General features: G+C 40.4%; 1 protein-coding gene across 2 annotated transcripts; it reads right to left on the reverse strand.

Annotated features, from left to right (window-relative positions):
* Positions 1-54,255: 54,255 nt before the first annotated feature.
* On the reverse strand, positions 54,256-243,155 carry HIVEP2 (HIVEP zinc finger 2). 2 transcript variants are annotated; one of them, XM_040965417.1, is made up of 11 exons: positions 200,224-202,523; positions 181,152-181,188; positions 134,197-134,319; positions 83,334-83,427; positions 78,473-78,517; positions 71,921-77,503; positions 71,077-71,231; positions 67,524-67,699; positions 64,339-64,440; positions 62,695-63,590; positions 54,256-56,735 (listed from the first exon to the last, which is right to left on the reverse strand). In XM_040965417.1, the coding sequence occupies exons 6-11, from the start codon at positions 77,114-77,116 to the stop codon at positions 55,914-55,916; spliced, it is 7,347 nt and encodes a 2,448-aa protein (XP_040821351.1). In that variant the 5' UTR covers positions 77,117-77,503; positions 78,473-78,517; positions 83,334-83,427; positions 134,197-134,319; positions 181,152-181,188; positions 200,224-202,523; the 3' UTR covers positions 54,256-55,913. The 2 variants fall into 2 exon arrangements, with proteins under 2 accessions (XP_040821351.1, XP_040821353.1); XM_040965419.1 differs by lacking the exons at positions 181,152-181,188; positions 200,224-202,523 and adding an exon at positions 242,894-243,155.
* Positions 243,156-243,793: the final 638 nt, after the last annotated feature.

Below are 243,793 nucleotides of genomic sequence, written 5' to 3' on the forward strand. Positions count from 1 at the left end.
TTAGATGTCCTGGGATATTAACCCACTTGAGTTTTGTGTTTCAGAGAGAGCCTGGCAGAGCTAAGGTACTGAAGCTGCAATGCATACTATTGCTTGTGCATAGTGTCCCCAAAATTTTAGCAACTAGCAACTCACAAGCACACTTTGGCAGTCACTATAAAATGTTCGGACGGATCTTCTAGCTCCTGAAAAATTTCATCCTGTTAAAAGCCTTTAAAATACTATTGGAGGGCCTAGCGTGATAGCCTAGAGGCTAAAGTCTTCGCCTTGCACACTCCAGGATTCCATATGGGTGCTGGTTCTAATTGCAGTGGCCCTGCTTCCCATCCAACTCCCCGCTTGAGGCCTGGGAAAGCAAAGGAGGATGGCCCAAATCCTTGGGACTCTGCATCCATGTGGGAGACCTAGAAGAAATTCTGGGTGTCTAGCTTCAAATTGGCTCAGCTCTGGCCATTGCAGCAGCTTGGGGAGTGAATCTACAGGGAGAAGATCTTCCTCTCTGTATATCTGACTTTGCAATAAAAATAAATATTTTTTTTAAAAAAAGGTTATTAGAAGTGCATTAAGATTCTGCTTGGAAGTCCTGCTCCTGCATCTGATGATCTGGTTCCCCATCTTGGCTCCACTCTTCAGAAAACCTTCCTGATAACGCCATGCAGGGAAACACTAGGTGATGGCCACACATACTCAGCTTCCCACTGCCCATGTGGGAGACTTGGATGGGATTCTAGGCTCCTGGCTTGTGTGTGGTCTGCCCCTGGTTGATGCAATTATTTGTTAAGTGAACAAACAAATAGAAAATTTCTCTGTGTCGCCCAGTCTCTCCATCTCTCTGAGTTTCAAATAAATGAAAATAAATATTTTTAAGTGCAAAAGTCCCCTAGCTGCATTTATACCTAATAGAGTTCTATTTCAAACTTTTTAAATAGTGATTATTTGCATCAATGTATTATCCCATACTTCAAGTAGTTGGAGCTTGTTCCAAAATAAAATTAAAATAGTTTCAAAGAATGACAGGAAAACATTTTTTTTGGCAGAGAACAAGAGGAAGCCAGAAGGAATTGAGAAGAAACCCAGTGGAGAGTGTAAAGCAGTGAGAGACCTTTTCCATATGCGTGGCCATAAAAATTATTATGATTCCTTATGTTGCATATGCTGATAAAAATGTGATCTGTAATAAAACCTTCTTCTTCCCTATCTCTCTCTCCCCAACCCCTTTGTTTCTCTCTCTCTCTTTCTCTCTCCCCCTCTCTCTCCTCAGTTTTGTTTACATTACTTACAATATTTTTATAAAAGCAAAAGAAGGGGCAGGTACTTGGCCCAGCAGCTAGGATACTGGTTAAAGATGCCCAAATCTCATATTGAGATGCTTGGGTTTAATTCCCGCAGTTCCTGGGCCCAGAAGCTCCTAGGGGACAATTGCAATGTCTCAGGTGATTGGATTCCAGCCACTCGCCTGGAAGACTGAGCTCCCTGCTCTGGCCATTCATGAACTACCATTGTGCCTAAGCAACTGACCAGCTCTCACTGTCTTTTTCTCCATTCTATCCCTGCCCATGCAGCTCAAATTTACCAATGAAGACCTGGGTTCCTCAGGCTTTTGCTATAAACACCACACAAATATTCCATGTCATGGTCTGTGGGTCTTAAAACATTCAGTCCTGTGCAGTGTACAATGTGCACGCCCCTTCCTTTCCTCCTGGATCAAGCGCACTGCCATCTACAGCAGCTCTTGGGATATGTGTTTTTCTTGATAAAATAGAAGTGAAGGATTGATTTATTTTACCCACTTCTAATTTTGGCAGTCCATGTACAATTTTTGCATAATGCACATTTTCATAAACCTTTTGAAGAATCCTGGTTTTTTCCCTCAGTTGTTGGTTTTTTTTTCTCCTATCACATTGTACTTTCTTTGTATGACCCAATTCGTTGATGACAAACCTTGAAGGAAGTCCCATGAATTGTTGCATACTGCGTACATACCCCAAAACCCGTTCCTCCCTTCGCACTCAGGAGAACATTAGCATCACACAGGTGGTTTCCATAAGGCTGAACGCCCTTCAAGTCTTTCCCTAGTGAAGGAGAATCTCAAGTCCCTGTGGAAAACAAGAACATATTTGAGCTCACTCATAGTTCAGTAGCTTAGATCTCATTCTAATTGTGCAAATCTTTAATTAACGTGAATATAAATTTTAGATGCACACACTGCATTGAATTCACTAAAGCCAATTGGAGGTTCAATGCACACACTGCATGGAATCCACCAAAGCCCTTTTCCTTTTCCACCATGAGAATTTCTGTTTCTCAACATAAGGCAGTAAATAAAAACCATTGCAAATGCAGAAAAGTAAATGCATCCAGTGTCCTTTTGAATGCATTCCAATGGCAGGAGGAGAAGGAAGATCATTCCAAGCCTGAACAATCTAAGCAGGCCAGAGGAAGAGAGCCAGAGGGTAAGGATGTGGAGAAATGTGAAGGGTGATTGGCCTAGAACGAAGCAGTGCACTGCAGAGGTAGACATAGAGGACTTAAGTGAGCAGGCAGGGCAGTTTGGGAAGCATCTGAGAATTAAGAAAAAGGTTAGAGTCAGGATGACATAGACAGGTGTAAACAACACTGAAACTTTGAATAGGGACCTGGTATTTGAAAGAGTAGGGCTTATATTTGTAGGCTTGATAAAAGCCACGTATATCAAAGATGGAGCTTGTTAGGTCTTTTAAGATGTTTTTGGCTACAAGTAAAAAAGTAAATGAGGCTAATCAATAAATAGTAATCTACTATAAAGACACAGAATCATCTTCAAACTCAAAATAGCAAGGAGTGTATGCAGATGTCTTCAACTCTACTTCATTCTTCATATTTGCTGTGCACGGGGGAGCAGGGTGTTGTCCCCACTCTGAGTTTGATCCTCCCTGCACCCAGTCACACTGGCTCCAAAATTTATGTCTGAGTCCAACAAATGCTGACCTCTCTTCGTATCTCTAAATACAATTCCAAATTCCTAACTGAAAGCTAATGATTGTCCAGCTCTGGTCAAAGGGAGCTCTGATGCAATCTGTTTGAAGTGGAAGGGTCATGCCGGGTGCATGGTGAGTTGGGCTTCCCTTTTGTGGACAGGTGGGTTCCTTCATAAATGTGCTATTGTGGGTGGAGTTAAACTGTAGATGTTTACAGCAGCCTGCTGATGTCTTCGTGTCCTTCAATGAGCTTGCTATCAATAAGAAGGAAAAGAAATTGAGAAAGAGGACATGTCTGACTTAATCCTAGTAGCAGAGCCAGTTCAGGACATCTAAAAATGTCAGCCTTGGGCACAGCATCAGGATAGAAGAGTCGGAGCAGAAAGAATGGAAGGAGGTCTCCATACAGTACTCTCCAAGGTAGTGAGCACCGTATTAGGGTCAGAAAAATCCGGAGACTCCTTGGAGATTGCTGTAGAGAAGAATTCAGAACATCACACATGTGCAGGCTTACATCCTGTAACATGACTCTGAGTGTGGAGTTTTTAAAGAGCTAAACCAGATCTAACATACCCAACAGAGGAGAGGAAGTGTTTGTACTCAGACATTCCCAGTGTGATTAGTCAACTCACCAAATATTTACCAAAGACCTAGTCTGTCTCAGTGCTGTTGGATGTTGTCATGTTGGGTCAGAGCTATGGAGACAGCGAGGCCATCCCTCAGCTGGTGCTGAAAGTCCCTTGGGGTGTTCTGCAGGAAATCTGATGCCAGGAAATTCCCAGCCTCCTCTCAGTTTCCCTTCCAGAACTCCAAGAGGCTCATGCTCCCTCCATCCTCCTCCTCTGCCTGCCAGAGATTCCAAATTCGTTCTGTTTTGCAGTTGCGTCAAGCCATACTTGAATCCGTTCCTTCCAGAAAGCATAAATTAGCATTTTATTATATGTACGTTTTAGGGTCTCTTAAAGTAGAAATGTAAATTCAAGACTCCCATGGTAAATTAGGGCATACCCATATTCACTGAAAATAAACCAGGTAGTCCTGGCCAAGCCCTTGGAAAGCAATGCCTTGCTGAGCTATCCTGGGACAGACACTCATCTGGGCTCCTGTCCCCAGTTGTTTACCCTGGCTTATGGCCATTTCCTGCTTCGTTTGGCACCCTAAGTTCTCTGTCCAGCTGCCATTGGCTCATGTGACTCCTGGTCGGCTCTCATTTACAAGGAACCAATTTCGTAAGCAGCTGTAGGTGAGCCTTCTACAGGCCTCTGGCCTCCCTCCATCAGGCAGCTGGACAAATACATCTGCTTTGGCCTTCCTCAGGGACCAGCTATTTTGAGACCATACTTCAATTGGCTCTTCCTACTTCAGTGTCTTTAATTGGTCTGTATAACTCTTAAACCCTTATACAACAGGAACTTCAGGCTAGATGGAACTTGATTCAGTTTGGCTTGGCTTTGGTGGAGGAATTAGCAAAACCAAAAGTGAGAAGTACTTGATATGCTACTTACAGCTCCACCAGGCTGCACTGCGACTTTTTCTGTGGTCTCTCTCCTTCATGCCGATTTGGCCATTGCAATTCTGTGTGGTAACTGGAGAAAAGTAGGAAAAAAGAAAGTTTTTCCCCATCAACTTTAATTCTCCAGGTTCTCTTTTGCATCCCTCTTGTTCGACATCAGTCTAAACATCTGCTTCCTGGGGAGCATGAGTGGACAAAACACAAGACAAGGCGGTAAAGAAAGAGTCAGCAGAGCCTTCTGCTGTCAATTTACAAACATCAGCCACTAGTGGGAAAGTCTGATTTTAGCCCTGCAGTTGGCAAAGATAAGATCCAAGGGCCTTTGCCAACCTATGTGTATACATCAAACACTTGCGTGCTAGAGATAGTCTTTAAATGTAGGCCGTGTGTGTGTGTGTGTGTGTGTGTGTGTGTGTGTGTGTGTGTTTTGGTAGGGCATGGGGGGGATGAGGGTGAGGCTATTTCCTGGATTCCCACAACTCTACCTCCAGGTAAAAACTAGCTGGTATTCCTCCCCAGTCGCTCTAAAGAAGTCTACAGGTTTCCTCTAAGGGTTCAAGGTGCTCGTTAACCTGTGACTACCATTCTAGGGAGTGCAGTTCTTGCCTGCCATGTTGCTGATTAAATGCTGCTCCAGGCAGAGGGTTCTTCCAGCCTCACTTCTCCCACTGCATTCCTGTTTCCTTTCCCTGCCTGTCTCACTCAGTCCTTTTTAGCATCTCATTTCACCTTCCTGCTCTATGGAGAGCAATGTGTGGCTCTTACCTTCCCCCAGTGGCATTTAAAGTGCTTCTTGGTGCAAAACATCCTATTCATTGCCATAGAAACAGGAAGCTCAGTGTGGAAGGAAAAAAAAAAAAAGAAGTCTGACACTCTGAAGCTGTACAATTCTGTTATTTTGCCCAAATCCATAAATGGCAACATGCTGGGATATATGCAAACGCCTTCCCACTGCTAGAACAAGAGAAGGAAGAGCCTCCCATTCCTAGGAGATTTTTCACAGGCTTCAAATCAGGCCCTTAAATCAGTTGAGCACTGGCTTTCATGGACAGATAAGATCCCTGCTTTCCCTGCACAATGGGAGAAGCCAGTTGAGCATCGGAGGGTCAAGACCACGAGGCCACTGAGTGAGAAGTTTGACAGACCTGCACTCTGTCCTCAGTCCTGCTTCTTAAAAGCACTTTATAGTGAGACCCTTTCAGTGTCCACAGTTATACAGTGAGAATGAGAAAATCACATGGGAGGCCACATGAGAGCATGCTGAGCTGGATCTTCACTGCACCCCAGCACAGTCACTGTTTCCTTACCATAGCTTTGGACAGCCTGAGTTTGGGTCATCTGTTCTCAGCCATGAACCCTTTTCCGATATTAACTACCAGAAGACTCTCACATTGAAATTAAGCCAATAAGCCACATATTTCCATGAAATGCAATGAGAAATATTTCACCTTAACATCCTCATGCCATATCTAGAAAAGAACCCACTTTAATCATTGCTTCCAAAGGTTTATTTTCAAATTTCCCCCAGTGTTGTCCTTTTTCTCTAGGTCCCCAGGAACCCTGGATTCCATCATCTCTGGATTGAGAATAGACTGTGTAGCTGTATGTACTAGAGCTTTAAGCTACCAAAGTGAAGTTTGTGGGTTCCTCTCCACAGAGCCCGTGCACATCTCAGAAGCCCCCTATATTCCATTCTCAGAAATGCATGCTACCTTCTAACAGCTTCTTTTGTTCTAACTTTGTGCTTGGGTTCCATATTTCTCTGTTTTCACCTATCAAACACAGAGACAAACAAATGGCCAAAGTAATTCATTTTGTTAATCCACCCTCATAAGCTTATGAAAAAAAATGGCATTGTCAACCAACCCTCCAACCTATCTAGCTCCATACCTCATCCACCATTTCAACTAATCCTTACCCACCCACTGCAATATTTCCTCTGTTCTCCACCACCCAGGGCCAAGCAACAAACAACTCCAGATCACTCCTCCAGTCCAGAGCCCCCCAACGTTAACCCAACACTTCCTAAAGCATTGCCACTGCCTGATGCACCTTATCCACAAAAGGCTCTACAAAAATTCAGGGCCATGTTTTCCTCTCACTCCTAATTGTACCTCCCCCCTTATTAACTTCATGGCTTCCCCAAATGGACCTGCATGACAGGGTAAATCTCCTTCTCTGTGAGACGGTAAAAATCAAAACTATTTTTCAATGACATTTTCCTCTGTGTGTTATCACTCAGTCACCTTTACAAATGAGGATCTGGCACAAATCCACCTGCTCACAGGTGTCCCATTGGATCCAAGGGTATCCTGGCAAGGTGTAACTGGTTCATCACATACACAGCACACTATGGGAGGTAGGGCCATGCTCTCTTGGTGCTAGATCAGCAGCAACTTCATCTATAAATAGGGTGACCATATGTCCCATTGTGCCCTGTGTCATCCAAGTTTACCCCTGTCAACCTGTACAATTATTAATAGTGGCCTTGTTCACTCTTAAAGCGGTCGCAGTTTGGAATATAAATCATTTGGTTATCCTAATATAAAGGACAGAAAATTAATCACCCATTACACACTTGATTGTCTTGGTTACAGAGGACTAATTGCAACTTAATCATTTTGGCTTGCATTTCCACTTGAGAAAAGGATCTAAATGAATGTTACAGACTTTCTATAAATACAAGTGTTTGTCTTCATGTAATCTGCAAGAAATTAAAGAGGAAAAACCAGCTGCATGAAGTGTGTATACAAACCAGAGCAATGAATCATGATTACTTCAAGATATGGGTTTTTTTTTCCCCTTTCATAAGAATTGATGAGTGTACCAGTATTGTTCTCTACAATTAGAAAGCTGGCCAAAGATAGGAACCACTCTGGGTCAACTGATTACTTGATCATCTCTACCTGTTTTCATAATTGGTGTCTATGATCAATTATTTTGCAAATAGTTTTTTGTCTTTAGTATGTACTGAAACAACTAGAATCAGGCTCAGTTCCTGCCCTGAGGAGTTTATTCTATAAAGGAAGACGTTAACACATGAGAAGTGTTACAAATGGTATAAGTGCAGGTCACAAGAGGCCCATTTAGGAAAAGCATTTATCCTAGTGTTGGGAATTATAAACTTTGGGGTGTGTTACGGGGAAATAAGAGAGTGACATAAAACCCAGTTATGGCTGAAACAGTGGGCAAACAATTGCCCAAGGCCTTACGTGTCAAAGTAAAGAACATGATGGCTTTGGAACACAAGTTGGAGGCTAGAGGAGGGATAGCTCAAAATCAAACATCCAGATAAGAGAGATAGCAGGATGCCTTGGTCCCACAACTGATCTGACCCTGTGGCTTGACATCACAGGAATGAGAAGTGTTAGGGAGCTCCAGTGAAAATAACAACTGAGGCCAAAGCACAAGTGAATTGATCATGAATGCTCCAGATTTTCAACTCATTGTTTCAAGGTCCTAGGGTTCCAGCACTGGCACCAACACTAGGGCCTTTCAAAAAGTTATTCACAAATGGAATGAAAGATAGATTTGTTTTGGTACCATATTTTGCAAAGTCTACATACACAGTTATTTTGATGACACACTTTTTCCAGGCACTCTTGAAATCCCCTCAATCTGCATGGATTTCAAACATGTTTGTATCAAAATGAATTTCTTTTCTGCCCATCAGTCTGTTTTCCCATGAGCCTTCTGCACAGGCTTTCCTTGAGACTTTCATACTTGCCCTTCAACTTGCCAACCTCAGTTGTGTGGAGGAGTGAGATCAGCCATGTGACAGACAATGTGCTCACCATTCTCCCGGGGACGTCGGTCGGAGGGTTGCTTGTAATCAAGCCTAAAATATCTCTGACATGCAGCTGCACTGTCTGTGACAACACGTACGTCAACAAGAAAAATTCATGATTTAGAAACGCATCTGAGCTGAGTTCCGCTCCTCTACAGCCTCTTCAGATGCAGACTCGTTTTGTTCCTCTACAGAGTTCCAAATAAAACGCCAACTGCAAAGATTTGCAGAAGCAAACCCAAGGCTGAAGGAGCAATCCTTCTTAATTGACCTGACAGACACAATGTTTCTAACATATGGTCTTGCTCTCCCCAGACAAAGACAATTCCTATAAAAAGAAATACATTATAGTGGCCCTAACATTATTGTGGAATAAAGGAATGCTGGACACTGAAGATAGTGGGGCTCTTTTTCCCCTCAACTTCCATCTTTGAGATAAAGAATAACAGAGATTGTACAGCCAATTTATATAATTCCTCACTTTGGATTATTTTGACTTCAGAGGCAAGACATTCATTGCCTTGAAACAATAATTTGGTTATTTGCTAATTAAAGATTATGATTTCTGTTGTATGATTAAAAAACTTAGATTGGTTCAAAAAGTAAAAAATACTGTATTATGTATCCCCGAAAGTACTCAAGATCCCAGGGTCCATCATCAGGGGAACCTGGATTAGAAACCCATACTTTGAGTTGACTTTCGGGTTCCCTTAAGGATCAGCAGATTTTCATATTGGGCCCTTGCTACCAGAGCCCTGGTAGGCACCAACTGTGCAGATAAACTCATTCACCCCGAGATGTTCATACGTGACAGTGTGTAAAACATCCACCCACTAAATAATAGAAAACAGCACAGTGCTATTTTTTGAATGTAAGTTTTCATGACATTAATCATTTTAAACTCATCATCTCACTTAACCCTGATGGCAACTTAATCAGAAGCTCATAGTATCTTGTTTTCCCATGAGGAGAGCATGGTTTGGTATGCTGGCTCATGCTATCAGTAAGTGCTGACTCTGGGACTAGGGTCTAGGCCGTTTGAATGTAAAGCTTCTAGTCTTCACTTCAGTGCTGAGAATGTAGCAGCATCCCCAGGAATTGTGATAGCATGGGCAACAGTAACCGCTTCTCTGCTATCATGCATTTCCAAAAGGTCAAAAAAAAAATGGAGATTCACACTCAGCTTAATTTTTCTTCCTTCCCCCAGTTTATAAAAGTAAAAATGCAAAAGTTGTATGTAGTTAAGATATACAGTGTGACTGAATACATATGTGGATACCCATTATGAAGCAATCACCATGTTGGTTCAGTTGCAAAGGACTTCATGTCACAATTTATTAAGAGCTTCCTCTTATCTCTGGGTCTCTGTTCATTAGTTTGGTGGCAAAGGCAATGTCTTTTTGCCTAGCAGGTAAGACATCAGTTAAAATGCCCAGGTCCCTTCCCAGAGCACCTGAGTTCAATGCCTGGCTATGACTCCAAATTCCGAACTTCTGCTAACACAGGCCCTAGCATGGAGCAGTGATGGCTAAGTTGCTGATGTGGGAGACCTGGAGCAAGTTCCAAGAGTCTGACTTTGGCCTGAGCACAGCCCTGGCTATTGTGAGCATTTTGAGAAATAACCATCCACAGAGGAGGGCACTCAGAGAAGTCTCCATGTTGCTCTCTTTCTCTTCTTATTTTGAAATTAAGTCAAAAAATACCTTCTTTGATGGTGAAGCTATGTCTAGCTTTGCCAGATCAAGAGTTTCCATTTGTTTCCCTCCCCCGCATTCAATTTTCTATCACGCCATCATCATCACTATTTGTGATCCACTTCCTCCCCCACAACTCAGTCGCAGCACCTCTGACTCCTGGATCCTTTTTCTGTTAGGGTGAGTGACTACAGAGAGAAGGATTGTGTACTAAGCTCACCCACTTCAGAAAATCTGTCTCCCTGTAACTTCCCTTTGTTCCCACCCGTTGCCACACCCTGTTCAGCTCTGATTTGTAACTGTCTCACTTGCAGCATAAAAAGATGTGCTGGAGAGTGGAGCACAAGATAAATCTTGAGACTGCACCAAAAGTGTATTTCCCATTGAGAGCACCAACCAGGCCAGGAGCTGCTGGCTTCCTGGGCTCTCAGAAGGGTGGGCAACATCAACTGCCCTGGGATGGCTCCACCTCTCTGGCACAAGAGCTGACCCTGGCACGGATACCCGGGGGTGTTTTCCACCATCTCATCTTCTGCAGCTGCTTCCACATTCCATCTAATCCAATCAGAACTTAGTTGTCCTGTTTCTGTTAGAATTGTGTTCCATTTGCCAGACACAAAATGTTTATCAGTTCTGGCAAACCCCTCTCTCTGCAGAGGCCATTTCAGAGGCAGTCTAAAAACTGCCTTGCAGACTCACACTTTTCCTGACATAGTAACCAGTCAGTGAGTGCCTGCCCTGGTTCTTCTGGGTCTATCTCCTCGGATTTCACTTCTAGCAGAAGATAGATGGACATGGGAGATAGGCAGAGACAAAGCTCACCAATTTTTGCCGGAAGTTATCATTGTCCTTTGCTTTTGAAGTGGGAAGAATATTGACTCCTATTTGCAAAGATGACTTCATCCTAATTCCGAGAACCTGGTGAATATGCTACCATTCATGACAGGGATAAATGGCAGATGGGATGAAGTTACAGAGTATGAGCTGGGAAAAGAAGTCTGGATTATCCAGCTGGGAATGGTCTGGTCATCTGGATCCTTAAAATTGGAAAGAAGTTCCCAGCTGTCATTGGAGAGAGCTTAAAATCAAAAGGCAACCTTACTGGCTTCAGGAAGAAGTGAGAAGGAGGGGGAGCAGTGTTTAGCCTGGATGCTCCCATCCAATAGTGAATGCTTGGGTTTGAGTCTCAGTTCCAGGCATTTCCGTCTCTCTCTCTCTTTCTCTCAGGATTTACTCATCTCTATTGGAAAGTCAGATTTACAGAAAGAAAGAGAGACAGAGAAACACCTTCTACCCACTTATTTAGTCCCCAAATGATCACAACAGCTGGAGCCAAGAGCCAAAACCTTCTTTGGCATTTCCCATGTGGTTGCAAGGTCCCAAGGCTTTGGACCCATCTTGACTGTTTTTCCAGGCAACAAGCAGGGATCTGGATGGACAATGGAACAGTCAGGACACAAAACAGTGCCCATATGGGGTCCTGGTGCTTTCAAAGTGAGGATTTAGCCTCTAAGCTATTGTTCTGGACCCAGTTCCAGGCTTTTTAATGTGCATGCTGGGAGGCAATTGAAAGAGCTCAAGTGTTTGGGTTCCTGCTGCCCTCACAGAAGACCTATACCACGTTTCCAGTTCTTGGCTTGTGCCTGGCCCAGCCTTCATGCTTGCAGGTGACTAGGAAGTGAACCGAGGATAGGAACTCTCTTTCTCTCAACTAAATACATAAATTAATGAAAATGTGAATGAAGAATCAAACAGTGGAGTGAGCAATACAGAAGCCTCCAGAAGCTGCTGAAGGCAAAGTAGTGAGTTTCCCATACAGACCCCAAAATGAACAGCCCTGCAGACAATGTGGTTTGTCCTCTGGTAGGGCCATAATGGACAGGATTGCATTATTATGACCATGATATTTCCTGTAGTTTGCAGAGAAATCAGAAAGTCACATAGTTTTGGAAGGAGCAGGCAATGCAGGGCCTTGTCTTCTCAATGCCACAGTATGTTAAAAACTGCCAACCATTTACCTTTCAACTGGCAAGGCCACAACTTTGAAAAGGATAGTCATTGTGTTCCCAAATGAGTCTTGCTCTTTCCTGATGGGATTTCACATTAGAAGTTTTGACCATGAAGAAATGTAAGCGATCACTTTCATTAAGTGCTCTAGGAATGTTTGTTGTTACCAATTGGACAAGATGTGAACCATTAATCCCTTAGTGTACTTTCAATGTAAACTTTATCATGAATGCTCTTTCTGATTACCAAATATATGTATATATATATGAGTGCATTGCAGAGTTACACCTCCTTCAGGAATCTTGAGGTGTCAAAACCTTCCATACTTGGCATCTTGAGTAATTTCAGCTCAGTATGGCCGGAGACTTCAGTGTGTACCTCTGAGCACTCCACACTGTGGCTCTAGGCACTGTGCCACACCCATCACCTGGCCCTCTACATGAGAAAAGATGGACTCAGTTCCATCTCAATATCAAATTAAGCTTTGCCAAATTTAGTTACGAACTTTGAAAGGAAATGTCAAGATAATTGATGCCTTCTCTTATCACTATAATTTCACTGGCATCCTCCCCTAGATTAAAAAAAAATAGTAAATTTCCCTCTCCTTCACCCTTAATTATAGCCTTAAAAATGGTTCCATGTGTTCTTTTATTTTTTTTTAATTTTGAAAAATTAAGTCAATAAAAACTCCTACAATGTACTGAGTAAGCATCGTGTGCCAGATACCTGACAGTTATTGCCATGGAATCTCTTAATTAGAGACCACTGCTGCTGTTCATCTGATGAGGAAACTGGGACTCAAAGGGTTTTTAACAACTTGTGCAAACTCACAGAGATGGGAGAAGGCAGAGGCACCTTCTCTGTTCCTTGAGTAGGACCTCTGGGGCTCACCGATCTCTCCTGCTTCCTGAGTGTAAAACTCATTCAAAGACAACAGGAAGAGTAAAAGAAGATGGAGCCAGTACCTGTGCAGGCAGTGGGGCCCCTGCCTGGCTAACTCTAGTTTCCTCCCACCAAGCATGAAAGAGTTTGAAGTGGAGGCATAAAGCAGTGCAGGAAAGCAGAATTTATTTAGAGCAGAGCCAAATGAACTAAGAATGAAGGCCAAATGAAGAGATAAAGAGAGATTGAACAAAAACCTCCACACTCAGAAAAACCCAGAACTAGGGGGAAAAAAAACTGGCATACAGAAAACAAAGCAAGCAAACAAACAAAACTAACTCGGGGCTGTGTGGGACGGACGGAGGTGGTGTGCAAGATAAAGTAATAGTCCTCCTTAATGAAGGTCGATATTTTTCTTTATATCATCTAGAGACATCAGAAGCAACCTCTGCAGCTCAAGTGAATGTTCAAATGGCAGGGAGTTTGAACAGGGTCTCAACTACAGCTTATTTCTGTGGGCCCCGTCTATTGAAATATCAAATTTGCATCAGGTGCATGTTAGGAGTAAGAATGTCCTTCATTGCAATTTTATTATAATGACTTATGGTTCATCCAGGGACACATCGTGCAGCCCTGCTGGTTATTTCCAGCCAGTACTCACTCGGTGTTTACAGCATTATAGATGTGGTTGCTTCTACATGTAAAAGGTGGGGAGCTGTCTGGGCTACAGAAGGCTGACCTGCACACAGCACAACGAAGGAGGCTTGGGTGGTGAGGAGCAAAGGGAGAGGAATCTGCTCAGTGCATGGAGAAGGAGCTGGCTTGTGGCAAACCTGGACTGGCATGTGGTCCTGTCTGTGGCTGTCTAACAGCTGCCCACACATTCGCCAGGGTCACCTGGAAACACCCTACAGCAGTCCCACTGTGACTGTCAGACCTCCATCCCATCCCCTATCTACCTTCCTTCCTACACTCTATTAGGTAATGAGTTCATGACCCCCAGCCCTGGGTTGGGTTTCCCCCAGAACTGTGAGCCAGGACGAATTTCAGCTTCCCTCTCTGGGATGGACAAATGGGAACTGAAAACCTCTTCCTCATTTTAATAATTTTTTGAAGTAAATATTTATTTGAGAGGCACAAATGTAGAGGGGTGAGGGAGAGAAAGAAATACAGAGACAGAGAGAGAGAAAGACTAAGAGAAGATAGAGCTCATTTACTCCCAAATTTCCACAGTCATGATTGATTTGGGATCTGGAGTTAGAAATCAAACCCAGACAATGTATTGTGGGATCTGAGTATCTTGAAGCAACATTTTAGCTGTGAGGCTAATGTTAGACCTCGCTTCCTGGTTTTCACATGTGGCTTCCATCAGTAAATAGCTGCATAGTTTTGGTGATGGGGCCTCCTGAGGGTCTAGGAAAGGTAGCTTTAGCTGATGGCACATGTCCCAGTCAGAGGTCACTATCAGGTGACCATCCGACCATCTCTATCAGGTAATAGAGCAATGCTTATTGGTTCCTAAGCCAGCATCCTGTCACTTTAGTTACTGCCAAAGCCCCGATTCTTGCTACCAAAAGTATCTACTATCTGGGTTCCATGCAAATTGATCTACCTATCATCTCAAGGTAGACAGGATCCCAAAATTCCCTCTTCTCCAGTTTATACCTCACCTCCACTCTTCACAGCAAAAGAATCATTTCCTAAGGACTTTCTACTGAAATGGCTACTGAAGCACTATTCCCAAAGTCTTTCTCACTTATTTTCTTTAACACGCTCTCCTGCTCCTTCTTGCAATTTCAAAGACCAGTGATCATTTCCACATTTTCTTGGGTGGTTGCCATAATTTCCTTGTGAATCACACATAATGGTCTGAGCCCTTCTCAGGTGGATGCTGAACTTTAAGCAAAGAATTAGTAATAATCATTAAGAAGCAAGATTAACATGCTGTGAATTAGTTTCTTTCTGGTTCTATTTACTCAAGGTTTGCTCTGCAACAGGAACAAATGTTTCACAACCTCAGATCATTTGTGTAGTGATAAATACCTGAAATGTTTTACAGGTATCCGGCTATAAAATTAATATGATAAAATCAGTGTTCATGCTATGGCAATAGACTAAAAAGCAACAGCCATCATGAGATTTGTTTCATCGTGATTTGTTTGGGGATCATGTTTATAGGCCCCGGGGCAATGTAACTGTAGATGAGTCAAAATTTAGGAATAAAGACTGTGAGAAAGGAGATTGGTTCTGGAGGAGGCTGTGCAAGTGTAACTAGTGAAAAAAAAAAAGCCATCCATCTGAGATCTGCCCTTTTGGTTTACTGACCTGGAGATCAGGACTTAAAGCAAGAAACCCTGACTTCTCTCCGATGTTTGTTGCTCATTTCCCCTACTTTCCTTCTTCAGATACAAAAAATTACAAGTTAAAAGAAGTAGATTTACTTACCTATTGTTACGAAGTTGGGATGTTTTATAGTTCGGCTAACACAGAGTGAAGTTCAGGAAAAACATTACCAGTAAATCTAAATAAAACAAAACAAAAGCTTTGTGCCAATTCAACACTGGGAAATAGAGCTACCTATAATTTTCCTTCATAATGACTGAAGTGAAATGTAGGAGTCATAAACAAGAGAGAAAAATAAATTGCAGGATTTACAGGTGTCAGACTAGGTGCAATCAGGCTGCAAACACCTTGAGATAAAATATCCAATGTCTTAACACAAAATATTTTTCCAAGGGAACTTGAAAAAAATCTTGATATGTAAAAATAAGAGTTGAACAAACACTTCTTCTTTATTATGAGAAGACTGATAGCAGCCCCGTACATATACAAAATTTTACTTAATGTTATTCATTGTCTCGTGTCTCAGTACTTCTTACCTTTTTGAAAGGTAGAGACAAAGAGACTCAGAATCATCTCTCATCTGCTTTGCTCCCCAAATTCACTCTCCAGCATCCTGAGTTGGGTCAGGTTAAAGACAGGAGCCAGCAACTCCATGCAGGTCATCCCTGTTGGGGGCAGTAGCCCAAGCACTTGATTCATCACCTTTTATCCCCAGTACATTACCAGGAAGCTAAGCAGAGCCAAGACTTGAACCAGGTATTCTGATGTAGGATGCGAGTGGGTGTCTCAAGCTGTAGCTTAGTTACGGTGCCAAGCGCCTCTCAGTATTTTAATACACACTTTAAGATTTTGGTTCTTATCTCATTCTTGAAAGTTCAAAGTACATCACAAATTGAATAGATAACAGCCTAGCAAGATTGGGGCAGCACGTTTCAGACTTCTATAATATCTTCAAAAACTACATGTTGTTAAACTTCTACTTCTGTGCAAGAAGAGGCTTGCACCAGATTAATTATTTTTAAAAAATGAATAGAAAAGTCAGATTAAATATTTTTTTTTTTGAAATAGTAACAACCACCTCTGACTTGAAGGTGCTGAAAAATGAGCCAGGATTTGATGGGTCAAGGTTTAGGAGGAAAGATAAAAGGAACTACCAAGCGCTGAATTGACCCTCTTCAAAAGAGTGTTCCCCTCAGGGCAAGGATCAGTTGGGAGCTTGTAATCAGAACTGAGGATTCCACTTTATAGAACTGTAGGTGATGGACAGAGGAACAAATAGAACTTAGGGAACTCTCACAAGCTGCAGACAGAAAAATCAAATCAACAAACAAGCAAAAATAATAGGTGGAGGATGGAGAGTTGGGCTATCAAAGCATCTAAGAACTGAGGGAGGGAAGAACTGAGGAGAGGGCATTGGTCCAAAAAGAGCAAAGCAGAAATGCTCATCTCCTGCTACAGGCATTTGCCAGATGGGACAAGCTAAGCAGAAAGTCACAAAAAACACAGCAGTGTGTTTGGCTATCTCAGAGAGTTAAAGTAGCAAAACCTGGAATTTAGAGCCTGGCAAGCACAGGACATCCCTGTCAATACCTCAGTGAGGAACAAAGTAAAAGCAAATATAACTTTTGAAACTTCAGCACAGCCTCTGTTCAGTGTAGTGGCTGAGCCCACTCTGGTTACAGACCCATGCAGCCGTCTCTGGCAAGAGTGAGCCACGGGCCTGACACAGTAGCTTAGTGGTTAAAGTCCTTGCCTTGTATGGGATGGTATTCCACGTGGGCACCGGTTCTAATCTCTGCTGCTACACTTCCCTTCCAGCTCCCTGCCTGTGGCCCGGGAAAGCAGTCGAGGACGGCCCAAAGCTTTGGGACCCTGCACCCGCGTGGGAGACCCGGAAGAGGCTCCTGGCTTCAGATCGGCATAGTATCGGCCCGTTGCGCTCACTTGGGGAGTGAATCATCGGGCGGAAGATCTTCCTCTCTGTCTCTCCTCTCTGTATATCCGCCTTCCCAATAAAAAAAATAGTAAAAATAAATCTTTAAAAAAAAAAGTTGCTTTGCCTGAATTCTAAAGGTTCAAGTAATATGACAAGGTAAAGAAAATATAAATACATTGTTAACAAAACATAATTCAGTGAAGGCAATTTTGCCTCTCTGCTTCCCTAATGGCATTTAGAGTGAAATAAAATTATAGAATTTATGGGAAAAAAGCAATATATTTGAAGTTAAATATTCTGTTTATAATTGAGTTGGTTTGATACTGGTAAGGGCACAGCAGATACATAGATTTGTGAAGGCAAAGAAACCAGTTGAAAAAAATCACTAATTTCTCTCTCTCTGCTTTTCAAATAAATGTAAATATATAAAAATGTATAAATATATAAAATACATAAAATCCACCCAGAAACAGGCAGCCAATAGGGCAACAAAAACTGAAAGGAGCTCCCAATGGCAATTCAGTGTGCCATCCTGATTAGCCTATGGTGCCCAGATATTTTGTCAAATGTTCTGGGAGATTTTATAAGTAGCGTATGAGTGATTGGATGGTGACTGGGGGAGCTAAACTTAAATAGGTAGTCTTTGTAAATCAGAAACACCCTGCACAGTGTGGGTGGGTTTCACCCCAAGAGTTCAAGACATTAAATGAGCAAAACCTGATATGCTCGAGTGAAAAGAAATTTTGCTAGCTCACTTCAAACTTGAGCTCTTCCCTAGGTGTCTAACCTAATATCCTTGTGACTTTAATTTCAGTATTGATTCCTCCGGGGTTTCTAGGCTCCTGAACAGAATGCATGCATCACATTTACTTAAGTTGCATTATATTTGTTAATTTGAAAGGTACAGGATGGAAAGAGAGTAAGAAGAGGAAAGAATGCATTAACTGGTTCACATGAAAAATGGCTACCACAGCTGGGCCAGGCTGGAGACAGGAGACTTGAATTCCATCCAGATTTCCCACATGGGTGGCAAGCCCTAATTACTTTGTCTTTCTTCTACAGTCTTTCCAGGTGCATTGACAGAAAACTGGAGCAGAAACAGGCAGCTGGGACTCGAATTGGCACTCCAATATGGATTTCCAGTGTCACAACTGGTATTCTTAACCTGCTATCCCACAACTGGTCCCAATGATTTACACTTGACATCCAAAAGAATTTGTGTGAGTCGATTTCTCAAAACAAACTTTTATCAATATCTATCTATATCTGCCTATATCTCCTATAGATCCTTTTCGGGGGATCATCAATGACATAGAATTTAAGAGTTACAGTATCTACAGTAACAAAGAAAACACTGAATAAAGGAAAAGGCAACTTTTAAAAGTTCCTGGCATTCCAGAAAGTCACCAACTGCTCGCTGCATATAAAGCTAAGGAACACAGATACTGGAGATCTTACGTTTTAGAATTCAGAGACTATATCTAGTGAGAATAGCAGTATTTCAAAAGTTAGCATAGAATATCTCATAACAACAATTCCCTTCTTAGGTACACACCCTAAATAATTAAAAACATAGATTCAAATAGGTACTTGTGTATGAGTATTGCAGTGTTACCCCAAATATCCAAAAAGCTCAATAAACTGTATGTCCATCAATAGATGAATGGATGAACAAATATGACATATCCATACACTGGAATATTACTCAAATATGAAAGGAAATGAAATTCTGGTATATTCATCTGCACATACAGGCATTGAAAACATGTTCAGTATCAGAAAGCATTTTAAAAATATTGTATATTTGTATACCTTAGCATGAAAAATCTATCATAAGAAAAATCACAATGACGGAAAGTAGAAGAGAGGTTATCAGAGGCTGGTAGAAAGTGCTTAATGGGAACTTGACTGCCCAATGATGTAAATTTCCTGTTTATTGTAATGGAAAAGTTTTGGGAAAACATAACAGTGACAATCATGCACCACTGGGAAGGTCATTAATGCCACTGAGTTCTGCGAGTTAAGCTGGCATAAGCTGAAACTTTGGGAGTAGTTCTATTTTATTGCAATCAAATAAAAAAAAATAAGATAGCTTAAAGTTTGCTAACTAGAAGATCGAAAGGTCAGTGAGATTGACAGCTAACTTCCAAAAGAAACATAAAATCAGATGACAACATATGTGATCTTTTCAAAGCCAGAATAAAACAGTGCTGTGTCTAGAAAGCCAAACCAGTGGCAATATCCTTATGTACTAAAAGTAAAATAAAGACACATCTAGAAAGGACAATACAATCTTTGCAAAACAGATCTATATTTTTAGAGAATTGATCATATAGAAAAAGATATGGTAAATTTGAAATTAAGGTATGTAAAGATAAAAAAGACAAGGAAAAGACAGATATTTAATTAAATATAACTATATATTAACTACATATGCATTACTAATATGTTTCACAGGATATGAAATATACATATAGCCCAAATGTGAGCTATAATGATCAAAAGACAGGAGTAAACAGGGTTAAAATTTTACAAAATCTAGTGCTACTGGAGAAGTGATGGCATTTTGTTCTTTTGAGATATTGAAATATTCAGGATAAAAGTAACAATACTTAAATGAAGACAGAAAAGAAGTATAATCAATCTAAAATATAAAGAGAAAAATGGAAAGCTAGAAATGATTAATTCATCCAAAGGATTCAAAGAGGTGGGGAAAAAGCAGGGAGATAAAAGAGTAATAGAAAATCCTAATAGACAGTTGACACAAATGCCTCAATTATCAGATTGAATATCAAAGAATTAGAGTATTTCTATTAAAAGGCAAAGATGGCCCAACTGAGTTTTTTAAAAGTTTATACACCAGAGATGATTGTCAAAAGAGATAACTCTCTCTTCAACCACTTCTGTTTTCTATAGTGGTGTTTTGCCAGTCTTTAACTTAGACAAGAATCTTCTGAATATCTTTCTGAAATGAAGGCTCTTGGGTGAGTCATGATTTGGGAGAGTGATTGAATTTGGATGAATTCGCAGATTCCAGGTCATTGTAATGGTACTAACTGTTGCTCAACAGTTTGCTAGCGATAATCTTCACAGACACAATTGAGTTCACATGAAAGAGCAGTTGTTGTCCTGTGTTTTGAGTCTGAATAAGACTTCACTTTGCATTAGAATTCTGAGGAGAAATAGCAAATAGATCTCTATTCCATGAGCAACATAACACACTCCTAGTTAGTTACGGACATCTTAATTCCAATAGCGAGTCCTCAAGGTGCAAGGAAACATAGTCACACTTTGCCAAGAGCTCTGCAGATACCTCTATCAACCCAAAAGGAGTCACCACGCAGGAAATGCAGGTTGCAGAAGCGTATCATCAGTCATTTTATGTTTTTGATCTCCTCCCCTAAATTATATAATGCATAAGGTTAAGAAGTAAGTGCCATTCCTCTGTGTAGCCCCAAACATTTAGTGTAAGAATCTTCTTTAATGAATTAGGAAGACGAGGGCAAAGCAATTGCTAGAGATTAGTATGAGGTTAACCCAAGTCTGTCTTCTAACCTACGCAGCTGCATCTCTATGTGTCTTATTCATCATCCTCTCAGCATCACCACCCATCTCGCCCATAACCACCCATGCAGTGTTTCCACAGTGACTGTGGGAAGCTTGCTGCTACCAATACACAGGAGGAAGTCATTAGTCATCCTCCTATTTTGCAACGACCCATAGAAAACACACCAGTACAGTGAGTGGTGTACTCCCCACCACTCCAAATGACAGCAACATTCATCAGCGAGAATCCAGGTACTCGGATTCCTGGGTAAAGCAAACAGACAGAACTGTTTGGCTATTTGAAGATCAAAGCTCTTCAAATCAGATTCCTAACTGACCACAATTGACTTCCCAGCAACCCAGTTTTATCCTTACTTAACTCAGTCATTTTATCCCTAGCTAAAACAAGCTTCTAACACAGCTGTTGGTGTGAAGCCTGTTGGTTTGTATATAGCATTTATAGACATTAAGTATTATATCAGATACTGATGACAAAAATATCACTATTTGAATGACACCAGTTTGTCAAGTGATGGTCACAGATAACTTTGCAGACTGTAAAATATAATTAATATAAAGTTCTGAAATAATTCTGACTTACTTTTTTATTTAGTTATAGTAAGTCAAGCCCTTTCCTTTGCCTACAAGAGTGGAAAAATTGTCAGTCTTCTCATGTGAGGTTAAGTGGGAATACTAGACGAGTATCTCAGGTTCAGCAAGCCTTTCTTCTTACTGTTCAGAATACCTGTTTTAAAAAAAGCAAACATCTAACCCCAGGTGATGTCCTTATCTTCTGAAACTATCTTGGAATTAGGAGTGGCTATTCTTACATGGCAGAGGAAATCCCATGAAATCTTTGTTGAGACAAATATATCAGATGGCAGGTAAGTGGTCTCAGAAAAGCATCGGTGTTATGATAGTCTGCATCCAGGTTTTGGAAAAGCATTGAATTTTATTTTTCATTTTTGGATGTAGAAATATATCATAACTTGTTTATAAGTTGCCAGCCTGTCTGAGATTTGCAGAAGGTAGGCTCTTCAGCAATCAGTGAGCACATCCATTGACCATGAGTTGCCTGAGGGATACTAAGAGTCTCCAGACTGTTTCCTGGTAGAGCTTTCTCCCAAGACCCTTTCAAAGAATCCCCAAAGCTATCACCATGTGGATGTCATTTTGTACAAGCTGTTGAGCCTCCATACTGCTGAGGGCTTGACCGTCACCACGTGGCTATGAACAGTTCTCCCGACTGTCCTTAGAATACCTGTTTCTAATACCGTACTCCCAAGAATCTGTTACCAATCACTTCCTTTCACAGTGAATGGTCTGGTTTCCAAGTCTTGATCCTCCAAATACTGTAAATAGTTGCTACCCCTATGACCCAAGTATTAAAACGCACAGTAAATATGAACATTTTTGTTCATGCTTGCATGCTCTGGAACTTAGAGAATAATGTAGCAGAAAAGTGCCACAACTAATTGGCCTATGTAACTTACACATTACTTGTCCTAGAGAGTCTGTACAGCTCCGTCAAGCGTAGAATAACGTTAGGAAAGAAATCAGGGCCGCCTGAAGCCCTACAACATTCAAGTTGCTGACCATCAGATCGACACAGTAGATTAGAATTCCCTTTGAAGAAAGGATGTGATTATTTTAAGAGCAAAGGAAGACAAAATAGAAAGATTGAAAACCCAAGCTGTTAACATAATACCTTTATTTCATGAATAAGTAAGCCATGGACAAATTGTCCCATGGAAGATTTTCCCATTGTCATGTAGTTATTTGCTGGAACTGGAGCTAGAACTAAGGGTTGCCTGCTTCCCCACGTGACTAGTTTCTATCTGCCTCAAAGGAGAGAACAAGAAAAAAGAAATACTTGTGTGCATGGGTAATTAGGATGTGTTTTGCTGTTATTACAGGGCTTCAAATCAGAGGGGAAAAAATAGCAGTAGAATTATTCTGCCCTACATCATCTCTTAAGAAATAGCACAAGGGTCTAGCGTGGTGGTCTAGTGGCTAAAGTCCTCGACTTGAACGGGCCGGGATCCCATCCATATCGGTGCCAGTTCTAATCCCAGCGGCCCCATTTCCCATCCAGCACCCTGCTTGTGTCCTGGGAAAGAAGCCAAGGATGGCACAAAGCTTTGGGATCCTGCACCTGCATGGGAGACCCTGAAGAAGCTCCTGGCTTCAGATTGCCTCAGCTCCAGCCATTGAGGTCACTTGGGGAGTGAATCATCTGAGGAAAGATCTTCCTCTCTGTCTCTCCTCCTCTCTATATTTCTGACTTTTCAATAAAAATAAATAAATCTTTTTTAAAAAAGAAAGAAATAGCACAAAAGGCCCATTGCAATGACTCGATTGGCTTATTTTCTGCCTTGCAAGTAGGGGGAATCAGCCAATGGAAGATCTTTCTGTCTGAGGTCTTTCCAAATTCCTGTATCTTGGAGAGTGCTTCCTATGTTTTCCTGTAGTAGTTTAATGGCTCCTGGGGACAGATCTAGGTCCTGGATCCATTTAGAGCTGATTGTTGTACTAGAGGACAGGTGGGAATCTTGCTTCTTACTTCTACAGGCTGTTATCCAATTGTCCCAACAGCATTTGTTTGAGACCAGACTTTTCCCAAAGACATGGGAACAACCCAGCTGCCGTCGAAACAGGAGTGGATAAAGAAACTCTGGTACATCTACTCCGTGGAATACTACTCAGTGGTTACAAATAATGAAGTTCTACCAATTTCAGCCAAATGTTCCCAACTAGAGATGTTTATGCTCAGTGAAACAAGTCAATCCCAAAAGGAAAATACCATCTTCTCTCTGATATAAGGCAACCTTCATGCAAAATATGAGATAGACTTTCCAACACTATTTTTGTTTTGTCTCAAGGGGTTTTATGTTTTTGTTTATATTTATATACATTAAATTTTTTTTTATTTTTCATAGTAATTTCCTCACTGACTCAGATCATACAATAGCATCATTTAATTCAAGAAGGTCTTTCAGTTTCTTTTTCATTTCTTCGGTGACACATTGGTCATTCAGTAGTATGGTTTTAACTCCCTGGTGTTGTAGCTTTTCTACTTTTCTTCCTGTTGTTGATTTTGTTTTATGACTTTTCATTTAAGGGGATGTATAGTAACTGTAGTAGAGACAATCACTAATATATGTGAAGATACAACGCAGTGTGCATCTCTACTTACAAATCAAAGGTGGACTCCCAATGAAAAGATTAAATGTATCTTGACAATAGGATGGTGGACTCTCTGACATTGCCCATACCTACAATGCCAGGATACACTTAAATATCAGAATGATGGACTTCTGGGTGTCAGTGAAGAAATATACTATTGTAACGACATGGGGGAAAATTAGTTAGCAGTGGCGATTTGGGGAGGGAGGAAAGGAAATCCCAGAGCCTATGTAATTGTATCATGGAATAATGAAATAAATAAATACTTTTTTTAAAAAAAGAAATCTCACAGAAATCAATGGTGAAGAAAAATGTTGAAATCTTGGGCTAAAGGAAAATTCTGTATAAATTTTGCAATTTGCAAACATTTTCACATCACAAAGCTGCAGCTAAAAGCTTCCAATAGCAACACTGTGATGCAAGTACACCTTAGAAACTACAAAATATCAGCACTTCTCTGATCATGGCAACGCTTTGCCTCCATCATACGTGCTTGCTTTTCTCTATCACAAGGACATAGGGGAACTTTGCCCAATGTCATTGCTGTTTTGTGGGTCCCTAATGGAACCCTTCTAGCTTCTTCTCAGAGCCTCTGTCTACTTGTTAAGAGAAAGGATAATCCTCTGCTAATGCATTTTCTTTCTCATTTTTGTCTCTACTTTGCATTTCTCTCAAGTTGTGGCTATTTAGTTTCTATAGCTAAAACAAGTTCAATACCTGTGCTAACTGGTGAGTGCCCGGATGATATTTTCTGGCTCCACTTAGAGAAAGCTGCTCATAATCTAACGGTGTTCTGGTGGTTCATCCTTTAAGTAAAGCGCTATCCTGCTACGCTTCTACACAGAGCCTAGTGCTGCACAGCAACAACAACAAGAATAATAAATTTAAAAAAACAGGAACAGTGGTTTCTTAGACCCAAAAACATAACTTGCCTCCTGATGGGAGTGCTCAGACTCCTGCTCATAGATCTCGTATGTTCTGACTCCTAAATTGTGCCCGGGGAACCAGCAATTCTGCCTCTAAGACATGGAAGAGAAGTAGAAACAAAACCATCCCCTTATACATGCTATGTCATCTTCAGTGCTTGTGTTTCTGACCAGTTAGTAATTAGTTTAGTACTGAAGGGCCTGCTCTGAGAAGGTGAAGATTAAGTTTAGTGCTGAAGGGAATGCTGTGGAGAGGGGTCAACAAGACCTCTGAAGCAGGTGAAGCAGAAGTCAGGAATCATCATCTGGTATCAGCTTCATCTCTCGTGTGCATGGCACTTAGGTGACCATTTCTGATTCTGTATGCATGGAAACACAATGGGAAGGCTGTGGTCTTGCCGTTCCTGCAGCTGAACCATGCGTAGAAAAATGATTGGAGAAAGAGGAAACTATTTGAGAAGAGTCACAGGGCAACACATACAAATCAAAACAAAACCAAAAAGAAAAAAATCACTAACTTCAATTCCTTTAGTGAATAAAAGAATTATCCTGCAGAAATACAACCCTTAAGGTTTGGATCAGGCTGCACTGATCGAGCCTTCCCATTGCCTTATCAAGCAAAGCCCTTTTCTCCATATGTCACGTCTATGCTCTGTGCACTTGTTTCTCATCAGAATCACTCAGAATGCCCACAACTTGGAGAACAGGGATGATTCTGCATCTAACAACTTGGCTTCCAATTTGGATCTCCTAGGAAATGAAATTCCAGGGGGAGACTTCATCCAAATGAAGCCCCCACAGAAAAAGCTTTCAGACTGCCAGCTCCAGCTTCTCTGAGCGCCCACTGCCATGCTGAGAACGACAAGCAACCATGAAGAGGAGATGAGGAGCCAAATGTGTTTCACAGACACAGCTATGCTGTGAATGTGCCCGTGGATCTGCAGACGGTCCTGACAGCACAGGCTGCTCCATCCTGAACCCACAGGAGCCCAGGACTTGAGATCTAAAGCTGGCCAGAGAGAAAGCTGACACATCTCCTTTCTGCCCTGCACCAGTCAGACAGGGAACACCCCAACCCCGGGCCAGCGTGTTCTCAGGCACGGGTCTTTTCCTTTGCGGGTATCTGAGGATCTGCAGGCTGGGAGCTTCCTAGGCTGAACAGAAGGACTGGGTCTGTGCATGTTCACACATCTCATTTAGTTCATTCACACTTCAAAAGGCTGCAGCTTATGTTAAAATTTGAGCTCTTTCTCATTCTCCAATCCGTTTTGGAAACTGGCACTGGTATGCCTGAGTTCAGGTATAAAATATAGCTCCTCGATGCCTCGCTACCAAGCATGCCACTCACATTGTGCTCCTTTCAACACAGACCTGATACTTTTCATGCTTTCCTCTGCAAGTGATGGATGGAAGCTGAGCTAAATATGGAGACAGGGGTTACAGGCACATTTTGTTCCTGTTAAATGTTCTACTTCTCATATAATTGCTTTCCCTGCTTCACATTAACTCAGTTCCTTTCTGGTCTCCAAAAAATAGGTGCCTGTGACTGAAGTCCTGAGACCAAGAACATGATTTCATATTGCTGATCTCTCTTTAGGTCTAAAGAATGCCCCTGTTTACCCGTAAATTCCTATCAGAATGCACTACATCACCTGTCACTTTGGTGATCTGAGTTAAACGGGCTTCTTAAAATTTCAGATGCCTCTCATTTTGTAGCAGACTAACAAAATAAAGAGCGAATTGTAAAAATTGCTTTGCTGGAAGATTGCTGCTCAAAAATCTGCTGTAACTTTCAGAAAGTTAGCTTGAGATCATGAGAAAACCCATGTGGAGATGATTGTGCCCATTTGTGGTCTTAGACAAGCTGTGTACATTTGAAGAGTCTCCATATGCTGGTGTGCACTCTCCAGTGGCATATGAGAGCCATATCTCTTTCATTTCCTTCATTATAGAACAACTCTGGGCACTTTTTACAGTTGTGTTTAATGTTATCTTTCTTCACATTGATATTCTTAAATAATTCATGACAGCTATTTTGGAGAATGGCCCACATTTGAAATCTGGCCTATTATTTTCTCATGATTAGATTCAGATTTTTAAAGGGTGACAAGAATTCTATGATGTGCATGTAGAATTTTCATTGCATTCATAAAGGACCATATAATGCCAGCTTGTACATTTACCAAGGATACCAGGTTTCATGGCAGATTTCTCCACTCTTTGACACTTAACAAGTAATAATATTCTGTGGAGTAAAAGTTTGAAAGTTCATGAACATGCAGTTCCCCTGGAAACTTCTTAACAAGTGTATATATAAGCTATTGATTATCCTTACATTGATCATTTATTGATATCATTTAATTGAGGTTTGCAAAATGATGATTTAAAAAGTCAATCTTGGAGTAGCCATTTAGTTCGGCAGTTAAGACGTTACTTGGGACACCCACATTCCAAACTAGAGTGCCTAGGTTCAAGTCTTGCTCCACTTCTGATTTCAGTGTCCTGCTAAAGTGCACCTGAGAGGCAGTATGTATTTGCTTCAGTACTTGGGTCCCTGCCACCCACATGAGAGACTAAGATTGGATTCTAGGTTATTGGCTTCACCCTGGCCCATTGCTGACCATTGCAGGCTTTTGGAGAGAGAACCCGTAGATAAAAGGTATCCCCACATCTGTTGCTGTCTTTGTCTAACTTTCAGATAAATGAAAAGTAGACAAAAATGTTTAAATTTGGAAACAAAGTGAAAAGGGACCTGGTGTGATAGCCTGGTGGCTAGGGTCCTCCCCTTGCATTCACCAAGATCCCCTAAGAGTGTTAGTTCATGCCCTGGGTGCTCCAATTTCCATCCAGCTTCCTGCTTTTAGTCTGGGAAAACGGGTGGCTGGGGGGATGGCCAAAGACCTTGGGACCCTGCACGTGCATGGGAGACCTGGAAGAAGATCCTGGCTTCAGATTGGTTCAACTTTGGACATTGCAGCTACTTGGGGAGTGAAGTAATGCATGGAAGTCCTTTCTCTCTGCCTCTTATTTTCTCTGTAAATCTGCCTTTCCAGTGAAAATAAATACGTTTTTTAAATAAAAAAATAAAAATGAAATGAAATGAAAGAACAGAACATTAGTCCACCATGTTTCTTTTGTAAAAAAAAAAAATAGGATTAAATATAATACCTCAGAGCTGACATCATGCTGTGGTACATTAAATTGCTGCTTGAGATGATAGTGTCCCAAAGAGAAGTGCCAGTTTGAGTCCTTATTACTTTGCTTTTGATCCACTTCCTGCTAATGCACCTGGGAGGGCAGCAGATGACTCAGGTCAAAGTTGAATCTCTGCTATATGGAGTCTGGGATAGAATTGTTGAATACTTGTCTTTGGCCTGGCCCAGATTTGGATGTAGCTATTTGTAGCTATTTGGAAGGTTAACCCATGAATAGAAGATACTTCGCTTCCCCTACCAATCCCCACTGCTTTCTCCATCTTTTCAATAAATAAATAAGTACATCTTCATATACATATGCATGTATTATATATACATATATATGTATTATATGTATTATGCATATGTTATATATATGTATTATGCATATATATATAGAGAGAGAGTTCTTTATCTTTCTAAGAATTGCTATGGATTGATGGATTTTTTAAAAAATTATGTTCCATAGCAGCCTTGTTCATATTGATATTCAGATTGATTCATATTGATATTCAGATTACTTAAATGTGATCAGTAGAAAATCCTGAGGATCCTGGAATTTTCAATTGTTTGTCTCTCCGTGCCTTTTAGTAGTTTTGTGAACTGGGGGCCGACAGTGTACATTTGTGATTTATAATGACCTGCTTTCAAAAAATAGTATATTGCTTTCCCTCAGCTTTAAAAACTGCTTCAATCATACGCTTCTACATTGTTCCACTAGCCCTTTGTGCTACTCTTATCATAAAATTTACATGTTTATTGTAAAAACATAATCATTTTAGTTTTAATTGACTTATCTTAAAGTATTTAGAATGCAAAATGTTTTCACTTATTTACCCAAATCTTTTCATTTTGTTTGTCTTTATTTCTGAATGATGGTTTTGCTGGATATAGACTTTTTGATGATTTTTTTTCTTTCAGTACTCTAGAAATAGTTCCTTGTCTTTTGGCTTGCATAATTCCTCACATGAAGTCTGATGCTATTCTTGTGTTTGTTTCTCTGGTAATAACAGTGTTTTTAATTTTAGTTGCCTTAAATAAATTTTTATTTAGCACTAGTTTTAGCAATGAAATTGTGACATACCTTGATATAGTTTTATTTGGATTTATTCTGATTGGGTTTCTTTTTTCACTTTTTCATTTTTTAAAGATCTACTTATTTTTATTGGAAAGTCAGATTTTTACAGAGAGAAGAGATAGTTAAGTCTTCCATTCACTGTTTGACTCTCCAAATGGCCACGATAGTCAGAGTTGAGCTGATCTAAAGATGGAAGCCAAGAGCTTTTTCCCAGCCTCCCATGTGGGCACCAGGTCCCAAGGACTTGGGCCATCCTCTGTTACTTTCCCAGTCCATAAACAGAGCTGGATTAGAAGGCAAGCAACAGGACATGAAACAGTGCTCAACATAGTTTTTGACATTTTAGTTAAAATATTTTTTAGTTAAAATAGTTTTTTTTTCCAGAATCCCATGCCATGGATGGATATTCTAATGCTGCTGTCTCAAGAACTCCTCATCATCACTGTGTTTGTCTGTGTTGTTTTTCTCCTCCTCCACCCTTTCTTTTTCTTCCTGCTTGTCTTTCTTTTCCCTTTCCTCCTCCTACCTTTTCTCCTCTCTGCTGGTTTGTTAACATCATTATTCCCTTCCGTAAGTAATTCGTTGGTTATTTTCTATGTCTGTGTTTTCATATTATTTGTCTTTAACTGTATCTTATTTGATATTAAACCAATGGTACATTTTAATTTCATTTCTATAATTTCTTTTTGTATCTTTCTATATCTTCTATTTCTTTCTTCATTGTGTTGATGGGTTCATTTATCTTCTGGTACATATCAAGCATATTGAACATATTTATAAAAGAGGTATTAATGTTTATGCCAATTCCATGACTTTATTTTTCTGTGAATTTCTTTTGATTTTTACTTCTTCGCGTGGCTAGTCATTCATGAGTAGATGTTGCACATTGTTATTTTTATCCTTTCAGTGCTGTATTTTGTTGCATTCTTTTGAATATTGTCAGGACTTTCACTAATGCATAATTAACTTACTTAAGAATATTTGTATTTTCATGTTACTGAGAGAAAATTATATCAGGGTGGATCATGAGCATCCTAGAATAAAGTTAGAGAGATGAGATCCTTGTGAGAATCTACCCAGCATCACAGTGTTATAAAATCTTCATCCTTTAGCTGATGGAGACACAAAATATTTCCAGTCTAATTGATCTCATAGAATCATTCCACATCCTGTGTTCCAGTCCTTCTCTTCCCAGCCTTAGCATTTTCTTCTTAACAGAGCAGTACTCTGCTGATGTCTGGAAACAATCCTTTCCATTGCACATTTGGGAACTCTCCCTGTGCAGCTCTCTTCTCTGAAATAAGTATCCTGTGGACTCCAGTTTTCCTAGCTTAGCCTCCTAAAGTTTTAATTTTTCCCCTCAATTTAAGGCAACTCAGACTTCGTTTATCTCCCTATCCTGAGTCCTGGAAACATCTCTCAGGTATGAATTTGGGTCAATTTCACAACTAATGCTACCTTTCTCTTTCACATAAATCATAATATTTTTATATATACCATGCAATATCAAAATGCCACTGTATCATTTTCAGGCCCAATTTTCTGGTTGTTTAGGACAGGAGAGTAAGTTTGGTAATTTTTATGCTGTTGTGTTTCTATCTCTCTGGTTACGTTTCCACCCATATAGGATTACCTTCTTTGCTTTGTGACACAACTGAATATTCCATGTTCATCTTGTACACCTGCAATCATATACCTAGATTCAGCTAAGTCTTCCAGGAACTGCTGGACAATGATATTTAGAACACAAAATGTGTGTGCTAGATGTGGTTATTTGCACTGTGATGTCACTCTGTGCCTTCTCCTTGACTAGATTAATAAGAACATAATTTTAAAGTCAATACTTTATGCTATATCTTGAATTTAGAACCAAAGATTTTCTCACCTCCTTCATTTAGAATAATTAAATTAAAATCACAAGTACAACAAGCCTACTAAGCAAAATTTTATAATTTTCTTGCTACTGTTATTATCTTTAAAATATAGCTCACAAGGGCTATACAATCAGAGTCCTGAGTTCAGAGTTTCTTCAAATTAGTTTGTCATTTTTTCTACATGATTTTGCTTAAACCATTAATATACAATTATTTATTTTTTGTTTTTATTCAGATTTGGGTCCAACTTCTATTTTACTATTGTTCCAATTTTATGTTTTGATTGAGTATGATTTTTTTACATAGTACAAGTACCACCAGAATCAGAGAAATATCACTTCAATCTGAGTCTTTATAGATCTTGTAGAGTTACCTATTTAAGTTATGGCTTCCTTTGAATGTGTTTCTCTTTGAAAAAAAATTAGCTTACGTACATGTATAAAAGCATATATATATATATGTGCATGTATCCAGACAGTTCATGCACATAAATGTTACATGTGTACATTGCATATATAGTTCATATGTATTTAACATGATTTTTTTCATATAGAAAAAGTTAATCTATGTGTAGTCCTTTTATTTTGCTTGTTTGCTTTTTTTGTACTTACTAATGGTCATGCTTCCTGGTGGATTTCCCTTTAGCATCAGATTGTAGCTATCCAATAGGTCAACTGAACTCTGAACACACAGATCAAAGCAAACATTAGATAGAGCCTCACAATCTTTTCCTTTACTTTGTCAGTTATCAAGGGTAGCTTTATTTTGGTTTTATTAAGGTCAACTCTCCTTGATATTTTCTATACATAACTTGAAAGCATCAACACTTTATAAAGCATAGCTTTAAGCAGAGTCCCTTTATTCAGACAAATTAGAAATCCATTATCCTCTCATCATTGACCCCATTTTTCAAAACTCAATTCTCTCTGAAGATGACCTTTGAGAACTTTCCAAGTTAACCACAGCTTGTTTAATTTGTGTAAGCCTGAATGAAGCTGTCTCAATTCCAGTTCATCTTCTATAACTTACGAGATCTGCAACATTCCAAATTCTCATTTCTCCATTAGCAGAATTTTATAGGAACCAATTTGAATAGCAGGGGAAAGAGAATTTCTATTGCTTAATCAAATAAATAAAAAGAGACATAATCTATATTTACTAAAAGAACCGATATTGAAAAAGCACTATTGACAGTACAGAATTCAAATGTCTGATACTACTGCATTTGATAGACTAAGTTAGCTTAGCCGTCATGACTTTCCACGCTTTCAGCAATGCAATACTAATTGAAACGTCTAGACAAGGGGCTAAGCAATTGTATACCTGAATCACATGGTGTTCTTGCTTTCAAAGGAATTTCCTATAGAGTGTGTGGGCATTGTTAGGGTAATATTTACTGAATGCTTCATGGGAAGAGTTCTGTATAAAAGGCAATGAGAGTGGAAAGACGAGGATACTATTTCTAATGGAAGATTTTGCCAATTTTTAAAAACAATTTATTTATTTTCATTTGAAAGGCATATTTTACAGAGAGCAACGAGGAGACTGGTTCACTCCCCAAATGGCCGCAATGGTCAAAGCTGAACTGATCCAAATCCAACAGCCATGAGCCTCTTCTAGGTCCTCTGCATGGGTGCAGAGGCCCAAGGACTTGGGCCATCCACCGGTGCTTTCCCAGGCCATAAGAGCTAGATCGGAAGAGGAGCAACAAGGACGCGAACTCTCACATATCAGTTGGATGTTGGCAACCAGGGCAAAGGATTAGCCTACTGCACCATGCTGCATGAGGTGTCAGCCCCCGGTAACCTTCTAAACTGACTTGAAATTGAATCTGAACCTTTGAATACTGAGCAGGATTTAGCAGTACTGAATGATGATCAATCAGTTTTGACCCAAGGCAAAGAGACCCACTGGGGGCTGTAGTAAGTTACAATATAGTGAACAGCAGGAGTCTTAACTAAAGTGACTGTGAGGGAGAGGAAAGGACAAGAAAGTGATTCAAAGGTCAGGGTGGGGGGAGGAGAGGGTAAAAGAGGTAGTAGAAGAGGGTTCCAAGGAAGGGGAGATTATGGCAAAAGAGGAATAGAGGGAGGAAGAAGAGGCTGGGGTGGAAGAAAGGCTGCGGTGGAAGAAGTTATGGAGAGCCATATGGCTGAGGAGGAAGTGGCAGATATAGAAGATACCAAAAACTACAAAAATTAGATAACAGGGTTTAGCTTCTTATTAGATACGTTAGGCATAGTATTCTAAATAACTTGAATATCTTTTCAATGACATCCTGTTAGGCTCCCTCTTAAGAGTATCATTTTTGAATTTGATTAATATGTAAAATCATTGTTTTGTACTATCAGTTCATCCCTCCAAGTGATAACTTTTTCTATATTCTATGCACCCTTGAGCTCAGTGCAATAGCCTAGCAGCTAATGTTCTTACCTTGAACACACCAGGACACCATATGAGCACTGGTTCTAATCCTGGCAGCCCCACTTCCCATTCAGCTCCCTGCTTGTGGCCTGGAAAAGCAGTAGAGGATGACCCAAAGCCTTGGGACACTACACTCACATGGGAGACCCAGAAGAGGCTCCAGCTCCTGACTTCAGATTGGCTCAGCTATGGCCGTTGCAGCAGCTTGGGCAGTGAATCAACAGATGGAAGATATTTCTCTCTGTCTCTCCTCCTCTCTATATCTGACTTTCCAATTATAATAAATTAAAAAAAAACTAAAAGAAAAAAATAAAGAATAGGAAGGACTGATAACTGACTGTAATCTAGGGGGAAAGGTGGAGAATTCTAAGAGTAGATGTGAGATGAGGAAATCATGGCATCTTTCTGTGTCAGAGAGAGCAAACAAGCCAGGCCTGGTTTTGGAGTCAAGCCTGGCCATTGACCAACACCATCAATGTGGGGGTGCTCTTCATCTCTAACTGAGGATGAGCATAGCACATCAGGAAAGAGGTGTGGTGAGGTCTTAGAGCTGATTCTTTTCATTGGATCTCTGAGCAGTGATCACCACATGGGCTATAGTAGCAGTACCATTACAAGTAAAAACCCAGCTATCAAATGGTCGACTTAAAGGACAGATATTTGTAATTCTGCACTGCATTAATTGTCCCCATGTTCCAAGGAATTCTCTCTTCAGAGAAAAGTTTGAGTATGGAAAGAATTGAAGGAGGGCAGGTTTGGGAGGGGGTGGGGCATTCAAGACTTACCCCGGGTTTGATGCCTGTTTGTCATCTTTGCTCCTTCCCAGCCTTGAAGCTGCTTCCAATGAAGCCTCTTTCCTTCTCTCAGGCCTCCAGCATGTTTGCCACCCTGCCTGGGGTAGGTTTTCAGCATCTGGATTTCTTCTCAATCACCTCCTCAAAGCACGATGCCACAGAGCATCATGGCTGCTCATACCCTCCCGGACTGCTGCCTCCAGCAGACATGTTGCTTCTTCAGGGACAGGCTCTCATTTAAAGCCACGTTCAGCCTCTTGCAAAATGGAAATAAAGCTGGAATAAAATCAGAGGAGCAGAGACAGGTGAAGAAGTTTCACTTAAGACAGAAAAGATCTGAGCAGCTGGGGGTCTAGCTCCTTGCTTAACAGATGACCAAATGGAAAACCAGAGAAGGGCTGTATCAAAGATTGCTTAGGCAGGCTATAGCAGATTTCCAGTCCAGTGGTCAACAGGATCTGTCAGAGCCCTCCTAGCAAGAGGAAAACTGAGAGGTCAAGAGAGAGAGGGAGGGAAGAGAGAGAGAGAGAGAGAGAGAGAAAGGGAAGGAGGGGGAGAAAGGGGGGTATGTTCAAGGATGGTATCCCAAGAGATTTCTGACTGGGGCTAGTCTTGAATGAATGTCTCTAGGGCCAAGATAGTGTGTAAGAATCACTACCCTAGACCTCACTGCCTCCTGACACTCCTCATGGACAACTTCTAGAAAAACTATCAAGTTTCTCTATTTATGGGTCTTTTTAAAAATGATTTCAGAGACCACTGAAGTCATTCAATTATACTTCAGATATCAGAGAAAAAATGGTCAAATAGATCTGAAGACAAAGTGGGCAAAAAAATTAGGAAGCTTTTGCTATTTGTCTTATTAATTTTATTATCTTTCAAATAAGTGTTAAATAATTTGAACAGGATACGTAATGTTACAAAAATAATTCCTTCTGCACATATTGATCAAGTGCCTATTATGTGCTGAGTTTTGCCAACAGCTTGAATAAATATCTCCCTTGTAGGAGGTATCATTTTTCTTATATATCCAGATGGTTTTATTACTGATAAAATCGAAATCTACTTTAAGTTTATTTTTCTTTTACAAGAAAATAGTTAACTTTATGTGTTAAAATTTAGAAATCTCTGGTTAGACTGTGGCGCAGCTGTAGAACTGAGTAATCCATTCTGCTGTTCCATTAACATTAAAACAGGGGAGATTTTCCTGACTATTTCTGGGTTTTTGCAAGTTCTCACTTGTTTTGGTTGCATTGGCCACAATTTTTCTCTCATGTGTGGTCCATGAAATTCAACAAAGTCTCCTGAGGAGAAAACCTCAGCGATATGAGCTGGGCACATTAACGAAGTAATAACAAAAAGTAAAAATAGTTTAAAAATGGGTTTCAAACTTTATTATCTCTCCCCAATACATCATGGTCCTCTAATTACACAAGTGCACTTTAAAAAGTTTGGCTGATGTGATGTAGCAGCTTAAGACATCAGGACATGCCATGTGGGCTGAAGTATACAAGCTGCTCCACTTCTGATTACGCTGCTTGTTAATGACCTGGGAAAGCAGCAGAGATGGGCCTATTTCCTTGAGTCCCCGAACTCATGTGGAAAACCAGAATAAATCTCTGAGCTCCTAGATTCACCTGGCTTTACCTTGCCTATTGCTGATCGGAAATGGAAGATATCTCTCTCTCTCTCTCTGTAAATCTGACATTTGAATAGAAAAATCTTTAACAAATTAAAAGTTTATGAAAATGGGATGAAAAATAAGTTAGTTTAATGCAAAAGATTGTGAAATCTATTCATTGTTTTCATAATATGCATTTTTTCATGAATTTTTTTCATGGCCTCTTTTTTAGGGGCACAGATGCTATGCAAATATTAGCATTTGCTTAAGATAACACCTCACTGCCAAAACAACAGAAAATGTTGTCACTTGACACAGTGGTGTCATGGGCAAATGGGGCAGGAAACCTGGTACAGTTGGATAGAAGGGGAGCTGCTCCATGTTCATAGCTTACTGAACTCAATTCAATGAACATCTAAAAAGCTGGGCTGTCCAGAGGGAGGAATTGGCCCAGTGATAAAGTGCCTGGGTTCAAATCCTTGCTCTTCTCCAAATCCTTGCTCTTCTCCTTATTCCATCTTTCTTTGAATGCATAACCTGGAAGGCAGCAGCTCAAGTAGTCATGTCCTTGCTATCCATATGAGAGACCAGTATTGAAAGTGGACACCTGTGCCATTGCATTCTAAGCTCCTGACTTCAGCCTGGTCCAGCTCAACCACTCAAAACACTGGACAGTTTCACTGAATGAGAGTTCTCTCTCTCTTTGTTGTTTTTCCCAACCTCATTCCATCAGTGTCTCTGACTTTCAACAAAAGGAAAAGAAAAAGGACAAAGGAAAAGAAAAATACAGGAATGGAGAGGAGAGGAGTGCAGGAGAGGTTGGGGAGGAAGGAAGGAAGGAAGGAAGGAAGGAAGGAAGGAAGGGAGGGAGGGAGGGAGAAAGGGAAGGAGGGAAGAAGGGAGGGAGAGAGGAAAGAAAGAAGGAAGGAAGGAAGGGAGGGAGGGAGGGAGGGAGAGAGGAAGGGAGGGAGAGAGAGAGTGAAAGAAAGGAAGAAAAGAAAGAGAGAGAACGGTCTGGAAGGCTAGTGGCCTGTTGCAGCCAGGAAGGCAGTGCCCATCTGGAAAGACAGAGTAAACAACCAAGTCAGTGACTAGATGTAGTCACGCAGAAGGAAGAGCTAGAAGCCCTAGGTGACGGGCCCAGCATCCCTTCCTCTGAGGTCTTCACTCCTGACCATGGAAAGCACAATGTAAACAAACATGTCTTGTTGCTGTGAAGCTCCGGAGAGAGTCACAAACACAGGTTTTTTTTAGGAGAATCGATCTTTGCCATAGATTTCTGAATGAATACACTGAATACAGGGGACGTTCTCAAACCTGTCTCAGGCGAGAAAACAAAATGTTCTGCTGCTCTCGATCTTCTTGAAACTCTAGTTGCTTTCGGCAGTCTCCTTGTCAGGTGACAAACAGCGCTTCTGTCAAGTTACTTCACATGCTCCTCCATGAGGCTCCTTCTAGACTTTGTATAATGTCAGACAGAGTTATGTGTGCCCCGACATCCGTCAGCAAGAACTCTAACACCTAAGGTGTAATGTTTGGAGCTGAGACCTTTGGTACAGGTTATGATGGTTGAGCCTTCGTGATGGAACCAGTCAGTGTCCATATTAAAAAGGAAGTCGAGATTGGGGTGTTTGTTGTTTTTTGTGTGTGGGTGCTGTATGAGGACATAGCAAGAAAGCAGTTGACTTCTGTCAGCCAGATAGAGAGTCCTCAGGAGGCAAACTGCTGGCATTTTGATCTTAAACTTGCTAGCCTCCAAAACTGAGAAATAAATGTCTGCTTAAGTCACCAGGTCTATGATATTTTGCCAATTAGGCCCAAGTAGAAGAATACATAGAATTACAGGAGTTGCACATACCAGTCAGATAACTGATAGTATACTGATATACATTTCTATACACTTCTTGTTTTTATTTTCATAGATCCACTGAAAAATCATTTGGGAATAAATGGAGGTGTATGAAGAACCCTGGAAAGATTTCCACAGCTCTGGGAAATCAAGGCCATAAGCACAATGAGAATTTGAGTGTGTGAGCTCATGATAGCTTATTTTTAGAGTTCAGGAAAGTTTAAAAGGATCCTCAAGAACTAAACGGAAAAGAATTTTAGCAAACTGGATTAACTGGTCTCCTTGAGTGAGGGCAAGTTCAGAACCCCTGCCAACAGTTACATTCTGACCTACAATCAATTGTAACAAATTTCTTAAGACTGATTGAAGAAAAATTTTAGGTCATGCCTCCATTAGAACTACCACCAGAAAATAAATAACAAAACATCAAGAAAAACGTGGATCAAACCTGAAGGTTGTGGCAGGTTTGTCCCCAGTGTAAAACTCTGTCTTTTTTCCTACACGTATGGTATTTTCAATTTAGAGACACATACTTTTATCTGTTTAGTGCAGTCCCTTGAAATAAGTATTAAAATGCCTTATCTCAAGAAGTTTTAAATGCCATCCCCACTTTCCTTATTCCTCTTTGCCACCCACCCACCCCTGCCTACCCCCAGCACTTACTGTCACTTGGACGGGGCAGTCCATTAATAAAGAGAGTAAGCAGGGAACAAAGCTGTGATGGGAAAGATACAGGTATGAAATCACATTCCCACAGACTTCTCAGTTTTTAAGCAAATTCTACATTCTTTCTTTTGCCTCAACTTCCTCCTCATATCAGCAGAACCTGATTCTCAAGTGATCAAAGATTAACTAACATTAGCATCTATTGTGCACCTAAAAAAATCTTTCTGTGATTTTCTTGGTGAGTACATCCTGTTGTTGTTGTTGTTGTTGTTATTATTGGTCTCTAGAGGGGATCAACAGCCTTGAATCCACCTGGGGATTTAGGAATGCACAAGTTATACAGCATGAGATGTCTTGAATAAATCATCTTTGCTGTGTTTCCCTTAGGTGTGATGCAGGAAATGCTGTCTGCATGGGCTCCTGTTCGCTCCAAGGTGAGGAGTTTCTGCCATGCTCTGAGTGCTTAGATAGACCATTAGAATTTGGCCTGAAATGCCGAGTATACAGCCCCAGACAGAATGGACAGGAAGCCCTCCTTAAGGTGTCATCACTCACTGGAGCTGTCTATCAGAGCCTGGGAAACTTTGATAGCCAAGATTCCTCTGTGGACTTGACATAGGTCATCATGTGTCTATGTAGTTCAGCTTACATGTGTGTGCATATTTAGCTGTTGCTGTGGGATTCCATTTTGGAGAGCACTCTGTTTAGTAAACAAAGCAGATCAAACTGTGTTCCGTAAGTCTGCATAAAACATAAGTGGAGATTTGACAGTCCAGCATCTGGTTAGAGGATCAAATGAAGCAGGAGATAAATTATTAATTATTTCTCTTTGTGTGACTGGAAACGCATTCCCACCCTGAAGCAATGCAAGATAGACAAAGAATGACAATGAGTCGTGTGATGTCTGCATTCTGGAAGCTTTGTTCATTTGCAGGATTGAGTGGGGTGGGGAGGTGTGAGTGTGTGAATGGGGAAGCAGAAAGGAGGGACTGGGGAATAAGTATCTGCATATTAAAAGATTATGTGAGCAATCTCAAACAGGGGGACAATCAGGAACATTAAAGTTCTGTAACAACACTCAAGATACATAAAAGCAGAAAACAAAAGTTAAACACTTCATAAAAGCACCCAGTGTTACCTTTGGGGCAGTGCTAACGTTACAGGGGGTGTGTATTAAAGTGTTTAGAAACAAAGGTAAGAATGTAGCTGTATTCTTGGTGGATGGTCAGTCTCCCCTTCCCTTCAATGTTCATACTTCAGGTGTACAACTGCTATTCATAGCAGACAATGCAATCCCCAGCTGCAGTGTCTCCCTAACCCTCCCCCAACTTTGGAATGTGCATTGAACATTCCAAAATTTCAGGGAATTCTTTACCATGAACCACAGTCTGGGAAGTAGGCTGGTTTTCTTCCTTGGCCCCCAGAACTTGTTCCTACTGGGACCATCTGCATATTCTCCGAGCTGTACAACCTCCCCTCTTTGATTTCTGTATCCCAAACACATTCCTGAGGTGCCTAAAGGAAGCGTTTGAATGTCTGACTTTAAAAGTACTTTTCTAATGATAGACTCTGGGCTCGTGAGTTCCCTCCCACATCCTTCAAATTTCCACCAAAGAAGGTCTCTACCAAAAGCACAGTTCAAGTTTCCTGGAAATCCTGCTGTGTGAATCAAATCTATTAATCAGAATAAATCTCTAGTCATAACATGTGACTCCTTTTCTCAAACAACACATCCTGTCCTTGCACTATACTCTATTTTGCAAAAAGAGAGCATGACTGTTTATCATGACTGCCAACTCCCTAGTACAAGTTACCATCTCTTCTTCCCTGAACTGCTACACTGCTTTCTAACTGGTCTCTCTGCTTGCACACTGGCCTATCCCAGAATAGCCAGAAGGACCTTTTAACATGGTATGTTGTTCAAGATTTTAAAAAAAGAATTTTAAGGGATGAACTATGATAATTATGATCAGAAATACTAATGCAAATTCATGCTTCTAAAATATATGCATGTTTGCATCTGCATGCATATTTGGAGATGGACACACACATTTCCCAGCTCTATCTGTTGAAAAAAAAAAAAAAACACACAGAAGTGAAGACACACTCGGTGACAAAAAGAACCTATCGGTCACCCAAATCTTGATGTCTGACAGGCTATCTCACTAAAAGGAGTCATCATTGTCCAATGAAAAGATAATTTTTAGGTGAGGGAAGTACAATAAGATTTTGAAAAATCTCTTAATGTAAAAAATTAAGAAAATACCTGTCCCAAAATGATGAAGACTTGTCACAAGTTTACAGTGAACAGCTTTGGAAGGAGTTCTGACTGGGACAATTTGAGAAATATAACAACTAATAGTGGTAATTAATCATCCATCATTAAACAAAAGGATTCCACACCAAGAATAAATAATGAAATGTACTGTGACTGAAGAGGAGAATGCTGTAAATATGAAGTAATGACAGACATCATCATTTTGTAAACATTTGTGTAAAGATCAATTCAGGCGAGCATCATTAGCCATGAACTCTAGGGAGTCAGTTTTACTCACAACTAGAATATCTGCATAATTGTCTACTGATGGTAAGTAGAAAATAGTAATTAAACCATGAAAAAAAAACAGATAACACCTTGACTGTGTTTAGATACAAATGGGAGGAACATTCCTTACTAAATGCCTCCAACTGGGAAATTGTGAGGACAAGTATCAATTTTATGTTATTTTTTTCTGAGAATGCAAAATTTATAGCTTGAATAGACATTTAGTGTCTCATCCATCCCAAATGTTCATGCATTGGGAATTTGGTCCCCAAACTCTTATGTCACTGGTTAAAGGGTTAATGCTAATTAATAATTGTTAGATTGAGGATTGAGCCTAATCTGATTATGAGAGCCAAGAGGTAGGCATGGGTCATTGGGGGTTTGCCCTGACATTTTTCATGAAAGGGTTGATTCTTTAAGCCAAGTTCAGTCCAGCTTCTCTCTCTGCTCCTTGGCTCACATGTGGTCTTCCTTCAGCATGTGCCCCCTATCCATTGACCCCACTGAATGCCAGATCAACGGAGCTGCTCAATGTCAGTCTGTGAATCTCCACAACTGTTGGCCAAAATGCAACTTCTCCTGAATGAGTTAGCTTCTCCCAGGTGTGTTAGTTAAAACAATGAAGAGCTGACTAATACATTCTGAATCTATCAATAAGGAAATGCTTGACAAACCCTAAATAGGGATCCTCCTATTAAAAAGGGGTCAGGCACATGGTGAGGATAAGAGAGAGGGAGGTGCATGATTCCAGACCTTAGTAGTCATAAAAATAACAGATGGAGCAATTGTTCCAGATTAAGGGACACGAAAAGAATTTAGAAACTAAATATAGGATATCACTGTAGAATGAAAGCCTTACCAGAACTTTATCAGAAGAGGAAAAAATATAAAGTTATCATTGACTCAATTGGTATAATTGTAATATGGATAATTATTTGGATAAAAAATTTATAACAATGATCAGTTTTACTAAGTTTTATAATCATTCTCCAGTTATATGAATTATAGTACACAAGGTTATCCAGAGAAGAAAACCAATAGGAAGAGATTTATTATAATGAATTTACTCATATGATGGTGGAAGCAGGCAAGTGTCAGACATACAAGGCGAGAGTCAATCAAAGGTTCAAAGTCTTGAAACACAAGAAGAGGGTGTGTTAATTTGAGTCCAAGAAAAAGTAAAAAAAAAGTATCCCAGTTCAAAGACCTTTCTAAAGGAACACTTCTCTCTTACTTAGGGAAGAACACTTTTTTTTTAAAGATTTATTTTTATTTATTTTTTTTTATTGGAAAGGCAGATATACAGAGAGGAGAGACAGAGGAAGATCTTCCGTCCGAGGATTCAGAGCCTCTTCTGGGTCTCCCACACGGGTGCAGGGTTCCAAAGCTTTGGGCCATCCTCGACTGCTTTCCCGGGCCACAGGCAGGGAGCTGGAAGGGAAGCGGGGCTGCTGGGATAGAACCAGCGCCCATATGGGATCCTGGGGCGTGCAAGGTGAGGACCTTAACCACTTGCGCCACCGCGCCGGGCCCAAGAACACATTTTTTTAAAGATATATTTATTTGTTTGAAACGCAGTTACACAGAAAGGGACACACACACACACACGGGAGGAGAAAGAGACATAGGTAGAAATCTTTTTATCTGCCAAGTTAACCTTCAAATGGTCCCAACAGCCAGATCTGTTTCAGTCCAAATCAGGAGCCAGGAACTGTATCCTGTTGTCTCATGGGTGAATGTGCATCTAGTATTTGGGCCATCATCTCTTATTTCCAGACACAATAACAGGGAGCTGGATTCGAAGCAGAGCTGCTGATACTCCAATTGCTATGGGCTATCAGGAAGCGTCGGCTTAACCATTTGCACCAAAACTGTGTCCCTCAACCATCCTTCTGCCTCATTTCCCTCTGTGAACTCTTTGTTTGCTTCTTCAGCTATTCACTATACCCACCAAGACAGAATGTCGTTGGAGTCAGCTCCTCCTTCAGCATGAGATGCACTGTCATACATAAAACTTAAAGAAATATTTTCAATAAACAGATAAATATTTAAGTACTTCTAACTTTGAAATAAATTCTATTTTATTACTTATTTGTCTATTTTCTTATTTATTTGTCTATTACATATTTGCTATTTGTCATCATAGACTCATTTGGAAGGTCTTCAGAAAGTTCACGGAAAATATGCATTCTGAAAAAGCTATATATGGATTTTAAACTTTTCTGCGCTACAATAATCTTAGAAAGTTTTTATATGGGAGAAAAAGAATAAGCACTGCTATTCACTGTGTCGCTCCTTGAGGGCTCCACCACGTTAAAGCTGTGCACTGAAGCTGGGAACTCAATCCTGGCCTCTCACGTGGGTGGCAGAAATCTAAAGCCTGGAGCCATCACTGCTTTCTCCATTAGCAGGAAGAGGATACCAGAGCTGATAGTTGAACCCAGATGTTCTTCTGGGCAAGAATCCTCATGATTACCACTGTTGTGTTGCAAGTGAGTGTCAAATGCAGAGTATAACTGTATAGAAAGTAGAAGAAGTGTTGGTTGCTTAAAATTACATCTCTATTTCAAATAATTGTGGTGGTCAAAAGAATCGAACTAAGCTGACCTAGTCAACATGAAAAACTATGATAGACTTAGGAATAAGAAAATTACTTGGTAATAGGTTTTAGTATTTTCAAGAATCCAAGTACAATATCTGAAAAGCAGTAAAGATTTATAGGAGTTTGATAACTGTAAGAAGCAATCTATTAATAGTTCAAAAGCAGGTCACTCCAAAGGAAATAAAGAAAAGACAGAGGGCTCATTTTATACCTGCACATATTTATTCATTCTTCTCTAAAAGCTAGAGAATGAACTCATGGGAGTCAGAGGTAAGATTTCCCCTATGGGATAGTAACAACGTTAGACATAATGGAAACAGCATCTGTCACCTTCTGAACGTTTTGTTTTGTGTTTTTGTTTTGTTTTCGTTTCTTGCACCTCTGGTTGAATTGATGACTCATACTTCCGAATAACCCATATGGCCTTGCAGAAGGCATTCACTCTGCATTCATGAGGAATGACAGCCAAGCATATATAACAAATTACTTTTTACTCATCAAAAATAAGAACGAAGCCCAGCATGGTGACCTAGCAGCTAAAGCCCTCGTCTTGAACGCACCAGGATACCATATGGATGTCAGTTCTAAACTTGGCTGCTCCACTGCCCATCCAGCTCCCTGCTTGTGGCCTGGGAAAACAGTCGAGGATGACTCAAAGCCTTGGGACCCTGCACCCACGGTGTATCCAGAGTAGGCTCAGAGATCCTGGCTTCATATCAGCTCAGCACCGGCCATTGCAGTTACTTGGGGAGTGAGTCATCAGACGGAAGATCTTCCTCTCTGTCTCTGTGTCTCTCTGTACATCTGACTTTCCAATAAAAATAAATAAATCTTTTAAAAAATAAAAATGAAACCTCATTTGTGGCATGGTTTGATTAGCAAGTTCCAAATCCCTTTGGTGGTGAATGTTTGTCCTCTGCTGTAATGTGAGGGCTGGGCTTGCCCCATCACCCTCCATCCTAACATTGCAAAAGCTATAGCATCTTTACAATAAATCCAAATTTCCCAGTTCGTGCATTTATATAATACTGAAATCTATGAAAGGTCCTCTTGGATATTTTTTTTCAATTTTTTTTTTTTGTTGGTGGTGTTTTTTTTGTTTTTTTTTTGTTTTGTTTTGTTTTTTTTGGGAAAGGCAGATATACAGAGAGTAGGAAAAACAGGGAGGAAGATATTCCATCTGATGGTTCACTTCCCAAGAGGCCACAATGGCTGGAGCTAAGGCAATCCAAAGCCAGGATCCCATAGCTTCTTTCAGGTTTCCCATGCAAGTGCAGGATTCCAATGCTTTGGGCCATCCACAACTGCTTTCCTAGGCCACAAACGGGGAGCTGGATAGGAACTGGGGCTGCTGGGGATTAGAACCAGCACCCATATGGGATCCTGGCATATTCAAGGTGAGGACTTCAGCCACTAGGCTACTGCATCTGGTACTGGATGATATTTTTTTGGACATGTATTTATTTATTTATTTATTTATTTTTATTTGAAAGAGTTTCAGGGAAAGAGGCAGATAGGGAAAGAGCGTTCCATTCAGTGGCTCAATCCTCAATTGATTACAATGGCTAGAACTGACTGATCCAAAGCCAGGAGACAGATTCAAAGGCCAAGCACATGGGTAATCCTTTGCTGCTTTCCTAGGCCATTGGCAGGAAACTGGATCAGAAATGGAGCAGCCAGGACTTGAACTGACACCTATGTGGGATGCTATGCTGCAAGTAGAGGCTTAACTTGCTATGCCATGGCACTGGTCCCTCAATGTGATTTCCTTTATGTATTATTATTATCATCATCATCATCACCATCATCATTATCATTATTACATAATACAGTTCCATAGGCTCTGCGATTTCCTGTTCCTCTCCCTAAATCCCCTCTCAATCACTTGTGATTTCTTCTCTAGTATTACAAATGGGCAGTTCTTCATGAACAGTCATAAACCCATCATTCTCTTATTGAAGTGTTTCCTGACATTGTAGGCATGGACAATGTCCAGCATCCCATTGTCAAGCTATATTCACGAGTTTCACTGGGAGTCCATCTTTGGCCTGGATGCAGAGATGCATACTACATTATGTCTCCAAATCTGGACATGGCAGTCTCTTGCATGTTTTCCTTCCCACTGTTTTACTTACCGGCATGTAGCACTTTGCCTCAATGACAAAGACAACATTGGCTTAAGTCAAGTATGATAGGAATATTTTGTAGCCAGTTTTCAAAGTTATCATTGGGTCATGGCCTTGTGAATGGATAATTGTAAGAAAAAAATTCAGAATTATGTGTAGAGAGGAAAATCCACCTTTAAAATAGGCAACTGTTCGTTTTGACAAATGCATGCAGCTGTATAGCCACCATCTAAATCAAGCTACTGAATATTCTGCCTCATTCCTAAAGCTCTTTCATGTCCTTTGCATGTAAATCTCCTCCCATCCCGGACTCAGCAACATTTGGTCAGTGAGATCTTTATATATACATTTGTTCATTATACTTCACTGTTTTTCCTAATAAGGAAGACTTTGTTCAGAAGATTTCAGTAATTAAAAATGAAATTTCATCTATAGAAAGGGAGAAAAAGCACATTTATAGTAATATTCTTGTATTAGCCTCACTATAGTTTATTTTTTAAGAATTTTACTGGAAAGACAATTTAGATTTACAGAGGGAAAGAGAAACAGAGAGAAAAGATCTTGCATCTGCTAGTTACTCCTCAAATGACCACAATGCCAGGAGCTGCACGTAACAGAAACCATGAGCCAGGGACTTCCTTCGGGTCTCCCACATGAAAGCAGGGTCCCAAGGCTTTGAGCTATCTTCTACTGCTTTCCCAGGCCACTAGCAGGGAGCTGGATGGGAAATGGAGCAGCCAGGATATGAACTGGCACCCATATGGGGTCTCAGTGCTTGCAAGATGAGGATTTAGCCATTTAAACATCTTGCCAGGGACCCTATCATTTCTTATTTTTAATTATTTTCTCTTAATTTTGCCATCCATATATCAGATTTTTCATTAATATAAACAGATGAGAGCATATGTTGAGATGAATAAACAAAAACTCACTTTGATTTCCATGGTGAATAAATGTTATTTCTAGAACTGTCTTTGCATTATTAATGAGTTTACTTTAACCTTCAGAAGTGATTGATACTAATTCCCCTAATCAGAGATGAGAAAATGTTCTCACTTTGTATACTGAATAATTTCTAATATCATTGTAGGTTCTAGCTTATAAAAAATTCTAAGTCTTAAAATAATATAATTATATTCATAATATGTAGGTATATACAATTATATATTATCTATAAATAATTGCAATATAATTAAAATTAATTAATAATATAAAACATTTATACTTTAGGGTTTCCTAAACTTCAAATATCTGTTCTTATTTAATACAAATTATAAACACAGAAAAATGTTCCTAATACTTCTGTGAGAGAAAAGGGGAAAATGAGTTTTTGAGAGATTTATATCACTTCTTCAAGGTCAAACAGGTAAGAAGTGATGGTGCCAGGATGTGAACTCACATTTCTAGAATGCAGAGATCACTGACACAGCTTCCACTCAAGTTTCTCTGCAGACGTGAATCTGGGATGAATTCTAAAGCATATGCTAAATATGGAAGGCAACGAGTCAGCTTAGCAAGGAAGAACCTCTCAGGAAGAAAACAGAACAGGTGCACCAATCCAGCTGGAGGAAGAACTAGGCACAACTGGGGACCTCAGGTGGCTGTAAGCTGCAAGCACAGGAGTCTAAAGCAAGCTCAGCAGCAAGACATGGAGGAAGGCACACACCCCACTGTCCAAACAACCTCTTTCTTTGTCCTAAAGGGCATCAGGAATTTTCTGCAGAGCTTCAAACTGGATGTTGATATATCAAATAGTATGTTCTCAAAGGTCACTTGGCCCGTAAGGACGAAGTCTTATTTATAAGGGTAAGAAAGATGCGAGAAATATAGTTGGGAGGCCACTGCAAACAATCCAGCCGAGCATTATGACTGTATAGGCCAAGCCTTGCTATTTTCTACATTCGGACACTATATCCTGACATCCTAACCCTGCAAGAGTTAGCTAATCCCTAGAGGTGAAAAACGTTGGTCTGCAGGCATACCTTTCATTTGCAGACCAGCCAGTTCAGAGCCCCTGTGCACGTGGCACCATTCTCAAGCTCCAACACCCCAGGGTACTACCCACCTGCATTCATCACCACAGGACTGGGAACAGAAAATGGAGGCCACTCTTATTGTTACAAAATCAGCTGATATTACTTGGACCAGTCCCTCTGGACTGCTTCACCTGCTGCACCTGTTCCTTCCCATGAAAGCCAGTGGCCACCATTATCCCTCACACCCTCACCTAATTCTGGTGTTTCCTATGTAGTACCTATGAAGTGGAGAGCCCCTTCCTCTTTGCCCAAATGAGGAACAAACCATTTCTTCATAGCAGGCATCTCCTGATCTGTTGCCCATAACTACACAGCAGAAAAATACGTTTTAGGGAATATTGAAAGTATTTGAAGGTTGTTGGTGGCTCTACTGGTAGGAAATAGTGATGGACCAGTTAGCTAGATTAACTTGTGTGCAGAGAAAAACAGTGGTGGACACTCATAAAGCACTTGTCAAGCCCAGACCTATACATACGTAAGTCATTTTGCATGTAAAATCACTTGGCATGCTTAATCCACTGTATGTGCTTTGAAATCTAATGTGTGGTTCTCATTTGAAACTGAGAAACGAAAAAATTTAGTACTTTATAGCGGAAGAGATGAACTAAACTGTTTGTTCATCTCATCTGAAAGAACATGAAATGAATGCTAGGTGGCACTTTGCATCTGGTTCATAAAATCCTCTCACGAGCCCTTTCTATCCCAGAATACTGGATGAACACTGGAAACTTTCTGTTGAGGATAGTAAGATGTAAGGTAGATTGGTACTTGAATTTTTAAAAATGATTTTTAATGTCAAATATGAAATGCTGAATACTTGATCACTGAGGATCCAAAAGCAGAGTTAAGTACATTCTGTAGATTTGTTTAAAATCGATTAAAATGCAAAAGCATTATTAACTCACTGATTGTACCAAAAAATCCATGCACCTAAAAAAAAATCCATATGCCTTAATTCACCATGCCTTCTTCAAATTACCGATTACAGGAAAGTCATTTACTGATTTGGAAAACTTTCAGTCAGTGGGCCGCAGACTTCTCTGTAGGAAGCCCTTGAAAACTTGGGGTCACTTGTTCCCACAAGAACCCCTGTAACTGCCCTAAAGTTCCAGGAAGTAGCAACGTTGAGATTCAAATCTGAGTGCTCTGGATCCCAAGCCTCTACTTGCAAACACTACACAAGTACGCCTCTTAAGAAAGACAGCAGCTCTGATTGCTGATGTCTGTCAAGAGGGTGGGAAGGGGCTGAAGAGGCTGTCATGCTTCATGCTTCCTTGTTCTCATCTCAAGTCAAAGGAGTGCTATAAAGCAAGCAGTTGAGAGTCCTACTTTGAAAAGACATCCCTCAAAAATCCTCTAGACACCCTATTTTTGTAAAATGAAATCTCATGTGATGGTGTAAAAGGATAATGGTCTGTTAGTGTTCTTTCAAGGAGTATGAACAAGGGTGGCATTAGTGTTACACATCTTGCAAATACTCCCCACTAGCACTGATTGCAACTCCCAGCCTCCCTGCCAGCTTACCAGGCATGTCTCCAAGTACAGAGCCAGTGCCTCTGCAAGCAGGCAGTGTTTGATGGAAGCAGATATAATGAGACCTGTTATAAGCCTTGGCTCTGAAGTCGTCTCATACTTTCTGAATCCTCTATCCCTTAAAGATTTTTGATGTCTTATTAAAATGATTTAGGAAACAGCCAAATATTTCCTTCTGGAACCTTTTGGAAAGTGAAAGGATGTGGGGAGGTGTGTTGTATGGCTGGTCCGCTTTGTTTCCAAGTCTAAAATGTTAGGTGTCAGATAGTGCAACTGGAAAACAGGCAGGTCTTAAAAGTGCAAGCTGGGAGAGACAGAAGTTGGCACTCCAAGATGTCATTCCTGCACATTCTTGTCCTCCTTCTTCAGCCGGCAGGATTTGTTTACATTGGTGTTTATAGTTACTGGTTGACTCAAAATATTCTGAGATCTCACTCATGGTTAAGGAATGTGAAAAGAAGGTTTCTGTGGTGAGGTTGTCATTGTAAAACCAAGGTGCAGCTAATTAATCTCTTCTATCCATCTCACGTAGAAGAGGATGATTGATTAATGTGGAAACGGAGAATGATAGAGGGAAAAACACTAAATAAGAACTTATTTTGGCATTTTCCTTAGGCATTTTATTTTTCCCTTAGGAAGGTAGGACAGAGCGGTTATTTTTATTCAATGACATTTATTTATCCTGACCCAAAGTTCTAAAGTAAAACAACTCACTCTATATGTCTATAATTTGCCCTGTTTGTTCCATTATTCATCATGACTTGATTCTACTACCTGAATTCTAGAAACATAATGCTTGGTAGAAATAATATTACATAGTGCAGTCATAATTAATAGTTGGTTTATTTCTCTTAACAACAACAACAAAAAGTAAAGAGTGGGTTGGGATTTTGGCCTAGCTATCACAGTGTCAATTCAAATGCCTATGTTCCCCATCAAAGTGCCCGGCTCCCAATTCCAGCTTTTCATCAACACAGACCTTGGGAAGCAGAGATGACTGCTCAGGTAACTGGATTCTGGCCACTTATGTGATAAATATGAATTGGGTTCTCACCTTCTGGCTTCATTCTTGTCCCAGGCCCAGCCCAGATCCGGCCACTCTGGGTTAGTCAGAAACAGTCTTTCCTAGAACCCAATAACTCATTCCCTCCCCATAGGTTGGAAATATCACCTCTGTCTTGAGACTACATTTTCTTTTCCTAGCTTGAGGAGACTGTGTACATCCCCATACAAGCATAGCTTGACTGTCATTGTCTAAGTAAACCACGAGGTCTGAGACTCAATAGAAAGACAAGCAAGCAAGATTTCATCCATCACCAAAACTCTTAAATTGATATTTGGTGATAAATATTGAACACAGGTTCTATGACGCAGTTTTCGTTCTGTTTGTATGCAATGCTCCCCATACAAAGAACAGATTTGGAGCACATAGGCATTCAGTATTTGTCTATGAAAGAATGTATACAGAGGTGTGGGGGGCAGCAGGTCTCAAGGGTGAGTATGGGGGTGGATGTACAGTTCAGGGGCCACTCACTGTAAGTAGCTATGAAAAATTTTACTTAATGTAAAAATCAAAAAGGTAATTTCTCATTTGTGCTCACCATATTTTAAGTGCTAATTAGCCACATGTAGCTATGGACTAGATCAGAAAGTGCAATTATAGACCTTTTTCTTTCCATTATAGAAAGCGCTGTTGGACTGTGCATAAGCAAATTACTTTTCTCATTCTTTTCAAAAGATTGACTAAAAGAAAACACAGGCAGCACACACTTTTTGTCACAATTAACTAACAGGGTGTTTTAAATTAGGATTCTCTCCTGATGCAAGGGGCTGAGCACCTGGCTGCTTGGTCTGTTCAGATTTCTTCCTACATAGCACAAGTGGAGATGGACTCAAAGATAGCTATTCTGAGTCTACTAAATCCACCACCACCACAATCCCTTAAATCATGGCCAAGGTATTCCTAGAATTGAGTGTTTGTAACTTATAATCAGAGCAGGAACTCAAGCTTCTTGCCAGAAGCAGAATGGCTCAAGACTTACTGATTACCACGGCCCTTGCTGTAACTGGACAATCCTTATGAGGATGTAGATTCAAACCAGGTTTTGTTGGCAAACCAAGTGCTCAGAGTAAAGGGCTCCAGCACCCCGCTGTCATGCCTTCTGCTGACATACACAAATAGCCAGCACGGTTATCCAGGTAATCTCAAGCTTGCTTCCCATTGGAGGAATCCTGTTGGACCATTTTCATGTTTTCTCTCTGAATTATCCACAAAAATACTTGACCTTTTCATTTTACCTTGGGGAATATGATATGGTCGGTATTATCCTTCTGAGACTTTAAATATTTTCTTATACAAAAGTTTCTAATTTTAGAACATTTTGTTTATGTGATATCTATTAAGAAAAATATATCATCATTAATGATTTCATTTTGCACAAAATTCTGCTTATTAAACTGCTACATCAAAAAGTTAACAAAGCTTGAATCCACTTGATGAGGGGATGCCTTACATGATGGGGGATGCATTACTGAATCGGAATTACACTATGGGTGCATAGTGAGTGGAGAGGAAGTCTGGGTTTGCTTTATTTTGATCATCTGTGTACATTTATGAAGTTGGCAAGATTTGTTGCTAGGCAAGAGGTATTTTGTGACCCATAAACTGTTTTTAGAAGGCCTAAGGCTCAGAGAAGTCAGCTAAGGTTTTTAAGGAGAGCTATGTGGTTATGGTGGAAATAGGGCTAAAACCAACTCCTAGCTTCATGTCCAGGTTTGCTAACAGAAACTGATTCGTAGAAAGTTTTAGAAAACCGAGGGTCGGCTTTCTGTCCTTTCTCATTTTAAGGCACCACTTAGGGTCTTATGAAGTGATTCCCCTGATTTTCAGTAATGCTGTGTGACTCTAGTTTATAGCTACATGCAGAGTAATAGGAAGCGTAATGTGACTGTCTTTTCAGCAAACCTAGACCTGAAGATCTTGGAGCTAGTTCTTCACTAGACTACCAACTGCTCCTTAAAATCACCACCTATCTTTTCTAGGTCTTTAGGCTTTGAAACAACATGTGTAATCAATAGGCTGCTTTAATAATCTATAATTGTTTGGCAATATACTTGTCAATATGTAATTAAAGAAATGCTATAGCTAACCAATTCCAAAAATAGGTTTAGTTTTTCTTTGTTTCCTCAAGGAAGTTCTTAGTTTTGCTTTCCAGAAATTATTTCAGAGAAGAGATGAAAATCAGAGTTTCCAAAAATATCACAAAAAGGATCCACCCTCAGGCTTCATTGTACAACATACATTATCATCTGTCGGACTGCTGTGCCTGCTCCCACGCTTCACACTCACCTTTGCAAGAACTCAGACCTCCGTAGGCTAAGAAAAGCAACCATTTCCACATTCACAGCCTTGATGAGAAGAGCTGAACCAACCTTCAGATCTTCTTGCTTGAAGTTGAGTATCTCAAAACGAGCTTGTCTCTTTTCCAGCATCTTTTGAAGTCACTCTTGTCTCTATTAAAAGGTAACTCTCTCCCATTGCCCCAAATAGTTTATCACCTTCAGCTCCTCCATTTCCTTTGTTTCTCACATGATAGTGGTATGGAACATTATCAATTCTTCCTTGTTGGACAACACCGTCCCTGTTCTTTAGGTGTCCCTCTGCTGCCTGGATTACTACTGCCTTCATATCACCAGAAGCGATATCACTTCATATTCTTTCTTCCCCTGCTTTCATTCGGTCTCCTTCAAATCCATTATCCTTCCTCACTGTTAAAATGTTTTCTTTTTTTTTTAAATAATAATAACAATAATGACAAGGACTTTCTTGCTTCGATCCTACCTCAGCTTCCCATTGCTTCTAGGGCCAGATGCAAAGCGGTTGACATGGGAAATCACGCATCACACTGCCACATACTCACGCAGTCAGTCGGATCCTGCCTTGTACCCACTCACGGCTTCACACGTCCTGAGTCATCTGTCTGACTTGCACTTCCCCTCTTATTTTGGCAGTGTCTTCCCCACCAGAATGTAACACCATGAAGGCAGAACTTTGCTATCTTGGGCAATTGTGCAGAGCTAGCACAAAGTGTCCCAATGAAGTTGCATCAGTCTGTGCCTAAGTATGGATCCCAAGGCCACTTCTGTAGTGAAGCCTCTCTTCCTGTTCTCTGCATGCAGGATGATCAATTTTTGTGGATATAAAATACACTAAGTGAGTGGTAAGTTTGGCAGTAACTTAATTCTGTGCCTCTCCTATCTACTTAGGCTGCTTGACAATGGCAGTTTCCTTTTCAACTTAAATGCCTATCATTGTACCCAAAATACAATGTTAAATGAGTGAATATATCAGTGGTGCATTGGATATAGAAGGAAGTAGAGTGATTTGATTTGATTTGAAATCAATCTCTCTCTCCCTCTCTTTCACTCTCTCTCTCATCGATGAGAAATACGCTACATCAATCCATCCTATATAACCAAAAGTTTTCAAAGATTCTCTCCTGTAAAACACATATTCTGTTGAGTTTCTGCTTGACTTTTAGTTTGCCATGATAAAATGCAGTTTACAAAGACAGCCTGTCTCATAAGGTGAAGTAGGTAAGGCATAAACGCACCAGTGTGAGATTTTCACGGTGGAAATACTAATCGATTTGGACCTTTCACAAGCTTTTGTTTTTATTATTTAAAAGGCTTCAGTCTCTGTAATGGACAAAATTAGTGGTTTGTGGAGATTTTACAGTCTATTTTGATGTCTTACTTCATCTCCCGAGCAAAAGTCAAGCAGCTGTTCCCCCAGTAGAATTTTAAACATATGTGAGAGAGACAGGAGGGCTGGGGCAGAAGCCAAAGTGATGCTTTTCTTCATTCATGACTTTTCAGACACAGGACAGTTTATTCTGCGCTCAAATCTGAGCGATCCATTTCAAGGACTCACTCTGTGATTATCACATCCTGGTCCAGTCATGTGAGCTAAGGAGGCGATGCCTGTTTTCTCCCCTGATCCCCGCATTCATACCCAGCATAGCTCAAGACACATAGGACAACTGAAACCACAGAGGCAAGGCTGTACCATCAGCGTTTCTTTAGAAATCAAATTGGAAAAACTGGGAAATTAGACACATAAGAACTGAACACCTCAAGCATGTAATTGTATATTTATTTCTCTTTTTAAAGAACACTCCTTAATGTAATTCAATATACAAACTTGGTTTCACAGAATTATAATCCACTATATAGCACAAAGATAACCCAGATTGTGTGTGTGCGCATGTGTGTGCACATGTTGTTTTACCCCCTGTGCTCTCTTTGCACTTCTAGACCCGCAAAGGCTCTTCCCCTGCTCACCCTGACCACCAGCCATTTGGAGTGTTACATGCAAACAACACTGTCCTCCCAGGAGTTTTTCTCCCCGCAAAGCCTCTTTCCCTGTTCCCCCTGAGACAGCCAGGAGCAAGACACACTTCCCTCCAACACAAGGGGAGGGTGACTCACCCAGCACTGGTGTTCACCCTCTTACCACACAGGTGGGCTGATGGGAAGAGAGGGTAGCAGATCTCCAGCACCCTTCCCTGCTTCCATACCCACCCCTCCAAGTCGATGTGCGACCCCTCTGTGGAGCTTCCGGTCCAGTAACCGTCTTGTGCAAACAAAAAAAACCAAAGAACCTTCTAAGCCCAAGTCACCTCTATTGGCAGCGCCCTGCACTGCCTGCCAAGCCACCGGGCCGGCCGATAACCAAGCTCTACACAGTCCCATGTGCTCCGTCACTTTAATTTTTAAAGACACCCTAGCATAGGTCTGTGGCAACCTCCTGTCCAACTGAGTTACATAAAATTGTACCAGTGATGCACTTGTACATATTTACACGGGGCGGAATGTTTTCCCATAGTTTTAGATGAGTATATAGATCCACATGTTCACATAAGACCAAATACTTTTTTTTTTAATATTATTTATAACTGATTTATAAAGCTTTGAAAAAACTCACAATAGCACATCGTTTACTTTAATGCTTTACGGTACTATCAGTTTAAAAACACAACCAGCACTTAAGTTATGGTCAATCCAGCAAACAAGAGACAAAAAATTTACAAGAGTTAAGAACTGACTGATACACCCTTTGTCTTTTTTTTTTTAAACTAATGCGTAAGTGCAGAATAAGATACTCTAGTTTAAATATCTTGTTTACCATGTACATTTTTTGTTCTAGCTACGCAACAGTAAATCCCATGCTTCACATAGGAAAGCAATCCACAACATTAAGAAAAAATGTACAATTTATGAAACAAAGTAAATAAATATTAGTATTACAGAATCAGAGCTGTACATAAAAGCTGTTCAGTTTTAATCATATAAAAATATGTTTTAGTGCAACCTCACATATATATTGATGCTGTTTTGCTTTACATCATTTAGATCCAAGTGTCCAAAAAAGGAAAGAAATTACATTTATTACAAAGCAGATACACAAATTCTAAAATATGTACAAATTACTGCTAAAAAATGCTTATAAGAATATAAGCAAAGTAAAGAAAAGGCACAGACATCTGTACAATTTTAAAAGTACCAGACCCAATAGGTTAATTTCAAATTTTGTTTTGGTCAGGCTCATGATGACTTGTTAATTTACCTAATTCTTTTGATATAACAAAAGTATATATAATAGCAAACTACTGTAACTTAGGACAGGCATGCTATAAAGTTGATTACCTCTATTTCTAGAAAAACAAAAAAACAAAACAAAAACAAAAACAAAATGGGAAAAGGTGGAAGTGAAAGTTTCCATGCATGTTAGATCAATGGAGCGGAGTTTTCTCTGAACACGGTTCTTCGCCCTCTGTGCTTGAAGACAACCCCTTGCTGCTGAGGGAGTCTGACCGTTTCTCGCCCACACAAGTCTTGCTGTAAGACGTGGAGTGAGCTAACGCAGTCTGCGATGTCCCAAAAGAATCCTTTTCACCAGCATGCAAGTCGGGGTGGGGAGCTGAGGTACAGGGCTGACCTGACTCAGGTCCGCTAAAGTGTCTAATGCTAACGTGTGCGCTCTCCGAGGGTTTCTGGAGGGGCTCCTGCCCTCGTGCTGGCTGCTCGGCCCCAAGCAGAGCTGCCTCTTCTGTGGCAATCCGGAGAGAGGCGATGGCTTTTGTACAAGTCTGTATATTCTCCTCCTGCTCCCGCTCGGTGGCATTCAGGCTGTCTTCCGAAGTGCTCTGTTTCATCAGTAGCCGAGGAGAAGACGGAGTGCTAGGTAGACCAGACGGCTGCAGTGCCTGAGCGGCTCGTTTCTCATGCCGTTTGGAAAGCATGTAGGGATCCTTCGCGAAGGACTCGCCCGGAGCTCCTTTCTTTCCCTCAGAGCCCTCCATGGGCAGAGGCAATGTGGGTGGAGGATGTAAACCAGAAAGGGCCGGCGGCACGGAGTGAACCATTTGGATCCCACCAACTGGCACCATGGGGATAGGAGCTCGTACTTGTTGCTGAGAGTGAAGTGGAAGATGACTGAAGACATAGTCATTAGGAGCCTCGGGGAAAAGGCTAGAGCCTTGATGTTCGTAAGCACCTTCTTGGTCTCCATAGAGACTGAAGTAAGGAACCTGAGGTAATCCTCTTCGTAAATCCTGCATGGGAGACACAGAGACACCAAGCTCAGACTCCACAGGTTTCACTATTTCACTCACTCCCACTACCAAGGAAAGATTTGGTACTCAACTATGCTTCAAGTTTTCATTTTTCACAAGTATGTGGCCCAGGTGAGAGTGTCCACGGCCAATATCCACCTGTGGCTGCCATGACAGCTGCCTGGAATGCACACCCAAGAAGGCAGCTCTGATGGCTCCCGTGAAGGGTTCCTGACATCCCCAGAGGAAACCGGACAGAGCCGCTGGGTCCCAGGGCCAGGCAGTCCCGGGATCTGAGAGCATCTTAGGAGTGAAGCTGTGGATGGGAGCTCTCTGAGCCTGGATCTTTCTCTGTCTATTTTACTTTCCTCACTGTCTGTCTCTCAATAAACACGATTTTTAAAAAAATTATTTTGTGTTGCTTTTTCAAAACAAATGAAGCCAATGACTCATGCGGTTACTCTTACTTAAAAAAAAAAAAAAACACTGGGAAAAAATTACAGAATATGAGAGAGAAAGGGAGAAATAAGAGAGGGAGAAAGAGGTCTTCCACCTGCTGATTCAACCCCAAATGACTGGACCAAACTGAGACCAGGAGCCCAGCGCCCCATCTGCAGCTCTAGGGAAGGGGTGGAACCCAATGTCTTGGGCCATTATCATTGCCTCCCCACATGCATTATCATGCAGCTGGGTAGGAAGTGAAATATCAGGGATTCAAAAGACCCTCATCCTATACAATACAGGCCAGAAAGCAACTGTTCATCCAACGCACCACTACAGCAGTCCTGTCACTTTTGTTTTCAAACAGCATAGTGAAAGCATTCCGTGCATTTCTTAATAGATAGAGACTTAGTTCAGCAGTGTGTTTTTTTGTCATAAGAGCAAATGAAAACAACAGATAAGTATCAGGAAAAGTTTACTGAGCAAAAGTCAGATATACATACACTAATAATAAATTTTCAAATTCAATAGGAAGTAAAAAGATTGACATCTGTCTATGTACTGGGCAGATTTTACTTCTTTTTCCTAAAAATTGTCATTTTGGGAGAAATTAAAATAAGATAGCTAAACCTTGTCAAACATGGCAATAATAGAGGAGTGACACAAAAAGGTTCTAACTCAATTCAGATATTTGATTTTCGAAACTCAAGTTATGTTCTATATCATTTAGGATTTATCCAGTTCAGTTAAAGACTGACACTGGTTCAGAAATGATAAGCCATGCATTATATTTGCACACTGGGCCATGATTGGTCCTGACTCTTCCCTGAGATGTATCTTTTTCTGTAAACAGAAAAGAGACAGAGGGAAAGACAGATCAGTTCTCCATCTACCACTAGTCCAATTTGGCCTGACCTGGCCAGGGTAAAGCTAAGAGCCAGGAGATCCATCTGGATCTCCTATGTGAGTGGCAGAGACCCAAGCACTTGGGCCATCTTCTGCTACTTATCTCAGGCCATTAGCAGGGGGCTGGATTATAAATGGAGCAGCTGGGACTTGAACTGCTACCCATATGGATGTCAACACCACAGGACATGACTTTGCCTGCTGTGCCGCAAGGCTGGCCCATATACCTTTTTCAAGCTAGAAACAAAGGTATATGGTATAATCACTATGATTTCTAAGATAACAAAGGTGGGACTCTTATGGTTGTACATCTACACAATCTCTTACACTAGCTTTAATTTAGAAGAGGAAAAAGGCGCATTTTCTTCATCAGATATCAGGTAAGGTGGAAGGACTATAATGGATACCACAACAATCCTAGACAAGACTCAAATAAATGTACTTTCAATCACAGTTATCATTTGCTCAAAGCAAGGGAAAATGTCTTCAACTTTCAGCTGCTGTTCTCTGGTGGCACATGTCCAATCAGCTTGAGATCTCCGGGGGAAACAGAAGCAGAGCCAACAGGAGGCAGCAGGAGAGACATGTCACACACAAGTCCCTGACTTCAGGTTGACAAAGGGGGTGATCCACTGCCTTCTACAGCTAAAATATATCTGCCACACCCTAAATCCAATAATGCCTTTTTGTTTTACTAACCAAAGTGTCAGGTTCAGAACTTTGTGGATCAGTAATACAATGATTACAACCACAGAGGTAAGGGTACATGGAGAATTTCTAGCAAGTCTTCACTCTCATGGCCCCAGATTCCTCTCGACATTTCCACAAGCTTTTTTTCTCTCACTTGTCCCATGGCCACTTTTCAAATAAAGTTGAAATAAATTTTCTCTACCTGGATTATTTCTCCATTTGCAATCCTATTGCCTTGTAATTTGTACATTAACTTGGTAGACAAATTCCCATCTTACTTGAAGCTCAATAAGAAAAATCTTTGGAAAAATGAGCAATAAATTAAAGTGTGGATTATGAATTCCTACATACATATCAGGCTGCATCCACAGCCACATATGCATGCACTCCATGTATCAGATATATGAGGTTGCTTCAGAAGTTCATGGAAAATGGACCTGAAAGACACCTTATTCTGGTGCAAAAAATATTTTAAAATTCATGCATGATGGGTTTTTTTTTTAAATTCATAAAAAAGTACCTAAAGTAAAAAAAAAAAAGCTACTCATGAATTTCTAAATTTTGGTGCTAAAATAAATTAACCTTTCAATGTTAATTTCATGAACTTTTGGAAATTGTCAGCAGGGTCTTTAGAAGCCGAAGCGGAGTCAGTGCAATGAACTGATCCGTGGATCTGAGTCCTTGCTCTGGCTCCTAACTTCAGCTAACTACGAATGTAGATCCTGGAGACACTGATGATGACCCAAGTAAGTGGGTTCCTGTCGCCCATCTGGGGGCCTCTTGGACTGAGTTCCCAGATCCTGGCTGGGGCCTCAGCCAAGCCGCAATAGTGGCAATTTGGGGAGTGAACCACCAAAAAGAAACTGTTTGTCACTTTTCGTCCCTCAAAGGGAGAGAGAGAGAGAAAGGAAGGGAGGGAGGAAGGAATGAAAGAAGAAAGGAGAAAGAAAGAATAGGTAAGGCGAAAAATCATTATTTTATTGACTCCCATGTTCATATAAAGTAGATCCTCAAAATTATTTACTTAGTGAATGAAGCAAGAACTCTGGACTTTATGTTCTACCGAGCAATCTAAACTAACTAGAGGCCAACTGGGCAGAAATGGTAAAGCAGTAGGAGGGCTAGTGATTGCATCTTGCCTCTCCCCAGACCTGCTCTCTCCAAGCTGAGCTGGGACACGGGTATGCCATGCAGGGCTACAAGCATGTTCATAGCTGTCCTATGGGCCCTCTGTCACTATTAAGCAAAGAGACAAAGTATCACTACCAGAATTTATATCAAAAGGATTATTCAGAATTATTCCCATTTTATAGTCTCATATATATTTTCAGAGAAGACAAAGCCCTCATCTTACACAATAGCCAGGAGGAATACCTTACAGAGTTTGTCAGTGGCATCTTGATCTGATCACAAAAAACTTAGCCACACATAGCAAAAATGAAAATCCTCTGCTAAACCTCTAAATCAAAAAAAGCCCCCCATGAGAAGTATCTGGGTCCCTGGGTCTTATTTTCCTAGAGGATACCACAGTCTATCCTTCAAATCACTAAAACAGTGCAATAGGTCATATATTCTCCGTAGGGAACTAAACTGGGAAACAAACTAAAGGCTTCATCAAAGCTGAAGTTTAACACAGGTAAGCTGGTATTAAAAACAAACAAAAATAGTGGCCAATACAGTGGCTTAGCAACATAATCCTCCCCCTGCAGAACTAGCATCCGACTGGGCATTGTTTTGAGTCTCATTGTTCCACTTCCATTCCAGATCCCTGCCTGTGGCCCGGAAAAGCATCAGAAGATGGCCCAAGTCCTTGTGCCCTTGCACCCATTCAGGAAACCTGAGAAAAGCCCCTGGCTTGTCCTGGCTTTGGATAGCCTCTGCTCCAGCTTTTGTGGTCCTTTAGGGAGTGAACAAGTAGACAGATCATTTCTCTCTCTCTCTCTCCTTCTGTAAATCTTCATCTCAGATAAAAAATAAAAATTTAAAATATTTATTCAACTTTGTTGGAAAGGCAGATTTTACAGAAAGAAGGAGAGACAAAGATCTGTTCGCTGGTTCACTTCCCAAATGGTCACAACAGATGGAGCTGAGTCAGTCCGAACCCAGGAACCAGGAGCTTCTTTCATCTCCTACATGTGTGCAGGGGTCCAAGGCTTTGGGCCGTCCTCCACTGCTTTCCCAGGCCACAAGCAGGGAGCTGGATGGAAAGTAGAGTAGCCAAGACACAAACTGGCACCCATATGGAATCCTGGCACTTGCAGGTGGAGGATTAGGCAATTGTTGCATGGTTCTGGCTTCCTAAATCTTGAAAAAAGTAAAAACAAAAATAACAACCTTTCCTCCTCCTCCTCCCCCAACCCCTCAAACAATCAGAAAGCTAGTACAAACTCGGGAACTAATACAGTCAATTTTCTAGCAACAACTTTCTGGGTGTATATATAAACAAAAATACGCATGTTCTGTGTGGACTATGGGGTCCTCTCATCCATTGCCAGTGTGTTTACATGAGTGGAGCGGCTGACTCAGTCTGACTGGCCAGAGCTGGAGCAGGAGCTGAAGAGTGGGTGGAAAGACCATCTCAGCAGGCTCACCAGCACCAAGGTATTTGACTTTCACTGTAGACTCAGGTCCCTGCAGTCTGTGGAATCTACTTCTCTACGCAGTGATGGCATGACCTGTACTTTTGCAAGACATAAGACTATGGAAATGTGCCTCATTTCCTTAGCTTGGTAATTAATTTTCTTGGCAAAGAGGTTACTTCCGGATTTGCTATGCACATTGCTGCAGGATGTGCATCAGCATGATGGAGTTGGTATTGGGCTCGGGGAAAGGGAGTGGTGGGGGAGAATAAGAGGAGTGGAATGCAACAGGGAGCTTGCTTCCAGTTTAAAGGTGATAACCTGAGCGTATGACTCAGGGCCCTGGAAGGTGATGGGAGGGAGGGTGAGAGCAGTGACAAGCCTGAGTTCAGAGCAGGCAAATCTCCCTTTGGTTGACGCACAGGACAGAAATCCAGAGCAAAGACAGTGCAACAAAGAGACACAGGAAACAAACTAAGACACCAACAAAAACACAGTGAAAGCCAACGGACTCCAAAGATATCATTTTCAGTCTACATTAAGTGCCTGATTTATTTTTATTCACTTTTTAAAATCCTACACAATTTTAAGAGACATCACAATCTACTGTGCCATACAATGAGGTAGGGCAAGAGTGGCATTATGCCTACGTTTAAGTGTAATCCACAACCACTATTGATATCATCTTAATTTATAAGGAAGGAAAGCTTTATAGAAATCCCTTCAATCATGCTCTTTTAGCTTGTCTATCTTCTCATCTCCTTGGGCCCATGCTCTTACTTAACAAGGGCACCGAGTGGTGACAATGGCCAGAAAAGTAGACATTTTCATGCCGTTGATGTATGAACACTGTCAAGCATTACTCCCTCCTCTCCTGGTCCCTGATGTTTCATGTGTCCATCTACCATGGGCAAAGTAGACTGTGCAAACTTATGAAAGTCCAGGTTGGATCTGAATCCCTTCCTGGAACAGAGTATCTTTAACTGACACCTGGCTGTCATCAAGGGGTATCCGAATGTGCAGTCAAGCCATTCTAAAATCTTCACCACTTTTAACTCACACAAAGGTCTCACCTCATGTCTACAATTAGCTAAACTTTAAAGCCTTAGGGTGGCCTCATCAGTTGCTGAATGTCATAAATTCTGTGCTGGAGGTTAACACCACAGCAGTGTTACTGACAACAGCATGAAACCAAAACGTCTCCTTGCTTCATTTTCTGTACCCAAGTTCAACCCTCCACAAAGAGTTTCCCAATTTACAGCAGATTACACCCGAATGTGGTATTGTAAGCATCCAATATGCTTTGATTTACATGTTGTAGAGAAAAAGTGAATTATACTTACAGGAGGCCCCAGTATAATTGGCTCTGCTTGCAAATACTGCCCCACGGACAATGGTGGGTTATGGTATAAAGCCCTTCTGGGAGATGGTGCTCTAATGGTGCTCAGGTATCTTCTCTCTCGTCTAGGGGACACGTCTCTTCTTGCCGCGATGTCTTTCCCAGGAGACACGGGTCTCCTTGGGGACAAATGTCTTCTGGGTGACATGTCTCTTTGGGACATCTCTCTTCTCAATGCAGCTTCCTTTCTTGGTGACAGATGTCTCATGGGTGACAGATCTCTCCTCGGGGATAAATGTCTCCTGGGTGATAAGTCTCCTTTGGGTATCAGATACCTCTTTGGTGAATTATCTCGGCAGGGAGAAGAGTCATAGCCTGGTGAGGAATGGCGGCTTGAGGGCGAGAAGTCCCTCGGAGATGAGCTTGGCTCTGAAGACAACATGCCCTCCTCATCCATACCACTAGGGATATCTAACCTGTCTTTGTCTGGTTCCGAGTCTGTGCTTTTGCTCTGAAACAGCCTCTGGTATTCTGTCATCTGAGTATCTTCAATTGAGTCACTGGGGGTCATAAGTTGAGTAACCTGAATACTTGGCAAAGTTACCAAGTAACTGATCAATGAAGAATGTCCCAGGGAACTATCCGAAGGAACCCCATGGGCCATGGCACCAACGTTCACAGGCAAGGAGGAGAATCTTGGAGGCTGAGGACTAGTGCTTCTTGATCTCGTTTTTGGTGTCAGATCTCCCTGGTCATCAAAGTCATCATCATCTTCATCGTCATCATCATTATCATCTCCATCCTCACCGTCTGACTCCTCAGCATCTGAGAACTGGTGGTCGGTTGAAATGCTGGACATGCTATGCTTCTCAGCTGCCTTGTGCAAATCTTCCATATTTTCTGAAACAGGTGGACAAAGATAACGAAGGTCAAGATCCAATTGACAATTGACAAGGTTGGGAGCTTGATTAGGCCGTATCTCTTTGTGAAAGCTCCTCCTATCCCACTAGTCACTGGAGACAGTTACACCTCTGAACTTCTACAAGTCTTGTCAAGCATTTCCTTGGCCTACATTCATTCAGACTTTTGTGAATCCATTTGGTTTACTGTCACCCTGCCACTCAGAATAGAACCTGCTACACCAGACACCATACCACTCATAGAAAACCCTCACAAATGGGTATGAACAGTTAAAAATGATTCAACAATTTAGCTCTCTCCGGGTACAGGCACAAGGTTATGTAGAAGAGGTGCATCCTGGGAGGTGTGGCCTTGGGTTCTCCACTGTAGCTTAGTATTTTTTTTTTCTTTTTCCTACCAGGTTTCCCAGTAATCTACTAAAACGCTCTTCAAAGTTCCAAATTTTATAACCTTAAATCATTCTCACAAAGCATAAACAATTGTATTCCTTTCATAGTTGCAGAAAGAAGTATTTTCATAATAAAGCCTTTTCCCTCCCCCACCCTAGCCACAGTCACAACTGAAATGCTTTTATTTCTCTTTAGTAGATTTCAAGTAATCCAATGCATCAAATTCATTTTCTATATTTATGCAGTTTTCCAATAACAGGAAAATTTATTCTATCACCCCCAGCCACAAAGCTTCAGTGTGTACAAGGAGGAGTTGAGTACATTAAATTGGCATATACCTGCTTCCTCAGTTTCGGTATCCTCCACAGATGTCATTGAGACTCCTAATTCCAGGCATTTTTTCATGTGTGCTTTAGATTTCATATGCTTTGTTAGGTTTCCTAGAAAAGACAAGTCAAAGCAGAGAGAAACTTACTGGTTGATAAAATGCAATGTTCGCTCCAAAACTCAGTACAAAATTATCTTGGGGGTGAAATAGACTTGTTTCTATACACCATTCTTTGTTTCAACTTCAAGAACAATTTGATTTCTGAAGATACAAATTGTTGAGTGTTGTACACAAACTCAAGTTTCTCTATTCTAATACAGGCTTATGTCTTTTACAGAGTAACAAGACTGAGTATCTCAGACTCTTTTTCCGAGACAGGGTCCCATGGGCGAGGCGTCTGGGACTCTCCATAAACAAGGCAACACAGGCTAGGTCACACAGCACTGAGAACTTTCAGAAGTAAATATTCTCAACACATCCCCCCTGTGTTGGCCAACAGCCTTTCAGGCATTGATATTTCCTCCAAGCATCCACTGACCAAAAGGGGGAAGGGAATACATAAGCTAATCTGAGTGTCAACCTTTCAATGAATTCAAAGTCCTAAAGAAATTCAAGGAAATATTACTCCCAGTATTAACTATTTGTCTGGCACATGTTAGCAAACTTTTAGCAATACCTCCTCTTATTTATATTCAAACCCCTATCTTTTTAGGAACAAAAAGGCTTCATGTTAAGTATCTCATAATGATGATGATGAAAAACATGATTATAGTTGCACAACACGTGTGTGTGCTGTATCTTTATACTATCACCATTTAGAATATATGAAAGTTTAAAAGCATGATACAATCACGCTGGCTCCTATTACAGGACCATTTTAAAAATTCTATAGCATACTACCCAAAGATCCAGGAACAAATTCAATTCTAAGGAACCTTCCTACCTACTTTCATGAAAATACCTTACTTTCCTCTGTGCTCTCTGATAATGCTTTCACGGCATGCCCCAAATGATTTAAGAATGCTCCCTGACTATGTGTAACCTCAGTTTGTTGAGCTACACCATCCTCTTTGTAAGGATGTTAATCTCAGGATTAACGGAATACAACAGCCAGAAATCCAAACTGAGGCACTGCCTCATTATTTTTCCTGTTTATTTATATTATTTATTAAACCAATGAATCGTACATGCTAGTTTGATAACTCCAAACAGAAATATTACCAAGGTACCATGTTTCTTATTTATCAAAAAATTACATGTGCAATTTTCTAAAGAGTTCAAAAAGTTAGACATATACCAAGAATTCTTGCATCAATAAATTCATTAATCTATAAATTAATAATCATTTTATTTTTCCAGGGTGCAAGTATGATGTGCCTGAGTAAGGTGTGGATGTTAACCGTGACAAGATAATTTGTTAATTTAGTTTTGAATATGTGCTGCTGCTTCTGTGTTTTTCTCTCCACCCACTGCCAAGAAGTGGACAGGCTTCAGTTGGAGCCTGAAGAGCAAGTGTGCCAGTAGAAAGTACTGGTTGGTTGAAGTTATGAGCTTCTGAAGTAAAGGATTCGGTCAGGGAGGGCAAAGGATGGTGAGGGACGGGACCTACAAGTGTGCTTGATTTGCACTAACAAAGACATGGGATTTAGACATTAGGCAATGCAGCTGGTGGTGAAAACTGTTGGGGCTTCCTGGATATTTGGCTTATTTTAAAATTCTGGGACATTTGCATATACCCAACGGGTACACACGTGGCAACTGTAATAATGACCAAGAATAAATGATTTCTTGCTAAACCACCAGCCTGAAGGTTGACAGCAGATTGAGTCGGATTTTTGAAATAGCTAGCAATGTGCCATATCTTCATTCAGTTTATCACAAAACTGTAGCCACAGCAAACATACACCACGTGAAGCTGTATTAATTCGTAATGATGGCAAAATCTGTAGGATTTCCTAAAAGCAAAATTTGTATTCTCTTATCTCCTAGGAATCTGCTGAGAGTCTAAACAAAAGGCTTGAGTATACCAAGGTGGAAAGTTATTTCAGGGACTTCAAATTTATTTCTTTTGAAATGCAAATGAACACCGTCTCTGGTCTTGGCTTCAAATGAGGCACATCTGAAACACAGATAGCTTTTTTCACAAAGAAGAATCTAATTGTGGAAAAGCCATGCACTCAACGCTTCTCAAGAATCAATGGAACAATTCAGCATTTTGGACTACAAGGGCAAAGAAGTGTATGTTTTTCTGGGGAGGGTTATTTTATTTGCTACGTTTTTTACAGAGTATCAGAGTAGATGAAATGGAATGCAAATTCAAAGCGAAGACATGGGAAACGATGTGAGGTGAGGGAAGCAGTGGGTCGGAAGGACGTATTAGATCCAGTGCAAAACAGGCTCCTGCAAAAGGCGAACAGCCTCTAATTCACCACCAGCTGCATTCTGAGAATAATGGTTTTCTGGATATTTCCTTGCTTTTATAAAATTACAGTCATATAACTGAAGCAGTCTTCTTGAGTAAAATGTTTTTCTAGACATCTACCTGTTACAAACAGCTTCTAATGGAAGGACACAATATCATTTCAAGGCAAGTCCTAGTTTAATGAGATTAACGGTTGTGGCCTGAGAGTGAGGGATTGTCTCCCTGCTGATAAATACACGGAACAGCAGCTATCAAATTTCTATGCATAATTCATGCCACCGTGGATGGAGAGGCCCACCTGGGAGTCTGTGGAGCTCTACATTATTTATAATCCTGAAACTGACCACGGACACATATTTTCTTCCGAGCTGTTGCTTTGCTTTTCTAATACCACTGCCTGTTTTGTTCCCTTGCAATCTTTCAGTACTGGTGCAAATATTATCTAGACCACATAACATTTCCAACATGAAGTAATAGCCATCCAGGCAATTCTTAGCCACTTCCTTTGGAGACAACTGGCCTGGATCTAAGTCTGTAGCTCTTCATTAAGTCATAAAAGGAGCCTCACAGTCTCAAAAGCATCCTTTGATCACAAGGGAGAAAATACATATAACATTGGAGTTCTATTTCCACAAAACAAAACCATCTTGTTGTCGATCAAAATTAGACACAAAATAGTATTCAACATCCTAAGTACTTTAAGGATAAGAAAAGTACTTTTCCATACTTTATAAGAAAAGCATTTTTCCTCTTTATAAAAATCAGACTTATACCTTTCGTTTTGAAGGCAAAGTTACATAACTTGCATACGTAAGGCCGAACATCAGTGTGAGTGCGGATATGCTTTTTGAGCATGCTTGGCTTTTTACAGCGAATCCCGCATTCTTCACAAATGTACTTTCCACGTCCACGTCCTCTGACATATACATAATCTTCATTTGATTTATACCTGGTTTTAAAAGAAAAGAATCCAGTGTGTTTCCAACTACTTTTAACATGTTATACATCAAACCTAAAGCTAATCATTTGCATGACAAACTTTATGAGGGTGTTTTACAAATAATTATGCAATGTTATTTTTATGAAGTCTTGAATTTTATGTAGTAGATGCCTGAGAGAACTAGATAATAGATTTGGCACAGTAAATCGAATGGAATTCTATATGGAATTCAAAATGGAATTGGCTCTGCTATTAAGTGTAAATTTATGGACTCAGAAATGTTCCAATGGCTTATGTAAGCCCCAAAGATCTGCGCCTTATTACTTGTGAATCCTAATATAGCCTCCAGTCAAGGGACATCCAAAGAGCATCCAATGTATTGTAATGCTCGTTCACCTGATATGATCTAAGATGTGCACGTACAATACACACAGCCTTCTAAATGTGCTATATTAAGCATAACCGATAATAGAATTCTTCATTCCAAGCTTCTACTCTATTTTTACAGTTCTGGCATGGGACTGTCTCAGAATTTCTGGTTTACACAGGCTGAGCTCAGCTCACCAACTGTTGTCTACAGATTTGATCTGCTTTTCCCAAAGCCCATGTATTTGAACCAACAAGATGGAATGTAAATTTCAAAAGGCTTCTTGAAGGTACTGTTACATAATGAGAAGTAGGGATTCTATTTTTAATCAGATTTGCATCTGCTTCCAGAAGGATTTCATAGAGAGGGTTGAAAGGATATCTGAGGTCATCTAGTTTAATCCAATTGGTTAGAACAAAGTCTTAGCTCTTTGCTTTGGTAACTGAGGTAAGGAGCCTCTGCCCCATGCTCAGTCATTCCATTTTTCTTTGGAATACAAGGAAACATGGGATGTTATATGCTAGGATTCTACCAAATGAGTCAGTGCACAGCACTGTCTCATATCACAAGAAGCCAGAATTACATGTCATGTCATATCAAAAGATGTTATTTTGGGGCTGTGGGGAGGTTTTAGATAATTTTCAAAGGTAGGCTGACACCTTTAGGCAAAAGGACCTAATTCACTGTAGGCTTACTTGAAAGGCACTAGATTTACAATTTTTTTTTTATCTTATAACATTCTAAGAATGTTGTAAAGTGCCCCTATTTTGTCTAATCTATGTATAGAAATAAAGGAAATTCAGTTTTAATCGTTTAAACCACTGAAGGAGTACTTAAAAGAGAAAATCCATCCACATATTTAAATATTAACTCTACTATGTGTGCTATTTAATCTTACCATTATCTATTTTTTGGTCAATATCATTCCAAATCATAGTGAAGAGGAGTCACACATATGAAGAACAAATTTTACAAGCCTTTTGCTCCCTTGAATTTCCCTCCTTAATAAGACATTTTAACTCCAAAAAAAAAAAGTAGAAAAGAGGCTAACAATGCAAAACTTTTTCACCTTCCAATATCACAATTCTCTGCCTCTACTTAGATGGAACTGCTTGAGGGAATATAAAATGAAACAATTTTATAGAAATGGACTTCTAACTTTTTTTCTTTTTATTTACATAAAGGAAACAAATTCCTATATACAGTCTTAAGAGTGTAATGATGCATGCCACACTGGTGAAGGATTTTCAAACTTACTTAGTCTACCATCACAATCAAGAGGAAATACATTTTATTCCCAAAGAATATAATTTAATTCCCAATATCTTAGTGAATTAACTTGCTTCCAGAACGAAAATAAAGTTCAGTATCACATTAGCTGTATTTTTAAGAAATACCTATATACCTAAAATATCTACGATATAACAGCTTTGCAGATCTATGAATGTACTTGGTAGGACACTTATAATAATTAAAAACATATTTTAAACTCTGCTTTACTGAATTATTACATGTATCACTTAGATAAGAAATATAAAGATTTGGTAATATTTGTTTTTAAGTGATCACTATTGTTTTGCAATGGCATAAACAGGAGGCGATACCAGAATGGTGTCATATAGTCACCATCATGATGGTCACATAGTCACCATCATGCAAAACCTGGGTCATACGTAAAGGAACGACCAGGAAAGAGCCCATACCCTGGGAAAATGAAAGTATAAAGAAATGAAATATGGACACAGTCACTTTGGATTCTCAAACACAGCAATAAACGATCTATGCGTTTTCACTTATGTCCATCATTGCTGGAGATGGGCTCCTCACTAAGGGAGACAGACCATGAAGAGCTCACGAATCTGGTAGGACAGGTGCATCTCAATAAAAGAAGGCTGCTGAGACTAGAAGAAGCCTTCAGTCTCTGAGGACAGATACAATCTCTAATCCTCCTGTTTGTGTTGAAGGATGAGATGTATATATATTTGAGAGAAGCTTCATGCTCACACACAACTGTGGTTTAAGAGTTCAACTCTACCTATCCCAAGGGGAAAAAATCTGGGGGGGGGGGTGGATCAATTTCAATAATCTACCTGCAAACTGGTAAAGTTATATGAGAAAACAGCATCTGAACTCACCAAAAATTGAATATTTCATATGCAAACAGGCAATACTACTTTATTCTTCATATATAATCGAAATAGTTTTGTGTTCATGCAAATTATAGACTGTGTTATGTAAATTATAGTGCTTTTTTTTTGGTAAAGATATGGCTAATTACAATGCAATCCCTAAAATGTGGTTAATGTATTTTAGTTTTTTTTTTTAAGGAAAAGCATAAACTTATGTGACTGAACTGTAGATACATTTCTATCAAAATCTCAAACAAGATATCTACATATAATTTCTTAATTGTTTGGATAATATAACCATTGAATCTAATTACTTGAGTTTCAATGGATTAAAACCAATATTTAAAGAGCAATTCCAAAATACCAAAAAACTGTTTTAGAACAGAGGAAACTGGGAAAGCCTGGTGACTCAGTATGCCATGATATCCTGACTTGGATCATGGGGTGAAATGGACATTGATGGAACTGGTGGAATTTCATTAAAATGTGCAGTAATAAAAGAAAAAGTTTACACTAATAAAAGAAAACCATCAAATCAATTAGTTTGTACGACCACGTGCAGTTTTGTTTTTATAAGCATAAAACAAAAACAACATAAATGACCACTAACAATATCAAAGAATGAACAAACTTAAATATCAACAGTGTGCCAATTTTGTACACTTCATACTGAGTTGAGCTGTAACAGTTTAAGGCAGAGGTTCAAGCTGTACATATTAAGGACATGTTCATTCAAATGAAAGCTCCAGGAGCAGAAATACAAACTCATTGTCTACTTATTACCAGGCCGACTTGAAAAAGCAGCATGATAAAAAGGGATCCACTCAAACAGACCAGGTTGTCCATGTAGATATCCACTGACTTTCACATTTGCACTTAGGTTTCCTTACCCTCCTTCAAAGATTTTAATTCGGATTGGCTCAGTTTGTTTGGATCCAATATCTTTATCTCCATGCATATCTCCTTTCCCTCTTTCCTTTAAGATACCTCCTACTAGTTTCCTTTCTAGTTTGCTGCCAAATAAAAAGGTTGTTTCAGGTTTCATCTGTAGGACAAAAAGAGAGAATCATTTCCCATGCTTTCTCTAAAATACAATATTCCCTATATCCCACACTTCATAACGGTGAAAATCTGCCGGAACCTCAGGCCAATAGCCTTGGGGTGCTTACGTAAAATAAGGAACACTGGGGACAAGGCCAAAGAATGACTGTTTCCACTAAATATATTTAACATTTTGTTTAACAAACACACTCAGTTCTTACTCTGTACAATGGTAATAAAGACTGAAAACCACATTCTATATTGTCAAGTAGGAAATTTTTAAAAATTCGTGCTAATTGTCTAAATATTACTAAAGAGAATATGGTAACAGACATAACTGGAAGCTTATTCCCATGAATGCTGTTAATTATTAAATTCTAAAAATTGAATTTTAAATGTATAATTATATATATATACTATATATACATACAAAGCTTGGACTGTTCAGAGGGAAACAGGTAATAACCTGGAAAAAATAGTTTCAAGGAGATACACCAAGATTACTTCTGGTGAGAAGTGCTTTAGATATGGCTACGGCAAAGCCCTCTGATTTTTGCCAAGTTCAGTTCTACTTCCTTCCTGACCTTTCTTTCCAGCATTCACCCAGTTCTACATCCCCACCTCACAGTTCCCTGAATCTGTTCAGCAATCAGAAGCACAGCACAAAGTGCCACCCCAAGCTGCATTGGTTACCTGAGCAAATTGCTTCCAAGCACTTGAGGAAGTCAGCTTCCCCGTGCCTGGCCGATGCATAGCAGCCAGGGTATAAATTTCTGTGGTGATTTTTTGCTTGGACCGCAGAAGAGCCAGCGTGGTCTTGGTGTTCAATCCTGATGGGTTTGGGTTACAGGAACTAATGCACCATGAAGCATAAACCGAGGATTGGAAGGTGGCCTGTTGCACAAAATTGGGTTTTGTATAATTCAAGAAGCACCAGCTCACAGTAGTTGTTGTCCGCAGACTGGGGAACTGAAGAATCTGCTGGAAATCTGCCACGTCTGTGAAAAGAAGAGTCGAGTTTGCCACGTTGCCACTGGGGCCAGAGGCCATGCGGACCAGCATGCCAAATGGCACCTTGTGGCTCTTGCCCTCCTCTTCCTGCTGACTGTCTCCCACAGGCAAGGTCAAGCTCTGAGGGCTCATGCTCATGTCCGATGCGGTCTCATCGACGTCTAACTCATCGGAGGACTCTCTGCTATCTGAAGGCCCACTGGATTTACGCCCTGGAGGGGCTGTCCTGGAACTGGGAAGCATCTCCCTGCTGGGTGGGAAAGGCTCCCTGGTGGACCCACTGACGGCTGGATAGTCTTGAGATGAGGAGGGCGACAGAGAGGAGAAGGAAGAAGACCCCGACTGCAGCCCATCCTTTGGCTCAGATGCACATCCTTGGCGAACCAGCTGGGGTTTCTGGGGGCGGGAGAGGTCCTTTTTGATGTCTGAGTTGGTTAGCTCCACGGCACTGAGCTCTTCTACAATCTGTCCATACATCTTCTCTTCTTTGACCCGTTTCTGCTGCTTGGTTTCCATGAAGAGCTCCAAGCTGCTTGCAGGAGAAAGCATTCGTTTGCTACCTCCAAGACTGGCAGCACTCTCAGAAGTGGAAGGTAAACAGAACGGGATGGAGGACTCCAAGCCAAGAGGTAAGGTCTGCGGTACTTTCCAGAGAGGGTATTTTTCCAAGCTTGCATGCTGCCCTAGTACCTGGGCAATGTTAAAACCAATTCCCTGCATGGCTGCGTTGGTCACCAGTGTCCTCTGGGTCATATTTTCATCGACCTTGCATATGACAATGGTAGGGCTGTTCTGCCCAAGTATCTGAGAAATGCTTGTGTACATGACACTTCCATAGGAGGGGACGTGTGTCTGGATCCGAACAGGAACCACCGTTCCCGGTAACGATTGCAAAGGTCCAGCATCTGGTGAGGCAAAATCTTCTTGAAGAATCTGTTCGGAAGGAGTTTCACTTGACTTACTGCACTGGTCCGCTGGAAATTTAGGAGGAAAGTTCTTTGAGAATAGCCCTGATGTGCCTGAATAACACGGATAGTTTTGCTCTTTCGTGGGTGCATACTCAGCGGTTTTCTTGCCCGCGAGCTCAGCAACGTGCTCTAAGGGATAACTAGAATGGATTTCTGCCTGGAAGGAGGGCTTGCTGTAGCTCTTCTGAGGGTGTGGAGCAAAAGGAGGTGGGAAATGTGCCTGCCACCAGGGAGGCTGCTGAGCCGGTAAACGAACCATACACACAGTAGGATACTGAAACTGAAACAAAGCATTCTGGAGGGGAGAAAACGGAATTGTCTCTTGATGAGGAAACAAGTGGGGCTGCTCGGCTAAGTGCTTGCTTGTCATATAGGACGTTGGTTGTAACAAAGAATTTCTCAAAGATTCCTGACTGTCCAGGCTCATGATCTGCTGCTGGGCCAGATGGAGTGGTCCGGAGCTCAACTGGGCACAAGGAACCACCCCCTGCTTCCCGGGGTCATCCCCTGGCAGGGGAGGAGGCAGCCCTGAGGACGGGCCATGGTGCCAGGCGGCCCTGAGGCCAGCCTGCAGCTGCTCCAGCTGCTCCTGCTTGACGCTGGGATCCACACTGCCTTCACCCTGGGCGATTTCAGGGGAACCGCTGAAGGAGGCTTGCCGCACCAGAAAACATTTCTTCCTCTCGCGGGATGGTGACAACGCGGAGGAGGCCGGCGCCCCTACCCCAGGAGCATGGGACAGGTTTCCGTAATCGAAGGATTTGCTGCGAATTTCTGGAACCTCGGCTGGGTGAGGACAGGGCATCTGTTCTGAGGAGCAGCGCCGCATTTCCTTCTGGTGATGATGGCCTGGGACAGACAGAGAGTAGGAACCGGCAGGGACAGTCAGAAACTCCGAATGCTTTCCAAACTCTTCCTGCTTGGGAGGCGCCGTGAGCTTCATGGCTTCTTCTCTCTCGAAGGACATGGAGAAACTAGAGCTGTGGGACAGGTTGCTTTCTTGACTGGGGCTGCGGGAAAGGCCTGTGCCTGTGGATTCGAAGCTCGACTCCCCGGAGGAGTGCTCCATGTCTGCAAGACGCAGACGCTTCTTCTTGGGCGGCAGCTTCTCCGCGGGGAGCTGGGAGAGGGTCTCGCTCCTCTGGGGCCATTGGAACTCCTCCACCGGCTTCTCTGGCTCTTTACTCTGCGCTTCTTTCTCCTTCTCTGGTTTATCCGGTTCCTCGGTCACTCGAATCTCTGGCACCTGGATGTTGTGCTGGCGAACCAGCCGAGGCTGCTGCGTATGGAAGGTCTGCGGCACCTGCGGGGCTGGGGAAGGCTTGCCCCCACTGTCCAGACTGTCCCTGGCTGCAGCCCACTCGGGGCTCACGGGAGCTTCGGAAACCTCGCTGTCACCCGTTTCAGGTGAAGGGACTTTGTCTTGTGTGCCAACCGCCAGCTCTGTGGACTCAGACCTTTCGAACGAATTGGGCCGGCTCAGGGAATTTGTGTGTTGGATGACAGAAATCACATTCCCGGGGGGTTTCCTGCCCCCTAGATCTGACGTCTTGTCTGAATCTGTGGCTGACGGTGACTCCTCTGAGCCAAGAGAGAAGCTTCCAGATTGCAGCGGAGGCCGACTGGGGTCAAAACGTTCAGGGTGACCATGACAAGGGTTCTCGTGGGCAGCCAGGCCAAACCCAGCCCTCCCTCCTTCCTGCATGTGCAATTTAGGGTCATAATCCAAAGTCATCATGGCCACAGGAGTGCTGACAACACCGCCACAGATCATTGGAGTGTCCTCCTCGTCTCCCACGCTCTTCTCTTTCCGGCGTTTTCTGGTTTCACACGCAGTCCCAAACATGGTGGGCCCAGCCTGCAGGGGCACCACGGGATCCATGAAGTATTCACCGTGTTTTAGAGAAGCCATGCTGGAAATCTCGCGGTAGCCCTGCTTGGGTGTCTCGGAGTCTTCCCACTTCTTATGGGGTCTCCGGCTGACATCGTAGTCGTGCCCAACTCTCTCCCCAGGAGCCAGCTTCTTTTCCTTCAGGGACGAGCCAGGGAGGCCCTTGGATGCCCTGCTGTGTTGTTGTTCCACCTCCAAGTGCCCCTCCTGGACCGAAGGCAGCTCGAAGGCTGCTTGCCGTCGCAGCAGGCGCTGAGGGGGGATGCCCACGGTGCCCGGGTAGAACACGTCGTCCGACCCAGCCATCCTCTCATCAAACGAATGGCTGCCCCTCAAAGAAGGAGGGACACTTAAATTCGTTGCGGAAGAGGTTGGCATCGAGTTGCTTCTAATGAGAGGGGAAGCGTCGACAGGAGCTTCGAGGAGTGCTGAGTTGCTGCCTTGGAAATGTCCCGGGTAAAGTTTTCCTTCGTTCCGGACAGACGACGGAACCGTTTGGGGCTGTCTGGACTCACTGTTGAATTTTGCGGATTTCAGCATGCTGGCTTGGCTCGGGTCGACATCGCCCTTGCTGGGGATCAGTTGTGAGACGGGGTCCTCAAACATCTGGATGTCTAACCTGGTGTTGACGTGAGGTAATGGTTCTGTCAGACCCCTCCTGCCCAGGCTGGCGCGCTCCTGACTCGCGGGCGTAACACTGAGGGTATTTCTCGGACTCAGCCGACAGTATTTTCCAAAGATGATTTCCTCGTAAGACTTTGCATTGGTGTTGGGAGGGCTTATTTGCTGCTCTGCACTTTCTGAGCGGGAAAAGTAACCGGAATCAGTGCTTCCTTTGCTGTGCGGGCTCAGCAAGTTGAGAGAAGGCTCGGAATCGTGTCCCTTCTTCTCCGACAATCTCAGTGCAAGCTTCTGTTTGACTGTGTGAGAGTCATCGGCCTTGGTGCTGAGGGACGGATTCGGAAGCATCTCAGAGCCGAGGTACTGAGAACTCTCATTCGGAAGGGGCAGCCCACTTTTGGGGATAATCAAAATCGGCACCTTCATCGGCCCTCCCAACGATTCTTCCAGGGACCCGTGAAAGCCACCTCTGCCGGCGATATCCAGCGGCATGGGCGGGCCGGGACTCATTTTGTCGGAAGCCTCGGCAAACAGAGAGCTCTCCTCATCTGTGTCTGTGCTCTGCTCTCCATCTGAATGTATCTCTGCTTCTACATCAATAAAACCCGCCTCTAGGTCCAATTTAGATACGGCTGACTCCGTGAAAGGTACTAACCCCGCCTTAATTGCATGGGCATGCGACTTTCTGTGCTTGTACAAATTGCTCTTCGTCTTAAAAGAAAAACCGCAAGGGACACACGGGTACGGCCTTTCCCCGGTGTGGGACCTGATGTGTTTTTTCAGTACACTTGGTTTGGCACAGGCCCGGCTGCAATACGGACAAATGTATTTGCCGGGTTTTTTGGGTTTGTGCTCTTTCTTGTGAGCATCTTCTGCCTGGTCGAGACTCTTCTGGGAGTATTGGCTATAAGCAGGGTTTAGACTGGAAAGCTTTTTTCTAGGATAACCACCACCGCTGTGGCCGTGGAGAGGGAAGGGAAACAAGTCCTCGGAGGAGGCGACGGCTGGCAAAGGGCTGGGGAACAGCCACGGTGGGCCCTCGAGGCTCTGATGGGGCTTGCTGCTGTGCAGGACTCCCTGTGGCAATGAGTGCTGCGGGAATGAAAGCGAATGTTGGCATGCGTAAGGACTCGGGTGGGGCGGCGGGTACTGCTTCTCTGGGACTTGCTGCACCCCTTCGCCAGGCGAGGCTAGCTTCCCAGAACCGAACAGCTGTGCTGACGCTGTGTTTCCAAGTTGCTCAGGATCAGTCTGGGTTTGCCGCTGTCCTTCCTGACTGCCGAAAGTGCTCATCTTAATAACAGCGGATGGTTCCTGTCTCCATCTACCTGCTGCTTGATCAGTTTCTCCAGACCTTGAGGTAGCGTTTTGTCCTAGAGCTGTGTCCCCAGTGTCCATTTTGTCATGCAAGGTCTTAAGTGCTAGTTCACAGGAAGGCTGTGAAGACGCATGGAGTGTCTCCAAAGCTGTGCTTTTTTAAAGCTTGGCCGCTTCCATGTTCCAGGGTGTCTGCACACTTGCTGATCCTTCCTTCTCTTTGGAAACTTCCACAGCCACACCATAGGCAGCGGGCATTAGATGGTGACGTCCTTGGACCAGGGCTATAACACAGTTCTCTCCATGGCAGAAAGTCCATCCAAAGGTTAAGTGCAAATATATAAAGGTATCTTATGGCATTTGAATACTTTCTACTAAGATGAAATTGGGATGATGGATAGTCTTCAAGAAATTCTGCCCATCAACTGGAGCAAAGTCCAACTGCCAGCTTCACTAACACAAAATGACCTACAGAAAAGGAAAGCAAGAGGACATCACATCAGTTATCAAATGAGAAACTCAAGCCAGTCCTTAAACAGCCAATCCAGAAGCAGCACATTTTTTTTCACTTCAAAAAATTCTACTTATGACTGATGTATTAGTTTAACAACTAACAAGATTTTATTTATTTGAAAGGCTGAATTACAGAGAGAAATAGGAAAGAACTCTTCCTTTTGCTGCCTCAAATAGCCACAACTGCTAGAACTGAGCCAAGGCAGAAGCCAGGATTCAGGAGCGTCCTCCAGGTCTCCCACAGGGGGGCAAGGGCCAAGGTCTGGGGCAACCTCCTCTGCTTTCCTGGCACATTGGCAGGGAGCTGGATAGTAAGTGGAGCAGCAGGGATTCAAACCAGCATCCATGTGGACCTTAGCACTGCAGGCAACAGCCTAATCTATGTGCTGCAAGTGCCAGCGCCAGCATATTAATTCCAAAAAATTCTCTTCCAGGTCAGAATTTTGAATATCTTTTAAAATATTTCTTAGTTTCATATACTAAACTACATTCAGGAAAACTATGTTATTTATACATACATTAGATTTTCAAAACCTTGATGAAAAAGATTAACCACCATTCCTAACCAAATTTTCACTTATATGTTGAAGATTTATATAGTACTATAATATATAGCAAGTATAAAATGCCTATTAATGATATAAATTTACCATTGCATATATGTCAATATTTAATACACAAAACATTAAAATATGGACCATTTTATATGTGGTATATAAATATCATATTATGGATATGTTTTTATAACTTAAAACCAGCAATTATTATCACTAGACCAAGGTAGTAAGAATTGAGGATTATCACAGAACTTTGCAAAAGCAGAAAAGTACATCTAAACAAAATCACTACACGCCTTCAGAATATGGAAAGCAAAGGAAATCTGGAGAATGTTTTAAAGGAACAGTTTAAGAATAAAATAATTACCTGAAGAGTTTAGCATTCTCAAGGGCATGATTGTCCTGACGCTTCCTGGGTACAACACAAATAGAAAAAAAAATGCTCCATTGAACCACAATATTAGTGTATAAAACATCAATTTACAGATTCCTACTTCCAGTGCAAAACAGACAGGGCGCCCAGGGCTGCACGCCCTAAGACAACAAGGACAAGGAGGAATGGAGGCAGAGCGTGCTACCTAAAGCCAGTAACCCTTATCTGGTGCATCTAGAAATGGCAGCTGATATATGTCCCTAATAGAAAAGGTGGCAGTAATTATCAATTGTAAAATAGTTCATATATTTGGCTCAAATATTCCATTGGGGTAAACTTAATCATTACCGATATAGCTGTCTAAGTGCACACAAATATGTGTACAAGGACTATGTAAATGCATTATGGTGCAACTCTGAAACTGGTGACTATAGAAAAATGCAGTACACGTCTAAGTACCCATGTGGAAAAAAATCAGGTGACAGTTACATTCAAGGAAGAAAAGTCTACTGCATCCTCTGTATATTGTGAATCCATTGGTGTAGGAGAAAAACACGTGCTACAGAGAAATTTCCTCTTGATATGCCAAACTTTTTCCACTAGCTAAATCACAGGAGTAGAACCAAGGAGTCACAGAGGACCTTTATTTTTCATCTTATTGGGTAAATTTTGCTTATTTCTCTCAACATGAACAGTTGAATAACATGCTGAGGAATAATAAAAAAAAAAAGATGCTATCATTCCAATGTACTGCAGATTCCTAAGCTTAAATTCCAGTACTGTTCTTACATTCATGGCAAATTGGCTCCCTCATATACAACTCTTCCGCGATGGCGATGAGAAAGGAAGAAAACATGGAAATGTCCACAGAGCAACACAACTTTGGGATGAAAAATCAGTAGCCTAAAGATATTTGTGGTAAGATAACTAAAATCAAAAGCTCCCACTCTGACAGTCATGAAGCACAGCACTTTAGATTAGAAAAACAGATCTGTAAATTGTCACAAATAACAGGCCACCAAACTCATCCTGTTAAACCTTACTGTGCTGCAGGTTCTACAATTGGATTCAAGTGCCTTCATGCCACCACAGAGATCTTCCTAAGCGCCCTCAGAAAAGAAGTGATGACCTCCCTGTATTCCAAGACAGACTTGCTCCTGTCAAATCCAGCCAGCATGTAAGAAGACAAAAACAGAATGTTGAATCTCACTTGGCTGAATTTGGTGTTTAATTAGCTAAAAATTTAAGGTTCATGTAGATACGACCTCTGTCAATTTGTAGAGAGGTAAACATCCTCCTAACTCTGCCTTTCAAATACGTAATTTATAAAAAACAGAATTTTTATGACTTACAAAAAATTGAGACTACCACACCCTAAAGTAGATACATCTAATTCTTATTTAGTAAGCACACAGCATCCACAAGCACATCTAAATAAAATCCTAAGGCAACAGTCTACTAACAGAGAGAGTAGACCAGTAGATAATGATGATTTGCATAAATTCAAAAGCATATATATAATTATCAGAGCAAAACTTCTCTAGAACATTATTTGTAGGAGAAGAAAGTGAATTAGAAAATAAAACCCTATCTACTTATTTGCCGTTTTATTTAAAAACAATTTTGCTAAAGTTTCCATAGGATCATCATATAGTGTTCTAACAGTAACTATTGCCCAGAAGATTTTCAAAATTAAATTTTTAATTCCAGTGATGAATACATGAGCTCAATCATGCAAATGGATTCAATCGGAAAAATCTTCTCCTTTTACATTTCTAAGGTAAGACTATGTATGATGCGCCTCTATTTAATCCATGACATCCTGCACCACGTTTCTATTCTCTTGCATTAACTTCATTCGTGGGGTCTGAACCAAAGGCTTCAATGGCAGGCAACCATTCTGGTCAACGTTTCTCTGAACAGCTGTTTCCGACTTTTCACTGCAGTATAGGCTTAAACAAATACTGCTAGGAGATTGAAATCATTCCTGCTTCATAGGAACCTTTTTACATTAGATCAGAAAACTATATTATCTAAGGATGTAATATTCTCTTCCATCTTCATGTAGATCCTTCCACTAAGCACTACCCATAAAATCGTTTCCCTTCTAGAAGTTTCTGAGAAAAATTGAGAAAGAGAAATGAGTGATGGGGCACTTGGGGAATTTACTGACATTTTAGAATACGGATTCTTACTATTGAATCATGCATTTGGGATGTCTTTCTCTTTCAAGGTAAGCACGATTGGGAAAGGTCTAAAAGTTTTTTGCTCTCTTCCACTCACACCAAGGACAATAAATTCATTTTAAAAATTACTGGGCTTTCAAAGTTAGTCTAAGGTCTGATAGCAACACTTTGATTGTTTTTTTAGGCGTAACACTTTTAGCTAAGTGCCTTCACCATTCCAAACAGTGCATAGAATCCTGAGTATTTATTGCTAAAATGTATGAAAATGTTTGTACATGAGAAAACATATATATTATTAAAAGAAATTTGTATTAACTGGATCATTTTCACCTAAGAAAATACTTTCTTTGGACTTCACAATATTATTACAAATCATCAAGTGTACTATTGTATAAACCTACAATTTTAGTTGGCATTTCTCAATGTACTCAGAGCTGTAAGGTCTATAGTATTGCAGTTAATTATGGCTACAATATTTCTCTACAATCATATAGATTCAATTCATTTTTAAGATTCTCTAATAGTATGTTGAAAGTAAATTCTGATTATCCTTGTCAATTGATACATTTAAAAATGCGACATGAGAGCGATTCTTATACAGAAACAGCTAGTTATCATTTTATTCACTGCGATTTCTTTTTATGGTAACCAAACCCACACAGTCATTTTTGGCACCCACTGCCAACAAAGGAGCGGTATTCCAAACACAGTTTCACACTCTCATCTAAAATGTTCCCTAACGTTCCGGAGCCCTGTGAGAGCAGGGGGACATTTTACCAGATGACAAAACTCTACAAGATCTGACGTGGAAGCGTCCAGTGGGCGATGATGGTACACAAAACTTGAGGGCAAAACACAGTCAGTGTAGAGAGGCATTTTTTTTTTTTGGTGGACGGTCATTTTCGGAAGGGAGTAGCACTGACAACGCTATTCTCCTCTGCATAGCTTTTTCAGGAGTGACAGAACTGAAGGAACTGAAGCATAAGAAATCAAAGTGGGACCACACGGGAGAGCTGCCATGTTCCTGACCTGAGCATGTCATCGCCCTTGGCCTTTCTTCATGGTCCCACCCAACTGAACTTGGCACCCAGTTAACCAGTTTCCTCAGAGAAAAAGGAAAAGTCCAGCCACAGCTGCCTGTGCGGACCTCCTCAGAGGTCCCTCCAGGATAACAGCTGGTGGCATTGGCAGGAAGGCAGGCTTGCTCTGCTGATGAATAAAGGCCTACAGTATCCGGGCTGTCAATCCGGAAGGTTCTTCTTAGAAAAACACTAGCCTAGAAAAAACTCTATCTCAGGAAATTAATCATCACTGGATGGTGGCAGAAGTCAAGCGAGCATTAAAGAATAACATCCTAAATAACAGGACAGAATGACAAGCCAAAGAAAAACAACAACAACAACAACAACAAAAAAAAATTCACTCTTGTCTCTTTCCAATAATGTAGCAACAGAAACAGTTTTGTAAAATGATTATTTGGTCTTTTTTGAGAATGCGGTGGTATTAGAAAGAAAATAAAAGGGATTTTTCAAACTTTTATGAAAAATGGAATCATGATATGTTTCTGGGTGCAAAAAGAAGTCTAAAATCCTAGGTACTGTTTTTCCAAAATTTGCATTTTCCTCGAACTTTCTGAAAACCCCTGTATACTTGTATGTCTTATGTTAGTAATTATTAAATGACATTTCCAAAGTGACTGCCATGCATTTGGTTCTAAAATGTCACAGATTCTGAAGTGTGGAGGCAGTGCATGGCCATTTCGGAGCACGGCCACTCCAGCACTGGCGGCCCACTGCCCACTGAGATGCTTGCTCCCTGTCCCCTGCCTGCAGTGCACCTGCAAAGCGGAGAAAGGACCTTCCACAAAGGCACGACCAGTGCCACAGTCTGGCTGAAATCAGACTTAGTTCCTCAGAAGGATTGTAAAAAGGCATTTTTCTTAAAGCCAAAATCATTCTAAATACCTCTCTTAGCAAAAATCCCGCCCTGACAACCTTGATTCCCACTAAGCTGAGCCAGTTGCCAACGGGAGGAGGAATATGTGTATCGCATACAGCATTGCCAAGCAGTTCAGAGAATTCGTCAGGGCAAAGTAAAAATATTGTGATGATAACCCTATAATTTGACATATTTTAAATCTAATTTGATCTTTAAGACCTAATGGAAAACTGAACTATATTTTTCCACACGGGTTGCAATGAAGACATCACCAAAGATATTTGTAGAATTTACATATTTAGTCAAGATGATTTATTTTGACTCTAGCATAGTGCTTTTAATGTTTTTCCACAAATACTTTTGCTACTTTTTGCAATTGTGATTTCACTTTTCTAGTGGAATGTTTTCCCCACCATACAGTAAAAGTAATTACCATAAAGATGACTAAGAATGTAAGTAAGTAGAATTTCACATGAAAATGATTTTGGAAAGGAAGAAATTTGTCTCAGATGAGGCTATCTCAATTAAGGCAGTTACCTTTAAAACTGACTCTGCTGTGAAAAGCAAAACTAAACAAAATTCTCACAACATTTTTCTCCTTGGATAGAATATACACTGTTTCTTTGGTTTCATAGCAGGTCTGGTTCACGTATGAGTTGTTGTAGGCCCAAACCACTTCTCAAGGTAAATGTAGAAACAGCAGAATAAAACAGTAAACGGCAGCTAATAACCTGTTATCCTCATATCAGAATAGGGCATCACGGCCGCCTCTGCGTTGCAAGGTGCCAGCTCTCCTGCGGGAACGCATGCACAATTTCTGGGAACCTGAAAGATGAACAAGATTTCAAAGATGATTGCACGGCAATGAATTCCGGAGGCACGCTGCTTTTTCACCCACACAAAATACCTTATTTTGGAAAGAAAACTTGGAAATTCAATCTCACAAGAAAGTTCCTTTTTATGTCAACAAAAATATCCTTTTAGCATAATTTGTATCTTTTTGGATAAATGCTTGTATTAAAAGAGATTTGCCTATAACCATGAATGAAGAGGTAATTTCAAAAAAATCAAATGAGGGTCCAGTGTGGTAGTCTAGCAGCTAAAGTTCTCACATTATGCATGCCAGGATCCCATATGGGTGCTGGTTCTAACCCCAGCATCCCCCCCTCCTATCCAGCTCCCTGCTGATGGCCCGGGAAAGTAGTCGAGGATGGCCCAAAGCCTTGGGACCCTGCACCTGCATGGGAAACCTGGAAAAGGCTCCTGACTCCTGGCTTCAGACTGCCTCAGCTCTGGCCATTGCGGTCACTTGGGGAATGAATCATCTGACGGAAGATCTTTCTCTCTGTCTCTTATCTTTGTATATCTGACTTTGCAATAAAAGACAAATAAATCTTTAAAATAAAATAAAATAAAATAAAATGAGTTAAAGCTTACTGTATTGGGACGAATACATGATTGAATCCATGCTTACAGCTAAGACTTTCAGGAAACTTCTTTTGGTGCATCAGCAATTCAACTACAGGACGAGGCCTCAGATAATCCTCACAGCAAATTCTTTCCTATAGTTTATTCCAGCAATGTTATGTTCTGGGCTAAAATTAATTTCTGAAAGTGGAATCCAAAACAAATCGAAGTACAGCCCCTGAGATTTCACAAACTCTACTGAAGTATTGAAGAAAGGGACTTTCTCATATTTACAATGAATGTTTATCCAAGTCTGATCCTAAGAAACACAAGGAAGACCGAACCATTTAATTCAAACTGATTAATCATCAGCCATCTCCAGAAGGTTTATTCTGCAGTATAAAAGCCTCACAGAAAAGAAAAAAAAAAAAAAAAACTCTACTGGACTACTCAAAGGCCGGTATGGCTAATCTATTTTTTTAAGCATTGCTTTTGTATTGATACACTACACCAAAAGCCTCCACGAAGGATTGAAACTTTAAGAGAGGAGAATTAAAATACATTCTGTCCCAGTATCAGCTCGCATGAGCACATGAAGCCCTATGCATGTATAAAGGAAGTTGTTTGGTTTAATCTCTCCACCCCCGACACACACAGCCCATCACCTCGTTTCTGCACCTCACTACAGTAGGACTCCGGGACACCCTGTGCACTTTGAGACATGAATCGTTACCAGCAAGAAGGCCCACTTGGTTCCTCAAAAGACAAAAAGAAAAAAAAAAAGATGCAGAAAATAGCTTCTGGAATTGAAGCAAGAACCACGTCAGCAAGCAGATGAATGTGGGTGGTCAGATAAGAGCCCATTGCTGCAAAGGGCAAATCATTAAGCAAATGCTAGAATTAGTTTCTTTCTAAAACTTTGTTCTTGCCTCAGATCAACCATTTGCTGGCACTCAAAATGACACCTGTCAAGTTGCACTGTGATTAAAATGGAGAGTCTCAGCAACGTCAAAGAGCAAAATTGATTAATGTTGAAGGACTGGCAGTGAGATCACTGCAAAAAACATGTTCTATAAGATAATTAACTAGATCTCTTTAACACACCACATAGCAAATACCACTGCTGTTTTAAAAAGTCAAACTAAAGTATTTAAAATACCAAGATAAGTACCTTGGCAATATGATCACAGCTAAAGCAAAACAAGACACCCCTCAGCAAAAACAAACAAACAAACAAGCAAATAAAATCACTAAGCTACTTTGTATCCTCAGTAAAACTGGTTCATACCATTAGTGTGCCAGCATTCTAAAGACAGAGCTTTTCAATAGAAACAAGATGTTGCAGTATTTACTAACCACGCATGACTGTGCATGGTCAGTCCACAGCCACTAAACTTAGAGCAAAGTAGGGTAAAGAATTGCTTAAATCTCAAAAGATTGGTCTTCTGACCTGTGCCCTACAGCAATCACCATTCCTTCCAGCCTCCTTCACAGACAACAGAGCACGGGAGGTCTCCCCAGGAGACAGCACAGAGGAAATGCTCCATTTTCATAAGGTTTGTCCAGCCTTACTTTCCAGGACAACAGCCCTTGGGAATGAGAAGTCCTTCCATGACACAAACATATATCTGAAACTTTAGGTGTAGAAGCCACCCCTCGCTCAAATTTGATTTCTATTGCATAATTTGAAGCTCATAACCTCTTTTAATATTTGAGTTTTGTTGAAAAACAAAGCAATGGTTATAATGTCATATTTATTTTTTTACCTTACAGAGTTTCCAGGCAACTAATAAAATTTTAAAGCAAAGATCCCAAAGACGACAGATCAAAACTGATTTTATCAATTCTGCAGATCAATGAATTGCAAAATGGAATCGATAATGGCACTGATGAGGAAGGTAATTATTGTTACTAAAAGAAAAACACACTGACATCACAGAGGGGAATTATTAATACTAAAATGAAAGTCACAGAAACACCATCACAGTACTAATTTTAAGAGAATGAAGTTAGTTTCTCCAACAGTATAGAAAAAAAAAAATCCTTCCTCAAATGTTTTTGAGGATGTGGTATGACAAATTATGTTCTCTAGGCTTCAACATTTTGCATGAGATAAAATTCAAATACAGAATAAAAGAGGAGAGAGGGGTAGGCATTGGGTTTGGCAATTAAGATTCCAGTCAGCATGGCCATGTCTCATATCAGAATGACTGAGACTAAAGTAGTCTCTGGGGCCATTGGGATGGCTCAGTTTCTTGGGTTCTTACCATCTGTGCTGGAGACTGATTGAATTTGGGGTTCTTTGGCCTTCTTGCTTTCGTCAGGCAAATCCAGTTATCACAGGCATTTGAAAAGTGAACCTTTCGTGTGTGTGTGTGTGTCTTGATTAACTTCAGATTTTTTTTTTCAAGAAAACATTTTTAAAAATAAGGAGAGATTGTCTTAATTTTGGGTTATTAGAATCAGAAGAAGTTATCGGACAATGAAAATTTAGTATTTAACAAATGTAACAAGTGTTCGAAAAGTGCTAACAAATCTTGCTAAATATTCTCATACCCTTTAAAATTCACTCCAAAATGTGAGGTGAAAATTATTCTTCACATTTCTAAGTGTAGGCTGATTTTTTATTGTCCTGTAGGCTTATCAGAGAGATGTTTTTAAGATTTATTCATCTTTATTTGAAAAGCAGATATACAGAGAGAAAGAGAGACAGAAAGATCTATCCACTAGTTCACTCCCCAAAGGGCTGTAACAACCAGAGCTGAGCCAATCCAAAGCCAGGAGCAAGGAATTTCTGCCTAGCCTCCCACATGGCCACAAGTTCCCAAGACTTTTGGCCATCCTCCACTGCTTTCTTCAGATTACAAGCAAGGAGCTGGATCAAAAGTGGAAGAGCTGGGGCATGAACGGGCCCCCATATGGGATGCCAACATTTGAAGGTTGAGGATTTTAAAATATGTTCTGATTCTTTATCTCCTATGGATAGCAAATATTTGAAAAGCTGAGTGTTCTTGTTCCTATCCTGTTGAGTTCTTAGTCATTTTATCTTTAAGGAAAAAAAAATCTTTGGCTTTAGATATTTATTCTTGCTGGTTCACAGCTTACTGTCACTGAGCTAAGCAAGGCAAGGGTAGTTAATGACAGAAGATGGACAGATAAGAAAACAGTTTTAAAATACCCATTGTTGGTAAGATTCCTATTTCCATTTTCTAATCTTCCAAATTATTTTTAAACAAGTGATGGCTTAATGGTTTAAGTATTCTTGAATAATTATCCTAAGAGCTTTAGCTTTCACTGCAAACTTCACAGGCAAAAATAAGTATCTTCCATCGGTCTTGTTTTTGCTGAGGTTAAACAAATACTAGATAATTCCATTTATTTATGTAAAAATATGTCTACTGAGAGGCAGAGTAAGAAAAATCTTCCAACTGCTGGCTCACTCCCCAAATGCCAACAGAGAGAGCTGGGCCAGATTGAAGCCAGGAAACAATAGCCTCATCCATGTCTCCCATTAGCGTGTAGGAATTCAAGCACTTGGGTCATTCTCTGTTGCTTTACCAGATACATTGGCAGGAAGCTGGAGTGGAAGTAGAGCAGCCAAGACCTGAACCAGTATGCATATGGGATGCTGGCATGCAGGTAGCAGCTTAACCTCACATCACAATTTAAACGGACAGATGACAAGATCAACCAGACACACTTTGGAAGAGAGTTGTCACAATTAAAAAGATTATTTGCTTATACTGAAAAAATGAGCAGAGGAACCTAAAAACAAGATAGGACACCTCATTTCTCAGTAAAAGGAATGTGTAAGCCTAATATGTTTAAGAGAATGCAGACTGCTCTTCACTAGAGAAAAGACATTGCATTTTAATTTTATAGTAGGTAAAAAAAACTTAAGAGTGGCTAAGACAACTGATCTGCTGTATCACCCAGCAAATTGGCACATGAGAAAGTTAACTACACTCCTAAACTAACAGCAGCACAATCTACAGTAACAAAGACATGGAAACAATCCAGATGCCCAACAAATACACTTATCAATCGAAATAAAAGCACCTTTCTCATTCACGCATCCCTAAAGTTCTATACACTGTGTGTACAAGTTTAGGAGTGAGCGTATGTGTGATAGACTGATTGATCTTGAGATAATCAAGGAATAACGTGTTGTAATTAAAAACAACTATGCTCAGGTAAAGATCACAGAGAACAATTGTTTTTATTTCGACATGTGCTCGTGATCATGTTTACAAAAATGCCTCAGCCTTTTGCTGGAGCCAATTACATACTACTGAACATAAGTTAATCTTTTCTTGGTGGTTCAGAATTGTACAGTGCCTTCTAGCCATCCCTGTGCCTCTTGGTTGTGCTGTTTGGTATTAGCGACATTAACTTCTCTCTTCATGTGTCCTTAAACACATGGCATGTTGTCTAACTGAATATAGGCCTCCTGAACAAATATTTGACATCAAACCAGTCATATATCTTGTTCATTTGTTTTAGAAACAATAAATATCTATAAGCTTCCATCACCATTTAATTGTTAGGCTTGTTCTAACACCTAAACAGAGGATTTAGTTCTGTACAAGAACTTAGAAATCATTGAATCCATCAGCCAACTAACAGACACAATTTTTTTTTCAAAAATCCTTTTGTTTATTTATAAAGACTTTTGTTTATTTTTAAATTTTTTAAGTTATATTTTGACAATCTTTACATAGTTAATTGGGGTAAAAAGGTTCAAGGGCTATAAGAAAGTGGGTACGACTATTATTTCCGTATTGTTTCCTTCATGTTTAAAGAGGGGTATTAAGGGAGAAGGCCCACCCAATTGCTAGTACATTCAAGAATCTGGTCTGGGAACACCTCAGACAAAGTTTCTTTGGAGATCTCCCCAATTGAAATGCTGGACTCAGAACCCTAACCAAGAAAAGAGAGAAGACAGAACAGGTCAATCAATCATCTTAGCTATATGCTGGCAGCAAAATATGGGACAAACAGAGACTCTATGATGGACTATGTCAACCAATGGATTTTTCAAAGACCTCATAGTACTTGAAGTGGCAAGATTGGCAGTGATTCATAACTGTTGAAATATCAAAAACACTTGAGCAAGAACCTCGGAGCATACCCTACATTTGGAGCATACCCTACATCCGGGACCTGGGGAGGGTGGGAAACAGACACAAATGGTAACAATAGAGAAGTCAAAGGCATTGCTGAAGGTGCACAGCCCATTAGGGCAGTTCTTGTCTGTCACTGAGGGTCTTCATCATTATGGTCAGTTTTTTTTCTTCCATCCTTATTATTTCTTTTTATTGTTTATTCCTATTCATTTTTTTTAATTTGGCCTTTTGGAATAAACCCAGACAACAGATAAAATAGTGAAAAATTAAGAAAAACTTATCCTGAGCTTTAACTGAGCCACATTTTACACTTAATGAAACATAAATAACAAAGACTAAAATCCGATACTTCATTGAACTATTCATCAGTTTTTAAAGAAAACAACACATCCAATGAAAATATTAACTTTCCCAATGAGCAAATGACAGCAAAATCAGTGATCAGAATAATTTTCATAAGTGCATTATTTTGTAGCCCAAACTGAAATAACTAGCCCATATCCAATTTTCAGCCTCGCCTATTATCTGGACGATGTGTCTAGGGCCTCATCAAGAAAAGCATGATAAACTCAACATTTTAGGTAGTCATGAGATCATCCTTGCCAAAGCCACGATAGTTCTTGCTGGGACAGTTCCTAAGCTAAGTCCCCGGCTCACAACACTAAATTTCACAGAGGAAGCCTGTGGAGAGACAGTGATCCCGCCTTCACACACAGATCCCTGCAGAATGGAACACTCAGTGGCACTACTTTGCAAAAGAACTAGTAGAACTAGATGCTTTGCATAATTGAATCATTTTGTCTTCTTGGTTATAACATGCCTTCCGATTTCTAGTTTTCCTTCCCTCTTTTTCTTTCAAATCCCCTCTATTAATTTGTTTTAAACAGAGAGGAAAAAAACTGAAAAAAAAATATTTTTTTTTTCTGAAAAAAAAAATATCAAAAGCTAGACCATCTCATGGGAGTAATGAGGCAAGAAGATTTGGTTGAAGGGTGCTGATACATTTAAACAACACTTTTTCCTTAGACATTAATGCACTGATTACCATTATAATCAATATTTTGGGGGTTACCACTGTGATAGAGCTGGTTAAGTTGCTTTTTGTGATGCTGGCATTCCACACCAGAAAGCTGATTTCAGTTCCTGCTGCTCTGTGCCCCATCCAGCTTCCTGCTAGTGCACCTGGGCAAGCACCAGATGTCCCCAACTTTGTACTCCCTAGATGGAGTTTCTGGCTTCATGTTTTTCTTTGTCTGAAACCTGGCTGCTGTGGGTATGAGGGAATGAGCCAGGGAATGGAAGCTATCGCTCTCTCTCTTTTTCTCTGTATTGCAAACAAACAAACAAATAAACAAATATATCTTTTAAAGCCGAACAATATTTCTGCTTAGGGTATTTAATAAGAATATTTTACACTGGCATATATGCATTTTCCATGAATATTCTGAAGTTTCTTAGGTGAAATTTATCTGAGTTGACAAATACACTCAAATGACTTAACATACCCAAAAGTTTATATTTTATCATTGAATAAATCTCTGAAAATAATAAACTCTAAGTCACTCTCTATGAAGAGATTTAAGGCATATTTTTAATATTGGTTTGCTTTTTATTTAAAAATATTCTGCATTCTCTAAATGTGAAAACTGATATGTATTAATTTTAGAAAAGTTATTTAGCTTTAGAAATTCAAACTGTTAGTCAATATCTGGAATATATATTCTTTCCCTTGAATGTGGACATTCAGCCACATATGAAATATTCTGAAAACGAATCTGAATGTTCCACAGGACACAGAGCAGACTGGCAGGGCAACAAATCCATAAATTTATCCGTTGAAAGAAAGGATGACTAAGTAAATTAACCAATGATCTAATTAGAGATCAGGAATGTATCTGTAGGAATATATTGGGGATGTTGGCTCTTCTTATAGAGCAAACAAGCACTTTATGAGCACTAAAAGACTCTAACAGATCATGCCAATTTCATGGCAAGTCCATCACCACATCTAACAAGTGAGAAAACTGACGCTCAGCTGGATGGTGTCACCTGGAGTTGGAGAAATTTGAGATCCTCAAAGTACCTTTTTTTTACAAATGTGATAGAAGACAAAGAAAAATTATATTGGAAATTTATATCAGAAAAGTTAAATCATTCAATCTACTTACTTCTGATAAAAAGTGATCAAGAGTTAGGTTTAAATTTTGTTTATCTAGGATGTAAGCAAACAAACAAACAAACAAAAAAAACTCACTTGGTCTCTCCAATTTCCCAGTTTTCTCTCCTGTTTCCTTTTCGATTGGAGTAGTCATCTCCAATGCTGAAGACCATGGGGCTTGGTGCTGACTCTATACATACCTATGTCTATGATATGGCTGGGAAGATCTCAGAAAACCAGAGGGAAAGAGTGGTGGCTCCTGGGTTAGAACATGAAACACTCAAGGCAACACAGACACAAACTTCTGTCTCTGTCCCAAGTGACAGTCATGAAAAGCAAAGCATGACTAACTCTCAAGATAATAAAATGTCACCCCTTAAGGTTGCCTAGGAGTATTCCTACTTTGGGGATTCTTGGTGTACCTTAATCTCATTGTTCTACACACTCTACAAGGGAAGGGCAGCACAGCATCAGACTACTTACTGCCTACGCTCAGACCATATATCAAGCACTTACTTGCTACATGACCAGGAGACCCACAAGACCTTTAGGATAAATGGAAACAATAATGGCAACTATCCTTTCATTCTTTGGTTGTGAGAATTCAAGGAGATACACTGAATCCAATGAACACAAAGCACTTCAATGAATTCAATAAATGAACACAAAGCAGAGGGCCTGGAACATAAAAACTGCTCAAGCATTATTGCTGTTATGATGGGTTTCTACCAGCTGTGGAGATTTAGTCTAGGCCTTGTCACCAATTCCAAATGGCACCACAGTATAAAGCCAGTCTGAGGGCTAGCACTGGGATACAGCAAGTAAGCCACTCTTTGTGACGCTGACATTCTACACGAGAACGCTAATGTGAGTCGGGCCTACTCCACAGCTGACACAGTTTCCTGTTAATGCAGCTGGAAAATCAGCAGGTGGCAGCCCAAAACCGTGGCCCCTGTCACCGATGTTGGAGACCTGGCTCCTCCTGGCTTCAGTCCGCCTTAGCTCTGACTTGCACCAATTGGGGAGTGAATCACCTGATGGAAGACTGCTTTCTCTCCCTCTGTCACTGTCCAACAGGAGGGTGGCACAATTGCCCTGGATGATAATGGCTCATTCAAGTTTACCCTGGTCCTAACTGAACCCTGAAGTTTAATTTAAAGTCATCATGAAACCTTTCCCTCTACCCCTGGGCACAGAAATGAGGAAACAATTCTTGAACATGAAATTTCTTCAAAATTGACAACAGTTTTTGCAAAATATCCAGAAGTGTCTGAGTAAAGGAGAAACGCAATAAAAAGAGCATCAAATTTGGAGCCAGGAAATCCATATTTTGTGCCAGTCCTAATACATGGTGGCTGTGTAATCTTGGACAACTAACTCAACATTTCTGACTTTTTTCACACACAATAAGGGAATCACTTGAACTATCATCTGCTTCCTTCCAGGGTGTATGGTGGTTATGGTGGCATGGTATGATTCTAAGTCCAGTTGATCTATCAATTAAAAACAAGTTATGTCATTTACAATTTTTAGTATTCTATTTCTGTTAAGGCAAAGGAGAGAATTTATCTGGTCTCCATCTCAGGAATAATTTTATTTTTTATTTGAAACAAGCCTCTGGATACCACATTTTAAGACTATTTGGTGTCCCTCTTTAAACCGGCTGCTAGAAAGCTAACATTTAAACATATGGCCTTCTTCTAGGAACTATGTAGATTTTTTTTTAAGAATGTGTGTTATCATTAACATTATTTCTATCTTTAGGTGCTATTCCTACCTTTATTTTTCATTGTTTCATAATCACACTAAACACACACATACACACAACACAACTTAATACTGGGGGCAATTACAAAAAAAATCAAATTTAGTTAGAAATTGTTTCCAAAACTCAACCTATCTGTAATTTCAGTAATATTTGGGCAATACAACTAATCAGTTCCAGGTACATAAAAAGTACTGGAAACTCTTTAAATATGTCTTTCCCTTCAGCCTTCAACTATATTGATTCCAAGAAAAGGTTTGGCAAATACAACAGAAAAGGTGCATGTAACACATATCAGTAGAAACACTAATTATTTTTCTTCTCCAAGGAACTTTATATAAATAATATGGAAATAATATGATCAAATTATATTATCTTTGAGACATGGTCAAATTTCCAACTGCTGTCAAAGCTCAGCAGCAGGCATGGTAAATGCCTCTGACACATTCTTGGACACAGACAACTTAAGCTGGCAGATCCCACACACAAATTCATAGCAGTATAGCAAAGAAAGGGGATAGATGAAGGTTTTGCATTTATTGAACACTCCTGGTTTATTATATCCAATTTACAAAGGTACTTTTGATCAAAAAGCACTAGAAGTCTCAAAACTGCCCCACTCTGAAGGTGTATGCATCAAACTGCTTCAGGGTTGCTGAAATCCTAAGCAGTCAGCTTAACAGTATGAAAATGATTTTCAATGTCACTATGGCTAATCAGTTATATGTGATTTTTTTCTCTTCAGATAAATACAATGTGCATCTGAAATTTATAGTTTGAATTTTAGTCAGCTTTAAACCAATATCCAACAGAAAAACTGGATTAATTTCTATGTTCTTCACATGTATAGAAATACTTGAAGGACATAATTTAAACAGTGTAATCAGAAATTATTTATTCTGGAAACAAATCACAATAAATTTTTGGAGCACTAGCTTGAGCTTCCAAAGCAGTTTGCCAAACTCTGCAGGACCACAAATGGCTTCAGTTCACACACTATTCAGTCATTCTATGTTAGCTGGTGCTACTTGGAATCCCACTTTCATAACTTTTCTTATGTCACGAAAAGAAAGAGAACTTACTAGATTCAATTATATTAGTCATTCTTTAGCACAGACTCTCTTCAAAGCAAAAAATAGCAGGGAAAATTGAGCAAAACTAGATAAAAAAAACATAGATATTACTAAATTAAGTACTCAGTCATCTTGTTTATTTCATTCAGGTTTGTTCTGGTTCCATTGAGAGATTTTAAAAAGGTGCCAGCACTAATCTTTCTGCAACATCTGTTCTCTGATTTAACATGGGTGTAAATAATGTGATCGAGTAGATTATATCTCTTTCATTAGATAGCTAGCAATAAAAATGTACAGAAAACTTTTATTAATGCTTATGAGTGTATATTATTTCATTTTTCAAAGCTTATCATTTCAGTCTCATAATATATAATCTAAGAAGAGCAGGAAGAAACCAAGAATCGGAAAGTTAGGCAATTTCTTAAAGATCACACAGAGGTAGCTTCTCAGCCTCCTAATTCCCAGGCAAGGTTATTTTGTGGACCACGCTTGGGCACGACTCTTAAGGTACCTTCTGTTTCTGCTATTGGAATAACTGTGTGAGATTTTTTTGTGCTCAGAGCCTGAGTTTCTTAATATGCAAAATGTCGAGTTGATGTGGATGTGGTTTGTCCATTAAAATTGCTCAAGAGTAAAAATTTTTGTCATTGACACTAATGAATGAACCAGCTTTGTCCATGACTAATGAAACTAAAACAAAGAAATCAAAAAGTTTACATCCTAAAAAACACTTCTGACTTCGCCGAAGACTCTGAGTTCCCTCTACATTGTCATCATTCAGAAAGCCTTCACGCAATAGATCAGTGTGACTACTTTAGTTGATCAAAATCATGCAAAAACATCCATACGCATCTATCATTAAACTTGCACTCATTCAAGTGATAAAACAGAAATCACTTTAGTATCAACCCAAACACTTACAGGTTCTACGTGAGATTTTTTTTTCCATTTTTTTAAAGACTTAGTAACTTCATCACTACAGATGAATTCACATCAAAATCTTTAGTTGTTAATTATTTCATAACACTTTCCTACATGAAACAAAGACAATCGCTATAACTCATCAAAAGTAATAAACTTGAAATACTTTCTTCAAAGTGATAATAGAGTTTTAAGTTTATCTGCGTATAAATTGTTTAGATGGTGAACGCTATCACCAAAAACTGTAAACAACAGGGCTATCTTGCTCAGGTTTCTCATTGTGTCTCTACGTGTTTAGTGTGTCCAACTAGCATGTGAACATATGTTTGGAAATGTACCCTTGACCCTACGAGCGTAATTTTATGTAAAACTAGAATATCATAAATAATTCTGTTTTTGCCTCCTGGGAAACAGCACCTGATGATTCTCAAACATGAAGGAATATTTGCGTCCTGAAAAGCAGTAAGAACTTCTCTCTCCCTGAGCCTATGGAACTGTACCATGAAACAAACAAACAAAAAAAGACATTCTTCCTCTCTTTGGCTATGTCAAGTAGGAAGGCAACACAGGAATCTCGTGCCATTGCTAAGATCATGAAAAGAGTCAGCCAGCGGTGGGTGCATCAGGGTATTTGATACAAAGAAGAACCCTTTGATACAGAGATAGAGCTAAAGGATCCCAACAGAAGAAACCAGAGAAGGCCAGATGGAATGCAGATTGCCCCAAACTGTTGAGGATCATAAGCAAAACATGTTTCTAGTTTTTGCAATAGTTTTTTTTTTTGGGGGGGGGAGTGGATCACTTTCTCCTCCTTGCGATCATCTGTGTTATTCAGATGGCAGTCAAAAAAGATTTGGCCACATCAGATAGCCTTAAGGTTAAGATACTGTTGCCCCACATCCAAATACATGGAGCTGATTTCCAGCTCCTGCTCACCACTCCAGCTTCCTGCTAATGTGGCTCCTGGAATGCAGCCAAGCAGGCTCAAGTAATCCCTATGACCCATGTTTTGACCTGGATTGAGTTCTCAGGAATCGGTTTGCCTTGGTCCAGGTCTTTTGCATTACAGTTAAAAACAGAATTCACCAGCTATGAGAATTTGTTGGAACTATTGGTTTTCCTAACATCTTTCCTCTCTTTATAAAAATGGGAATAATAAAAATTCTTATATCAAAAGGCAGCTGTTTGAGAAATAAGATGAGATGGCACATGTAAATCATTTAGTGCTGGAACTTGTAAAATCAAATTCAACTATTGACATTGTCATTTATAAAAAGAGTCCAATTTTCACTAGCTGCACATATACACAAACATTACATTTATGTAAGTAGGTACTTATTGTTTGAACTCTAAGAATAACCAGTAATCTAATAGATTGAAAAAGGTTATATGATTTTCACATATGTAACTGCACATGAAATGTGTTTATATCTACATATTTTGTCACAAGCAAATATAACTCAAGGGGAAAATGTGGACAACTATTTTATTTCATAAAGTAAACATTAAGGAATAGGAGATCAACATAGTCAGAATTTCTGAAAAGATTTTATTTGTTTGTTTTTATGATAGAATGACTACCACACAATATAGCTCATTTGTTGGTGTGTCACCAGGAAAAATGTCAGCCTTGTCCTAGGAGTAGGCAAGAAGCAGCACAGCAGAGTGCCTCCCTGTCAGATGAGACTGTGAATTTCCTGTTTCAAGTAGACCCATTCCAGTGTGCAGGGACAGCATCAGGCACCATCTTTTTGTGGAAGAGCTAAATATTCACAGTTTCTTCTGACAAAACTAGTGAATTTCAGGCCATGAGGGGGAAGCTTCAAAAATCCACAATTACTTGAAACATTAACATTTGTTGAAAGCATTCTTCCACAAAAACATGATTGAGGTCTCAAATAGCAACGTGCTATCAACTATGTCCTACAATGAAACCTGAAAGTTATACTTTAAGATGGTGAATTAGCAAATAGGCAACATCAGAGTGGGGAATGCACTGGACCAAGATCCAGCCGAGTCAGCAGAAGAGCCCCTCCTTAGGTCAGCAAGGGCTCTGTATTAGCATCAGGACCACTTTGGGACAGGCCCCAACACCGTCACCAGCTCTGAATTTTATTCATTCAGTAGTATGACAATTCATGTTGCACTTTATGCCAATTAAATATGAACTACCTTCAACTCCATGGCAAACCGTTGAAGGCTACTTTCCCCTGGAACACTGAAAAGCTTATGTTTGTTCAAGAACATTCCCAGAAATTAGACCAAATAACAAGTATAGTCCTTTTACTTCAGAGTAAAATTAGTATCTGAATTTCAGCACAGCTGGGAGGCAGTAAGAAAAAAAAAACAGCACTGACAATGTGGGCATTTGATAGGTGAGAAAAGACTGCATTAGCTGCTCACCCATTTCTGAAGAATGAAGCCTAGGACGAGAGCATTGCCACCTCTGCCACTGACGTGCATCTATTTTACTGCAATTTTTAGATACTTTCCAAGATTTAGTTAACATCCACGATCTGGTATTACTCATTATCAACACTAAGCACCTCCATCTACTATGGGGAGTATAGAATTCATGTTTAGTAAGTTGGGAATCCACCTGTCAGGCAGCATCTTCACTGGATTCAAGCTTCTCTAAGAAACATCAGACTCCTTTCCAAGCTAAGCACCTCAGTTTTCAAAATAATTAGCCTTCATTTTCACAGATGTGCAAGATGTTCAGAAACAAAAGATGCACAACTTTAACATAATCAGCAAATTTATATATGAAAATTTAGAAACTGATTCATATCCTACTTGAAAACATAAGTACGTTTCTGTTGAGAAAACCCAGATTTGTTGAGAGATTAAAATTTAAAAAAGCAAGAGATATTTTACAGATGGCATCCTTTGTAATATTTGAGGGGTGGAAAGCAAAACAAAGAGGGAGGGCTTGGAGGACTCAGGAAGAGGAAGCCATCAAAATGACTATCTATGTCTATAGAACTGAGTCTAAGAACTGGTTCTATTTTCTAAGACTGGAAAGCAACATCCGTCTGCTTTTGGATTGATCATTTCTCCCGGGTGACTCCGAGTGGCCCAAGCAATTTGTGTTATATGCTAGACAATAGCTTGAGAAACATCATCCTTTTAGCTTTGGTTGCTTCTTGATGCTAATGGGTAAATAATGGCATTGCTTGAAAAAGATTAGTTACATAACAATATTACAAAGAAACCACTACATCCTAAGCACAATGAATCTCACAGGAGTTGCCTCCCTGTACAACATGGGGAGGGCTGTGCATCATGCTCCTTCCCAAGCTGTCCTGACATAGACAACATGGAGAGGCAGAGGAATTGCTGTGTAGCCTCACCAAGCATGAGGTCAAGTGGTTACAAGTGAACACATAGAGACAGCACTGTGGGGTGAGAGGTGCTGAGATGAAAGACAGGAACACAAGATTACAGCAGGCACCAAACTTGAGGAAATTGGAGAAGGCCACTGCCAAAAGAAAGAAGCACCATGAGCAAAGCTCAAGCTTCCAAAAAACAACCATTCCTAATGAGGGAATATCACAGACAGGAGACTTACCAGAGGATGTGTTAACAATACACAAAGCGCGAATGGGACAGAGTCAGCTTGCTGTACAATTTAGAACTCTGCATTTTTATATGTGACCTGAGTCTTTTTCTCTTCCTTGAATGAAATAACCATGCTTGGATAATTTCTAAACAAAGAGGCTTATTTAGTTCGCAATTCTGAAGACTACAAATCCAAGCAGCATGGCTACAGCTATGGAGCACCCTGCAATGACAAGCAAGGGTCCTAAGGGAACTAGCTTAATCTCTTCAAGAGCAGTGTCCCCAATACATCTCAGCAGGTGCTAAGATTGCCACGCTGGGGACTTCAGTTCTGCACACAAACCCTTGAGGAACACCACATCCAAGCCATGGCAAATATAAGGACATTAATCCAACCTTCTGCTTGTAGCAAAACTAGACTTTATATCACAAAACTTTTGATTTTGATGCCTTTTTTCTAAGCTGTTTTAAAATCAATTGAGCTTAAAGCCTAGACATATGGATGGAAAAGAATATAAACTTTTCAAGTGTTCCCTAAGCACAAGAATGCCAGCTTTTAAAAAGCATCATACAAAACTCTGAAGTTTCAAGATCAGATCAGCTCTGGTTATTGCAGCCATCCAGGGAGTGAATAAGCAGATAGAAGATCTTTCTCTCTTTCCCTCTGTAACTGTAGAAATCTTGCTTTCAAGTAAAAAGCTTAAATAATATATATTAAAATAATAAAAAGGAAAATAAGTCCACTGCCAGTGATAAGTAACTTTATATACTCAATTTGAAAATAACTATTAAGAAGAGGCAAAGATGGCACAGCAGGGTGAAGACAGGTTTAGACAGACAGCGAAGGATTATCCAAGGTGAAGCAGATAGGACAAGAGCCCAGGAAATAGGAGAGGACAGCCGGAGAACAAAGGGGCACCTGGAGATGCATGGACATGCTGCAGCAGCAGATAATAGAGCATTACACCACAGTGGCAAGCAGCGATCGGAGTTCAACCAACAGCCAGATGGGAAGGGGAGTTCACCGAGATCTCAGAACGCAAACCTAACCACACAACTGCCCATGCTACTGATTTGCTTAATCAAACCTTGAACAGAAACAGAGGTCGCAGAACCCAAGCAATTGGGTGAAGGAACAGGGTGGATTTGACCACCCAGATCCCCACCAGTGCCACATTGGCTACCATTTTGTGTACTCAGGCAACACTTGTAGGTGGGGAACAACAGAGAGCTACCTATGTGCTAAACCAGGAAAGAACTGACTTCTGGAACAATGAATTGCACAGTACCATTGGGAAAACAAAATAGGTCCGGGTGGGCTCTAGAAATAACGGCCAGCAAATTCTGCTACAAAGAGAAAACAAAACAAAACAACCAAAAAATCCATGCCACCAGGACAATCGACAGCCCTGTGAATCAGGACTGTATCGCCTGGTATCTCCCTAATCTCAGGTATTGCTCAAACTGGGAGCTGAAGAAAGGCTGAACAGTCAACAGTGCACCCACAGTACAGTATCACTGCAGGAAGAAACCATGAAGGAAGCCTAGGGCCAGAGTCCTAGCACAAAAGCCCAAGATGGAAACATGCTGGAGGGAGTGGCGTGAGTGACTGCAAATGAAGAACCAGATACTGAATGGGATCAGTAAAGTCGACCTGTAGAACTGTGAACCACACAGTTTAAAAATCAGCTTTTGAAAAGGGGAATAATTCGCTATCAGAGTCGCAATGACCAAGAGCAAAAGAAGAGATGCAGGCACAATGAATAAGTTACTGATGCCTCCCTGCAAAGAAGCCAAGGTCTGTGTCAACCTCACAGTTAACTGAGGAAGGCATCAAGAATCTAGGAATTAAGATTTTAAAAAATTGTTATAAAGTTGATTTGAAACAAGGAGAAGCACAGATAGGAGTTCAAGGAATTTAAGAAATATGTTACATGGGAAATAGCAACATTGAAATGAAATTAAGCCAAATTATTAGAAATGAAGAATACAATAGCAAATTAAAATTTCTGTGGAAAGCATCAATAATAGAACAAGTGAGGCAGAAGAAAGAATCTCAGAAGTGGAACACATTTCTTGCAAAAACAAGTAGCAGTGAAAAAGTTGGAAGAAGAACTGAATCAAACTAACAAAGGCAATCAGGAATTAAGGGACACTATTAGAATACCGAATATAAGAGTGATCAGAGTTCCAGAAGACGCAGAAAGAGAAACTGGATTCAAAGACATAGTCAAGGGAATAATAATCGAGAACTTCCCTAATTTGTAGATAGAATTGGGAGACAAATACAGGAGGAGTACAGAACTCCCAATAAGGTTGACAAAAAGCGATCTGCATCATCACACATCATAATCAATCAATTCAGTTGAACATTGAGACACTGAAATTTCTTAATTTACATAGGAATCCTAATCAATCTGTTCAACAAATGCTTTGAGACAGTTGAATAGCAGTCTGCAAAAGAAGTAAGATCCTGACCTTTCACCATATCCAAAAATCAGCCCTAAATGGGTCAAGGACCTAAATCTGCACCCAGAAACCATCAAATTATTAGAGGGAAACATGGGAGCATTCTCCAAGATATAGGAATTGGGAAAGACTTCTTGGAAAGGTCACTAAAAGCACAAGCAGATGACATCAAAATAAACAAATAGGACTACATCAAACTAAAAGATTCTGTACAGCAAAGGAAATGATCAACAAAGTGAAGAAGCAACCAACATAATGGGAGGAAATTTTTGCATACTACACAATTGATAGAGAACTAATATCCAGAATTTACAAAAAGGTTAAGAGCTCAACAACAGCAAAAGAAATAACCTTGTGAAGAAATTGGCAAAGAAACGAACAGACATTCTTCAAAGGAATAAATTCAAATGGCTAATAGGAAAAAAATGCTCAGGATTCCTAGCTATGAGGGAAATACAAATAAAAAACCACATGGAGGTTCCACCTATCTCCAATGAGATTGACCTGCTGGTTTGAATGTGGGGAGAAAGGTACTTCACTTCACTGTTGGGAGTGTAGGCTGATACAACCACTATGGAAGTCAGTGTGGAGAATGCCAAGATGACTGAAAATGAATCTACTGCATGACCCAGCTATCCCACTTCTGGGAATATATTCAAAGGTAATAAGTTATACATATGAGAAACAGATCTGTAATCCTATATTTACAGCAGCACATTCTATACTAACAAAGACCTGGAAATAACCCAGATACCTGTAGAACGAAGAGTGGATAAAGAAACTGTGGTACATCTGCTCTATGGAATACTACTCAGCCATTACAAGGAATAAAGTTCTACCATTTGCAACCAATGGTCCCAACTAGAGATCATTACGCTCAGTTAAATAAGCCAATCCCAAAAGCATAAATATCATATTTTTTCTCTGATATGACAATCTTCATGGAAAATATAAGATCAATAGATATTTCGTTAAACATGATCATCTAGAGTAACTGTATAATGAAAACTAGTGTACTGAGAATTGAAGATGAATTGCTATATGTATCTCTATTCCCGAATAAAAGATAGACTCCCAATGAAACTGTTAAATTTATCTTGACAACAGGATGCTGGAATTTCTACTATTGTCTCTACCAACAACGTTACAATACAGTTAAATAGAATGACGGAATTGCGACTAATACTGAAGGGCTATGCTACTGGAACACTATAGCAAAAAATTACAGGGGGCTGGTTAATGAGGAAGGAGCCAAGGGGCAATCCCTTAGCCCATGGAACTAAACCACACTTAAGAAAAAATAAGGGGAAAAAAACCTCTAAAGCAAGAGTCTTTCAAAATGTCTTCATTTAACCCAGTCGTCTAATTCATTTGACCAGTGTATTTAATTCTCCGAAAAGAAATCTACCAAGTCTGAGTTTAAGCTCCAACCGATCAAAGCACATGCCAATATTTTATCATCACCTAGGAGTCGCAGAGGCAGAAATGCTGCAGTTAATGCTCCAGCCCAGAACATGTCTTCACCACAGCAGCTCTCAAAATAGGTTTATTTCTGCTATTTTTGACTGTATCTTGAAAGAGAAATGACACAGGTTTCACAGATGCTGCTGAAATAATTACAGTCACATAGGCAAGACATATAATTAGTTGAAGCAGAATGTAAAAAAAGACTTCACCTACACTACGTGGGCACAGACTTTGAATTAACTGTGCAGTAACTGTCTCTGTCGTTCACACTTATAACCAACATGAAGAAAAAAATACACCCCACAACTGAATATTTAAAGACATATATTTCTGTCTCTCTTTCCATGTATATTTCTCTTTCTCTCTCCTAAGAAGAAAGCCTCCTGAACTCAGTGTAGCACAGAGACTGACAACGAATGAATTCAGAGCAAAAATCAGGACAGAGACAAAACAGGAAGAGGAGCAGTGAAATGACTCTTTCCTGTATTTTAGGACTCAATACATTCCCAAAGTAATGGGGAGACCTTTCTTCTTTGGTACCCTGGTATACAGAAACTCTGCCCTTTCATGCATCCTTCAAAGAGAGGATGCCAGCAAAGGAATCAAATTCTCTCATATAAGCCCACTGAACTCAGACCAGGTATAGACTTGCAAGCTAAAGCAATCCTTAAGCTGCCAAAATATCAACAGCTATTTTTCCTATGTTCTCCATTTTCTTTAGTTTGTGAAACTTGCTAATCTGCAATGATACAGTGCAGAAAACTCTAGTTTAAACTTTAATTGTACAAGGACTCACAATGCCAGCTTATTTTTATTCAACACATATAAATTTTAATTGGAAGAATTTGCTCACAGCTTAAATAATATGCCCTAGTGGTGAACAGCTCAGGGGATATGTGAACAATTATAAATATTGCCAGTGGTTGTGCACTGACCAGATGAACTCCATTTCAGAGAAATGCGCAATAGTGCTAAAAGAAGGATGGTGCCACAAATCCAGTGCTAATTTGTAAGACATGAGGGCACTTGAAAAGCTGTGAAAAAAATGGCACTGAAAAGTAAACTTATTTTGCTGTAAAATTTTTTGAATTCATGTAGAGTTTCTCTAAAATACAATTTTTATGAATTTTTCATAGACATGAATTTTAATTTCATTTGCATGTATATATAAAAATATATATTTATATATTTATATTTAAATTGAGAAGTGAAGAAACACAGAAAACTCATCTACTGGCTCATTTCCCAAACCTGTAGTGGCCAGAACTGAGCCAGAGTGAATCCAGGAGAATTTAAGTCCAGGTCTGTCTTAGGCAGAAACCCTACTACTTTGAGCCATCTCCACTGCCTCCCAGAATCTACCCTCCTTCAGACTTCATGAGCTAATACTGAGGCCTGCCAGAGCCGCCACACTGTGTATACATGTCATCAGGACATCCACAAAGACTCAAGAAGAATTTGGTGTAGGTTCAGGGGACACCAAAGGGGGGTGCTTAGACCCTCACCATCCATGCACATGCTTTGCAGGTATTCCCTAAACACAAACTGTATTCTGGGTGCTGAATCTGCAGAGACTAAATCAAACAGACATTCTCCCAACCTTCGGGCAACTCTGTCCGGTCATCAACACCCAGTATTCTTGAGATTATATCTAAATTCAAATTATGGTTATACTACAGAATGTTTTAAAATGTACCAATAACTCAATGTATTGATGCATACTAATATATTTATAAATATAATTAATGCATATATAAATGTCAGCACTTAAACATTCCCACCTTTACTAATATCTTCATTTAAAAAGCAACATCTTGGATCTCATTCTCAGTATATTCAGCTTTAGCACTTGCTAGGTTTACCGTTCTAAGGATATGATCTGGTCTCACTACACCATCAGTATTCCGAATGTATCCAATAAATTTTAGAGAAAAAAGATACAAAACTATTTGAATTTTCAAGTAGTTTACAATCTCTTGGTGGGACATATGAGTTAAATGAAATTAAAATTAACAACAGAGTTGGAACAGTACCAAGGACAAGTAATGTCAATATTGTAAGTAAAGTGTTCACAAAAATTATTATGCAGTGGCTGATATTGTGGCGTAGTGGGTAAAGCTACCACCTGTGATGTCAGCATCCCATATGGACACCGGTTAGTACCCAGCATTCCACTTCTTAACAAGCCCCCGTTAATGTCCTGGGGAGAGCAGTGAAGAATGGCTCAAGTGCCCTGTTACTCACATGGGAGACTTGGAGGAACCTTCTGCTTCCTGGCTTTAGTTTGGCTCAGCCTGGCCATTGTAGCAATGCGAGGAGCAAACCATTAAGTGGAAACCCACTCGCTCACTCTGTCTTACTTTGCATTTCAAATTCATGACTGAATACATAAATACATATATAAATAAATAAATTCTTAAAAATTACTATCTAAAGCATGACATTTTTCCAGAACAAAGGGAGACACTACTAGTGTTTACTAACCAGGTCTATCCCTAGAAAACCAGGATATAATGTTTGTTTCCTCATGAAAAATCCTAGAAAGTGGATGGTATGATTCCCATTTTGTACATAAGATGTATTATGGATAAATAATTTTCAATGGTTACAGGCAGGTTGAAAGTAAAGAGCTGGCACTGGAACCATGTGTATTCCACTGCAATATCCCAGATCTTATTCTGCAGTAAGTAGTACTGGAATAATTTAGATGGGGAAATTCTATATGGAGTAATCCAGAATGGTTTGGTAAAAGACAGTGACACTAAATATTTCAGGGATCTTCAGAAAGCTTCTAGAAGAATGAAATTAAAAGCCACATTCATTTTGGTGCAAAAATGTTTGAAATCCACGCATGATCTTCCCATCGCACATTCTGCATGAACATTTTGAAGATGTGTGCGTGGATTACCAATTTACTATGCACCAAAGTATCCTCATAAATCTCGAAGCCTTGAGTTGGAAGTAGTTTGCCAGGGTATTTCAAAACATGCATGGATAAAGGAAGTAAAAATAAGTGTACTTGGGTGCCTGGATGGAACAAAATGTTTATAGCAACATGGTCATAGAAGGCAGATTCCAGAGAAGGCAACTAAACAAGGTAGAGCAATGAACCAATAGCCTGAAATCTGAAAGCTGGTGAAAACTGAGTCTTGACGGAAAAAAAGGAGTCAACTTGACCAGGACTTCATAGATTTATGAAGATTCGCAAGACCAAAAAGGTCAGCTAAAGCCAACCTTCCTTTTATGCTTAACTCAGGTAAATAAGATCTGTTTGCCTGTCCTGAGCATACTCCCTGTTCAATTTGCATTGAGGTTGACCAGTGCATGCAGATCTTGATGTCTCACGGGCACAGGGCCTTAAAGAACCGACTAGAATGGGACATGCGGGTCATCCAAAAGCAATGAAGATGCCAGCTTGTGGCTGAATACAGTCCTGGGAAGATCTCTGTTAATTTAAATGATGCAAGTTAATCTTCTTCTTTTTTTTTTAATCTAGGGACAATGACATTTCTAGATATCCATATTCTAGCAAAACATTCCCAAATACTGTAATAATACACTTGTAAGTGACATTTGCTAAAGAAAAATGTCACCAGAGAGAGAGAGAGAGAGAGAGAGAGAGAGAGAGAGAGAGAGATGTAATAAGGTGCTGTCACAGTCATGATTTTAATGGATTAAAACCATTCTAGGAACCAAAACCTTTTCAGGGTTGGAATAGACTGTAAGATCAGCAACCAAAGTGACCACAAGGAGATTTACATCAAAGCTCTGGAAGGCAACTGGTTAAAGGAAAGCTTCCAGGAAGAACAGAGGGAAAGCTTTTGGGGCCATGCCTTAAACAAACTGATTAGGGAAATCAAGGCCAGCTTCAGAGCATCTCTTCCTCCAGGCGCTTATCTCACTCACATATTTTTTTCTAAGGCAACCTCTGTGATTTTACTGTTTTCTTGCTCAAAGGTTTTTGGTGACTTCTTTTCAGATACCAAACTTCAGGTCCACCACGAAATCTTCCCCACCTCTAAACATCCTCTAAATCTCTTCACTATCCAATCAACCCAATTTTGGACTAATATTTAATTGTCCCAGGGAAAGATGTCTTAGTGGATATTTTCAAGCATGATCAACATTATGCCTTTGTTCAAGATATGAGCCTAGGCATGCAGCTTTGCCAATCACCTCTCTGATCATCTGTCCAAACCTACCTGGACTTCAGAGCTAGTTCTTGTGACTTTCTATAAAATCTATCAAATAATGAATGCTCTCTACATTTACCCACTGATTGCATATCATGAATCTATCAAGTAGTCAAGAGTATTTCCTGGTTGTGCCATGGTCACTCATGTCACTATTATGAAATTCTGCATGCTAAACACATTTCTTTTCTCTCTTATTTAATGGAAGGCTCTTGCAGGCTGGACCTATAGGCATCTCTGTACCCCACACACATGATAGCTCAAGACATTACATAGATTATGTACCTAAGATCAGAAATTATGTGATAAGGTATACTTGATAGCAGGTGGTAAGCATATCCAATGGCACGCTCAGCCCATGAAAGGATAAATACTAGCTATGAATGTTTCATAACTGAATCTAGTATAGCTGGAACTATCTAGGTCTCCATTTTGATGTTAACTTCTTTAGACAGTCAGGATCATTATTATTGGTGTCTCCATTGGATACACATTCTGGTCCCATCTCTTTCTACCTGCTTCCATTTGAGATTCTGGAATCTGCCCCTTGGGACTGTACACATCACAGTGCAGAACAGGACTAAGCCTACTTCTGTGAAACTGTGTCTCCCGTGTGTCTCTCCATGGTGAAGAGGAGTCTGCTTTGATCATCTCTAACTATTGTCCTCAGGACACTATCTGGGTCACTTGGGCTCTGACTATAAGTGTATTATTAAGGATATTCTTTTAGATACATTTAGCTAATGGTCTGAGTGTTTATCTGCTAATCTCAATCATCACTATTAGTAAACCAAGGATGAGCTTCTAAGTCTCCAAGGACAGAGTAGAACTTAGTCCAGGTTCATGGTCAGGCAGTCCAAGGTTGGTGCATCAGTTAAGCTTCTATACAGGATGGTGAACCTAAATCAATCACTTGTTTTTTCCAGACCAGTTTCCTCACTTCTCTCAGAGGGAAAACAATATCCACTTGCAGAATGCTGTGCACACTGAAAATTATGTAAATAAGGAAAGTAACAGAGGTTCCAGCCACTGGATATTGCTCAGTAATGATGGCAAGTAGTACAAAAACACCTCACTGAAACTAAATGTTTAAAAACATATATTTTATGTGAGTGATTGTGTTTGCATATACACATATCCATGGATATGTATATGTATATATACTAATTACTTTAGAATTTCAGTATTGGCCTATCCAAGTGTAAAAGCCAATTTAGCAACCCTTTGCAGACACAGTTCTTATATTTGAGGCTACAAATTGTCATTCTTCCCACAAAAATCTCCCTTTAACTTGCAAAGAAAATTGACGATATAGAGGACATATTGCATTCACAGAAACATGCAAATTATGGTGTAAAAAATGAAGTGATAGGGTCAGTCTTCATTGTGACTTCATTTCCATGGGTTTTTTGAGGATTACAAGAAACCAGAGGAAGAAAACTGTTTTCTCACATTAAATATTAAAGTAGGTCAACAAGAATACTCCATATCATAACTCTTCATGCTTTGCAAACACTAAATAGGCAACCAGTACATTGTATGCCATGCTGACAAAAATCAATGTGGAAAATGTTTTTCTGACATGTCCAAAGAAAGAAAGAATCCAGCATCCCACTTCCTGTGTAAACAAATGTCATCACATTCAAAGAACAGGACATCAGAAAATTCCTGGAAGAGATCTACGTTTTCACAAGGGCTGTGTGTGTGTGTGTCTGTGTGTGTGTCTGAGAAAAGACGGAGTAACAGTGCAGCCCACATCCCACCTCAAAGCACTATCAGATCATTAAAAATGCACAACATGTACACTTACTTCCATTGCAGATGCAGGGAAGCTAGCGGAAGTAACATGATCACTTAAGATCAATTTAAGAAACCTGGCTTCTTACAAATAGGAGTGAGTAGGTGGATTTGTCCAAACCACACTATTTACATCTTCCAAACCCTATCATTTTGTGCAGTGGCTAAAATTTCATACTTGTCCCAAGTCTTCCTCTCCTACTCGCCACATGATGTGACTTCCTTGAAGAATATGTGACGGAAAATAAAGAAAACAAAGAGCCACTATTCTTAATTCTCACAAATCCACATTGCAATAGAAAATACTCAAGTTTTGGTTTAAGCATTTACAAATGGTATAGGATAAATGGTTTAAGAGTGGCAGAGGCATCAACATTCACACCATGGTAGGAAAACACTTTTGTAACATAATCAATACATATTATATCACAGTCCTAACTCCCTCTGTCAATTGCACACATTAAATTAAACCCTCTAAGCTCTTTAGCAATTTTTAAAACACCCTGAGACCTTCAGACTAATGAATATTATATAAATAGGTAAATAAACACCAAAACAGGCTGTGGCTCAGTGTAGAAGCAGCCAGATTTTTCCTGTCTGAAAACAACTATAAAGGTAGATACAGTGCTCACAATACTGAATCCCTGATGACAATGGATATTGATCCCCAAGACACATAAAATAAATAAAGTGAGTCCTAGGATTGTTTCAATAAATTACCTACAGAAATTGTTCAGCTCATGGCACAGGAAGAAGGGCCTGGAGAAGAAACCAGTAGTTTGCCAGGGTGGAAGACAGGGAGAGAGAAGTGCAGAGATCCTGAAGTTGTTCAAGTGCTACACAGACAGAATCCCAAAGACCTGTGATCCATAGAAATATTGAGCAACACGTCATGAGGGAATGAGAAAACAATGCTTAGGACCCAAAAGGCCAACAATAGTGTATGTTTCCAACAGCATGTCAAAACCTCATAATCTATGGGCATCAGTTACAGAATGTAGAAGGTTTTTCTTCCCAGCTGTAGGCAGCTGTCTCAGTTGCCTTGTACCTAGGCAAGTGTTACACTGTTCAGAGAAAACCAGCCAATAGCTGGTTGGCATTCTGGGCCTAGTTGATGCCAAATTTGTATTAACTGTACCAGTGTGCCAGCATAGCTGCCTATTTTTTTTTAATGGAAGTTATTTGGGGAAAATGGGGAAAGTCAGGTAGGGAAAGTAAATTATCCAGGGAAAAGGTTTCGGGGACATGTTGGAGTGTGAGTATCTAAGGGAATGTTTGATAGAGGAACAATGACTTATGGAAGCTTCCATGGTCCAGGTCACTGCACTTGAGGTAGGCAAGGAAGCTGAGATGGAGTGGTTTAGAGGGTCTGTTTGGTCAGGTCAGGACACCCACCCACATGGGAGACACAAGCTGGGCTAGGCTGCATCACATGCTGCCCTGCCCGCTGGTGTGTGTAAGTGTTGGGGCAGGGAGTAGGCCAGTTCACACTGGCCCACAATACCCACCAGAACACGTGCACCACTGCACATCTTGGTGCAGATTTGTAGGGGACTTGTGGGCTCGCTCTGTGGGACTGAAGCACCCAACAGCTTGTGAAACAGCTGGAGTTGGCAATGGGGCCTAGCCAGCCTGGACCACAGAACTAACCTGACAGGAACTAAACTGATGCTCCTGGGAGCCAGAGTAGGTAAGAGGCCAGGCTGGGCGAGGTTGTAGTACCTGCCAGCACATGCAAAGACAAGGACTGAAGGCATTCCATTCAACAGGGCCAGAGATACATCTGAGATCTGGAGTTGGGAGGCCTGGTAGGAGAACTTGATGAATCCCCCTACTAAGGCCATATTGCCCACTGGGGAGCACTAGAACTGCAGGTGGGGACAGGCCAGGCCAGGCCAGGTCAGGCCAGGCAAGGTCAGGCAAGGCTCTAGCACTTCTCAGCATTTGTGTGAGCCAGATCTGAGGACAGGCCAGGGTGGGCCAACCCACAACACCTGCTGGAATGCATGACAGCCAGGACAGACTACGGGCAGCGACCAGCTGAGCTAGGCTGAAACATCTGTCAGAGAGAGTTGAGACTATGGGCAGGCTATGCCAGGCTGAGTCGAAGTACCCGCCAGTATGTGCAAGATATAGGGCTGGAAACAGGTTTGGTAGGAGAACTTTGGGATGTCTCTGCTAGGCTGTAGTCGCAGTGGTTATTGCCAGAGCCACAGCTATGGGTAGAACAGGCTGGTATTTGCAAGAATGGGTGTGGGAAAGGCCAGGCTAGGCTGCAGCACCAGACAGCTCACATGAGAGTGGGAGCTAAGGGTGGGCCAAGCTGGAATAGATCATAGTACCCACTGATCAGTCAGATGGATGCAGGCCAGTCAGGCTAGCCTGAAGGACCCAATCATGAATGCCAGGCCTGGGGCCAGGCATGTCAGGCTGGGTTGCAGCAACCGTCAGTATTAGGGTGGGCCGGGCCAGGCATGCACAAGAGCCAGAACAGTGTGTGGGCCTGACGGAGTTGGACTGCAACACGTTCCAGTTCACAAGCAGGCTGGGAGTGTGAGTGGGCCAAGCTGAGCTAGGCTATTGCAGCCACTGCTAAGAGCTGGGCCTGAGAGTTGAGTCAGACTGCAGCACCTGCTGGCAAATGCTGGGACTGGGCATGGGCCATCTCAGGCAGAGCTACAGCCCTTGCTGGCATTTGTAAGATCCAGGACTGGAACAGAACTGATAGGGAAACCTCAGGGACTCCCCTGTTATGTTGCTGCTTCTCTTGGTGAGTGTGAGAACTGGGACTGTAGGCAGGTTGGTCCAGGCAAGGCTGCAGCACCCATCATGTGGCATTTTAGCTGGGTCTCAGGGGTGGGCCAGGCTGGGCTAGGCAGCCGAACCTACTATAATGAAAAAAAGCCAGAATAGGTATGGGCTAGCTGGGTTAGACCACAGAACTCAATAGCAAGTGCCAGAACTTGGTACAAGTCATGTCAGGCTGGACAGCAGTATTGCCTGGCAGATCCAAGACTGGTAGGGAAACTATGGGCCCTCTCCCACTGTGCTGCAGCTCCCACTGGTGAGTATGAAAATCAGGGCTGGGGGCAGGCCAGGATGGTCAGGGCAACAACATTCATTGCCATGTATGTGGGTGGGTCTTGCTGAACTAAGTTGCAGCACCTGTGGGTGTGAATGAGAGCCAGGTAGACCACAGCATATGTTGGCACATGCAAAACCTGGGGGGTTAGGAGTGGGTCTAGTGGGGGTTATTGAGGGTCATCCTGACTGGACCATGGCATCCACTGGTATGCTTGAAGATTGAGCTGTGGCAGGCTGGCTGGGCTAAGATGTATTGCCTATCAGATTGCCTGAGTGATGGGACTAGGGTCAGAACTGACCAGACGGCTGCATCCATTGTATGTGTTGGTTGGTGCAAGTAACATATTGAACCTGACCCTGTACTAGCTGACACACACGAGTCAAGTCTGATGTCACCCCAAGTGAGGTTTGTTGGGGACTTTCCAACAAGATTGTGGGTCTCAAATATCAGCCACAGGGAAAATCACAAAATATGTGGTCCAACCTTGTGATGCCTATATCATGACTGGACCTTCTCAGCTGCTGATGCTGTGCCTAGATGTATATGGGCAACATTAAGCCAGACCATTTAGGCCAGCAGAAGATGTTGGGAGTATCAAAATATGAAAGGCTGGACAGAATGGATAACTATTCCGGCAAAGCTTTGCAGCAAGTGTCTGGGTCTATGAATACACTGAGGTGGGCTTTCTCAACCAACAGACCATGGAAAGATCTTTTCAACTCTGGAGCAATGAAGCTGACTAAGTCTCAGAGCTATCAAAAGCCACTCATAACATTCTACCCCGCATCAGGGTCTCTGAGATGTGATCACGTGAGTGTCCCCCATTCCCAGGTGCTGAAGTGACTTGACAGCAGGGAGCAGTCCCCACCACCCCCTTCTACAGTGAGCACATCAGAATAAAGATGTCTGGAAAGGGGGGGCGGTGACTGTAGGAAAAAATTGACTCTAAACTAAATGTTCCTAGGTGTTACTTGACAGAGCTTAAAAGCAAGATCTCAAAACAGAATAAGATCTCAAAGTAGAAGAAGAGTGCTCCAAAAGAGGAGAAAAATTAATCACCCAGTACAGCTAACATACACGATGGAACTAAGTAGAAAGGACCTTAAACAGTTATTTTAATCCCATTCTATATGTTCACAAAACTGAAGAATGAGTATGCTAAGTAATATCAACATGGAAGATAAAAAACAATCTCATTATTTAAACCTCTACCTGTAAAACAGGCATCCAAACCTGGAGCATTGTTTTAGATCTTGGGTGCTCCACTTCTGATCCAGCTCCCTGCAGGAGCTGAGAAAGCGGTGCAAGAAAGTCCAAGTGCCCGAGTCCCTGCAAACCAGGCGGGGTCCTATATGGAATTCTTGTTTCCTAAATTCTAAGCTCATGACTTGGGCCTGGTCCATCATGGCCTTTTGATGGCTATAAAAATACTTCAAAATAATAAATAAGGAATAAGTTTCTTTGGGGTAAAAAATTTTGAAACTTAAGCCTAGTTTTTTTTATAATAGTTTTTTTCCATGAAATGTTTGAGGACTCCCCCATCTATATACCTTTAATAAGATGCAAGATCTATCAGTGCTACAGAGCCTTAAAGAAGGACTGACAAAGCTTACATGTAACTTTTCTATTTCATTTAATGGTCTTCACCTTACCAGATATACAGCTTTCATATAAAACAATATGTTATATATATTTATAGCAAGTTTAAATAAAGTTAATAGTAAGTATTATATGTGAATATATGACAAGTATTATATGTGAATATATAACAAGTCTATATACTTTACAATAATAAAAATTCATGCGCAGGATATCACTTTTTGAACTTTAATTTTTATATATGAATGTAATAAAGATTACTGTAAAGGCTTATTTCATTGTAAATATTCACATACTTTGGTTTTCCTATTTCTATAACTAAATATCTTTTGTTTCATCTATATCACTCAATTTCTGTTGCTGAGTCTTCTCAAGTCCAGAAATATTCACATTGAAGAGTTTATTATCATGAGGATACATAAATGGCACATACTTATTTTCCTTAAATTTCCCTTCAGCATAAGAAATAGTGTATTGTTAAAACATTTAAATGCAATAATTTATAGGCCACAGGACATTCTGAACTTGATATTTCACCATTTTTAAACCAAATATGTAATTAACTTCTCTGCATTATCCTCCACCGATTGCTTGATTGAACACCTAGCAGCTGCACTATGGTCGTAAATGATGAGACCTCCAAGATTCTACGGTCTACATCAGGTGGAAAACATCTTCACAGAGTGCACAGTGAATGTGGACAAGAGGTGGTAACTAAGTGCGCTAGGAGAAGGATGAGGGAAGCCAGCAAAGAACATCATAATGGAGATGACCTTTACATTCTGAAGTACGCACGGAAGTTCACTTAATAGAGAAATTGGAAAATGACATTAGAGGCAGAAGAAATAGCAACTGTAAAAGTTCAGCAGCATTAAGTAACATGGTGTATTCTGGAAATAAACAAATGTGCGTATCACTAAAGTATAACTTAATGTGAGGACTAATAGTGAAACAAGGGAAACAAACCAGGAGTTTAAAAGGAGACACAGATAACAATCACTCTTTTCAGATGCTAAAAAAAGTGCATTTCATCCTAAAGCACTAGGAAATCATTAAAAAATCTCTAAGTGGAGGAATGACATCGTTAGATTTCTCTTTTCGGGGGAGTGTTTTTAAAGCAGTGTGGAGAGCATATGGAAGGTGGGTGGAGACTTACAGCAAAAATATCAGTCGAGAGATTTTCACAATAGTTCAAGGAGATATGATGAAAAACTTCATGGGGCAGAAGTAGGAAGTAACTGACTAAGGACATATTTAAGAAGGATGAACAGAATTCAGAGATTGATCGTATGTGTATAAAGATAAAGAAAAAGCAAAGGATTATTCCAAGGTTCTAGCTTGGATGACTACAGATACAGAGGAACTACTAGTGGGAAGAGGACAGATGAGCAGGTCTAAAGGGAGCAAAATGATTCTGAATATGTTGAAGTTTATTCGGACCACTTAAGCAGAGACAGGTACTACAGGCATGCGTCTGCTACAGTCACGCATTGCTTAACAATGGGGTGCACGTCTGAAAAACGTGTGCACTCACCATGGAGTGTACTTACCCCAAACTGAGATGACCATGAGATTAATAGGCACTGTAGCCATACAGAACCAGAGATACACCTGCAGTTTGTCGATGGCTATATAATATTATGTGGCACATGCTGTATATAATTGGAAATATGGAAGTAGAAAATTACAGTTGCTACTGTAAAAGAGTAGTGGAAGAACTCACAGGTTAAAGAGCATAGGTTAAAAATTAGAGCAAGAAGGGAAGAAGCCTGTCTTAGTGTCTACTTTGTGCTGCCATAACAGAATACCACAGACTTAGTAATTTATAATAAATAGCAAATTTCTGACTCATGGTTTAAGAGGCTTGGCCCCTGGCAAAAGCCCATTTGTTGCAACATGTCATGGCAGATGAGCAAAAAGGAAGTGAGAAAAAAAGACAGGGGGCTATGCCCATCTTTTTATAAGCAATGCACCTCCTTGAAAATTACATTAACTCATTCCTGAGGGAAAAAACCCTCATGGTCTATTCACCTTTCTTCAGAACGCAACTCTGCATTAGGGATTAAGTTTTTTCAACGTATGTCTGCTGGTGAGACACATTTGAAACATAGCCGAGCCTCATGACAGAATTCTGCACAGTAACGTTCAATGAACTGCTGGAAGGGCAGAAGCAATGCTGGGAACTACAAAGAAAGAATCAGATGGTGGTAGAGAAGCCAGAAAAGATGGTGTAAAAAAAAAACTAAGATTAAGGAGAATATTTCAAGAAGGAGAAAATTTAAATGTCAGTTTTTAAAAAAACTCAAATTAAGTAAAAAATGAAACTGTCCACTGGAGTTGCCAATTAAAAAACCATGGTAGCTGCAGAACAGTTCAGATATTAAAACCAGATTCCTATAAGATAGAAGGTGGAAAAGCTGACATTGTTAACAGAGATTAACCTTTAAGAATTTTAGTAATGGAAAGCACCACAAATAGATTATATTAATATTAATAAAATTTAGTAGGCATAATCTTGTTTAATTCTAGAGCTGTTAGATAACTCCAAAACAGTCTTTCTCTAATCCCATTTCCGTCGTATTGCTTATCTTCTGAACTTCATTCTTTGTACTTTAAGAATTTACTCCTTTTGTTCCCCCCCATCTGAGAGAGTTCTGGGGACACAGCAAATACTCAGTACCCTAGGGGTATACATTGGTCTTAAAGTTAAGCCGCTAGCTGGGAAAGCATGCATCTCAGAGCAGATGGTGATCCCTTCATCTCACGGTAAAGACCAGAACTGAGATGTCAGCTACCAGCTCCAGCTTTTATCTGGTCCTTCTGGAGCCACTGAAGGCATCTGGGGAGCAAACCAACAGATGGGAGCTCCCCTGTATGTCTCCATCTCTTAAACAAATAAGCCAAACTCAATATCCTTGAAAACTCTTAAAAGTGTATGGCAGTTAGGGCCTGGGATGGGAGCCTAGTGGTTAAAGTCCTCACCTTTAATTCACCTGGATCCCATATGGATGCTGGTTTTAATCCAAGTGGCCCGGCTTCCCATCCAGTTTGTGGCCTGGGAAAGCAGTCGAGGATAGCCCAAGGCCTTGGGACCCTGCATTCACATAGGAAATCTGGAAGAGGCTCCAGGCTCTTGGCTTCAGATTGGCTCATTTTCAGCCGTTGTGGCTCCTAATGGAGTGAATCAATGAATGAAAGATTTTCTTCTCTGTCTCTCCTGCTCTCTGTATATCTGACTTTTCAATAAAAATCAAATAAATCTTTAAAAACAAAGTATATGGCAGCTTTCAATATATGTATATTTTTATCAGAAAACAGGGAAAAAAGTATTTTTACATTATACAATTCAACAGAAGTTTGAAGTTCACTGGAGAGTCAAGGCATGCAAGTGGAAATTTTAACTATCAATTAAAGCATCAATTAAGTGCCACTACATTTATAACAGTATGCTATGAGTACAGGAAAAGAGCGGTTGCTTGGAGCTGACATTGTGAAAGAAGTATTTATGCAGCTGGTGGAAGTTAAACAAGAGCTTGAAAATTCTGACAGACATAGATAGCTTTCCAGGAGGTCAAGATACGGAGGAACAACATTTATCTTATAGAAGCTTAGAGTTCATGAGCAAAATCTTCAACCTTACCACTCTTTGCCTCAAATGCGGTTCATTTCCTTCCTTACCTCTCCTGAATTCATCCTTATAAACACATCTCATAGATACAAGCTTTGTCATCATATCCTATTTAATCTTCATCACTCAACACTATAGATACTCAGTTCTACGGCCAAAAGCCCTTGCAGTGATCGTGTCCCACTGGATGTGATGCACCTCGTGTTCTACTCATGGTTTCTTATTCTTCGTATTGAGACAGGTTCTCTCCAAGTGTTGAGGATCTACCCCAGAACACTACATACCATGCCTCATGCTTTCAGATATTACTATTCTAACTCACTGCTGGTTTTCTCTTACAAAACTATTCTAATACCTCCAGCAACCAAGTATTTATTTCTCTCTGTCTTCCAAGCCTTTTCTAGATCAAAGCAAATTTTTATGTTGCAGGCTCTACATCATAATTTACATCCTGGAAACCATTAATTCTTTACAGAAAAAAGCCAGAATTTATTGCTACCGAATTGCTCAAGCATGATGATAATTTCGTTCTATTTAAATTTTTATTTAAGTTCCTATAAAATAATTCTAATAGCATCAATAAGTATATTAAAAAGAGAGCTTAAAAAAGTTCAGGGAAAATGCATACCATACAGGAATTTAAAAATCTTTGCATTAAAACTAATATTTTGGATTTATTTTTCTATAAACTTTTTGAAACACCCTCATAAGCAGATACGGAAGAATGAGAGTTGAAGAATAATGCTTTGGTCATTGCACTGAATTAGCCAACAGTACAAGCAGGACTGAGAAGCCAGGCAGATCACTGCATCTTTCAACTTACCCCAACTCCACATTGTCTCTATTTTGAAAGATTTGCTTATTGTAAATGCAGAAAAAGAGATGGAAGACAGAAAGAGTGAGACTGTTCACCCACTGGTTCACTCCTCAAATGTCTACAACAGCCAGTGCTGTGCCAGAATTGTGCCAAGCTGAAGACAGGAGTAAGAAACACAATCATCTTCCAGGTGGGTAGCAGGGACTTCAGCATGCCTTTCCAGGCACATTAACAGGAAGCTGCATTAGAATTAGGACAGCCAAGTCTCAAATCCTGGTATGGGATACTGGTATTACAAGCAGAAACTTAACCCACTAATCCACGCTGCTATTACCAACCACACACTGACCAACTGCACAACCCAAGCTGTGAAGATGCACATTTTCCAAATTTCAGATATTAGATCTATACATTTTGGCAAATAAATTACATTCTTTTTATTCAATCACTTGTTAATTAGAACTCTAGCCAAACTGGCTAGAGGCTGGTTCAGAATACTCCAGGGTTGTAGCCGAAGTTAGAAACGATGGATGTTCACTAAAGGCTCCATTCTCACACTAAATTTCACCTTGGCTGAGTGCTGATCATCTTACCTTGGTTTGGAAATAACTTCCCTTTATGTCAATCTAGTGACAATCACATGTTCCAATAATGATTAATTCATTTCTCATAAGCACTTGATTATGAATAGCAATTTAACAGAGTTCCTATGAGTCTTAAGCACTGAGTTTAAACCACATGTATCAAGATAAGCAAAGCATTGTTCATGAGTACCAAGCACAATACACTCAGATTTCACACACAGAGATATAAACAACACATGATAACATAATTATAAAACTAATGCAATTTATAATACAACAGAGAAACACCTAGGCAAGTGAAGCAAAAAAAAGTGCCTTGAAGAGTTTGCAAAAATGTTTGCAAGAAAGTGACATTTAAATTAGATCTCAAAGTTGAAAGAAGGAATGAAAGGCATATGTATGTTTCTGTGTTTAAGTATACACATACAAGGACACATCAAATGTTCATGGAAATGAAATTTTAAAAAGTACATTTATACTGGCACAAAAAATTGAAATCCATAAATGAGTTTTTAATAATACATATTTTCCACGCACTTTTTGAAGATCACACACTTTCATATGTGGGAGGTGGGGGCTATTGCCAAGAGACACATCACTTCTCTAATACCATCATATGGGATATGGAATAACTGAGATAGAATAAAGTCACTTGATGGAATGCCGTAGCTTCAAACACACTTCTGTCCAATTTACAAGCTCTCTTCCCAAGAGGAAGTTTTTCTTAAATACAAAAGAGAAAGAATCATTATTGCCACAGTTAAAGTTTCTTTTTAAAACAATCTTTCATAACACCTTCACTTAAAATGAATTGACATCTTATACTTGTAGTTATTTCTCACATAAAAAATACTTCAAAACTCAGTGTATTGAAAGATGCCTGGATATCAAGCTCGTTTACAAAATGTGAAACTTTCCAGGTTGTATTTCCTTGTATGTTTTTGGAAGAATCAGGATTTCCTGGCATCCTCAAAAGGTCTATTAATCTCCCTTCCCAAAACAGCCAACAATCACGGAGCCAGGGTGTTGCCAGGATTTTTTTTAATAGTTTTCTGAAAGGAAAAGTATGCATGCTGCATTAATTTTAGGTATGAGAAATACATCTCATACATAAGAGGGAAGAACCTTAATAATTCTATTAATAATGTAACAACCTGATAATGAGACAGTGAAGTGACCCTCACCCATGTTACTAATAACTCCTAGGGATGTTAACAGTGAAAGGATCATTTAGAAAGCTAATTTCCTTTTCATCGTGCTGGTTAAGTGTTTACTTTCATTCACATCCTGTGTGACCCTATGGGAAAATCTTCAGCTAATACTGGGGAAAATCCCATAGGGTTACACAGGATGTGAACAGAGCCTGGACTGAGCCACCTTCCGCCTGACAAATAAAATTAGACAGGTGTTTCACTTTCTGTTTGTCATAAACTCCACTTTCCGGTTCCCAATGTGTCGGTTCATCGCGAATCTGCATTTTTGAAACAGCAGATCCAAAAAATGCCAACCTTCTCACACTGTTTCCAACGGGGATTTCTCTGTGTTGCATAGCACTGTCCCTCCGACAGGACTGTCAAATGTGAGGTGCCAATCCAGGAGCGCCCCCCACCCATACCTGAGCTCACACTCAGTTCAGCTGCCCTTTTCCATTTCCTGTGGAGAACACGCATCATACCACTTCCCCTATAGAAAAAAGGCAGCAGCCCAATTTAATTGCTGATGGAAACATTGTCATACTTTCCACTGGCCAAGCTTGAAACCATTACTGATCTAACCTTCATTAATTTTTCCACAACAATTTGCAGAAATGTCAGGAAGCAGCTGTACGAAGACTGATTAATTGTCCTTATCACAGCTGCTTTACCAGGCACACACTTGCCTCTCTCTGTTTCTCTCCCTCTCTCTCTCAACACACACACACACACACACACACACACAAAGTTACTACATAAGTAGGGAATTAACAATTCACATATAGGAACTAAAAATATTCACAGAAAATACATATCATGAAAAAACAACTATGCATGGATTTCTAAATTTTGCACCAAAATAAACGCCTTTTAATTTCATTTCACGTGAACTTTCTGAACAATCTTAGTGTGTATGTGTCCCATTTTTAAAACAAAATCATGACTTTTCTATTTTGATTGATAGCGTGAATATTAGGTCAACCTTCTACTGTAAAAACTCACATCTAGTTTCAATATCTTCCAACACCCCAAACATTTGTAGATCTGAGGGGACCCCACAAGGTTTGTGGCAGAAGCCCCAAAGGATGATATTGTGTCCTGTGATCTGTTTAAATAACAGTTCATGAATTCAAGTCTCAGAAAAACACAGTATGCTTTAGTCCATCACAGAAGCTAAGGTGCACTTCTGCAACGTGAATCTGCAAATCCAGTGCCCTCTTTCTGCTCCTCACTTTCTCTTCTCCCTCCTCCCTTTGAGTTGTTCCCTCTGCCTCAGCTCAGCCTATGCCATCCTGGACTGTGCATGCCTGGGGACCCCAGTGGCACCCCACACTTCCTGACCCCCCCAAACACGCCCCCTGCCTCCCTCTAATCTTAGTACACGGCAGAATCTAGCCATCCAGGGACACCTGATTTCAAGCAGTTCAGCTTCTCAGCAACACCCAGACTTCTAGCTAGCTAGCAGAATGCCACCAAGTGTTAGAGAAGAGACACACTCACAAGTGTGTTTTTTTTAATACATTGAAATTCAGACACGAATTTGCAAAGGTGTACTTGCCGCAGTTGTCAAAGAGATTTCAAAGCCAAAGATCAAAGTGCCAGAGCACATCCACATCCAGTATATCCCAGTGCTACCACATTTTACAAGTGGAAACCTGTATTCCCTCCCCTTTTTGTCAGAGTACATAGAAGCAACGAGTTAAAGTTGATCAGATATTGAACCAAATCGCACAGTAAGTATTTGCCAAACACTGATAAGAATTCCTCCTAGCACATTTTAAAAAATCAAAAAGGTTCCATGTTTCTAGGCCAACCCCAAAGAAGACTGAATAAGTGTGATGTGAGGCATTGCAGTGGTAACTGAACATGCTGCTCAGTGCCTCACAGCACAGGTTCTCAAGCCAGGAAATCTGCCTTCCTTCCATGTCTGCCACTTACTAAACATCCAAATAACACCAAACAGATTTTATGCACTCTTCGAGCCTCTTTTCTTACCTGTAAAATGGGTACTAAAATAACAGCTTAGAATCATTCACAGAAAGATACAGTATTTCCAATAAACTCAGGAAGTAAACTATATAGGGGAATGAATTTTATACTGTTTCTGTAGCTACTTCTGGAAGCTCTCCATTTTAAAATGAGGAGGAAACAATGTGAGGATACTTCTATATTAAATTAGGAGAGAGCACTGGATTGACTAAAATATTTCTCCTGATAGTAATCACAGCCAAAACAAGGATGTTTTCCACGGCATGCCCCCTCAGCTGTATTAAGACAACATCCTTATGATGCTGTTGCCACAGGAGGCAGAGATAAGCCCTACTGGAGATGACCACGCCCCACTCACTACCACTACCAGCTCTGGAAAAGAGAGCAGCAGGGCAGAAGGTACACAGGCCAATGACAGATAAAAGTGGACTTGACCTCAAAAACCTTCTTTGAGGGGGGAAATAAAGAGAGGGGGCAGGATAGACACTGGGGAGCAGTGAGTTGAGCAGCTGTTGGACACAACTTGTCCCATATCAGAGTGCCATTTCCAGTCCCAGCTACTCCACTTTGAAATCAGCATCCTGCTCATGTGCCTGGGAAGGCAGCAGACCTAAATGGTGCAAAGACTCTTGAATCAACATATAGTTTTTTCACAGTATGCATTTACTTTCTATAAACTTTGTGAAAATAGCTCATGTTTGCTTTCTACAGAGCAAAAATTTGTAACAAAAAAAAATCAGTGGAGAATCTAAAAGCTGTTAGTCTATCTAAATCTTAAATCTGCAAACAATAAAAATAAACAGAGCTTGTCAAGCACAACCATACAAAATTCACCAACAGGTCACTGCAAATTCTTAAAGAAAATTTAATTACTATTCAGAACAAATAAAAATGAGACAGACAATTATTTTCACCAAACCTATGACTTGAACAGGTGAGATGAAATCCTTGGCAACCTGATTTTCTTTACAGACAAGGATTTCATCACTGAACAAATGAAGCAATTTTGTGGGCTTCCCATGTGAACTCTTACTCCAGAGGCCACAACATATACTGGCAGCCATGACCTTCCCTCCCGTTGCATGTTCTTGAGGCCCAGAACAAGTTGGCTGACCACCAAGTTGCCTTCAAGACTGTGATGAGAGCAGTTCCATCATGTTTTCTTGCCTCCACTCTTATTTAGAGCCTCGCGATGTTTCTTTCAAATACCTCGTAGCCAAGTAACACAATGGCTCAGATACAGTCCAAGGGGCTAAGGAGGCAACAGGATGTCCTCGTCAATGCTCTGCCCCTATTAGCCAGACACAGACCAGTGCCTATCAGGGAGTGAGGACACATCCAAACAGATAAGAGAGTGAAGGATATGGGGATTCTATAGTCATAGTCTCATGAAACCCATTAGTTTATGAACACACCACTCTTTTTTTTTCCTTCTATTTAATCTTTAATTTAATTTTATGGTACAATTCCATAGACTCTGCAAATTCCATTACTGCAGGGGGAAATAAGCTGTGGGGAGGGAATTTAGGGAAGCAGTATTATACTGAATTCTCTAAGATAGCTAAGAGAGAAATTAAGTAACACTATTGTGAATAGACTAAAAATGTGTTTTTTGAAAAATATGGACCAATTGCACCTGTCCTAAAGAATAAGTCACAGCACCAATCTTGACATCAATTATTTTATCTTTTCATGATGTTCAAAATGCATGAAACAGATGCAAATACAGCAGTGAAGTTGCAAATATAATAAATTATTACAATTCTAATAAATATTTAAAATAAAGTAATAGTCTTCAAATTAATGATTCAATTATGTTCAACCATATATTCATTTATAAATTCTAAGCAGAATCCTAAATGAACAGATCTTATGTCCTGGACGTCACATAGGGCTGACTTGCTCCTCAAAAGAAACACAAGTACTTAATATTTTATACGATTCGGAAATTTCCTTTCAGTATCTGAAACACTTCTTAAAATACAAACATTGTCTAATATATAATTCTTAATTCATAAGAAAAAACATTTATATGTATACTTAAATAACTTAAGAGGCTTATATGAGGACTCTGAACAACTCCATCACTACTACAGCTAAAAGAAAAGTTTTTGACAGTTTTTGAAGTTTTAGTAAAAGTTTTTCAAGTCGGTGTATCAGCTGATTAAGATTCACAACATGCGCACATTTAAAAACACTTATCGGCCTGGGCATTGTACTGCAGCACACTAACTCAAGGCATGGATTCCAACATCCCCTCTGAGTGCAGGTTTAAGTCCTGGCTGCTCTGTTTCTGATCCAGCTTCCTGTTTCGGCACCTGAGAGAAGAGCAGAAGATGGTCTAGACACTAGGCTCCTGACAGTCAAATGGGAGACCTGGAGGCACTTCCTGGTTCTTGGTTTCAGCCAGGCCCAGTCCTAGCTGTTGCAGGTATCTGGGGAGAACTAGTGGAGGGACGGTTTCCCCCTTTAAGCCCTGTTCACTCCTCCCTCCTCTTTGTTTTCTTTCTCTCTCTCTCTCTCTCTCCTGCTCTCTGGCACTTTGTCTTTTAAACAAATAAGTAATATTTTTGAGGTGAAGAAAAACACACATACTTTTAAGATATTTCCAAAAAATCATCTATCTTTGGCCTGTGAATGAATAAAGGAAACTTTATGAATTATCAAAATGATACATTACATATTTTATCAGCCTCAATAAACCTTTCAATTCTGCATATTACTTAGTAACCCCCATTAATATTGCATTTAAAAACATTTAGTCTATCTTGTACGTAACATAATGAAAACCCCAACCTCACTGAATCCCTACACAGAATGAAAGAATATATGATCTAGATGCAAACATCAGACCAGTTCTTGTCCTCTCTGCCAAGGCTGTAGATAATAGGCATAAGAAGGCATACAAGGAACTTCTAAAGGCACACGGAAAATATGTATTAGGAAAAACGATATGTGTATTTCAAAGTTGGTTAGAGCCAAAATAAACTTGGGTTTAATTTCATTTTTTCATGAAAGTACTTTCGTGTATCCTGTAGATGATACTGCAATCATAAATATCTACTCTTTAGAAATTGATGCCTGTTGAACAGTTTTAAATTGTGTTGGACCATCTCAAGAGATGAAAATTAACGTAGAAGTTGATATACAGTTGAAATCTTTTCATAAATTGTTGAAAATATATGCTGATATGCCAACCAACTATACAAACTCTAAATTTTTATCTCTATTTTTATTTACCTTGGAACAAAAAGTTCAGATACAATAACTCAAAACTAGGAGTTCTATCACAGAGACCCTCTCAGTTTACAAAGTCTTTCAGTTCAACTTGAGTTTTTTACTATTTCAAATATAGGTGAGCTTGCTCAAATATCCATCAATATGTACTGCAAAATAAGTAAGAGGAAAAAAAGCAAAGATCTTTTCTCAGAAATTCTAAACTAAAATAGAAGTAGGATGAAACCTGCAAGACCCAACCTGTCTGTTACAATTGCCAGTTAGAAGAAAAGTAGGAAATAAAAGCCTGAGCAGAGGTAATCATAATAGGAAAAAAGGTGAGAAAAGAAATTCCTCTTTAAAGACTCTCATATTTACTGTGCCCTAAGAAATTGCCTTAAGCCCAGGGGTTCCTTGCACTTTACAGCTCAAGCATTAGTTGAAAAGATCTTGCCAGTGTTGCCTAAGTTGGAAGATCCCTTCATTTGGAAAAATCCCTGGAGGCTATTTACATGTATATATGAGCACTTCGGTGCCATCTATCTCAAGGGTTTCCATCAGATAGACAGAACTAAGCTGAGAAGACATCTGGGCAACTCAGTCCTCATCAAAGGAGCACGCAAATGCCATAACAGGTGCAGCCTAAAAAACGCAAAACAATTTTTTTTTCAGAAGCTCTGAGGATTCCTACTGCTATTAACTTCACAGGTCAGTTGTTGCACCCCACCAGGTGGAATACCTTTTGGGCTTAAAAACAGCAAAGAATACTTTTATGGGATAAAAACTCTAGTCTATAATAATGTTTAAAATTTTCTGCAACAAGTTCTATTATTATTCTCATGTTAACTTAGTTAGAGTACCCTTACCACCTCCTGTAAAATATTGCATCCTTGCCCTGTACTTTCACAGGTTGGGTGTGACATGGTAAGACTGAGTATGACTGTGCGTTTTGTCTACTTATTAGCAAATAAATATCCTTTGGGACAGGAAAAAACTACTAGGGGAGGGGTGTGTGTGTGTGTGTGTGTGCTTGCGTACACATACGCACGCACTTCCCTAGATTGTTCTCCATGGAAATCTCCGTCCATATGCGCCAAGAACCAGGGAGAGCCCAAGGACTTCCCTGACACTTTGCCAAGGGTGTGGCTAATGTGCTAACCAGTATCAGCTGGGTGCCCAAAGGGAAGGAGTTGGAAGGAGGAAGCACAGAGGGGGAGGGAAACTGATAGCAAGTGTAAAGTTCTTTGACTTGTAAAAACAAACCTGGCGTCTAAGATTTCTGCAGCCCAGGCTTGTCAGGACTAGCATGTTCTGCAGGAAGGCCTCCTAAGACAGCAAATGCATCAGCACCTACTAAGGTGTACACACCCATCCAAGGGAAATCACTAAGAAAGGCTCACAGTTGCCTCTCATTGGTGTATTTAGTTTGTCTTCAAGACATGTCGCAACCTTTAGAACATCGCCACTCCACTTTTATATGGAAAATTCTTCAAAGTCACCTGCATCCCTTAGCTTGCCAAATAAGTTGGGCTCTGTTAGATTTCCAACACTGGGGAATAACTGCATCATTACAAGCTGTGAACACAACTCCTAAACACACACAGAACTCCCAGATCAGGATTGACATACTATAGGCACTCAGTAAGTTCCCTACTCTCTTTTGAATTCCTCCTCCCTTAGCTTGACTTGCCTCGCTGAGATTTTCAGCTACCTTCTGGCAAGAACGTGCTTTGAAATCTTCTGTCTGATTGTTGAACAGTTGAACTATTTTGTTCTTGATAAGATTCTCACATTTCCAGTGTCAGAATTTATAGCTCCCTATTAGCTTCCATTACTACACTGATAATGGTCACTTTTGGTTTTAGTTAACTGATCACATTTTATATCTTCAGCCATTTGGCAAAAGGATCATTCTCATTTTTTCAATAAACGCCTCAACATCATGCACATGGCTTGCATGTGGTTGGCTTTTCATGAAAACCCATTCATTCAAAAGTATACTAAAGATGCTGAGTTGAATCTTTAATTTCTTCCTGTTTCCCAACCTTCAAAGCCAATGACATGTCAAAATTTATACTTTATCTGCAGTATCTCTCCCATATGTTGCTTCCTTTTATTACAGCCATCCTAGTTCAGAATTTAAATATTACCCCTCATGGAGATGAGTCCGATGGCTTTCTAGCTTGCCAACATCCAGCAAAAATTCTCCAGAATTTCTCAATTCTGTTCCCAATTCTTAGGTGCTATCTGCAGTGGATAGATAGAGCTTTCAAAAACATAATGCAATCATGTTACTCCTTATGTCAAAAGTTGCTGCAGGTTCTTCTTACTCCTGTTACAGTGATACGCTAACCATATTCTGGGTACTTCACAATCCCCAGGTCTCCCCCTGCCCCACCTTCTTTCTTTTTAGTCTCCTCTTTACCTAGCAACAGTAACTCCTAGACGCATGAAGTTACTTTTATTCCATGTTCACACTAATACCATCCATCCTAGCTCTTTCCCTGCAAGAATGTAGCTCGCCCTCCTTTCCAATCTCTTGTCCATGTTAAAAGGATTCTTTGGGAATATTTCTAATCTCAAACCCCCAACCCAATATGCCCACAAGAAAATGAAACCTTGTCTCTCTGAATTTACACAGGGTTTCATTAATTCACCGCAAAAGGCATTTCTGTAAGATTTCTTATATGCACGTTAGATATGTAGTAGTTGTATCTAACGTTTAGGGATTATAAACAATTTGAAGCTGGAATACACACCTACTCATAATTGTATTCCTCCACAGCATCAGAACATAGTATTCATATGCCAAAAATTCCAGAAATATTCAGAATTGATTAAGACTTTTAGAAATAGCCAAATGTGCTCAGGTTCCATGTAAAAAGAACGAAAGCTTAAGCCAACTGAGCATTGGCATCAGTGAGGCTTGGTGATCTTAAAATTTCTACTTCAGGCTGATGACAAAATCAAGCTCTGCTACAGTCAATGAATAATGCATTTCTGCACAAAACATTCTGTTAATGGAAATCTTTTTATGGATTAAGTTCTAAAATACACTTACTGCTCCAGTTATCGAATATTTACTTGAATCATCAGTACAGCCAGTAATGACAAATGGTAAATACAGGGTCATTATAAGGTCTTAAAAATTTAATAAACAGGTTCTCTTCTGAAATCTAGAAAATGTTCTATGGATGGGGATGGAGTGAAATACATCGGAACTGAACAACTCATTGCTGTCATCCAATTTAAGAATCTATTATTTTCTTTTCTTTTTTTATAATATGGCTGAATCCTCCTAAGTAGCTCTTTAAGACCATAGATGCAAGTAAGCTTGTGTTATAATGTGCTGGAGTTTAAGACATTAGAATCTATAATTTTCTTTTAGAAATATCCTCACTTGAAAAAGGGTAACTCTAGGTTCAATTTGCTGGTATTTTTTTTTTCCAGTTCTCAGAGCTCAATTAAACCACCCTCCCTGTTTGCCTGAAGTGGACTGCCTCAGTCACATATGGAAACGGAGATGCACATGTGTTTTGTGCATTCCCTATATGCTGCAGCCTGCCAAGGAAGGCTCCTTCGCTGTGTTATTTCAGCAAGTCGTGAGATGGTAACGATCGTGCTCTCCAAAAGGAAAAGACAGCTATTTTTCCTCTATGTTTTTAGCTCAGGGGCTGAAAAGCACATTTCTGGCTGCTATGACTCCTCTGAAACATGTTCCTGAGGAAGTGATTTTGTGGGGGATTTCAGCAGGGTTAAGGCTGAGAAAACCTAAAACCAGGCTGAGTTCTTGTAAATATTTATGGAGCCAAAAGGTCAATAAAAAGAGGAAGAAGACCCCTGTCTCCCAGTGAAATCCAATTACCAACTATAAATTTACATGGGGAAGAAAAAGTTAAGTCATGTAAAAGTAACATTTTTGTAGGCATACAATGAAATGCGTGCTTTGCAACTGGTGGGTGATCAAACTCATCATAAATCAACTTATACCAGGATTTTCTTACCTCCCTTTTTCTATTCAAAATAATATTCAAATTCTCCAACTCAAAGCCTGAAGTCATCATGACAGGTTTTTCCTACTTCCTACCTGCAGACTGCACACAACTGTGCATGCGCACACGTGAGCCCACACACACACACACACACACACACCTGCTTCTGTCCTCAGTCAAGCAGTCCTATGCTGACTTCCTGTGCCCTTTCCTTCACATCATCTGCAGCCTGTCAATCTTCTTTGCTTCCACTCCAACTCAGACTGTCAATGCCTGTCTAGCAGTACTGAACAAAGATCAGAGGGTACTCTGCGTCTAAGTGGCAAATTTCCAAAGCGACAGGTCTGGACCCAGTGCCCTATGCTACACGGAATCCAGAATCAATTACAAGAGGAAGTGACCTGCACAGAAAGTCAAAAGAGACTCAAGGAATATAATTTTTGTGCTGAAGCTACAGTACCATGATGTAAAACTTGCAAAGTGAGGGAACTGAGGGGGAGATTAGAGGAAGTCAGAAGCAATTGCCTGTACTTAGGATTTGAGTGTTCACTGTGCACCACCTTCATCTGTGATGTAAGTGTGGGACGAGTCACAAAGGGCAAATATCAGGTGACAGCTTCTGTGGGAATTAATGGAAGTGCCTCCCATGTGGTTCTGCTTCTGCTGTGACAGCCGCCCCACTCTCCCCATCCTCACCTCCACTCCCTACATCATTGCCATCCCACACAGACCAGCTAGAACCATCTTGCTAAAGTGCAGCTCTGCACACACCACGCCTGCTCAGAAACAGGGGCTCCTCAGCACAGCCAGATGCCACATGTGCACAGCCCTTAGTCCTGCACCATGGACAGCTGTGCTCAGCCTTCATTTGACATGGACACCTGCTTCTTCCTTCCAGGAACCTAGGACATTTTGAGGCCACATTTTAGCTTGTCTCATTAAATCTTTTTCTGACTTCAAAGCCTGGGCCCTTCAATCATTCCAGAGTGTCTCAGAGGGAGACTGAATGTTCCAGATACTGGGATTTGAGTAGAAAGAATACTATAAATCCAAAGGATCACAAATTTTACACTTTAATAGAAAACGATAGCTACCCAATTTTGGTACTCATGGTCAAGACAAGGAAAACAAAGTATCTTTGTGTGGAAACGTAGGTGCTTTGGTTTAGGTTTGTTTGATTCTGTGGGAAGAGGATTGTTATTTTACTTTAAGAATAGTCTTTTGCCATTAAAAAGAATCACTAGCAAGTCACTAAAAGATCTCTAACTTATTCCTATGATTCTGCTCTAGACATATAGTAAAGATCAGACTTGCCAATTCATGTCACATCATTAAAATTAAATCTGCCTGAGCATTAATTTCTGAAGCCACTAAATGATTTTTAAAAGCAACTCACAGTGAATATTATTAAATGCATTAGCTATGAATCATATGTTTATGATTTTTCAATCATTGCTTTTAGAAGGCTGAAAAGGACACCAATACATTGCAAATCTATTTGTTGTCCTTTAAAGTGTGTCCCATGGGATGAAAGTTTCACTTTATAAGCACACACATATTTACAAAAAGAGACAGTGGAGGGACAGTCAATGTAATGGGCATTTGGGGGCAGAGGAGGAAGATAAGTAATATTGAACTAAGAGAATTAACCATATTCTAACATCAGTAAAGTGGATCAATTCATAAAAAATCATTGAGGAGGCAGAAAAATGCAATTCAGAAAGTTAATTTTTATTTTGCTAATTCTCAGATAAGAAGCCAACCAGGCTTACATATAAAATAAAGATTTTTAAGTGGCAATTCTGTCCAGTATCTAACTTGGAGATTTATAATAAAAACAGTAATAGCCAAGGGCAATCAGAATTCCAGAGGTCACTCTTGATCTATAGAGATGTTGCTTGGAAACCTGGAGGTAAACTTAACTGTTATTGCCCTTGGCCAGGCAAAACCTTCAGAGGTCTGGGAAACACACTGTACCTACATAGCTTCGCACTTGCAGTAACTCAGACTTCTCTATTGTATGAGATCTGACTCTCCCAAGAAACTTCAATATGGCTTCTCTTTCTTTGTATGAATCATACTAAACAATGTACAGTGAGCATTCAATAAAATACCAATATTTAACAGTGACTGCCAGCCAAGCAACTTGATATGCCCTGTCGGTGAACATGACCTATAATCTAAGTCAGGGAAACAGGGGTTGAATTCTAGTTCTATGACTCACTACTACTGCGACTTTTGAGTAAATCATTCAACTATAACCCCATTCCCACCCCTACAAGCCTACGCTTCCTCATCATAAAACAAAGTGTGAGCAATTTCTACATAACTGTTATAGCCTCCAATGAGGTGACTGACATACATGCCATTTGTAAACATTAACACATTGCCCAAATAGTAGTACACATCTTCCCAGAAATCCATTGTGTAGATTCTGTTTGGAGAGTTAAAGATGAGTGATGCTCCCACACCACCACCCTACACCCAAGGTGAAGGAGGGGACAAATGGAATGACACACAATAGGAAATACTATGAAGAAAAAACAAAGCCACCTTCAGTCAGCTTCAGATGGCTACAAAATGCACTCTGCTGCTACTACTGGTCTAATTAATGGCCGCTGAATGGTGAATAAAATGGATAAATGGATGAGTTATAGCCAAGCAGAAGACCTGTGTGTATTTGAAAACCTCTAATATGACACTCTATAAACAGCAGCATTGTTGGGGCCAGATTGTAGGGGAGGCTTGTAAGCACCACTCTTGATTATATATGATAGCAAAGGAAGTTACACTGAACCCAAAAATAACAGCAGATCTAATTTGCACCCTTATCATATCTAAGTCCAGCTAAAATGTGTCCAAATAGACTTAATTAAGTTTTCCTCCCTACTATTTTCCTAATTAGTATAATAACAAGAAAAAATCTAAAAATGGCATATTAAATGAGAAAAAGAACAAGTGATGAACAACAAATCTGGGAAAATGTGAATTTGGTAGTTTCCACAAAAATACCTGGAGAATTATTCATTTTAGAATTTATACTTTAAAGTAAGATTTAAATCATTTCTGAATTCAAAAATTATGAACAGTAATAGCTATGTAATTCTTAGCAAATTAATTACTTCTCTGAAACTCAGTATCCTCAAATGGATATGGGATTCTTAATTCTTAATTTAAAAGGATTACATACCTACAGCACAGAACCTGGCTCAAAAAATGTGCCCAATGAATGTTAATAACTTTCACCTTCCTTCCTAAGTCGAAATATCACTTACATGATTTTAAATAATTACACCCAATGTAATAAGAGAATATAAGCAAATCTAAGTATGTGGTTAAAGGTCCAGGCTCCAGCTAATGGTGCTTTAAATAAATAATGTCAACATGAGTCCACAGGCTACTTGAAGGAAAACAGTGAGATATAAAACAGTTCTCATTGACCATCTTTTACATAAAGTGCCAAAAAAGGAAAATCACCCTAAGAGTTGTGGGTTTTCCTTTCTTGCATATTATTTTCTTTCTATTGCCAATCTGTATTAGGGAAATATGTGCAACTCTGAAGATTTTATTGTTTGAGGAGTACACTAACAAAATTACAGAAAAGTTTCTGATGGTATATCCCATACACATTGTGAAAAAAAAAGCTGAGAAATTTCTGATGAGATGCTTGCTAACAACGACAAGTATTAGTTAATCAGGAAAAAGTACCCGTCTTTGAGTGAGGTCCATGTTTTCAGCCACCTGATTAATATAATCCTTTTTATGTTTAAATGGTGACTTGCAAGAATAGCTACTCTCATCACCGGATTCAAACAAAGGTTTACTCCTCACAAGATCTTATATAACTACGCATCATCCTTACTTAACTCAAAATGATAAAGATTTTCAAGCCCAGGGACCCCAGCGCACTAAATATACCACTGAAGTCCACAGTTCAGCAAGATAAGTAATCAGGTCCTGTGAGCTTCAAGTCAGGGCACTGTCCAGTCTTCCATAGGCACTCACAGGAAAGTGTCTTCAGCATCATTTAAATTGGGTATCACCCATTCATATTTAACCTGAACACTGCTGGGATCTTTGGGAAGAATTATAAAAGCTCTGCTTGCAAGATGGCAAATTAAATGTGGCAGACAAAGCTATCTAAGTGAGTAACTTAAAGTATTAATTTTCATTTACTAATATCTAGTATAGCCATTGAAGGTTTCAAAGTTTTGCTTTTGAAACTTCTGAGACCTCTTTCTTCCTGGTGAGTTTATTGTCTAACTGCCTTATATCGCTTTAATCATCCACATTTTTTTCTTAACACCACTGTGTGCCTGTAACAATAAAACTTACCAGCCACAAATGAATATAGCATAATAAACTTGAGAGGGCAAAACAGGAAGAATCTCTGGAGCTTCCAAATTTGATACTTCTACACTCACTGGATGTTCCAAAGCTTAGAAGTCAGATTCCAGGGCAGTTGCTTCAGGAAGACTGTTTCAGATGAAGCGAAGGGACAATGTTGGCACTGCCCAAGCTATACCAGTCTGCATCCCCGCAGCCTGCCTGCATCATCAATCCTTGCGATGCTTACAAGTAACACGGACACTGTTGGTTCACTGGATTTGGAAGTTAGCTTCCCAAATGACTAGACACTTTCCTTCCTTGTTCATTATCATTCACCAGGTTTTAAAATAGTCCCAGTTTATTTGGAGGGAAATTTAAAAACAAGGGCATAATTTTAGAATTATCAACAAAATTGAGAATTTTAGAAGCTGAAACCTTGCACCCTCAGTTAGGAAGACACATTCTTTTTTTCTTCCAAACTTTCTGTGATTGTGTAAAGGGTTAATTAAAGCATGAGTCTGCTTGGATTAAATTCTTTTTCAAGCCCCCAAATCAGCATCATTTAAAGTACTGATGCCAAAAATCTGTTTGACAGAGCAAGCTTTACTATTGTGACATTTTAACAGTAGCCAAAGTCCTGTTCCCACTAAATCTTGACTTGGCAGTATCAATAATTTGCTAAAAGCTTAAACTCTCCATGACTGTAAGTTCCCTACCTCTGGAGCTTTATACAGCAACATAATGCATCAAGGAAACTGAATTTAGCAATCTTTACTGAAACTTTCTAGGCTTAACACAGAAATGGACTTTTTGTGGGAGGAAACGGGCCTAACACAACGAAGGGTGTTAGTTTTCTCAGAAAGTTCATACTTAAGACTTGAATCTGATACAAGGCAACACAATTACACATTAAAATCTCAAAGTAAAATCTGATATTCTCAGATTCCTTCAAGATTACAAGTACATCATCATTAAAAAGGTAAGTTAAAGAACTGGTTCAAACTACAAATGACAATATTTCTATTCTTCAACTGACATCAATGTTTTTTCCAAAACTCAGTGGGGTTTATAATATTTTCATTTAGCAGTCATCTATCACAGGTTTTGATTGCCTCAAATGGTTTCTGTCACAAATTTCATATGAAACATATTTAATATTGTACTTGATAAATCTTTCTAGTAACATGTAGGTCAAACCACATATAAATCACTTGGTTGAACTTACCTAGTGGCTGAATGTTAAAGAATCAATTAAAAAACAAAAAGCAGTGATGCACCCAAATCAATTTGGTTAATTCTTCAAGTAGATCTGATTATCATCATCTTTTTAGAACTTCAAAGATTCCACCTAAGGATGATAAGGGGGAAAAAAGATGATATTTAAATTAAAGCAGCATTATATGACCTATATGTTAATAATGCAAAAATTCAATCACACCTACTATCCCTTTATTAAGTTATTTTGCTACTTGAAATTATAACGTCAAAAGCAGCTAGCAACTAAATTAAATTTTCCAGTTCTGGATAAAATGAATGTACAAGCACAAAGAAGACAATACAATAATGTGAAACGGTGCGAGAACAGAAGAGCTTATTTTCAGGATTGACTGGCACTTGTAAATGATGTCTAATATTAGTTAGAATATTAAAATTAGAGATAAGCATACAAGTGATTACTTTAGAATTATACTCATTGATTCTGAGGATTCATGTACACCATGCAAATGCGCACACTACAGCTGCTGAAAATCAGTAAGGCCTAGCTACATGTAATCTCTGTTGATCATAGAAACCAATATCTGGGCAGATCATTTTAATGTAATAATGATCAAGAAGTCTTGGAAAAAATGCACTAGTGTGAATTTCTGAATCACTATAAAAATGACACCTTATATCCCACAGAAAGTGTTCAGTAAATGTTAGCAGACTCATAAATAGTCTAATTATTGTTTATAAACAATATCTATTTATTCTATCCATTTAATTTCCAGAAGACCTTTTTAAAGTTCAAGCATTGGGTTTCCAGAGAAGGTTTGAGAAAAAAAAAACAAGCAATATTTCAACTGTTGAGTTTCTAAAATAAATGCTAGGAGGTAAAACAGAAATGAGACAGAAAATTGGACACCTTCCAGCTACTCCAGATTCAGATCTCCCAGGACAGGTTTAGTATGTTAGCATACTGACACTTTAAAATGTCCCAGAGCATCAAATACAGAGACATTCAAGTGAAATTTCAAAGCTATATTCCAAAACCAAAAATATATGATTTTTAATTTGCAATGCATAATTAGCCACATACTGTCAGCCCTCAGTTTCACTACACACATTAGTAAAATTAATTCATAATCTCAGTAGGAAAAACATGAAGATTGAAGCAGATTTGCTGTCCATTAGTATTAGATGGCAACTGTCCTCAAAAAGAAATGTTGCTTACAAGGGAAAAGGCAAGCAGTAATAATTACATGTACTAAGAAGAAACCATGCTCAGATTTTAGTCATACTGCTATTCAAGAAACAGTCATCTAGAAAAGTCATGTGGATATGGTCTCAAAAGACTTCTTCATCAATAGAGATAAATATAGTTACTATTCTGGAGTTCTTGCTATAAGTATGACGAGATATATATCAAATGGCTTGGTTATTTTTAATTACACAGAATCAACAAACAATCCCCTAAACAACCATCCACAGCAACATTCAACACACATTTTTCACATTTGAATAGCTAGAGCAATGAAAATATATATGTTTTTACTTTTCTTGATATTTTAGGACAAAGTTACAAATGCTCTCTCAAATAATTTTGGTTAAGTAGCTTCACAACATCACTGCTGTGTAAATGCCAAGATGATTTTGTGCAAAATGTGGATAAACCATTAAGTCATTTTTCAAGGAAGAATTAGTGTATTTCCCCTATGATCATAAACAATTTAAGGCTCTTAAAACTCTATTCTCACTGATTTTTCAACATACAGTGTGTAGTTGACCTGTACAAAAGTCTAGATCAACAAATATCCTGAGCATTTCTTGCATTATTCTTGCCTTTTAAGAAGTCTCAAATATCTTTAGCATAGCCCATCATTAGGTCAATGTTAACAGATTTTTCACCTGTCTTAGAGTATGATAGTGTTTCTACATAGTTATGGTTGTCTGAATGCTCTTAAATTATTTTAAATGATTTAGGAATTTTTCACTCTTCGAAGTGTGCCTAAAAGTAGTGACTTAAACATGCATATCAAAGTTCAAAAGCAAAGTACAAAAAGTATACTACTACACACGGATGATTCACTCAGTGACTCACTGAGTAACACGAAAAAGACAAGTCTGCTCTTGAGTAGCAGATATCAGGTAGTGTACAAAGCACCACATTTCCTGAAAACTGAACAACAAACCTAACATGGTCAAAGATTCCCTACAGTTTCTCTACCACACAGGAATGCAACACTTACAGCAATTGTACAACACAATGAAAGAAGCTGAGCTTACTCTTCCTCATTTTTCACTTGTATTTCCTACCTGCCTTACCAAATTTGAGGGGGGGGGCAGATTGGGGGACAGACCACCAAGAAGACCATCCATCTGTAATATTTTGGTTTTATGAAAGTCTCAACACACCATAACTGTGTGTCTGTCAGTTCCACGATCTGAACAATGGGGCAATCCATCATTAGCTAATATTTGATCATGCTTGTCACCAATTGGTCGGCCTTGGTTATTTATGGGTAATCAATCATCTGTTACCACAGTGCTGGGCTTGCATGGCTTTCTGTAGCCAATGGTTTACCCCACGTGCTACACAGGAACCAGGCTCCCCAAGTTTACCAGGATGCTCCCTGATACAGTTCTGCTGACAGTGCTACAATGCTGAACACATCTTTTAGAAGCCCTTCCATCAGCAGACTGTCCCCCAGGATAAACTTAGGAGTCATAATTATCTTTGTGGAACTGGAAAAATCCTTCTTGGTCATCAACCCTTCTTCGATTGCTGGTGAAACTGATTCTTAGAGCAGCACCACCACTGGCCCACAAGCAGCAGCTGGAAGCCGGCTTCCTACCTATTACTCCACTGTTACTCCCTGTGCATCATACAGCAGCCCTGCCACATGAAAACAAAACAAAAAAATCAATCATTTGTTCAGCTCCAATTATTTTAACTTTGCTTCTCATTTCAGGACAGGAAAGGAAGACAGTCATGGTAGAATGAGCAAAAGCAGACAGAGGCTACAACACCCTCTCCATCATGGTTATAGTCAGCTTACCTCTTTACCAATCTACTAAAAAACTGGCTAATGGGAATAAACAACTCAAAAAGTCTTGAAACAGTAATATATAAAAGATACCCTGGCAGATTGGCAAGATTTTGAAACAACAGGTTAAAAGCAGAGTTCTGATGGCTAGTCAGGACTAACTTATACTAGCTAGCTAGTTTGCTATATCATTTTTTTTCCACTAAAGCATGTAACATTGAAGATATTTTTAATCTGGAAAACTTCTTTATTTCCATTACTTAAGCACCAACTATAGTCATAGAATAGACATTCGTATCTTGACAATCATCTTGATTTTTGTCTGAATATGACTTTTAGACCTCAATGGAGGCTTAGTTCCAGAAAGTTCCACCATGATCACAGAATCTGGGGATATTCAAGTCACATAAATTGGTGTAGAACTTGTTTGCAATTTATTCCAACCCTTTCATATACTTTAATCACCCTTATTTATAGTACCTAATAAAAGGTAAAAGCTGGGAAACCAGCTACAACATGCAGTATAGGAAGTAATAACAAACTATATGCACACTCAGTATAGATACGTTTTTTTTCTAAATATTTTTAGGCTTCTGTAGACTAAACCCATGGAAGTAGAATAGCAGATTTGGAAGGGTGACTGCAATTTTTACATCTACCTCTGTTCAAGTATGTTTTAACATAGATGTGCTCATAATACACTTTTATTGGCAAATTCTGCCTTTGTTTCATTTAACATTCTATCAGCACATTCTCTATCTGTATGTGTTTTACAGGGTTCTCCTTCCAGCTCCCACAGGGTCAGCGCAAAGGCATTCCCTTGTCATCCCAACATTCAAGAACATTTCAAATGTTCTTTTATTATTGGCAACACTAGAAATACTGTTTTCACCTTAAAATATCAGAAATAGGATCAGGAAATCAAAAAGTGGAAATATTTCATGGACTTCTTCTTTGTTTCACATTGATGCCAAAAGTCTGAAATGATCTATAAAGCCACCAGCAGTAGACAAGCATTCAACTTCCACTTAACTTCTTTATCACTTTAACACTGAAGTGTTTCTGGTGGCTTGATTTGGTGCTATATACCTCAGGGCTACTTTTTATTTTATCAGTGACTATAACTACTTTCCCATCGAAAAACAATTTCATTATCTTTCACTGCTATCTTAAGACTTTTCGGATAAAATTTGACTACATTTATGTTCTAGTTTATCCTGTGGATTTAAAGAGCCATATGAACTTTTTAAACAATTTTTTCCATTAATTTGATTTTACAGTATTGAATCATGTGATTTGTCTGGCATCTCACTGGATTCCTGCCATGAAGTACATACTCGGATATTTTTTAACAATTCCAAACATTTGTAATAATGATCCTAGTTGCCAAAGCATCCTGTTTTATTCAGCTTTCTATAAGTTTGCTATATTACACCATGCCTAAATTGTTGAAAAAATGGGTCTATCTTAATATAGCAAAGGTCTTCAAATAACTCATGGAAAATACACACTATGAAAAAACTATGTATGGATTTCAAATATTTTTGCACCAAAATAAACACATTTTAATTCTATTTTCCATGAACTCTCTGTGGTATCCTCATGTTTTAAGTGGAAATTGCACTCAAACTGAAGTACCATAATGTGAGTAGCATGACTGGCACTGCATTTAATGGTTCTCATGGCATTATCCCATGTACTGGGATGCATGCATTAGGCAGGTTTTAAAAGAAAATATTTGTGTGAAAGGAAAACTTGGAGTAAGAGAGACAGACAGAGAAAGAACAGAGACACAGAGAGAGAGAGCGCGCACTTCTGTTCATCTGCTGGTTTACTCTCCCAAATGGCTACAACACATGGAGCCAGACCAACTCAAAGCCAGGACCCAGAGCTTCTTCCAGGTCTCTCACGTAGGCACAGCAGCCCATGTACTTGGGCCATCCTCTGCTTCTTTCCCAGACACGTTAGAAGGGAGCTGAATCAGAAGTACAGTGGCCAAGACTTGAACTGGTCTGCATATCAAACAGCTGCACCACATGACAGTTTTACACTCTACATTGCAGCCCCAGACCATGTTTGGCAGTTTTAATACATGTTTCAGAAAGTTCTTGTACATATCATAGGCCTAGTTTACACACTATTTGTCTTTTCCTCAAATATTCCTTTATATTCTTAAGCATGTAAATAACCCAGATAAGCAAAAATTTCACTCACATCTTCTGAATTACATTATTTGATTAAGTTTATTATTTACTCTCCATAATCAGTCATAAACATTAGGAATGCAATTAGAATTGTGTGGAATCACATACATATTTTGTATGCAGGCAGCTGTCCAATGGGTTTTCCCATGTTAAAAAATAAATAAATAAAAACACACTGGAGGGAGGCCAGCACTGTGGCACAGCAGCTTCAGCCACTACCTGTCACAGAGGCATCAAGTTGAAGTCCTGGATGCTCGCCCCCCAATTCAACAACCTGACACTGTACCTGAGAAAGCAATGGAAGATGTTGCAAGGGCTTGGGCCCCCCCTACACACACACACACACACACACACACACACACACACACACACACACACACACTCACAAGGATGATCTGAATGAAGCTCTTGGTATCTGGCTTTGGCCTGGCCCAGCTCCAGCCATTGCAGTCATTTGGGGAGTAACCAGCTGATGAAAGATTTCTTTCTCTATGGAAGATATTGCTCTTTCTCTCTCTTTCTGCTATTTTGTCTTTCAAACAAATGAAACAAATCTTTTAAAACCGGTGAATTATTAGGCAATTCGAAATTTATGACATTTTACCTTTTAACATTCAATAAATATTTATGCTCTGCTAGTCTCCTGGTTCTCTGTCTTTCCCTACTTCCATTCCAAATGCTTGGGGTTACAACATCCCTCACCTTCAGAAACTGGGGTGTCATTTGCTCACAAGAAACCCTCCTCTTTCCCCCACCCACGTATCCCCCATCCCCGCCCCCCTGGCTGCAGTGACATACTTCAAGCAAGAGCAAACAATGCCCAAACTGAAGACATCTATTTAAATCTTACCTTAGAAAAAAAAAAGCCAAAAAAAAAACCCAAAAAAGAACATACTGTAACACAATGTGCTATAGAAAGGATAACCACAGGAACAATATTTGTCTGCTCCTAGTTGATTACATATTTTTAAATAATGTCAGATTGTCAATAAAATATAATAGCATTTTCAATTAAAAAAAAGCAAGCCTTCATTTCCTAAAAAAAAGTCAATCAAAAGTCAAAAGGTACACAAATACCACAAAATAACCTCTCATAAAATCATTTTATGTTCTTGCTGCACTTACACGAGAAACAAAGCTACGAATTCATTTGAAATATAGCTGTATAGCACGGATGACCTGGTCTGTAGTACCCTTTCCTTCCCCTCCATCCAACCCATGGCTCCTATCTGCCATCTGTGACATTGGTTTGGATCGAAAAACAGAGAAATGTAAATGGCTTTCAATTATAATGAAATGTTTTAAGCAAATATAACTGCAAAAAAATCTACATGATGATGTACATGTTAATTAACTCCATGTGTTATATTCCTTAATTTCAGGAACCTCAAGGTACTCTCCAATATATGATTTCCTTGGTACATGAAGAGGTCTGGATACTGTGCTGGCAAGGAAGAGAAAGCTAAGTGGAAGGAAAAAGACCAGGGAACCTGAATCTCTGTGTGAAGGTGGGCCAAAAGGAACTGTTGTTATTTTCCACTTTCCTTTGAAAGTCACACTACGTGTCAGGTTCAATGAAAGCATGAGTGACGTGTGCTTCTCCATCTTCCTAATAAAATAAACACAGAGACAACTTGCCAAATATTTCATCTACGTCTTGTTTCCTGAAAGACTACAAAATGCCCAGAGATTTTGGTTCTCGGAGTTCAGAATAGCAAGCTGAGTGGGTGTAAGCAATTCAGGTGAAAACGGGAGACAGCTAAGGAAAAGGGAATCAAACTCCCTGCTCCTTAGTATACACTTTTTTTCTTCTTCTGTATTTTCAGGCCATTTAAAGAAATGCTTGTGGTTTGGGTCTAATGGTTATCCAAAGAAGGCTTACATATACAGGCCTGATCAATGCTAACCTTAGCACAGTTACACAGTTAGCACACAATAAAACATTTCCCAAAAGTGAAACCTGAACTTTCATGGGGGTCTCTATCCATTGCCCGGCAGTTAACAGCACTTTGTAAAGCTTTAATATGCAAACGAATTGCCAGGGGAGACTGTTAAAACACAGATATGGATTCTTCAGGTCTGAGTGCATCTCATAAGTTCCAAGTGCTATAAATGAGTGTATATTGTGAGTGCCAAAGTTCACTAATAGCCAAACAACAGAAAAAAACAATCAACCAATTGAGAATGTTTGCTTAGGGATCTTTAGCTGGTTAAGCCATAGCTTGAGATTCAAACATCCCATATCACAGGACAGGTTCTGATCCTCCCAGCTCCACTGCCATTCAGCTCCCTCCTACTATGCCAGGGAAGACAGTGGAAGATCATACAAACACTTGGCCCCCCACCACACCTATGGGAGATCAGGATGGCGTTTCAGCCTCGTGGACTCTGTCTGTCCAACTTAAACTAAGGTGGTTCTTTGCAAAACATCTCTCCTCTCATATCCCTCTCCCTCCCTCTCTCTCTTTCTCTCTTCAACCCTCTTTCTCCCCCAAATCCCCTCAGGTGCTTTCCCTTTCAAATAAATAAGTAAATCTTACTCTAAAAGCGTTCCCATGCTGAGTATAATAAACTGCTTACAGGAGATAACAAAGTATGTAAGATGAACACTGAAGGAACGCATAAGAAAATGTTTTAAGAAAAAAAATATGTGCTAGATGCTAAAATGTTTGGCAAAGAATCTACAAATAACAAGAATTGAGAGCAGAACAAGTGCAGCACAGGCTAAAGTAGTGATAAGTGACTTCGTAGGTACAGCAAGTTGGAGGTGTGAGGCCCGGGGTTCCACCACAAACTTGGCAGGGAAAGAGAGGCGACCAGATTAGAATTCCAGTAGAAGAAAGCCACCATGCACCTGTTCTGTGACTATAGAAACTCCTGATCACAAATCACCTTTTACCAAGTGAAGGAAAACTCTCACTTTGTTTAAAATGTATAGACTTCAGAACCATCATATTCTGGTAGTCTCGCTTTAGTCTTATGCAATTTTCTCCACTGGCAGCAGCAACAGTGTTATGAATGACATTTTAGATTTAAGCCTAGGAGCACAAAATTACCATTTTTGCATATACACTTATGCATATGCATGCCTTTGATTAACATATGTCTTTAATGATTAACAATTTTAAGAGCATTAAAATTATAACTTTTACTGAGATGCAATTAATAGTCTATTGCTAAGCATTTGAATTTCACTTTTATGAAAAAAAATAAATCTTTTTCTCCTGTAAAATCCTTTTAGATGCACAGAACCCACACAACACCTCCTCTCCAGCATTATTCTTTCTTTTCCTCCCACACGAGCTGACAATGGGAAGAAAGCATCCAGAAACAGAAATTATTAATGAAGTATACCTGCTTTAAAAAAAAAATCTCCTTGGAGAATTCTTTCTGCCAACCCACAATATGTTGGGAAAATTGCACAATGGATTTAACAAAAAAAGTAACTATTCCAAAGGTTCATAGAACTGTGAACAATCTATCATTAGCCCTTTTTCAACTGAAAAAAAAAAAAAAACAACAACCAGAAGGAGAGGGACTAAGGGTACCAGCAAGCTACACAAAAGAAGCCAACAAACTGAAACAGAGACAGAACATTTTCACACTGCTAAGCTAGGCCTAGGCTCACTGAACCCCAATGCCATCTTTCATGTATCGGTTGGAATCACCAATGTCACCACCTTACTGTAAGCAGGAAGAAATTCCATTTTGAATAACTGAAAACATTATGCTTCATCTTGGTGCTACATGCGTAACAATGGTTCACCTAACAACCACTGTTCCCAATAGGTTCCTTGTACCCAACTTTCCTCTACTTCCTACCCCTGCAAGGGAAGTCTGAATATAGACAAAGAGTTACGACAAAATGCTGCAATTTCAAAGCAGCCTGGAAGGCTTGAGCATGATAAAGTCCCTGGATCACTGCGCTATGCTACGGAGGCTCTGGAAAGCAGGATGCCCCGGTGGAGTCACCTTTCCACCCCAGTCCAATGAGCACACAATACAAACACTCATTAGTGACAAGAACTCCACAGGAAGACGACAGCGTTACTCATGAGTGACTACGCCACAATAAACAGAACACAACCAGTGTGCCTGATAGGACAGCCACGCCAGTCTTCTACCAGGGTCTTCCCCTTTCTATTCTGAACCTTTTCAAGTGTCCTCACCGATTTAGGTCACAAGAGGCAGCGAAAGGAGCTTAAAAGCGTTTTCACACTAGGCTAGCTAACCACATCGTGTTCTTATTATTTGCTCTAGGAAGCAAACAAGAACAAACAATCTTGGCACATTTTAAAATGTAATACAAAGAAATAACTTTGTCTTAAGATACAACGTGAGGTGGGTCACAAAAATTACAACTAAATATGGGCTGCTTTCAGTTTTCTCAAGCAATTTCAACTGGTATCAAATTGATCCTTATGAAGATCATTTGTGATCGGTAAGTTCCTCTCTATTTCTGTCTCTTTGCTCCCCATTACTTATCTAACACCTGTGCACATGTGCTTCTGGACATGTTCCACCTGTTTCTCTTCAGTGTTCAGCACTGCCATCAATTGTGCTACTGATGCGGCCACCTGCTTCATCACTTAGCCACCCATGTTATCAGAAATTACAGAGTTAAATTTGCAACAGCCCTGGACAACAGCACATTACAGCCTGGAACCCTGGTGGAAACAAGGTTCAGTAAAGACTTCCCGAGCCAGCACTGATGTCCTTACTAAGCGGCTGCCAGGCCTAGATCAAATGAAGGTCGGTGCAATGTCTCCAGAGGAAGCTGTTCAACTCGCTGGGTTGGTTCCCCTGGAGACCTGCCAAGAAGACACTGCAGACTGACAGCCAACCTGACAGAGCTGATGTCTTCCCCCTCTTTCCCCCACCCCCTAGCAGAGGAGCTCCCCACCGGATGACAGGCTGGGTGCAAACCCAGCTTCCGCAGACACCACAGGGAGGGCACAGCCACGCTGAGCAGCTGGGGACAGCCACTTGCGGCTGATACAAAGGCAGACTCCTTGCGCTGCAGGCCAATCACTCTGGCTGTGGAAATGTATGCTGCAGACAGGACATCCCTCCTGGCACCCAGTCTGAGTGAAGTCCAGGCCACAGCAGCAACAGCCTGGCCCCGGGACAGCCTGCACCACACATCAAAGCCAGAGGCTCTGGGAGGCTGGCAGGCTGCCAAAGACGCCCCAGAGCCATGGGGGACTGTGTTGTCTTAGGACAATAGCAAACTGGGTTGCTGTAGTGGGTAAATTCCAAGCACTGGGGAGGTCTTCATTGAGATTTTACCCTCTCCTGTCAGGGCTGTGATTTAATTTCCTTTGAGAAGGAAATAAAGAAAGAAAAAGAAAAAAGAAAAAGAATATATATATATATTCCAAACCCTCTGTCTGCACCGGAAGACACCATAACACAAGCTCAACGCACGCAGGCCCTTCTTAGCTCATGGCCACTGTCTACAAATGACTGAGATATGGCATGTTCCTCTTTAGCTTAAGAGGGCTTTCAGTGGAATGGGTAATTAAGGTCATTTAAATGCAAACATCTTGCTTCCATCGCTACTCTCCTCCCAGATATTTCCCATCAGTTCTGTTTAATTAGAGTACTGTCACACGTTAATTATAACCTGACAGTTTTATTGATTCGGCTAGGGCACAGGCATACCGTCCCATTTTCTGTAACTAGGCCTTAAAATGAGGAATCAAACTCAGTTACAGTACTGATGAGGTCTTACTAACGACCCACTTGCTTAACATAAAGATTCACGCTGGGATCCTCTTATAGTGTCACATTCTCGAGTAGTTTTTTGCTGGAAAACATACCAGAAAGAAGCCAAGAAACAAGAAACCTATAGGATAATGTACAGAAAAAAAGTCTATCTCTTGTTCTTCCATGATCTTAATCTGTGATTTCCAAGAACCAGGATGCAGGATTGTGATTCAGTTGGGGAGAAACAGCAACTGAACACCCTGAAGACACTTACTGAAATGACCCAGTCTGCCATAGGAAGCCAAGCAGCATACATGCTCACCAAAACAGAGACTTGTTCATCTTGCTTTCAGAGGAAATGAGTATGAGTTGAGGTCATTCAACTCTAATCCACATTGTGCATTAGCTTATACATCAGTTATACTTCTAGTAGCACCTGCTCCCACATGCCAGCAGTGTGTCACAGCTCAGCATGTCATTTGTAATGGCATGCCGGGGGTGGAAGAACTTTCAACTCTTGCTAATCTGGTGCAGGCAATGCCAAGGTACAGAGTTTTACTTGATTACCCAAAATGTAGAGCTATTTTCAGCTTCTGAATTTGTCCTTCTGGCTACTTCATCAGTCCTAAAGCCATCTTACAAGCCTTTAAAAATACCCTTTCAACTCAATTGCCACTTATTTTATCTTGGGGCAAACACTTGAAGTAATCCTCCTAAGTCTCCCAAAGATAAAACCACAAAATAGAAGGACAGAGACAGTTTTACAAATGCTTGCAATTTGAAATGATCACTGCAGCCTTGATAGTGAGTCTTCAGTCATCTCCAAACTCTTTATCGAAACCCTGAGCAATTAACACTTAGCAGGACCTTAGTGTCTGGGGACACAAACCAATCATATTTCAGCTGCATTTCTAAAAATGATTTTGAAAAGAAACATTGAAGAATAGAAATTTTCAAAAATCTGCTAACTGATAGAGGAAGAATTTCAGTTATTTCTGAATAATTCCATTGGAATTTGTGTTCAATATTATTAAAATAGGACATTTTGTTTGTTGCTCTTCATTAAAGATTATTAAATCAGCATAAGACACCAAAACAAAACTACAGATCTAATAGGTATGGTTGTACTTTTTAAAAATCGAATTTTTATTCATGTGTTTAAATTTTTTTTCTCAATGTGAAATGACCTCATGAATTGTTTATTGTTTTTATGAATGTGAAAGGGAAAACACAGTTATATACCATAATTCTGCAGTGATTTAGCATCTTAGTACTCAGAGAATTTAATAAAAATTAAGAGCAGCCACATCTGAGACTTTTTTCCAAGGTTTTTCATCTTTAACCTATGAAAATCAAGCACCTGTTTTGTTTAGTGCTAAGCTATTTCTTACAAGTCCCTAACCATCTTCTTTTAAGGTCACTTCAAGACCCATGATGCAGCAACTGTGTAAGTATGGGGGAGGGGAAAACAATACAAATAACAGAATTTGTGGTTTTTCACTACTTTCTATCCTGAGCCACACAGCCCCAGTTGGGAATACAGCATAAATGGGCAGGAAATGAGTCTATGGTGCAACAGGACCTACACAATCTCCCAAGAAGATGACTGGGCTCAGCTCTTTCCATTCAAATACACTCAAAAATAGTTGGAAAAATCATGCCAACAACTAAACTTGCTACTGGGCTTTCATCAAGGAGTCTCCATTCAGATCAAGTGAATGTGTCAACTCTGTCCTGAATCTATGAAAGGAACCAGATGCTCCTCTTCCCTTTTGAAGTCCTATAGGCCTTCATCTGATCAATAAGGCCAATTGTGTTGTATGTGTGTGCGGTGTGTTAAGAAAACCACACACAAAAAATCTTTCTATTATCTAACCACTTACACCCTTTTCTACCTGACAAAAAGTACTGTTTCCTATTTCAGTACTGATAGGTGGCTCTTTCTGTCATCAGTTAACCTATACAATCATTTACCAAGCAACTGTAACCAATCAGGTACCTGATCCATTCAAGGATATAAAAATGTGGTTTGGGACAGATGGCTTGAAGATGCAGTATGAATTCCAGCTGGACCTACAGGCAGGTGAGGTTTAGATATCAAGGAAGTTCTGAGAGTAGAAACATGGAAAAGGATCTGTAGACATCTCCCACGTTTGTCAGGTAGACAAGGAGAAAGCAAAGGTTAAGAAGAAATATATCATGCTGCTTAACCACACTAAGCCAGGGGTATCTTGGAAACATCCAGGTAGAAAGGTTTAAGTAAGCAACTTGACATATACATCCACACCCTCAGAAGCATGTAAACTGGAAATCCAGTATGCAAGACCACTATAGCATCTAAGGCAATACCACGTGATACCAACAACACTAAGCCTATATATATTGGTCTGAGTAGTTATGGACAGTGAGAAATTGAAAGTCTGAATTTAGAGAAAAGCCAAAAAATTGGAAAGTACATAAAAGTGCTGAGAACAGAGGCAGGAATGCTAGGCTCACAGTGTCAAATAATCAAGTGCAGAAAAAATAAATAAGTAACAAATATGAAGATTCTTTAAAAAGTCCATGTAAATATGCCATCTTGAAAAAACTTTTTATCCCCAAGTAATCTCATATATTATAGCTAGAGTCAAGTCCAAATCAACCAAGTCAAAGACCTAGAAGACTAGATTTGAATTCCAAAATGAAAGGATTATTGGTCTGCCTGCCAGAAAAGATAGTCACAACTGCAGAAGACTCAAGACAGGAATCTAGCTAGAACGGGATTATTGATTTTATTCTTTGTTTGTTTGCTTTCAAGATGGAAGGAATTTGAGCACGTTTACATTTCCCAAGTTGAGAGCTCAAGGTGATAGCTATGGCTCTGTAAAGAAAAAATGTCGCAACAAGACTTTACTGGATTAAATTTTGGCCACAGTGGAGAGATAATTATGAACTGATTGTGTTAACATAACACATTCTCAACCATTGACTCTCCACAAATACTGATTTGTTGATTAAAGGACTGAAGGAACATGCTCTCTGCTGCAAAAGAACTCATTAAGAAATCACACAAGTCTGTGGGAGTAGGTGAAGGTAAACTTGCATCATACAATTTTCCAGCTAAACAAAATTTACAGATAATCCACTAAAGTATCTTATTTTAAAACATATTGCAAATCAATGCAACATTAAAAACCTCCCCTGGAAAATATGGAAAGAAATGCTTGCTGTAAAGAGGGTGACCAAACTGCCCCAATTCGGGAACTTCACAAAATTTCACTCAGATCTGATAGGAGGAAATTGTTAAACTTGGCAAGTAAAATCAGCAGTGAGTACATGAAGAAAAGTGCTGAAGAACTCATGGAAAAGCATTCACTGGCCTTCTGTACTCCCTGTACTGGATAACCAACTCAACCTGCTCAGTCTGGAGTCATACCTACAGGGGACTGCATTAGAGTCACACTAAAAACAGTAAACAAAAACCAGACCAAATGAAAAATGTCGGTATTACAGTGTGCTGGTTTCTATTGCATGAATATACCTGAAAACCAAATTTTATTCACATTCACACAATGAGAAATTTAGAAAAATACGGTATTTTATTCAAACTTAGAAAATTCTGGAAAAATAATTGAAGCTCTATTCCATGTATTTTTGCAAATTTCATGAAGCATTTTCCAATTTTGTTTTTTATAAATTTTAAATAAGAGATTGGGAGAGAATTATAAAACAGCAATAAGCAGCAACTAGAGCAAATCTGAACAATGAGGCCAAGTAACAAGATTTGGCCACAGCTGTGTAAGTAGGGTCCTACACCAGCTCTCATCTTGCAGCTTTTTTAAAATGCAAACACACAGCAATCCTGGAACTAGTCACTGGTCTTCTTCTTGCTCAGACATAGCTGATCATCCTGGCAGCTTGGACTCTGTCTAGGTTGCTATATTTCCACAATAAGAATGCTGAAAAGTTTGGCCTTCCTACCGAGAAACATTTAAGAGAACCAGAGTTCTAGAACTAGCAGTGCAATTTGAGACAGTCTACACAGAGGAAAGCAGATATAACCAGCCTTACTGAACCTTTGTGTGCTAGGCATTGTGCTGTATGATTTGCCTTTCCCTGTTTAATCTTCTGTGAGGCAGATACAATTACTCCCTGCCTCCCTCCCAGGGGACTTGAGGCCCTAGAAGTATAAGAAACTTGTCCATGACCTCATAGTAAATGCTAAAGACAGTTTTTTTCATTCCTGAGTCTGATTCTGAGCCAATGCTTTTGAAGACATACAGAAAAAACATCTCACAGCTACTTACACCCCAAACTTCAGTTTAAATGATTCTGACCTGCAAGTGGACCACCTGTGACATCCCAGAAGCTAGTCCGACATATTGAACCCCACTGATAACTCACTTTCTGAACTGATGTGACTGGCCCTGTGGCAGAAGGGGTTCAGATGGGTCAACAGGCTTCTTAAAACAATGGCAGACACCTGTAAAGTTTCAATGAAGGTCAAGGCTCCAATTTGACAACAAAAAATCAAAACCTTCTTTTATAGTTCAAGAGTGTTCTTTTATCCTAGTCACTGTCCTAATTTACTTTGGCACTGTGTTTGTTACTTCAAGTAAGACTAAGGTTTATGAGTTTGGATGACTTCATAAACCTTAGCTCCACAAGATTAATTCTGGAAAGCATGACATGCTTTGTGTCTCTAGAAAATAAAATCTGGAGTTTTGTTCTTAAATAAAAGCAAGAAATATCCAAAAAAGTTGTGAAACTGTACCTGATTTTTTTTGTCTAAAAGTCTAATTTTTCCATAAAAAGTAACATTTTTCTATCTCTAAAAAAATGATCACCATGAGCTTCATTGCGTTATTTATGTAATCACTGATTTACCAAGCACTTGTGTATTCCCTTTAGTCCCAGTTCTTGTCTTTCAGGGAGCTCAGTGGCTGACTTTCATTGCATACATCCCCCATCAACGACATGCTGTGGAATTAGGAAATTAGTAACAGTATTTGAGAAGCAAATAAATTCTTGTTGTTTAAAATGTGGGGGCTTCAAAACATTTGTGGGAAATTGTAAGTTTTCTTGTGGTATAAAAAATATTTTTAAATTAGTGCTTAGGAATATCCTCCTTCTAGGCTCTGAAACTATCAGAACATAGAGGTGATTTAAAAATAAAAACAGCACCAAACAACCTTAGAGGTGATTAAAAGACGCACCAAACCACACTTTATTCCTATAGCCACCAGATGTCTCAGGCACTCTAAACTCAGTTTGAAAATCAACATTATAGATGTTCCAGACACTTCCAAAAGATGTCACTAGCTCATCCTTCTCACATTCTAGCTTTAGTGGATTAGCCATTCAATCTAATGTGCCAATTTATGCAATCTGACAAATTTTCAGGGAAAGGGAAAAAATATGTAAGTTTATCACAATCAGAACTCCCTTTCAAGACTTGGAATATGAATCTTTTCTGTTGTATCTTTCCCAGTCTCTAAAGATAAACATTCCTATCTTGGATAATTTTATTTAAACCTATGTCATTTGATGTAGAAACAGAAAGGTAGGTATTTGCATGCTCATCTTTTAGCTGATCTCAAGGTCCCTGGCTTAATTACAACCCAGCACAACATATCTTTTCTCTTATCCTTTCTAGAATCTTGTTAAGGTTCTAGTTATTTTCCGTAGAACACCCTTCTGTTGGTACCTCAATCCATAGATTACAGAGGTCTTTTCCTCTCTCGGCAGACTTCGTATATTTGGCAAAGATTATACAAAGGAGCATGTCCAAATTGAATCCTAGCAAATTTCTAGATACCTTTTTTTTTTTCTACATGGAAGAAGCAAACTACAAGCGGTCCAACATGCCTTCCTGGAGACTGGGATTTAGGCTGGGAAGGCACAACACTGGGGCCGCAGGGGTCTACTCCAGAGTGTCTCCTCATAGTTTTGGTGACAATACAAACATCATGTGTAATTGGTACCAGAGAGACTAGTACCTGTCCTTCCTGCTTCCAAAATGCTACTAACTTAAAGTCAATCACGTTCCAAAATAGCCAGCACCACAAATACTGGCAGATCAGACCTCAAAAGTTCTACAGCTTCACTTAGGACAGACTAAAACAGTGTGATAAAAATGGGACAGAATCTACCCGCTTCGCATAGCTTATTGCCAAATAGTCAAATTGAGGACATAAAACACAATACTGCCCTTTCCTGCATGGTCCACAGGTGCAGGTGAAATTCTAAGAATTAAGCAATGAATGGTAGCAACACATATCATAGAGCAGGGGGCCAGGAGCATCAGCAGGAAAGAATCTCAGATCTTTCATCTTTCATCCTTACCATAGGAACAAAAGTAGGAGAAAAGTGGGAAAAACCGCAGATAAGAGAAGTACATTAGAGACTAGTGAAAATCCTTGAGTTGAGGGCCCGGCGCAGTGGTTAAGTGGTTAAGGTCCTCGCCTTGCACGCCCGGGATCCCATATGGGCGCCGGTTCTATCCCGGCAGCCCCGCTTCCCTTCCAGCTCCCTGCCTGTGGCCTGGGAAAGCAGACGAGGACGGCCCAAAGCTTTGGGACCCTGCACCCTCCTGGGAGGCCCGGAAGAGGCTCCTGGCTTCGGATCAGCATAGTATCGGCTGTTGCACTCACTTGGGGAGTGAATCATCGGACAGAAGATCTTTCTCTCTGTCTCTCCTCTCTGTATATCCGCCTTTCCAATAAAAAAATAATAATAAAAATAAATCTTTAAAAAAAAAAAAAAGAAAATCCTTGAGTTGAGAACAAGAAGAAGAAAAAGGGATTTCTTATCTCTGTCCAGTCCAGGAAGTTCCCTGTTTGCAGAGTGTCATTCAGTCGGTCTGTGGCTGCTCAGTCTTGGTAACTTAGCCTTCCCAATCCTTAGTTTCTTCCTGTAGCTTCTTAAACTCAAAGTTTGTGTTGTTAGTACAAGCCCAGTTCAAGTTAGCAGATACGCAGTTCTCTTCACATTTACTGATAGCCTACAGCAGTTCTCAAATGCAGTAATTTTGTCTCTCTGCCCACAAGGGACCTTGAACAATGTTTGAGGTTATCTATCTCTGGCTATCATAAGGAGGTTTGCTATAATTGTCCAGTGAGTAGAGGCCAGGGATACTGGTACACAACCTACAGTGAACAGTAAATTCTCCCCAAAACATCAAATCATGCCAAATTATAACTGTGCTGTACTAACTTTTTGGTACATATAACTGTGCTCATGATGTTTCAAGCAAATGATTGTTACTCAATTCCAGTCATTCAAACCCCATCATGAAGATCATGCCCAACTAAAAGAACATCCACAAACAAAACTGTTCTTCAGAATTACACAGTGTGGCACTGGCTCTTAAATTGGCAATACGAAATCAAGACAATCAAACTTGGGGAGGCCATCAGAAAGGCGTTAACTTAATATCCTGGATCAAGGCAGGGTCCTGGGCAACCTCCCACCTGGAGGTAAAGGCTGTGATGGATACTACTCCCTGCTTCTTCGCCATTTAGAAACAGCAGCCAAATGCTAAATGCCTCACTAAGGATCAAAGGACCAACTAGGTACACACCCAAGCTCCTGAAATGTTCACAGCCAACCTCATCAGCAGGGGCAGCACAATAGGCTGGAAGTAGTATTAAGCAAAGGACCTTCATCAGGGCATAGGTCCTCAGTGCACTCTGATCCAAGCGAATTGGTGACCATGGCAGGAAACAGAACTTCTTTTGATCCCTGCTTTCAGCTCGGAAGAGTTTCACTAGTCATCTCCTATCCAATGCTTACCACGATGATTGCTTTCTTTGCACATGGCAGAGAAAAGGGCTGCTCCAAAGAAATGGGGCAGAAATATGTTTATGAAACTGTGTACAGGAAGGAAGGAGTCTCATCTTGTGGGGCCCCTCTGGACAGCAGCAGGTGAAGCACCTTGGATGAACTCTAGGATTGAAGGAGGCTCTTCAGTAAGGGGTAAGTTGGTCCCAACCTTGATTAAGTGAGTCTCACTTACCTCCAGGTTCCATTAGACACGTGGCAGGTGAGCTATCAAGAATCATCTTTGTGTGCACGCATATGGCAAGGTCTAATCATTACGCCTTGGCCTTTCAGTTACAGCCTTCTTGACAGAGCCAGGCACTCCAGAACACCCTCTCCTCATTAGCAAGGATGAAAAAGAGCACAGTGTGCTTTATGCTATGTTGTTGCAATGAAAATCCAAACAAACGAGACAGGAGGGCAGCACATTCAGTTGCCATGCCCAATGTGTTTCTGTCCATTGGAAAGATACCCTAAATGGTTCGTTGCACTAGAGGTCTCCTAATTCTCCTTCTTGAATTCTCGCTGATGTCTGTTCAACCACAGACGCATCATCAACTGGAAGGAATACGGCCAAGTAAATTCAGACTCTACAAATACAGAAAGTAAAAATTTTATTTCCACCCTTAAAAGAAAAACTCCCTATAAAAAGTCATCTTCAACATATATATGATGGAAACATGTTCAAGAATTGAAAATAATAAAAACTTACTTTCTTGCCACAGTTTCCCAGGACTGGCTGCCTTTTCCCACCTAAACATCAGGAGTTTAATGCATGTAAAATTGAAGGCCTGTCTCGGGACTTTTGTTTGCTTATTTGTTTTCCAGAACTGGAACATTTTAAACTATGTCATCTGTATGTGAGAGTACTTCACCATTATCTCATTAATTTTTTACCACATCCTGGTTTGGAGGAAATGGCAGGTAGCATCCTCCCTTTCTACAAAGAAGGGGTTAAAAAGAGAGAGAGAGAATTTCATATCTACTCATCCTAACTCTGCTGCTCCTATATAAGATCCAGAACTCACTCCTTGCCACTCAAAGGAAAAAGAGTTACTGCCACTGATAGCCTGAAGTCTTGGTTGGTGTTCAGTACTTTGGGGTTGACAGTAAAAGGCAGATGCAAGAACCTGACACTCCTCTCACTGCAAATAACTCTAACGTGACCAGCATGTTCCAGAAATCAATAACAGCACTGCCTGCCTTTTTTTGGAACTGCCTCAGCAAGTCAGCTGGAGAGGAGGCATTGCTAAGCTCAGGCACACTGCCTGGATCAAGCACTGACAACAAGCTTCACAATAGAGAAGCGTGAGTAATTTACTTATTAAAGAGGCAACTGTAAAGTCTGATACAAATAGACAAGCGGAAAGCCTTCCATGCACAAACCAAATGCTTGGCTTGGCGACCAGAGAATGCAATGAGCAATGAAATCTAGGTTATAATACTCAATTTCCAAACATCTAATGGTTCCTTTCATCCTTAAAAACATGAAACAAAGGGATGGCCTACAAGAGATTCCCCTGGTTTAAGAGCGAGAGGGGGACTCCACAATGACACTGAACGCAGAGCCGCAAATGAAGGGGAAACCTCAAGCAATGGGTGACACTAACCTGGTCTTCTCTACAAGCACACATTGCTACCCACGTAGGAGACCTGGACAAAGCTCATGGCTCCCAACCACAGGTACCTGGGGAGTGAACCAGCAATGGAAGACCTGTTCCCCTGCTTCTCTCTCTGTAACTCTTTCAAATAAATAAGTAAGCTATATATATGTATATGCATATATATATATTTATACATATATATATAAAAATAAAAGGAGGGGAGTTAAATTTCAGTTAAGGAGCATATCACAAAAAAAAGAAATTAGGCTTCTCTGCCACTCACCATCAAATGCTGTCTGTCACCTTCTTAAAAATCCAGGGGGAAAAAAAAGAAAAGAAACAAAGGAATTTAGTAGTTCCCCTCTGATAGGTTACTTGCATGGCTCATGGATTGGGGCATTCAGAACTTGTGGAAGTGAGTGCACACTGCCCAGTGCTCTGACCAGTGCAAATTGTTTTCTGAGTATCAACCAGCCATAATGACCAGGTTAGCACAGACAATTATGCTTCTCTGTCCATAGGTTTGTCACTAAAGAAATCTACAGACAGCTGTCATAATGAGCAAAAAGCGCCTCCTGGTGCAGCTGTGCTGACCACAATGCAGTACAAAAACATCCCCCTTTGCAGCAACCAGTTCTGGGCATCACTGGTTAAAAAAAAAAAAAAAAAAACCTAGTTTCCTGTTTTTCTCAAAAACTTCAGAGTGTGGGTAGTGCTATTTTTGACTCCACCCACAACTTTTGCTCTTGAAGTGTTGAAGATGAGGTTCTGTAAACACCTAATCATGGACACTTTCATTTCAAAACATACAATTTAATTTTTAGGTTGGATTTGCCCTTTCCCAGAAGGGCCCTCCCCTTGCCTTTGTGAGGTTATGTGAAAGAATCAGCTGGGGCTGTAGGCAGCAGGGTTAGAGATCCCATGGTCTCAGGGTCAGAGGTGTCCTAGGCAGCTGCTCCCAGACCTTTGAACTTCCTCTCTACAGCCTTGAAGCTGCAGTTTTGCAGGGCCACTCTGCAGGGTTGTTGAGCTGATCTGGAACCAAGAGGTGTGGGGGAAGGCAGGAAGGAAGTGAGGGCTGTTACCTTCTGTAAAGGAGATCTCAGCCTAGGCTTGGGAAACACCCAGAACAAGTGGAGACTGCTGACCTGCAGGTGACATAAAGCACCAAGGTCCCTGACATCACATTTATATTTCTACAAAGTTATTCTTCTTGCACATTTTGAAAGATTCCTTTTACATCGCTGGGGGTCTCAGCATATGCATGCAGCATTACAGTGTAGTACAGGATGTTCTTTCTGCTTGACCCAACCGCTTATTTCAGGTGCCCGCTCGTATGTGACCTCCTGCCAGCTGCTCCACGCCTACCCTACACACACAGCAGTAACCACTGGAAAGGATTTTTAAAGAAAGTTGAAAAATGATTCTTGTTGTATTTTTAAGCAAACAGTAGGAGTAATAGCCTTGCAGAGTCACCGAAAAGGAAGGATTCTAACCAAAATCAAACCTGCCTTCTGGTTAAAGTTCAGAGGAGGGAGAATGTAAGCATTTTCCTCCTGTACACTCTCCTTTTAAAGAATAAGCACTTAAGAGCAGAGCGCCTGCGTCCCATACATGCATGTCTGAGTACTTGCTCTTCTACTGTCCATGCCTGCTCCCCGCTAACAGGGACTCTGGCTCAAGCACTTGGGTTCTTGCCACTCACACATGAAACCTGTCTTGAGTTCCTTGTTTTTGCCTTCAAGCGTAACCCAGCCCCCAGCCCTTATGGGAATGTGTAGAATAAACCACAGGAAGGGAGTGTTCCCTCCTTTCTCTCTCTGTCACTCCCTCTCAGCAAAGACTTCTATCCCTTCAGACAAGAAACACTGCAAATTACAATCGCTTGAAATATTGATGTAACATGACACTCATGTTAGGAAGAATCAAGGCAAAATTTACATGAGTTCATAATGTAAAGGAGACAAATTTATAGTATTTATCATCTGCTTCAAGAACTCTCTAAAAAGCACTTATATGCTCAGATTACAAAGATCTACAAACTATCCGGTGCTGTTACTTCTAGCATTGCTGGCAAGTTTTACTCCTAAATTTACAAATTTTACCATTTGTCTGAGTAATAAATAGACTATTTAATATAAGATAATTATTCATTCCTACGTGCTCCATTTAACTGTTGGGGGGAAAAGTCAGCCATCATGACATTAAATATTTGGATCCATGAGGCAAGCACTGTGCTACAATGGTTACGCTGCAATTGGGACCCGCACCATCCATAAGAGTGCCTGACTGGCCCTCCAGGCTGCTCCACTTCCGTTCCAGCTTTCTGCGAGACAGCAGGTGATGGACTTATGTTCCTAACACCCACATGAGAGGCCCAGACGTTATTCCTGGCTCCTACCTTCAGGAACTAGCTGCAACGGGCACATGGGGAATGAACTAAATGGACAAAAGAAATTTTCTTCTCTTTCATTTGGGGAGTAAACAAAATAGAAGCTTTCTTTCTCTCAAATAAAACACGTTAAAAGAAAAAATACAAGACTTGGATCAATCACCAGGGAAATTAAAATGTATTTAAGGGCAAATGGTTTGCTTAGTAGTTAAAAAACAGTGGGAAACCAAGACTGAGTTCCCGATTCTCTGCTTTAACCTGAGCCTGGCCTGCAGCCATCATGGAAAATGCAGACATAATCAGAGGATTTGGGGATTTAACCAAGGAGATAACCTCTCTCCTCCTTCTCCTCCTCCTCATCCAAATCAAATTTTTGTTAATTTATTCATTCATTTGAAAGGCAGAGTTACATAGAAAGATGGAGAGCGAGAACCAGAAATCTTCTGTCCACTGGTTGACTTCCCAAATGGCCACAACAGCCAGGGCTGGGCCAGACCAAAGCCAGAAGCTTGCTCCAGGTCTTCCACATGAGTGCAGGGGATTTGGGCAGTCCTCAGCTGCTTTCCCAAGCACACTTTCAGGGAGCTAGATCAGAAGTACAGCAGCTGGGACACACCGACATCCATATGCTGATGTTGACAGCAATGGCTATGCCTGATACATCACAGTACTTAAAAACCTGCTTAGACCGTATATGTGTACCTCACCAAACTGAAAAAACACAAGAGCTAATGTCCGATGCCAAAACTATGGACTTGTAACTTGCTGAAGGACTGGTACCATTGTAGTAATTGATACAGGGGAAAACAGTGGGGGAAGAAGGAGGCAGGAAGAGGGTGAAGGGAGAACCTTGAGCCCATGGAACTGTATGGTGAAAAACAAATGCCTCCCCAGCATCAGTACTTACATAATTGATGTCTGAAAAGCAATATTCTAGTAATGTATTAGAGTGTTGACGTGAGAGTTATCACAATTTTTACTTACACACACTCAAAAATTCCATGTCCTATGTAAGCCAGATAGCTGATACAATAGCACTGGATGAATCATGAGCAACAAGATCTGTGCAACAAAATAATTTTACTATTTGCAGACAACCTCATTTAAAGTAGGATAGCGGCACATAGCCAATAGGGATTTCTTTTAAAGACATTTTTCCTGTCAGATTATTGCTAAAAAGTAATGAGGATATAAAGCTAGCATACCAAACTGAATATTCAAATCACTTTTCTTTTTTTTTTTTTGAAAAATATCAAATAAATAGCCTTCCACTGAGTCCTGTCCCCTTGGACGATTATTCAGTGTCATCTAAGCCCTAAGTTGTCAGCACCATACACTCAAATTATAAATAGATAAAATTCAATGTATGGAACGTCTGTTTTGAGGAGGATTGCATTTCAAAGTAGATGCCTGGGAAAGAAATGGTAAGTTGGCAGATCAGTCAGGGCATCAGCCTTGCTGGCAATGAGAATCTGGTCCACCTGCAAGAACAGCTGGTGATTCTGGACAGCTGCAGGAAGACGGGGAAAAAGCCTGCAAGTTGGTGATTACCGTCATGACTTAAGCCACCAACAACAATGAAACAGCACTTACGTTTCTAGACTTGGCAGTTTTGTTTTTTGTTTTTTTTTTTTCAGAAAATTCTAGTTTTACAAGTTAGGTTGGCACATCATCAATTTCTTTTATGACTGTTATCAATATTTTATAACTATTTTTTCAGTCTTTTCTTTTTTCCCCCGTAGATATTTCCATAACAGAGATGAAATACTATTAATTGGAATATTTCACGAACACAACAACCAGAAAAAATAAAAGTTACTGTATAAGATTCCAGATGTGGAAGGCAAACATCACTCCTTCCTTGATTTTCACTGTGTTCAATGGTTTAAAATTGTATGTAGATTTATATACACAATTATTCAGTATATATGGAATAAGAATTTTACTCCTCTTGTAAACATAACCAACAAAAACAGCAAGAACCAGAGGACACTTGGCACAGTGATTGCCAAGGCTTGCAACACCCATGCCCACATCTTATACTGAGTACTTGGGCCCAAGTCCAGGCTACATCTCTCCTGACCCAACTTTCTGCAAGACATCCTGAAGACATCAGATGATATCTCAAATGTCTGTGTCTCCATCACCCACACAATAGACCTGGATGGAGTCCCAGGTTCTTGACTTTTGCCTGATCCAACTCTGGTTGTCTCAAGCGTTTGGGAAGTAAACCAGCAATTCTAAGACTTCTTTCTAACTCTCCACCTTTCCATAAAATTAAAATAAAAAATACAAATTTTTAAGAGCAAAAAGCTATCAGAATCTAATGTGATATCTTTCCTATAAATTCTCTGTTTACAGCTCCATAATACACAACAAAATTTAACAGGAAATCTCTTAGAAGAGAGTTGTATGTTTAAATAAACTCCTAATTATAGTTTGGGTTATTTAATTTAAATTCTAAATGAAAAGAATCTATTTTCTGCCTTTTCATGTGACTCTGATATTAATTCATGAGACTTCTCATGTTAAAACTCAGATTTGGGAGGTAATTATGAACTAACTTCTTTAAATGGTTAGTGACTATTAATAGTAACTAAAAACAAAACAACTTGTCTAGAATACTACCTACTAAAGGATCAAAAACATAATATTACAAAACATTTCTAAAGACAATAGATGTAATATTAAGAGATGAATCCTATCACACAAATAATTGATTTCTCAAATGTAAAGATGAAGAAAAAGACATTTATGAAGGCTTTTCCCAGATGTCAAGCTCCAAGTAAATGTCACACCAGATTTAAGTCAAATGAAAGCTATTCAAAACTTTCGCAACACAATCCCTCACACCTGTATTCCTCTAATGAGGCCTTTATACATTACGCATTTTTAGGTCCCTGCTCTGTATCAATTCTTACAACACAGCCTAGGCTGCCATGGAGTAAGAGGCACTTCTCTACATGAGAAGGCCCACATTCCAGTGATTCAAGAAATATCTGTTGTCCACAGTCTTTAAAACACACATCTATATGTAAAATCATTTAAATCTCATTCATACTATTTTATGGGGCTTTTCTTTCACTGTGGAGAAATGTTTACACTGCAATAAACAAAGACTGTATTAAGAGAAAATGTGTGTTAGCAATTTTCAAATTAAACCTGCAGGAATTACCTTTGCCATTCCATTGCAAAGACCACCCAGTAAGCAGCCAGACCAGTTTTCCTTCCTGTCTGCTACCCTAGTTGAAGACTTCATCTTCCGCCCCTCAGTCTGCAGAGTGGAACTAAAATGGAGCTTCCCTCGCCCTTTGCACCCCAACAGCAGGTCAACTGGAGCCTAGGGAACTCTCAGCAACAACCCTCTGGGAAGCCACACAACGGAGAGCGAGGACTCTGCAAGCAGCAAGAGCTGTTCCCCTACATCATAGCTTCTCACTCGGATGAAGCTTTTCAAGGAAACTGAGAGCAGCTTGTACCTATTAACTACTAATAATACATGAAGGATATTACATGTCAACTGAGTTATTGTGACTTGGAAAAGAAGCATAAAAACTCTCCAAGAAAATTGTTTATTTATTTTGAGGATGCTAAAAACAGGCGCAAGAAAAGCTGGACTCAAAACACATGACACTTATTCATTTAATAATTTTTGAGCATTGGGTAACACACTTGCTCTTACATGTCAGAAGTTTTCAATCTGCCCTCGATTGCCTTTCACTTTTTGTTTTCCTTGTTGCTTTTTACAGAGTACCTCTTAGAAAATTACAGCCAACGGCCCAAACATAACTCATCCCCAAATTAAACATAAAGAAGGGAAAGTCCACCACGCAAATCTGTCACTCGCACGCGGATGCTTTACCATGTGTCCCAGTATTATTTTTTCCTGAATATTCTAACCCGGAAGGACTTAATGCATCCAATTCTATTACAAACTGCAACTGCCTTTCCATGGTCATCTACCTATCTTATCAACTCTGAAGCAATAAGAATGACCTATTTACACCCGTATCTTTATCTACCTGACTGTGTCCCAGCACAGAAGTGAAAAACAGACTTCTCAAGCATAGCTCCTCCAACAACGGCTTTATTATGGCCGACTTTATTTGGCCATGTGAACTTTTATTTTATTTTGTTGCTTGTGTTCCCTTATAACAAAACCAGTCCCTTGAAAACCACCAGTGTTCTAGGATAATCAAAACTCCTCTGAATGATTCTAAGTATACAGCATGCTGCAAATTTTTTATTATGCAAGATAGTATTTGGATGGCTATATCTAATATTTTGTTTTTTAATGTTTTTTAAATTACTTATTCAGGTAATGAGGTACGTTAATTCTGACAGGAACATTTCAAGAAAAATGCTCAGTGAAATACATAAAAATACTAAGTTAACTATAAATTAGCCAAAAAATGCAGATTATACAACTAACTATAGAAGATTTCCAGCTTTTAGATTCAAAAGAACAGAAAAGTAAAGCTTTTGAGAAGCACTGGTATCCCTGCTTTTTTTTCACTTAGTTCAAAAATCTCTGCAAAATTAATACAGCAAACTTAAATGCATGTGAGCTTGCTACCTCCCTTCTCTGCATATGAACTAACTTTCTCTCTTTCTCCCTCCCACCCTCCCTCTCTCTCTCTCTCTCTCTCTCTCTCTCACACACACACACACACTTTAATTAGATGATTGACTTCAGGCACAGTATAAATTATAATGACAATTTAATTACTTTTTTAATGTGCACACTTAAAAGATGTATAAACAGGAATAGATGAGTACATTGGAAAGAGGCACAGCAAGAGGCACATTCTCTGGAATGGCAACAGAGATGCATGAGCGCTGTAAGGCAGAGAAGCACCAGAAGGATGCTTCAGCAAATGACTCCCGGGTCTTAGGACTGATTCTCAACAACCCACACAGACTTCTTTACAACCTTAACTGTCTTTACAAGGAAAAAACTAGAGCTCTCCTTCAGCCACTCCTCTGACACCTCCTAGGACAGCCTCTTTTACCTTGCACAGCTGTGGTGGGATTAAATTAGATAAGCAGTGCAGTGTGTTGGTGATGAGGCATTCTCCAATCAGACTGGATGCTCAAGCTGGCTCTCCTCTGAGCATACACAGAATCATAAGGCAAATGAATCATCTGCTTGGAACTGATTTTCCTCCAGTGGACAATAACCGTACATAGCTTAAAAGTCTGGGGAACTAAATAAGCTTTGCTTTCTTCTAACATATATCTCATACATTTATATAATATATTATATATATATATATAATTATATGCTTTGCATTTGTTATTTGAAAGAAAGAGATGGAGAGACAGAGAAAGATCTTCCATCTGCTGGCTCACTCACTCCCCAAATGGGTGCAATTGCCAGGGCTAGACCAAGCAAAAGCCAGGAATGTGGAACTCCATCTGGGTCTTCCACATGGTGGCAGGGATCCAAGCACTTGAGTCATCATCCATTGCCTTCCCAGAAATAAAAGCAAGGTACTGTATCCAAAGTGGTGCAACCACGACTTGAACCGCCACTATCATACAGGATGCTGAATTTGCAGGTGTTAGCTGAACTTGTGCTGGTCCCATTACTAGAAAATCTCATACGCAGTAACATTCAGCCACATGCCCAGTAAGTGTTCAATAGATGGCAGCTGATCATAATCATGGGGACATGGTAACCAACTGCTCAATCACAGTTTGTTCCCTTTCCTTTCTTCCAAGTCGCTGTCACACAACTATGTCCCATCAGTGCACAGAGGACAGCCTAGGACCTTGGACCTGGCACCCACATGGGCTGGAAGAAGCTCTTGGTTCCTGGCTTCAGACAGGCTCAGCTCTGACCACTGTGGTCATTTGAGGAGTAAACCAGCAGAAGGAAGGTCTCTCTCTCTCTCTCTCTCTCTCTCTCTCTCTCTCTCTCTCTCACTGCCTCTTTTCTCTTTCACCCCTCCCTCTCCATCTTTCTCTCTGTGTAGCTGACTGGCAAGTAAAAATAATATTTTTTAAAATTCCATTTCTGTTATGACCTTTTCTAGAAGTAGGTAAGAACTAACTCCTTTGTGACCTTTTGCCCAATGTACGTGTAGCCACGTCAAAGTGTCTAACTTAAGTTTTAAATTCCTAGAACTCAAGTATTTAGTCCAAGAGACTCTGAATAAGACACCTGTAACAACCCAATAGCAATCTATAATTTGATGCTAATGATAAACAGAAGTACTGGGAGAAGAACTAACATGTAAAACTGTGCATAAGCCTGGTTTCTTATCTTAAAGGTAGGACCTACCACATTGGATTTAACCTCCTCAGGATCTCTTTTCATCCCAAGAGCATTAACATATAACAGGACTCAGCCCAAGGTGACAAATTATTCCTTAATGACTGCTAAAAAGCCATCTCAATTTTCGCTGAACTGTCCGCATAAAAAGTGAAAATGAATATAAAAATTAAGCTGTGATTTTTGCTTGCGGAAGTTTAGTGTCCCCCCATCATAAACTAGAGAGTGGGAGGAGTTAATAAACAGTGAGAGCCAGGGGCTTCTGAGAAATGCGAGGCAGGGATGCAATGGCTCCCAACACATCTTGTCTGCTCTGGTGAATGTGGTTGTAGCATTCTTGCAATAAGCAACCAGGAAAGTGCCTTTAAGAATGTATTTCTATCCAGATATGCTTATTTTAGAAAGCATCTCTGCCTGTTTACATTTAATAAAACAAACATTTTACTCTTTTGCTATCACATATTTTTGTCTTTCCCTTTCTTTGCAAAATAACTAAAAAAAAGTCTTGTGTTAATAAGAAGAGAAAGGCTATGATCAAAACTCCAAAAATTTTGTGCTGACACACTGCTGGTATTCCTCACTATAGGAATATTTGAAAAGGCATGGGAAGTGCACATTACGCAAGCACCAGGAAGGACTTCAAAAGGCACACCAAGACAAACATCTTCATTGCATTTTTCCATAATGTTTTTGAAGTGCTCGTGTACCCAGTCAGGCAATCACATAGAGTCGATCAGTGGCATTTATCACCGTGACATCCAATCTACTGTACATTTGGCCAAAGATAAAACAAGTATCTGGCTTGAACCACCTTCTACGAGCCAGTTGTTGTCACCTCAGATTGACTGCAACAGATACGCTTTTGATACACAAAACCTGACCACATTATCTGTCCGACTCGTCTTCTACCCACCTCTGTGACAGCTTTGGTCAGCAACAGCTGTGGCTGATAGAGTACTCTACTTGTTTAAGAAAGTGGCATAAACATAGAGATTAGATGACATAAAGCTGTGAGTACTGGAATGATACTATGTTTCCTCAGCTAGTCAGAAAAAACATATATATAAAGAAAGAATTTGAATATGCTATCAGTTAAACAGAAAACATGTGGACAAATATATGTTTACAAAATTAATGCATTAGTGGAGGAGATGCACACAAGCATTGGAAGGCATTTTCACGCTTTAAAAAAAAATTTTTTTTATTCACAAGCCAGAAAGATAAGAAACAGAGAAGTGCTCCCATATGCTGCCTCACTATCCAAATGACAAAAACAGCCACGTCAGGGCCAAGCTGCAGCCAGCAGTTGGAAACTCCACTCACATTGCCCATGGAGGCAATGCCCAGGAATACCTGCCTGCTAGGGTCTGTATCCACAGGAAGCCAGAAGCCGGAGTTGGAGTGTAGACGGGAGCACAAGTACACAAAAGTGAGACTCATGCATTCCTAACATGTGATCAGTGGGACAAAGACCCATCCCCTTAATGGTTTTAAGACAGTAAAAATGTCAATAGAATCCCATTCGAAATTTTTGGAGTTTTGTGCTAACGTAGATCACTTCTTTCTATATACGGTCTTATTTTAGAAAATAAATTTCCTAAAGTCTCATGGTCACCTATGTGAAGTCCTCTTTACGATCATTTTAGATCTCAAATCTAGTACAGATTCCCAACAGAAAGGAAACATGTGCCTAAAATCTTAAAACTAGAAAGACTTCAAACAGCAGGACTGCTGTGTCAGTCATTTCCGCTTTCAAGAGTTACACCATGCTTAAACAATAGCTCTCGTACTGAGCCCCAGTTCACCTAACCTCACGGTCCAGCCGATGACTGATGAGGGGTCAAGAGGGTAGCAGACTTTGGGTGCACAACACTTTAATCCTTTATCAAAGATGGCAGAAGGCCATGTGCTACAATAACGGAACAAATACTTCCTCTTACCACACTGTCGATTCCTTCCTCTGATTGGTGGAAAGCTTCAGCTCAGGACTCAAAAGAATAAAAATATCTTCTATCATTAGCAAAACACATTATGAAGTCAGTCACTTAATTCCTGGCCCAAGTGAAATGTCTGGATTCCACGATTAGTTAGTAACCCTGTGTATCTATTTACTTTCTCTTGCTAACATGCCCATGAAAAGTCCAAAAATGGGACTTTTGGAACTCCGCTCTTCCAATTCAGCTGTACAAATCCTTGCTCATCAAAACAAACACACACAAAACACACTTGTAAGAGCAATTAAACTTCTCAGCGTTTGTGTGAGAAGTACACAGGACGTTTTAATTAGAGCATTCAAGTTTTTACGAACTAGAATATGTCCTTTTATGTGAGTTTAAAAATACGAAGCTCTCTCAGAGTGGGCACTTGACACGATGGTTAAGATATCAGTAGCATGCCTGCATCACAGAGGCATGCACCCGCCCTCAGTCCCAGACTCTGCTCCTGAGTCCTGCTCCTGCTAGCACCCTCCACCATGGGAGGCAGAAGGCAATGGCTCAGTCACTTAGGTCATTACCACCCACTCAGACACATGATTGAGTTTCAGGCTCCTTATTTCCTCCCCAGTGTAAGAGCAGTACAGGCCTTTGAGATTATAAATCAGCCTTTTCTCCAATGATTAGATTAAACCAATGAAGTGTTTTGTGGGCCGATCAGATCATTATTTTAAATTAATTAAAAATCAAGGTGATAAGATATTTATCAAAATATTGGGGATTTGGTTACCTGAATTTTTATGGTAAGAGAATTAATCAAAATACAGATTCCAACCCACAGTGTTGGAACTGTTTATTTTTCATAATTGTTAAGTATTGCCTCTCTAAGCAAAGCAATTTTCTCCATTTAGGTATGAGTGCAATTCTGGCTATCCAAACGTGTAGAAAATACATATTTAGATGAAGAAAAAGATTTTTAAAGACGATAAAGTGCATTAGCATGCACGAAGCAATTTTTCTGATTGAAAATTTGTTCTCAATATTTCTGAAGCTCTAAAGTGCTGCAACAAATTTCCCTGGCCTTTGTTACATCTTAACTCACTTGATTTTTTTTTTTAGAGAGTTCCTCCAAAGCTTTTATTTGTAATCTTTTTTTAAACTTCTTTTATTTTCTAACTTATAGTTATCAAAACACAATTTTTTAATGATTTTTATATAGGTGATTCTAGTGCAAAGGATCTAGGGTTATAGGAAGGTGGGTGAGACCATTATTTCCATAATCTCTTTTTCTTTTCTTTCCTGTATCTGGGGAAAGGGGGGAGATAAGGAGAGAAGTCACACCCAGCCTCTCAACCACCTCCACATCTGGGATGGGACAGCCACCCAGTGCCATCCCAGGGTTGCCAATGTGGGACATGCTTTAAGGGTCATGCTCAAGATGTTCAGACAGTTCAACAGTTCTGAATTATTGCCGATATCACCACTCCAAACATGATGAAATCTCTCTAGAATCCACTGGCTGACACAGTCTACCTTAGAGTCTCCGTTTGCCCAGATATCCCCTGCCAATTGGCTGGGAAAGTTGATCAATTTGTTCTGTCTTCCATACTCTGCCCTGGTGCCAGGCGTCCTCTGCAGGCTCCAATGTACTGCCATATCCTCCATGTGCACCTGGATGTACAGTCCACGGCTCCACGTAAGTCACTTAGGAGGACCAGCTCTGACACATGCACTCCAGAGTCAGACCCTGGAACCTGTAATTCTCTCCATGGTTGGGGTTCTGAATCTAGTAATTCAGCTGGAATGATCTCCCAAAGAAACACTGTCTAAGGTGATCCCAGACCTGGTTCTTGTGTGCGCTTGCCAATACAGGCTCCAGCAGGTATGTCACCCCAATCAGCTTATGCACATTCTGGTGGCTGCAACTGCTTTCTCCAGCCCTGTCTTCTACACAAACCAATGGGTGTTGCAGCTCAGCCCAATCCTGCTCACCATACACTTGGCCCTCACACATACCAGTGGGAGCTGCAGCCTAGTTGGAGCGACCTGCAATAACCTCCAACTCACTTAATTTTTAATATAACAAGATAGCCCAACTTTTTCTAAATCTGTTTATAAAATTTTTAAAACTACTCTATAATCTCAGAACCAACTTGCATCATCACAAGGGTTTTAAAATGTACACTTGAATCACAACCCAAAGATAGTAAACCAAAGAGATGGTGTACACACACATTAGTCATTTTACTCACTTGTGTCAAGTTTAGTGATAAAGTGAACCAAAAAGGTCTGGGATAGAAGTGTCTCAGCACCACTTGTATAGTGTGTGTTCAGCCACCAGACAGATGAGGTTCCTTATCTGCCTCCTTTGCAAAAAGGAAGGACAATTTTTTTCTCACAGAACACTTACTTGAAACGATCCCTCAAAGGAATAAAACTGGAGCTCCACTGAGAAGCCACACAACATGCAGGCCCCTGGCTACCAAGGAAGCAGTGGCCACGTCAGCCCAGAATGGCTGCCAATCCATGCTCTGAGTATCATGGGAAGCAGGTCCCTAGAGCCCCACCAATTAATTCCCATGGTTCTACAATACAGAATAGGAACCGCTGAGCTTCCGGGATAAAGGATCAAGGGCTTTGACAGACACAAATGCTCTCATATAACAAAGAAGGGTAAGAGCACTGGTATGAAGAAAATGATGGCCAGGATCCAGCTCTGCTCTTCATCCAGCATTGGACCTCTCTCCCTGACCACCTGTCTGTAGCCCAACACTGAACATCGCTCAGGCACCATTTCCCTATCTGCAAAACAGAGCTTACTACACAGCTTCAGTGAGGTAAATGTACATGCAAGAACTTTATAACTGTCAAGCCCCACTGAGCATCTCTGCTTCAAAAATTCACTTACATATTTATTGGAAAGGCACTGCAAAAGTGCCAGCATAGGGTGGGAGGAGATGACAGAAAAAAGCTATCTTCATCCACTGGCTCATTTCCCAAGAGTCACACTAGTTAGGTCCGGGCATGGCTAGAGCTAGGAGCCTGTGGCCATATCAGGGTCTCCCATATAGGTGGCAGGAAATCAGGTACTTGGGCCATTTTTTGCTGCCTTCCCAGCAAGGAGCTGAACCAGAAGCAGAGAAGCCAGAACTCAGTCAGCACTCCGATAAGGGAGGCAGGTATCATGGGCTGTAACTCAACCCACTGACCTACCACACGACTGTCATGCTTTACTGGAGGAGGCATGACAGGACTGCGGAAGGCAAGACAGAACTTCACCTCCGTCCTCTGATTCTGGATTCTACAGCATCATCTTGCTCCCTCTGGCCACTCTTCCTCACCTGTTCTATCTAAATACAGAACACCAAACTCACCCAAATCCCACCAATCAGAATCCAGGGTGATAGGCAATAGAGAATTGTCCAAATGGAAAAGATTCAGGGTGCTGTTTATGCATTGCTACACTGTCTGGTGTAAGGTTCAATTTTTAAAATTGGTATTTGAGGGCCCAGCAAGAAGCCTAGTGACTAAATCCTCTCTGCTTGCAACTCCCAGGATCCCATACAGGCACCGGTTCATGCCCTGGCTACTCCACTTCCATCCAGTTCCCTGTTTGTGGACTGGGAAACAGTAGAGAATGGCCCAAGGCCTTAGGACCCTGCACCCGTGTGAGAGACCCAGAGAAAGCCCCTGGGTCTGGATCAGCTCAGATTCAGCTGTTGTGGTTACTTGGGGAGTGAAAGAGCAGATGGAAGAACTTTTTGTCTCTCCTTTCTTATAATCTAACTTTCCAATAAAAATAAAGAAATCCTTTTTTAAAAAGGAACTGGTATTTGATCTTGTAAGTAACTTAATTTTGAAGAAGGCTGTGCTTGAGTAAGTAAGTGTACGCTTTCAAGCACTTAACATTTATAGTGAAAACAACCAAACATAATAGCTTCTACAATTTTCATATAAAAACATTACAGTAAATCAACACCGGACTGGGCAACAGCATCCTTATAACCTAGTGCCCATCCATCAGCCTCTGGTAACCCCAAGAGCAAGTAGTGGTATGGGGAGTGATTGGATTAAAGTCTACCAAAAACAGCCTTAGCTGAGATATTCACACCCATCTCTAACACTCTAGAACTGCTGATACATCTGATGTGACGGTGTCAAGCAGTGAATGCATGAAAGCAGAGACAAGAACACATATTTCTAAAACCTTTCAGCTCATAGAATGCTTCCCTCCACATTATCTCATTAGGCTGAGTCAACAGTCAAGAGGTAAGAAAACAATCTGCAAGTATTGAAAAAAAAAGACAAGTGTTGAAGTGACTAGAACGAAAATCTGGTTCCTGAAGGTTCTGATGTTCATCTGCTTATTCTAGGGCCAGAAACCCCATTCAGAAGGACCATAAAGAAACAAATACCTTGGGCTTCCAAGACAGTTTTAGAATGCTTTGTTTGAGACAGGTGTTTGGATAGTGATTAAGCTGCTACTTGAGATGCCATGCTCACAATGTGCAATACCAGGTTTGGATCCTACTTACTCAATTTAATCCAACTTTCTGAAAATATGCAAATGGAAGAAGCAGATGACAGTTCAATTACTGGTGTCCATGCTGTCATATGAAGGCCAAGATTGAGTTCTGGGTTCCTGGCTTCAGTCTGGCCCAGACCTAGCGATTATGGTCATCTAGAGACTGAGCCAGAGTATGGAAGATTTCTCTCCCTCTCTCTTTCTGTGTGTGTGTGTGTGTGTGTGTGTGTGTGTGTCTGTAAACTCTCAAACTCTTTAAATAATATTTCATTTTTAAGAAAGACAATAAAACAAAATGAAAGCTTTGTAAAATAGCTATACCTGAGTTCTGCAATATAAACAAAATTCCTTAAAAAACATAAAACAAACTTAAAGGAACATAATTATGTGATTTGAAAGCTAAAACCACAGGACATGTATCTGTTAACAGTACAGGGTGTATCTTTCTATAGCATCTTATCTGGCCTCCATTCATTTCTATCTCTCGTCTCCCAGTTACCACTACATCTTGCAGGTAGCTCTGAAGACTTAGGTTACCTGTCTTCCGCCATCAGACATTGGGGTTTACATAACATGAGAATTCAATCAGGGCACAGACAAGTTAATTGACAGAAATTAGGCTGTTAGCCCATTTTACTAAAAAATCAATAGTTTTTTTAAAGCTTTGATAAAAGCAGTCAGACAACCCTAAATTCAGCTGAAATGCAACTTTCAACAAGCATGAACCACAGATTTAGTGGCACCGTAACAAAAATGTTCCTTCTGAACTTGACAGTTTCCAGCCACTTAGACCCACAGTAACTCACAGGGAGCAGTCCTCAGAAAGTCCTGCGGTATCTTCTGAGTCACTGCCATTCCCCGAGAAAACCCCAGGAAGTGGTTTGATTGAGTGGCTGGACCAGTGCGTAGGTATCAGCTGATGTCTCACATACATGGGAGTCAGTAACAATGGGGACATTGTGAAACCAGGAATGACCTTCGTTATCTTCAGTAGTTCGGGAAATCATTTCTAACCCAGTGAGTATATAACTTGGGAACAAGTCAAACTGTTAATTATTCACCCAGGGCTTGGTAATTAATGTGTTTTAGAACAACTATCGTCGGGCCTGAATAATATAAGGATGTCCGATGTCTGGAACAATGAGTCTCCGGAACTACTTCCATAAGGCACTGCTCTTTCCTCCATCATTAGGACCCACCAAGAACAAAGCATACATGCAGGCAGCTGCTGGCAAATAAAAATAATCACAATGGACAGGGATGCCATGAAGCTTTCAACTGTTTACTTTGAAATATAAATCAATGTTGTCTTTCTCTTCTTGAGTAAATGGTGTGTGCAAATTACAGTACTACCTATGCAGACATTAGTTGTTAAGGAATTCAGAGTGGAGGGAGCGGCAACTGAGGTTACCCCTTATACACACACACACACACACACACACACACACACACACACACACCATCACAAAGTCAATCATCGTTTAAAAGGCAACATCATCTTTACCTACTAACAAAGTAAAAAGGACAAACTAAATCAAACAAATAGGTGATTGTCATTTACCTGAACACAGAGATCTTAACGTAACAGTCATCCTGATGTTAGCTTCTTCATGGCCAGCATGTTCCCATGAAGTATTGTACCTCGCAAGTTTCACATTCAATACTTTCCCAGTGATGCCTATGGTTTCTGATTGGGGTATCCCAAATCTACCGTTTCTATTTCCAGCATTGCCAAGCCCAGTTTCTATAGGTATGAAATCACTATAGGAGCTAACAAGGTCAGAAGACCCACTAACCAGAGGACACAATTTCTACATCACAGGTCGCACTAACAGAGGGAAATTACAATGCCAGTTCTAACACATTACACAGTAAGGCATTTTTTTGGGTACCATACCGCTGAGACCCCATCAGGGACAGCTGTATAGAACACAGTCAGAGTCCCCTACCCTCAGTACACAGCAGCAAATCTAACAAGCTATCCCATGTAAAAGCACAGCAACCGTTTGAAAAATACTTCACATCAATACAGGAGGGAGAACACCCATTTGTCCCAAACCCAAACAAGACATTTAGAGAAACACTACTTTTCTAACCAATATGAGTGCCTTAAACTGTTTATCCTGAACAGCAGTTCTAGGATGAAAATTAACTCAATTTCCTGGTTAATCACTGGTTAACTGGGAAAGCAATAGCCACTAATAACTGATTACTCTAGGCCATTAAGTGCCCTCTGTTGTCAAGCTTTACATTACTACAGATTTACTTTGACTGACTACTCCCAAACAGTTCCTTCATGAGTGGAATGTATGGCTCTTCTCAGTTCTGAGCACACTTTTCTGAGTTTCTGGATACACATTTACCATTTGTGAGTACCACTGGCCATCTGGATTCACCACTTGTGAACTGAGCATGACCAAGACACTCTGGTTCATCTAAGACTGGAAGAAGCAAATCCTTGATGTTTCCATGCTAGCCCTTCCTACTCTCACCCCTTGGATTTGTAAGAATATTCCCTAAAAGGAAAAGAGTAAATAGGCACGTTTCTATTAAAAAAAAAAAAAACCCACGAGGTGTTACTAACTCCTGAATGTCACTAACAATTCTACTAGCCTGAGAAAGTAGCAACATCTTTTCAAAATATTGAGTTTTCAGGGTTCTGATTAACACCAAGAAGGAAATAACCATGCCAGTGCCTGAGCAGTAGGCATGACTTGAGCTGGGAACAGGAGGACATACTGTACTTCACTTCACCCACTCCCAGTGGTTCCCCTTCACTCAGTCATTTGCTATTAAAAGAACCAAGCTGTTCTGAAGATAAGCAGGAAGAGGATATTCAAAATGTGTAGGCAGGATATTTTCATAGAGCTTCTCTGGATGCCAACTACCTGAACAAACCAAACCAAATTAAAACTTCAGCTCAAGTTTTAACCTGAGTTAGAAATAAAGGGTGTGCCCATTTGGATTTTCTACTAGCCATGACTATGGTTTTCTTCATTTCCATAGAAAAACCATGCCATGAATAAAAATCTATATCCAAACTTGTTTGGTAAGGCTGCCTAAAAAATCATTGCAAAACACCATGTTATCATAAATCTAAATTTCCATTTCCAGAGTTTTTTAATCCTAATTTTTAGTTTTTAGATATTTATTCAATTTTTCATTTTTTAAAAAATATTTGTTTGTCCTTTTAAAAATGTATGTTGTGTTTGTGTATGACTCCCTGCAACTACCTTTCAAGTAGATAACCTTTTAAAATGAAAAAAAAAAGCAGTCCTAGGTGGTGGCCCCGAAGATGAAGCTACTGACTAGAAAAACACCAGCATACCATGTGAGTGCTGCTTATAGCCTCGGTTGCTTTGCTTGGATCCAGTTCCCTGATAATGAACCTGGAGAAACAGCAAAAATAGCCCAAAAGCTTGGGTTGCCAAAACCCACATGGGAGACCCGGGTAAAGTTCCTATCTCCTAGCTTTGGCTTGGCCCAGGCCAACCAACAAAGAATGAACCAGCAAATATGATATCTCTTTCTCTCTCCCTCGCTCTCTCTCTCTCACCTTCCCTCCCCTCAAATTCCTTTCTCTCCCTTTTTCTATTGCCTTTCAAGTAAATAAAAGAATCTACATTAATTCGTTTTTAAAAATTTGTTCCATATAAATTAGTCATCAGGCCAAACATTTCATCATTCTGAAACCCAAATTTATAGAACAACAATAGCAAAAAAAGCAAATAATGCTTTTTTTGAATTACAAAGCATGCACTAAGTGTGTCCCTCCCCTTACCACCACAATAATATCAGCAATGGGGATTCTGGAGTTACAACTGGAAAGCATGCGTTGTCAACAGAGAAAGGAAAACTGTGGGGAAAGAGTGGAAGACTTATATATGTAATAGCATTTATCTAGGAGGGTCAGAATCAAATGGAGAGACAGCAAATCACAAGCAACATGGTTAGCAAGGAAACAAGGGAAGGGCACATAGGAAGGAACAGCATGAGGAAAGGCCTGAGGGCACAGACAGGCCGGGACATTAAGGTCAACTGGACTGCATCAGAGAACTTGTGACATGCTAAGGATGAAAACTAGATTGGTGGGAGAATGTCAGAAGTCACCTGTCCTAACACTTTATAGACAGGGAATTAGGCTCAAAGTGGGAACTGAGCCAATGCTCTTCCATCCCACCCAGCAGTGGGAGGCAGAACTGACAACAGGCATGAACTGCAGGAGTTTATAGTAGGGGGAGATGGACAAACCTCACACCAACCACCAAACGGGTCACTTCACGTTCTGATCACTTTCATGAAAAAAAAAGGACCTGGAGGTAGAAAGCTGATTCTATTCAAATGTGATTCACACATGACCTGACCAAAACAGGGAGATTTGAATTGAGCCTTGAACAACGAGAAGGAATTGCATCTGCGAGTTGAGAGATTTGGAAGCAGAGAATGAGGCAGGTACAATCACAGCCAGATTGAAGAACAGAGTAAAGGCCAACATGGCTGGGAGCCTGATAGAAATCAGGGATATGGACAATGGTGGGCTCAGAGATGGGGGTCCTTTGAGCCAGAGTAAAAGCTTGAATTTTAACCTAAAGAAAATGAAAGTCTATTACAGAGTTTTTAACAAGGAAATGTATCATATAATTTATACTTACTGGCCTTCTCTAGGGACTGTGGAGTCAGGGCAGCAGGTTAACAGCTTTTGCAGCACAGTCTGCACCAGATGTTGATGGCTTACACTGAGGCTATCTTAAAGGAGAGTGTAAGAAGATACGAGAGTCAGCATTTATTTTGAAGAAAGAGCCAAAGGGACTTAATGGACTGAATGTGAAGACAGGAGAAAGGAGAGGAACCAAGGATGGGTTTTAGAATTGCAGTTGGCAAATGAGGCAGTGCATAATGGATCTACTTACTAGCACGAGAACCTTTGGTGAGGGAGCAGAGGCTTACTCTAGCTTTGATGTGTGTAGTGCACATAAGTTGGAACACCAGGGGTCAGTTATACTCATTACTGATGCCAGCATAATGGTGATCTTTCATATCTTTGGAAAAGATAAGGGGATTCAGGATAGAACCCCATGAGATTACAACCTTTAGGGAAAAGCTACGGGGAAAGGCAGAGAGAGTGACATACAAGACAGGACATCAAGGGCAATGCTAATAAGACTGGAAGGATCAGGAACTTTATCAAGCAAGGCATGATAGCCAACTGTTCCCAATGATCCCGAAGGCTAAGAACATGCATTTAAGAATGTAACTCACTGGTTTTGGGAAGATGTACAGGAGAGGAACTTGGGATCTTTTTTAAGCATATGCAAATTTGAAAAAAGTTCTGATGTTTCCAAGGTCACAAAGCAAGTTAAAGACCAAACAATCTGAAACCACGTCTCTGGATGACACTACCTGTGCTATTTTTGTGACTCTAAATTGCCTCTAGGCCTATGGACAATAAAGACACCCTAAAGACTACTGAGCAGGAAAGAAGGGTGCTGAAAGAGATTTATTGTCAAATTAGCCTGAGAGTAGTATACAAGACCAATTCAAGGTAGACGATGCCCTGGTGCACAGGTGTGGCGATGACAGTCTACCTCAGTGGGAGGCAAAAGCAGAGATGAACAGACTCCAGGGCCGCTCTGAAGATTACACAAGGCCAAAGCAAGTTCGAATGATTTCAAACTGATTACCACTGATTCCAAACGTCATTCCACAGACGGGAGAAAATAACATGGTGAAACACAAGCGGACTAAGCACTTTTGAAAAATTCAATTACAGGGTACAGCACACGGGGTCTCTATTTAAAACGCAGGTATAACAGTACCTACAAATGTATGAATTTTGTCCATTTCTGTTCTTCATTAGCATAAATTATAAGCAGTCTTCTTTTATGATTACTAATACTCGAGTAAAACATAAATCTAACCATTTTCAAAACTTAGTGTGCAGCACAACATTTATACTACTAAGCTTACAAAGGACACATTGACATTATTTTTCATCAAGAATGCTCTTTAATGATTTCATTTTTATTAGCTGGCCAGCTAATTGCCACCAACGCCCAGTGAATAAAATATGCTCATAATATAATTCAAATTTTCCAATTAGTGTCCCAATAAATAATCCTTTTTTGTTACTTAGCAAGGAAATAATACATAATCAGTAATTCAGTATTGAAGCTGCATTTCAAAAACATTTCCATCTAACACTATTTAGAATTTATACATTTTATTACTTCTCTAAATGTTTTACCACACAAGTCCAAATTGCAACTCGTTCCTACACAACTGATACCATTCCAGCTTTGGTTAGAGAATAAAGAGAATTCCAGAGTTTACAGTTAATTCTTTTCTACCCCAACCCCATTTCTGACTTTTTAATCTAAACATGTGAAAGGCACTAGAAAATTAAGAGACAAGTGTCTCCTTCTCTTGAAGAATTCCATTACTGTCCCGAAGAACAAACCATTGCAATAGGAGGAAAGCGATAACTATTGTATCATGAGCTTATAGAAACTATTCCAACTACTCTTCCTTCCCTTTAGGTATTTAGAAAGATGCACCCCGTCTTCGTGAAATCCCAGCTGAGAAGATGTGCAGCCATAATTTTGAAACAGATGTTGGAATGTGTGTGTGTGTATGTGTGTGTGTGTTTTAAAACAGCACTGAAAGGCAATATATTATTAAACTGAAGTTCATGTACCTATTTCCTTTACAAGTTTCCATAGAAGAGGAGGCAATTCCTGATATTGTAGGCAATTGTCAGGCCTATTTTTTATCTTATTTAAATTTTTAACACAGTAAATTTCCTACCAACACTCCATCAAATCCAAATAACACTGGCAAATAAGAAAATGATAGAAACACAGTGTACTCTAAATTCTTGTTAATACACTCATTAATCACTGCATTGCTAACAAATGTTGCTAATTTTAATGAATTTCAAAGCACAGTTCTACACCCTTCTGTATACAGTATCGTCCAAAATGGTTTCTGTCTAAATGGAACAACTCAGAGTAAATCTTGAAAGAAGTATTCAGATGGTAAACCCCTTTGATAGCAATTCACAGCCTGTTTCTGAGGCACACCTTCCTGGAGAGAGCAGCTGAAGAAAAGAGAGCCTGGCAGTGTCAAAAAAAAGGGCATCCGTAAACCAAGGCGGAGTCAGTGACAGCCCTGTCCAAATTCCATATGAGGCAGCCAGGCACTGAGGATGACATCAGGGAAGGACAGAGTGTTTTCTGTGCCTCTCCAGATGTCCTGGCAGGAGACAGGCTTTTCCCAATCTAAGCGAAAATCAGCCAGGGACTCAATCTCAGTTGACAGCCCTGGATCACAACTTCTGAGCGGTGACAACAAAAAAAAAAAAAAAAAAAAGAGAGAGAGAGAGAGAGAGAGACTGTGGAGACACTAAGAGCTCTCTGCAATCCTACTGGGACCGATGACACATCTCCTCACCACCCTGATCACAGAAACTGTAGTGTGAAAACAGAGATGATGCCACAGGCAAGGGGAGGCAGCCATCATGTGGTACACTGCACCTTGCACTTGAACACTTGAAGGTCCAAAATACAGTCCTGGCTCTGCTAATCATGAACCATGTGGTCCTGAGCATATCACTTACTTGAAGTTTCTTTTATGTCATCTGAAAACTTACAAGGACAGCAGTATCTCTCCCATCCACCATATGGGTTCTTTAAGAATTCAATGAAATGATGTTTTTGAAAGTCAGTAAATTACTAACTCTGTGAAAACACAGAATTTTAAATTTTTATTTTATTTTTATTTTTGTTAATAGTTTATAGGAGCATATACTTTGGACTGTTGCTAATTAGTAGTTAGTGAAGGCTTCAAATTTGCGCGTGAACCTTGTGAAAAAAAAAGTAACAGTATACTAAGAAGGCGGGTCTTTCAATGGGAGGAGGAATTGATCACAGGCAAAATTATTTGAGTTAGAAACATCATCTGAGAGGCGGTAGGGTGGGGGTGATGATATAGATTCTTTCTGTGGTAGGGGCTGCTGAAATATACAACATGGATATTCTTGAGGAAGAATGTAAGGAACAATTCAATGTCCTGGATTCCATGAGTGGCTATTAGAGTAAACTCCATCATTCAACCTCTTGTGTCCTTGACTCACATGCTAAATTTCACCCCATTGCCATGGTGGACTTTCTTCTTTCCCTATTTGTGCTCTGGTGCACTCAGATCTCTACTTGCTAAAGCCAAAATTCTTTCAATCCATATTTTCTCTACTCACAACTGTTGAAGTGGCTCCTTGCTCTCATACCAACCTCTGATTTCTTAACCTCACCCATCCCAAGCCATCTGACTTCAGTTGTCTCAGCATGCATGGCATCCAACGTCACATATTTCCTTCATCTGACCCTTTCATGTCTTTCTCCCAATGGGGCTCACCATTATGTCCACACACTGGCTGCCCTCCTTGTTTCCTTGGGCTAAGATGGAAGAACACCAAATGTCACAGTGTCCACTGGGCTACAATCTCACTTCCAAGGAACTCTTGGAGGAAAGGACCACATCTGGTGCACCTATTGCATCCAGAGAATCACACACAGAATCTGGCAGGCAGAATGCCTGCAATATAAGTGTAAATGAAACTGGTAACTTTTAAAACTATAATCCATCTCTCCTATTACTGTATTTTTCCTGGCTCCACTTACTGTTTCTTCGTCTCTTTTATTAGATTCTATTCTTGTCCCCAAAGCCAGTATACTTCCCAGAACTGGAAATTCAGCTCTCATGTCCCCTTTTTTGCTCTCCCTCTAGTGGAGACCAGTTTCTACCAACGAAGAGTGAACAAAGTGAAGATATTTCAGACAATTTTCCTGACCAGAACCAAAACTACAACAACTTGCACCCCATCCCAAGAGCTGCAGTTGCACCAAAAACATGAGTCCAGTGAGAAGAAACAAAGGTCAGAGAGGAATCAGACTCTCCCAGTGGGAACGAACAGCTGAGTCTCAAGCGGAACTGACAGGAACCAGATTTTGCCACCAGACTAAGTCACCAACGTGTCCTACATTGATGACAAAGAAACCTCTCTTCTCAGAGATCATTACTTCTCTTTAAAACTCAGGTTCTCTGAGGCCTGGGAGGTTTACACCTTTAAAGGTGTTGGATCCCTTCCTCTGAGACAGTTTACCATGTAAAAAAAAAAAAAAAGAAACTTTACTTAGGCGCTTCATTACAGATCAGGAAAACTAGCCTCTACTCAAGCCTGCCCACATTGTCTGCTGACTTTGACAATACTTATCCAAGTTCCAGGCCAAGTTCAATCTGCCTTGGTTCCTTCCACCCATCACTTTCTACCCCAACTCAGGATTACAATCCCACCTGCAGGTTCTTCATACCCTAATCTGAAGAGTATCTACAGAGGGCACTTCAAAAAGACTGTGAAAACTGGAGCTAAGCTTATTTTTGTTACGAAGATTTAGAAGCTCATGCATAAGGGATGTTCAAAAAGTTTACAGAAAATGTGTTAGGAAAGAAATTAAGCAGAAACTTCAAAAATATTTTTCACCCAAACTTATCCTTCAATTCCATTTCCATACATTCTTTGAAGTTCCCTCTTATAGTGAAATCTGTGTCCTTCGTAACAGTTTTGGTCTTTCAGTTCCAATGCTTGGGACTCCCATAAAAGGGACCACCGAGGCTTATATCTAAGTCATCCCTGACATCTCACCTATTTTGTTTAGATCAAAGATGAGACACACAGTATTTTCTCCCCATCCTAAACTCATGCTTCTTTTGGACAGAAGATTTTATCTCATGCTGTATAGTTACAATGCATAAGTTCTTGCTCATCTCTGATTCTATAGAAGTATATTTCTGAAATCTCTTTAACTTATTCCCTCAGAAGAAAGACAGATTCTTCAATGGACTACGCCAAGTGGCCTTATGCTTCACTCATATAAATCCATCCTCAATAACAGAAGGAAGCAGGTCATTCAAGTGGATGCAGGGAAGCAAGTAGTTTAACCATCACTGCTGCTTTCTGAAGTGTGCATTAGAAGAAAGCAGAAATTCAAAGCACAGTCTAGATTCCAAAAAGGCATTGTGATATGGGAAGCATATGTCCCAAGAACCACTGCACCAAAGGAATTCTGTACCAAGTAAATTTTGAGACGATTGAGTGCAAAGAATAGCAATAACCTGTCTTTAGACACAAGAATTCCTCCACACGTGTGATTACAGGATATTCAATGCACTTTCTAACTTTATGATAATCTGACGGTGTCACTAAATTTGAGTGAAGTTAGGAGAACATCTTTGATGATAACTACTGAACTGGAGTCACAAATTCTATATTCAAAAACATAAAGTCCTGAGTTCAGCTCTCAGGATAGTCAGGCCTACAGAGTTCCATCTCTTATAGGAAACATATCTTCTTCCAAGGGAGCAGAGTAGTATGAAATGGTCCCCAGAGTACATATGTCTGCATGTACCATGTCTACCACATGATGCGTGTCTCTGGGAGAGCTCCTAATATCTGGCTCTGTGGTAGGCCTTCCTTAAAGCCACGATTCAGCATGAGCTTCTAACCCTGCTGGCTCAGAGGATGACATCTTCTTGTAGAAACCTGAGTACCTCATGGTGGATCCACACATCAGTCACATAGGACCACTGCCAACCCGTCACTGGGAGATTAAGACAACACAGCCAAAGCTGAAAACACTGCCCTAACTAATTACCAGGATTTGTTACCCTTATCAGGGCTGCAGGGAGGACACTGTCCAGAGACACAAAGCTCTCTCCTGGTGCTATCCCTGCAAGATCAGAACCTCTCACCTCCAAAGTCCCAGCAGATAAGCCCTCAGCATCAGAGCTTGCCTCTGGCCACTGACATTACAATTGACGACTTTGAACATAAAACCCATTTGCTTATTCAGACTCACATTCTTCTTCTGTAGGTCATCTATCATAAACACCGAAGATCGTAAACATGATAATTCACAAAACTAGGAAGTCATCCAATACTGTTAATTTCACCATCTATATAGGCAGAGAGAAGAACCACTCATTTCTGAGAATGAAATGGGTCAAACTTGTCTCACACTGTCAGGTTTATTCTAACTAAATATAATTTTGAGGGGTTGCTCTTTTTTCCTTATTATGTAATATTAGAGTGATGTTCTTAGCAAATGGTAAAATTAAGTGTCACATTGTTTAGACTGCTTTATAGTTACTTGCATCATTCTCCCAAACATCCGCAACGTAACAGAACCTTATCAAAGGATCACATATTAACCAGGAAACTCCACCAGCTGCACTGGCCAAAGCTGATACACTATTCCCTCATATCACACCCAGACATTTGGATTTTACATAAGTAATAAAAACGTCTCCATAGAAACCAAGTTACACAGAGGAATCTTCTCACAGTGTGGAATCTCCTCTCCATATAGCCTAAGATCTCATCTCAAGGGTTTTGTTCTAACTTGGACTTACAAGCACCATACATTGACATCCATACCTTTGGAAGTTCACAGTCTTAACATTATAAAAAGCTCCTGCACAGGGAAAAAGAAAAAGTTTCAGAAAAAAAAAAAAAAGATTTGCATAGGTAGTCATAAAAATACCAAAGCAGATTCCATGCAAAACTTTGCCAAAAAAGGAACAATTACTGTTGTCTATCAGCATGCAGCCTTGAAATTATATTCCCCTCTTCAAACAGAAGCAGCCATCAGATGATCAAAACTAGACTGTCCTGTCTAAACTCAAATAGTTCTTATATGGAATAAGCACAATGCACTCAACAGACAAGCAGCTATTTCCCTCCCACACAAACTATAATCTTCTGTGAAATATATTTTTAATGAAGAATACAGAATCCTCCTACATGTTTGGCTCTGCCCTCGTTCTCCTCCCATAACAGTGCACATGCATTTCAAATAAAAAGAGAAGAATTTTATAGCTCTAATAACATCCCCTTCAATGCAGGGCCAAGGAATGGTAGCGCACGAATTAAATCTAGAAGAGATTTCTGTCACATAACGTTGCTCTTATCACAGCATAGCTAGTCACCAAAGGCCTCTGGGAGGAGAATACAATGAAAGAAACATAAACAAAGAAGTTTAATGATTTTTTAAATTAGATGCATGATGATGTTTTAGTTCATTCAACTCCTAGTGATTCAAAATTCATGGAGTTCTGATGTTTAATATTTCACAAATTTCAAATCATAAATTGCTTGTCATGAGTCATCTTGCCTCTTCCAGAAGCAAGTTTCTGAAAGCAAAGTTATTTTGCAGGTAAGCTTCACAGTGGCTTTCATTTTTATCCTCCTTCATCACTTGAATTTTAAATATCTAAAACTGTAACGACACAGCTTAGACAACAGACTTTTATCATTAGGAAAGCTAATTTGAAATGAGGCTATAACAATACTTATAAATGTCCCTGCCCATTTAGTAGAACTATATAAGTCAAAGTAGGCACGAATAAAACTGTCTCTCCACCAGTTTTCATTAGTAAACCATATACAAAAATGTGCTTGAGGGCACTAGACTTCTGGATATGTGTCATGATTTGGTTCCTAGGAGGCAAGGAAATTACAGAGGCAAGTTATTCTGGTAACCCTCTTCTATTAATCAGACAAGATCAAAATATCAATTTTACCTGCATGCAATGATGCAATTGCATTACCCTATAAGCAGCATTTTGCCTGTCACTTTAAGAAAGTAAAATAATACTGAAAATGTAACCTCTAAATACTAGCAAACCAGAGCCAACTGATTGATTCCCATGTTCTGTTCTCCCCTCACCTCCAGTCTTCCCACTCCCTTCCCCAGGATCGGGATCATTGGTTCTCTTAACCCAGCAGGAGGGCAAGAACTACTTTTGCAAAGAAAATACTACCAGGCAGAGAGCAGGAAAGGAACAGAAAGGTAAGGTGAGTTCAGGACACAGGACCAGGGGGAACGTTTGGTGGATAAACATTTATCCCAAAGCAAATGCAGCTGCTAAAATGCTGAGGACTGAATCTCAGTGCAGCTCAGCAACCTCAAACAGGTAAGGAAAGACATGAGGAAAAAAGAAAAATTAGAAAACGTTATTGTGTACTCAGTTAAAATTTCCACTTTCGTACCCATGCATCACGCTGCTCCTCAAAACATGTCAAAATGAGGTGCAAGTTAGCTTTACAAATCATCTCCACCCCGATTCCCGAGCATCTCTAGCTTAAACACAGCAGTACTCTCCTATCCACCATGAAGAAGTGGCACACTTTAAATTCAAGACCTGTCTTCTTGGATCAGAAAGCTCCAGCTGCCCATGGCTCCATCTACCTGATTTAAAAACAAAACCTTGACTAGTGAAAGAGAACCCAAAGCCTGTAGAGTTTCCAGGGCAAGAGTCTGACTGTTCACTTGCTCAGGTCTAAGAAAAGCACCTCTCTCTGTGCGCACAGCCACGGAGCAGGGCAAAGGAACAGGCTGAGCCAGAACTGCTGCTGCTCACAAAAGGAATTCCCCCTCCCTTCCCCTCCGTTTCCTCCCTTCTCTTCTCCTGTCCCTCCCCCAGCATCGCTGGTGAATAATATCACTCTGCTACCTGCCTTGATCAACACCGTGAGCCCCTGTCTTCAAGCATTCAGAGAATTTAACAGCCTGGAAATTCCTGTTGTCCATTCGCTGAGGTCAGAGATAAGGCTCAGCAACAGCCATGCTTCCCATCTATCATAAGTCCCTCACTGATAGAATGTATGGTAGGAGACCTGATGTAAGCGAGTCACCAGAGAAAATACCCACTGATGACGCATATCCAGGCATAAAAATAGGTACAGGGCCCTCAAAGGGATTATTCAACAGCCTACATTTAGACTTTCTTACAAGAGACCTGAAGTCAGTGTGCTACAGTTAAGTGGCTGGAGAAAGTTGAAGTTTAAGCTTCTTCAACAGACATAACCACAAATAGCTGGTTTAAATCAGCTCTTGCAATAACCATTCGTTTTGTAAATTTTAGCAAAACTTCATAAACATTATACACTACCAACAGCTATCTTATAAAATGTCACAGGATTCTTTATTCATGTTCTCCCTCATGTAATGATACATTTCCCCTTTAATATACAATCCCCAAACATTAACATTTTCTCAGGCCAAGGAAAGACAGTACCGGGTGTTTTCCAAATAAATGTTCGGGAAAATAACACAAATTGCAGTTCTGCATCTCTATCCTTCTAAAACATGCTTTTAAGTAAAGCAAAGCTTAATTATAAGTTTTACTAAAGAAACTGACACTTTGCCTACTGTATTTGCAGTTATTTTTCCCAGGATTGGTTAGATGACTTATAGGAATAATATTCACACATGTTAGATGTACTTACTATATATACTGTCATGTACACAGGCCTTATTACTGTTCGTGAATGAATGATCAATCAATAAAGCATTATGTGTATATATTTTCATTGAACAAACACATAAGGAAGACATCAACTACAACTGAAATCTGCATTATAAAAATTTTTATCAAGAGAAAGCAACTTTCTACATGTGTAACTATTTTAATAATTCCCAGGTCATCTGTTATCTTTTTTTCTCCCACTCAAACATACGCACAGCTAGCTGGCATGGCAGTTCTTCAGAGAACTTTCATATGAGGAAATGCTGGATTCTTCCATATTTTTATGTTTGAAAATCAGAAAATGTTTCCTTTAAGCAACTGCACTGACACAATGAACAATGAAGAAGAATGCCTACAACAGAATCCAAAATTCTATCCCAACACTTAAAGGCCTCTCTACTATTGATTCCCTATTAGTGCTAATTGCCAATCCTTTCCTAATAGCTAGCAGATTTTCACTGTTACCCAGCAAACTAGGAGCCACATAATGTTTATCTGTGGCAGAGTCTCTCTTAATACTTAAGTATTCATTATCCTGATGCACAAACTGACAAAAGCCAGGAGACAACATTGCTGCTGCTGGACAAACTCCTTAAGAGTTTGTTTTGAGAGTACAGTTCTCTAGCTACAGTTAACAAGGTGGCATTTTTCTGCCAGCAGGATCAGGTTCTCCATCACTTTCCTCAAGTATGACAACACTGCTATAAATACAGGTGACAATTATTTTTAGAGCTAAGATTTCACAAAGCATTCACGTTTTGCTGCTGTGCATATGTGTCAACAGCATGTGGCCTAGTTTAAAGAATCTCATTGGAAATGTTCACTGGTGCCCCTTAGTCAAGCACTCTGATGAAAATTTTGAGGAACACACAGGTACCTCCTTCACACCACTCAGCAAGAACCATTTAGCCATTACTTTCTGACATAAAACGCAAGAAAACAAATCAAATTAAATCTATATTCCATCTCATGTCATAGGTTTTAATATTCGATTTTCTGAAAAATAATAAGAAAAATTCAAGAAAAAAATGAAAAATAAATCCTAAAACATAAGATAATGATACACAGTCCTTTTAGCCAAAGAAAGAATATGTATTAATCCACCAAAAATTTTTTCGCATTAAAAATATTTTTATGTATTAACCTAACACAAATATTTCACTGATTTTTCAGAAGTTCATGCTTCTTAACAAAGTTAAAATTAGCCAAAGCACTCGGGAATAATCAGATTTCATCCTGTTTCATTTATTTGACAGCTTTCAGTCATGGTAGTCCATGCTAGTCAAATCTAAATTAAAGACCCTCAAAAACTTTAAAACAATGCCAATCTCCAAAGCAGACACTATTTGAAATCTCATAGACACATCAACTATCAATCCAAAGATCACAGATTAAGTTCCATAAAAAGTTTTTTCCAATAGCACTCTTGGCATTAGTAATTCCACACCTGTTAAATTTGATAGCAGAAGAACAATTGTTTAAAAGAAAAGAGAACTTTCTTACCCTGGATAAGAAACCATACTATTATGATTATTTAAATAACATCTTACATTGTCTGCTGCAATGAAAGGGTTAAACACAGCACTACTTAAAAATAGAATTGTCAAAATATACTTTGAAAACAAAATTTTCTGATTTTTATTTTAAGAAAAACCAAAGAACATAATCAGTTGATCACTAGATTTAAAATTGGTTATCTCAACAGGATTGGGGATGGGGTATACTTAATATAGCATAAAACGCAATGCTGGGGGGCGGGACAGGGAAAGTGCTTTTTCAAAATTAACCTCGCTAAAACAAAATATATTTAAATTATTCTTTGTCATTAACAGAAATCCATGGCAGTAAATAATTTCACAAGTTTTTATTATGGCAAAATAATGGGAAAACATGTGCCTACTTGCCTACCCTTTATCCAGCCAAACACAAACAAATCACAATCAGAAAATAGGGTTAATTCTCTATTTTAGTCACTATATATATATATGGTAAAATTACATTTTATATTTATTTTTATAAATTATACCCTTAAAATATTTTATTGTCTAACTGCTGATTTTCTCATTTGGCAAATGATTCCTGAACAATATATGGGCTTGTGGTCAATTAAGTTATTATCTTCATCCTACCCTACTCTGAAATGCATCTACAAGAGCACATAAACACACACAAACACATAGAGAACTTCCCAAAGTGAATACCCAAACCATCCTTAACTCCCCTAGACTCTCAGCTCCCCACACCTAATCATCAAGGTACAACGCCTGTCTCCACTGTAACTCCACTGCCAAGTCCTTCAACACACATCTATATCTCCCTCTCCTCCCAAACTATGTCCAACATGACAAAAAGTGAGTTTTATGAATCTGATCAGAAATCCTTCCCATCAAGATGACAACAAAAGCCCTTGCCCCGACACAGCCCTTGAGCCAAAGGCTTCAGAGACCAAGGAGACAGTGCTAAAAGACACAGACACATAAACACATAAACACACACACACACACACAGCATCTCCACATCACCCACCTTGGTTCCCTCTGACAACCCAGGACATTACAACTGTTGGCAATATCACAAATATCCTTAAAGAGTGCCTCCCCACCCATGGAAAAAATGTGGTTGATCATTGTGAAATGATCAAGTATATTCACCTAATGAAGAAGTTGGGAGACAACAGCATGTTTATGTTCACTGTGGACATCAAGTCCAGCAAGCCACAGAACAAGTAGACTGTGACAATGATGTAGTCAGAATCGCTACCCTGATCAGGCCATATTCGGCTGCCTCCTGGCTACGATGTTTTGGATGTTTCCAAGAAAACACGGTCAACAAAACTGGAGTCTGGCTGGCTAATTCTAAACACACACTTTTTTGTATATCTGACTGCAGTGCACATTCCACTGAAACACCTCAGCGACTCCCAGTGGTTTAATGCCAAGTCTTGGATCAGATCATCCTACAATATCATAATCATACTTTTATATATCTGAACTCCCCATTTGAGTGTCTTGAGGCCAGAATCTATATAATACCCATTATCACACCTCCAGTTCACAGCCAGTGAACTCAATGAAAGGACACAGCATTGACATTCTTATCTCTTGATGTGGTCTAACTGGACTACATAAGAAGAAAATATGGTAGAATAAAGCAGAATTGAATTTTCAATCCAAGAAAACAGTATTCAATCTATAGCCCTATCAAACCTTTTCCAAGCTTTAGTTCACCCATCTATAAAACAAAGAATAAAGTGGAATCATTATATATATATATATGTATATATCATGCACCTATTACAAGAGCCAGCAGCTTTGGAGAAGGTGCCCAATAAATGACAGCTATCTTTGTATCTGAAGTGTAAATCGACAGCAGAATACAAGAGAACATAGAAAAGACACCAAAATGATCCATTTTGGAGCCAGCATTGTTGCTCAGGGCATTAAACAGCTGCCTGCAACACAGCCATCCCATATGACACCAGTTTCCATTCCAACTGCACACTTCCAATCCAGCTGTCTGGTAATGCACCTGGGAAAGCAGTGGAAAATGGCCCAAGTGCTTGAACCCCTGCCACCCATGTGTGAGACCCTGATGGAGCTCTGGAACCAGTCCTGGTAATTATGGCCATTTGGGGAATGAATCAGCAGATGGAAGATCTCCCTCTCTGCTTCACCCTCTATCTCTCTATGTAATTCTTTCAAGTAAGTAAATAAGTATTCTTTAAAGCTGGAAAAAAAAAGGGATCATTTTGGTGCTTTTCCGCAATATGGTAGCCACTAGTTTTATGTGGCTATTGAAACTTGAAACTTGGCTACCATGGCTGAGGAACTGATGTTTTGCTTTAACTAATTTAATTTTAATAGGTCTATGTGACTAGGGGACTAATTTATCAGACAGGGCAAGCAACTTCAGCCTCAGCAGAAATCCCCTTTATATACCTTTCTTTTTCCTTTCTGTCAAATAAATCTTGTTGTCAAGAATTATATTCTAAGTATTGCTTCTGTTAAAGACTAAGTGCTTGCAAGTTATCTCTATCTCTAGTTAAAACTGGGAAAACCATCCATTCTGTCCAAACAGATATAGCCCTGAAAGTGCCTAAGATCAAATGAAACAGTTCAACACAGTGTGTCCTGAAAAAGCTCCTCCAAACCTTTGAATCTTTCTTGAGTATTTTAACTCATTTATTTGAAAGGCAAAGTGTGTGTGTGTGTGTGTGTGTGAGAGAGAGAGAGAGAGAGAGAGAGAGAATCTATCATCTGCTGGTTCACTCCCCAAATGGCCAAGGAGCAGAGCTGGGCTAATCCAAAACCAAGATCCAGGAAGTTCCTCCAGGTCTCTCACATGGGTGCAGGGACCCAAACACTTGGGTCTCTTCCACTTCTTTCCCAAGCTTAACAGCAGGGAACAAGATTGGAAGTAGAGCAGTCCAGTGCCCACAGAGGGAGTCTGGGCTGCAGGCTGCAGGCTGCAGTTACTTGATAAAACAGCACAGGTCTCCAAATCCTTGCATTTTTACTAAGTGAATACGTTGCTTTTCTATATTGCTATGTTTATTTACACAACAATGCATCTGTGCTGCATTCCTACGAAAGTATAAATTAGCTGAATATAAAAACAATCATGTTTCCTGTTTTGTTCTATAATGGAATATCCATGTCGAATGAATGTATACATTTGTAATAATGAATGAAGAATATAGCCCACAGAATACAAACTCAGCATAACAAAAGGCCATAGACTACAACAGCAACTGAGCAGGATTAGGGACCAGACGAATTTGCCTCAAGACGCAGCTACACCACTCACATTCCATTTGAGAAAAACACTTGATATTCATTTGTCAAAAGATATCAATTACAGCTCTTGAATATTTTGCAATGCTCAAGTGAGATAAATCAGGATTATAAATATTAGTGCAAATGGTGTAACTGAGAAGGTTAGAAAAATAACATTTCAATCTTCATATTTTACATCATTAGAGAAAATAATGCCCTGAAATAAGAATACCATGTGTAAGACCTAACCATCTGGGTAAATTTCTGTAGGGAAAGATCAACTTCAAAATACCCACAAAGATTACACTTCCATTTTGTAAACTACAATAGAATGACTCATTTATTACAGTAATTTCCTGAAGTGTACAATCTTTATCTGACACCAAGGATCGGGTAATGCTGAAATTTGTTTTGTGTATATGACCCATCTCCCTAATTCATTCATGTGCTGTGGCTCTTGACAGGATTTAGTAGTAACAGTTCATTTTTGTCCTGTGCTTTCCAGTTCACAAAGTACTTTCGCCTGTGCTAATTTTTTAAAAGTTATCTTCAAGACAACAGCAAGATAGGCTGTGAATTTTATCAGTTATTATTTCCAGGTTGCAGTAGAGTAATAACGCAGTCAGCAAGTAAGCCTATGAGGTTAGGGGTTCTAAATCTAGATCTCTCGCCAACGTACTCCAGGAATTTCCTAGTTTGCTAAAGAAAAATTTTGTTCATCTTTCCCACAAGAACTTTAACAACATCTGGCTTTACACCACAAATCTGTCATCATATATAAATATGTGCATGTATAGATAACATAATGTTAATTAATATTTAGTAGCTTGTAAAAGTATCTTCATCCATACTCACTCAGGAGATCTTCATGGAACCTTAGAAAGCAAGTACCCCACACAGTGCAATCTCCATTTACAGGGCTTGGAAACGGCTTGACTCGACTGTGTCATTGCAAAGTGATGGCAAGAATAATTTGCAGCCCTGCATCAATTCACCCAACCTCTCAGGACCTCACCTTCCTTCTAAAATGAGATTTTGAGTCACTCACAGATAACACCTGACTCTTAAAATCCTGTTATTCTGCTAATGAAGTAGCATTCCGATGATCTAAGCCCTTGCTGATGCTTCTTCACTCACACTCACACACTGTGATGCCTCTTACACTGTTTCTTCACATGTGAAATACTGGATCTGATTAAGGAGTTCATTGCCTTTGTTCATCTTTACACAACATTAGGTCCTGCTTATTCCCTGCTTATTCTTGGTGCTGTTCAGCCTGTAAAGATTTTCCTCTATAACAAAGGCTAGCTCAAACAGGCCTGAGCAGACATGAGGGTCTCAGGCACAGGGAGCATCCTCGCCTGGCCTTTTCTCCTTGCCCCGTCACTATTCCTCTCTGGAGAGAGGAGATGCTCATTTGTTTCGAAGGGTTTTTACACCTTTTTAATTTTGTTTTTCAAAGAAATATTACAAACCTCAAAGTAGATGGGAAAAGACAGACCTTCGTGCCCAGACCCAGAATCAGGGTCACAATGGAGAGTCATGTAAGTGCTTTCACCAAGAACCCTTCCACCATGGTAAAAGGCCAAGTGCAGAAGCAGTAGCAGTACCTGGCTGAAGGTGGGAGGGCATGTGCACAAGTCCACACCTACCCCTCTGCTAATGCTGAGAAAGCTCTACCTCCACGGCTGCCGAGGAGCCACAGAAATAAGTAACTTGACCTCTAAAGAGGGTTTGCAGCCTGGCAGTAACCTGAGCTGCACTAGGTTATTTTTGCTGATGGCTAGTGGTTCTTAAAGGGGCTGTGTTCTACACACACATGTCCAGACACAAGATGCAAATCAACCATCAGTTAGGTGTGATATGCCCATCTTCATTAAACATGGTTCATGTAACATACAGTTTCATGCTGTCTTATAGGATCAGTCCTACATCCTGCAATAAAACATCAGTGGCTAAAAACATGGAAGTGCTGAAAAACACAGAATATTGTCAGCTGCAAACTTCAGAAGACAGCAGGCATTCCCCCAAAGGTGCTGCCCTCCGTGTAAGCCTGCTACTTAAGAAGGGAGTGGGGAGTAGAGATGAAAGATGGAGACGGCTGCCAGGACCGGCCTCCACCGTTATCATCTCACTTAGTGCTCACCACCTCCCTTCGAAGTATAATTATCCCATTGTACAAAAAAAAGGAAAGTTAACTCACTCAGAAGTTACATGAGAGGTGAGTGAACCTCCTACCAAGACTGTCTTTGAAAGTGATGAGGAGCCTCAAGGCAAATGTCTCACTGAAAAAACCAATCTCATGAAACAATCAGTCCCTGTGGTCTCTGTACCACATCCCTATATTGCCAAGGAATTCCAGAAATAATCCACAATTAGGGAAGTAGACTCTGGAGACACACATGCCCAATCTTGTAAACCTGTTGCACCCCAAACCTGCTGAGGGACCTTGGGCAAGTCGGTTTACTTGCTGAGCCTCAGTGTGGAAAGCATTGGTATTTGTATCACCAGGTTTTTTAGTGATTAAATGAGATCAACACATGTGTTTCCCAGGCACAGAGGAAAACGTCTGTTATCATCAGTGGTATTCATATCCCGATTCAGTAGGATGCAATGTGATGCAATCATTTTTGAAATCTGACAGTATAAAGAAAAATCACGTAAGAGCTATCTGTTGTGCAAGTACTTGATAATCATCAGCCCCATTGCTCATCACTTTTCCTGGAAAGTGACTCTCCCAAGTACGACCAGTAAGTGAAGCAGAAGGGATTTCAACTAAGGTCTGATTTTCAGCCCTCTAACAAATGCTTAAAGGAACGGCAATGAGAGCTGTGAGAAGCACCGCAAGGTCCAGTTCTACTCTTCAGCTTGCTGACTGTGCAAGCCCTGCAGCCCCATTTCATTTGCCAGATTTTTAAATTTATTTTGGTCTACTCTCTCCGGCAAGTGATCCATCAAGTATGAATCTACAGGTAACTCTACAGAGAATAATAAAGTTCCCTGTAATCCTAGTAAAGCCATATTATTCAAAGTATTCCTCTAAGTCACAGATTTTCAGAATTCCAAAATCCATATCCTACATAAATTATGGTAAAATCTCACAAATGCATAACATCTTAAAGTTCACAAAACATCCTCATAAACATCATCTCACGTAATCACCCTAACAACTCCTGTTGGTGACACTGTGCCTGTCTTTCTGGTGAACAAACTGAGACACAAGAAAGTTACTTGTCTATAATCATATACTGAGCAAACAGCAGACCAATCATTTGCATACCTAAGTTTTCTGGTTTCTGCATTCCAATTCATTTTACTTTCTCTTGCTGTGAAAAAAAAGAATCATTTTCTTTACCTTTTTGCTTTATCTGCTATGCTCAACAAGGTATCAAACATCTCAAGGTATCATTAGCATATCCTTCCATCCTTCATGTACTATCTTTCACCTTTGTGGAAAAACAGAGTTTCATCTGACTTCTAGCTTACACCCCATCCTAGCAAAATTCCTACCCAAGCAACCAAGTTACAGGATAATTTCCCAAAGCTTAAGTGTTCAAGGTGGTGAGGGTCACGCCTCATTTGCTATAATTTTTGTTTTATTTATTTTTTTATTATTTTTCCATTTATTTTTAATTATCTTATGATACAGTGCCAAAGGCTCTTATCCACTATATTTTTTTAAAGAACCATTTGCTTTTATTTGAGAGGCAGGTTTAGAGAGATAGCAAAAGGAAGAGATGATACGGATACAAATACAGACACAGACAGAGATCATCTGCTGCTTTACTCTCCAAATATCCAGGAGCCAAGACCTCCACCTACATCTCCCATGTAGGTGACAAGGACCTAAGTACTTGACCTTCCATAGGCCATTTGCTACTTTTCAGAGACACAGGACTCAGACTTGGTCAGTCCAATATGGGATGCAGGCATCTGAAGAGGTTGCTGGAACCCTGTGACAACTGCCCATCTTTAATTTTAGGTGCTCTTCACAGAGAGCTTGACAGCAGAAGTTAGGTTTTAGTATAACATTTGTTGAATGCCCACTATATTTCAAGTGTTTTACACTAATTAATTTATTCCATAGTACTCCTATTACACAGATGAGGGAACCGAATCAAGACAATTTGCCACAGAGTAGGGAACTAGTTACTGACAGAGCAGCATTGTGAATTCAGGGATGCTAGCCTTCAAAGGATGTGCTTACAACCATAGATCACATGCCAAACACTGTCCACAAACTCCTCTCATTCTTGACAAACAAGCTACAGTGAATCATCTTGGAGAGTGAAACATGCCTTGACAATTCACTGGCATGATTAAAATAAGCAGAGAAAAAATAAAATAACTCAAAGTCTAATTGTTTACTAAAGTCCTGCTCCAATATTTATCACAAATAGTACATTCATCACATTGCAACTTAAAAGATTGTCAGAAAAATGAAACAACTACATTGTCATTTTAATACTTAGTTTAAATGCATGACCAATTTGGTAATCTTTTTACAAAAAAAATACAAAATAATACACACTTCACATTATTTTTCATTCATTATCTTAAAATCATGACACTGTCCAGGATTCACTGAAATATATCTTTTATAACAAAAGAATCAATAGAAATTTTTCTTCAGTGCTTAGGTTCTTACCTTTTTCCTTGCTTTCCTCTCTTATTTGTTTCATCTTTTTTGCTTTCAATTTCCTTTTTCTTGTTGATTATTTTGTTTCTTGGCCAAATGATATAGAATGGTGCCTACTACCTCAGCAATTTTGCAAAATTAGAAGCTTAACAGTAGGTTTCCGAAAGGTGAATCCACGGACAGCCCACATCATTATCTCCAGGGCTGGGCCCCCAAATATACAATTATCAGCACGTTGCTCAGGTAAATTCTCTACATACTAAAATAAATCTTCCACTAAGGTCTTTTTCATCAAATGATGTGCATGTATTAGTCATAAAAATGTACACTTGACTCTTCAGACTTCCATTAAGAGTCTCACATAAAATTGTGCACTCTATGTACTAAACTTACTTGTTTTCAAGATTTATTTTTATTGGAAAGACAGATCAGATTTAAAGAGAGACAGAGAGAAAGATCTTTCATCTGCTGGTTCACTGCCCAAGTGCCCTCAATGGCCAGAGCTGAACTGATTCAAAGCCAAGGAATCAGGAGCTTCTTCCAGGTCTCCCAGGCAAATGCAGGGTCCCAAGGCTTTAGGTCATTCTCTACTGCTTCCCCAGACCATAAGCAGGGAGCTAGATAGGAAGTACTATCCATGAATCAGGGCCCATATGGGATCTCCACACTTGCAAGGCAAAGACTTAGTCGTTGAGCCATTGCATTAGCCATCTACACACTAAATTTAAACCAAAGAGTTTAACACTCTCAAGTGCTGTTTCAACATATGTATGGCAAGGAGAAAACACAACTGGAAAACTGGGCATGGGTCAAGCAAAGACTCCCCACGTAACTGCTTTAACATATCTCTGTGGCCAACCTGTTGCAGCTGATTCACTGAGTAAGATTCACTTCTAGTTTTTTGTACTGTGGTAAAATCTGACCAAGTGGGCCCACCCACTAACCCTTATTATCAAAAACCACTTTGTTGAACCAACTAATGGTTAGCATTAGAAAAAATAATATTGAAATCAAACTTCAGAACTCTGCATTTGGAAAAGAGCTATTATTTACTGACAATATGAGCAACAAGTGTCACTTATTTTGACCCTTTATCTAAATGTTTGATTATATACATCCCTTAAAACCCAATATGGAATTCAGATGATTAGGGTAAATATGAGAGGCTACTGCGGCCTACCTCGTTATATCACCTAATCTGATATCTTCCCTCTATATTGCTTTCTTTTCATCCTCACAGATATACACACCCTCAGCTTCCTCTTTCTGTTCTCCCCACCCCAGCCCTCATCTCCTCCTCTGGCTTCTTTGACTATCCTTTCCAAATGCCATTGTGAACCAATGCACTCTTTCTCACCAGCACCCTGCTTCCCGCCTCACCTTGCTAAAACTCACTCAGCATCAGACCCTCACACTTTGTGTTCCATGGTGTTCCATGACCACCTACCTACTCAGGGGCTGAGGAAAATCACCAACCAGGGAGACAAACCTCCTTTCCTGCTCCCTGACGTTGGGCCTTCTCTTTTCATCAGGCTGTGCTCTCAATTTCTCCAGCAGCAAATTCAAATGATCCCATTTTCCTCAACGCGGATCAGTTTTCCCAAACAAATGAATCACTTCTACTTATACACCCCAACACACACACACACACACACACACACACACAAAGTTCTTCAAAAAAAATTTCCCACAGTGCCTAATTTCTACTCAGGAATTTAAAAGCTGTCCTCTTTCAGTCCCTGTAAATTTCTGTATAAAGCTCCAGGTAATGTAGCTGTTTCAGACTTCTTCCTAATCATCATCCAATTTTCCTTCTCTTTTAGCACATAGAAACAGAGTCACACAGACAGAAAAGTGCTTCCTGAGTCTTGCCTCTAATGCAGTCTGTCATCTCATTGTCCTAGGCACACCTAGGCATCCTGAAAGAGCAGGCATTACCAGCTCCTTGGAGGCATGGAATAGGAGGGCGATGAACCCTAACTGCAGTGCTAGAGCAGTTCTCTGTGATAATTGCTTAATATTAATGGTATAACAGATGCCCCAACAGAGAGTGGACAGTCTCTTTATAAAAGTCTCTAGTAGCCAAAAACATATGAAAGGGGGCCAAATCTCACTAACAATCAAAGAAAATTAAAATTACCACTGTGGTCAAGCCAGAATGATAGTTTGGTGGCTAAATCCTTGCCTTGCATCTGCTGAGATCCCATATACACACCAGTTCATGTCCCAGCTATTGCACTTCCCATCCAGCTCTCTGCCTAAAGCCTGGGAAAGCAGTTAAGGACAGCCCAAACCCTTGGGACCCTGCACCCAGTGGGAGACCTGGAGGAAGCTCCTGACTCCTGGCTTCAGTTTGGCTCAGCTCTGACTGTTGTGACCATTTAAGAAATGAGCTAGTGGATGAAAGTTCTTTCCCTCTTTATATCTGCCTTTTCAAGAATAAAATAAAATAAATCTTTAAAAATATGTCACTGTAATCAAAACAAACACCATAATAGGACAGGTATAACGCTCATACATTTTTGGCACACTTAGTTTAAAAAGGGATGTGGCGGTGACTGCTGAGTGAGTACACAAAAGCCCTATGATCGTGCAGTTCCACCCTAGGCTACACTCAATGGATATGCACTATAACATTCACACAAGCACCAGCTGTAAAAGCCAAAACCCAAAAGGAATGGTAGAATAAATAGATTATGGTACATTCATATATTAGAATTCAACACACACACACAATGGGTATGAATGACTATTACAGACAACAGGAATGAACCTCACGGCACACCACTGAATGCAGGGAGTCAGGCATGGAAGGAAACAGAGCTCATGGTTCAATACATGTGAAGGACCAAGGTAAAAGGTAATACAAGAACATACAATGTTGACAGGGTTGTAGATAGGTGTTAAAACTTAGGCTCCACTATTACTGGGAAAAAGCCAAGATTGCTTTGGAGTGCCGCTAAGGTTCTGACAATGCTCAGTCCCTGTGTGGTGTGTATCCTGTATAATATATATATATTATAAGGGTGCTCAAAGAGGTCATGGAAAGTAAAATCAAAAGATAAGACTATTCTGGTGCAAAAATCAAGAATAGTCTAACTTTAAAATCCATGCATAGTTTTGGTTTCTTTTTTCCATAATACACACTTTTTAAACCCCTTGCATGCATGAATTGGAAAAAAAAAAAAACTTGCACCAAAAAAATTAAAATCTTAAACTTTAATATCATTTTCCATAAACTTTTCAATGCTCCTTTTGGTATATTACATTACACCCTTTTAAAGACATCTGGATATATATGCTGGATGCCCTGCTTGGTCTCTCTCTATGGACTGAGATTCTTGAGGTGAGACCTAAAATCTCTTCATCTTTGTTTCCCTAGATCGGCAGCTAGTTAGCACATTGTGCTCCCAACAAAGACTTCTGTAGAACTGAATGGCAGAGGGCCTCAGCCCTGATTGTTTCTTGACCCTGAAGTCAGCTTTTGCAACCTCTCTTGGGTTCCAGGTCTTGATATCTGCCTACAGAAACTGATTATATTAATCTGCCCTTTATCTAAGAACAGACTTTGAGTCTGGAGCTTGGCATAGATTGCCTCTTTTTAAAAAATCTTTATTTGAAAGGCAGAATTACATAGAGATAGAAGGGATGGAGAGAAGAGAGACACTTGACCTGTTCACTCCCCAAAAGGCCAGAATGGCTGGAACCCCCCCAGGACCCAGGAGCTTCTTCCAAGTCTCCTTTGTTGATACAAGGATTCAAGCACTTAATCATCTTCTGTTGCATTCCCAGGGGCATGTCAGAGAGCTGGATAGGAAGTGGAAAAGCTGGGACTTGAACTGACACCCAGATGGGGATGTTGATGCTGCAGGCAGTAACTTTACAAGCCATGCAGCAGCATCTGCCTCAGATAATCTCTTTATCACAGCCTGTAAATCAGTAATTATTGCCCCCAAGTTACAGATCAGGAAAAGATGGGTCCCAGAAGGTAAGCACTTGACAAAAGAACGCGGAGGTGATAAGATAGAGAAGTAAAATTGAAAGTTCTTTCTTATTCCAAAGCTAGAGAGCTTTCACAGGACAAAGCTTTTTTCAAAGGCTTGTCAATCTTCCTCGCCCCAGGGGAGGTGATCTCTATCCACTGTGTGCCCCAGGTTACAGACCTCTGGATTTCCTTCTCTGCCTTTACTGGCTCACTGACTCACGCAGTGTTGTTTCCCAAGGCTGGCTATTTGTCCTGTGCTCACTAATCTCGATATCACAGCACAAATTCAAGCTTTTCTATTTTTTTCTTTTGAAGATTAACTTTAATTGTCTTCACATCGTGTCTTCCTAAACCCCGGTTTGGTTTCCTCTAATTTCTTCTTGTGATGCTGCCTCAGAGATCTTTACAAAATGCAATCTAAGCGATGTCTCTGTATTACCTACAGGATGAAGTTCAAACACAGCAGCCTGGCATAGGGACCTGGACCTGGTCAATGCCAAGTGTTCCAGCTTCTCCCCTTGTAACTCCACTCACCACCTCCACCCCCACCTCAACCCTGAGATCCAGCCAGAAGACCTTTTGCTCAGGGAAGCAGCCTGCAGTTTCTGTGCCGCTAAACCTGTGCATGCCAGGATTCTCTTCTCCTGGAATGCCCTCCCTGTGCTGCAAGATGCAGCACAAACATGTGCTCCTTCCCCAATCCCCTCCGGCAAAGCTGATGAACTGCTTTCACGTCATAGATAAAAACTTGGCACATCCTTGTCCTGTAACCCATTTCACAATGCACCACAATGTTTGCAGTCCATGCTTACTCTTTTTTAACACGCCCAGGTACACACACATACAGCACGTCAAAAATGCTTGAGTAAGTAAATTACAAAAATGCAATCATTTTATGGACTAGATAATTTTAGTTTTGGATCATTTATTTTTAAAAGCAAATTCAAAGAAAATGCCACAAGCAGAAACAATAAGGGCTGAGAATCATTCATTAGTCTTTGATGAAGGTTTAAGCTGAAAACATCTAGCTACTGTGTTCTTGTTCTCATGAACACACTGTCTCCTATCTTCCCAGGCCTCTTATCAATAATCTCCTCCCAGAACCACCAGAGCATCTATGGTGTCAAAGACAGGGACTCAGTTCAGGAGAGAAAGGATAGGATATTTCTTGGATCCTAAACCCCTGGATCTAGTGGAGATAATCAATAATATTGGGTCTCAAATGTTAGGGAGAACAAAACTTGTCTGAGGCTTAGTAGAGATTATTCTCAGAGTGAACCAGGAAAGAGCATAACATTCCATCCATGCCCTGGATCAACTAAATCAGAACACAGCAAAAAGTAAACATTTTCCAGGCTGTTCTATCATTTCTAAGATGCAGCACAGGAATCTAATACATAAAAACAGTCAATTAGTGATGCTGTCTTTTCCTACTGGAAAAACTATGCAACAGACCAATAGGACTGTTGGGGATATGCATGGCTAAGGCACAGCAAGAGAAGAAATGTGTTCTCTGAGGATTGAGCAAGATGCCAGGAAACTGTGGGCAGGAACTGGCTAATCACTCCCCACACCCAGTGCCATAGGCACCTCAATGAAAGGAAGGACAGGGGAAGATCTACAGAAAGCACCCTATCCCACAGAAGAGATAGAGTAGTTCTCACCATGCACGTGAAGGCTACAATTTAACAGCTCTCTCCAGTATGAGACTGTGAAAAGCAGCAGCCAAATGCCCGCCAGAGACACAGAAAAGCAGTAACTATGTTGACATTCCCAGAAGAGAGATTTTTTTTTTTCTCCTAGTAGCATTCTTGAATTGCCTTTTCTTGCTTCCTTTCCACAGAGCGAAGGAGTGGGTGTCGAGGGCTAGATCATGTAAAAGACCAGAGAGCAGCTGACATGAACTTCTATCAGGCTTCTCTGCACAAAGGCCTTATTATAATAGAGACATAAAAATGTGTGGGCAAGACTTGAAGGGTTGGGTTTTACCCTCCCCAAACTCACTCTCAACCCTGTGCTTTGAATGCATTTGTGTATACACACCCTCTGACAGAATAGGTCGTGTTGCCATGGAGCTGAAGCCTCTGCAGTTTACAGGGAAGGATCATACTGCTTTTATACCTGTAATAGCAGAGGTAAGAATCACTGCATAATATTAACTCCACTGGCATTTTGGATTTCCAATTGCTTGTCTTCGTGTTCTGACTGCAGTCTGTGTATCTTTTAATTCCCTACTTGATATTATCATGATGGAAGCTGTTGGACAGCCGCTTCTTTTTGTGAAAACAGTATGCCAAAATATGCCACATATTGTATGATCTGTGTTATTCCCCACATGCCTGCCCTTTCCATCAGTGTGTGACTTATTATATCCAGGGGATTTTATGAAAAATCTAAAATTACAGCACACCTAATAAACACAATGGGTGACACATAAAACTCTGCATCCAGTAGCTGTTTTCTGTGACTTGACCAATCACGATATTATCCATAATCTGATTACTCCTTAAACAGGTTTCAAGAACCAAAATCATATCTAGACTACTTTTAACAAACATAGACACAGTTCCTTCTGGATCTCACTTCAAAGCCTAGCTTCAACCCCGCTGTTTGGAAATCAAATAAAACAATCTATAAAAGAACACAAAGTTGATTTCCTAATAAAACCTCAATAAAGTTGTTTCCTAATAAAATATCTACATTTCTCTTTTTTGGATTTTGTGTCTTCAAAGAAAATGGTGATTTGACTTTTGCAAAACAAAGTGCAAAGGAATGAAAGAAAATGGACTTGATTTCCTACCTGGAAATCTGCTTTCGGTCTTAGCCACACATTCCCATAATCTTGAGTCTCAATTTCTCAGGTAAATTCGCCAATCTGCTGACAAGAAGTTTTGCATTATGATTTCTCCTCCCACAAAATATCATCAAAATGTGACTATGAAAATGACCTTAAGTTTAGCCAGGGCAGCAAAACTGACTCTATCCATTTGGAAAATGAGTGAAGCAAACAGGTGATTGTAACACCAGATACCAGTATGCTCAGCACAATAAGATGTAAATAATTGGAAAACAAATGATGGAAAGCAAAATTAACTGATAGCATTGGATGACTCAAAGAAAAAAAACTCAGGAATTCACACTAAAATCAATCAACCAGTGAAATGCAGACAGCCCTTCCCTTCAGGAAATAAATGCAAATTTCTCGCCCTGAAGTGTAGACAGACTTTGAGAGTACAGAATCCAGAAAAGGAAATGCAGCACTTCCAGCGGAAAAACCTGGTTGATTTCTACCCCAACCAATAAATCAAGGTAAACGTCATGAAGCATGTTCAGGGGATACTCCCCCAAACAGAATACAAACACACAGACACATCACCTGTGTGGTTTTCTGCCTACAAATTCATAACCCCGAGCAATATTTTTGGCCAATACCCTTCAAAAATGTCCATCCCATCTGTAATAAGTACACCATGTGTCTGTAAACTGTTACCCTATTGGTCTCGTATAGCACATTGTATTTTGTACTTTATCCACTATTTCTAAGTGAGCAGCTAATTATATTACATGAAATTCTCAGGAAAACCAAACTTCTTGAAAACTACTAGCCCAATACTTAAACAGACTAGCTTCTTTCAACACTCATTTTCTTTAGATAATAATTATTCTTTGTCTCTCTCTCTTTTTTTTTTTTTTTTTGTGGCACTTTCAGGCCACCTCAGAATCACATCTTCAAATACTGTACAATTCAGGGTTTTTTGTTTTCTTACCACAAACTGTATATTTTCGTTATGACTAGCAACAGCATGTTGCTGATGAATCTGGCAACGAAATGAATAGGATTACTCTGTTTCAATGCTACAATACTCAAGACCTTCTGAGCACCCCAACCAGACACCCGGGCTGCTTGTGGACAGGCATTCCCCAGCCTCTTGGCTGGGTGTCAGCAACCACAACAGCCCACAAGGTGGGTGGAGAACCGATGAAAAAAATGATAAATATTTGTGATGAAACAGGATGTTAGGGGCTGGGGAACAGTTGACTATCTTAATTACTGATCTGGTGGAGCTATTTTAGAATTCCCAACAGTGTTCCCTTATTGTAAAACTGGGAGCTATAAACACACAGATCTTTTCTCCAAAGTTTTCCCCTTTATTATAAGTAACGTGTAGAATTACTACCACACAATACAGCAATACACACCCACAGAATGTAGAACTTTGGGCTTCTTAAAACATAAGCCCTAAAAACCAGCAAATGTTGTAATCCTACATGGAAGATACTCCAAACAACAAGAAAACATAATTGTTCTGGCAGTAAACATAACATTTTCAGCACATCTGCCCTTGGTGGTTGAATATACACTTGAGCCCACTAGTCCCCACCATCTACATCGTTTAGTAACAATAACAACAATCATCATTTTACAGGCTCAAGGACTTTCTTGTCAAGAGTAAATTCAAGAAATTCTGACCTACAACATGGTACTCCACATGCACAGTCTTTCACTCAGAGAATTCAGTTTTGTGAACTCTAAATACTCAATACTCCAGTGGTTCTCAAACACAGGTTCTGATGTCTCAAATGAAAACTTAATGAAACACAACAAAAGACCAATTACGCCTTCTTAGATTCCCCAATGCTAGCATTTCTCATCTATTCCACTCGTCTCCTGTATGACTGTCAATGACAGTACCAGAGTAAACTACTCCAAAATAAAGCATGTCTCAGTAGCAGTTTTCTATTCTCACTGTAGCTCAGAAGACTTCTGTGGAAAGCGTCCCGACAGGGACCACTATTCTGTCCATTCAAGCAGAGAGAAAGGGCCGCAGTGTGGGGACAGAAACAAGGACTGAGCAAAACCTAGCAAGCTCACCCACTTCAGACCAAACATAAAACTTCAACTTGCAACACTTTTTTAGACTTAGATACTCAATTTGCCTTGTCTAAATTTCAAGCAGGATTTAACAAAGTACCCATTATGAAGAAGTAGGAAATGACACAGATGAATTTAAGTGCACACATGACACTTTTATTTTCAATTTATTATAGTAAACATTCCTAAAGATGACTGATCCATCCATTTTTTTAAAGATTTATTTTTTATTAGTTTTTTTTTATTGGAAAGGCAGATATACAGAGAGGAGAGACAGAGAGAAAGATCTTCTGTCCGATGATTCACTCCCCAAGTGAACGCAACGGCCCATGCTATGCCAATCCAAAGCCAGACTCCTCTTCCGGGTCTCCCACGCGGGTGCAGGGTCCCAAAGCCTTGGGCCGTCCTCGACTGCTTTCCCGGGCCACAGGCAGGGAGCTGGAAGGGAAGCGGGGCTGCCGGGATTAGAACCGGTGCCCATATGGGATCCCGGGCGTGCAAGGTGAGGACCTTAACCACTTGCACCACCGCGCCGGGCCCTAATCCATCCATTTTACAAAGTTCTTTAAAAACCATTTCTGGGAAACTTAGTAATTAAGATTTGAAAATAATACTAGAGTAAAAAAAGGTGACAGTGTCAAATGTACTGTAATGAGCTAGTTCCCTGTAAATCAGTTGTTCAAGCTAAACAACACAATATCACACGTGAGAAGCCATGAGAAAATACAGTAGATGCAGAATCAGAGGCGAATGGCATTTTATTCCAAACACTAGCACACATACGCAGCTAATAAATTTCCTGATCCGTATGCTGAGATCTGAAGCATAACTCAGTGTGGATGTTTTTCGTGTGAGACCATCTCTACAGAGACTGAGACATTAATGCATAAAAGCCATAACCTGTAATACCACGTGAGTGGATTACTATACATTGGTTTGACATCTCCAAATTCATTCTCGGCTTTCTAATTGTATCAGTTCAATGTGAGACCTCCCTCCCTTCTTCCCATCTATTGTATATTAACTAACTAGCCATGAGCAAACTGCAGTTATTACAGCTGATGACTTAGGATAACAGTAGATTGATGTGACACAAGCACACTCCTCTCTCACGTTATGATTTGTTAAAAATCAATTAAATTAAATATTCTTAACTATTTTGAATACTTTGTTCATTAATCTTGAATATTTTCAGCATTTCAATTTGTCTTCTCCTACAGTTTAAGGATAAACTACCTTCTATTACATTTTTAAAACCCTCTCTCCCCTATATAAAATATTAGAGGATACATTGAATTCTCACCTATAAAGAGAATTAAGAAATACACTGTTCAACTATCAATGAATATACTAAACATGTATCAGACTATATATGTTGTTTAAAAATAATTACAAAACTAATTAAATAAAAATTCCAAACAAACATCCCACTAACATAATAGAATCTGAGCCCCCATAAGAAGAAAATCAATAATTGGGCATAATTTAGGTAACCAGTGAGGACTTGCTGAAATAATTTGGCAAATAACAAGTAATTTAAAAATCATACTGTAATGTCATTATCACTTAAAACGTAAAATCAAAACACTGGAAAGTAGTGACAAATAACATAAGGAAAAGTGATTTCCAAATATGAAGTACTTGTAAAGTGTTGCATAAATCTCATTATTTTAGTTGTTGTAACCTTAGAGTAGATATGTTTCTTAATTTACTAGCAGTATTCAGAAGTTACTTCATGTAATTCCTAAAGTCTCAGTTCATAAAGCTGTATTATAATCTGTGGATATTACATGATTTAGTAAAGCTGATTATTCTCTACTATGAATACTAATGAGGAATTCCCCTCAACCATGCCATTTCATGATGCTAGAATGTGTAAGCCCATAAGAATCTAACACAGCTGACAAAAGACCAAGAAGTAAAATGAAGAATGATACTCAGAAAACCACACAACCTACAGTGCTTTTGAAAGCATTCAGGGAAAAAAAAAAAAAAAAACTAGTCAGAAACAGATAAACCAAAAAAGCCTAAACTTAAAGTGTTAAACTTACAAAACAAAAATTAAATCACATTAATAGACAAAAAAGCTTAACTGACAAAATATAAAGAGCTTACAGATACTTACTTTTAAAAAAATAACCAGAAAAATAAAATTAAGGAAAATATCACAAATCAGGCGATGAAATATAATTAATAAAGAAACCTCTCCAGTTAGTTTTAAAAGGCAAACCAAGACAAGAATGCCATGAAAGTTATTGCTTTAGCATGGTTGTGACAAAAATGGAAAACAAGGATGACCCACAATAACAGCATTCATGTCCTTTGACAAATAATCCCACAGGAAAAAAAACATGAATGGCCAGAAAAAAAAGGAGATTCCAAGAAAATTACAATAACTAAATTGCATCAGAATTATGCAGCCACTTAATTAGAATATGAAAATTAGTAAAATGGAAATGTTAACAAAATGATTTTGAAAATAATGAATATATGTCAATATCATGATTATAGCTATTTCAAATGTTCAAATGTGACTACCAGAGAATATACAAGGAAAAATTAGTAATCAACTTGATTGACTAGATTAGTTGCATGTCTTTTCTTTATGTGATATAACACTGCTGGTAAGATGAAAAATTATCTAGAACAAGTGAATTATGGTAATCTGGTGAACACTGAAACAAAATCTCCTAAATACACTGACCAGTAATTACCATGATACAACTAATGTTTCACAAGAAAAATCATCAGTGTCCATATCTGCTTAAACAAAGCAAGACTTAAATTCTGCAGGAAACAATACTGAGGGCGATTTCATTGCATACGCATATTGTTGGAGGAATGAATCCTTGCCCAGGTTTCCAAAGAGTTTCTTATCTAGTACGCAAATGTCCACTCTTTCCCTTTTAATTATACCACATTCATCATTTCTATGGGAGTTCAGTACGTGTTACCAAATCACATTGAACTCTCAACTTAAAAATATCTGGCAACCAAAAATAAATCAGCTCCTGCTGTTCCCAGGTTGCCATCTTCTAACACTATCTGAGGTCTTGCAGCTACAGTAAAGAGACACCCACCTTTGGTAAAGAAATCTTGAACTCTTTGGAGAACTTGAGGGGAGAACCAGTTGCAGTAATATACACAGGTGAAAAGCAAAACCACACAAAGCCAGGGCTGCCTTCAGTAGTCTTCAATAAACATCTGATGAACGAATAAAAGAATTTCCATTTTCATCTCTATCCTATGCCAACAGTCTATTAACTGGCTTCCTTCTTGGACTCATGATTCACAGAGTTCGAGTTTAAAAATAGAAGCAGTACCCAGAAACAAGCAGCTGTGATCAACAGGCTACAGTCTGGACAGTGCACAGGAAAAGCCCAGGCCTGGGATCAATTCAAAAAGGTCTACTTGCAAAAGATCCTGCAGAGAGCACATAACAGAGAGAAAAGACAGGCTATGAACAGTGAAAGAAAGTTGGAAACTGAAGCTTATTAATAACAATGTCAAATCAAAAATATCAAGTTTTCATATCATAAAGATGGTATTGAGGTACAAGTGGGTCACTTCCCCTAGAACTTCAGTTTGATGGTCAACTCCAACTTCTCTCCGATGGACTTGAAGAAGTGGACCTTCTTTATGTTTTAAAGGATTATTTGTTTACTTAAAATGCAGAGCTACAGAGAGATAGAGAAGAAGAAGCAAAGATCTTCCATTTACTGGTTCACTTGCTAACTAACTACAATCGTGGGAGCTGAGCATGACTGCAACCAGAAGCCAGGAGTTTCCTCTGGGTCTCCCATGTGGGCACAGGGACCCAAATACTTGGGCTATCTTTCACTTCTTTCCCAGGCACAATATCAGGAATCAGAAAGCAGTGTGGAACAATCAAGACTCAAACCAGCAGGTCATATGGGATGCCGGTGCCACACACAGTAATTTTACCTGCGATGCCTTGAACCACTTTAACCATATCTAAAGTCTAACAACTACTCTGTTTCTCAGTTCATTTCACCCTTTGCACAAGCACATCAAAAGTTTACTGGAAAAATTGTATTGTCTTCCAATTTAATTTGCTCATGTTTTCAATAATATTGATGATGGATCATTCTTCTGAAATTTAGAGCAGCTCCATTACTCAAGATTATCCTCCTCAACTCCTCCTACAAAAATTATATATGTGTGTGTATACATGTATATATATAATTCACATAAATATATATATATATATGAGAGAGAGTATATATATATATATATATGAGAGAGAGTATAGGTCTTTTGGTTCAATGAAAGCCGATGAAACAGGTAAAGCAACTTCACTCAATCATTTAGGGTCACAATGGATCCCGTAGTCCAAGCTATATTATTTAGAATTCTTTGACCACCTGCCTGTATATTTAATGCTTCCCGGCTTTCACTTAGGGACACTATGCCACATGACTCCAGAGGGAATTACTCTCATGTTGTCTGAACCATGCCCTCAACTGTTTATTTAGCACTATCCAACTCTTAAGCAGCCATACGTGGTGCTCCTATTTGATTTATAATGCTAACTCCACTGGGAATTCCATCTCCCATTTTTCTCCAAAATATGTTATCAATGCCTGCAGGCCCACATCTTACAGTAAACATGCCTGCTTCCTATAAGTGGTCATCATCTATCGCTCTGAACTTTGATCTCATTTGATTTCTGCATCCCTTTTGTATATTTTGTCTTCTAGTATGAGTTTGTTATGCATGTGTCTTATTACCAATACTAGGTTGCATCCTCCTGAGAACTCACATAATGTAGGATTCAGCCTTGTTTTATACAGTTCCCTCCCCACTGGCAAAATCACAACAGCTATTTGAAGAATTGTTAGCTAGGACATTTGCTTGGGAAGAAAACAGAAACAATGCAAGAGCTAAGGAAGTTTGAGAAGGTTATTTAGCATTAAATATGCCAATGGGACACAGAGGGCTAAATTTTTATAGTTTAGTGTCTTCAGACCCACTCATTTGGTTGAAAGAGTTTCAGAAACTACACAATGGAATACATAGATCTATGGAAAGACTTCTTTCAGCTCTTCCTTCCTCCTGTATGATCCTATGCCACCTCAAGTTCTACACAACCAGTTAAAACACAGATTTAAAAAAACATATTTTATATAATATCCAATTTTTTTCCTTCTTCAGTTAACTAAACTCAGCTAAGGTGGAAGTTCAAAGAACAAAATCTGAGATACTTGGAGAGCAGGTATATAATTTTAGGGTTATCTAAATATGGTTTGCTTTGCCATATGGAGCCCATGTGTCTGCCTCACAGATAATATGTATTTTCTTAATTAGTATGCAGGCTACAATATCTATTTTTAATAGATTGACTGTGATCCACAGAAACAATTATGATGTATTAAATAATAATTAGCCAAATAAAATATGACTCAACATTACCTACATAGGAAGAAACATCTTCATTGGCATACATACATTTCTACCTATATTCATACATTTCTATTTATATATAGAAATTTAAAGACTTTAAAATATGCTATATTGCTCCATATTTATGGCCTGGGAAAGCAGCTAAGTATGGCCTAAGGCCTTGGGCCCCTGCACGCACATGGGAGACCTGGAAGAAGTTTTTGACACCAGACTTTGGATCAGCCTGGATCTGTTCAGCTTCAGTTCATGCAGCCAAATGGAAAGTGAGTGAATCAACGGGTACAAAACTCTCTCTCTCTCTCTCTCTCTCTCTCTCTCTCTCTCATCTTTCTGTGGGACTCTGCCTTTCAATTAAAAACAAAACAGGTCTATTTTTAAAGATATGTTGTGTTTATATGGCATTGGTATAGTGTACACTGGTTGATGTTCAAAGATTTTATTATATAACGACCTACATGGTCATTTGTAATCTGAAAAATTAGCCAACCCCATGCATTGCAAGATTACTTAAAAGATGAACAAAGAGGGAAGAAATTAAGAATGCTCAAAAACAGAGTTCTAGGGCTTGTCAAAGAAGTTTTCATCTAACAAACATTTGGGGGATTACATGTATCTAAAAGTGCAAAGTAAACCTGCCTCTCCTTTTCACCAGGAATTTCTTAAGGTCACTTTCAGGCATAGATTATGATAGTTTATTTATTTGGTTTACTATGACAATCTACACAAAGCCATATGAATCTTCTACCATGAATGAAACTCTACATCAAGCCCTGGAAATGTGGTATCAGACGGAACAGGTATGCTCTCAGCCCTCGTCTCAGAAGCTGAACAGAAACATTCCTCGGCCACTACGGTGAACTGAAAGTAGTTCTCACGAACACCTGTGCAGCCATTGAGACACATGCATGTGCTGATCTCCCTCACTTCTTCCTTTCCCCGCTGGCCTGTATTGTCTGTCATCAAAGATCTAACTTCTGATTTTTATAGTTAGCCTCTTTCACTCTTGCTAGTTGTCAGCTACCACAATGCAATCTTTATGCCTTACCAGTGACCTCCTTCCCCTTCCTTACACTGCTACTGATCCTCTCTAGCTGACCGGGTCAGCAAGCCTATAATCCTGAATAAGGACAAACAAGCTCTGGATGAAGGCAACAGGCATTTTGTATCAGTCAGCTTGATGAAATCATTTCGTGGATTATCCATTTGTTCTTTCTGACATTTCTGCTATCCAACCAACTCTCACACACATTTAAGAAGGTAATTTAAGGAAATGCTGTACCAATAAAATTTCACACTTCTTCTATTTCTAAAACAGAAATTTAAAAAAAACCTACACTCTACATGGATGCAATGTCCCTACTACCATGTAATTGTCTCATCAGACCCATTAGAAATGGTGGGTTTTTTTTTTTGGGGGGGGGGGTCAGTGTTGTGGCCTAGGGAATTGGATGCCCATATGGGTGTTGGTTCAAGTCCCAGATGCTCCACTTCCAATCCAGCTCCCTGCTAAAATGTGCCTGGGAAAGCAGTGGAAAATGGCCCAACTCCTTGAGTACCAGCCACCCATGTGGAAGACCTGGATGGAAATACAGGCTGCTAGCTTCCAATCGACCCAGGCCAGGCCACTGTGGCCATTTGAGGAGCAAACCAGCAGACAAAAGATTTCTCTCTCTCACACATGCACACATACATACTCTATTTCTCTCAATCACACATATGTATACTCTCTATAACCCTGTCTTTCAAATAAATAAATCTTATATACCTTGACAATAGGATGCTGGACTCTCTTCAATTATCTACACCTACAACGTCATAATACACATAAACAGAAGAATGATGGGCTTGTGACTGTTGCTGCAGGACTATATTATTGTAATAATATAGGGGGAAACAGCAGGGGGGAGGGGATAGGAAAGATGAAAGGGGAAATCCCTGACCCTACAGAACTGTATCACAAAAAATTTTATTTAAATAATGTCTTCTTGTATAGACCGTGATTGCTCAAAAAACCAGTCTAGAGATCACCTGACTTGCCTCTTAAGATTCTTGTTTCCACTCCAGACATACTGAATCATAAGTATAGAACCTGAGGATACGCATTTTTAGAGCATTTTAGGAAACTGGTGTTCATGGTACATCCCGAAACCACTGACCAAAACTACCAAGAGTATGTATTAAAGATATTATTGCAAGACTTAAAGTCCAAGCTGTTTCACCATCAGCCTGCAACAATTTCCAAAGTACTATTTTTCTACAAAGCACTAGAAAAAAAACAAGCTTAAAAAATTCAAGAAAATTAAGTTTAAAAGCTGCCATGTTCCAGGGATTTTCCATCCTAATCAGGAACACAACCGCAGGCATAAGTAAAAGACCTGAAGTGTAGCAATACATAAGCCATACTTAGGAAGTCTGGTGTACAACGGGTTTATACATCCTCAACGAAGTAGAGACAAGCACGGAGCAGAACAGAATGGAATACAGCTAGGGCTTGGAAAGGCAGACTTTCAACCAAGTCTGGGGTAGAATCTAAAATGGGAGATTGTGACCGGGGTTCCTGAAGAGGTGTGGAAATTGCGGAGGACACTGAAGATGAAACAGAAAACACATATAACCATATCCCCCGGGATCACAGTTAACATTGAGGGGAAAGCAAACAGCATGCAGGATTATAATAAAAGCTGAGATACTGGCTTGAAAAGACCACCCTGAAAAGGAGTGTTGACAAATAAATGCGATCTTCAGAGGCAGATGGAAGAATAACAACACCCTAATGTATAGCAAAGGAAACAATCGCCTAAAAACCTTTTGTAGCATTTTTATTGCAGGATGAGTTGGCCCTTTCCTTTTAAGGACCCTGTGCCTTATCTCACAGGCCCCCAGCAGAGATTACTAATTCATTACCTGCACTTCAAAGTAGCATATCATTCAAAAACCATGCCTCTCCCTCCATTTCAAGAAGCTACTGAAAGAGTGGGTGTGTGTGTGTGTGTGTGTGTGTGTGTGTCCATGTGCAAGAGCACACATGGCTCATCTGTGTGAAAATAAGAGAGGGCATGTGAAGAGGGAGTCACTGGCCAATTAATGGATGATTTATACTTTCTTAATCACTGAGCTACTACATTTTGATGTTCTCATCAATGCTTCAATACTAGCATTACAACCAATTATATTGGAAAGTAAAAACCAATCAAAGTCTCTGACTTGTGATCCTTTTAATTACCCAAGATCACTATAATGGGCCAGTCACACACACATTTCCACTGACTGTGTTGTCTAAGCCACCAGGCACATGTGTCTGTTTAGATTTAAAGTTAACATTAAATAAAACGTAAAATCTAGCTCCTCGGTTGCACTAAACACACATAAAGTGCCCCAAAGGCTACTGGCTACAATGCCGACCGTCAAGAGTGTGAGTTGAGAGCACTACTCTGGTGTCACGAAGAAAATGCAACCACAGACTCCAACAGACCCAACTGCTGTTACCCACACAGAGTTCTAAGCCCATAATGACAACACTGAACAAGCTTCACTCCCTTCCATAAGCTTTCTCAAGGTCCTGTGGTAGAAATGCTTGTCTTTCCCCTCAAATTCCCCTTGTTCCCTTCTCCCGGGTTTCCTTTCTTATCATTGTTTTCACCCTGACTGAAAGCTATGTACACATCCCTCTTCAAATGCAGCTGAGCTCACTCTCATAATCTAACGCAGTAAATTGAGTTCCACAAATACAATATATATATATACATGTATATATATGATCCATGGGTTTTGTTTAATTTTTAAGTCTTATTTATGCAAAAGTCAAAATTAAGAGAGCAAACGAGAGAGCCATCCATATGCTGGTTCACTCCCCAAATGACAATGGCTGGGACTGGCCTGGTAGAAGCCAGCAGCCAGGAATTCAATCCATATCTTGCACATGTATGGCAGGGACCCAGGTACTTAACACTTCATCCGCTGCCTTCCAAGGCATACATTAGCAGCAAACTGGATCCGAAGCAGAAAGAGAACTTGAATCCAGGCACTCCTAAGTGAGATGCAAATATCTAAAAAAAATAAATAAATAAAAAATAACAACAACAACAAAAACACCACTGCACAAAATGTTTAAGATCTTAAGGTGTATTTTTTTTTTTGAAGACCAACATTCTACATAACATTATACATTTATTTAGTTTAGTCTTTGTTGTTGAAAAGTAGCTTTGCATCTTCATCAACAAAAATAATGAGTTAGGGCTAGGCAGGAGAGCCTAGCAGCTGGAATGCCCGCCCTGCATGCGCCTGGTCTCCACGGAAGCTCCAGTTCTGCCCAAGCAGCCCCACTTCCCATCCTGCTCCCTGCTTATGGCCTGGAAAAGCAGTAGAGGACTATCAGGGCCCCGGGACCCTGTGCCTGCATGGGAGACCCAGAAGAAGCCCCTGGCTCCCGGGTTCAGATTGGCCCAGCTCTGGCCACTGCAGCCACCCAGGAAGTGAACCAGCACATGGGGGATCCCTCTCTCCATCTCTCATTCTCTCCACAGATATGCCCCTCCAAGAAAACAAACAAACAAAGCTGTCCTACTGGCTTTAAAAAAATGAGTTAGATATCTATCCTCAGAAATTTTTCTCAGTATCTGATTATTAGAATATATTTGAAGAAGTGAGATTAGTTGGTCAAACAAATGTTTTCTTTTTTGATTATTTTAAAAGAAGATTTATTTATTCAAAGAGTTATGAAGTGGAGGAAAGAGATCATCCATCCTTTGGTTCACTTTCCAAGTAGCAACAGTGGCCAGGTCTGGTCCAGGCCAAAGCTCATAGCTGCAGCAGGGTCTCACATGTGGCTGCCAGGGAAGGGGCCAGGGCTTGGGCCATCTTCCTCTGTCTGCCTTCCCAGGTGCATTACCAAGGATTTAAGGTGTATTCTTTTTTTTTTTTTAAACTTTCTTTTTTTTTTAAGATTTATTTTATTTTTATTGGAAAGGCAGATATACAGAGAGGAGAGACAGAAAGGAAGATCTTCCGTCTGATGTTTAACTCCCCAAGTGAGCGCAACTCCCACATGGGTGCAGGGTCCCAAAGCTTTGGGCCGTCCTCGACTGCTTTCCCAGGCCACAGGCAGGGAGCTGGAAGGGAAGCGGGGCTGCCAGGATTAGAACCGGCGCCCATATGGGATCCTGGGCGTGCAAGGCGAGGATGTTCTTAACCACTGTGCCACCGCGCCGGGCCCAAGGTGTATTCTTAATGACAAGATAACTAGGTAGAACTCATTACTAAAAGAAAATACAGAGTGTTAAAATGTAGCTCTGAAAGTATAAAAGAAGAGCGGGAGGCATGGCAAGGTTTTGGAATCATTTCTATTAGAACCCTGTTTAGATGAAAATATTATTTGTGCTACATGCTGAAGAAGAGAGCAAAAATCAAATTGCTTCATACTTGGTTATGAAATATACTGTGTGGACATAAATCAGAAAAATGCCAGGCTATTACCTGTGCTGCTATGCTGTCATCAGCCACCATCCAGAGTTGACGCATTCCCAGAGTGCCTTATGGAAACCAGACTGCTTAGCTTAGCAGCTTTACAACACATCAGTGTGCACTGAATTCTTGCTCACAGAGCTACAACATCCTAAGTGAGAGCTGCTACTTTCACTTTGAGCACTGCTTCTGCATCACTAAAAAGGTACATTTCCTCTGTGTTATCATTCAAATGGTCTCAGTGTATCTGAAATATGAACAATATCAGATCTGTAAAAATACCTGTTTCAGGGGGAAAACCCCATGTATCAGGACAAACCAGCTATCCCTACGAGAATGGAAAATATTATAAAGGAAGAGGAAAGCAACTTGTACCTCACCACTTACCACTTCATGTAGCCAACTTTATGTAGCCATTTCCCACACATGAATAAACTTGTAGCTACCTTCCTGCAAGTCGGGGAAGCCAGAGGTGCCTACAGGACCACCTTAGACCAGTGGAAAGGGAACTTCACAGGAAATGAAAACAACCAGCCCTACAAGAGCACAACAGATGACAGAGATTCTCGATAAAGCCTGGGTGTGCAGTGTGGCCCTCAGAGGAAGTGAAACCTGAGAATGGGGCTGAAGAGGCATCATTTTCCACTAGAAAAGTCACCCACTCTTGCCCCAGTCTCACCTTCACCCTGTCATTCACCTACCATTACCATCTTACCTCATTTCAAAACACCTGGACTGATAAGAATGGCAAATCAAAAGATCAACCCTGCCCTCTTTTTTTCTCTCACTCTTTCTCTGCCTTGCTCTTTGAAATACATTTTTTAAATCAAAATTTTCATAGAGGCTGTCATTCCTTCCAGCTCAGCTCCATATCTCTTCTTCTCACACTTTTCTCCATTACAAGTTCTCATCCAACCTAGTCCAAACACCTGCTGTGTGCTCCTGGCTCCCAAATTTCAATCTCCAGATTCAGACGTTCAACTGACTTCTTCAGTATCACCACTTAGATAAATCAAAGTCACTTTAAACTTGACACACTCAGAGAAAAACCACCACCCGCTAGACACAGCTGTGAGTTCAATGAGTCCTATCGCGATGAATGGCACCCCTCAGGTTCACAGACCACACCCTTGGGACTCTCCTCCACTCTTAATTGCTAACCTCTTAATCGCGTCCTGTTTATTTCTCCTCCCAAAGAATCCCAAATCTCCCCACATTTCGTGATTTCCTACCCTCTCTTCTCTAATTCACAGCAATGGATTAATCCTGAATAGCAATCCATACACAGAGTTACAATAGCTTCTAGCTTAATTCTCAAAACACCCCTGTCACCCTCCAGTTTTTACCCCCAAAATAGATCGTGTAAATTTCTACATCTGATCTTTTCAGCACCATGCTTCAACAATGTCTATGGCTTTCCATCCATTTTAGGATAAAGATCAAAATTCTGAAACAGGTGTATAGGTACGCTCTCCAGCCCACCCCTTCTTCTCCATTTTACCTCTCGGTCCTCAGCGCTCCAGCCAGGAGTGCAGTTCTCTTTGGTCTTTACCATGGCCCTACCCATCCCCCGGCCTGTAAAGTAAGCAGTTCTCTCAACCAGAGTCTACCAACCTCCTTCACTGACTTAATGCCTCTTCACTAGTAAAATTCTTACACAATACCCCCTCCTCAGAAAGTTCTTTCCCAGACATTACCGAAGATGGCGTTCCTCCACTGCCCCTCTCCTTAGCACCGTTTTCATTTCCATAGTAGCATGTGATCATCATTTGTCATTACAGATCACTACAGCTTATCAGATTCATAGGAACTGCATTGTTCGACTGTGTCCCCAGCTCGTAGGCCAGTGCCCAGAACGTAACAGACTAGTAAGTCAACGGCTAGCTTCAGCAAATCTCATCTATGTGTTGAAAGCGGCTGTTATGTTTTGTTCTCCAAATTAATACAGTAATTTTCCTTAGAACATATACATTCCAATTACCCAAAAAATTTTGTTTTGTATTACAACTATAACACAATAGAGGAGCAATAAATGTCATAGGCTACAGCTTATCATAAGTTAACATTTTAAAGCACATTTCTTTCAATATGATATTGTTTATGGTTTTACTGAATAATCAATTATTTCTAATCTAATTAGCTGATAACTTTTTTCCTACTTTCATACCAATGGTCCAGGTACAAGTAAGTGAAGGCTAAATAAACAGTTTTATTTGTGGGATCCTTTTGGTTTTATCAGAAATTCTCTCTTCCCTAGGACTATCGATCTTGATATGAAAATTAGAATGTGCCTGTGAGCAAAACATACGACTGCCATTATGTCACCAAACCGAGTCACTTACTCGCAGTAATCCAATAACGATATTTTGTGAGTGTAGGTGACGGTGCACTAAGTAGGAATGACTTCCACATAAAACTGAGACACAGTACAGGCGGGAACAACTCAGCCCACGAGAATCCCACGTTAACTGACTGCTCTCATCACCAGCAACGGGAGTGAATGCACCATGCCTTCTCTAAGTGGTGGAGAACTGTTAGTGTTTCAGCATTATTTCATTAAATAAGAATCTTATAAACAACTTGAAATGACTACACTGCCCACCCCCACACCGTGGCTGCCACAAACCTTGGTACAAAGCACTCCAAACGGAAGAAACAATGCCAAGTACATCCCGAAACGTCTTGTCTTTTCATCAGATAAACATACTGTATTTCTCAGGTAGCTACAACAAACACTCTCCCAACCGCTATATTTTTCTCTAAAATGTTGACAAGAAGAGTGTGAGTAATGAAGGGGAACTCCTGCAGGTCTCCCCACTTCCCTCCTCAGTATCTTTTGCCTTCAACCCCCTCCTCTTCACCTTTTTAATTTTTCTCATTCAGAGTTAAAGCTGCAGCAATAAGACAGCTTCCCTTGGCGCAGGTGCTAACTGCATCCTCCTGGGCCTCCAGTGAAAGTGAAGTAACAGCTTCATGAGTGACAGACTGTTGCTTTGAACTATCTCTGCAAAGAGAACTTCGAATTCTGTTTTGAGTTTAGAATCTATAAAAGCAAAAACAAACTGTATGCCCATCGACAGCCATGCTCTGTGGAAATTCTACGCTGCTTTTCCAATTCTGCAGAGTTAAAGGACTGCAGAATGGCCTTCCGAGACGTGTACCCATGAGGTCATGCCCCACTGACCCCTTCAGAAGGCAATAGATAGCCTGCAGCACAGCTGTGGAAACAGACCACTCTAACAACTTCCTACTCACCAATAAACAGGATGGCATTCTCACAATTTTAAGGAACTAATACATTCTCATAATTATATAAATACACAGTAAAGTTAATGAATGAAACAGCCTTAAGTTATATAAATGTATTTTCCCATGACCAACAAATATAAAAGCAAACTCTGGCATGTACATGTTCCAATAATTTAGAAAAAGGTCATGGCATAAAAGCCATTCGGCTGAAGGAGTAAAGTCTCCGATTAAATCATTCCCACCCTAATTATTGATACAAACATCTATGTGTTTCTTCATCCTGCAGATTTCCCTATACATTACATTTAGAAATAAAAGTCAGGCCCAGCACGGTAGCCTAACAGCTAAAGTCCTCGCCTTGCACACACTGAGATCCCATATCGGTAAAAGTTTTAATCCCAGCAGCCCCACTTCCCATCTAGCTCCCTGCTTGTGGCCTGGGAAAGCGGTCCAGGATGGCCCAAAGCCTTGGGACTCTGCACCGGCAAGAGAGACCTGAATGAAGCTCCTGGCTGCAGCCACTTGGGGAGTGAATCATTGGAGGAAAGATCTTTCTGTCTCTCCTACTCTCTATATATGATTTTCTAATAAAAATTAAAAATAAATTTTTAAAAAGAAGAAATAAAATTCAGGCAGTTTTGTTTTTAAAATATCCTTTTGCTTTGATTTAAATGTCTTTATTAAGTACAAGTAACTATGAATCTATTCCATTACTCTAGCTATTTTAAAGACATTTTCATTTACTCACACTGGCTTTCTTATTTCTGGCTTTCTATATATTTCAAATACATGTATACCAGTTTCACATTGGTCTCTGATATTAAATAGCAAAGAGCAGTAGTCCTCAAATGAGGCAGAAAAGTCTGTAAATTTACTCACTCCAACAATGGAACTACCCAAGGCAATGTTCTATCCTGGGCAAAAATGCAAAGTTTTCCTTAGCCATAAAAATTGCTATAGAAGGAAAGTGAGTTCATTGAAATAAAGTTATTCCGTCCATTGTAAAGACATAATCGTTCAACCTTTCTGTAAGTTCAGCAAACATTTCCTTTACCATTTGCTTCTTCAACTCCAAGATAAGAAATACAGCACCATTTTCCATAACTGCTGCATAAGGTCAGAGAGTTACAGCCAAAAAGAAAGCCACAAATGAGTGAAAAATGGCCCTTCTGTCATATCCGGCTACTTATTTGTCATTCAGTTATCTTGGTATCTCCTAAGCCCCGGCTTTCAAAGGTCATGGCAATGAGGGCTGGCTTTGGTCCAGTCCTTTGTAGCACAGTGAACAGCTCACAGCCTCACTGCAGCAGCACCACAGCTGCTCGACTCCTGTGCCATCCACGTAACAGGTGTGTGGTACTCACACCACCCCCAGGGAAGACCCCACGGACCACACCCCACACACACCAGAAGGGAGAACACATTTGGCAATCCAAAGAACACAAGAACTAAATCCCTAAGAAGTCGTTATTGGGAAGCTAGGTTACAATCTGAAGTAACCAAAGAATTAATTTCCTTTAGGAAAAGATATGCTTTGAAAGTTCCAAGGTAAAGAAATTATTAATCCCTCTCTTTTCCTGAGTTCATTCAGTCAGTCAAAGGATTTTATTTTCTGCTACAATAAGATGGTTATGCAGTCATGAAAAAAAAAAAAAACCCTAGAATTTGAACATAAACTGGGAAATGAATTCAGAGTGCATTAGCTTCCAAAAGGGACTAATGATATGACCTTGGACAAGACATTTAACCTCTCTTGTTCTTCAATTTTTTTTTCATACATAAAATAATGACACTAACACCCCTGCCTCCCTCCTAAGATCAAGAGTTCAAGCACTGAAATAAAAGCATGAGAATTAAGTTAGCACATGGAAAAGGCCTCAAAATGCGCCTCAGAGTCAATCTTTTCAAAATCATGATAATGAACAAAAATTTCATCATATTTTACAATGTAAATTAGACTCCATTCCTGTAACCCTAAAGAAGATTTTGTGAATCAAGGACAAACCAGGGTTTTTCTAATCTGAAAGAATTAAGGGGGAAAAAAAAAAGGATTCGTGATTATTTGGAAATTTCAGAACTTCTTTTAAGTCACAAACATCTGCCTTACTTTCACCAAAACTCAGTTTGGTCATTCACACTAAGCAGTAAATGCACCCATGTGCTGGTTACTACATCAGTCCCCAGCTCAGCTCTCGCTGCACAGTGCATGGTACTGGCACTCTAACCTCCCTAAGGAAACCGCTGACTGCTGACTTCAGTTCCCCTCCCGTGTCTCCAGTCATGCCTTCATGATCTACGCTCAGTTTACAACTCCACTTCATCCTTTATTGCTCATTCACTCTTTATTCTTCTGTTATACTAAGCTATTCAGAACTCCCCAAACTCTTAGGCATTCTCAAAACCTGATCAAACTACTGTTTCTTTAAATGATACCAACGGAGTTGGGGGTTCAGGAGGAAGAGATGTTCCATTTCAGCTCTCCTGAAGGAGGCTTTGGGGTTCCTTCATGACCTCATTGCCTTCTGCTTCCTTCTACTTTGTCTTATCCCACAATACTCTAACTCGGATTACAAATGATACCCCTGTAGGTAGCAATGTACACTCTCAATTAGTATTTCATAATATAAATAACAAACACAACCTAATTTAAAAACCTTATCAACAAAGCATGGATTTTAAAATTCTTAGTATCAGTACAATCTATGTCTTCTATCTGTCCAAGAGCTTTTGAAGTACTTCATACATAAGCAAACAGACAGCCTGTAAAATGTAGAACAGTAAGACCTACAAGGGCATGGCACTGTGGCACAGCAGATTAAGTTAGCTGCATCCTGCGAGACCAGCACCCCTTATCAGTTGGAGTCATGGCTGCTCCCTTTAAGCTTACTGCTAATGTTTCTACTGAAGTGGAAGATGGCCCAACTACTTGAGTCCCTGCAACCAATGTGGAAGACATGCATGGAGTACTGTGCTCCTGGCTTCAGCCTGGACCTCTGGGAGGCCATTCTGGTCACCTGAGGAATGCATCAGCAGAGAGAATATCTGTCTCTCTCTCTCTCTCTCTCTCACTGCCTTTAGAAATGAGAATGGTATATTATTTTGTCCTTACTTGGCATTGGCTGAGGGTTTACCACAGAGCTATCAGTTCATTAGTTTACATATATTACTTCATTCAGTCCCCACAAAGTCTGTGTTTGGAGTTATCACCGTTTTCCACATGAGAAAACGAATGACAGGAAAGATGTCATTATCTACTCAAAGTAATGGAACCAAAGAGTAGCAAGCAGTAGCCAACCCTGCCTGCAGGCCAGCTCGGAAACCCACACTCCGGTCCCATTCCACACTACCTCTTTTCCAGCCATAAACCTGAGTAGTACAATAGCTCTCACCCCTTCTCTCCCACCAGTTTGAGCAAGTAAATACAGAATAGTTTCCAGAAAACAACACATTTTACTATAAGTCACTATAAGCCCAATAATATTTTCAGTAAGTGGGTAATCAGGAATAACTCAACTATCAATAACCAAACTATTAATAGAAATATTTCATAACTAATTCTTAAATAAACATGAATAAAAACACCAGTCAAATATAAAAACAATAATGAAGAGTCAATGCTATCTCTTACAGCACAAATTATATTAGCTACACTCTCCCACATTCATTACCATTTTCATTTAGCCCAATACTGAACACTTAAGACACTTTCTTCCATCAGCTCATTCACATTCAAGATCAAGTAACATGAAGACACTATGACACATCTGATGAAAAATGAAATCAAAAGAAAAGTTTGCTGTGGCGCAAATGTTTTTGAAACTCATGCATAACTTTGTATCATTTTCTATAAAATACCTTAAGACTTTTTATATAGATGAGTTTCAAAAAGTTTTGCACCAAAATTAATGTAGTTTTTTATTTCTACTTTCTATTAGCTTTTTGAAGTACCCTTATATTCTGAGTTTACTGGATAGATTCCACTCAGTCTGCTTTTTATTTGGCTGCACTTCAACAAGGCAAAAAGGCTTAAGTCTCACCAAGGTTTTACAGCCAAGTCACCCATTTTGTCCCAATTATGCACTGAGCACCAAGATTTGCTACATAATTTGCAAGATTCAAAAACTGTTGCGCTTTGCATTCAAAAATCCAAAATTCTGGTTAGGCTCAATTAGCTAATCCTTCCCTTGCAAGGGCCAGGATCCCAATATGGGTGCCAGTTTTTGTCCTGACTGTTCCACTTTCCATCCTGCTCCCTGTTTATGGCCTGGGAAGGCAGCAGACAATGGCCCACGTGCTTGGGACCCTGTATGTGTGTGGAAGACCCAGAGGAGGCTCCTATTTCCTGGCTTCAGACGGACTCAGCTCTGATTGTTGTGGCCACCTGGGTAGTGAACTAACAGATGGAGATCTTTCTGCTTTTGCTTCTCTCTGTAAATCTGCCTTTCAAAAACACTAAGCAAATCTTTTTTTAAAAAATGCAATGTTTCAGCCAGTAACAGCAAAGCATTACACTAAACAGAGCTCTGCCAATCCCTGTGAGATGCCACAGGTCACAGGCCCAGGAAAGGAGCCCTGGTGACCCCCAAGGGCCCCTTGGCACACAAGGGCACCACACTGGGTTCTGGGGGTACCCAGGTGGCCTTTTCCTCCACAGTTCCTATTTCCTGAGAGGCTCAAATGCAACCTCAAAAATCCCACCAAATTCTATTTCAGAGCTCCAGGAATCTTTCAGTGTCTAGCTGCTACATAGTGCCTTAGGGTTAAGTGCTAGTTAAAACGATGCAAATATAACTGGGCTGCTCTTTAGCTTCTCTAAATGTCTTCTCTTGCAAATCAAGAGGTCAATGAGCTTTCTTAAAAATGAATTCGGCAGATGAAAAATCAGGGCTCAAAAATAACCAGAATAGTAAATAAAACACCAGGATGGCAGCCTTGCTAAATATCATACTTGTTTCCATTTTTTAATTTAATAAATGCTTATTGTGTACTCACTGCATTTATACTGCGTTAAAAATCAAACAATGTCTCATTTTCAACGTATTTAAACGACTTGACTGGAAGAGAATTCTAAAGTTACACCTCAGGAACATAAAATAGCATCTGATACATGAGAGAACGCGGTGCCATCTTTTTTTCCTTCATTCAGCACCTGTGGACTGAGCAACTGCCCCTGGAGGGGCACTAACTAGTCCAGTCTCTGGGAATTCAGCAAAGACACCACAAACTCTGCCCTCACGGTGCAGGTCCCTGGGAAAGGCAGACAATGGATGGCCAGTTCTTCACACAATACTTCAAAGGTATTTTAAACTGTCACTGCAGATACGATGAAGGATCTCCTTCACTCCAGGCACTTCTGCCAGGAAGCACAAACTTCTCCACAGAGAGAGAAGATATTCTTCTCCCCATCAAAATCAGAACAGCAAAGTGGGTCACTGTCAAGGCACAAAATTCCTTCTGTAGCACAGAAGTAAAAGATGTTTCCCAAAGCATATACGGGTGTGTATGTGTGTTCACAAACGAGTCACAGATGAATTAAGTCACATACGCTTGGGCCACAATTACATATGAGGTGCTGGGTTTGGATTAACGTTATAACATTCAGATTCTAGACAGTTAACAAGAACTCTTCATGGCCAGGTGTTTTATAGAACAGCATTTAACTCACACAGGAGGAATGCAATGGAGACAAGAGTACCAGGCATCCAAGACGATCTATTGTATGCTTCTCCACTCCTGAATAAAACGTGGCCGCCAATAAAACTAGACAAGATACTAGACTCCGTACCGTTGCTTATCCCTACAACGCCATGCCACATGTAAAGAGCAGAACACTGCAATTAAGACTACAGTGGAAGGATTATATTATTGTAAAACCTGGGGGACCGTGGGGAGCAGAGAAGGGGGGAAGAAGGAAAAGGAAGGGGAGAAACCCTATACCTGCAAAACTGTAAAGCAGAAAATAAGAACGAAAAACAGCTTGTAAGTCTCCCGATGATTATGATATTCTATTATCTACGTCAATATTCAATTATTAACATGTCAAAGACCCTATCTGGCACCTCCAACAGGATGCTGCAAAAAAAAGCTTGGGAGTATTATGAATACAAATCTGGAGTAACTGAGCCTTCTAATGCTACTACTAAGAAAATACTCTTAAAATGTTAAAAGCAATTATATCCTAGGGAGAGCAAACAGACATGGTACAAGGAATCCAATTAAAATGTGGTCACAAAGAATGAAACTAACATCCACTTAAACAGTTCTTGTTATGGTCGATGCCTTCTGTACAACTTCATTAAAGACCCGCGAGGCAAAATGAAACTTCTATTTTTAAAAACCAATCATCTTTCCAATGTTACAGATATTTTCATTCTATTTGCCCCCTAAATGGTTTCAGGATTAAGAGCCTATTAGAATGGGGTCAGCTCTCCTTGACATAACACAAGAAAGCCATAATTTACCCCTTGTTTTAAATTTCTAACTTCATTTCCTTGCATGGAACAGTGAAAATACCTGTATCGATATGTGTGTGATATGTGAGTGCATTTCATCACCAGATAATATTTACAATAATAACTTGAATAAGAACCTGGTGTTACACTCTGTCCATAGAACACCAAAATCTATACCTCTTAATCTAAATGTATTCATGTAGCCTTAAATGTACTTATTGTGCCAATCACCTGTGAGTTTCCAAAGGGGTAAGAGCCTTTATTCTACACTTCACTGTTTTTAAAGAAAAACACTTAAGGCACCACGGGATGGCATAAGTCAGCGGTTTGCTTCATGACTCAGTTTAACTTAAACAAGTAAACACGATGCTCAGCCCAAGGTGGAGTATTTATCTAGGCTTACTGGAAACTACCAAACACTATTTCCATCTGGTAAACCCTTTCTCTGTTAAGTCTTTGACGCCAGAAACCTCAGCAGACCTCCCAGTGAACTCGGGTACCAACTGCCCCTACAGAGCCGATTTCTGAATCAGCCAGGGAAGTCACAATGGCCCAGCGGATGCCACTCTTCTTGACCATATCTGTGAGCATTTGAGACCCACAAGACCCCACCTCACCACATCACAGATTAGTGGCTCTCAACAGTGACTGTAAAACAACTTAAAAAACGTAACCACGAGCTGTTTAAACAACATCAACAAAACGCCTGGATTTATTTCCTGTCTTCCAATCTTTAAAAAAAAAAAATCTAAAACAGGAAAAATGCACCTAGACTTAGAGAATAATAAATCCAAGGCTATCCACTACCTTCAAATTCGCCAAGATCCTTAAATCTCTTTTATTATGCAAACTCTTTTTTTTTTCTAAGAAATAACCAAAATCTTGCACTGATATCTTTTGCTGCTAATGCTTCCTGCCTGCCAGTGTCTAAGGACAAGATGTTTGCGTTTAGTACCAAAACATTCATCTTTGTTTCCACAACAGAGTAGCAAGGTGGCCACTGGAAGGAGGGGTCGCGCCCCGGAACGCAGGACGTTCCACCCGGGCGAGGAACGCCGCTCCAGCCCTCAGGGTCAACATTACTCAGCGCTCCCCGGCGTCCTTGGGGAGCCCCGGGACCCGGCGTCCCCAACCCGAAGGGCAAGCGCGGTGTCTCCCAAGGCCAGCTGACCAAGCCACCGGGCTTTTCCACACCACCGGGGACCCTGTCCCTCGGAGCCCTGGGACGCGTGCGTCCTGCCACGCGTGCCCGCGACCCCCCACCCAGTGGCCCCCGACACTAAGAGCCGTGCGGGCGCTGCGGCGAGGGAGACGGCGCGCCGGGGGCAGCGAGCCCCACTTTCTCCGGGCAGGAAGGGGGGAGGCCCAGGGCATTTCCTGTTGTGCAGCTGAAAAGAAGCGGACACGTCACTGCCCTCAGACTCCCTCGGGTGTCAGCGGCCCCGGGGCCAAAGTTCAGTCACTTCCAGGGCGGGCCTCGGGCGGGCGGCGGGCGGATGAGGGGCGCGCGGCCGGGTTCCCCGCAGGCCGGGTTCCCCGCAGCGGCGGCGGCGGCGGGCCGGGCGCGGCCACCTGAGGCGCTCCCTGCGCGGCCCGGTGCCCGGCACCTCGGGGCTGCCCTCCTCCACCCCGTCCTCCCCAGACCGAGGAAGACGCTCGCGTTTCCCCTGGCTTACAGGAAGCACTTTCCCTGCCCAAGTTTCTGGCTTACTTTTGGACGTAATTTCCCTGAAGATGACTCTCCTTCCCGTCAGGATTATTTTTAAATCGTGAGAAGTGGCAATCACTTAACTGTTGGTGGGAGATTGTGCTCTCCTCATTTTCTCCAATTGTGGATTCTTCCAGTGTCCGAAGACTTGGTGGTGGGGGGGAAATTTCTGTACCGTCTAGCTCCAGGGATTTCAGAGAAGCCTGGAAACCTCCCCCCTTTAGAAGTTTCTAGCGACTTCTAGATGTTTTCATAATTCAAACATCCACTGCCCAACACATAAATATCCCTTTATCAGAATCTCAAGTAGTATAAAAATACTCACTCTGAAGGATCGCCCAGTCTGGTACTCATCCACTTTAATGGCAAACAACATATGCAGCCAGAATATTTCAAAATGGAAATTAAGCCACGCAAATTTTCTCTTTTAAATACTGGTTTTCAAGGTTTCCTTTATCTTAAATCTCCAGCCTTCTATTTACTTTTATACCATAAACCAGATCATAAGCATGAGAAACTCAAGAGAAACAACTGGCTTAAGGTTAATGATGGTTAAAAACAAGACCATACGAATTGTATACTCATTTTGAAACGAGAAACTGAAATGCATCAATTCCAGTTTGTTAATGAGAGACAATCAGTTATTCCATAGCTCTCATGGAAATCCAGTGTCAACAGTGTTATGCCATTCCAACACCAGCAACACTTGAATGAAGCCAACAGGACATGAATTAAAGCGCTTAGGGTCTTAGGGTCTCACAGTGCTGTCAACCCTGTCCTTTAGGGGATCTTGATATGTCAAGGAAGGTTCCTGAATTGTAAAAAAAAAAAAAAAAAAAAAAAAAAGGCACACCTCTGGTGCAACACTTTGATGATGAAAGGAGCCTGTGTGGGGAGGGGACAGGAAGCATGAGGGGGCTCTCTATACTTTCCATTCAGTTTGGTTGCTCTAAAAATAAGACCTGCTTTTTTTTCTTCCAGTTTTTAAACTATCAGGATACTTAAAATTAATGTTGCATTGTAACCTATCACAAGAAAATCGATCCTATGAATGAGCACAGAAATCATCTTGATTTCTTCCATGAAGTTCATCACTTTGAGTCAAGTCTTCCTCAATGAAATTACTGACTTATGCCAAAGGCATATGCTTGAATAAACGTGGTCGCTCCCTGAGACAATACTAGAAGTGTGCTTCAAGTGAGCCACAACCCTTGAGGACATGCTCTGTTGCCACATTTTCTAAATGTCTGAGTCACACAGTTGAATCACATAATGAATCTTACATTCACATGATGTATATTCTTAAATTCTCATAGCATGGAAGAGCATACAATTGACTTCACCGATATTTCAATACGCAGTCTATAAAGAAACAGACTCAAGGACTTTCAGTTTCCACTTAGGTCAGGATCCGCACAGCTGGAAGGCGCTCAGAGGGACTCCTTCCCAGCTTACTGAAGAGGAATCCCTACCTTTTTCCTTCCGAACTCACAATTCCAAACTCAAGCGTTTCTCAGTAGCAAGTGCCTCCTGTGGGGGAGCTCATAGCAGCCCAGGGAAGGATCCCATTCACTTAGAAAGAAGGAATGTTCAAGGAACTTCTGTGAACTACCCAAGTTGTATCAAAAGATTCTGGATTGCATTCCAATGCGTCTAAGCTCATAAAGTGACCCACACATCAATTTTTTGGTGTCTTTTTCCCCTTTCCTCAATCATCCTTTATTAAACCCAATGCAGTGATCTGTAATTTTAACTAAAACATACTTTTCTTTATTCCTTCAAATCATCTGTCAATGCAGTAGTATTAACACTTCACAGACTACACCATGATTGCCCAAATACCGTGGCTGTTCAATGAAGATTTCATTCAAAGTTCTTGCTCTCTGGCTAACACCTAATTGGTGATGATGGCACTTGGAAACAGCAGGTAGGATGACTAAAAATTATTCTGACTTCATAATCCTAACCACAGACTAAAGCAGCCCATATCACCATAAAAGTTAGCACAGACCAGCATAATAGTAATAAAATCAATCAGCTTGCGAGTAACTATACCATTGAAGATAGAAACCAGAATAAGAAACTATGAGCTCTTCAGATTCTTGCTCCTATTTTCAAAATCAACTTTCATCTAATGAAAGAGAAAATATAAATTATGAGGCTAAAAAGATCTCTTGCAGGATAATATGTTTTATGTTTTCTCTTTGGAAACTGCAGGGAGAAACTTAAATTCTCCAATTCTGTGGTTCAAGGTGTACTTTAGGAGTGCACAATTTCAAGCTAATCAGAAGCCATCATTCCATTCCATGGAAGGATTGAGACTTTAAGTTTCCCTTGTTGATCCGTTCTACATTCACTACTTAATTCATGGCTGGTTTCATTTTGATGTGGAAGAGGACAGTAGCAGTAAGGTATTACCACAATGTTGAAATTGCCACACGTCTAAGATCCCAGATCTCCATCTCAAAACTCACCACATTTTGGTATGACTTCTTCATACCAAAATGTTGGCTTCCGCTGTAAAAATACTCACAACAGTATTGTTTTTACTTTTCTCTCACAAGATCCGAATTCAGAAATACCCTTCTCAAATAAGCACTCACCAATGATTTATTTTTTGTGTTTGTTTTTCAGAAAATTGATTACCAAAAAATACAATGACAAAACTATTTAAATTCTCTTCTTTCTGAGGTTCCCATCCAATTCATAGGACTGCTTTTTTCATTCTAGACTGATATCACCCAAATCAGAGTCGTCTAGTTCAAAATTGTGTAGCTGAAGCACAGCCCAAGGGACGAGGTTGGATGACTAGATAGACATGTCTAGGAGACATGCATTCCCACATACACATACGTGCACGCATGAATTCATGAAACAGCAAAGAACATTTCATTCAAAATTACCTATTGCACACGCTTCATAGTGATTTCCAAACCCAAAACCTCTTTTTCTTACAAACTTTTCAAATACTATCACTTGTCATGATGTGGTCTCGAGGCATAAATTGTTAGTGCCTTGAAACCTTCAATAGCTAAAAGTTCAGCACCTGTGATGCAGCCATTCCCTAAGCTTACAGGGACTGGCCTTGTCATCTTGTGGACAAGATGAGGCACTGTCACCTCATACTTATCGAGTTCCATATAAAACTCAATGGAATCTTCCACCAGAAATACATGCATGCAGTACTCAAATGTCTAAGAGCACACTTCCTTTCTCAGGCGCCAGTACAATGTAACACTTCAAAATGGGCCTTGAGTAAAATCCAGATGACAGTGCTCAGATGGCCGATTAGTAAGCATTGAAATATCTGTGCCCCACCTGCATTAAAGTCAAACTGAGAATTAATGAACTGTAAAAAAAGTGATTTTATTATAATGACTTCTTCTTATTCTATCCTACTCCCTCATAAAATCCTGTGTGCCTCAGAGACTAAAGGTATGGCTAAAGCTCAATCTAACTATGTTGATCTCCATGGTCATAAATCCCAAAATCTGGGTGCCACTCCAGGAATGGTAAGTTTTGTTTTAGTAACATATGATCATAAATTTTCAGTTTCAGGTCCATGCGTTTATGAAATATGTGCCCGTTTACTCATCCTTCCTACTAGTTATGTAGGTTCATAATCAATCTGTACAGAAAGTAAGAATTTTCGAAATTGTCATTAAGGATGCAACAAAACTCTCTGTGTACTATAGGAAACACAAAGATGAGATTCTTCCAGATAATGTGCAACCACAGAAGTGCTTCCCCCCAGTTTTAGACACCAGAAAAATACAAACTGAAGCAAAGTTTAATTTGTCTACAATGAAATGACAACCATCTGAACTAAGCCAACTATGGAGTAGCATGTCTAATGGGCATAGATCAGACCATGAGAACACATGAACCAGCAATATATGTGCTTTGCCCTTATGAAGGTAACACCATTATCTTTGAGATGACTATGTTTCTTAGGACAAAAAATGGTCTGTAATAGTAATACATCAACTGAAAGTCAATATACCTCAGACTTACATGCAAAATACCTTAGTGCTGCTGAGTTTCCTGCATAGAAACTGCAATGTACATCTTTTATCTGTTTCATTTAACTGTGTTTGCGAAGTTACTGAGTTACCCAGTTCAGAGACCAAATGTTTCATGACCCTCAGTACATTGCAGTCCATCTGTTAATATCTATCATTTCAGGCACAAATTCATTGAGCTGGCATGCCAGGTTTTAGGCAACCTATGCCAACCTATGTTACTTCTCCATCAACATTGATGGCATGCCTGCTTGCACATGCGGCCTGATACATTCAAGCCTACTCAACGCATCACACATTGCCTTGAAACCGTTCCTGAGTCCTCAGCTGGGGTGACTTGGTACCTTTTCAACACTTTGTATTTGTCCTCATATATGCCTCTCCTGCAATACTCAACTTGCTTTTTTAAATTACAGTTTCCGCTGCATACTGCTATTCCTCAGTACAGATTCTAAAACTTGTTGCTGAGAACAGTGTAACATTTTTCCTCCACATTTTATATTCTACTTACATTTATATTTCATGCTCCCATATATCTTATACATACCAGATTCTCAAAAACGATATCTATTATTAAAATCAGCTGACACTGTTATTAGGCATTCCAATTCTGTTCTAATTATGCTACCTAAAACGTCTTGACAAGCATGGATAGGCCTTTTCTACAAAATATTTCAAAATCAGGTGCTTAGAATCTACCTTTTGTGGTGGATTCATTTTTTAAATAAGTTGGAATATAAATTTCAGATATGAACAATCTGATTCCCAAGGACATTAATAAAAACAAAAGTGAAAATGACATCACATGAGAGGTCTAATTAAAAAAAAGAAGAAGAAGAAAACCACAAATATTTAGCGTAGAGAAAAGAACAGAGTGAGCATGATGCTATCTTTGAATGACTATAGGTCTGTCGTGCAAGACAATGAGAAAACTTGTTTGAGTAACCACATAGGGCTCCACTGCTGGCAAATAAAAATGCCCAATATTGCAGAGGCCTCCCTAACGAAGAATAAGACATTTAAATGCTGCAAGAATGCAGGAAGCCATTGTCCCAAGTGACTTCTCATTCAGTTTATGACTACGGATGCTTCCAATGCCCTTTTCTAACTCAAAAATTCTAGGAGAGATCTCATTTTGCAAAGCATCCTCTCACCTGCTGGCAAAATCCAAATCAACACATCAGATCTGACACAACAGAAAATCAGAGTAAGCTAAACTGGACCCTTTCAAGAGATGCCAGCAAGTCACCCCTGCAATACCCCAAACTGTGTCCCAGCAGAAGAAATAAGTGAACGCCAATGCTCAGGGCACGCTGAAGATGCAGCCGGGTCAAAACTACTGGCCCATCTGGAGAAAAACACCAAGAGAAGGCTGCACTGGAGAAGGCCGTCTACATACTCCAGAAAGATCCTTCAATCCCCAATCCCACATTTCCCATTCTCTACCTGGTTTTTAGAAAGGCATACAGCTGGGCCCGGCGCTGTGGCGCAAGTGGTTAAGTCCTCACCTTGCACGCCTGGGATCCCATATGGGCGCCGGTTCTAATCCCGGCAGCCCTGCTTCCCTTCCAGCTTCGTTGCACTCACTTGGGGAGTGAATCATCGGATTTTCCTCTCTGTCTCTCCTCTCTGTATATCCGCCTTTCCAATAAAAAATAATAAAAATAAATCTTTAAAAAAAAAAAAAGAAAGGCATACAGCTTCATTTACAAGGCTGTATGGCATTCTGTAAAGATTTCATACAAAATTTAAGCCAAAACAAGTTGATGTAGGGATCACAAAATTTACAATGCCTTATCAGGTATTTCTTGCTTTTGTAACTATAAGAATAAGAATAATCCGGAGCAGGAGTTATAGCCACTGGGATTTTATTAGTAACTTCAAATTCTTTTGATTCACTTTGCTCCTATCCTATATCATCTATAATAAAAGAAAAGAAGAACATATCAGTCCAATTTTTTTCACAACATACAACATGGGACTACTTACTGAAACACAAAATTTTTTCAGATCAGTTGATAATATCCATCATGACCATTTTCAGACACCATTAGGTATAACTTTAGCAAAGTCTCACCAAACATCATCAAAACCATCAGAAAATTTAATCTCCCCACTTAGCATTCCAATTTTTTGTTATATTCAATACTGTCCAGTGATTTATTTTAAAAGGTCATTTAGAAAACTCTCAGCCATGGGACTCATTTTGAAAACTACACTTGATTAAATTTGGACACCAAGTTCATCACAATTGTTACTTGAGGTCATTTGAACAAGTAAACAAATGACACATCCGTAAACAAAAGTTTTGGGTTCCTTTTCCTTTGCTTGAGTCCAGATAAAACTATCTTGGTATTTTGTGAGCCATGACGATTCATGACCTACACAACATTTAAATCCATCAGGGACTATCATGGGGCTTTAAGAAAAATTGATGCAAAGTGGAATTAAAAGATAATGGAAAGTTCCTGAATCATCCTCATATTACGGCAAGCTATGGAGCTGCTGGCCACTGTCCTTCTCAAAACAAAAACATGCCTATAATAACTTGTATCAATAGCAGTCAATTATCTCAAGAGTACTCTACTGACCCTTGTGGCCCGTGTATTGCTGTGTATCAGATTTTTTTTTCAACCGCTGAATAACACTCAAAACTTAGTGCTGCTTCACATTCTAAAAATAGCCTCTCCAGTTCTCTTGTGTTACCTGCTTATTCCAGAGATACGGCATAAACAATGCTTCAATTTTACAGACGAGGAAAGAAATAATGACATATGACAGAGGTACAACCACTTGGCCTGAATCATTTTGAAAACCCATAATGAGGCTAGCAACAAACTCGTGAGGTCAAGATTTAGTGCCTTACGTGCTGGTGTCTTCCACGGCCATAGCGCGGGCTCCAATGAGCGCACCCTCACAACAACAGCAGAACCTTATATCAGAAACCCTCATTTTATCCACAATGTCCATACTTCTCCCAACATAAGCTTTGAAACATGGCTGCACACAAGAACGTCAACCCAACGTGTACAATTCTGGAGGCTTTTTTCTGTGGCTGAGAGGAATCAAGATTTCAAATATAAGCACTGAGAGAAGAAAAGAGAAGTAAAAGTTTGGTAATTGTTTCATGGATAATTAGAAGCTGAACTTCCCGTGACCTCTCCACACAGTGTGGAGCGGCCATCAGGACTGTCCCAGGGGGCACTGCCAAGCTGCAGACAGCATTTCACTGCTAACTCTGCCTGAGAGCAAAGCCATGTCATCCTCTGCCTTCCCTCCCTGCTGTTTCTGTGCCTCCAGGGGGCAAGGATATGCAGCGGAGGAAAGGCAAGCAAGTCTACACCAGGAGCTCTTACACACAGCACCTGCTCAGAGCATCTAGAACAAAACAGGGTCAAGGAAAGCTGTCCTCTACACAAATCCCAATTCAACTCTAACACCCCAATCCTACTGTAAGGGGGAAAAAAAACACATCAAGATGGCTCCATCTGTTCGGTTACCATAAAAACAAATGGGAAATTTAGAGCCTGGGGAGCCCTTGACTGTGACTGTAAGAGGTGTCTGTGATTGCTGGGCACACAGGTGCAGGAGGCTGTTTCCCAGAGGACGGCTTATAAAATTGAAAAGGGGCCAGACGCATTAAGGGTAAGCAGACCCTGCTGGAACAAAGAAGAGATAGGACTTCAGCCCAGTGAGGATCCCTTCTTCAGTTTCTCATGAGCACTTGTGTGGCTCGTCCCCCAGGTTCTGCGTCTTCAGTGTGGTGATGTAAGGATGGTGGAACCTTTCAGAGGTCATGAAGTACCACCCTCAAAAGGAGTGGAGCAGTGGAAGTGCTTAGTTCCTATGAGGATAGTTTATGTAAGGCAGCCAGCAATACCCCTGAATCCCTGTCCCACACATGTTCCCATCCTGCGATGCCATCTGCCGTAAGGTCCTCACCACAGCCAAGCAGACGCTGGTGCCATGTTCTTGGATCTTCAGAACTGTGAGCTAGGGGCGTTTGGCTTGGTGCTTCGGATGCCACTAGGAATGCTGCCTCCTGCACCGGAAGGCCTGGGGCAGAGTCCCAGCTCAGGACACTGACTCCAGTTCCTGGCTCATACAGACCCTGGGGGCAGCAGGTGATGGTTCCAGAAGCTGGACTGAGTGCCCTGGCTTCCAGGAGGGGACTGGCCCGGCCTTGGTCAGGGCAGGCATCTGAAGAATAAACAAGCAAATGAGCACTTGTGATGGCTCTCTCCCACCTTGCCACACACCTTGAAAAACACTGAAGGAAAAAAAAAATCTATGAGCTAAAATCACCCCTTTCCTTTATCCGTTATCCAGCTACAGGAGAGCCACTATAGCACCAAAAACATCCACAGACATCCTCATCTCACAGTGTGACACGCTGTCTTTCCTCACCAATTCAACACTAACCTTTTTGAGAATTACGACTTTAAGTGCTCACCAGCATCTACTGTGTGTCCCCCAAATGTCATACCTCATATCTGACACTTTCAGTAAAACCATCCTAATCCATTCATAAATATAACAAAATTATCAGTTAGAAAAAGGGCCCAGTGTGATAGTGTGGTTAAGGGCCTTGAACGCGCCAGGATCCCATATGGGTGCCGGTTCTAATCCTGGCAGCCCGCTTCCCATCCAGCTCCCTGCCTGTGGCCTGGGAAAGCAGTCAAGGACGGCCCAAAGCTTTGGGACCCTGCACCCACTTGGGAGACCCGGAAGAGGCTCCTGGCTTCAGATTGGCTCAGTTCCAGCCTTTGTAGTTGCTTGGGGAGTGAACCATCAGACAGAAGATCTTCCTCTCTGGTTCTCCTCTCTTGATATCTGCCTTTCCAATAAAAATAAATAAATCTTTTTTAAAAAAAATTATCAGTTAGAAATGAAAATTGTATTTACACTAACAATAAAAACATAAATTCTAAGTAGGATTTGTGGTAATATCCTTACTTCAATAAGCTTATAATGCATTTTCCAATAGACTGTCATTTCTCAACTGTCTTCCTAACCCATGAAAAAACAAGGAGAATAACACTTCCTACAACTATAAAAAGGAATTTAAAAACTAAAAAAGGTATATTTATATAAAAATAGTACTGCTTCACTATACATCTCTGAAAATGCATAGATTATACATCCACATATACGCAGACATTTATATATACACAGACGAGAATACATGGAATATTCCATTAATGAATAGTAATTCTTGCCTTTTTTCGTCCATTAATTGAAAGACCTGTAAAATCAGGGATTCTTGAAAGTAATTAAAAGTAATATTATGAATCCAATGCAGTAGCCTAGTGGCTAAAGTCCTCACCATGTATGCCACCAGAATCCCATATGGATGCCAGTTCTAATCCTGGCAACCTCATTTTCCATCCAGCTCCCTGCTTGTGGCCTGGGAAAGCAGTCGAGAACAGCCCAAAGTCTTGGGACCCTGCACCCGCATGGGAGACCCGGAAGAACCTCCTGGCTTCGGATGGGTGCAGCTGCAGCCATTGCGGCCACTTGGGAATGAATCATTGGACAGGAGATCTTCCTCTGTGTCTCTCTTCCTCTCTGTATATCTGACTTTCCAATAAAATAAATAAATACATTTTTAAAGTAATATAATGACTGGATTTGCCATAAAAGGTTTCTAAATCCATCTACTAGAATGCAAATTCTGTTAAAATCTTTTAATTATTCTGTCCACTGGTGGATCCCCAGAATCAGGACCAGCACTTTCTCAGAGCAGTTGCTCAGTCAATCTGCGCAGAATTAGTAATTCTTGGTTTCTAAAGTCACCAAGCAGGTCCACGAACACCCCGCCCTGGCTCCCTCGGAGACCCGAGGCCTCAGGAGTGAACACAGATTCTCTGGTTCTAAAGATTTATGCAGAAGCTCAAGCTGGGTAATTCAGGTCCCCAAACCTATTTTTAGGCCAAAAACTCCAGCACCAGAAAATGTAGTTCACTTCATTGGCACTGCACACCAGCTGAGCTAATACTCAAGAACTGAATTGATGTTTTCTATTCGTTAACTCTTAAAAGCCATGTGGATTGGGAAACATCTTAAACTATTTCAATCAAGAGTTTAACCGACCACTTGGTGATGTTTAAGCAATGCCTTACTGTCACAGCAATTTGAATTCATATGTTTTACTTTGGAGCTAATGCCTTCTTACGGTAATCAGAGCTGCCAGGTAAGAACTGTTCACTAAGTACTCAGGGAGACAGGCACACACATTCTCATAAAAGTTCCAGTGACCCTTGAACAGGCATTATCCCGATTTTGCAACTTCAAGGAGATTACATGATTTTCCTAAACTTCCTCCAGCTGCTGGAGACACTGAAACTCCCTCTTGTTTGACGTAAATCCCAGGATCCTAACCCCTAGGCTGTTCGATTCCATTGGTACACATCTGTATACTCTGAGGAGCAATATTGTGTGCGACAGAAATTGTCGCTTTTTGGTGGTTTCTGAAATGATCTGGCTATGTCACCAAGTACCTTTGCTGTATGGGACAGTGAAAGATGAAGTGTTTCCAGAGCCAAACGCCCCGTCGGTTCAAGTCTTGCTTCACCAGTGACTACTGGAGTATCCCCACCAAAAACAGCTGACCTTTCTGAGTCCCAGCTTCCTTAAATGTAAACACAAAAGGAGTCTCACCAGATCTCAGAGTGGCCGTGGGAGCTAAGCAAGACAAAATCTGGGAGAGTGTCTGCTATGGAGCCTGGCACCGGGCAAGTACTCTTTAAGCCTAAACTCTTTTCCTTCTAACGGATTTGCTAAATTGGCACTGTGTTGATATTTTTAAGTGTTTAGTTCATCCTTGTAATACCATAATTACAGAATATAATGACATTGCATTCCCTGTGACTACAAAGTAGAATTTATAAACTGATAGAATATGAGTTGGAAAAGGCTTTCGAAGCCATCTGCTCCAAACTCTTCCATTTCCAAATGAAGTCCTGAGAGCTTTCATGACTGGTTTCCAAGCTTTCCCAGAAAGTTCATGGCAAAGACACGACTAAACCTTCAGTCCGCCCACTCACTCCCACTTTACCTCCGGCATTTGCCTCACCTTACAGGCATGGCAACACGTGTAATTTTCAGACAATTAAGCTGTATAAAATAACCTCAATTTAATTGCAGCCAATTAACAAGCCAAATTAGCGTTTCATATGTACACTATTAAACTAGTTGTCTCACTTCCAAAAGAAATAAAACATTGTTTCAAATGAATCTAGCATTTTGATGAATAAAGCCACTTAACAATTTAAATTACCTTTGCCATAATCTTCTTTATATGGAATTAAACATAATCTTCATGTTAAAAGAAATACTTTCTACAATTATCGGGATGAGGATTCACGCTGCACCGTGAGTTTCGAAATGCTCCCGCAGAGAACACAGGGCTTTTCAAAGATTTTACATATTTATGTGCACACATGTGCACTTGCACACATAAATCACATACAACCTCCAGACCCTGCTTGCACACGGTCCACATGTACCGACTGTCTGGTTTCAAAAGTCCCACCCGTCTGCTGTGTTTCTGGAATCAAGTGAGTCTCTCAAAATGCAAATAAGCACTTAGATGATATGCTTTCTTTTTCAAGAAAATGAAACCACTAAATGAATTTTCACCAAAAAAAGCAGCGTGTTTCAAAAGTACTGCACTATATTCTCTGTCCACAACTGTCATGACTTAGATATGAGTTAAAGAGCAGAACTGTAATTAACTAATAAGTCAATTATCCTTTCCTTAAACATTTATACCTAAGAATACAAGCGCTTTATGATTTTAGGCATGTACATTTTTCTAAGCTAGTGTTTAGTGATCAACACTTACTAATAATATTTCTGAATGTTTTCTAGAGGAAAAAGTTTTACAGTAGATTAATATAGCACTTAAGCCACTGTTCAGACTGATAACCTGCCATATGCCTTTGACCATGTCCAACAAAATATTGCCAACGTTTCTGCTATTTATTACTTTTTAAGATGTCCATTAACAAGATGAAAGAATGTGTGTTGCTATGCAGTAGAGCCAATCTTCATCACTTCTCTCTTGCAGGCTACAGCCATCTAACCACCTTCTTGCCAACTTCTTAGTCCTACTAAAACACACGATGTATATGTAGCATCTCTCCCCTGCTCAAAAAGCTGAAGTCAAGTCCAGTGGGTTCAGCAAGGCTCCAAGCCCCACAGGTTCTAAACCACAGGTGCTCTTCTTGGTGCACTTGATGTCTACGGCTTAGTTGCCCCTCTAGGTCAGGTATGCCAAGTCTTCCCCTCTTAATGAAATTCTGTGCAACCTCAGAGTCCCCAGTCAAAAATCACCTCCTCCCATGAAGATGCCCTAATCTTTCCAGTTGGGAAATGTTCATGTGGACTATACTGTAAGTACTGTACTATATTGTATGTTTACTGTAAGTTGCCTAATGAGCTGTTTGTCGTCTCTGGGTTGTAAGACATCGTACTCTAGCTTGTAAAACTCTCTAAGGTGAGGGTAATTGTCTTCGTTACCCCTCACTCAGTCCGGTCACAGAGCACTAGCTTGGAGTAATAAACAGGTCACCCTCTGAATGTAAATTTCCTGCATTATAAAGAGTAGAAACAAGCAGAAATAAAAAGATGTAGGTGACAAAATAAAGGAATATTACTTTCAAAAACCTCTGTTTTTTCCTTCGCATTCTCTCATGTTACACTGAGCCTTATTCCTGAAGAAAACAGAAAACCACATCTGACTGAATTTTCACCAAGATCCTGTTATCCACACATACGTATAAAAATTATCTGGGGAACAATTTTTTTTTTATTCTCTCACTAAGTGCTTAGGAACAGATCCAGCTCATGTACAGATTAATCATCCAACCGGTTCTTTTCAGCAATGGGTTGCAAAGACTTCAGAATTAGAATTCACTCATTAATTGGATCAATGATATTGACCAATTTAGTTAACTGGAGGTGCCGATAAAAATGTTTTTTAAAACTGAAATTGTTTATTCTTAATAGTTTATATATACAATACTTGCAAATAACAATGGCTAGCCTACAGGTAAAAGTCATTCAAACTATAGTGAGTTGATACTTGTATATAGTCATGAGTCATTAAAAAAAAAAAAAAAACCTCAGGACGTCAGGGCCAAAGGATGTAGACCGACCTTGAAGACATGTTACACGTAAGCCTTCCTGCTCCCGCCCCCGATTCCCCCTGTGATGGTGAGCCCGTACCAGAGCCAGTCCATAGGTTCATCACACAGCCTGACTTGCTAAGCGCAATTTTCATTTATGCCGAGTTGGATAATCATTCCTGTGGTCAGCCTCCTCCAAGGTTCTCCCCACACGGTCTAGCCTCACCTTGCGTCACCTTATCTCTGCCTGCCAGCACTCTGGCCTGCTTCCAACTCCTGGAAGCACTGTATATCCTCCAGCCTCAGGACATTTGCACGGTCCTTCTTTGTACAACTCTCCTTCACCCCACGGATTTTATTCCCTTTAACACTTTGCTCCTAGTCAAGCGTAATGTATACTCCTCTCTATTCTTGTGTATTATTTAAAACAAAGAGTGATATTACATAGACTGTGGGATTAATATCTGTCATCCGTCACAGGTTATAAGCTCTGTCTCCAGTTTGAGTCATCATCATATCCTTAGTGTCAAGACAAAGCCTGACCTATACAAAAATATCTGTGAAATGACTGGAGGAATAAACTGTACAGATCAATGATGACAGGACATCTCTCACAGTACCCTGGAGCAAGGACTAGGGTTATATGTGAGCAACAAGCCAAAAATGCTAGCCCTGGGTCCTTTCTGAAGCTACATCCAAACACCACACCACACAGCATTGGCAGGCTGGACCCCACCTGCTTTTGGCCCTGCAGAGCCCTCAACCACACAAACAGTATTTTCACCTCTTCTCTCCAGAGCACTTCGTTTAAATTGCTCCTACGTAGCCAACTCCATTTTTTTTAAACTCATAGAAAATCTAACATTACAGTCACTTAAAGACTGCATCACATGTCATTGTTAACACCCCAAATGATGGGACACGGAAAGGCCTATTAAGCTCAGCACATCTTGGGCCCACAACAGCAGTGACCCAAATATCTGTTCTAACTACAACTGCAAAGTCCCGCCAGCAATCATGATGTGCCTCAGAGAAGCCAGAGGTCACACAGCCCGAGCCATGCGATCCTCGTTCACGTGAAGAGTTGCGAGTGTGTCTCCGTAATAGAGATGACACAGTTTCCCAAATAGCGTTAAGGCATCTCATAGCTAAAAACCATGATTTAAAGTCTTCTTCATGTTGCCATACATATCAAATATAGGAATCAATGCTTCAGGTTGTGACCAAGTATCAGGAACAAACACAAAATTAGCTTACTTCTCATAGCACCTCCTTCAACCCTTTCCTCTGTAGCTCCATCATTACCAAGCGGAGAGGCTTCCCAGGACAACCCTCACGAAAGGTGCATATAACACACACCAAGGTTCTGTCCGGATGCTTAAAACAAAACCAAATATTGTAGATGGTTTCGAGTTGTTTATAAAACCTGTAGTCCACTAAGCTGTGCTAGCAAACTTCCTCCACCCATTTTTCTAACATCAGTTAAAAAATTACAGCACTTGCCATACCAAATTTTAGCCAAAATAGGGATTCTTAATGAATTTATATTTAAACGCATGATCTCAAAGTCTATCCCTGAAATTTTCAGAAGGATATTTAAATTGTGAATCATTTAGCTACAGGATTCATACATAAAATCAAAGAGTTTTGCCCTTGTTGATCTTGTACCAAAATATAAAAACATTGTTTATGTTTACCATGTTTACTAAACAGGGGGCCTGTTTGGGCCACAGCCATTCATCCTGTTGATCCAAGCCACTTTTCGCTTTTTCTAATAGTTATCGTATCTAATATTAAATTACTTCACACCCTGACAGAGTACACTTTCACTCATGCCCAATAACATTTTCTATATTTCTTTAAAACTATTTTTCCTATGTTAGAGTTTTCAAATGAACCTTGGCCAATTACTGATGATAATTCTAAAATCTAAAACCAAACAAGTAATGTACTTTTTATGTCTTGCTAATGCTGCTGTGAAGGGCCTCAACAAAAAAAAAATAGTAACTTTTTCAAGAAGACTCTTAGTCTTTAGATCAGCACAGGAGATTCAATTTGATATTCTGATTAGTGACAAGGTGCCAAAAGTTCAAGCAGACACATGCATCATAATTCCAGAAGGAATGCCTGCATACATATTGTCCTCTGTTTTGTTTTCATAGTAACAAGAACATCAAAAGATTCTGCTGGCTAATTAATCTTTCAACACAGGTAGTAGTATTTCCTTATGTGATAATATACACAAATAGGGTTTTTTTTTTCCAAACTTCATACTTAATAGAAATGTTTGATCTACTTTAATGGCACTTTACCAAAACATCTTCAGAAGGAATTAACTGTAAGGTAAAGAGTTAATTTTTAAATGTGTAACATCACTAATATGTTATCATTTCCCAAGCCAATTTCATATCAATTTACCTTAAATACCTTGACATAATATAAGGAGTCTCTCACAAAACCAACCACACTGATTAGGATCTCTGTTACTGAAATAAAGGAGGTATTAATAAGTGAATTTTATTCTACACCTGACATATGCTCCAAAAAAGAAACTACCTCAATCTTCAACACATCTATTGTAACACACTGTTTTTCTCCATAGAAGAACCGGATTGCAGATTGTAAGCCCAGTGGTCAAAACAGATAATGACACTGGAAGCACTCATTAAGTATCCACTATCTCAACCTGGTTGCTACCTGTTTCCACGCAAAAGAAAAATGTAGTCAGCATCTAGTTCCATGACACTTGAAGGCTCCTCAGGAATTTCCTCTTACTAAAGAAAATGAGATGTATTTTACTGTCTTGGAGGGCACTGCTGTGCTGATAAACTATTTGGCCTATGCCCCCAAAATCAAACCCAGTGTCTCATTGCACAACCGGGAGATTTTGTTTTGGCACTCTTATAGGAAGAAAAAACTATCTGGGATTTTCAAATTCTAATACAGTACTGCAGAATATGTATGCAAATAATTAAAATGACTTGATAAGCTCAAGGACAGAAATCACTAAATATTTCTGTATCACTAGAGGAAATGCTTCCAATAAAGTTAAATTGGTCTTTTCTCTATGAGGACAGATCATTGCAAATTTAATTAAAGCGAATCTTATTAATATTTTAAGTAATTTCTAGGCTTGATTATGCACTATAAAAGCTGAAGCTGTACTGAAGAAAAAAATCAATAACCCTTGACTTGGGCTCCAAGTATGCTGAAAAACAGTGCTTTTCGTGAAGTCGTGCAGTTTAGCCCAGGGAGTGGGGAGAGAGTACCAGTATTTTATTCGGGGGTAAATTCAGTTATTTTTAAAATGGCAAAAAAAAAGGGGGGGGGAAGGAGAAAAATCAGTTCAAATTTTCCAGCATAATGAAAGTACCGGAAACAAGCCTGTGCTCATTTGAAGCCTAAATAACTGTGCAGAGGATAAGGGGTTTGCAATGTCAGTTGCACACACAGCTTCCTGTGTGAATTCTGAGCCATGACAGGTGTCCCGAGGCCTCCTGAGAAACCTCTCCAGAGCAGAGCCCTCTGCTCTTCGAGCCATCCCCAAGGCCCCCCACCGCGTACTCTCCTGCCGCCATCCCTTCCTAGGACCCTCTATCTCCTCTTACATTCCCAGGGTTCAAGTGTCCGCTCTCCCCGGCGACGCCTGTGAAAAGCGTCCCTAGGAGAGACGACTACTTCCTGCAGTCGTTTTTAGTGAGATGCATTCAAGTCGGAGAAGTGAGGAACCACTCCAAGAAATCCTCCTCTCCTTCTTCCTCCTCCTCGCCCCGTTGGGAGCCACGTCCCTTAAGGACAACAGCCAGGGACACTTCCTGACCTCCCGGCCACCCCCCACCCACCCCATTGGGGCTCTGGGAGGGTCGGGCTCGCGCCTGCTCGCGTCCTCTGCTGCACTGGCTGTGTTATGTAAGAGGCACAGACCGCGGGGAGGCACATGCGTATAAAGCGCACGGATCTGTGATAACAGCTGGGGGTGGCAGAGCTGATCTGGAATCGTACCCCCCCCCCACACACACACACAAACACACGCACAACCTAGATACGACAGACATCATCCCCGCCACACACACACACACGGCCGGGGCAGTGTTTTCCTGTCTCACCCCGAGCCGCACCAGACGCATAGAATGGAAGGGCGGGGGTGGGGGTGAAGGGAGGTGAGCGAGAGGAGAAGCAGCGGCCGCACATCTGCTCCGGTCGCAGCCGGCAGGGCCGCCGCGGCAGAGCCCCCTCGTTAACCCCCTTCCTGTGGCTGCACCACGTCATGGAACATTCCCGGAACGGGCCAACGTTCCACCCACTTCAGGGAACAGACATAAAGGCGCAGACCCAGCTAGCTCCCCACGGTGCACAGCCCCAACACACATGTCCCTTCCCAGTCCCCCGGCCAGACGCACAGACGAACACGCATGCAAACCGCCCCCACCCGTCTCCGCACGCGCCCGGGGCCAGGCGGCCGCGGCCAGGGGCGCTGTGCGGCCGCTGCACCCGCAAGGCGAGGGCGCCTCCGCCTGAACCTTCCATGGAGACAGTCCCCTCCTTCCTCGCTTCCTTCCTTCTCTCCTGCTTTCCTTCCTTCCTTCCTTGATGGGGAGGAGGAAGGAGGCGCTGAAATGCCCACAGCCGGCGCCTGGGCTGCGCTCGCTCGGCCGCAGGCCGGGCGGCCTGGCCCTCCCGCCTCCCGCCCGCACCGCCGCCCCCCTCCACCCCGGTCCCGCGCCGCGGTCCCCCTCCCCGGCTACCTGACCGCGGGGCGGCCGGCCGGCAGCGGCCCCGGCAGCCGCAGCAGTGGCCGGGCGGTGCGCGCCGGTGCTCGTCCCTCATTAGGAACCAGGCACATTCCTGCCTCCAGCGCTCCCTCGCGGCCCCCTCCCCCCAGGACATTACGCAAAGCAGCCTCCCCTCATCTGCATAGATCCCCGGCCAGGGTATTCCCCGCATTTCCCAACGCGCCGGACCCCCTCCCCGCCGAGGTCTCCCCCATCCCCGCCCCCTCCGACCCTCACCCTCGCCCAACCGGTTAGCGGCCGGCCAGGGCGCGCAGCCGGGGAGGCGGATGGAGTTCGGCGGCGGCGATCTCAGTATAAAGTGAAACAAGCTCCCGACGCTGGAAGAGGCAGGAAAAAACACGGCACCGAGGCCACTCACCGAGCCGAGGAGGGACCTAGATTCCCGCCGCTCTGCCTTCCCACTGGTCGGTCCGCCCTCCGCGCACCCCGAAAGCCGTACCAGGCAGCCCCCGAGCGAGGACGGGGAGCGACGCCCGCCGTTAAGCAGCTGGGAGCCCCTCCAAGTTGCTCCGGGCTCGGGGAGCGCCAACGTCCAAGACACAAGTTGGCCAATACTTGTACCACAGCCACCGCGGGTGTCTGTGCGGCGACCCTCCCGTGCCGGCCGAGACACCCGCGCTCCCGTGCCCCGCTCGCCGCCTCTCCACCCCCTCACCTCCAGCCCGCCCCCCGCCGGCCGCCCGCCCGCCTCCGGGCTGCGAGCCCCTCGGGCGGCTGTCAGCTCCCGGCCCGCCGCGGCCGCTGTCGGGTGACAGGGGCGGCAGGAGGGCGCGACGCGGCGGCCCGAGCCGGCGACGGGGGAGATCCTCGCAGCCGCGGCGGCCGCTCACCTGGGAAGTCAGCGCCGAGGAGGAGGAGGAGGAGGGAGAGGAGGTGATGAAGGAGAGCCCCCCGGTGCCCTTGTTCTCGCTGCCGCGGCGGCCGCTCCTCGCCGAGGCTGAGCGTGTCTGCTGGGGGGTGTCTGGTAGCATTTCCTTAAGGACAGAGGGAGGGCGGGCGCGGAGGGAGAGGAGCGATCCCGACCGCCGGCCCCGGCTCCTCTCGCCTTTTTATTTCTTTATTAGTAGTAGTATTATAATTTTTCTGACACAGTGCGCAGAGGGTCGCGGGGCCGGAGCCCGCCGGGCTCGGGCGGGGAGCCGCGAGGCCCGGGCCGCAGCTGTCTGCGTGCGGGAGCCGCAGCAGCCGCCTCCCCTCCCGGGCCGTGGACGCACCGGGTTATTCCTGGCAGCGCCTCCCCGAACAGAAGTTACTAGGA

This window comes from Ochotona curzoniae, unplaced genomic scaffold (genome assembly GCF_017591425.1).
Source record: "Ochotona curzoniae isolate NIBS_2020 unplaced genomic scaffold, NIBS_Ocur_1.0 scaffold_3890, whole genome shotgun sequence".
Lineage (NCBI taxonomy): Eukaryota > Metazoa > Chordata > Mammalia > Lagomorpha > Ochotonidae > Ochotona > Ochotona curzoniae.

Coding starts and splice junctions, on each gene's coding strand:
- HIVEP2 (XM_040965419.1), bottom strand. CDS start 77,116: ATGGACACTGGGGACACAGCTCTAGGACAAAACGCTACCTCAAGGTCT. Junction 71,232..71,920: donor CTTGGAAGCAATTTGCTCAG/GTAACCAATGCA, acceptor TTTGTCCTACAG/ATGAAACCTGAAACAACCTT. Junction 67,700..71,076: donor ATTAAAATCTTTGAAGGAGG/GTAAGGAAACCT, acceptor TTTTAAAACCAG/GTATAAATCAAATGAAGATT.